Genomic DNA, 231693 nt, shown 5'->3' on the forward strand with positions numbered 1-231693 from the left:
GGTGAAGAGGCACAGCAGGCTAAGCTTCTGCTCCTACAGCTATGGTGTAAATCATTCAGGCTAGCTGTGCCTCTAGTTATGCCAATCTCATGATCTTAATATATTCTGAAAGACTTTATTATACATAAAATTCCCTCAGTACAATTTGTGCTGCTAGAGAAACTAGCTATTTGTTTTGTGATAGCACGTAAATGTGTTTCCTTTTGCTTAAAGACTACTTTTTAATCGGTGTGTACGTGGTTTAAAGCACTCCCCGAGTCCGCCCGGTGGACACTTCAGGGACTGCAGTTTTTAGCACAAACATGGGCTCCATTTCTTGCGGGTCACGGTTGCTGTTCTGCCACTGTTCTTTTCCAGCTATGACCAAATAAGTTGATGGAAAACTGCAGTGCAGTCATGTTATGAACAAGATGTGTCTCCACCTTGACAAGTGGAGGCTAAATACAGATAAGCCGTCTTATCAAAGTGACCTTATAGCTGAGGCACTACCCACTAATCTCTGTATTGTGGAAGAATAAACAGGGTATTATTAGAAAATAAAAGGGCAAATAAAAATAATATTTCTTATGTGCAGTAAAAGCAATACATGTGGTAAATACAGTTCAAATGAAGCTAAACAGACATCTCTGTGTTTGTGTGATTCACTATTCTGTAATTCAGATAATGGCGTGATCACAGGGGGGGTTGTTTTAATCTGATTACTGGATTAGGATTGTTTATGCAGATTACTTTATAAACCAGATTGAAGTGAGAGGAGAGGGATTCTTCATCAGAATTTCAAGGGTTGAGGGCTGCTCCCCTGTAAGCTATTGTAGGTGTATTGTACTTAATTTAATTGTGAAAATAGGATTCAGATACAAACTATTAATTTTGTCTTTGATGCTGAATTTGAAAATGTGGACTCATTTATGTATTTTCTTTTAACAGAGAATGCCGGTCATAAACGTTGATGATCTGACGGACAAGGACAAGGCTCAAATGGAAGTTAACCAACTCAAAAATGAAGTGAAGCTTGAAAGGTGGTTGGTGAGTTTTATTGCTAGAACAAGGTTTTTTTTTCTCCATCTTTATTTTTCAAAAGAAAAAGAACACATAAAATAGTATGTTGACTTTTATGCCTAGTATGCAAGTCGTAACACCTGTGCCTGATCTGATTAGACCTCCAAATGCTGCGAGGAAATCAAGGACTACATCCAGGCTGGAGTGGAGGAGGACATCCTTGTCAAAGGTATCCCTGAGGACAAGAACCCCTTCAAGGAGAAAGGTGGCTGTGTTGTCTGCTAAACTGGACCTGGAGAGCTTTTCATAGTTGAGATTAGCAGCCAAGGACATTTTCCCTCCAACAGATTTGCTGAGTGAGAAGACCAAAAGAACAAAGCACAGACAGATTTGATGAAAACTTTATTTGTTACCATGTAAATGATTAGCCATCTTTTGGCCAGATTTGATGCCTCATGATTTTATTCTTTGAAGAGCAGCAATAAATAAAAATTGCTCGTGGCAAGAGTTATGTAATGCTTGTCTCTTATGTGGTGAATATGGTCTTAGCAAATGGGCCCAACATGTTGTTTCATACATCGAACATCGGTCATTAAATCTGCTTTTCTGTAACCCAGCCTGTCTCTTTCAATTACTGTGGGAAGTTTTCATGACTGGGTAGGGAAACAAATGCATTTTTAATTTCAAGACGGTTAGAGTTTGACAAAGTCCAACTGCATGAACAGCATGTGAGGAAGTCTAGTCTCTTTTATTATTTTTGTCCTTTTTTTCTTTTATTTTCTTTCTTTGTGTGTGTGTGTGTGTGTGTGTGTGTGTGTGTGTGTGTGTGTGTGTGTGTGTGTGTGTGTGTGTGTGTGTGTGTGTGTGTGTGTGTGTGTGTGTGTGTGTTTGTGGGTTTGTGAGTGTGTTTGTGTGTGTGGTTGGGGGAGTCTTCTCTTAGATTCATCCATTTTTTCCATTCAAATGTTCATAGAAGTTAGTCAGCATGAAATAACGTATGAATATATAAGATAATAAATAAAATGCAGGTGGTGCCAAAGAACAAAGGTTTAAAACATTCTTTGTAAACTTTTCCAAAACGGATGAATCTACCTATTTGATTTTAATCCCTCAGAAGATAAACTGTGAGCTTGCTTTCATGTCCATAAGGCTTACATTTAAAAGTTTGTGAACTAGTATAGTTATACAATAGGATAACCATTCAGTATGTTATAAGGAAATAGCTAAAAAAAAAAAAAAAAAAAAACATAAAAGAAGAAGAAGAGAAACCATATATTTCGTTTGAAGTAATTGAATCCTTCTTTTTTTATCATTTGAATCTTATCAGATGTGACTCCGAGGGGGTCATGGCCCCTTCTTGGGAACTGAGGCATTGATTCAACAGCCCAGACACAGTAAATGGTGAGAGTGTGCATATCTTAGAACTCCGGAGTATCTGTAACAAAATTCCCCAAATGAAACAGGAAAGTAAGCAAACACTGCCTTAATCCAGGCCTCCCCGGACCGAGGTTAATGTTTTATCCTGGGAGTACCTGCAGTGTTTCAGTGAGGGGCATACCATGCGCATGCGCTCACAAGCGGTTGTTGTAAACAGTGATGGCGCTGCGCGAGGGAGCCCTACGGTTCAAGCTGCTAGCCAGCAGTCGTTATTTTTACAAGTTCAACTCCTTTATCAGTGTCCGGTCGTTGTCCGAAAAAGTGTCATCCAAACCGGAGTCATCCGGTGCCCCAGAGACGGCGCCTGATCATTTAATCTACACACAAGAGCACTTTGCATTAAAGGAGTCCCTCAGAAAGGTATGCAGGACTGTTAGCATAGCGTTAGCCTTCCGTATGTGTACAAAACAACAGTCGGCTTTTGCTTCGACTAATGAATGACAGGCTGGCATTACAGTGCCCATGTGTTTGTCCAGGGGGCATTAATGATTTTATAAAGGTTTTCACCAGGAGAAGCCTCAAAGCTTCAGTATAATGAAAGTGGGTGAGAGGTCATGGACATAGTTTGTTTTGGAGTTGCCCTCAATTGCACTTTGTTGATGTCTAGAAACACTGCTCTTTCATAACGTCATTCATATTTAAGATGACTGGTGTTTTGAAGTCGCTCAAAACAGTGAACATGAGAGCCAGGGAGTCTGTCTGTGTCCTTTAGCAACCAAAAACGACTGCGTTTTTTCTGCTCCTTTTCTGGAGGACACAGCCTCAGGTCTGTGTGTCTCATAACCCTAACTGGTTCTTCTATTTGAAAATTCATGTTTTTTCTTCCAACATTTCGTGTTCTTGTCCAGAGACATCTGTTAAATTGACATCTCCTGAAAAGTTGAGACACAGAGTGAAATGTTAAAAGTTATGCTGAAATCAAACCTTTTGTTCAATTGAAAATAGTGCTTTGACAACAAATGTTAAAAAATAAGTCCCAAATATGAACACAGGGGCATGTTTACCTGTTGCATTATCATCTTTTAACAATATATTTCAAAGATTTGTCAACAAGAGTCTTAAAAGTGAAATGGCATCCCATTATAACTTGATATAGAAGTTCAGTTGCTCAACAGTTCAGGGTCATCTTTTTGTATTATTCTTTTCCCACCGCTCCTGGTGTGTAAGAACTTCTTGGAGCACTTGTGCATACCTATACCATCATGGATGCTGGCTTTTGAACAACTTAGCTGGTCCCTCTCTTGTCTTGTGGTGTCCATGATTACCAAATAAAATGCCAGACTTTGACTTGAATGGCCCAGAATCTGAAATCATTCTGGTTAATATAGCTAACTAGATTAAAAATGTTTTGGCACATGGCTGTATTAATCTTGTTTGTTACCTAATCGTTATGCCTTACAACGAAGGTTCATACGTGTCATGCATATTCTTCATGTGTCATTCCAGTATTGCGGCAATAAAATAATGAGCATTACCTTTCAGCATGAGTCATTTTGAATATTTGTTACAAGACAGGCGTTGGAGACAGGCAGCTTTTAAAATAACTTCAAGGACCTAATTTAAGGCTGGGTGCAGAGATGTTGCGGTAAATGGTGAGGAGCTTGTCCTGTGACTAAACCTTGAAAAGAATGCCAGGAGGATGAAAATAAACCAGCATGGGGAATAATGGGAAGGATGAAAATGGAAAAAGGAAATGCAGAACAATATGTTGGTAGAGCAGGAAAGGGAACTTGAGGCAGCTTTGTGTATTAAAAGAATTCGCTGTAGGACTGTGTCTGTTCATGGATGTACACAAGTGGGGTTAGGAAATCCTTTAGTGACTATTCAAGGTTAGGAATCAATGGAGCCAATGTTTCCACTACAAACTTTCTGTTATTGGGAGGAGAAGGTGTAAGGCCATGGGAGACTTTTGTGAATGTAGCAGATTTGTGTGTGTGTGCCATAAAGTGTGGTATTCATGTCTCGTGTAGCAGAGACAAACTACTTCCTCTGCAAAGAAATTAGTCACACTTCCACAAACCCTCACAATGTCAGAACCTCTGAACTGTCCAGGGCCTCGGTGTGTGTCTGTTTGAGTATCTGTATCTGTGTGTGAACGGAAGCTCATCATGTCTCTAGTTAATACGAGGACCCACTCCTCATACGCAGCCTCTAATGGTTTCAGACTGGGAATTCCCCCTATTGTGGTCAGTAGTCATTACATCCTACCAGTAACAGATTAGCTTTTCATAGTTTCCGGCTTGAGGAAGTGTTTGTAATAAAATTAAACCAGTAGAGGCTTTTGATAAAATAGGGTTTCTTCTGAATCTGTGCCTGGAGAATGTTTCTGTTTACTTTGGTGTGAGTTAATTTTCATGACTAATTTTCTCCTGATGGTGCCAAACACTTTGCGTGCAGTTTTTGACAGTGCATTAGACATGAAGACAAACGATCCATATCACAATATATCATGACAAAGTGGCTTTAAATCACGACTCTTATGTGCATACTACTGAATTATGTTTGCTTGAAATGAGACAATTATTTTTTTTGTTGTTATCATAATGGTAATGAAATTTTGACGCAGTAAACACTTTTAAAAGTGTTGAGCTCATATATCATATGTGAGAGTACTCAGTTTAATTTATACCAAGCATACCGTATGCTGTACACTCTGATAGGGCTGCAGCTATCAAATATTTTAGTATTCAAGTATTCTACTGAAAATCCCATCGATTAATCGAGTAATCAGATAAAATACATTTTTGTTTGGTTAAAGAGCAGTTATTTATCAAATGAAAAATTTTCTCTTTAAGAAATAGAATTTTCTGATACAGCATGTCAATAAGAGCACTTGCTTTGGTAGCTCCAAAACTTGTAAACACACTTTGACACATTTTTTGTGCCTTGTACATCTCATCAAATGTTGCGGACCCAAATGGCACCCGTTTCGTAGAATGACCCATTAGTCTCCAAACTCCAGAAAAGAAGTTAGATTTGTTGCTAGTTGCTATTTTGTATAAGAGGTAGCTTGAGGGGTCTGAAAACTCTCTTAATATGGCCTCAGCTCTATTTGAAATACCACTCTTTGATCTTTTTTAAAATTAAACGATTCCTCTAGGCGGAGAAAATTACTCGAGTATTTTTTGTAATCGAGTACCTCGAATCATTCGAGGAATTGTTTCGGCTCTACACTCTGGGCTGACCGACCCTTCCAAAGTAGACTTTACTCAGTGAGCTTCTGTAGTTTTGGAGTTATTAGTAGGGTTCCAGAGCTGGGATTTATTTTATTTTTATGGTGGATTATTGTTAACAGTAGATCATAACTCCATTGCTTATATTGGCTTAGGTTGGATCTCCTGAGAATGGGTCAAGTTATGGGCTGATTGATGATTAATGATGGATAGATTCAGCACCAAGTGATCGCACTTCCGTCTGCCTGCCCAGACCGTGTACAATACTGTCTCAGGTGGGGATGGGTACAGAATTTGGAACTTTTATAGGTACCAACACAATTTATCTGTAGTACCGAGTACAAATTCACGTCAAATCAAATGGTACCAAATTTTGGTACCTAGACATATCCTTGTGACTGTGAAGGAGTGGAAGAGTAGGTGATTTTCCATGCTGGACATGAACACAGCATTGCAAGTTTATCCATTGAGAAATGAATATTTTAGATTGAAAATTTTGAGTTTTAATTAGCAAACAAGGTTATATTTATCACCACCACATTAACAAACACAAAAGTACCAAAAATTGGAACTGTTGAGTACTAATTGTCAGGTACCTGACATCAGTACTGTACCATTTCAAATGTGAAAGGTACCCATCCCTAGTGTCAGAATACATGTTGTCAATGAGATCATGACACGTTCTTTTGAATTGTTTTTCGGTGATAATGGTGTTATTTCAGTGAAGAATAATTCGTTCATAGCCAAAAGCTGGGCAAAAGTTATGTATAAAATGTATTAAATGAAAACCAATTTAGAAGTTGAGGGAGAGTGACAGAGAGTATGAGAGTGAATCAGAGAAAGTTTTAGCCCTGCTTGTGTTGGCTGAAGTATGATGCAGCTAAAGAATTGTCTTTTCCAAATCTAAAAATCACTGCCAGCACATTTAGCTTAACATCAACCCCAGATGGTATTTAGTAATGGCTGATAGTCACTGTTTACTGGGTGCTCATTGTGTCTGTTGTCAGTGGATTTGATAACTAGGAGCAGAATTACATCGCAGCTAACACTCAATAACTTAAGTGGTCTCTTGCTAAGCCACGCCCCTCTTCACTCTCTCAAACAAATAATTAACATACAGTGACAGGTGCCATGGCAAGGGTCACAGCAAGAGACATTTCACAGGATAATTTTTGGAGATAGAAAGATCACACATCATCTAGAAGTCACCAAAAGTCTCTAAGCTACACATCGGGGGATGTAGAAATCATTTTATTGTGGAGAAGGTCGATAAAAAGCTTCAGGTACAAGACAAAATTTACAGGTCCCAGAGCAAATGTAATAAACCACATCTCGCCATCACCATCACCACTGAAGATAAGGTTTTTAACTCATAATATGAGGAAAATATAACATCTTTGCCAAGAGTGTCTCTGTTAGTTTTGTGTTTTAGTATTTACATCAAATCCTTCAGCATAACGTTTGCCAACCTTTGGTATCTTGGCTATTAAGTATGCATAAATGAAGCTAAGCTCCAGAAGTAAACATTTGTTTTTGGACAACAACTAGCAATGACGTACAATCAGGAAAACTTGAACAAAATAGGCCAATAAACTCCCAACAAAGTAACACAATGAACAAAGCAGCTAGGAGCTAACGTTAGGCTAACATTAGCTAACACAAGGGATGTTAAAAATAAATCTGTATTTCTTTACAGCAAAGTGATAATATGATGCCTTGAATACAATTTTGGCTTGCCTTAGAAAAGATGTATCCATCCTTGATTATTTTATTCACGTTAAGCTGATGTTGTCTACCGTACAACTTTAGCCAGAGAAGACACTTTTGTCGGTTTAGATGTGGTTTAAGAAAGGGTAATTTATTCACCCCATTGCCAAGCCTTTCAGAATACCTTTTATCAAAGTTGCACGTACCCCATGAACACCGTTTGACCATTTTTAAACTTGAAAACTTGGAAAAACCTTATGAAATGTACAAGAACTGGCTTTCTGAAATGCATTTCAATGGATGTCTGAGCAGAGAATGTCCGAGTGTATGGGAATGACTACAAGCACGATACTTGACTCATCACATTTGAGGGTGGGACCTAGCCATAGGCTGGTTTGGTTACCTGGTAATTCTTGTTAATTTTGAATCATTTTGAGATGTATGAAGTAAACATAATCATACAGTATCACTACTAAACTCTCAGTAATAAAATTACGAACATATCCATGATAACCTCAGGACTCCCAGCCTTTATGTTAGACATACAGCAGTAAACTGAGGACACCACCACCATTTATGTTGGGCTGTGAAGTCCATTGTCCTGTCTGCCAGGTGAAAAGAACAGAAACTCTGGTCTGAACATTTTGTAAGACCTGAAGTTTGATGTTCTTGACCCTGTCTTACTACTTGACAGTTTGGTGATGTGAAACGGCTCTGGTATGCAACACAAATAGTCCACAACAACTTTAGTGAAGACATGTAGAATCACTCCCCAATGCCCCCTCTGCTTCCTCTACAGCAGCGTCCCTCCCTTTCCCCCCACAGGATCTGAACTCTGAACGGTGACGAGTGCAATGCAGGTGAAAGGGAATCTTTCTCTGCTGTCTGTCATTGAGCTCAGTCCTCACAGATTCAGCTCCAACTATGTTTCTGCTGAAATTGCCATCTTTTTCTGTTTTGAATTCTGAACTCATCGTGTCCATGTCCTCTGTCTGCTGTGTATCCAGTTATCTCTGTGTTTTTATTGGCTGGTTGAACCGTTGGCTGGTTTGGGTATGTGGGTTTTGGAAGGACAAAATGAGTGTACAACACTTTTCACAACCCTGTGAATTCTTCTGAAGTGTTCTGTTTTTTCAGCTTCAACAAAGCACAGACCCTCACTATCACAGAGCAGCGTGTGCTTTCAATCTGAAGAAGACATTCAACCAAAACTAAATAGAAGCATAATCCAGGATTTATTATTTACAATGCACGTTGTTGCACATGGCTCATTTAATTCATTTCTTTCCCTGGAGGCTTTGATGTTTCCTATTTTCAATAAATAACTCTTTTGTTTTAATTGTTATATTTTAATTGGCTTTGCCTAACATTTAGAGCCTATTGTGCTGAGCAGACGAACACATTTAGGAGACAGATAATCATGAGTTCATTGAAGCCATGCTCCATTAAAAACATACAGATAAGGAAGCTTGGAACAAACCAGCCATAGCTGTTTATAATACATCCTCCACAGCCAGTTGTTGGAGGACGTTTCAATTTGAAAAGCATTCATCAAACACAGCACTGTTTCTTTATCTGCTTGTGTGAACATTACAAAACACCAGCATGGTTTGTGTAAAAAATGTTGTTGTCAAACACTTCTGTTAACAATGCTGCCTGTTCGGTGGACTTTTCAAAAATAAAATACCGCATTGTACTATAACCCACACTTTAGACCCGACATCCAATCCTGTGTGAAGCAGCTTCAGTTCCCACGAAAATAGCATGTTTTAATAGATTGTTCATTCATAAGTGCTTCTCCAGCTGTGGACCACTTCCAGGTGCTCCAAATGAGTCACAGCAACAAAGTTCAGACACTCCAAAGTCTATTTCAAAGCCAGGCACAAACCCAACTTAACTGCCTGCAGACATTTAGGTCATGACTCACAAAACAAGACACCAGTGAAGTGAAGTGGTAAGGAAGTATACTGTTGAGGGGTATCATGTTGAACTTAGTTTTTGGATTACCAGAAACTATATGTTCTACCCTTATAAAATCTTTTATATTCAGTTCTAAAGTTGAAACTAGTAAAGCACTCAGAGAATGCAGACCTCCCAAGCATATTGTGATTGTCACGTAACACTTTAGTCCTACTTCAATGTTATACTCCCTTTCAGCAGACTGTCTGCTACAATTTGGTGTTAGTTGCAGGTCTGTGCAATAATTTTTTACCTGATAGTGTTGAAAATTTTGATGACCCAGTGTATACGATCTAGATCGTATTTTATATCTGTCAGAAATTATGGTGACCTTGTCTTGTATTGTTTTGCAAAGCAATCTGACCATTTATTGTGGAGTTATATACACAGATGGTAAAAACTGCCCTATCTCACAATGATAAAGAATCTTTTACAAAAATACATGATCAAGATGGTGATCAGGATCACCTCCAAAATTTAATCACTTCTTCCTTATCCCATTTTGAACATTTCCTGAAAATTTCATTAAGATATATCTATTACTTTTTGAGTTATGTTGTTCACAGACAAACAGACAAACACTACCTAGGACAGGAAAGGCAATATACCGTATTGACATGAATATAAGAAATGTTTTTCTGTTGAAAATGATGTGGAAAAGTGGTCAAGGTCTAACCATTGACACATGTTGATAGCTGTCTACGGTCGCTACACGAGAGCCACATCAGAGGGTACCGGCTTGTTGTGAAGCAAGTGACCTCACCGTGGCTGCAGTGATATGTCAATCACAGCAGGGACACCGTGACAGGAGCTATCAGGGCTATGGACAGGAGATGAGAAATGGAAAGGCGCTGTGATATTCCAGAGCAAAGTGGACCAAACTGGACAACTGAGGCAGAGTTATGATGCTAGTTTTAAGAGAATGATGTTCAGTCCATTACGCCTGAAATACAGCGGATACGTCTACAGTGCGACTCTGTTGTCTTGACTGCATGCGGCTGCATGTTCAGTCCGACAAGCTGCATGACTGGCAGACAGCTGGAGTCACAGACAGAGGAGTTCTCACGCTTTCCTCTCCATTGATAAGTCTCTCTTTATTCATGTTGGACTGTAAAACCTCAAACCTGTTGACTCCTGGTCTGGCTCCACTAATTATGTCCTTTTATCATTGTAGTCAAGCTAAATACAAACTGATTCTGACACAGTTTGTTTTGTTTTGAAAGTCACAGTGTGTTTTTAGGTAGTTTCCAGTCTCGGCTTCCTGTCCCAATCGATCTGCCCTACGATCTGCTTCGCATCTGTCAAAGAAAGGATGGCTGTGTATTACCTGCGACATGACAGACCACCCATGTAGACGTACTGCCACAGAATGGATCCTGTTTGAGCTGACAGATTGATTTGAATGAAACCTATTTGATCCGTTTGCCGTGACGGAACAGAGACGCACTGCAGACGCATCTGGCGTATTTTAGCCGTTAAAGACCTTAAACAGCTGCCAGGAAGCCAACAAAAATGGAGTTATGGAGTGTAATGTCCAAAGATCACACCTTCAAGAAGACTGTCTGAAAAATGCGAACTGTAAAAGAACAACTTATCATGGTCCTCAAAGCAGCTGTTTCCAAGAGACTGACAGGAGGATGTGTGAAACGTAACAAAGGCATGACCATTAGAGCTGTCATCAGAATTACACAGATCTTCTTGGTCTTATTCAAAGAGAGAGAGGAGAGAAAAACCTTTCTTATATTCAGGTCAATACGGTATATTGCCTCTCCCGTCCTGGGTGGCCCGGATGTTGTGATCTGGTTTTTCAACTTGATTGTTCAGCTCTGAATATGACAAATTGAAATTGAGCAACCTGAATGTTTTGTTGGTGAGTTATGAAACTTGAATTTTGGATCTGAATTTTAAATGGCTGAAATCAGGACAAATAGAATCAGAGACATGGTGCTCATAGCAAAATGACTCTATGCAATGAATTCAGTGGTGTTTTTGTTTCAGTATTTAACATTCAGTGGCTGTTGCAGTTCAAATAATTATGTCTCTTATTTTCTTCCATAAAGATATTTCTCAGCCCTAGCTGCTGTTTTTGGTTCCACTGTGAAAGCATATAATAAAGTCATCCTTCATTTTTCAGCAGCTTTGTATCTGTGGCTCTGTGGTCCATTGAAGGATTAGCTGCTAACCCAGAGGGAATATCTTTATTGAAGGTTTCAGGACCAAGTTTTATTTTAGCATGCTGTTCTAAATAATAGTTTGGAGGAGTTTTATTCTCTTCCAAGAATAAAAATCTGGAGAACACACAGAAAGCATTAAAAACTGATATTTGAATGATTGCATGCAAAGATGTGACGTATCAGCAAATTATTTGCTACCCATATGTTTAAATTTGAATTATCAGTCTCATCCCTCAGAAACCCCAAATCCCCAAACTCTTAGTCTAATTTGCACTTTAAGTTGAGTTGGATGGCTGTTAAGTATTTTGTGGTTTTAGCCACACCACTGAATTTTTTTTTATCATTCTTGTTCTTGTGCCCTTAAATAAATACCAGATTAGGAATGAAGCTCAGGCTTGAGAAACTGTTTTGTGTTCTTCTGTCCATTTGACTCCTCATTTGAATTCTAAATGTTGTAATCACTGAGGGAGACATTCAGATTTGGCACAAATAATGAATAACGGATTATGTTGTTCTTGGGAAACTTTACTACGAACTTGAGAAACAAATTTAGGCCACAACTCATGGATTTAAACATGAGCTACATTAGGGATCGAAATTTCTCTTAAATGTCCTTTGGGATGACACAGTGAGGTGTTGATTATTTGAAAGTATATCTTCACTTTAACATCATTCTAGTCTGAGGATGCCCTATTTTATCCCACAATGTTTTTCACCGCCATGACTCGGAAACAATAACACTGCTACATGTCTGGTCTGGTACTAAATCTGCTGTGCTAATCTTAGAAACCCACTGAAGTTTCACAATACAATGCATCTCATTGTCAGTGCAATACCCCCTTGCACAATGAACACATTGCAAATGACTTCCTTAACTGCATCGTGAAATGCACGTGAGCCAAACAGTAGGGCATAAACATCTCACCCTTTGCACAGAGCCCTGAATACTGACATTCACAAGACTTAGCCTGATGGAGCCTCAGCTGGTCATAAGCTATACTTGTGACAAGTTTATCAAGTTTACATCTGGGAAGTTGGCATGAAGGCAGAGAACATGTTCGATGAAGGTCTTGAGATTTTTTTTCCCCCAAAGAATTTCAAACGCTTCCTTAAACTTGTTGGTGATTATTTGAGGCTGTGTATGAAAAATCTACCAGTTTGAACTTGGAGCTCTTTTTTCGCCTCATTATCAATGTTTTGTTTCTCTCTCAGTCAGACATGAATTAATTTGACACAGAAAAGTAGCACACAACTGTGAGGCAGTTATCTTATTTTTCATGAGCACGAAGCTTGTCATATTGTACATCCTGAGCCAAGTCCTGGTTATCAGCAGGGGGCTGATAACAAGCACATATAGGAAATAACATGCCATGCATACTGTCAGTGGATTCGTCTTTGTCATTGTCACAGAAGCACTGTGTAAAACATTTCCTCGCCTACTTTCTATTCATTAATATGTAATACCTTATCTGGCTGTCTGCTTCAGATAGATTACATAGACTTAAGCAGGGATATGTACCACACAGCAGGAAGCACATGTGGGTGTTTTTCCAGACTCATCATAATGTATAGTCTTCTGGTGTTGGTTATGAGACAGGAGGCGGGGTCGAAATGAGGTGAATAAATGAAAAAAAAAAGCCTGAAAACACACATACAATCATGCTTAAGCCTTAAAAACAATAATAGACCCTGTTGAGTGCAAACCAAAAAAAACATATACTTCTCTTGTTGTCTTTGTCCTGTGTGTGTGTAGATCATCGACCAGGAAATCAACCCCCACGTGGATCAATGGGAAGCAGAAGGGAAATTTCCTGCACATAAAGTCTTCAAGATCCTAGGAAGTGCTGGTTTTCTAGGAGTCAATAAACCAGTCGGTAAGAGTGAACATGTACAAGTAGGCCTGTTACGATAATCAATAAATCGATTAACCGAACGATGAATAAAAACGTCCTCGGTAAGTTTGCCAGTCTCGATAAACTGACACGTGCATGCATGTTTGTTTTCCTCCTCTCTTTTGACCAAAGAGGTTGAATGAGAAGATGGCTCACTTCGTCTATCTTTCCTAACATCGGGGTGCATAGGTTCTATAGCGGATTTAGCGGATTTATAGCGGAGTGAGCATATGTCAAAAATGCGATCTTTGGCATTTTGTGCGACGGGGCTGCTCGCATGTACACACTGAAGCGAGCGTCCTGAGGGGTAAGGAGGAAACACAGGCTAATATGAGTGATGGCACCAAAGATACGGTTCTTAAGCCGCCTGCCACAGTCCCAGTGTGGGAATATTTTGTTTATTATCAGAATGAACAAAGTGTGAGCTCATGAACACCAACGAGCTGATATGTCGCATTTGTTTGAAAATAGTGGCGACGAAGAAGAAGAAGGGGAAGTGCAGCGGAGCCTTGTTCTTTGACAATCCGCTCTTACTGAGGCTTTTGGTCTGCAAAGTAAATAGAAATAAAAGCGCCAAATGGTGGGCACTCAAAGACAGCTACATTACCAAAGAAATGCAGCCCTTCAATATGGTTGAAAGCCAGAAATGTTAAAAATGTTTGACAGACAGTACGGATTGACTGGGAAAAATTACATGTTACAAACAATTCAGGAACTGTATAAACTCCCTTTTATTTAGGCTATAGTTTTTATTGTTGTTGTTTTTTTGGGGGGAGTTTTGTTTTTTCTTTAGAGACAGGGTCTATGTTTTATTGTTTTTGATTAGTATTAATTATTCTCATTGACTTGTATTTTTTTCTAAAAGAGGGTCCATTTCATTTTCATTGTATTTTTTTCTCTTTCTTGTTTGTTAAATGTATTATATTTTTTGTTTAATTTATTTTATTTAAAAGATCCTGACCTTTTAATTACAGTTAAATACTCTTAAGAAATTAAAGTTTTTTGCTTTTGATATGGTGTACTCACTTTATTATCCCATTTATCATAATTACATCAATGAAAAATTGGAAAAAAAATCAAATTAATATTGACAATAATATCGTTTTTTTGAAAAATTATCGTCTAGCAAAATTTGTTATCGTGACAGGCCTATGTACAAGTCATAAATGTACAACACTCATTTTCACAACTATGGTTGAACAATTAACAGAATTGAAACTGGCATCGCAATGTGATTGAATGCAACTTAAAAATCACAAAGGCTGCAGTTATAACAAAAAAAAGGAGAAGAAAAACAAAAGTTTCTTGTCCACAGTCCCAGAGGGAATATAGCAACTTGTACTTGGTCTTCCTTAAAACCAGAAAAAGGAAATATGCTGGTTTTTCTGGCAGAAAACAAGGCTTGAGGTTTAATCAATCAGTCAATATTCTGCTGTGATTTTAAAAGGTTTATAAAGATATGTTGTTTGTATTAATTCATGCATCAGTTCATCTTGTTTCATCATAAAATGTAGACCTGGCCTACAGGAAAGAATAGTTTATATGTCAACAGTTTCCTTTGTTGTGGTGGCCATACCATAGAATGATTTATTGCCTGTGTTTAGTGAATATATTACAGAAGATAAGTGTCCCCCCAAAAAAAAAATCCCATGCTAAATCTTAATCACAATATTGGTAAAGAAACAAAAAAAAAATCACAATTATTTTCCAAAATCGTTCAGTGCTGTCCACAAATGTTAATGAAGCTGATGCAAAAGCTTAATGACAGACACCAAAAACTTTATATCATACCTACCTGCATTAAACATCCCCAGGGTTGAAGTGGATGTTCATAGGTTTAGCAATTTGCTGCAAGTCCTGTTTCTAACCATTTCAGAGGATTCGTCCCCCTCTCACACACTCTGACCTACCTTAACCTAGCAGGGTGTTTAAGATTTTGAGTGCACATCTGATACAGAAAACCTCCAGCTGTGTGGGATGTTCTAGGGCCAAAATTTTGTTAACTTTCAGGAATGTCCTGATATGTCTGCAAACTGTCGGGGGGATAACACGAGAAAGCAGCTTCAAATGAGCACTAAAGAGATTAAAAAGAACTGTTAAAACCTCAAATATGCTTGGCTTATGCTTGGAGAATGTATCCATTACATATTATTGCTTGAGGAGTGTTCTGCAGGCATTTTCTCTCTCAGAGCCTTTGGACTATTTGTATTCTTTGGAATTAAAGTAGGTAATCCATATAACTGTGACAACTCATTAATCACCTGTGCTCAGTGTGCAGGATGTATGGCTTTGGAACGTGTGGTTTCTGTTGCCATTGCAAAATCCCATGATAAATCTGTGACATATCAGAGGATGGAAAAGGCAATGGCATAACATAAATATTACCCTCAAGGATATAATTTTTGATGCAAGAGCACACATAAATAATCCCACAAAAAACAGAAGTATTGGTCAGAATTTTCATACTTGAAGGCCAACCTGGGTTAAAATATGTTTAACATTAGAGCAGAAACCAAAGAGGCTCTCACTGTGTGTTTAGTTTGACCAGCACAGCGTACTGGAGCATTTGGCATGTCTTCTTACAGCTGAGCTAACTTTCCTTTCATTCTTCTTCTCTTTTCGTCTGACAGCCTTGTATTAGATTTTAAAAATGCTCCCACTGCGATGATGGGTGCTGGTGTTAGAGCAACATCCCACAACAGCTGTCTGCTGCAGTGTATCCCATTTCCAGATGTGTACCCAGCTGTGTCACTTCTGGGTGAGGAGTAGGGAGCGGATACTGTTCTGTAGTGCTGAGGAGAATAAAATAGTTGTGGTCACTGCCGTTCAGTTGAGCACATGAGGAGGTTTGTGGGAAGTTTTTGACGATCCGTTTGCAGTAATCCAAAGTTTCACAGTTATTGCCACAGTCAGGGGTAAAATTTCCATTAGAGGAACACGTTACTTCTCCTTTTAATCTTTTGTCTTGCCTCAAACTCTGCTGGTTAAAACAGCTGTTGTAGTATTTTATGCTTTAAAAAAAACTGTGACAGCGTTGGACACTGAACAGGGTCCACAAGAATCTGTAATAGGTCTGTAGGTCAAAGCAGAGGAAGGGAGAGGGGATTAAAATGTGCTGAGCATGCCAAACTTAAGCATGAGTTGACAGGATTAGAGAGGAGAAGCAGCAAAGACGCTCTGTCTTAGGTTGTAGATTTCTCATTGAGTGGTGTAGCCAGAGTCACTGAGTTGCAGGGGTGAAAACAGTATAAAAGGGCAGTTACTGTACGCCAGAAAAGCACCAACGCACAGGAAGTTACAGCTTTAAGGTGCATTTTAAAGACTGTTTGGAAGCTCTTTTGTTTTCTTTCCCTTATCTAAAGAGACCAGAGGGAGTTGCAGAGCCAGTTCTAGTTTGTTGAATAATGGTTAAAATTTTATGTGGGTAACATGGCAGTGACATACAAACACCTAGAGCTGTGTGAACGATAAAGTTAGGGACAGAGGAGTAGGTTTACTCCCTTAGCCGAAACACTTTGTTTTTCCACATTCTGTGCAACAATTTGAGTTTATTGCCTAAATTTTATAATAGGGATGGGCAATCATTTTCAAATATTTGAATAGCCATTAACATAAAAAAAAAATCAAATAGTTCATGTGACAATCAATTTGTCATGTCTGCGGCAGATCACAGTTTTTTTTTGTGGTCAAATATTTCATTTATTATCAAAGTGAGGTTTAGATCAACTATCAACGCAAGTCAAAAAGACATTTTCCTCACTTCCCGCCCATCCTCCTAGACGCACATGTGCATGAAACAAAAAAACAACAAAAAACTATACTGAGTTAATAAATAAGTATAATTGGAAAAAATGGAAGGAGAAAAAAATTAAAAATGAATAAATCAATGTTGAGAAAAAAATAATCTAGCAATTAATGCATACAGATATTATTGTAATTCGTATACAGAGCTTTTGTATTTTCCGGACCGCAGTTCTGTGCAGGATGCTGGAGCTGTTAAGTGTGTATTTCACAAAAAGCTGGTCAAGAGGGACAGGAAGTTTTAGCATGAAAACCATCTAAAATGCCCAGTTACTTTCAAAATAAAACAAACCACGTCCAAACCAGATTGTATTTAGCTTGACCATAGCAATAAACTGACATAATGAACAGAGCCAGACCAGAAGTGAACAGGCTGGAGGATTTACAGCCACGAGAACGAGGAGGCACTCAAATATTGATTGGGAGGTGTGGGAACAATACCTGGGCTTTGGTTTCAGCCGATATCGATCAGATACCAGTGTTAAGCAATAACCTGCATGCCCCACCGTGGGATAAGACTGGTAATGTTTTGGGTAAAAGGCAAATAATGAGGACATATGGAATCACTGAAGTTAATATTTATTTAAACTATGAAAATTTAAATTTTTACCACCAAAAACATTCTCCAGAATGTACAGAGATTCTTTTCGATTGCAGACTTTTATACTCTGTTGACTGGTAATGCAGCAAAAAACTATCTAAGAATATTCTTTGAATTTTTACGAGCAAATCTCAAATGTTCTTTTGAAATGCCCATCCTTAGTGGATTACATACTAGTTAACCTTTTAGCATGATGAGCTTTGAAAACACTGTCAATAAGTTTTGTATGGATAACCGGCGCTGCCAGCACACATAAAAAAATGCAGTGAGTGGACACAGGCCCTTGGTCTTTGAATCTAGTTTACAGAACTTCAAAATTTACCCCTCTCCAAAAAAAAAAAAACACATCAAAAGTGTTTGAAAGAAATCTCTCCCCTGAAATTAAAGACTGTAGCTTCTTTTGAAGTTCTTTTCTTTCTTTTTTGGCTCAATAGCTGCCTTATTTCAGGACAAACCAAAGTTCCAAGAGAATTTATGTTTTCAGAACTTTGTGTAGTTTAATCAACTACATCTTGACAAGTTTCCTTTGCTGCAGTGCTGACTAATGAAGCAGACTCTCAGGGTATTTTGCACTGGGTTAATTGATTTAGAGGCTCGGATTACAGAGATGGGAATAGGGATTTAGAAGTCTGCACTTTGAAGAAATGATTCATCAGGTGGAATGAGAGAGGGGTTGCCCTTTATCAGGAACAAACACAAGAATCCCAACAAAGAAAACAAAATGATAGTACAGAACAGGAGAATATTTTCTCTGCGGGGCCTGTTGCAATTTGTTTCTCATCACCTCTTGAGTTCCCGCTGTTTCCAAAGTATTGCCTCTGGACAAAAGAATATATTTGGCTTTGAAAAACAGAAAATCGGGGAACTCAGTAACAAAAAAAATATTTTGGCCTGTTTGTCAGTCCTGTTTCTACGTAATACCTCCCCATTGGCATCAATGACCTAAAATCCAGGAAGATGAAGGACTCATTCAGGGTGGTTCGAACAGATTTATGCCAGGTCACAGCCTTCATCTGTGGTATGTCCCGGACTGGCACCAAAGTTCTCCTGTTGACATCTCTTGGAGATGGTGTATCTCTTTATTTAAACCTTTGACAAGAACAATCACTCAGATTTTCCACTTCTTCTCGTTCTTCAAGGAAAGGCTTTATTAACTTTCAAAACAAGAGAACAGGAAGTTTTGCAAAGACAGCCTCGTTCAGGGAGAAGACAGGGATGACCCTTGGCTCCCTGCCTGTTTTCCTCTGCTCTCATAGACAAATATCTCTCTTCACACCACGGCAGTGGTCCTGTCTCCTGCTTGGCAGTCTGCACAATTTCCCCTTAAACTTAAGAGTTTTGAAAAAAGGGTCTGGGTGACTAACCTTCAGTGTACTGATTTCCATCCCAGGATTTTTACATTAGCCATGCTTGATCAATCAAAAACATGTAAAGCACTGTGACTTATCAGATTTATAGGACGTCATGCTGTAACAGTGATGCATGCATTAATTAGGATGTTGAATAAAATGGGTATTAGGTCCGTCTGTTGAGGTAGTTGTTAGATTGTCGTCCTGGAAACTTTTACGCAGTTTCTGATGTTTTCATACTTTCAGCATTAGGTCACTCAGGGCTTTGAAACTTTAGTGCAGAAAGTGAGTAGAACACAAAGTGGTTTTGCTGTCTGGAGCGTCGCCAGCGTCTGCGTGTTCTGCACCTTTAAATCCTCTTCAGTATGTGTTTCATATGGAGCTCCACCCGATGAGAACCAACACCCAGGAACATCTGCTGTTCAGAGGAACCATATGTGCATCGGATTGACACTTGTGACAGATTTTTGTTTGTTTTTCTCTGGCTTGCTTGTTCAACCAGACAGCCTGCTGTTTTGCCTAGAGTGGGATAAACCTCAGAGCTTCCCCTCGTCCATATTATCCACCACAGGGTTTCCAGCGTTCAGAGACTTATCGGCACACAGCTGCACCTGTTTCCTCTCATTTTTGGCTCCCCGGCTCCTTTGTTTACTTGTCCCACTATATCTCCAACGTTCTTTGCCCCAATTTATTCTGCTCTTATTCTTCTATCCACCATCTTTCTCTGGCAGGCCGTGCTTTCCATTAAATGATAACTGGTTTGACAGGTGGTATTAATCCTCTTCTGTAGCATTTGCTGCCATTTGTTCGTAAATTCTTTAAAGATTAGTCTTTTGTCTGTCACTGCAAAGATCCATCCTTTGGTCACATGCATACAAGTATGACTTTCTTCTTTGTGGCATTATAAACTGATCTTAATAGAGAATATTCCTAACATTATAAGTATTTTTTCACATTTCTGTGTTTTAAATGTGTAGATTATTGGGATGGGATGATTTGCTTTTCTCCCAATTTGGTTCTTATACGATTTTTGGGGTGCAGATTTGAATTATATTGAGATTCTTCGGTAGTTTCAAATTTTGAGATTTTAAGTTTGCCTTTTTTAACTCTAGACCAAAAGAAAAAGTTAAATCAAGAGCCATATTTTCCCAAAAATGCACTTCACGAGTCAACTTTTAGCATTTATTCTGACAATCTGACATTTCATCTTTTTTTTTCTGACTTAGCTTGTAAACAAAGACTAAAATGAAGGACTTATTTTTGAGAAAGTCATGGAATTAAGTCATTAAAATTATTTATCATATGACTTCACTTCCAGTACCTAACTGTCCTATGCTTTGTTTGTACCCAAAGGACTGTGTACTAAGCAGCAAAGAGAAGAAAATTACAGACCTATGTTTAGTACAGGCTAGACACTTGATTTCTCTTTGTGCAAAAGATGTCAACAGCCCCTGGCTCTTGATCACTGGCTGAAAAACGATCAGCACGCCTTGTCCTTGAAAAGCTGAACACGATTAAAAAGAAATCAGCCAAATATAAAGAGATTTGGAGCCCCTTTCTTGTATTCTTAAAGAACCATAAGATTTAAAAACTTTGGTAATGTGAGGTAATATGTCTTTAACTATCGTTCCTTTAAGCTGTGTATGATTACTGATGTCACAACCCAGTTGTTTTTTTGCATGCACTAACTCCTTTTGATGTTTAAATCTTTCTTCACAAAACCTGTCCTTTACAAGATCTGCAGATAGCTGTTTATTGCTTTCTGACACTTCAGAATACTCCCATCCATCATCTTGAAGCTCATTGTTTGCACATAATTGATCTGTCAGCTTATCTGCCATCAATATTTATGTTTCTTTCATCTGCTGATACTGATATTATGCTTATAGTATCATTGAGCCATAATAATAACATTCTCCATATCAAGCTGATAAAAAGTTTCAATTTCAAAGGAAAAATGCAGAGGAGAACAATGTTTATTTTTTATTATTTTATTTTGACAGGATTTAGTCTGTGTATGTTTACTTCAAACAATTTGAGAGATATTTCATATAAAAGCAAGTGCATTATCAAGCTTGTTTCACACGGATAAAATTGGCCCCTAGCATTAAGTATGTTAGTATTAGAAGCAGGTTATTCATATTGAAGAGATGTTGCAGCTGATGATGAAAGGAAACAGGAAATGTAATGAGGATAACTGTCAGAAAGTGGTGTTTTAAACATGGTTTGTAATCTACTCTACAACTCCATTAAGGACCTCAGGTTCTTGCAAATGTCTACACTTCAAGAATTCAGGAAATAGGCATCCATTTGGACTTTTTTTAGTAAATGGGTTGTTTAAGAGATCAAAATCAAGCTTGATATGCTTTGCAGAGAGGATGAGATGACACTGAGATGACAGTGACCCTTATCTGCAGTGTACTCCTGCTCTCACTGCAGTGCTTTTTTTCTATGTAATTACAGATAGCACAATTAATGACAACATCCTGTAATTAATTAGAGTGCATGCTCTAGTAACAACAGATCAGTTCAGATAATTATGTACAGAAACCACTGTGTGTGTGTTTGTGTGTGTGTGCAGAGACAAACAGGGTAGGGACTGTATAAATGAGATAACAGGAAACAGGAAAGGTGAGAGCGAGGACAGTTTGAGGTGAGTAATGTAATGTGCTGATGGAAAATATGAATCTATAGTGACATTGCTCATCCGATCTTTTTCCCTCAGTCCCAAAGGTCCCTGTGTGTTATCAAATAGTTTTATACAACAATGTATATATATGTATATATATATAAAAACAAATCTACCCAAGGCAAAGTGAACTGTTATCAGTAGTTAATGGAGTGTGTGTTTCGGCCCCTGCAGAGTATGGAGGCCTTGGTTTGGACTTCAGCTACAGCGTTGCCGTGGCAGAGGAGCTGGGACACATCCGCTGTGGAGGTGTCCCCATGGCGATTGGTGTACAGACTGACATGACTACTCCTGCACTAGCGAGGTAACTTAACTCAGTATTTGAAAGAGCATAATCAATATTTGCTGTTTAGTTAAATCTGCTGGTGTTTGTCTCATGTGAGCACTTTGCAGCTACCTACCCCCAAACTGTTTGTATTGATGACACATCTTTATGTAAATGTACACTTAGCCTGTGGCATGAGTCTTCCTCTTGTGCTGCCTCTTCCTGTCAGGAGAACTACAAACTGGAGGGTGACTCAGGCAATAGTGTCTGCTGTGTGTTATTTTTCTTTTTCACCACCACTGAAGCGGTTTGTGTCAGAGCTGGGGCACATTTTCAACTATCATCCTACAGGCATGTGTTTCATTTTGAGGTGATAAAAGTTGCTTATGTTGCTCCCCTCTGGCAACGTCTGTTGACTGTGAAGCCTCAAGATGAGTGTGAAGTGTTTGAGGGATGAACTCAAAAAAAGCACAACTGTATCCAACGCTGAGATGTAGTCACTTGTGTTTTCTGATACTTTCTCCATCCTGTAGTTCAGCTCTGATGTCACATCTATCCGTCTAATTTTTAATGTGTTTTTGATAGAGATGAGCATTGGTAAAGTTTTATTAATACCGGTGCAGTTATCAATTCTGCTAATTGATCCAATTCTTTATCGATTCCCTTATCAATTCTTCCTGTTGATTTTCTGTGTAAATACAGTAGGCTTTACAGGCTTTCTGTGTCTACAACATTTTACTGAGTATATAAACATATATGACATGATGCTGTGCGTCCACAGATGTTTTAACATGTTAGTGGTGTTGACATCCTTGCATGGTATAACAGCGTGGTTCAAATTGCACTTAGCATTGCTAGCGTCCTTTTTGGTAAAGCAAAGCCGAGCTTTCGATTGCTTCAGTATCTCACCATTGTCTTGGAAATTCTGCTGCTGGCTGATGAACCTGATTGATTTTGCACATCACATGACGTCGATGCAAAGTCCAGTTGCTCTGGTGTGGTGTAAAGAATTGACAAAGGAATTGTACAGCATAAAGGCTGATGATGTCAATGGATCGAACCATTTCTTATCAATTTTTAAGTTATCCCTAGTCTTAAATGGTCAGCCAGGGATAAATGTTGACCATAGACTGTTAAATTAATGGCCGTAGTCTTCCCAACGTCACCCATCTGTTTCTGAAACTGACTGTTGAAGCAAATTGGCTATTGCAGCCATATTGGAAGTGGCAAGGGTTTCGAGTACAGCCCGGGCGCCTGTTAGTCACGTGACCTGAGCTGTGCCTCTGATTGGGCGAGCTCACAATCTTAATACCCTCTCAACTGCCGAGTCAGAAAAAAATTCACCCTTGTTAACAGTGTGTGCTGATAGTAAATTAAGCCATTCAGACAGAAGATGTTTTTTTGAATCAGGCTGTAAATAGTTTAATTTCTGCTGTGAAAACAGCTTTTTTTGGCTTGGTGTGTATGTGACTTCTGGTACTCCCTGAGCCAGCCTCAAGTGGACACTCAAGAAACAGCAGATTTTAGCCTTTATTGTCTCATATTCTTAGACCAGAGGTTTACACCTGATGTTGACTTATAGCTGCATTAATTCACTCATAGTCACCTGCTATGATTTCAGTCAATGAAGTGACAGGTTGTCAGAGAGAAGGGTCCAACCATTCACCTCTCCTGTTGATGTACTGACTGAGGAACAATGTCTCATTGTGATACAAACTGAGAAAGCTCATATTAACATCCACTGTTAATCTAACCCCACTGTGTAAAAGGTTACATGCTGCTGGTACGGTAGATGTCATTCTGCACTGCCTTGATTTTGAATCATTGTCGAAGGCCACGTCATTAACAAGTCTTATCCAGAAGTCACACAATGTTGTAAAGAGGATTTTGAATGGGGAGTTGCTGTGTAGAATGTTTTGCTAATGAATATCATCACAATATTGTCTATTTGCTGAAGAGAGGAATGGAAGGGCATGACAAAAAAGTAGAAAATGCAAAAAGTAAAAAATTTAGTTTAACTTCAGAGACACGCTACAACAATAGAAACCATGGCTGGAAGACAAATGTTTTAGGTAAATGAAAACTTACTTTCCTTATTATGCTTTCCCCATATTTACTCCTCTCTCCTTCTACCTCTTTCTACATTTCTTCAGTCCTCTATCTTTCTCTAACCCCATCACAGTCTCCTCAGATGTCTGTCTAACATGAGTCTGATTCTGTCTGAGGTTTCTGCCCGTTAAAGGGAAGTTTGTAACTTGCTAAATGCTGCAAAGTGCCATACTAATTTTTTGTTGAAATAAGATAAGACTCCTTATTTGTCTTGATGTTGCGTTTCTGCTTTTTGAAAAGTGTCTTCAGATAACTTTTGTTATGATTTGGTGCAATATAAATAAAGACTGATTGATTAGTATACCAGACATTGATATAAAGTAACAATGCTGGATGTTCAGACTAAATGTGTGCAACTTTTCAAACCACTACATATTCATATGTTGTCAAAATCCCTGAATCTGATTATAAACCAATCAGAACAGTCTGTTCCAAAGACAGTATATAAAATCTTAACAATATTTTCACTAGACTTGCTGAAATGATGAGGTCATCACATAAGGATGCCCTAACTTGTTTGTAACATACTGGAGGAGCGGGCCTCAAACACCAAGGTGTGACCCTGACAGGCCCCCAGAGGGTTTTTTAGCAGGGAGCCTTAAAGTGACAGCAGCTAAAACAAAGTTTTTCAGATAGAAGCTCAAATAAGTTTTTTAAAACACTAGTGTTTGAAAAATAGGTGGTTTTTTTGCTGTTAATCATGTAACACTGCTATAGGGAAGAAGAGGGACAATCTAAGTCACTTATGAAAGTTTGTTTCATCAGCAGCACTCGGTAGCTCAGCTTCTGTGCTGGGTTTCCATCTAGTTTTTTTATTTTTATTATTTTTTTTTTTTAAGAGATCAAGCTGACTGGCATCTCCTGTGGGTTATACTTACTATTGACAAATACATCATACAACTGCACCAAAAAAGAAGAGCGTTCTCTTTAAAAAAGGCTTTCCTGAAGGGTGTTTATCTTTGTTTATTTGGAGATTATTTGTCTTACCCATGTAGGGCTGTGGCTGGTTGTGTGATATCTTCCTGCTTTGAAACAGCTGCTGGTGACAAGAGACAGACATCAGTGAAATAGACAGTTGGAATCTCCAGAGCTTAATTAGGGGATCTACTCTAGCCTGCAACGTGTTCTCAGCACTAAGACAGCATAAAAACAAAACATAACAGAAACAAAGCGAAAGAGAAATTGAGGGAAATACCATGGGAGCTTCAGGGTGAGAGTGTCCCACTTGTTATCGCATCGATCATTGCGGTGCTGATTTAAAGCACAGAAACACTGCTCTGACTTGCTACAGTCAAACCACACAATTAAAGAGTTCCACACAGACGGTTAAACAAAGAAAGTTTACAGCCCACTGTTTGTTGACAGTTTCTCACATGCTTTTGTTCCTGTGTTTCTCTGTGTGCAGGTTTGGTTCACCTGAGCTAAAGAAAGAGTTCCTCCTGCCCTCCATCATGGGAGATAAAGTGGCATGCCTTGGTGTGAGTGAAGTCGGAGCTGGCTCTGATGTCTCAAGTGTGTATCTCCTTCATCTTTTTTTCGTAATTTATCATACCATTTGCTTTTTTTTTTCTTCTTCTGAAGGACCAAATTTAATTTATAAAAGCTATGAACATGATTGGTTGAGAAGCCAGGAATGAATCAGTTTAAGTCTCAATATAGCACAAGCACTCTCAGAAGTATGGCACACATCTATGTAGGGTAAATGAATATCTAATGTGTAATGGTAATGGTGTTATCACACTAGTTTTATGAAACTAAGTTGAACCTTTACAGTCTTATGATTTAAAAAAACAAACTTGTACTTCTTTGATATTCATCTACTGAAACTTTATTCAGCCTCTGTCCTTGTATTCACCTTCCCAATTCCACTTCCTCTTTTTATTCATCCTTTTCCACACTCCACTGCACAACTATTCAGGTATTGTGACCAAGGCTGTCAAGAAAGGTGACGAGTATGTGATCAACGGGGGAAAGATGTGGACCACCAACGGTCTCCAGGCTGACTGGATGTGTCTCCTTGCCAACACCAGTGACGGCCCTCCACACAGGAACAAATCTCTCATCTGTTTGCCCATGAACTTACCTGGTATCAGTCCCTCATTGAAATAGCATGACATAAATCTCAGCAAAGGGCTATCATGAATTAAAAGTAGACCTTATATTTACAAGTTTTTTAAATGCTTTATCCTTTTTTGGCCACAGCTTTTTACTTCTGTTTTCAGTAGTGTGCCTTTTCCAAGACTCACTGTGACGTTACGTTTGGTCTTGCTCAGGAATACACATCGCCCGCAAGATTGATAAAATGGGCATGTGGTCATCAGACACAGCCCAAGTGTACTTTGATGACGTCCATGTTCCCTGCAAGAACATCATCGGCCAGGAAGGCATGGGCTTCACCTATCAGATGCTTCAGTTCCAGGAAGAGAGGCTCTGGGCTGTGGCCAACAGTAAGGAAACTTTTCTGTCAGTTTGGGTCTTTCCGTTACCTCCACGTCTATCAATATATTTCTGTCTGTTCTCAAAGAGCTGGCTAGGATTCAGACAGGATATAAAATTACAGCAACATTTCCGTTTCAGTTTCCAAAAATTAGGGAGTTGAGGCTGTTAATCATCTTTGAAGTGGCTGTTTGCATTTCATTCTGAGTATAAAGCCTTTGACAATGTTTTCTTGGGAAGGATTTAAGCTGAACTTTGTGGGAGAAGTGGAACTGTTCATGTTTTTTTCTGAGTCTTACTTACTTGCTGCATTAGTCTGCCTGCACTGGTGAACTCTTGTGCACTTTATCCTGAATCAGAAGCACAAATGGCAAACTCCAAAGTGTGCTTACAGCTCTAACTGCCATTAGAAAGAAAAAAGGTGAAGGCTTACAGCATTTCAAACACAAAACTGTAGCTGTAGATGGAAGCAGTAGCAACAAGGTCAATGTTTGTCTCTGTCTGTCTTCACGCTCTCAGTCATAACCACGATGGACAACGTGATCCAGGAGACGATCGACTACACACGGCAGAGGAAGATTTTCAAGCAGCCAGTTCTTTACCACCAGTCAGTTCACTTCAGGTTAGCAGAACTGCAGACAGAGGTCGAGCTGCTGCGCTCCCTCCTCCATCGTGCCACAGGTGGGTTTAATATTTAGGCTGGGGTGACAAAGTGGCTTGCACAACCTCAACGACTGTAACATCCATCTTTTCCCAGAGTCATTTCCTTCAAAGCACAGAGACATGTTCAACACTAAAAACCAAGAAAGCTCACTGCTGTCCTCTAAAAACTTCCTGGTTAGATTGATCTTAACATCTTCACAGATATTAGAAGTCTTGGGTAGAGGTGGGTGATACTGGTAGTTTTGGTATTGATCCAATACCAAGTAAATACAGGGCCAGTATCACCGATACCGATACTTTTTCAAATTTAAGGTTGATGTATTATCAAACTGCTGATCTTAAGGTGTTTTCATGATTTTTTCTTTTGATGATGTTCTTAAAACTTAGGACAGAAGTTGGGCAAAGTTTAAAGTTGACTACAAAATACTTTGGTGTCATGATAAACATGTATGATTAGAAACAATAGAACAGTAACAAATACATTTTCCCCAAAACAGTGTTAAGTTCAGAATTCTTTTCTTAAGAAAATAAAGTGCAAAAATTATCACTTTCAGGTAAGATTAAAACAAAATCTTTTTTTAGGTACAGAGTTGGAGACTACAATACAAAATATAAATAAAAGCTCCCCCAGTATTGCTTTTGTTTTTTTAAAAAAATAATAAAATATAAAGAATCATCACACCAAAACAAATGTTACAAAAAAAAATTCAACAGACTTTTTTTTAAAGTAGAACTGTTTATTGAAACAATTCAAAAATTAAGGAACATTTTGTTCCTTTAGTGCACTTCTGTTTTTCCTTCAATACACAAAGTGAAAATCATTTATGAGGTTGAGAGTTAAGAAAGCAGAGAAAGCAGTCTGGTCGCCACGTTTACAAAACTGCAGCAGTCTGTGAATGCAGGAGAAAAAATAAACTAGAGTATCTGTCTTTTACACTGGTATCATTCAATATCAGCACCAACATTGGTATCAATATTATTGATATTTGGATCAATCCGCCCACCTCTAGTCTTGGGCATCCGTTTTACTGGTGACAGTATCTGGAACTCATGATAACCATGGTGGAATCCCATCATCACTTATTTCTGGAGTGTACATTTTAGGAAAGTTACAGCCAATGAATTCATTCAGCTGTCTTGTGAAACCTAATTCCAGAGATAAGACTGAGGCCTTGGTGACAAGGTCCAGAGTTGACTCAGCCCTGCAAAAATGAAGTGAATGCCAAACAAGCCTTGAGTGGTAACTTTGCTCATGTGTGATGCAGCCAGTTGGTTTAAAAGGCGGAGGGACTGTGGTATCTTTAATCCAACAGTGGACACGAGTTGCTTTGCTTTCGAGACAGAAAACTGATTTTGAGCTTTGCAGCAAAATGGCAGATTCCCAAACCACACAGGAAAAATTCAAGAAGCAGATTTTCTCTCCAGCCTTAAGTCTATTAAAGTCTATTAAAGTCTGCTTTAATTTTCCTTACATTCTCAACAATTTAAGGAAAATCAAACTTCTGAAATTGCTTTTTGAAAAGTGATCAAATGAAGCTTTCTGAAACCCTGGAGAAGAGTTTGTAACATGCAGACTTGAGGGGCCCAGCATTCAAACCTCACCAATAATATCAGACCTGCCTAACGAAGTTGTTGTTTTTTGTGTGAACTGGCATGAGTTCAGGACCCCAGGCTTGGCCACCTGAAAAACTGGCACACACCCAGCTCATCTGAGAGAGAACGCCTTATGCTGCAGTGTTTTAGCAAAAATATGTGGAAGCATCTGTCGGGCGCAGGTCCAAGGTTTTGTGATTTTCTTGTTGTGTTAATAACACTCGCAGCTTTAAATGAAACCATCTAGCTCGTACCGGTTCAAACCTGATCTGCTCGCCCAGAAACAGATGAAAGCTGTAGCATGTGTTTGGCACAGACACATAAACAGACACACACACATGTGTACGCACATAAACACACACTCAGACAAGGCTCTTTAGACAGTGAAGGAGGAAAATGACGCAGCCCACACTGGAGGATACCTACAATGGAGGCATTGATTGGTTTCCCTGGGCAAAGGGATTGAAAGAGAAAAACACAAAATGAAGTCAGGTGTAACAGAAGACTATGATACTGAATATTTATTTGTTCTTTTTAATTTTTATTTATGTTTTGTTATCCATATGGACATATTTCACTCTTGCAATTTTTGTTTCTCTGCAGCATTGTACATTAAAGGCAATGATGTCACCAAGCTGGCTTCCATGGCCAAACTAAAGGCGGGCCGCCTGGCTCGGGAGCTGAGTGACAGCTGTCTGCAGTTTTGGGGTGGAATGGGCTTCACCAGTGATGTATTTGTTAGCAGATTTTACAGGTGAGGCTTTCCTCTTTCTCCACCTCTTCAGCATTATTGTTTGAACCATAAAGTTTATAAGACCCTTGTCTTTGTATGTGCTTTGTCACGTCTAAAGAGAACTGTAATGTAAGAATGCAAAATCATGACACAGCAGTATCAGTCACTGTACCAGGCTTCTCAACAACTTGTGTTTCATGGCTGCAATTACGTGCTCTTAAGTGAGGGTATAACATTTCTATGGTAACAGCAACCCACAAGTTGGCAGAAGCTTTGTGGTCAGTGTATTTACAAGGATTTAAAACATAATGCCTTAATACTTAATGTCAAATTGATTAATGCTTTTCACAAAAAAACACAGCACACGATCAGGCATTGATTTTTGAAAATGTGTTATTAGGTGCGGTCTCTTAGTGTGTGTGTTGGGCCTGCAGTCTGTTATGTTAATTCCCTTTGAAACTGAGCCACACAGGGGTTGATTCTGAGACAGCAGTCCCCTATTTTATTCTTTGCTGACATCTACTGGCTGGGCAAATAGTGCAGCTGATTTTAACTCCGGGCTCAGGATGCACAGTTTCTTTCATCAAGTCAGAGAAATGCTGTAACTGATCAAATTTATGAGTTTTTGTAAAAAATGGGATTATTGCCTTTAAAAATAATTAATATTTTTCCTTTCCACAGAGATTCCAGGTTGTTGTCAATTGGTGCAGGAGCTGATGAGGTCATGCTGGGAATTATCTGCAAGTACATGGACACACTCCCCAGGAAGTGATGTCATCACACCGCGTAATTTACAGAGGAATGCCATACGCAGATCACCTGAAGTGCAGTTTAAAGTATCAAATGTATAGAAAGCCAAGTTTTGAATTTGACATTTGATTATCTGTGATAAACCTGTCAGAATAGTTCTCTGATCCTTTCAAAAATAAAAACAAAAATAATGAAGTTAATTCTTTTTTTGTTGGTTTGAATGTGAATAGTTCAGACGATTTGTATGTTATGTAAAAATTTTAACTTGTAGAAACAATGTTTGTCTGTTAAAATTTAAACCTATATTTCAGCCTCTGACAGCATAAAACCTTATACTAAATATACTGTTGTTTAAAATAAACATCTTTCAACAGTTCTGATTTTTTGTGTCCAACAAGTTTCCTAAACCTCACATCAGTACAGTGTGAATATTTCCAGCACATACTACACAAAGGGCAAACTGCAGTCTGTTAACTGCGCATAAAATTTGTTTATTTACATAAAAGACATCTTTTTACAACAAAGTCAAAACAATGCGAGTCATTCCTTTTAATGTTGTTTTTGTAAGGATGCTATTCATCAAAGTGATGTTATTGACATGTTTACTTTTCAGGTAAGTAGACTCAGTCAGATTTCACAGAATTCTACTGGAATAATAACCTAAACACAATACGGATGTATTCGACACCTAACCTGTTTCAACTGTTTTATTGTTTAATGTATCTACACAAATTTAAAGTTGGGGACACAGTTTTACTGTCTTGGGTGTTTTATACAGTTATCTGGGTCTGCTCTATCAAGTCTGTGTTCATTAGGCTGATATCAAATACTGTGTACTTACAGTAAACATCATTTCTACCTCACATGGCCAATTATCATTTTACCCTATTGCAGAATTTTCAGATCTTAAAAACAATTAACACCACTGACACTGCCCTGCCTTCTGTTGTAAACTGACAAGGTTGGCCTGATTTCAGATGCATCAGTTTGCACTGACAGTGTTCTTCAACTTCCTCTTATCACCTCAGCTTGATGAACCAGTACAGGACAAAGAAGACAAAAAAGCAGAAGAGCAGCATGTAGCACAACAGTTTGGTCTGACTGCCTCTGGACAGGTGTTTCACTCTGCCAATGGTGGCACCGAGTAGGCCGCCGGTGGAGTCAAAGTCTGAGTCCTGGTGGATAAAAAAGTCAACACAATTCAGCATTAAGTCATCTCAGGCACTGATGGCCTACTGGTGTACATCAACAGAGTCTTGTAGAAAGTTGAATTTAATACTTTATAATAATATTACTCAGACTAATTATAAAACAGAAACTACAGTGGATGTTATGAACTAGCACTACTGTCTTTATCATCAACCTAACCTAATCATTTCTAATACAAAATATGTGACCAACCACAGAGGTGAATGGCCTCAAAAGGTGGCAACACTGAAACTCTTTACTAACTAAATTTTAACAACATAATTAGTTCTTCATAATGTTTGAGAACTTAAAAATGGCTGCAAAAAAACTTGGACATATAACTAAAGAAAGAGATAGGCAAATACTTTGAACATATCATCAATGACATGTTTAAAGTACTTACCTATAAACATGATTGGCAAGAGTGATCACTCATGCTAGTAATGTTGTCACCGATTTTTTACTGATAACACAGAAGTGTTAGTATTCCTTTCCATGTTTCCTTACAAGTACAAAGTACCTCCCAGTAACTTTAGTAAGTTAGTATTTTGTTTCGGTCTGTTCTTATGTAGTGTTTCCTTTGCCACCCACAGCCTTTTGACCACTGCTATAAGTAAAATTTTGTTTGTGTAGAATATAGAATGGGGTTTAACGTTAAACGATACTATTACTCAGCAAAGACTCTCACAACCCTACCATCACCTGTACATTTAACCAGCATGAGGTCTTTGTGAAAGGAAAAAGAAACTCACCATGTCTTCCAGCATTTTGTTCTGGTATTTCACTTCTGTACCAATTTCGATGGACAGCTGTTGAAAGCATATCACAAATTGCATTGTTATTATTGAAGAGAAAATACATAAAATTAAATTTAATGTCTTTATTAAGTTTTTGATTAAAGATATATTCAAAAATAAATAAATAAAGACCCCACAACATTACACAAAAATCAAGAGAAAGTGTAAACAGAATTGACACAAAAGCTGATCACAATTTCTGCTGTTTTCCTCCCTAACAATAAAATCAGGAGTGAGTTATGATAAGGCTTCCTTACACTTTTCAAAGCACCGACTTTTGCTCTCAGTCCCTCCTGTAAATGTTGATTCTCCTCTTCATATACACTGTATCCACTCGCTACATTATTCCCAGAGCCTCCTTCACCTTAAAAAGGGTAAGACATGGTTAATTCAGTTTATTAAGAGCAAGATCCGTTAGTTTACCTTGTTATTACAGTAAATGATTAAAGCAACACAGCATCAAATGATCGCTCAGGTATAAACAACAACCAGCACTAATGACCGTTTATTGACAACGTTAGCAAACTTTAGCTAGCTCAGTAGCTAGTCAGCTAATCATGAGCATAAACATAAGCTACGGGACCGTTTCTCACCTAAACCCACGCGCCTCATCGTGACCACCTGAAGGTAGAACTGTAAGGTAATGTTAAATCTGTCTGAATGACATAGAAAACAAAGTTAACGGTCACTATAAATGTGGCGACTCTGTTCACGTCAGCAAACGCCACGACATCATACGGAAGCCGATAAGGACAATCTGTTCTACATGACGTCATCCGGAAATAATAAAAGCAGGGAGTTGAATGTACTGTTTCCAGATCGGTTTCTGAGGGAACGGGGAAATTAACCACACATTTCATTTAGTGTTCAGCTGCTGGGTTAAATATCACAGTTGTATGAAGTGTGTGTGTTTATCTCGTTCGATGTGTGCAGTCTATGGTCACAGTGTGAATGCCTGTTCAACTTTTGAAGTACATTTATTTACTTTCTTTATTTCTTTTTATTCCCTACTTGTCTATTTTTTTTGTTTGTTTTTTTGTTTTTTTTTGTTTTTTTTTTTTTAGATTTGTGGGGTTTAACTCATAAAAAAGGAGTCAATTCAACAAAACATGTATTTTAAATAAGACAGGTAATTATGCTCACACTGATCCACTTTTTTTTTTACACTTTTTACACTTACACCTCTATCCCAGTCTGTTCTATTTAAAATAATGTGAATACTGTTCAGAGCAAAATCAAAGTCGCTTCCCTACTCCACATAAAAGTTCTTTTCTATGGGAGAGTCATTATGATTTGAGAGATATTTGTAATACAGTTCAAAAAATGAATAAATAAATAAATAAATAAATAAATAAATAAATAAATAAATAAATAAATAAAAGCCACCTGTCTTTCTGCTATTTCTGGCTTAAATTATGGAATAACTCCAGTATAAACTTAAAACATTTTGATTTATCATTTCATTTTTTAAAAATATTTTTTCACAAATAGGTTTTTGAAGCTTAAAATTTTGATGATTTATCATTCAGCTGTTGTTTTTTCCCTTACACAAAAAGACTTGTGTACCTTGAAACATATAATAATTTGTATGGTGACTGAATACGAATATCCCATACTTAATGATTTTTTCTTATCCCTGTAATTAAAAATGTGTAATAAATAAGTGTAAAAACTCCATATTCTATATGAGCATTGTTACCAGGCCCTTACCATCTTCTTCACATAAATTAATTTAAAATAACATACAATCATCTATGGTAGATAGTCTCGTTTGCATATTGAATGAATACCACAGATTTTTATTTTCCCTGAATCTTGTGAACATTTCTGAAACCTTACAGGCTCCGTATCACAGCAACAAGCATCAATGGGTTAATCTCCCTTTGCCTATACTATTATAGGGAGGAGAATGCTGTGATGTTCCTTTCTTAACACTGACACATTGTTTCCTTTCAACATTTTGAAATGTGACCACCATGAAATGGAGACAAATATCCTTGGTGGATTTGATAAAGGGGCTTACTGATAAATCCGTCCATGTTGGATAGAATAGAAAAGAGTTTCTTTCCAAAATCCTGGAGGTGATGTTCAGCTGTGATAAGCTTTCCTTTATCCTCTCATTCATCATCCTTCACTTAGCCTTGTGCCGATACTACAGGTGACAGCTGATATGATAAGAGGGATTGAAATGGCTTTCATGATGTTAATTTATTCTCATCCATTATCTTATAAATAAATACAACTTAAAGCTCCCATCTGCCGTAATGCATTTCATTGATGCACTGCTCATCTTTTTATGTATCACCCAAAGGCTCTGCTGTATGCATGACCTTGACAGGGGTGTCAGAAAAACAGAGGATATTGATTGAATAGTGTGCACATCTTCGCCTTTGTGGATCTGAGAGCTAGGCTTTATCTGAGGCTCTTTAAAGGGGAGAAAGCGTTTGGATGTTTAGGGCCTGCTCTTAATCCTCACTGAGTCTCTATGGACACAGAACACCCCTGATGCAATGATTAACACACACACACATTTGGCTTAAAACGTGCAAAAAAGCTCAAGAAACGAGGCATGGAGAATGCTATGTGTTTTAGCCAGCTTTTACCCTTGAGATATTCAATTAATGTATACGAACTGTATATGTATATGTGCACTTAAAAGAGTGTTTGAAATTCCTGCACCAGTTTTCAGTGCCATCTGTCATTTACTCCAGTCAAGTCAGGGCTATCATACCCAACACAAAATTTGGCTAAAGCCTTTCCACAACATTTGATGTCAGGATTAAGATTAATATATATAGATTTTTGAGAAATAGTCTTATTGGCTTCAAGGCTTTAAGAGATTAATGCCTTTCTTATAACTGCTCAGTTTATTTAAAACTCTGCCATAACCCATAAGTTTGCATGAGATGCTGTCAGAAACAACTAAAAGATGCAGGGAGGTTTGACTTTTTCCTGCTGTTTCTGTAATTTAGGGGCTTTTTGCTGGTTATAAAACATTAAAACTCTTGATTACCTACACGAGAACAAAACCTCTAGCTTAAAGATGAATAATTTCTTCTACCTCTAATATCTGAAACTACCAGCAAGGTGCCAATTAAAGTAATAGTAGGAACTGCACGCTGCTGAAACAGCCCCCCCCCCCCCCCGTTTTCATGGCGACTATTAAAATCATTACTACTTCTTGTGTGGAACAAAACAACTGTGGAAAAACAGATAAAAAACAGGTATTGTTTCCCATTTAACTAATTTAAAAAGCCTCACTATTTTGGTCTTAACAGTTAATTCCTGTATCTATTCACAATTTTACACAATAGCTTGTAGACAGTGAGGCTAGAATTTGTTCATATATGTTTGCACAATTAGGTGTGGGGCTGAGTTAAATTAATGGCAAATATAATTTAGCAGATTTCCAGAATGTTAATGTCAGAATTGCCTTTTTTCACCAAGTATCTCAAGAATACAAGGAATTTGACTTCGGTTAACCACACTCTGTCTGTACAAGTATTATGAATACACACTAAATATTACAAAAATAGCAAAAAAAACTAGAGCTCTAACTCCATCTTGAATTCAGTGAGTTATGGGTGAGTGAATAAATCATCCACTTTACCCCCGACTACAGTACAGCGCATCAGAGAAGTCCCAAGATGGCCGCCGATGACGCTGCTGCCAACTCCGCCTCTAACATTCTTATATATATCTATGGCAGCAACCATCCGCAGCACCATCTTGGTATCATATCATATCATGTCATGCCTAAACTCCACTAATAGTCTGTTTCTAGGTTGACAAAGAGTTAAAGATGCGGTGAGGATCTGTTTTGATTACACTGCAGCGACACCTTTTGGCCCGAAGTCTTTTTGATCACTGTCGTGAAGGCGTGACTCTTAACAAGGTGTGTGTTCGTTTTGGAGGTGAATGGAGATCAGATCTTGTTTTTAAAACTTCTGTTTTTTTGTTCAAGACAACTTCTTACCAAACACAACGTGACAAGGTAAGGTACTTATCAACAATTACATAGCACTGTCAGTTTGTACCGTAGTTTAGTAGCTGGTTATATTTAGTGCGACTGGCAGCCCAATGCTCTAAGACAAGTCCTTAATGTGTAACGTTAGTGAATCCTGGTTATGTCCTGCCAGTCATCTACCAAGCAGAGCTAACGTAACCTCACTCTTCATTTTATTGATAGACTCAAGTTTGAACAGACCACTGCAGAATAACTGATGACTGTGTGTTGGAATTAACATTAGCAGTTTAGCTCCTGTGTTAGCCTTCAGCTCGGGGTGTATCACTCTCCTGTTTATCTTTCTTCTGCTCTTCTGTCTTTTTCTGTCTGACAGTTAGGCTCCTGTGTCCACCATCACTACAAAATTAATCACAGAAATTGTTTTCAGCAGAGAAAAACACAGATCTCTCTCTTCTCACTACTAAACTTCCTGAGCTGTTGTGGTGTCATTGAGACTTGGATGTGCCGTAAAGCAATCTGGTCCTGCTCGACCCATATGGGAAGCTAAGAAGTAGCAATTATTGGGGCTGATAATCTCATTTTAAAGTGTGGATTATGATCAGGCATATATCGCGAAGGAAGACTTTTTCATGATCACTCAGATACTCCTCACAGCCCCTTTAATTCGGGCCATTGTTTGGCCTCATAATGCTTCTCTGGAAAATTTAGCCACAGGATCACATCCATGAGTACACTTTAGTGGACTTGAGTATTCTAGTTTTGAGGAGTTTGTTTTTATATGTATCCTGTTTTTATGTTTGTGTAAGGTTAGGCAGACTCTATAAAGACATCTTTAAGATTTTAAATGAGTTTAAAATGGGGGGAGACCACACACAGAAAGACAGATCCTTAGATCCCTCACTTTAGATGAATCCTGAAGAGAAAGACAACATACATTAAACTTTAAATAGGATTTACACACATTTATAATGTAGGACTATGATTGATTTTCTCATTTTTAGTCAGAGTTTCTAGCAAGCATCCTCCAATAGCTGGACATCATGAGTCTTAAGTGATAATAAAATGTGAAAATGACAAGTATAAAAACAATTTAACACATTCATCTATTTGATTTGTTGAACAAAAAAGTACCTCAGTAATATTTCTTCCCACCAAGAGATACCTGAAAAAGTATGGAGGATTAAATGAGATAGTATGACACAGACTGAGATCACAGGGACTGGTCAGGGGATCTGAATACATGAAACAAAATCCAGTTTAGGGAAAGAAACGCGTTGAACTCTTTCAGGGAGAAAGACTCATTAAACTGCTGTGTTTCCAAAGGTTACGCCTGGATTAGAGCCGGGAAAAGGAGAGAGCTGCTCCACCAAGATGTGACTGAGTCCTGTACACCTGGTAGAGCAGCCATGCAGTGAAGCGAAAATTAGCCCAGCTGTTGGTGAGTGATAGGAGATTCAGAAAGCAGACGGCAGGTTTCCCAGTGTGGGTTTATAATGGTCTGTAAATAGAAAGATGCCAATGCTGCCGTCTCCAAAGGCTCAGTGAAAGCCAAGAAACAGAATCATAAAGTGTGTCATTTATTTATGATATTGGTTATAGGGAAAAGAAATGTGAGATAATGTGCTTGTTAAAGGAATTATGTATTGGCTGCACTGCCGGAAGGTTAGGAAAATAACATCCCTTAAGCTATCTACAGTAGATCATGAAAGAGAGACTCCCCTGTCAGTGGAAAGTGCAGACATTTGGTGAGACAGGATCATAATTAGCCGATGATGAGAACCGTTCACCTATCTGCTCTGCAACTCTGGCTGTACACTGCTGCTTAACTAAATCTGCCTCTCACTGATTAGCATGATTTCTCTTGAGAACCAGCGATGAATGAGTCAGATGACGGAGGGAGAGAAGAGTGAAGGGAAACCTGCAGGAGCGGAGATCAAAGGTAGGCTATTGTGCTTCCTATTAGTCTCAGAAGAAAGGATTTTCATTCCCACACTTAACACCGCTTTGAACTGCAGTTAAAAGAACTCTGGCTGCCCTTTTTATCCACGCTTGAGTTTTCTGACTTGTGAATAGTTTTTAATACAAGGAGTTGGATCCTGCATAGATAGTGGTGATGTTTAAAACGAACCAAAACCCTTTGATTGATCAGTAAATGTCTTTTAATGAGTCATGAGGGAGAATATTAGTTTCTGCACTTGGAAAAGAATGAATCACTTAACAGGTTAAAAACCCTGTAACTAAATGTGAAACTGTACAATCTGTATACTTAATACTTTATCACAGCCCAATTGAAAAAATGCAGAAAAGAGTGAGCTAGATTGGCTAGCACTATTGTGAGTTCAAGCTAACAAGTTCACCCAGCTAATTTGGCTAAACAACATACACTTACCGGCCACTTTATTAGGCACAACTGTACAACTGCTTGTTATTGTTAACACAAATTTCTAATCAGCCAATCACATGCATTTAGGCATGAAGACATGGTCAAGACGATCTGCTGCAGTTCAAACCGAGCATCAGAATGGGGAAGAAAAGTGATTTAAGTGACTTCACAAACTGCTGACCTATTGGGATTTTCACCATTAACCATCTCTAGGGTTTACAGAGAATAGTCCCAAAGAGAGAAAGTATCCAGTGAGCAGCAGTTCTGTGGGTCAAAATGCTTTGTTGATTCCAGAGGTCAGAGGAGAATGGACAGACTGGTTGGAGCTGATAGAAAGGCAACAGTAACTCAAATAACCACTGGTTACAACCGAGGTCTGCAGAAGAGCATCTCTGAACGCACAACACGTCCAACCTTGAGGCAGATGGGCTACAGCAGCAGAAGACCACACCGGGTGACCCTCCTGTCAGCTAAGAACAGGAAAATGAGGCTACAATTCACACAGGCTCATCAAAATTGGCTCATCAGAATTTGGCGTCAACAACATGAAAGCATGGATCCATCCTGCCTTGTATCAACAGTTCAGGCTGCTGCTGCTGGTGTAAAGGTGTGGGGGATATTTTCTTGGCACACTTTGGACCCCTTAGTACCAACTGAGCATGGTTTAAAGTCCACAGCCTACCTGAGTATTGTTGCTGACCATGTCCATCCCTTTGTGAGCACAGTGTACCCATCTTCTGATGGCTTCTTCCAGCAGGATAACGCTCCATGTCATAAAGCTGGAATCATCTCAGACTGCTTTCTTCAACATGACAATGAGTTCACTGTACTCAAATGTCCTCCACAGTCCCCAGATCTCAATCCAATAGAGCTCCTTTGGGATGTGGTGGAACGGGAGATTCTCATCATGGATGTTCAGTCGACAAATCTGCAGCTACTGTTTGATGCTATCATGTCAATATGGACCAAACTCTCTGATGAATGTTTCCAGCTCCTTGTTGAATCTGTGCCACAAAGGATTAAGGCAGTTCTGAAGGCAAAAGGGAGGCAACAGAGGCTAGCTAAAGTAGTAAAGGGGAGTCAAGAGAAAAGATGTGGTAAAATAAAAGTTTTGTTTAGATAAATTTTGAAGCAATGAAAACCAACGTCTATAATGCACTATATGTTTGTACACGTCTAACCATTTGGGTGATGTCCGAAACAACAATCTATTAACTCTAATACATATTTTATTAAAAAAATACACAGTAGTGATGTGTTTATCACAAACAACACAGCTCTTATACATGAGCTATATATAAGCCAGCCCTTGTTTGGCTGTGCATTTGTGCAAACCATCAAATGCAGGGAAAAGGTGATGACATAGATCAGAACACTTTTTTTCTCTCAAAGACTATGTAAATGTGTGTTTTCTGGGAAGTATTAAATATTTTAAGTGCAATTGTACCAGTTGCACCAGTTGTAGGTCACAATATACTGTAAATTTCTGACCTGGATCACTAAGAAGAGACAGATTTTCCACTACTAATGCTTGCAAACCAAAATCATTGAGCTTCAACAAAAAAAAAAAATGTAACTGATACGGAAGTGTCAAAAAGTGCAGTTCATACAGTGTCCACTTGAGGCTGGCTATGGAAGTACCAGAAACCGCATAGACCTGCAAATTCAATCTTCACAGGAAAAAAAAAAAACACTCTCACAACCTGGTACCACCTCTCAAACCTTTAGAAAATTTTTAAATAACAAGTTTTGCATAATAAAGGCACAGCTGACCTCACTGACAGGTGAGTGCACACTAAGCTCAGAGCAACTTTGCCCCTTGCTGGATCAACCAAAGCTAAAGTCAGAGTATGTATTACAGTCTCTGTTACGAGCGTTGTCTAAATGTATTTGCATGTCTCACACTGGGCCCGGAACATCCAGAGCCAAGCTAAAACTTCACCACGGAAAGACTCACTGAACAAAAAGACAGGGGGCAGGACCCAGACATGGACTTCAATGCTGGATCTGCCACAGTTTAAACAAAATTACAGTGATGGCTGAGTTGCAGATTAGTGAGGTAGGAAAAGGTAAATCAGACAAGCTGTCCCATCCAAGCAGAATTTAATGAGGCTGTCTGAAAATTAAAACTTGAAACACACAAAGATTATAAAAACAAGAAACACCAAAACTACAAGAAAGTGATAAAGCATGGTGAGGAGAACAAACAAATAAGACAGGAGAAGACTGGCTCTGTGACACAGATGGGTACTGAGGGACTGTTAACTCACCGATAAATCATGATCTAACACTATGAAAAAGAAGGAAAAGAAAAAAGGGAAAGCAGACAAGTTTGAACGCATATGGACTGATATAACAACACATGGCTATAATCTAAGAGAAGCTGTCCTAACTCTTGATCACCGTGGTGCTGTGAAGAGGATTTACCAACTTCCTTAAAAAACTGCTGGGCTTGAGACCACGGGGAAATAATGGGAAATCTGTTCAGTAAGTACAGAAGGAAAAATGCTGGCATCTATATTAATGCCAAATTTACTAACTCTGTAAATAAATGTTGTTGGTTCATCTCAGTTGGAGCTGATTCGCTCCATGTGCTGAGTCCTTGTTGCACAAGTTGATTAGGGGTATCTGGAGCATGTCATCTTCCCCTTTCTCAACCTGTGCCTTATTCTCTGAAGAAAAAATACAATTTTATTTGATTCCATTAGTTTTTTTCACATAATCAATTTGAATTTATCTTTAAATCACATTTATTTAGAGCATCTATTTACTATAAAGCAAAAATATCATCAAATATTTGGCATAGATAGATAGATAGATAGCTAGATAGATAGCTAGATAGATAGCTAGATAGCTAGATAGATAGATAGATAGATAGATAGATAGATAGATAGATAGATAGATAGATGGGGGAAAGCTGTGCCTTTTTGAAATTCATTGACTTAAAAGCTTCAGCTTCATGGCTATTACATGCTGCTGAATTCCTCCAGGGAAGCACTTGTCGCTCGTAATGACCCACACTATTACTCAAACTAAAATAAGTTGTCACCCTGCTGGATTCATTATTCCTTCATTTGAGTGTCAGTGTGTTGGTGGGTGTGTGGTGTGTGTCAGTGTGTGCCCTTCGAAAATTCCCATTGAAACACAGAATTTAAAAACCCTAAAACATCTGAGCGGCTTTTTTTCTGTTTCTCTAGCTTAAATTCATATTTGATTCACAGGTTTATACAAAACCCACTCCTCTAACAGAGGAGATGAAGCACCATTCACAATTGAATTAAAGTATTGATTGGCTTTAGTCTTGTCTTCTCCACTGGGAGCTGGACTTGAGTGGCTTTGTTTTCAATCTGATTATTGGGTAAACACGTCTGTCTGGTCTTTTCCAAGAGATGGCTTTTTATCAATAACTGTCATTTCTGGTGCCTTTGATTGCAAATTACATCACCATTTTTTTGAATGACCCCTCCTTTAGGATTGCCCGACTCCTAGGCTCCTGCCTTCTATCTGCCAAAACACACACACACACACACACACACACACACACACACACACACACACACACACACACACACACACACACACACACACACATTTCTTATGAACAAGCCTTTCTTCCTTGTCTGCCCTTTTAAGACAGAAAATTTGTTACTAGCATGCCGAATGAACACCAGCTGAGAGAAAAAGAGGGGATACGTGAGCTGTATGCTAACACTTACACGGTGATGAAGGGAATGAAACACTAAATGAAAGAAGTTATCTTTAATAGAACAATTATTTCCTAATTTGACTCTTTTAGATAAATCTCTAAGTAATGACAGTTCATTAAATTCATTTTTGAAGCCAAATTGCAATCAGCTCAAAAAATCTGCTTCTTGGATGACAGTGAAAAAAGCCTATTATTTTTGAGCTATCTGAAGGGCAGAGAATGAATTTGGCAGACTGTATTGATATTACATACATTAAAAATATTAACAAGCAACATTATTAGTTGATTCCACTGGTCAATCTTTACTTTATCTCAGCCTTTTTCAAACATGCTGCTGTCCAGCCACTCTTCATAAAATAAACTCTTGGTTCTTTAATCCCCTGAGAACTAGTCAGTCCTATATCTAAGTTGCCTGTTATTTCAAAGATCTTTGGAGCATAGTGAGTGTTCATTTAGATTCCAAGACACAGGTTGTGTGTCTCTAGAAAAAAATTTAGCTTGGTTTTCTTCTCATTTGTCTAAAAACATTTTCAGTCACCACTGGTAAATATGTTTTATCAGTTGAAACCATAGACTGTATATAGAGTGGACAGCATGGCTCCGCCATTTACCATTGTATGGTTTTGAAGCCAAACAGGAGTTGCCATTGGCAGCAGTTGTGCAGCCAGAGTATGTGCAGTAGGGACTGTGAGGGATTCTGGGAGAATCTGAGTGAGCCGTGTGACAAAAATAGATTTTTTTTTTTTCTTTTGCGAGTCTAATCACTTCTTGACTTGACCTCCCCACATATTTTACAGCCCCCAAAAAAATACACAAGAACGGTAGCTGTCAATCATTGTTAAATATGACGTAAAACCTTGTTTTCAACCTCTTATAACTAGTGAAAACTAAACTTTTAGGAAAAAAGGGGACTTGAATACAAGACAGCCAAATGATATCTTCAAACCACCACAACAATCGGATGTGAGAAACATTTCTACAAGGTGTTTCAAAATGGAATGACTGGAGAGCCGAGCAACATGACGTCCATTTTTTTACAGTCTATTGTTAAAACCCTGTCTTGTGGTGCCCCTCAGGGTTCTGTCTTGGATCCCCTGTTGTTTGCTCAGTATCTGCTTCCCCTGGGGATATCTTGTAATAGCTTTTAAATAAATGTTGGGTATAAGCTAATGCTAACTTTGATCTACTATCTAGCCTATAAAATAACTAGCTAGGAAAAGATTGATTACTAACTTTACCCTTAAGAGTCTAATTCAACAGCTTAACCTGTGTTTTAGCCTTTAGCCTGAGCTTTGTCACTCAAGATACAAATGACGGCCATGTCTCAGAGCACTGGGCTGTGAGTAGTGCTGAATATAGCCAGCGACTGAACTACGCCACAAATATTACCAAGTTTGCTTGTTGTCATGTTTCAAACAATGGCACGAACTAACAATTAATAAATACATTACCTTGTCGCTTCAAATCTGGTAAAAAGTTGTTCTAAACAAAGAAAAGTAATGTTAAAAAGAGGATCTGCTCTCCATTCATTTGCTTCAAATCAAACACAACTGGTAAGACTCACAAACAAACTTCAGTGTACCACTTTAAATGTGATAGAAAAAGTAATCAGCTCTCCTTATGGTGAGTAGTGTAACATAGGTGCAGTGGCAGCATTTGTGTTCAGAGCAGGTCAGTACGTGTTTCACAAACCATTCAACCCCAGTGTACGTCTATTTTACTCACTCTCATAACTTCTGAGTCATCTAAGAAAGTGTGTAGTCACTGACTGATCCATCCTGACCAGCGGCGCTCTGCTGAACTCATTCTCATGCCCATTATCTACACCAATGCATTAACATTCAATCAAACCCACTGCAGGCTTTTTACCCGAAGGAATGATGTAACAGAGTGCAAGTGAGTGCACACCTGGTGGAAATTACCTTGCATTATGGCACTTGTGCTGAAATACCTTCTCACTTTGCATCATGCAGTCTGGAGCTGATTGTTCTAGTTAGAGTTAAAGGGTCCTTTAAGGTAACTACTGGAGTATATCCTCCCCACAGGCAATTAGAGGAACTTTTTAAAGAAGTCAATTTTGATGACATATGAATAAATCACAAAATGAGTGGTTCATTCAGGCTGTATGAAAAGAAAATGTCAAGAAGAACTGTGTGTGCTCTTGTGAATAACTTCTATTTTAATTCTTCCAAACATAAAAGCTGTGTGGCCATGTTTGCATGAGCTGCTATTCTAAGTTTAATAAAACTGACAGAGGCCAGAAAATATTGCTGTATTGATTTCTTTGCTTGTGTTCCACGCTGAAACATGCACTTAGTGTCTCCTCTGTTCTTGTGCACAGTTATTGACACAAAGCTCAGCGTGACACCCTCGACTGCTGTGCTTTTACAATCTGTGCTAGAACGCCAATGAAATGAAAACTTTTGCTCCATGTGCAGGATCACACAGGCAGGATCATGGTCTTTGAAGCCGCCCACACCCAAGTACAAGTCAGACTGTCGCAGAGATTCATAACACTGTTTGATCTGTTGACAACACCTACAAGAAAAAAATATCAGTCATTTATTCAAATCCTGTAAAGCTGGTTGTTTCATGAAGTTTCATATAGGTTTGTAATACATCAGAGGCATGTACATGATGGTGTGTGCACTAATCTGCTTTTCCAAAAAGTCTGCGAAAAAGAGAAAGTTTGGAAGTGGCAGAGACACAATTAAGCAGAGTGAGTCATAGAGAGGCCAGCAGCAGACTGAGTTTGTTGACTTTCATCATATTGAGAAAACATTTCAGTCGTCTCCGTTAAACTCCTGCAGCTAAGTTTGGCTTTTTCATTTCAGTGCTGTTTATACGAGAGCGTTAATGCGCAGGCTGGCATCATTTTCATCTGCACTTTTGATTCTAATGCTGGAGAAGGTTTGGGGGGACTGACCGGGGAGTGCTGATACACCAGTGAATGAGATGTCGCTCCCACGGGCCCCACAGTTCCCCATCAACAGGGCCTCTCAGCCTCTCTCTGAGTCTATATCTCAGCAAACCAGAGAGAAGCTCATACTGATTTGAATTCTATTTGGAAAGCTTCACAACACACCGAAAACGAATCACAATTTTATGCTCTGCTGTGTCCCTCATGTCACAGAGGCTTTGGTCTGCTGCTCCTCTCCTCCTCACAATATGTCAGCTCACTGTAAGCCTTTGTCCTGCTGTAATTGAGTAACACAGGGCCTGATTTCAGCACCCTCTTATAGTCCCACAGCTCTGCATGCCACGCATTGACAACTAATTTATAGTTTGCTGAGTAGTGCAATGAATGCTTTACGCTAATCCCCCTCTGCGATGTGGTGTATTGTCAACCTCCTGTTTGGTTGTGCTCCTGGAATACTTATTGTGTCCGAGGACATCCTGGACCGGGGACAGTTTGTGTTGACGCAGACGCAGGAGCGTTTGGGTCGTATTTGTTAGGTGAATTCTCACTGAAGTACTGCAGAGGCAGATGTGCGCAACCATGAAGAAGCCATATGGTGGTCATAATGAGGCTTGTTTAGAAATTTCACACTGGGAAAAGCATTGCAATCTGCTAAATTTGGCAACGTTTTCTATCTCGTGGGCCGAGCTCCAGCCTGTTTACAGCAAAACTATTGCTAATATGCTCCCATAGCTATGGTCTGCAACAACAAAAAAAAGGCGGCTTATTGACACACTGCCACTAATTACTGTGCAGCTCTGGGCGAAAGTTAAAGGCCTTTTTTCGCCGTCAGGAACAGCAACCCAGGCTAAACGAGGGAAGTCAGATATACTCTGCTGATTGTGTAAGTTGGATTTCTTGACACAGCTCTGGAAAAAAAAACTCTATTTAATCTAGTTTTATGTGGATTATCTAATTCAGCACCAGTGTCCTACTTTCTGCCACTCAAAAACTTTTTCTTTGCTTTTTACGTGGAAATGTGACACATTTGCTGTAAAAACCCTGAGCTGTTGAAATTTGGGACATACTTTATTAATAAATACGTTTTACAGGATACTTTTTGGTTTACCTTGAAAAATTATGTTACAATGTGCCACTTAAATTCTAAAAATATGCAGCCTGATTTATTAAGAGTCTATAGTCTCTTTTCTATCAAGCAGTCTGGTTTAGATCAGTACAGTTTGGTACAGGTTGACTCAGTTAAGCCTGGTCCCGTTTGCGTTTCCACAGCTAACCGTGGTGTGTAAGCCAGATGCCGATAGCCACATCAGTTAAACACCAGCGTAATGCCACAGCAGCGCGACACAGTGTACCCAGCTAATAAATCCAACATTGAAGAAAAACGCCACACAGTAAACCAAGAGCAACGATGGAAGACACCAAGCAATTCCTCTTCTTTGTGATTGCCATGTGGCAGCAGCCGACGTCGCATGGTAAGTGACGATTCTTTTGGCCAATCAAAGGACTGCAGTGTTGTATCCACACTTTCAGGGGTCAGATCCCAAAAAGTGGGAAGGCTTGTCTCCAGTATTTGGGGATCTATCATGGGATTAGTCAGTGGAAACACCATAAAATGCATGCCATGCCGAGACGATCCAAACTGAACCGCTTGGTGAAAACAGAACATAATGTACCCTGCTAATAAATCCAACAAAGTAGAAAAACGCAACACAGTAATCAAAGAGCAACGATGGAAGTCATCAAGCACTTAGTCTTCTTTGTGATTGGCATGTGGCTCTTTGTTACAAAGCACAATCAAGCTTTGTTTCAGAGAAGACCGTGTGCCGCAAGGAACAATGCACAGCCGCTGTCACAATCTCAAGGTAAGGGATGATACTTTCAACCAGTAAACAGACTGCAGTGTTTCTAGCTCCGCCTTCTGAGGCTGGATCAGTTTAGCCGCATTTTCACCAAGCAGTCCGGTTCGGTTCAGCCATGGCAGCACGACACAGTTTACACTGCAAATAAATCCAACAAAGAAGAAAAACACGACACAGTGAAAAAAGAGCATAGAGGGAAGGCATGCAGCATTTCATCCTCTCTGTGGTTGGAATGTGGCTCTTTGATACAAAGTGTAATCAAGCTTTCTTTCAGAGAAGTCTGTGTGCCGCCAGGAGAAATGCAGCCGCTTTCGGGGTAAGTGACGATTCTTTTGACCAATTGCTCCACCTTCCAAGAGAGGGGATCGGTTCAGTCTGGCACCCATAAGAAAGGGTCCCAAAATGTGGGACCCTTTTGTCTCGGTTATTTGGGGATCTGTCCCAGGATAAGTCAGTGGAAACGCCATAAAATGCATGTCGTACCAAGACGAACCGAACCAGTCTGCTTGGTAGAAACATAGCTTTAGTCTGGCACCCCAACAAAGGATACCAAAAAGTGGGACGGTATGGGTAGGTAATTTGGGAACCTGTCCTGGGATTAGTCGAAACACCACAAAGTGTATGCAGTACCTGTAAGAACCAAACAGGGCTTAGGTTAAGAGTACTCCACTGTGTGCTTATCCTAACATGAGTTAAGTATACAGTTTGTAAACCACAGTTTGGACAGAAAGTGTGACTAAAAGCGTAAAAATGGAAGTGACAATCTTAACATCGTCATGTTATGAATGAACTGATGCAGCACGTCATATTAGTACACTGACCCAGATTCCAAACATCGAGGTGCAGCTGTTGTTTTCTCAAGTTTCAAAAAAGTTACACAGTGTCTCAGAAATCACAACATCACCCTTGGAAGACACCCGCTGTTCTTCAAAAAAGAGAAAATATGAATAGGAGGAGTCACTTCTCACACTGCCTTTCCCCCCTCGACCCACTTTCAGCCTCTCAAAGTACAGATTGATGACATGAACTGTAAGCCAATTATAAAAGCATGCACAGGTATTATTAGAGCTGCACTGCCATCAAAGAAAATCTGTGAATCTCTGAAATTTGTCACACCCAGTACATAAAAATCTAAAATCTGGAGGCCTTAAAGCAAAACTGGATCAGTCCTTTAAACCGATGCACCACCTCTTCAACTATCAGAGTCACAAAGAAGTCACTGATCTCATGAGTAAAATGTCAAACTCATTAATACTTTTCTAACAGACTGGGGAAGCACTAAAAGTGCCCCCTGGCTCAAAGCTCAAACTGACGGTCTCTATATGTTGATGAGGGTGATGGTTTTAACTTTCCATGCTCTGAAGGAACATTAACCTTTAATGGCCAGGCGTATAATGAGATTATGTCTGTATATCAAGACTGATTGGCATAATGAGTGATGGGTACAGCCTGTCCGTACCTGCTGTGTCAGTGCAGAGAAGATCACATCAATATACCGCTGTTGGGAACACAAGACCCTCCCTGATGTAGCCTCGCTGATAAATATTTGTGGTAAGAGACACACACAAACACACACACATGCACACACACACACAAACACGTACATATGATGAGTATATTTGGAGAGAGACGCCCTGATTACTCAAAGGTCAACTTCTCAAAGATTTGATTTTTCAGGTGACAGCATGCAAATGAAATCTTTCCAGCATCCTATGCAAGGCTTAAATAATGAGTCATCACAGCACCAAAACAAAACAAACCGAAACTGTTGAGGAAAAAACTTCTTTCCTTGTCTATCATTTTGATTCAGGACAAATCAAACAACGTCACGTCTAATGACTCGGTTTATGGTGAAAGCTCTGACCTGGCTTTAAAATTAATCTTTGTTTAATGAAGACAAATGTTAAATCACTCATCTGACTCCTGAGGGTTTTAAAATCACACTATCAGACTAAGTTACAAATGTCAAGGTTACATGTAGGAAATTCTAACCCCGCTAATATGGGGAAAAGGCCTTGGTCTTCAACATAAACATTTCCCCAGTCAAAACAAGTTTATGGTCAGGAACCTGACAAAGACAGAGTCCAGTTATGATCGGCAAGACCCATTTCTGGTACCTCTCAGAGGCCAGTTACCAGTACACTGCAAGTCAAGGCCTATGTCTGATGTCTCTTTTTTATTTGTGAAGAAAAAACAAAAGATAACAGGAAGTATATTAGTATAAAGTCCAGAAGTATAAAATTCAAATCAAACTACACCATCAAACCACCAAAAGTGACCGACAAAACAAAACACACACACACACACACACACACACACACACACACACACACACACACACACACACACACACACACACACACACACACACAGTAAAGTACTCGTCTCCACGTGGCTGATACAGCGCTAGTGGTTTAGCGGTTTTATCACGGACAAAACAAAGTCATACATGAAAATATTCACAGAAAATCCGTGTCAGAAAATGTCTGCACCTTTCATGTAAGTACACACCACTTGGTTTAACTTAAGACTCTTGTATTGTGTGTCAAAACAAAAAAGGCAGCGGAGCTGTGCTTACAACGTACCGTTAATTAGAGTCCAGACAGCAGAGAGGGTGAGCTGCTGGATTCTGTCACAAATCAAAGCACGCCCCTTCAAAATAAAAGTCTCCTTCTTTAAACAAATAAAGTAGAGCCTTGCATGTAAATACAAAACGTTAACATTTTCCAAAGTGAAAATAAATTAGAAAAACAACATTTAGGGAACACTAGGAAGAATTTTGACGAACTTCACACAAAAAATACATACTTGTTATAGAGTGGACAGCTTGGATTCGCCTTTTACCACAGTTTTGAAGCCAAACTGGCAGCAGTTGTGCTGCCAGAGCCTGTGCCGCAGAGGCTGTGAGGGATTCTGGGAGAATCTGAGTGGAGCTGGGTGACAAAATTGATATGTATTTTTTTTCTTTTGAGTCTAATCTATTCTTGGCTCTCCATCCTGACTTATTTGACAATTTCTGGAAAAAAAATACACAAGAACGACAGTTATCAGTCTTCTCAGTGACCATACCATTCCATACCATACCATACCAACTTTATGAATAGAACACTTGTAAAAACAACCAAAGCTGTAAACAAAGTGTTGTACGGGTAGATAAGAATAAAAAGATAAAAACATATAAGAAAATCAGACTCATTGAAAAAACATACCAGAACCAATTAAAAGCAAATAAAAGAAAAAAAAGGGAATAAGACCAGACAAAGAAACTTAATCTCACCAAGGTTAAAAGCCAAAAAATGAAAATGGGTTTTAAGACGCATTTTGAAAGTGGACGGTAAAAGGGCCTCTTTATTGTGCAGGGGAAGATTGTTGCACAATCAGGGAGCAGCATTAGAGAAAGCCCTGTCCCCTCCGAGCTTCTTCCTGGGCCTCAGCACCTGCAGGAGAAGCTGGTCGGCCGACCAAGAGGATGAGTAGGAGTGAAGAAGCTCAGAGAGGTAAGGCGGGGTGAGACCATTTAAAAACAAACATAAGAATTTTATATCAACTCTAAAAGTCACAGGAAGCCAGTGAAGTGAAGCCAGTACCGGGCTCTCTTTTTTCGTGTACTGGTTAAAAGTTGTGCAGTGGCGTTCTGGACCAGCTGCAGACGGGAGAGCAGGGACTGACTCACTCCAGCATAAAGTGCGTTGCAGTAATCCAAACATAATGAAATAAAAGGATGGATCACTGTTTTAAAGTGCTGCCTGGACATAAAAGATTTGACCTTTGCCAACCGCCTTTAGTGATAAAAACAAGACTTTGATTTAGCTGTCTAGTTTAAAATCATTGTCCAACTTAAAATCCAGATTGGTGAAAGTTGTTTAAAATATACTGTCAGCCAACCTCTTATAACTAGTGAAAACCTTTTTTTTTTCCAGAAAAAAGAGCACCTGAATTACAAGGCAGCCAAATAATATCTTCAAATGACCACATCAATTGGATGTGAGGAACATTTCTACGAGGTGCATTAATTTTTTAAAGTTTGACCACAGCCCATCTGGAATGACTGGGGAGATGGGTTTTTGACCTAAAGTGCAGCCAGCCACTAGGGGGAGAAGTTTTTGTGGCGACCTCACTTCAAGCCAAGCAAGATGACGTCCATTTATTTATTTTTTTTCAGTCTATGTTTGAGACTAAAACATTCTAGATAAGGCTTTACATTTAGACCAGCTACGCTTTTAGGACCAATAAGTCCCTGGACCAAGTCGAGACCTGCTTATTCACAAAAGCCCAGGGTTCATGGAAATACTGGTATTTTTTTCCTTTTTTATTTTTTTTTAGTGTAGTGTTATTTCAGGCAAAACTATCGTCTTTTACTTTCATTACACTGCAGAGAATGAGTTTCCATCAAATCTCTTCATCTTTAGAGCTCCTTTCTTGTTGCACTGCAAACACAGGATTTAGGGCAAATTTAAGTCACTCTGAGGAAACAGGGTTTGTACTCTGGGAAGTTCTTTCTCTTCAGGCGGTTCATTCTCAGGAAAAACTTTACAGCGGGGAAACATTAGATTCATGATGCTTCAGTTTCATAACACCCAAATGTTAAACTGCTCTTCTATTAAAGACAACAGAGTTAATCTTTTTAAAGCCAAACTCTCCCTCAGAAATAAGATGTGTCCAAGTTCAGCTCTCAGCCTGCAGACAACCAGACCCCCTGAGTCCCAGTCCATTTTAAGCTCTTACTCACCCCTGGGTAAACTAAACAGGCTTAATGTGTATCATGAAGACCTCCAAACAAATCCACATTAGTCTGCTTATGCAGAGGTGAGAGTGGTTTAACCCCCTGGTTGCTTACATGGCAGGAGACTTTTATTGATTAACAGATTAGCGAGTTGTTTCTCTTATAGCTCTTTCACTGAAGACAAGCAGGCAGAAAAACACGCATTAACCAAGCTGACCCGTGCTAACTAGCTTCATTAGTAAGCAGCGAGGGGTTTTGGCACACAGCAGAGAAAACATAGGGAAATGTCTGTGTTTCCTCTTTGTTTTAGATGTTGAACTACATCAGTAGGCTTTTGATTTAGGGGTATACTCCAGTCAGAGCTTGTGCCAGCTCATCCTTTATTTTTACCCTCTTAGAAGACGCTGTCCCCCGCTGCAGCGCTGATCTGCCTCGACTTCAAAACCCTACTGATGTTTTCTTGTCGCAGTATGTTCAAACACGCTCATTTCAGATGAAGTTAGGGTCACAACCACAGCTGGGGGAGCTTTAGGTTTGAACATAGAAGGAGCTGGTGGTTAAGTTAAGGTGAAGCTTAAAACAGATGAGTCATTGTTCGATTGATGGTAACATAAGACGAAGGATGTGCTGTCAGGCGACTGCTGAAACAACCGTGTGAGACACAGTTGAACAGTTCAACCTGAGGTCTCCATATGTTGAAAACATGAATCTAGTCTTATCCCCTTTTCTCAAGGACTTAGGCTCAAGATTGTTATAGCAGTATGCCCAAAATCTCCACTTTGATGTTAAATAAAAACAACACAAAGCAGCTGAATGGCGATACACAAACAGATTCATCAAAACATTAAATAATCATCAGATAGATACAGACCATTCAGCAAACACAAAATAACAACAGCAGTGATTTGAGCTTTTGTATAGCCAAAGGAAAACTCAAAAACTGGCTGCTTCTGACTGACAGGATTATCCTGTGCCGCCACTGAAACAGAGGGACAAGGATTTCAGAGTGATTAGTGAAACGTCTGTGGGTTTGTGCAAATCTGTCATGCAGTCCTGCCAGTCAACTTAAAAAAAGACTTCCTCCCAGTGCTGAATGAAGAAAAATAACGTTTTCTGAAAACAACAGGAGTTCTTGTCCAAACAGATACTGTCATTCTTCTTCATTTGTTCAAAATTAAAATGAAGTCGAGAGCCCCTCATGTTGTCGTCTGTATTATATTAAGTTCTGACCTTATGAAGCCTTTGGCTGTTCTACACTGGAGAGCTCATTTACCAGCTCCTTATCTTCACTGTCCAGGTTGTGTTCAGGTCAGTGCTGGGTGTCACACAGGGCTGGGATTACTCACCGTTGGATGCCTCAACCCATCTGGCTTCTGTGCAACAAATTCATTAAAATGCTCTTGAAATGTGGGGGCTGCTTCTGTGAGGTTAAATTTTTTGTACACGGTTCATCCAAGCCTGTTTGTTTATAACAGCACAATTCATTACACTTCATTACTACATTTATTAGAGCAGAAATACTGCTTATAATAAGTTGGGTTATAAGAAACAGACAGGGTCAACCCTGTCACATTTGACAACTCAAAGACTTTCCCATCAAAAGCTCTCATGACTCTGTTGTTGTTGTTGTTGTTTGTATTAATATTTGTGAACAGCTGTGTACCTTTGCCCAGTCCTGTAGCTGTGTTTGACCCTGACTACAGAGGTCTTTGACCTATCCCTCTTTCCCATGTGAATCCATCCCACCCAGAGCACATGAATAACTTTGTGTCCTCTTATTTCTACCTCAGAGTCTTCTGCTTGCTAGGACAATGCTCTTAGTCATCAGTTGTGGGTTCAGACCACCAGGCGGTCCTCTGTTTCCATCGTCCTCCTCATCACCCTGAGTGTCAGTGTGCAAACACTTGATTAGCTCACTGCCAGTCCATGGCACATCCAGGGCCCCAGTGATTAGTGTTGATTTGACATGAAGACTCTGAGTACTCCGCACAGTGTGGGGTTAGAAAACATGGATTTACAAAAATATGTCTCAAGGAACAACTGAAGGAAAGATGTTTAAGTGATTGTGCTTCTTGTCTATGACCTGCTGGAAAACAGATATCTCATCATCAGCTATTACTTTGTCCTGGACACCACCGTTCTTTCCCACTTTGTCCTTACTACTGAGGAGAACTAAAAGAATTCTGAATTGCAACTATCCAGCGCACATCTTCTTTAATTATATGCTTGTATTCAAGTGAAGTGGCCACTTCATTTGGTCCCTGAGCTCCCAAACTTGGACTTTGGTTTAACAAACAATATTTGATTTTGTAAATTTCATAAGTTTACTAAATTCACAAAAATTTGAATTCAAAGTCAAGTCTTCCTGTCATACTTACTCTTTCAAAAGGTTTGTTTTAGCTTAACAGAAAGAAGATTACTTGTGCACATAAATTCTTGGCAATTCATATTATCCTACGAAGTGGAGGCACCATCAATGTTTTGAAATTCATAAAACATTTTAAAAAGTTGAAGAGTCATATATTTGCGTTCAGTTATACAGGTTAACACAGCCATTAACAAATAGTCAGGGCCTCATTCATCATGCCACCAAACCACTTTATTGTTAAGTTAATTATAAGGCTACATGGGTGGGATGCTACATAAATATTACCGACTTTAACTGAAAAGTACTTTGAGCATGAAATCCAAAATTCATTGTCTCCAGACACAGTTTGCAGCTGTTGCAAATGCTTCAGGTTAAAGTGTACCATGCAAAGAGGAAAATATTTCAAAATAACCCTGAAATACCAGCTTTTCTGGGCCCAAGTTCATTTAACTGAGGCCAAGAGGAAAATGTTCCTGATATCTGGCAAATCAAATATGACATTCTTTTTGGAAGTCATGGACATTACATCCCCAGCTCTAATGCTCTTTCCAGGTAGACCTTTCACACTTAAACAAGACAACGTTGAACTACATTTGTATTTTATTTTGTGATCTGACCAGCTGTTTTTGTTTTTTTATATACTTGAAGTTAGGATTTTAGCATTTTAAACAGTAGACTTTGAATTTCATGTGTAATATGGTCTGTCTGTTGGTGCTGTCTGTTCTCATTTGTCGACTGCTCTATGCACCTGAATTGCCTATTGGGGATAAATAAAGGTTTTTCAGTTCAATTCAGTTCAATTCAATTCAATTTTGCATGTTACAGCAGCTCTAAAGAAGAGTCCAGGTGCTAAACTGGCCTCCCTGTAAATTGTATTTATGACAAGGATGGGACATTTCACTTTCAAAACTTAATAAACTGGTCTATAAAATTCCTTTTTTTTTTTTTTTTTTTTTTTTAAATAAAATATTCAATAAAAAAAAGAGGTGATGAAACACATAAAGAACATCTTTCTGACTAAACCATTCAAAACATTTTGCTTACATCACACTAAAAAGTGTATATATTACATTTAAAATACTCTATGCTGTATTTTCAACACATACAGGTTTGAAATGATTTGCATACCATCAAGCTGTGTTTGATTTATATTTAACAACATATATGGGGAACTGAGGGATTCAATTGGGGTTGTTCAGGACTAACTCAGCACCCAGCATGTAACTTCATATTTGCACTAAAAACCAAAAGAGCCAACTACAAAGAGTCAACTCTTAACGTTACCAGGAACAGATCTGGATGCAGTGAGTAGACCTGAGCTAGTTTAAAAGGGGGAGCTTTATACAAATATATCAGCACCTTTAGCTTTTAACGATAACAGCCTCAGATTTTGCCAGTGTTGGCAGATAATTTTCCTATACAGTATTTATTGTGTGTTTTGTTTCATTTATGAAGTAACAATTATTTCAAGTTAAGGCAATTTAGAGTGACCAATCAACCTGATGAGGACATGCAAACTCCACACAGAAAGGCAGCTGACTAGCTGGTTTCTTCTTGTATCTTCTTACTGTGAGGCAACAGAGATGACCACTGCAATCCCATGCAGCTGTTATAGCACCCCCCCCCCCCCCCCCCCCCCAACTTTAAACATGAACAAAGAGGAAATTAATGGACAGTTCTTCTACAGTCTCTTGGACTAGGCAGGAAAAACAGGTAAGAACTCAGTAGTGGCTGAAAACCAGTAGACTGAAGGTGAATCTGGACCAGAAAGAGCTTTTGTTGAGCCAACAGGTTAAGCAACAGGACACACAGCAAGAGTGTGGTTTGCTGCGAGAGTCTCATAGCTGCAGGGATTAACAGGTAAATAAACAGGAATATTCATACAGCAGTGTTTGTCTCAGAGGATCACCAAACAGCCAAGGGGGAAGGCAGACAAAAACCAGGAACACTGAGAGACACACATGGTCAACAACAGAGAATCAGCTCGAGAATCAGAGAGGAGCTTAGATACGGGCTTTACTGCAGGTGGAAAGAAGCTGTGCAGGTGAACTGAGGTGCCTGATGAGTATGACTGGTTGGTGGAGCGGAGCAGAGGTGGTGTGAGTTCAGGATTACTGGACAAAAAGCAGAAGAGGAGCGGATATGTGACAGTTTCACCTCCTGAGGAGACAGCTCCATTCTCAGAAAGATTTGAACAAAAATCTGTGGGGAAAGTGATCCTGGAGCTGAATCGGAGGTTACGGTGGAGGCAGACCCAGAGACCAGGGACAGTTGTAAGCCAATGGAAAGCCAGAAGGTACCAGCTGGGTCAAACCTGGCAAAAGGGGCAAGACAGACTGTGGAGCTAATTCAACTGCAGGTCAGACAGGAAGGTCATCAGGAACAGAAGAGACATGCAACTCTGGACCTGACGGGTCGGCGGCGAGGAACGCTGACTCTCGACCTGACAAATCACCGACTGGGACCCCCAACTCTGGACTTGACTAGCCATCGGCTCGGACCCCTGACTCTGGACCTGACTGCAAGTGCTGCTCAGCAGTAACAAATGACAACTCTGAAGTAGCAATGAAAGATTTCAGCGATTCTGAAGAAACACGCTGGGATGCTTCCTTGTGATCACCAAAGACAGACGATAAGGTTTTAGTCACGCTAATAGTTAAAAGCAATGTCACAACCATTGTTGTCGTCATTTTTTTCAAAATTATTTTTATTTTTCCAAAGCAGCTACATTCCCTGAACATTTCAAAGCTTCAAGAAATAAATTCTGGTGAATGAGCGTCTTGTCACAATGCTATACAGCAAAATTTACAATTGACTTCATTACTGCTTATTTGTAGCCTTGTTGATTTGTTAAAAAAATACATAACCAAGCAATTATATTGATATCTTCAAGAGCCATAGGAATGCCAAATTGATTCTCAAGGGCACATTTTAGTAAACTGCCAATAATCATATTCATGCTTATCAACAAGTGCCATCTGCCTCTTGTCTGCTGATCTGTGCTGTCTTCCTCCGGAGCTCGTCTGATGACTCCTGACAGATTTTAAAGCTAATCTTTATGTATGGATGCTGTGGTGTACACCTGACCACATTTACAATTCTGATGTATGCAGATGGAGCTCTCATTTCCCTCATTGAGTCCCCCCGGTGGCTCTTGAGTGAGTGAAGGAGACCTTTGGTAAATACAGCTAAGCAGGGACATGAGAAGCAAACACAGCAAGGTTCCTCGTCTTCCTTCTTCACCGTCTCGTACGTCGGAGCAGACTGGGTTTAGAGACAAGCTTTTCCATGGAAGTTCATCAAAACAAGATTAGACACAACAGGCTTCTGCTTTCCTTTTTTTTAGTGTGCCAGTTTCTGTGACAGTTTTAGGTTTATGTTGAATGAAATGTTGCACCTTGAATAAGAAGGGTAATATGTGTACAGAAAAAGTGATGTGAGCCCGCTGAGGCATTGCTCCATTGGAGGTGTCATTAGAGTCGTGTCAGTCAGTGTCATGCTGTGAAATGGAAGTAGTAATTGGAACAGGTAGAAGGTGAGGTTTGATGCACGTTAGGTAATCAGAGGAATTCAGACTGACATTGCGTACCTGACCAGCAAATTACATGGTCTGCTAAAAACTTGTATTTAAAGAATTTCTATTTGCTTTTAAGACATAAAACAGAGTCAGTATGAACAGGCATCATAACCATGGAGCTGTGACCTTTATTTAACAATGCACAGATAAGGTGTTACACTGGTTCAGTTCTTTTCTTCCTTGTACTTGCATCACATTTTCAAGCACATTTAGTTAAATGACTTCACAATTTCTGAAAGTACCAGGACAAAAAGGCCAAACAATTGATCTACTGATGGTTTCAGGCATTATTTTTGCCTCTGTACTTGCATTTTTTCATCTTACTGCTGCATTTGTTACCATTGACCATCACAGCCTTTAACAGAAATTGGAGCAACTAATTAGCATTACAGAATACAGCTTTGATTTGGTTTAAATTGTATCTCTCTGACCAGTCTCAGTTTGTACGTGTGAATAATAAGTCCTCTGTGCACACCAGGTTAGATATGGAGTTCCACAAGGCTCAGTGCTTGGACCAATTATTTTCATTTTACATAATCTCCATAGTATTATTGTACATATTGTATTATGGGAAATCACAATATAAATTTTCACTGATTTGCAGACAAAATTCTGTTATATCTATCAATGAAGCCTGAAGAAAACGATCTCTAAACTAAACTAGAAGCATGCTGGAATAAAGCCTTAAAGACCTGGGTGACCGGAAAGTTCCACCTGAAGCAGGGAATGCTGATGTTGTTATTCTGTAAAATTGTTATTTGTCTCTTTCCATCTCTTTCTCTTTCTTTGTGCATCTATCCATTCTTCCCTCTAACCTTAACCCAGGCAGATAACTGTCCAACATGAGTTATGTCCTGCTTCAAGTTTTTGCCTATTAAGATTTTTTTCTTACCATTGTAACTTAGCAAATGCTGCAAAGTGCTGTACTCGTGGTTGTTTGAGATGTGAAAAGGCTCTTTATCTTGTCTTAATTTGGGGTCTTTGTTCATAATGTTAGTAGGGCTAGACCTGCTGTTTTTGTGAAGAGTGGTTGATTGAAAAAGTTGTAATAGATAAAAAATGAACTTTAAATGATTTATTGGGTTTGCCACGTTCTGTAAAACAATAGAGCTGTCAGTGGCTGTCAGCTCTCATGGTTAATCAGGTGAACCCTCCTCCAAGAAAATGAAAAGCTAAACCTGCGATCCATCTTCTCCAAACAGTGACATAGTGTTTCAGGTTTTAAACCCACCCCCCCATCACCATAGTTTTATCTCAAGACGTAAAGCACAGTCTAGACCACGAATGTCACATGTCTGACAAAAAGTTTCACAGAAGCTTGCCATAACCCACCTAGCAGTTATTGAACATCACTTTTGGAGTCCTGATTGTAACCATTCAAGATGTGTACTCACACTCTTTTAGCTCTGCTTTAGATCACCACCATCTCCTGAGGGTAAAAATATTTGGCTATCAAACGCTAAACTATGTTTACTACCCTGAGGCTATGTGTCTCTCCTTTCTGTTTGATTTTGAGTGAGAAAATATCACCACTAAGAGTTTTGTTTGTTTTTTCCCCAAAACATTTTTTTGTACCGTTTGAAAAATGTCTTCTGTGTGGTAAGAGAAAACAAAAACAGGTAAACAGTTTGATGTATGAACACAAATATGTACTAGTACAAATATTAGTCATGTTTTTCAGTGCATCACCCCACCTCAGCTCACAGTTGTGATCAGCAACTGATACCACAGATCAGGCAACAAATGCTGCCACCTGTTCACCATAACATAGTTCGTACATTAGTTCTTGGGGTTGCGAGGCGCCGCCCTGTTGGCTATGGCTGCCTTTTGCAGCAGCTTTTTCGTCTTTGACCATTTCTCTTTTTTGTAATCTTTGTATTTGGAGTGGATAATTACTTTGTATGGTTCATTGTTGGTCATGGACACCAAACTTTTTGTGTCTTCAGTGATATTTTTACTACTTTTCCTCCTGTGTTTGTCTGGAGATCCTACATGTAACCATGGCTGCATTGTTTACATGTGAAATCAGCTGTTAGCAGCCTGTAGCATGTCAATGCTAACTTGTGCAAGGCCTGATGTCTTCCCACAAGGTGAGGAGAAGGAGGCGAGGACGACGTGCTGGTTCTCAGGTGTGAGCTAAGGAGTGACAACGTGGACGTGTCCTTCCATCCATCGTTATTGGGAACGTAAGATCTATCTCCAATATGATAGACAAGCTAGCCATGCTAACCCAGCAACAGAGGGAATACCAGAGGGTAGAGTAGCATCATGCTATTCACAGACAGGCTAACTGAGCTAACATGAGACACCAATGCCACATTGGAAGAGCTTTACCTGCTGTGAGCAGACAGGATCCAGGAAACAGAGATGGAGCATGACTGAAGAAGCTCAGTCCTGGACCCTGTGGAGGTGGAGGCTGAACTGGAGAATGATGGACAAGCTGTCATCATCTATTTTCTTATGGACCTTTTTGCACTTTCTATACACTTTCTTACTTTTGTTTTCTTGATTGCTGCTGTGACTTCAATTTGTTGTACTTGTTACAACAATGACAATAAAGTTCTATTCTATTCTATTCTATTCTATTCTATTCTATTCTATTCTATAGAGTTTGGGTTATCCTTAGTCCTCATATTTTGAAAATTGCCCTCTTTTTATTTCAGTTAAATGCTGTCCTGATTGTGTCTGTTTAATGTATTGCTGTCATACTCTCATCACCTGCGATGCTGAAAAAGGCTCTCTGCTGGTCCGTCTGCTACTTTGGCCCCATTAAAAGTTGTGAAAGGACATTCATTGTGCTGATATTTTTCAGTTTCAGTAGTCTTTGTGTGGGCACCTTAAAAAGTGTTCTAGTTGGAGTGTGCTCCTTTTATGCCCTTTTGAACAGATTTTTATCAGCCGACTTGCAGGACCGATTAACTCTGAAGTGAGCGTCCCAAGCCATGGTCAACTCAGCCACACAATAGCCTGCTTATCCAACCGAACCTTTCTATTAGAGATAGAGTCACACAAGGTGAATGCTGCTTCTTTGAGAATATTAATGTTGACTTTTTTCCTCATTCAGCTTCTCTTTCTATTCTCCAGGCTTTGAAGCTGAAACACATTTCAACATCAGCTTTTAACACTGGTATCACCACTACTTGATCAGTTTAAAGATGCACTGACCAGCCCTACTTCCTATGCCTGGACTGCAGGACAAGATCGTATATTTACATCTGATCAAAATTTAAAAAACAGTAGAAAAATTGCAAGACTTTACATTTTGCTCTGTTGGATCTTAAGAAGGTTCTGAACAGAGTCTCAAAATGAAATAAGAAGGAAAGAGAGGTGGGACAAAAAGGAAATTGAGTTAGCAATTTATTGCAAACAACTGAAAAAGGCTGCTGATCGGCAGATCAACAGATCAACAGATCAACAGATCAACACCACGGCTAAAAAAAAACTTATTTAGACATAAAAGTTTCAGAAAAGGACAAAAAAATAGTTTGGGCATGCTTGATGTGAGTGTTTCCAGGAGGGTGGTGGGATGTTGCTTCAAGTGGTGAAGATGGTTTCACAGATGAATCCACTGTCTGGAACTGGTGGCCAGTGTTGGTTTAGAAAACCTCTCCAAATGTTTTCAGTGTGATTTAGATCAGGGGAACACAAGATGGTCCCAAAAAGTGAGCTGATTCCTATTTCCTTTGTCAGGCAGGCGTTATGAGCTGCAGCGTTGTCCTGTTGAAAACCAAGTCATTACCACACAGACCAGGCCCTCAGTCATGAAGGAGGCCCCCTGCAACATCTCCACAGAGCCAGCCATCGTTTGACACCCCTGACAAACCTGAAGCTCCATTGATCCACTGGAGGAAGCCCTAGACCATGATGGACCCCCCTCCACTGTGCCTCGTAGAATACATCTCCAGTGGGTTCTCCTCGTCATGTCAGTAACGTTGAAGCCATCAGGACGTCAGGGTTCAGTTTTTTCTCCTCAGAGAATCAAACTTTCTTCACCTTTCACTGTCACATGTTTGATGCTCTCTGAAAAAGTCCAAACAGGCAGACAAGGCCTTTGAAGACACTTTTTGTTCTTTAAGTCCTTCTCTTGCAGATACTGTCTGATTGTTATTGGGCTGCAGTCAGCTGCAGTAACGGCTTGTCTTGATGGACAGCCAATTGGATCCTTCTGCTCAGCACTGGTGAATTTTTTGGGGGGTCTACCACTTTACTTTTTTGTTCCATAACCCCCAAGATCTTTATAGAAGTTCAAAATGACTGTCTTAGTGTGTCCAACCTCAGCAGCCATGGCACACCAGAGGCCTTGCTTATGCAGCTCAACAACCTGACAACGTTCAAAGAGAGGAAGCTTTTTTTGTCTACCATCAGGAGCTCATGACAGCGTGAATACCCGACCAAACTTTTGATAGAGTGATGAACAGCCTAATAATGTCTGTTGTTTGTCTTTATCGTATCTTGCTGTAACTTGTTGAACGTTACACTGATTATTTTTCCTTCTTTCAGTAAAAGGCTTTGATTGGGCCTTTTCGATCAAAATGTTTCTTACTGCTACATCCATGTGACCAACAGACACAACTTTCCCTGTCATAAATTTTATGTCTGTGTATAACGACTTGCTACTGGCTTTAGCTTAACAAATGGATTCAAATTGGTTGAATTTGCTGCCACAGCCACAGACAAACTCAACTGTCAGATCTGGCTGCACTTGAAAAGATTTTTTTCTTCCTGCTGGCTGCAGAGTTCACGAAGACATATTTGTATACGACCTTTTAGTGGAGCCTGCAAAATGGAGTCAATCAGTACACGCAGCCCGAGGAGAAGAGGGAAATGATGTATCTTGTAACATAAAATGAAAACAGCGGTGAAGAAATGGATGTCATCATCTGCCTGGTTTACCTGGAAGCAGACACACCAGACATATTCAGCAAACTACATTTTTCTGGTCCTTTAACATGCTTCAAAAATCAAAGGTTCAAATTTGTGAAAGCATCTCATTGAATTACAGTTTTACTGTTTCTGTGTTTTGTATTTCCATTTAAAAAGAAAAACTCAACATGCAGGCTGTTTCAAAAGATCTGAACACAGTGAGTTATTATACAGAGACTGAATAAACCTCTGTGCAGAGATGTTATGTTGTTTTTCTTAAAACAAATAACTGCACTCATCTTCTAAGAAGAAATAACACATAGGAGGATCCTGGAAATCACATAAATGGTAAATGCAGCTCATTAGATGATCCACACATGTTTTCATGGAGAAAAACTGTGGTTGCAAATGGAGGTTCCAGGTGAATAATGGGTGTGCAGAGCAGAGGAAAAAAGAAATAAACAGAAAATTTTATATTTACTAAAAAGACCACAGCTTGTCAACAGAAGCCAACACAGATGACAGGTTTGACAGAGATTCAGAAAGCTGTTTCTTTTTCTGCAGAGGGGTTTGTATCTTCTGATGCTTTTTGCTTAAGAAGACAGAAACACAGCAGCTGGTGGTGCAGTGGCGCCCTCCAGTGGACAATATTATAACTGAGACAGCTGTTGTTCCAGAGGAGGGCACAGGATAATTCTTGAGGCAACAGTACTTTCTTCATTTCTTGCAAAGAGTAGTTGAATTTACAATAAAAGTTCATTTTTCCATCCATTTTGCTTTAGTGGAGTTAATGTGTTTGATTTAGAGTTTTGTTTTTTCCTCATGCTCCTCAGAAACCTGAATAAGCTCAGAAGAGGAGGGAGTCAAGTGAAGGGAGTGTCTTGTTTGTTGAGCATTTTAACCAGAAGAGGATGCTGCTCTCTAGCTCATGAAGGGCCAGAGAAAAACACCATACCAGCAGTACTTCACAGAGTTCACAGAGGAGAAACCAATGTGCGCATTTGGAAAATCTTTGTCTGACAGAGACAGAAGTGAGCAACAAGGAGAGAAAACACTGACACGTAGTTTGGAGTTAAATAGGCAGGAATCTGGTACAGGTTTGTCTGACATGGATTTTTTTTTTCTTTTTCTTTCTTAACTTTTCTTACCATTTAAAATAGCAGAATAGGTTAATGTATGCTTTCACTTTTTTCTCTTTTTTTTTCATCCCATATGTTGGGGCAGTCCTTCTAAGAGATCCTGGGAGGTGTTTCTACTCGTCACGTTTTTCACATTGTTTCCAGAGGCATGTGAGACAAAATGTTGGAGTGGTCCTCTAAAATGAGTTTAAAAGTTTTAATGAGCAGGTCGAGGATCTACAGTTCAGATCAGTGAGACAGACAGCAGTCTAGACACTGGAGACTGTGGTGAACTGTAATAGTTAATCAACACTTCTGTCTATGACTGGGTTGTATGTATATAAGTGATTGCATACCATCAGATGTTCACTATTAACTCTTGACATGCAGCTCAGCATAATATTCCAGCGTACACTTGTGTAATGAAGCACTGAGTCAACAATTTGTCAATTTAGGTAACCAATCACATAATTTGTTCCTTCTGACCATTTTGTTGCCCGACTGATCACTGAGAGATGACGATTTACCTGGTAGTCATATGTAAACAGATGTAGAGATGAAAGTTTGATGCAAACTTTGTAAAAAAGATATTCTGTGTCTCAGATGAAGTAACAACTCTGTTTCTTTGTGTTCTAGTCAAGAGAGTCTCTTAATGTGACTCTTCTGGAAACTGTTTGTCTTCATGACTCAAAGTGCAGTGCCCCATTTAACCACAGTTTTTGTCAAAGTGAAGCCACATAGTCTCCTCTTTGAGGGAAAGACGGCCCTCTGTTAGTACCACCTTCATGGATTCAACCCTAAAATGAAGGCATGACTGCAGACTGAGAAAGTGCAACTTATTTTACATCCCATAAATACTGTACATGCCCCAGGAAAATATCTACGGACTACAGAGGAATATAACTGAACATTTGCAGTAAGGCCAAAATAATCTCAGCAGTGGGCCCTGGTGTTCAAGAGGATAAGACACAAACTGCACCCTATGATTTGGGTATATGTTTTGACAGATAAGGCTGCACAGGTGGGATAAGAAAGAAAGAAAGAAAGAAAGAAAGAAAGAAAGAAAGAAAGAAAGAAAGAAAGAAAGAAAGAAAGAAAGAAAGAAAGAAAGAAAGAAAGTTATTGTAAGTTAAGTGAAGTGAAAGTAAACAGTCATCCATAGCAAAAAGGTTTTAAAAATAACAAATGTTCAATACAAAAGATTAAGATTCAGATTTTTAAAGAAAAAAAATGAAACAGACTAAAATAATCAAATAATGCATTAATGTCTCCTGTTCAACTGTTGGAGTTTCAAAGACGCAGCAGGGTGTTTGTTTGTGCAGGCCCAAAAGACCTGAGTCTGTCTGTCTGTCTGTCTGTCTGTCTGTCTGTCTGTCCGTATGGAATAAAAAGGCACAACTCAGTGACCGAACAGAAGCATCTGAGCCATCACTGCTCCCATCATGCATTGCTGTGTGGTCACCAAGCTGGCATTTACGTTACACAGAGCGCAGGAAGAAAGATGACTGGACTGACCCTCCCTTCATCCCTGCGCAAGAACCACATCACAGGAAAGACAGAAAGAAAGAAAGAAAGAAAGAAAGAAAGAAAGAAAGAAAGAAAGAAAGAAAGAAAGAAAGAAAGAAAGAAAGAAAGAAAGAAAGAAAGAAAGAAAGATCAGCTACAGAGTGACACAGTGAAGTAGAAAGAGAGGCAGACCGTGGTCAAAAGAGTGAAAAACTCCCAGAGAGAAATGCAGAGCGAGGGAATGAGGAAGAGACAGGGAGAAGAGAGGGAAGAAGAAGACGTGGCAGGAGGTTTGGTTGGATCAGATGATGGGACTCTGGGTTCATCTGAGGATGTGTGTGAGGAGGAAGGCTCTGTGTAATTCATGAGTGCTGAAACTAAACAACTATTAACTTTCAAACCACGTTAACTGCTGTTTGCACTTCCACTGATGGCATTTTGGGATTTATGCAACTCAGTATTCACTTTCTATTTGACATCACACCTCACACCAGCAATAAATACATTAAATATGAGTCATTTCCATACATTAGCCCACAGTTTGTAAAGTGTTTGAGAGGAGGATAGCTCTGAGTTCAGTTTGGCTGAATTTATTGTGTTTTTGGAGCTTGGCCCTCCTCTCTCTTTGCTTTTGCTCCTTGCAGACAAACTTTATCACAGTGATCAGGCCTTCCTATAAAAATGAACTTTGTTTACCTCCAAAAAGAACAAGTTGCTATTAAACAAATCAGAAGCTTCTACACAGTCTGGGGAAACTGATGATAATTGTGAAACATATTTAATATTTGAGGGAAAAGGTGAGAAATTGATTTTATCAGTCGACCTTTGCAGAAAAAGTTGTTTCAGCTCTTGCTCTGTTCATTTCTTTGGTTCATAAGGAAGCTTTTCTGACTTTTTATCCGTGCTGACATTAAAACTTACAGGATAACTCTATAAATCAAAACATGAACTTATTCTAAGCTCATCTTGAAAAAGCAGGTCCTTTCAGGTTTCACTGTGACCCTGAATAAAGGTTTGTTACTCAGAGAAAATAGAGATTCATGGCAGTGCAGACAGCAGGTAATTGTGGGTTTCACCTCTCCTTAGACCACCTTTCAATTTAGCACTTTATTGCCGTTGAAATGGGGGATTCCTCCAACCTGCAATCACAGGCCACGTGTCTGAAAGAGAAGGTATGGCTGGCACACCCACACACACACTTTACACACTTTACCTAACACAACCAGTAAAGAGACTTACAGCTGTGTGTGTGTGACTGCTTTCCCCTCTGTGCTGTTAGAGTCCTACCTGTATAATCTCATTTTACAGCAACATATACTTTATATGGAAATGTCCGAAAACAAACCATCACTTAAAATATGGTGCTGCCAGCATGAAATTGGGATAAACTTACCTTTAAAGGTAAGTTTTTTTTTTTTTTTTTTTTTATCAAATCAGTTAGGAGTTCAAAGATTAGAATATTTTTAGTCTTTCTGTATATTTGTGTCAGGATAATCATTCAACTATCCATCCCTTGTCATCACCCCATCCAAGATCAGGTGCAGGGTCTGAGCAAGTTGACCCACGAATAGAATCTGGGATGAGGGACAACCGGGCCTGTAATAAGTCCACCAAAGCCATATAGACCAGGTGAACAAACAGCCCCCTCTCTGAAAACTTGCAAAGATAAAGACTTGGTCCCCTGTTCCACATCTGGGACAAAATCTGCGCCGTTTCTTGCATCAAAGGCCTTATTTTTTAGCACCCTGAACTTAGTTTCCAGGAAGGCTGAGTGCTGTGATACCCCAATGGTTTGAGGCTGACAGCTTTTCTCATCTCTTTACCTGAGTGTCTAGAACATACAGCCATAGATCAGAGGATACATCTACAAAGTCAATAATATTAATATTATTATTAATAATAATAATAACAACAACAACAACAACAACAACAACAATAATAATAATAATAATAATAATAATAATAATAATAATAATAATAATAATAATAATAATAATAATAATAATAATAATAATGACAATGATAATAATACATTGATATAATGCTTTTAAAGAACTCAGAGACATGAAAATAGTGGACTGAGTCTGGGTTGTGGATGTTTGGAGGGGGTGAGGTCCAGAGGGTTGGGCATCAGTGGAAAAAGCTCTGTAGCCAGAAGAGGTGTGAAAAAAAATATATATGGCGATATATTACAATACTTTGACCTGTGGGAAAATGTTGATATTTTAACTCTTTATGTCGATATTTTTGTTAAAATAAAAATTCATACTTTAGGTGAGTTAGAAGTCAAATATAACTTCCACACCTCTACTGCTGTAGATGGCGCTGAAGAGCTCCTCCACTGTATGTTGCCCATAAACTATGTAATAGTATAATCTCAAAGTATATTCAAAGTATGTTTTCTCTCTATTCTTCAGTCAGTTAGTTTAAAATAATTTTAAGTTTATTTATTTACTGTTAAGAAGACTGATACTACAATAATCAAAGTCATGTTTTGTTCAATATTAGTTTCTTTTATGAACAACATTGGTAACACTAAGTGACATTTTTCAGTTTCACCAACTGACCACGTCTTTTTCCAACATATTTTTTGAAACATTGGTTTAATGTCACAATAGTTTCAGTGACAAACTTGACAAACTTTATGTTTTCAAGTTAAGTGTTTGTATGTAACACAGCATCTGACTTTCTTTATCTTAAACCCAATAAAATAGAAAATCTGTTTTAAATCAAATCGTTAACTGGATAGAATATCAAAATATATCGCAATATATCGTCATATTATTGTATTGTGATGCCAATTGTGCCGTGAGGTTCTTGCTAATACTCAGCCCTTGTCGCTAGTTGTGCAGTGCTCGTCTTGGTGATGGGGGTCAGGAGGTTGGCATCAGGAGATCTGAGGTGGTGGGTGGGGGAGTGACGTTGGAGGATCAAGGTTATAGAGGGCTTTGTAGGTGATGAGCAGGATCTTGAAGTTGAGTTCATGATGGACAGGGAGCCAGTGGAGGTGCTGAAGGATTGATCTGATGTTTTCAATGGCGTGGGAGTGGGTGAGTGATTGGGGAGCTAAATTTTGGACGGACTGTAGTTTTTAGATCATGAATCTTTGGTCCAAGGGGGTCTGGCAATACTTCTGAGCCATTCTATGCTCAAACATGGTGTCGCTATAGTCAGTTCAACAACAAAGCAATGCTCAGGTTCATCAATAAGGTTTACCTAAATGGGCATTGAGGCTCCCTAAGTAAGCAAGAATACAGGGCTTCATCAGGCTGCCCTGGGTTTGATTCACTGTGAAAAACAAAACCACAAGAAAATAAACAACAATTAATGACTACTTAAGCTGATCTTCTATTTCAAAGTTTACTGGTCCCTATTCAGACTAAAACTATTCTGTGCCTGGCCGTAAACACATTCAACAACGGTGGTGAATTGACTTCTTCAACCAGCCTCAAGTGGACACTAAAGTGTCACTACAAGAGTCTTTGAATTGATACATGATTTGTATTGACAGATTTATTTTCATTAAAAGGTTTGTTCTATTCAACTGAAAAACTACTTGTTTTCCTTAGATTCCTTTTAAGCTTTAAACCATCACATAGATAAGTAAACCAATCAGATTACAGTAGGAAAACTCTGCAGCATTAGTAGAGAAAAAGTTCTGCCTGGTGGGGCGCTAGAGAGCAAGGAGTGTGTTTGGGTCGGGAAGGGTGGGAACGTGGTGGGGGAGAAAAGGGACTGAGGAATGAGGGGGGAGGATAAAGTGAGCCTCTCTCCCCCTCCCCTTTTTATTCTCCCATCAGTGAAAGTATCACAGCCCGCCTTCTTTATCACTTCCCCTCATTCTGGAGGTGTGTTTACCTCCCCGAGGGTGTCATCCTGAGGATCCACCCACCAACACCCTGAGCAGCACCTGAGCAGACGCGCCCCACCTCTCAGTCTTACCCACAGGAGGAGGGGGGAGAATAGTGAGAGGATCACCTGCAAACATCAAATCTTTCAGCTGAGGAGACTCCACATTTGATCTCTGCTAAGATTTTTACGTTACCACTTTTACTGACTGAGACAATCCAGCAGTGGGAGTCTGAGCTCAGGGAAAGACAGAAGGGAGAGAAAAGGGGACGGGGGAGGGGAGAGTTTGGACCTTTTAAGATGTCTGTGGAAAATGAATCATGGAGGCCTGCAGAGGGGGGATTTAGAAGAGAAACACATCTGGCCAGGAGGAAAAAAGAAAAGGACTGAGGAAAAAAACAGAAAATGCATTTTCTTAAGGAAAATTAAAAGGAGTGAGTTTATAAAGACTCCTGATTGTGAGACACAGTCCCTGAATGTGCCATGCACCCTGACCTGAGAGGAGCATAAACGAAAGAAGGAGTTTTGGGATTAAAAAAAGGGCGGCAGCAAATTTAAGCGTGTGAATTGTAATTTTTGACTTTAATGTCATGTTATTCTGAGCTCTAGACGTCCCTCCCCAAACACTGGCTGCGCTCCACAATAGGCGGGCAGACGCTGCCAGCTCTCCATTCACTTTGGCTGCTGGGGTTTGTCATTAAAGTTTTTTCCTCTGTTCCCTTTTAGAAGTTGGTTTGAGCAGCAGAGACTGCATCAGGAGCGAGATGCAGCCACGTCATCTGCAAGTCTGTGCAGAGGGAAATGATCACGGTGCATCACTTTGATAAACATCTCTATACTGAGAGTTTGAAGGAAAGACCCAGTGGTCTTTTAAAAAACAAGACTGGCTTTTTAACATTATTTCTTACTACACTGAATGATGCATTTAATCCAGCTTCATGTTGTCCACTCTCAAACAAAATGAGTCAACATTTCAAGGGCTTTTCCTAATGCTTTGTACCGTTGGCAGTAAAATAACCTGGCATATTTAAACTCTATAGCATCTCTACAGAGATCCATAATACAGCAGGATTTCATATTTACTGGTTGCTGCTAGTTTACGGTGTCTTTTACTATGAAAGAGTAGGACGCAAATGTCTTAAATGGGTTGTCAAATGCCAATTTAATCCAAAGGATGGAGAAAATACATGGAAATAATCTGTGAAATGCTCTGCTTTTGGAAAGAGATGCAGTGACAGCCACAGAGGGAGTGGTCTCAGACGTGGAAATGCAACGACACAGGAACAGGAGAAAAAAAATGGTGAGAATCCAGCCATGATGAAGAAGATCTGCAGATTTAAAGCTCAGAATGCAAGCAGTGGTCAGTTCTGTATCTCTCCTCTCTGTTTTCTCTGAGCAAAACTGCTCCACAAAGCTCCAAACAGTCGAATACATCAGCCACACTCTGTAACTTTGGTGTTCCTTTCCTACACCTCAACAGCTTCACGTCTGGTTAAAGTTACTGCTGAACCGTGAAAGATGACTCTTAACTTAATGAAATGTTTTCTACGAGACCAGGGGCAAAGCAAGATTTCTTTGATGGCATACATACCAGCTATAAGACCACAGAGAAGTGTGTGAAGGAGTGTGTGAAGGAGAGAGTGTGTATGTCAGAGACCCTGGGGGAGCGGTCAGAGGAAGCACCCCTGATTCCTGCTCAGTGTGTTCATCCTGTCAGACACAGGCTAAGAAAATACACTAACAAGACCGCCCCCACTAGAGACAGCACATAGACATGTTCACCTGTGTGTGTGTATTTGTGTTCTCACGTCTGTGTTTATTTGCATTAAAAGCAAAACCTGTAGCAGAAATAAATGAAATTTAGAATTAACAAAAGTTTGGGTTTTTTTTCTTTGACCTCCCCTTATGAGTTCTGAGTACTTACACCCTTTTTAACTCTACTTTAACCATTATTTGTTCATGTAATGAGTCTGTCTTTGGTGATTTAGTAAAGTACTTTATTAAACTCAGGATGCAGAATGATGGTCTTTTAGTAAAGAATAAAAGTAAATGAGATGCAGAAATATAAAGTGACATGATTAATCTGTTGATGTATCCTTGATGTTGTGATTTATACCTGATCAAACTTTAATTAATCTGTGGAAAGGAGTGTGACAGGTTTCACCCTTGCCTGTTGACATTGTGGCAAATATTAGCCTCAGGTACTATTTCAAGTTATTTAAATATCGAAAGGAGGTTTTTAATATCACTTCATTTACTATTTTTATTATAGTTTTATCATATTTTATTTGGAGAGTTCAAACATTTAGAAATCAAGTAGATGACTGACCAGTCATCAGAACAGAAAAAATAAGCAGAGAAGAGGAAAAATAAGGAGAAAAAAACACTGGAGGTTAAAAACACAATAATCTTAGAGAGCAGACAGAAAACTGTAAAAATGCAAATTTTTTACTGTGCTGTGTATGAAAATGTGAGTTTAACAGAAACAAAATTTAAAAGGAAGGATGATAAAAATATTTTAAGGAAGCTCTGACAACCATGGAACCAGAGAGACTATGTTTTCTGGATAAATAAGAACTTTTTAAATCATAAAAAATCATCTTTGAATATGTGTTTTCTGTCATCTTTTTTTCACTTGGTAGCTGATAAATAAGTGAAATAAAGTCTAGTAGCAGGTCTTTACAGCAGCTCATCGGGCTTTGCTCACCTCAGTGAGATGCACTTGAAACATTTACAGCTCTGTTAGGTTTTTGCCATGTCAACCTACTCACTGTGAATGCTTAAATACTTGTTTCTCGTTTTGTGAAAGACAAACATGTTTGGACCTTTCTTGTATGGTGTCTAACCCTGAGGAGGTGAAAGAGGTCACTTTTTATCTCGCTAGTCCAGCACAACTGTAATCTCAAAACAGGCAGCACTGAGAGATCCATCATGGACAGCCATCATGATCACAGAGGAGCTTCACACAAGATGATCATCTGGGAAAAGAAGCATAAAGTGAAGATTTCATTCAGAGAGTTGTAATCCCTTTCACAGCTTTGATGAAAACTTTAGATGTTTCCTTTACATCAGGACGCAGACCTGTGTTTAGGATCAAACGCAGGCATCAGCTGCTTCCGAAGCTGTATGATTATGTTCCTGCTCACATGGTGCCATCTTTATCACACTGCTCCAGCTTTTATGTCCTTTCCTGTGTTTTTTAACTCTCTGTGAAGATGAGATGATCATTGAGCCGGGGGCTGTTTCTGATTACAGACAGGTACATATCTTCAAATAAACACCAGAAGTCTCATTTCAAAGGCATCACAGTCTTTTGAAACTGAAAGAGAGAATTCAGCTCATAGCTTCTATATGTTCTAGCTCTATTTTTATTCTCATAACAGGATGTTAAACAAGCTGATCTATGAGTGACAGACTTGGAGACAGTTTTTAGCTTTGCTCTTGCACACACACACACACACACACCAGTCAGGGCCTGTCGTCCTCAGCCTGGCGTCTCCCCCTCTGCTCTCAAACCCCCCTCCAGGCAGACTGCCTCCTCTCTCCTCCTCTCTCCTCCTCTCTCCTCCTCTCTCCTCCTCTCAGAGCCAGGTTACTCAGGTCACACCAGTGTAGCTCTGCTGAATGTAGTATCAAGTAATTCTGTCACATTCATGAATAAATGTTCAGATTTAAAAAGTCACAAAAAAGTGGAGCAAAAACTAAGAAATAACTAAGAAAAGAATGATCACACAGAGGTTATGATTGAGCCAAACGTGAGTCAAACTTTAGGTCCACCAGGTGAGCAGTGTTCTTTAATCTGCAGCAAAAACACAAATTTTCTTTAAACGCATTTTCTTTTCATGTCTTTTCATGTCTTTCTTTATGTTAAAAATATTTAAAGCCATGCTCTTTGTGTCCTTACTTCAACTTCATCTCCTCTTGTTTCTGCTTTCACTTTGCACTCTCATCCTTTGCAGCTTCCAGATTAAGCTGAAATCCACTAAAGCTCTTTGTTATCCCATGCAGGTTCCTAACCCTGGACAGTTTCAGCCTAGGAGGTGAAAAAATAATAAAACACAATGTAAAGAAATCCTGTCCTTCTTTCTGTTATTAGCTGCTCAGTGCCTTTTTTGCCTGTTGTATTTCCTCACACGTCACTCTTGTATGTTGCAGTGTCAGTGTGCATTGCTTCCAACCTGAATGTATTTCTAGCTCCAGAGTTAATCTGATTAAAGGACAAGAGAAATCAAAGATGAGTTAACCAGCAGGAAAACCAGACATGTCCTCCTCTTCCCCTCCTCCATCTGAATCCAGCAGTGGACACGTGGAAGAATTTTCTGGTCATCCTGAAGTTTTGAGTTCAGCTAGAAAGAAAGAAAAAAAAGAGAGAAAGTCAAAAAGCGGAGCAGGAGAAGAGGGAAAGAAAAGTTTTTTTTTCTTTATTCTAACTCCACCCCACCATTATGACTGGCTACAAGAGCTCATCTGGTCAACAAACTGAACAGTGTAAGTGTGGACACGCCCTGTAGCCATGAAGTGTGTGTGGCATGTGTGTGTTTATGTTACTGAAGAAAGGAAAGACTGGGCGAAAAAGAGAAAAGGATAGAATGAGAAGAATGACGAAAATATAAAACCTGTGCAAAGTTTATTAAGAGAATTTTGACAAAAACAAGATTACTTTTTTAAAGACTATAGTCTATATTAAGTCTTAGGTGTGAGAGCAGCAGAAACAGGAACATGGACAGAGAGGGTGTGTGTGTGTGTGTGTGAGACAAGCTCATACCTGTCCCACTGCCCCCTGTAAACCCTGGAATGAGGACCAATAAGATCCAGGACCACCACAGTGTTTTAACACGTGCTCTAATCCATTAGTGTTTACTGACGTTTTAAAACTAACAGTCAGCTGTGCAGCAAACGCCTCCATGATTTGGTATTTGCTCAGTGAAAGGGGCACAAACAGTGGAGGTAAACAAATAAACAGACCAGCATGTTTTCATCTGTGATTCTGTAAGAAGTATTAACTCATGTTTATCAAACTTTAGAGGCTGAAAAGTCAAGAAGTCCTCCAAGATGGGATGAAATAATTCATCACAGTCATGATCACCCGAAGGCCTCTTGGTGGATCTGATGTGTCTGCAACAATATCTGGTGACTAATAGCCCAGAGTGTTTTTTCTTTTTTTTACTTTAAAATATCAGATTTTTTTTTTTAAATGTTATTACTATTATTGTAAATTCAATCCGTGCTTTTGTCTCTTGTTGTTTAATAGGAAGCCACTGTCCACAGTCAGTTAGCTTAGCTTAGCAGAAACAGTGCTCTTTGAGTTATGCTGTGTCATAACCTCACATGGTTTGTTTGTGTGTGTGTGATGCTGTTTAACCTCAACTGTAATCCCTGCATGTCCCCCTCGCACTACAGTTTAAGAAACAGATGAAACTCTACATTGGACAGGTATCTTCACTGTTCTTCCTCCTGTTTCCCGTCTTACAAATTATTTTCTTGAAAAGAAATACAAAGCGTCTTAATGGGATTAGCATCACTACCCAAATCTTATCTGTCCTTTCAGTTGGGATGGAGGTTAAACTGTCATGTTGTCCTTTTTGTGGTGTGTGTTCCTTTTGTTTATCTGTCTTGTGCATCTATTCTGTGTTTCTCATTGTCATTAGTTATTGTCTTCTTATTCCTTGATGATCTTTGTCATGTATATTCTTGTGCTTCCTGTTCACTTTGGACTAGCTACAGACACAATGTGTTCAGTTTAGTTTTACCTTCTGTCCTCGTGTTTCTTTCCTGTCTTCACTGCCCCTCATGAGTTTCACCTGTGTCTTGTTTCACACCTTTGCTGATAAACTCTTTGTCTATTCAGGCCATGGCCATGTGTCGACAGGTATCTGGAAAACCGCATATATCATGATACCTTTAGACCTGGCACCCTCATGAAACCGCACTTTTTCTGGAGACTTCGGCCATAGTGAAGATTTTAGAAAACTTCAGTTCGATGGTTTCATGTAGACACTAGGAAAAAGAATTTTTGGTCCTTAAACGTCACAGCTGAATGACAGGGGCTCATTCTGATTGGTTGGCACAGGTTTAATGTTACACTGCTCAGCACTTTTTACACAGTTGAGAATTTACTTCAGTTCAGTTGCCAGTTCAGTTGATATTAAAAACAAAAACAAAAAAAAAACAACGCATATCTTGTCTCATTTCTATTTCGTAAATTTTAATAATATTATTCTGCTAAAATTAGGTTATACATTTTATTTTTCCGGGTGAACAGTTACTGGATGGTATTGAAACAAGTCTCTCCTCCATGTTTACAGGTAGAATCCATCAGGTTTCTAACATACGCTTCTTTGTATTGGGCAACCTCCTTTTATTTACAGATCAACAAACACCATACATATGAGATATTAGCTTACATAATTTGTACTGAACTTAAAATGAAATTTATGCACAGTATGGTCAGAAGACTGTTAGATGTAGAGCACATGAGCCTTTACTCTCAAATAAGCTCACAGGCAGCAGATAACAGATTAACATTGATCATATTAACATAAGATCTTCTATAATCAACATTTAAAATAAAACACCAAGAGTTTCAATACATAAGATTTTGATTTCTTTTTGTTATCTGATTAATAAAGTTGAGAGTGGTAACAGCAGAGCTTCAGTATAAGAAAAGCAGAGAGCTGAAACACTGAAAAATAAAGCAATAAAACATCAAAGGGTAACCAGGTTCAGATGCCTCCTATCATTTTGTCTGTTTGTCACTGTGAACAGGCACGAATTAAGATCAATAAATTAGACAGAGTGGAGATAAAAAATGAAATCAGTTTGTAAATAAAATATAGAGTCAATAAAGAGATAAGATCTGAAAAAGAAAAGTGACGAAGAAGCAGCAGTGAGTTAGCTTGAAGAAAGCAGAGGCTGTAGATTTTCTCCAGATGCAGAACTTTAACTGTGGACGTCAGCCAACAGGCATGCACTCATGCTTTAGCTATGTCATGGGCTGCCTGCGCTGCCCTTAAACCTCCTCCTCCTTCCTCACCCCTCACTTCTGAACGTCTCTAAACCAATCGTCTCTTATCTTTCCTTTTCCCTTCATGCTCACTGAGTATGACTCATTGGAGTACTATAAACATGACAAGTCTATGTGCATTGTCATGATAAATACTGGTTATGGACTCTGTCTAGTCTTTAATAAGTCAGAACGGCAAAATACCGAACCACCAAACAACTGGTAACGTGAAAAACTAGTCTCTCAGTCTACGTTTTCATGTCTGACTAAGTGAGTTTCAGCAGATGCACGAGCTAACTTTTGCTATGATGGTGATTTTCCATGGAGCGTTCAGTAAAGAGACAGGGAGAAAAAGAGACTGGGAGAGTGGGAGGGACCAGACAAAAGAAACTGGAAAAAAAAAAAAACATCTGTAATTCTCAGATGGAATTTCTTCCATCATCAGCCAAACCTCCAAATGTAACCAGCAGAGGAGGTTTACACACACACACACACACACACACTGAGTCCAGTGGCTGCAGTGGCCTACATACAAAGCAGATCCACATTAAACCTTTCTATTGTTGAACTAGAGGGACAACCTGAAACCAAACTCACATGAGCAGATTCTGAGGATTGAGACAGAAAGTTTTACCTCAATAATTAGTTAATTTTTCTTTCAAGAAGTCAAAGAAAGTTAAAGTCATTCACTGGCCCTAAAAAGGTGACACAGGGTCCACAGCTTATGGTGATGATGTCACCAGGCCAGTCCAACTATAGTCAGTTCGGCGGGGGTGCCGACTTAACTAATGACTGTAATGTGGGAAAGGCAGCCCCTGCCACTTTAAGACTCATGTGCCCGCCACATGGCTCCATGGGGATGTAATGTGTTCCAGGTGTGGCTGAGTTTTTTATTTTTTTTAAAAAAGCTGCAGACACACAAACAGGAGTTTATTCTCTCACAGTCGTGTCAGATTACAAACAACCTCACTAAAATCTGCATTTGTGATCTCTCTCTTGCAGTTTTGAACACATATTTCTTTTTAGAAAAATTGTTGAGGAAGTGCGCTGGAGGCCCCGGGGACCCCGATCACCAACCATGACATGCACAACTTCACACGCCTCTAATGACAAACACACATGTACAACTAGACACAAAATATGCAAAATCCTTTCCTCACAGATCTACTACATCAGTCTCTACAGCAAACATTTAAAGTTTCTTCATCATTCTTGCTGAGAAGACAAAGCTTAATGTTTTTCATCAGCTTTACACCAAATACTCTGAGTTATACAGGAAATATAAAGTATTTCAGACCAAGCAACAAGCTCCTGTGGAGCAGTCTGTAACTGTCGGAGAACTCACATAAACACTGAGCAATTTACTCATTAGCAAGTTAACATGAGCCCATGTAAAGAGTTCCTGCTGTTCATTGGTTCCTGCTAATCACACAGACGCAACCTGAAGCAGGTCTGTTCTTAAAAGAGGGACATAACTTAAAGAGTTTAATCCTCTTCCTTTGTCTCTGTCTGTATTTATGAGCGTAAACAGAGCTTAGGGAGAGGGGATAATTGGAGGCTTGTCATTTGATCGTTGTATACTGCTTTGTGGTTTTCTTCTGTTTACCTTATCAATGCAGGAGCCACTTCCTTTTAATGTGAACCTGTGTGACTTTCAGGTCTGCATTGATGTGCAAGCTGTTTGTTCTCACCTGCATAAACCACAAGCCTTCAATAGGCCAGGCTGTGTGTGAAGACTGTAATAATCAGTCAGCCACTAACTTCTAAACAAAGTACCTGTGCTTACAGGCTCTCAGCAGGAACTCACCTGGGGTTTTCCTGAAAAGAGACACATTTTCAGCAATTACTGAGCTCCACTTCCTAAATAAAGTCCCCCTGAAGCTCCATATTTATACTAATGAACCTTCAGATTTAAACTGCAGAAGTAAGTGGTAATTTATTTTGCTTTTTTAATTATATTTTTTGTAGTACACGCCTTATAATACATTTACCTGAAAATCATTTACCTGATCCTGAAAAAGTGTCACTTATGTCTGATTCTTAACCCACAACTTAAAGTAGGTTATTTCTAAATACTATTTTTCAGCTTTCTGAGGATTGATTTGATGGCACGTAGTCCCTATAACAACACCACATCAGGCAAAGCTTAGCAGGGATATCTGTGTTTTTCCCTGATGAAAACAACTTCTTAGAGAGAAAACAAAACAGGAGAGTGATAGAGCACAGGCTAAAGGCTAAAACATTAGCTAAAAGGCTCATGCAGCAGTTATTCTGCAGTGGTCTGTTCAAACTTGAGTCTATCAATAAAATGAAGAGTGAGGTTACGTTAGCTCTGCTTGGTGAGGTTGGAGTTGGTAGATGAGCTCTGGTAGGACATAACCAGGATTCACTGATGGTACAACTAACAGTCTTGGCACTCTTTGGTCAAAGTAGCTCCAATTAGCCTGCTTCTTAAATTTAACGTACACTGACTCAAAATGGGAACCGCAAATCCAGCTTTCATTGCCTGGATTGTCTCTATAAATTGCAGAGATCAATCAGCGCCTCTTTTCTTCGTCTTTTAGTAGCCTGTCTAAAGATTGCTCTGACTGCTTTTTAAACATGTTCGTTCAATCAGTGGCGCAACAGCTCTTCCCCATTTTTTTATTTTGTTTTAGAGTTCAGATGGTATCTAAGCCAACGCTGCCACTCATCTCCCTCTTTCTGCCACTCAGTGGGCGTAACCACAGGGACTTCTGCTTGCTGTGACATCATGTGCTTACCCTCTACTCAGACTCATGTCCTCACTACAAAGTGTGCAAGTGATCATGGGAAACAAAGTCTTCATCCTGAAAAAAGCATCAGCTTTTCCAGATAGTACTCACAGCCCCTTAAAAATAATTGTTGAGTTTGAAAGAGCAAATGTTTCCTTTTTGTTTGTTTTGTTACTATTTAATTATTTATTTATTTATTTTTGGTTGTTTTTTTTAGTTAAAGTAGTGTGCTTAATAAGACTAGATACTGGGACACAAATATGTGTTACCTAGTTACAGCCAAGCATCAACTTCTGGCAGTGAGAAATGAAGTCATTTGCAGGTAAATACAAAATTAAGCAGATTCATGTTCAGAAAAAAAGAACGGCTCAGAGTTCAGGTGGGGCTATGAGCTAACTTGCTGTTAACATTAGTTTACCTGATGTTAACATGTAATAATCATGTTACATGTACAGGTTTAGAACTGGACAGCAGGCAGAGGATATTAGGGATGATTCCTGATCCTACAGTCAAAGATCTAAGTGTACTGATCCCCAGTAAAAACGTGATACTGACAGGTCAGTGGTGACGTTTTAAAGAGGACCCAAGTCTTAACACCTGAATTATTATTTGAGAGGAAAATACTTTCCTGGAATTTTAATTCAGTTGATGTAAGAAGCTTCATTTTATTGACTTTTTTTCCCAGCAAGCGGAGCCCAACTTTAAAAGCTTTACAGTGGGACGTTACACAAGCTACCCCAGTAAAACAACTGGGTTTCTCTAACATACAGTACATGTGATGGTTATTAGAGCAACATTTGTTTTTAGTCAATGACTGGTGTAACATGCAGCAGGGAAGAGGGACTTCAGACTGGATCCTTACCATGACTTTCAAGAGAACAACAGCCAGAAAATACACTTAATTCTGGATGAAAGGTGAAAAATCCTCTTCTCTAAGCTTTGAAAAAAGTGAAGGAGTTCATATCTAACACAAACAGCAGAGCTCCAAATCTGTATCTCAGGACACAGAAAACTGTTCCCTGCCTAACTTGAGTTTCCCTTTTTTTCCCTTTTGTTTGGCTCTGTAGAGTGTTTTCTCTGGACAGCAAACCCTAACATTTGGACTCTGACTCCAAACCTAGGATCTAGACAAGCTGCGCCACAGTCAGAGCAGAAAAGAGAAGAGGAAGAGTTGAGAAAGACAGGAGGAGGAGGAGGCAAAGTGATGATGTGGAGCTTGTGAATATGGTGAGAGGGAGGAGGGTTTTAAGAGAAATAGAGGGGAGAGGGAAAAAGGGATGAGTCTGTGAGTAATAAAAAAACAGACATACTTTTAATCTCTACACACCGAATGATCCTGTTTGATACCAGCAGGCACACGTGAATCATGAGGATAAACGCTGAAAAAGCTGTCAATGTTCTTTCACGTTTCAAGGCTACATGTCCAACATGTTATACAGCAGACGGTATTCCCATGGCGGCCCTGTTTCTGTGATCTTGTGTTTGGGCGGGGACGCTCATATGTTGTTGTCATGTCTTACTGGTGTGAATCCCAAGGACCCATCAGCCACCCTCAGAACACAGCTTAGGTTAGCATCAGCAACTTTCTACACAGTGCTTTTGAAACATGTTCACAAGCAAACCATTCATTAATACCATTCTGCTGTTTGGTGGATGTTACTATTAAAATTTATTTCATATTAGCCAGTCATAATAACGATGTCCTCAGCAATGTCCAGACCAAGTAGCCATGCTTCCTCTGGTCAAAACATCTGAGGCAATAAGGAAGTGCTAAAACCTGCAGTTCCTGGAGTGTCCCCTTGAGACTGACTCTAGACATACCAGAAATCACAAATAGACCAAGCCAAAAATAAATGTCTCCTACCTTAATTGCTAATTCCTCAAAAGGCTCACACTGTACAGGGGGCGATTGTTTTTCTTAGTCTGCAGTTTAGGAGATATTAAATTGCCACTTAGCCCAATAAGAGGCACAGCTCAGCTGGTTCACAGGTGGGCGCCCAATAGTTGTTAGTGTAGAGGCTTAAAGGTCACCCCTTTTCTAATATGGCCCCTTCCCATGGTTTGCTTCAAAACTCAGTTTCAGAAACAGATGAGTGATGTCACAGAGACAACGTCCATTTATTATACAGCCTACGATCCAGACAGATACCTGCTACATTTTGTTAAAATGTGCTTCTATACCTCAGCCCACCAGGGCAATCTATCAGTATAAGAATAACATTAATGTTTCCTGGTAAAATATAGGGGCTAGTTTGCTGCAAGAATGATGAAAGCATATTTTGGGAGGCTGCTACAAAGCTGTTCTTAAATACTTCACGTTTAGCCCAATGGACCAATATCACTCCACACTTAATGCTTCAATTGGTGATAAGCAGGAGTGAACACAGCTAGCACATTTCAACTGAAAGCACCATTTAGTTGGTACTCATTATCATCGTCATTTTTGGGCTAATGTAATAAAAAGGAACAGTTGTATTAGGTGTTTGATGAAGATTGGACAGAAAAAAAGACAGTTATTGTAACATTTTGGCATAAATGCATCCAGCAAGTTAAGTCTATATAAATTAGTAAAGACCAGAATGTTTAAGTAAGATTAATACATGTCTTTTCTGATGTATCTCTGCCTGTAAAACAGAAATGCCAGCTAAGAAGTGACCAATTGAAGATAAGTGAGAGTAAGCTGTGTCCTGATTATAGTTAATGAGTTATCAATGAGTTTATATTTATTCATCATTTCATTTTATTAAACTGAGACATTGATTGATACCTGTTAAAATACTTTTTGTCAGCTCAGTTTGTTTGGTGTATGTACAGTAAAAGGAAGATGTTATAGTACAGCTGAATCAAACCTGAGGCTCTTGACGCGCCAGGGCTGGAGTCTTTGATTTCAAACTGCTGGTTTTCCTGCTGCCGATAGGAGATGTCTACCAGACGAAGCCGAAGCTTTCTCCTGCAGCAGCCCTCCTCCCACTGGATGAACGGGTGGAAAAAGTGACACAGCAGCAGACAAAATGCAGGGCTAACGCTTCTCACAGACAGAGAAAACAAATGGAGAGAGAAAAGGATCCAACACATTTTCTATTTTCTTCTGAAGAGTTTACTCAGAATGAAGAGTTAATGAAAAATACATTTGTTTTTCTTTTTGTGAAACTGTAGGAGACATAAGTTTTGGTTAAACCTGTAACTGCAGGGCGTTAAGTCTCAAACAACAACAGATGGAACATGTTCAGCTGTAGAGATGGGTGCAGATGACATTCCCAACCCCCAACACACTCACACACACACACACACACACACACACACACACACACACACACACACACACACACACACACTTAGAGAAGATCACACACAGACAAAAACCATACAAAGTTAGTCCTGCTCTGAAATAAAGCTCTTAACGTAGATCTTCATGAGGAGAGTGAACTTTATGTCAGCCATGTTTGCCGCACAGTATTTTCAGTTTCGCTCAATGGGAAATCTTGTGAATCCCTGGTATCCTCAACCAAACTTGAAAGTCATGAAATAAACTTTTAGCAAACTTATTATTTAAACCAAAAAAGACTTAAATATTCAAAACACACCATAAAAGTTCTGTAAATTAGTAAAAAACTAAGACAAGATGATTGATGAAGAAAATAAAGCAGCAAACAGCCTCACCATTTTCCTAGGAATAAAATATCATCCAGTTTCACATTTAAAATCTGCTGGCAGGTTCACCTGTCACATTACTCTGCTCTGTGTCCTCGGGCCACATCCTTTCACCATAAGCTCGGGAGGTTTTAAGGCCTGATTGCCCTCAGCGAGCATCCACCAGGTGTTTTATGTGGCAGGTGGAGGTTTGATTGGTAGCAGGTGGCAGACAGTTCAAGTACTAACTTAAGCCCATAACCCTGTTAAACAGGACACAGAACATTTCAGTGGTTGACTACACTTCAAAATCCCTGCTGAGGGCTGAGTCTGGCTGGTGAGAGGTTTTTAATTGAAGTGAGCTGGTCTCAGTTTACAGATAATCTGCTGACTATTTAAAACAGAAACGGTTGTATTTCATTTTCTCATGTTGTTTTGTCAGATCTAGACCTGGTAAACCAAGTATTTCAACCTAGAAATGTCAGATCAGAAATTGGGCTCAGTGGTTAAAACTCACAATCTATGTCCAGAATCAACAGTCCTCTCAATCTGAACTCCCATCTTCAACTCACTCGTCTCCGTTACCGCTGTCCTGTCCCAGGAACAAATGCATGACAAAACCATTAGTCGTAGTCGTAGTTTTGTCACCCATGTGATACTGCTATTACATTATTTGTATGATGTGAGTATGGGTGGCCAACCTGCGGCTCAGGAGCCACATGTGGCTCTTTGCCTTTTAGCATGAGGCTCTTCGATCCATTCATAAAAATATATATATAGTTAAGAGTGGTGGTGTGCAGATCAATCTAAAATATTGATAAACTGATGCCAACGTTGGGTTCAGTGTTGATCAATGTTTGGGTGTACAGATTGATACTTAAGTTTCAGTTTCTCTTCTCTAGTACGAATTTAAACACACTAACACAATAAATCTTGATTTGAAAGTTGCAAATGTATTGATTTTCATTTTATGTCATTTCGTTTATGTGTGAGAGGAAGTGTGTTTGTAAGTGTGACGTGGCTCTCTGTAGTACCACAGTATAGATAATAATCCTCTTTTCTTTCTTAACACCAGCTCTATTCTTGCTACTCAATTTGCTCATCTGACTTTGAACCATGCTAACTCATGAGCCCTGTATCCCCAGTGCCTGAATGCATTGAAAGATCCAGAGTTTGTCGTCTATCAGACCAGTAACATCTGAGAGTGGATGTTGGCTCCAAGATGGACCACTTTAGCCAAAGTATCACACATGCAGGAATTACACAGTCTTCCTGTTAGAAGTCCCTAAATGAGACCTGATCGTTTGGAGAAATGATAAACCCTGAACATAAAGTTTGTATTGATTGTGTTTCAATCAGCAGAGATGGACACTATTCATAAGAGTTCATTGAACACATCAACTGTTGACCCAAAAAAAAAGTGTTTGGAAAAGTTGTTTTTCAAGTCTTAATGTGAAACTGTGCTGTCTATAAAGACTCAGGCTTTAACATGGCTGTCTCCTTTAAGAGATGTGCACTTGCAAACATTTCCTGTTCAGACCATAAGATCCAAGCTCCACTCACCCAACGAGAGGTGTGACACCCTTCAGTGACCACCTTAGTTTGTGCTTCTATTCAAGATGTTGGGGATGTAGAGTCAAAAAATGAGTTCATGTTAACTGTTTGAAGTCCCTCTGCTCAAACTTAGGGACAGCTGTGTTAAACAAGAAGAAATGCTTTCCCTGCATCAGGAGACTTGCCTGATTTTACAAGCTCCAACTGTTTTGTAGACCGTTTCCCTCCTCCTCCATCTGTGAAATCATTCAAGTGCGGAGGAGGTCTGGAGGAGTCATTTTACTTCCTTGTTGTCATACTGGCTGCAGCCATAAAAGCCAGAGAGGCCTGGAGTTTTCCCTCACGAAAACTCAGAAACTTCTGGAGCAAAGTGAGCTACTACTTCAACTAGAATGAATAAAATCTGAAATAAGATGAAGTATTACAGAAGCTGCTCAGATACAGGGATGAATCAGGAGTATCAGACAATCATTTACCCCTTACTCTCTGATTTCTTCATGACAAAAATGAGTCAAATGGTTTCACTTCACTGTCTTAAGACAATCTTCTTGATGATGAAAAAAGTGCAGCTCAGACTTTGCATGACTGGAAAGAATGTGAGAAACTATTACAACAGATGAAGAAGAAGAAGTTTTCTTGTTGGGGATCCCTGTCATGCCTCATCTTCCATTTTTAAGAGACAGGGTCAGGCATGAAGGGGGCTGGCATTTGTTGGGACTTCAAGTGATGCATAGAGGGTTTTTACCCCCTCAACTTTGACCTCATCTCTATAACTCTTGTTGCCACCCATCATTCTCACTGCAGGGGCACCACCATCTTTGTGTGTCAGTGTGTTGAAGCAGACAGACACAGGGATAAGAAAGAGGCTCAATGGTCTCCCATGTTGTGAACATTTCTTCTACCAAACGGTGTCTGAATCTGCTGAAGTCATGGCAGCGGCATGATTGTGGTATGTGGAGCTGGACTGAAAGGAAACAACAGTTTCCATACTGGAAAAAAAGACCTGTGAGATTCCTCCCTCGGAAATAAAACTACATGAAACCAGAGCGGTTTGAAAGAGGTGGAGTTATGCTGATGGGAGGAGAGAGAAGCTGAGACCTGCAGCAGTGTTAATATTAATGACATAGTATTTGTGTTCTCGTTTTTGTGAGAGGTTTTCCTTTTTTTATTCTTGCTCTAAAGTAATCCTCATACTTTCTGTTTTAGCTCCCACAGGCTTGCTATGGATTGAAAGTGGAAGTTTTAACAGTAGTGTCCAGTAGTGTAAGAATTGCTCCCCTTTTCTTTTGGATTAAGATAAAAGTTACAGATATACTTTCTCAAAACTTGGTCTCCCTCTCTCCAGCGTGTCATCCGGGGCTCTGAGTGCATTTTCCCAGATGTGTAATGATATACTGCTGTGTTGAGCTTGCCCCTAACCAGCCAGAGACAGAGGGAGAGCAATGGGTGGACTCCAGATCCAGACAGCTGAACTCACTTAAATGTGTTCCTCATGTGTGCGGTAATATGGAAAAGATTTCAGAGCTCTTCCCTCCACTCACCAAAACTGTGCTCAGCTTAACCCTTAAACAGCCAGAGCACTCCGACTTCACTGAAGCTGCTTCAGGAAACGTGCAGCTCCTTCCTCTTTCCTTACAGCTGATCAAAGTAACATCCATCACTGCACCACTGTGTCAAACTGCTGTACTGTTTCACATTTTTAGTGTATTCAAAGCTACATGTCTTCGAATAAATTATGCAGCCACATACTAAACATACTCATTTGCTTCTAAATCAAGATTTAAAGATTTAACGAATCTCAACGAATTATAGATTTACATTGTGATTGATTGTGTTTGTGATGTTTGTCAGGGCTTAACATTAACTGTTTTGCACAACATTCACTAATGAGTTTTCAATATTAACACACACTCAGCATTTTCATAAGCAATGATTTTAGTACAGGATTTTTATAAAGAAATTTTTAACATCAAACAATTAATTTCTTGTAATTCACTATTCAATTTTTTTTCACTAATTCTCTGTATTCTTAAAGGTAGGGTCTGCAGGAATTTTTGTGACTTGTTAGTAAACACAACATTCAAACCGGACTCCTCCTCCTTGGCTCAGTGCCAGCAGCAGCACACACCCACTGTCTCTGACTGAATTTACGTGAACACACTCACTAGCCCAGCAACCACCTGTAGAATCGTGTTTCTACATGGGAGAGTCTCGAGAGCTTTGCACCTGACTTGGCATGTCAGCTCAAGCTAACCACGGGTATTTGACACCTACTTGGTTAGCAGAAAGCCAAATAGCGTATCCAGTTCTGCTCTTCAAGTGCCTGTTAGCAGGTAAAAGCTTTATCTGTTTGGCGTTTTGGTTCACTTTGGTTTCCTTTTTCTTTTACATGCTACATCTATCATAGTAGCTGCCCGGGGATAGCTTCTTCGCTAATCATCACACAAAGTCACTTGCACACTGGGCGTGCTGTGATTGGCTGTGTAACCACTCATACTCTCCACCCAGACACGTCCCAAAGCAATCAAAACATCAACATACAGGCTGAGTTCTCGCCACGAAAGAGGGCACCAGGTCCAACATATTTCTGAGAGCACTTTAGCACACACTTTAGCTCTCTAAAGAGCACTTTGTTGTGTTTTAACCAGCCAGTAGGGCAGTTCAGTGTGTTTTACAAGCTAGTAGGGCATTTCAGCACGGGTTTTAGGTTCAGAAACAGGCACTTTAGGTCAAATTTTGCTCCCAAGAGTGCACTGTAGCGCATGTTTTGGCTCTCAATAGGGCACTTTGGTGTGTGTTTTTCAACAGCTGGGTCACGAGGGGGGAGCAACTGCCCCCCTTGCCCCCCCCTCTGTGCAAACCACTGTTGCCAACCAACTCTTATGCTGAGTACAGCAGAGTGATGAAACTCAAATGCATAAGTATGTAGTGCCCACAGTGGCATCAGCCACTACAGCGTAGAGACAGACATGTAAACCATGCTAAAACTAGCATGCCTGTCAATAGGCAGACATGAGTTACTTATAAAAAGTTCATTTATTTATTCATTTTCTGATCCGCTTATCCTGTTCAGGGTCACAGGTGGCTGGAGCCTGTCCTGGCTGTCATTGGGCGAGAGGCGGGGTACACCCTGGACTGGTTGCCAGCCAATCGCAGGGCTGACACATAGAGACAGACAACTATTCACTCACACACTCACACCTATGGACAATTTAGAGTGCTTAATTAACCTGGTGAGCATGTTTTTGGACCATGGGAGGAAGCCAGAGGAACCGGAGAGAACCCAAGCATGCACGGGGAGAACATGCAAACTCCACACAGAAAGGCCCACCGGCCAAGCTGGGAATCAAACAGGTGACCTTGATGCTGTGAGGCTGCAGTGCTAACCGTTACGCCACCATACAGCCCTATACAAAGTTAGTTGGATATAAAGTATTTTCAACTAATAAAATATCACTCACATTTGAATGCTGCTTGTTGGTTGCTGCTTACTGGATAGTTTGGGGAGCTGTTTTTGGGGAGGTAAGGTAAGACCAGTGAGCTTCTGTCTAACAGGTTCTGGTCAGTCCAGTATATATCAGCACTTTCCTCAGATCCATAGGAAAGTTTACTATGAATTCAGATAGTGCCACATACTCACTTTGAGGCCACACTCAGAATGCGTTGGATGGTGGTATGAGCAGGTACCAGAGTTACCTGAGGTGACGTGGACTCTACTGAAATTGACAATTTCATGAAACCACTTGAGGATCTGCAGCGTTTGATGATTCTGATGTGTTTATTTTTCCAGCTTGTGTTTACAGGGTTTTGTACTTTTGCTCTGTCTAAAAGTATTTCCTCTTTTGAGCTGAGGCAAAGCACAACTGAGTCTGATAGGCTATGTTACTATATTGAAGGTAATAGTAAAAAAAAATAAACTTTTGACTGTTGTACAGTAGCTCTGTAGCCTTAAACTCTGGGTGAGGATAACTTACACTGATGAGACACTTTGAGTTGATCAAGTTTTCAAATCCACAGATCTTGTTGATTATACCAAACGTCCATAATGGATGAGAGAATAGTTTACGAATTCGTTTTCTACTGTGTTTTTCTAGGAAATATGGCCATCAAAAGCATGACGAAACTCAAATCATCTCTTTGCATTTTTACACAGCTTCAAAAAAGAAAAAGAAAAACATCAAAAAGAAGAAATACTGAAGTGGACATTCTCTTTCTCTGCTTTTACAGAAGTTTTTTCTTCTCTTCTCAAACCACGGCCCAGCTCTATCCAACAATTATCTGCCTGCCGTGGACTCTGGTGACATTGTGTGTGGATATTTCTGTCACGTTTATTATGCCTTTGCTGACCAGACTGTGAGTCATGTGGACACAGGAAAATCTAACCATGTGTTATGCCCAGCCAAGGGAGGTTCCTCACTTTGATTTTTCTCTTTTTGCCCTCTCCTTTCTTTACACTTCTCCCCTTCTTTATCATCAGCTGAGCTGTTTTACAAACAGAAAAGTCTTTCAGAGGTTTTTTTTATCTTTGATTAGTTCTTGAGACATCCCAAGTAGGACACAAAAAGCTGCGAGACGCCATGTTTCAAAGATGCAAAAGTTGCATTTCTTTGACTTTTCAGTGTCAGAATGATTCCCTCTGACTCATCCTCTCCACCATGCTAGCTTGTGTTTCCTGACACATATTTATACTCTTCCCAACCCCTCACTCCCTCTCTGTACCCATCCCCAAACTGACTTCAGACAAGCTCCTCAATAACCCCGCCTCCCTGCAGCTGAAGTCTAAACGTTTAAGAAATATCTTCCAGTGGAAACAGCCTGCAGATGTGGTGACCTGAGGGAGTGGAGACAGACGGGGGAAGAGCTAAAGATGGTGGGGGAGGCCTGAGGAGACGCAGAAATGATATGAGAAGAAAGGAGGGTCAAAGAACGAGGAGGAAGGCGTAACATACACATAGACACATCACAAAGTTGGCCTGGGTGTTGTATAATTTGAAGCACTTAAAGTAATGAGTGCTCCTTAAAAAAGCCTCCCTTTTTTTTTTTTTTTACTAGCTCTCCCTTAGCTCCTTCCTTCCTGGGTGCTGCAGAGTCAGGAGCAGGCTGAATAACGCCGGTGGCCTCAGCATGCTGATATGCGCTGGGGCCTGTCGAGCCAACAGGAGATCTGAATTCTTTGACTCTGTCTGACTGTTTGACTGTTTCACTGCTCTTCAAGACTCCAGCAAGTGCCAGCAGCTTCCACGTGCTCAGCTGAAGAGCAGAGGAGGCAGTTATGTCGTTCTGAGTGACTGTCTGAAGAAACAGCGACTCACTTCATGTCACCAAGAAAAGCTAGAGAAGAAATTATATTGTTTTAATAAAGAGCTTAAAGAAAACTCCCAGGGGTCACATCAGCCAAGCTTTTTCAGCACACACCCATGCACAGAAGCTTTAGCAGTCACTGGTTCAACTCTGGCCATGACTCTTTGTTGTTTGACTTCACTGCTTTCAGTTATTCCCACGTTTCCTGTTCTCTTCAGCTGTCCTATCATTAACAACAATTTTTCTGTTTATGAAAATCATCAAATTTGCCAAAGATGTTATATTTGTTAAGATGAGTTTGTGGAAAATTTTTATGAGGTGTTTAAAATTAGGTCCTATTTTTCTTTGAAAGGATGGTACAACCAAGCAGCAACCACTGGTCTTAATATGTGAGACAATGCAGATGTGCTAAAATCTGTTGTTTCTCCACAAGAAGTCACATGCACACCAAGCCTAAAAAATAAATAAATAAATAAATAAACAGCAGAAATAAACATATTTACAGCCTGGTACAAAAAAAACTCCTGTTTGGATCCTTAATTTCATTAATGGTTCACACTGTACAGGGATTAATTTTTTTCTAACATGGCAGTTTAGAAGATTTTAAGATTACGAGTTTGTTTGTTTGTTTCAATTTGGCTGAGCCAGCCAATCTGCTTCAAAAACCAGAAACAGACAGATGACATCACTGTGACTATATCCATTATTTATACAGTCTATGGTTACAACCAACAGTAACACAGATATGGTGACTTTCAAAAACACTTTTTACCTAATAAAGGACTAAACAGGTTTTTTTGTTTTTCTTTTGTTCACCCAATCAAAGATTTTGATACTGCAGCCTCATATTATCAGGTATGACCATAGGCAAACAGCTGGTAGCTAATGCTGGCTAGCAGCTAAAAAAAACAACGAGATTCATATGGGTGTAAAATTTGGCTCAAACAAAAAATGAATTGTTCTCAAGTTCAAACTTGGTTCAAACAAAATGACTAACCAATCATAAAGGCTTTTATCTCTTTCCTCGTAAAGAGATCCACTATCACTTTGCTCAGAAACTTTCACACTGAACCCTGCATTGGTGTGATGTTGATGTCACAGAGGAGGGTCCCTATGATCCCACTGTTTCCGCATTTTTACAATTTTTTTTTTCCAAAATCTGGATTTGTTTGTCTGATTTAAGGAAAGGAATAATACTTTTTCAGTTTTGTCTTGTAATGATCCAAATTTTGATCATTTCTGTGCTACAGATTGAAATAGAATTACTAATTCATTTATAAATGTCTTATAAAGAGCTCCCAAAATGTCCCAGAAATGTGGGAATATAGAAGGTCAACAACCAGAAACAGTTATCTGTTTAGGGCTTTAGCCTACCAGATAATAATCGACCAAACCTTAGCTGTTGCTATCTATGCTAATGCACATAGACAGCAGTAGTTGTTGTGTTTAGCTCTGAACAAAGCCTCCTAAATATGTGCAAAGCTAACATGTTGCTTAAATGTATTTCCATAATCAAGCCGGTTAAATGCTGATCCACAATAGGAAGTGCTGCTCCAAATCTCTAAGAAAACTCTAATTTATCTGAATCAGTTCAAGGATGCTGGAGCTGAATGCATTTGAAAACCCTGCACTCAGCAGCTCAGAAGTTTTCATAATTAATAAAGGTTCATTTTTATCAAAGAAAAGCCGAGTTTCATAGTTTCTAGTTTTATTTTCCTGCTGTGGAAAGTGTGCCGCAAGAGAGAGAGACTGAAACTGCCTGAAATAAAAGCTGTAATTTAAAAACCTCAACCGCCTCTGCATGCCTGCTGATGTGTAGAGATGTGTGTGTGCATATATGTGTGTGTCTGTAAGTGCACCTTCAGTGCCCTGTTTAATCACTACCTCTGTGTGTGTGTGTGTGTGTGTGTGTGTGTGTGTGTGTGTGTGTGTGTGTGTGTGTGTGTGTGTGTGTGTGTGTGTGTGTGTGTGTGTGTGTGTGTGTATGTGTGTGTGTGCTGCAGAGGGCAAAGTGTCTGAACCTTTCCATCAATCACTCTCTGCTTCCTTTAGAGCTTCAGCTGTTTCTCAATCTTTCCTTATCACTGTCTCCACTGTCTTCATCGTGTGTGTGTGTGTGTGTGTGTGTTTGTGTGTATCCTCTTTAATCACTGACTTTCTCCTTCTCTCTGCTCAATCCCTGAACCTTGTCTTCAGAAAGCTGCTGGTGTCTGAGTGTGTGGGCTGGATTCCCATACCAGGTATTTCATTTGAGCAGAAAGAAACTCAGGTAGATGAATCCTGAATAAGATGGTATCAGTGTTCAGTGAAACTGAAACATTGTCATTTAAGTCTGTTTATACTGACCCCCGCTAACCCCTCACTGCCTGAATTAATTAGCAATTATAAAAATAGACTGTTTTTATGTGCTTATACACCTTACAGATGTTAAATTAAGTAGAGATTGTAAATTTGAGTATAGTACACACAATAGTTATAAATGAGTTATATCATATATAGAGACATGAGCAGTCTATCCCCTGACCAATATATATTGTGACATAATAGATCTGATATGATCTGTGGTTTGTGTAGAATATGAATCAATAGGTAATAATGAGATACAAAGGTCATTTCAGCTGCATCAAGACCTGACAGGGTATGTTGCAAATTTGCGACAACAGGCATCAAGGGGTTAACTCATAAGCTCCTGACCTTTGCTTACTCCAGTCGCCACCCCTTGTGGACCGATTGTTAAATAAGAATGTGCTAAAGAGTTCTCCTGGTTGGTAAAACAAACTAAAGCCCTGTTTCCTCCAAGCAGTCTGGTTCTGATCAATACAGTTTGGTACAGGTTGGATCAGTAAGGCCTGATCCTGTTTGTGTTTCCACAGCCAACCGTACCCTTCTTGGTAGGTGGTGTGTAAGCTGGATGCCAATAGCCCCGTCAGCTACGTGATAGTGTGACGCCATAGCAGTGCGACAATGAACCCTGCTAATAAATCTAACAGAGAAGAAAAACGTGACACAGACAACAAAGAGCACAATGGAAGACATCCGGCATTTTGTCTTATTAGCGATTTCCATGTGGCTCTTTGTGACAAAGCACAATCAAGCTTTGTTTCAGAGAAGGCTGTGTGCCCCCAGGAGAAATACAGCTGCTGTCGTACAGGAAGGGGTACCATAAAGTGGGACGGTACAGGTCGGTATTTTGGGGACCTGTCCTGGTTTTAGTTGATGGAAATGCCACAAATGCATGCCGTACTGAGATGAACCGAAATGAACCATTTGGTGGAACGGGGCTTAATCTGTCTCTGCTGCAAAAATGAACGTTGAAGTTTCCTCGAAAACACACAGCACTCAGTGCCCTCTTCAGTGGTCAGGAAGCACAACGCGTGCCTCTTTTTCTTTTCACCCCTTCCTTTCAAAAACTCTGTGCACGCCACTGACCTGCAGTTTGTAAGTCAAGTGGCAAATCCCCCAAATTTTGGCACAAAGGGGCCCCAGCAAAGACAGAAAGGTAGCTGTAGAATTGAGGTTGGCCCACTGCAAGACACGCAAGAAGAGGATACACAACCAGACACAACATTAATTTCTGGCTCAGGATCAACAACGGATCTTGGAAACTGATGTCAATTTTTGGCCCACCAGCATAGGGGGATGTTAACCTTCAGTTCCACACATGAAATTGCAGAAATTTTACTGTAGGGCTTTCTAAAGTCAGTCACTTGTCATTTGTGTGGATGTGTGAAAGAGGCTCTTACTATGAATAGTAAAGCATGATGTAACCCATCAAGTGAAGAAGTGCAAATCCTGTTTTTTTGTTTACAGGGATCTGCTGAGCTTTTTCAGACTCACACTCTGTTGTAAAATGCTGCTGTCACCTGCATCACTGTGGTATGCAGACAAGCTGCACCTGCATGGTCTCTAAGAAGGGCTTTAAGAACAAAAGAAAAGGAGCTTCTCAACATTTTTCCTTTAGATCTTCATATTTTTTATTTTATATTTCAATAGTCATACATTTCCATCCAGGCTTACAGCACTTGTTCATTTCTTTCCTCCTTATTTCTCTGGTTTGTGCTTCTTTGGTCTTACCAGCTGGCTGACAGGTGGACAGCCTCCCCTGACATGAGAGGATCTGCTCCTCCTGAAATCCTCAGCACTTTCTTCTGGATCTGAAGGGAAATATGAGACTCAGTGACTGAGACCAGTGAGGAAACGGATCAGGCAGCCAATCAGAGCGCAGCACATCTGGAGGAATCCGTCTGCAGGCCCAGCTGGCAGAGCTGTGGGAGACAGAAGAAGAGGGGAGAGATGTTTGATCCAAAATGGCAGAAGGAAAATGCAAATCTGTGATTTAAAGGTTGATGAAACATGATTGGGCTGGTATTTAAAGACTTTATAAGTAGAATACAGTCATTTATCTGCCTTTGAAACTTAAAATGAACCTATAGTTGAGCCTCAGTGGAGTTAAATTAGATCATTTTGTAAGATGTGAGTTTGTTCCTTTAGCTTGATATTGGGTACCTGACTTAATGAACGATGATACTGTGAGAAGTTGCTGCTTCAGATGTTCCCTTGTGCTCATCAAGCAGCAAATCTGAAGCAGAGTATCTGGTCTCAGCCTTAAACTTCTCAACCCAAAGGACATCCCTGCATGTTTGAGGAAAAGAGGCTTGGTGTTCTGAAAATGCCAAAATGAACATTTGCAGAAAGTTGTTGGTTAATCTATCAGAAATGAACAGCAGCAGTAGCTCTTAAGCTTGCATATTGTATTTAATGACCCTCAGTTTTACAGTTCATTAAATTCTTCATACTTTTAAATCTTCTGATGAATTCACAAAAAAGACACAAGCATCTTTGAATGTTTAAAAGATAACGTCTAAACTTGGATGACATAATTATGTGTTTCGTGTGTTTAAATCAGGAGGAGAAAAAAAGCCTGATGATGTGGAGCTTTGCAGCCATCTTTGATTTCCCCTGCCGCCCGTCTGCTGCTGCTGCTGCTGCTCGTCCACAAACATGAGAATGTAACTGTGCAGAGAGTGGGAGCTCTGCCATCTTTAAAACACATTTCATCTCACTCACCCCTCCTCCTCCTCTTTCTCTTGCTCTCTTTTCGTCCTCTGTCTTTCTATCTTCTGGGTTTGACTCAGAGAAGAGCTGAGGTGAAGTTGTTGGGAGTGTCCCAACACAAGTTTTCTGTCACTGGGGGAGGTGAGGGGCTGTTAGTGTGACGGTGCAGAAGCAAAGATAAGCTGAGCAGTTACTTAAGACAGATCAGTTCAGTGATTTCCTCTGCAATCTTTTGAAGCTGCTTATGTAGAAACTACCAGTGCATGTAGGAAGTCTATCATGATGCAACTCAGAGCTTTAGATTATTTCAAGCAGATTAAATCATTCAGAAGACAGTTTTTGTCCTAATGATTTGCTTTAAATAAAAATGAGATATAATGCCAATGACTCCTCTGATGAAGGATAAAAGTACCCTGTTTTAATGGCCTGCTCATGGAGAAACATTTCTTTAGCAACTCCAGAGTTCATTGAACAATCAGTAAAAACAGAGGGAAGCATTCTCTCATTTGACTGTGGGTGCAGCAGATCTTTCTTTAAATGTGTTGAATTTGATCGTGGTTTCATGAAAATACACCAACTCATCCAGTGAAAGAACGATAAGACTGTCTTTATTAAACAGACTAAACTCTGGGTGAACCACTGTTCTCATTATTTAAGGAGTGAATGTCATCCTACAAGCTTAGATGGTGTGTGCATGTGTGTCTGTGTGTGTGTTATTAGTCAGTATGAGGGCCAGGGTGAGTGTTGTTGGAGTGGTAGTAGTAGAGATGACATGTCTGGTCATGTGGGCAGGTAAGAGTGCTCAGAGAAAGAGGGAGAGACAGAGAGGAGCTGAAACTGGATTCCTCCCTCACACCTGTCTTTTGTCAGACTAAAGCTCCAGCAGCGTGTGTTGTATATGAAGCTCTGCATTCCTCTGTTTCTGCTGAGTAAATGTGTCAGTTATGTGTTCTGCAAACTTGTTTTATATTAAAAAAAAGGGATTTGTACAAAAAAAGGTGAAAAAAAGCATTAAAAAAATAATTTGAAAAAATGTACATCTTGTCTTTATTATGACTCAGTGAACTTTCAGGGAGTGCTTGGTGCCTATAGTTGGAGAAGACAAGAAAACAATAGTTTGTGACACAGAATCTGCCTAGTAGCATGAGGAATAAACGCGATCGATTGGCAGTAATCGTGAGCTGCACACTGAAACAGAAAAGTTGTGGAGGGGATGCCCTCCAAAGCAGGAGAAACAGATTAACTAAAAACGTTTTCCCTGAAAGCCGTGCGTAAATGCTGCGCATTAACGCCCAAATCCAAATAATCCCCAACGCTTAAATAAACTCTCCTACGTGCTGTCTATAAATCATGGTTTCCCAGAAAAATCCGAAGAAGCAGCGCAGACTTTGGCCCTTTTGGTGCCAGCTAATGCCCACCGACGACCTCCTCATCGGACGCATTTTACGCAGAAACTGCGCGTAAAGCGGAATGCCATGCGTCCGTACCACTGAACTAACATTTCGGATTCCCTGCGACCCGTAAGAGAAGGGGGTAAAACGTAGGCCTTCTTCTCCCTTTTAAACCTCGACGCTGTCCACGTCCTCAAAAAGAATGGATCTAATTAAAACGTTGCACTCGTCATCATCGCCAAAGCTTTGCCAAACGCGTTCTGGTGGAGAGGAGGCTGGGAGATGCAGCACCACATGACTGAGTGTGAGCTGGAGAGGGATGGGAGTCAGATTGGGTTTCTCTGCGCTGATTGGCCGGGGGGCTGACTTTTGACACGCAGACCAGGGATCCTCCTGCCGTATAAATAGGCCTGATAGAACTTTATTATTCTAGCATCACGGCAGCAGGTTTGTGCTCAGTTTGGAGTAACTCGTGTCACCACAACTGTATGCCTGCTTGAAGGTGGTTTAATAAACAGGGGCTCAGCAGCACAAGGAGTCTGCATGTCTATGTAGACATGCTCAGCTTTGTGGATACCCGGATTCTGTTGCTGCTTGCAGTAACTTCATTACTAGCATCATGTCAATGTAAGTTTGATTATCTGCTCTTTTCTGTGATGGATATTTTTTTTCTTTCTCGGGTCTCACTGCTTTGAGGATCTTTCGCTTGGCTTTTGTTTGGGACATACATCAAGGTCAACCAGGAGACAGCTCAAAGCAAGGCTGAATTTAACTCAACGGATTGAGTTCGTGCAAAGGATTCTTCACTTTTTTTTTTTTTCCAAGGATACAAATGTTATGAGAGAGGGAGAAGTTGCGCTCCAGAAAAAGTTTTCTCACTTTGTAAAGAGCTCTAAAGTAGTCAGCTTAGAGTCTTTTTCAAACTCTCAATGCATGTGGAGCTTTTAAAATGGGTAAAATTGGATTTTCTTTTAGACAAAGGATGAAAAAATTAGTGGGGCGTTGTACAGATTGTTCCATCCAGACGTCCAGAGCATGAGGCTTTATTATAGGAAACAGCGATGTCTCCCCCTGGCGGCCATGGGTGCGAACTTCAACTTGGCACCAGTCATCCTCCGCTCTAAAGAGAAACATCTGTTTCTCAAATCTTGACTAGAAATAATCATAAATACATTCATATCTTAACTTTTTGTTTAAATTAAACTAAATAACTAAAATTAAACTAAATAATCGCTTAGGATGAAAACGTTCGAGTATGATTCCTAATTAATCTAAATTTAGGTCACACAACAATTTAGCAGACGAATAATACATTTTCACTATAACTGAGGCTTTTAGGCAACTTTTTCACCACTGCGTTTAACTGAGAAATAAATACCCTCACGTCACTTTGAACGTCCAGGTGCGCCACCCTGTGGTCCAGTTTGGACATCGGGGTTTTTAGAGTTCATGGGGAGGTCCCAGCTGTGACCAGCTGCTCCAGTTCACGGAGGCCCACACCTGCAACAAAGTGAGGGCAAAAGTTTAGCTGCAGTTATCAGATCATGAGATTCCTAGTTTTTTAAAATCTATAATGTAATGTCACCTGGTTTAAATGCAAAATATTTAAGAACAAAATCAGAATATGCATTTATTTACGAGGTTGTAGAAGGCGTCAGAAAACAGTTGCAGATGTCATGCATACATTTTCCAATATGTTGTGGGCCTTGGCTTGTTTGCAGGAGCAGGCCAAGTATTCCTGTCCCAAGGGCATGACGTACCTGCACAGGCCTGTTAGCAGCCTGATCCTCATTATATGGAATGCTATTCAACTCTCAGATTCACATTCTTCATAGAGTAAGACCATTTGGAGATCTTCAACGTGCAAAGATGGCCCTTAGCTGCACATTTAGAGATGATCAGTGGCAAGAAGATTGTCAGCAACTTTAAAAAAAACAAGGGGACTGATTGTTGAGGCATGTCAGACGTATGTTTGGATGTTTGACTCTCAGAGCTGCGCATGGTGTGAGGCCTTAAGTTTTGGACTCCAGCTTCCTCTTTTATAGGTTGCAGAATTAATTCAACCTCAGGCGACCAGACTTAAGCATATGCCCAAATGAAGTCGTTTAGTCTTGTCTTTATGCACAGAGTCAGGCTTCAGTTCACATTTCTCCCATGTAGGGAAATAGAAAAGTTACATATGATTCTAAATCGAACTGTTAAATGAGAAAAATGAACAGACAGATTGAATTTTCATTGTTTCTTTCATAGATGACACTTTTGCTCCTTATCTGTTTGTAATGTTCTAATGAAGTATTCCCTCTTCTCTCCCCACCCTCCTCTCTTCTCCATCCTCCTCCTCCTCATCTCTCCAACACAACAGCGGTTAGTACACATGCATGAAATCAGATTTTAAATGTGGCTTTACCTTTACTTTGCCGTTTTTCCTTCCAAATGCTGTGACATACTCCACGAGCAGACACCTTTCGCTGGTCGGTCTTTGACTTTTCGAGCCTTCTCAGTGATGGCAGAGCATTTCATTCAGGAATTTCTCCCAGGTTTCTCTCCCTTCCTGTCCAGGAATAGGTGAGGGTCCCATTGGCTAAAGTCTGTGTCAATGAAAGCTAAAACCGCAGCTCTGAGGCACCCATGGGGCCTGGTACAAAGGATCCTTTCTGAGGGGCAGAGGGAGGTTTGCCCCTGACAGCTGGCTCAGGGTCAGATCAGGGTTTTCTTCTGCTGCCTGGTTCAGATGAGATTTAGGATGAAAGCTGATCTCAGACCAGTTAAACCTGGGTGAAATCTTCAGCTCAGATTGAACTACAAACAAAACAAATCAAATCTGTGTGATTTTGAAGGCTCTGTATGCAGATACAGTGAGTAAGCTAATCCTGATCAGTGTTTACTTTAATAAATCTGCTCATTATTGAGATCGCCTCAAGTTAAAGACCTGACTTGCTGGTGTTTGCAGCATCAGCTCACTCACCCTGACTGGTTCTGATACTGTTGCAGAACTTATCTTGTTCCACAGACTAACACCAGGACTGTTGAGTCTGGTTTGGGACACTGTGAAATGTTGCTTTGTAAGCCTCTTTGTGCAAAAGTTGATGCACAGCGTTCTGCTGTTTTATTCATGTAACTCTGCTTTCTGCATGAGCATGTGTTTTTGATGCCCTTGTATTAATATGTTGGAAGCTTAGGCCACTTATCACAGCGCTTGAGCAAATATTAACAAATGTTTGATCAAGTCTGACAAACCCTGAAAAGACTGAATAAATAAATCTTACATTTATTTATCCTCTTTTCTGTTTAGGGGAGAGTCAAGGTGAGCACATAATGTCGTTATTGTGTGTCTTTTAACACCGACAGTGTCAAGCAGACACATGAAGTGTGGTTTAGATTAATCACAGGGCCTCATCACGGTGTCTATTCTAATCACTGAAATGTGTTTTTACTTGCTTGTCCTCTTTCTGTAAGGTTCAAGTTTGTTTACATCACATTTTACTGATTCTAACACACACCAGGCTGTTTGGATATGAAGTTTATCTGCTTTTAGTTCAGCTCAGTGTAGATTAGAGGCAGGGGCATGCTTTGATAGAGGAACGTGTTGAAGCAGAAATGTTGTTACAGCCGCCGTCTGCTCTGTGTTTTGGTCTGACTGGTGGTTTCTCTGCTGCAGGGCCCCCGAGGAGACAAAGGACCTCGAGGTGACAGGGTAAGCTGAAGCAAAACTCTGACGCCTCTGATAAATAATCCTGTTTGAAAGATGTGTTTAAAGCATTTGAAGAATTATGTTTTAACCATTTGGGGTTCTGTGTTTGTTGATGTCATCTGACCTTTAACCTCTTTGGCCACACCTCTTTGTTTACATTGCCTATAGGCCTTACAGCTGGTGGATGGGAATAAACTCAAAGTTGTTATTGAAATTGCAATCTTACATTTAAATCATTTAATTTCAAGTTTATCCATCCCTGTTAGATAAAATGTGAATACTCTTTAACTCTTTAATATCTAAAAAAAAAAAAAAGATGATGCAGCTCCCACTGCTTATCAAACTAAGTCCTCAAATTAAATCCTAGAATAAAATAATTGTAGCTCCAGTGTTTTAGTTGAATTCATCATATCTTGATTCATGTTTCTAGTCATTTGTAAAAGTGTTCCTCATTAAGCCATCCTTCGACCATCCGTTGACAAAGTAACACTGTTAACTCACTGTGTGTGTATTTTGTGTTTTTCAGGGTCCTCAGGGCCCAAATGGAAAAGATGGCAAACCCGGACTCCCTGGACCCCCTGGCCCCCCTGGTCCCCCTGGACTCGGAGGAGTAAGATCACATTTTCTTCTTGCTTTACAGTCATAGTTTTTTGAGAGGTCATGGCAAAAAATTTGTCCAAAATCTGTGATAATTGGTTTGATAATGGCAAAAAAGTGACTCCAATAGAGCATCAAAATAACCCAGCCTCACTGACACAGAAATGACAACAAATGATGACATCACACTGATGATGTGGTGACCCAGTGACCTTTGACCTTTATCCTTTACTCATTTGACACCATAGCTGATACACATCTCAGTTACCATCAACATTAAAGTTTGTTAAAACGAGGATATGAATCCTCAAAAACACCGAAGCTCTCCTTATGTTTGACTTTTAAAAAGACTAAGTCTACAAAAAGATCAGTTTGTATGGTGTTGTAATTTTGTAATTTTTTGTTTTGAATCACTGGGAACACTGTTTTTTGCTGAGTGTTTGAACTCCTTCAATCATTTTGTCCTCTCACAGTACTTACACTTTAAAACAAGTTTTCTTCTGACACTGATTTTTCTTTTTTTCTGTCCAACAGAACTTTGCTGCTCAGTATGATGGTGCAAAAGCTCCCGATCCCGGCCCTGGACCCATGGTAAGAGCCCTGCTTCTTCTGCAACATGAAAACACATACACACACACACACATACAGAGAAGCACATTGATAAACACTAAAGTAATCACACTTGTAAAACAAATGACTTTGTATGAGCTTGTCTAACATCCAGCAACGTCTAAAGCAGGATGCATGTGTAGTGAAGTGGTGTGCTTATATTTTGTGTTGATTACTGATGATCTCATTTCTCCTTTCAGGGTATGATGGGTGCTAGAGGCCCTCCTGGACCCCCTGGACCTCCTGTAAGTTCACACCCACTGCAAGTCACAATTTTAATCAAACTTTACCCATAACTCATGCAGATTGCCTCAGTCTCGGTATAAGACTTACTTGTTGTGTCTCCCATCATCCCACAGGGACCTCAGGGACACACCGGACACCCTGGTGAGCCCGGAGAGCCTGGACAGACTGTAAGAGCCTCCCACAAAACAATATTTTCTTCTTCAAATCATCCATCAGAACTGTGTTAACATCATTTCCTGATCAGATTGTACCACACCGGTCATGTCTCTTTAAAGCCTGTGTCCTCTTTGAGATCTGAAACAATCTGCTTTTCTTTCTCCAGGGCCCTGTTGGTCCTCGTGGCCCCCCTGGACCCCCTGGCAAATCTGGTGATGATGTATGTATTTATTGTTTTGTAAACGCTATTCATGGCTGACTTTTTAAGTTTTGAAAAGACTGAAGAGAACATAAGGTAACGTTTGTTGTGCTGACTGGCAGGGTAACAATGGCAGACCTGGTAAGCCTGGAGACAGAGGTGCCCCTGGCCCACAGGTAAGAGACATGTCCTCCACAACGAGCAGAATGAACCATGATCACACAGACAGACTTCTGAAATGTGAGTGTAGATTGTCTTAGTAATGGGTCCCTTGTTTTGACCTGCAGGGTGCTCGTGGATTCCCTGGAACCCCTGGACTTCCAGGAATGAAGGGACACAGAGTGAGTGTGGATCTTTCTAAAATCTGAATATTGATTTGTAAACAAAACAACAGAATCTCACTTTGGACTTGGGAAAAATATCAAAAAGTACTCAAAAAGTTCCCTTAGATGCCCAATTACTAGCAATGCTGGCAGTGAAAATGAACATAAAGGCCAGTCTCGTGAACCCAGGACTAAAAGCAAACAGCCTGATGGGAGCCATTTTGGATCTTTACCTTTTCTTTTGGTAGAGCTTGAGGAGTGAAACGTTACGTTTAAAGTTTCCGATACAAACCTCAACCTAATGTTGAACTTCCAGTGAAACCAACTTCAAAAAATAGGCCTTAAGATTGAAGTAGTTTCTTTTTTTGACTTTGTATATATCTTGCTCCTATGTAAGTACGTAAATAGTAATATTTTTCTATATTTCTTTAAATTTCTTATTTCATATTCTTGTTATCATTGTGCTATTTTTTATTGTAACTGCATTATTGCACTTTTTCGTGCGCTGCTGTGACAAAAAGAATTCCCCAGGGGGGGGTTAATAAAAGAATATTCTATTATATTCTATTTTAATATCTTGTTTAAACACGCTGATGTCTTTTATAAGCTAGTTCAACTAAAAGGGCCTCAATTTATTTCTAATTACTGGAGTATAATATCCTGATAGCAATTAGAGGTTGATATAAATATATTTTAACCTTTCTTTGTTTCTATATTTCAGGGTTACACTGGTCTGGATGGACGCAAGGGAGAGCCTGGTGCTGCTGGAGCTAAGGTAAGAAGAGCACCCTACGGATATGAGTTCCTGTATTTTATGGATACAGGATCACAGTTCAGACCTGTTTTAATGCTGATATCAGAGAAATGATAAATGATTTTTGGAATTTGATCATTTTCAAAACCTTTTTTCCTTTTTAATGATCTAACTTTGATCTGACTGGCTTCAGATATAAACCCACCTTCTCCTGGTTATGTTATAGGGTGAGCCCGGTGCACATGGAGCTGCTGGAAGTCCCGGACTTGCTGTAAGTTTATATGGATCTCAACATTCTCATTTAGGCTAAAACTAATGTTTCTGACCAAACCAAACCTGAGGACACGTATCTCACTTAGACTTAAAGACCTGAAAATTAAATATTAAGCATAAATTGGTCACACGCCTTCTGTTGACATGGTTGCCATATTTCTAAAAAAGTAATAATTCAGTCATTATTCATTGTAATTAAGAAGAGTTTCTCCTCACCTTTCTTATTGTGTGTCCTCCCTGTAGGGTGCTCGTGGTATGCCTGGTGAGAGAGGTCGTGCTGGCCCTGCTGGCCCCGCTGGTGCTCGTGGTGCTGATGGCAATGTTGGTCCCGCTGGCCCTGCTGTGAGTACTGTCCCTTTAAATCCTTCTGTGAAAATGAAATATACTGACCCCAATATGACCCTCCATTTATCATACTTTGTAGATCATAGTGTGTTTAAAAGTATTAGAAGTAAAACATAAATGTTAAAATGTTGATCATATACAGTAAATGCAGTGTCTGGCCTCAGTCTGACCTCTGACCTACATTACAAGCCTCCTGATGTTGTGTCTTTATTTCTTCTCCAGGGTCCCCTCGGTGCTGCTGGTCCCCCAGGTTTCCCCGGTGGTCCCGGCCCCAAGGTAAGCATGGTGTCATTTCCTGTAGCATTTCCTGTTGTTGTCATCCTGACCTCTCAGAGAGGTTCGTGTTCAGGGTCACTAAAGTTAGCACATACAGTAAAATTTAATTCAGTAGTTTCAGTACCCCCAAGGGATTGGCCCATACATTTCAAAGCCTCCGTGACTCTGTACCGTTCGTTTACACACAGAGATAAACTCACATTTAAAACACATTTTCTAACTAACAACAAGTGAAACCATCATAACTCAAAAACCTGATCTGGATTCAGGTGGATGCCTTCAGCTTAAATGTGCTGAATAAATTTAGACTGAATTGAGCTTTTATTTAATCATGACTGTCATGTTGTCTTTGACAGGGAGAGCTTGGACCTGCTGGACCTTCTGGCCCTGCTGGACCTCAGGGAGCTAGAGGAGAGCCTGGTCCCAATGGCGCTGTCGGCCCCGTTGGTCCTCCTGTAAGTACACAAAAACACTCACCTGTCCGAGAAAAATAGTTATAGTTTTTGACAATAAATGCTTTACATTTGGATACAGTATAAATTTTTAAGACCTGATAAGACAAACTTTAAGAGTTGAAAATGATGAAAAAAAACTTGACATGACATCATTTTTATAGTTATACCTGAACTATGTCAATTGTTAATCACAGTGTGGCTATGGCCCTGAGCTGATCATGCTATTACCTGTGTACATTTATATTAGGGCATATATGCGCTGCTTATGTTCAGCCTTTCAAAAAAAAAAAAAAAATAGGGACAATATTTGTTTTTCTGATATTTCATTTGCTTTTTTGTTTCCCCCCTGTAGGGTAACCCTGGTGCTAACGGCCTGAATGGAGCCAAGGGAGCTGCTGTAAGTACTCATACCATTGAACATTAGAGATAACCTGGGTCATAGGTCGTTCAGCTCCACACAAATACTCAGAGAGGTTTAATCTCTGAATCAGGATGTTTCTGCTGTTTAAACACAGATGGAGGAGTATACAATGAGACAGATCAGACAGACTGAGCTTGTTGTTGTGCTTCAAGGCTCTGATGATTCTCACCTGACTGGTATGGCTGATTTTTAGGGTACTCCTGGTGTTGCTGGAGCTCCTGGCTTCCCCGGACCAAGAGGAGGACCTGGACCCCAGGGTCCTCAGGGTGCTGCTGGACAGAGAGGTCTTTCTGTAAGTAAACAACATACCAAAAAAAAAAACCTACCTGAAAGCATTTCACCTAGAGAGGAGCACTCACTGATGGTTGTTCTTTACATAAATGTCTGTTTCTCCTCTTTTAGGGAGATCCTGGTGCTCAGGGTATCAAGGGAGACGGTGGCCCCAAAGGAGAGCCTGTAAGTTTATATTCTTACACTTTATTTGGTCTACTTTTGCACCACACTCCTTTTAAGGCCTCCATGTATACTCATTCTGTTTTTCTGTTCCCTCCTTCAGGGTAATTCTGGACCTTCTGGACCCCCCGGACCTCAGGGTGAGGAGGGCAAGAGAGGACCCAGTGGTGAGCTTGGTGCCACTGGCCCCACTGGCAACCGTGGAGCTAGAGTGAGTACCTGAGGCTGTCTTACACCTTAACAGATCCACATCCAGAGGTTTTGTTACCTGGGTCAGCTGATCAATCTGTGTGTCTCCTTAGGGTGCCCCTGGTAGTCGTGGCATGCCTGGATCTGAGGGAAGAACTGGGCCCATTGTAAGTACATGGACGCTTCTTTGTTTTACAAACATGCAGTGTAGTAGCATTATTTCAGAGGGTGAAACTCCCAGCTCATTTCTTCCCTGTGTCTGTCCATAGGGTATGCCTGGTGCTCGTGGTGCCAGTGGTGCCGCTGGACCACGTGGACTCCCTGGAGATGCTGGTCGTGCTGGTGAGCCTGGACCTGCTGGTCTCAGGGTGAGTGTTGGTTTTCACTGGTGTTGGAAATAAACCCTTAACAAACCCAATTTATAATCGAAGAAAAAAATACTTTGAGGTCAGCTACAGCACAGAGTGATGACTGAACATATCTTCTACAGGGTCTCCCAGGAAGCCCTGGAAGCTCTGGACCTCCCGGAAAGGAGGGACCTGCTGTGAGTAATCTTAAATTTTACTTTGAGCTCTAAATACTCCAGTTTTATGTAATGACACAGACATTTGCGTTAGTATGATCTCCTCAAAAAGGGCCATTATCATGACTTCGTACCTCTTCCTATTTCCTCCTCCAGGGTCCCTCTGGACAAGATGGCCGCGGTGGACCTCCTGGCCCAACTGGACCCAGAGGCCAGCCTGGAAACATCGGCTTCCCTGGACCCAAGGGACCTAGCGTATGTAGAAATAATAAGATAAAGCGGTGCAAAAACAGCATCTGAGGCTAAAATGACTTTAATGTTATAACCTGTGCTAAACTGAACTCTGACCCCCTTCAGGGTGAGCCTGGCAAGCCCGGAGACAAGGGATCTGCTGGCCCCACTGGTCTGAGAGTAAGTTTGAATAATACCACTGACACACAGCAGTTTTGACATTTTTATGAGTGGATTTGTCACCTGACTGTCCAGAACTCTAATGGTTTCTGTGTTTGTCTTTAGGGACCTCCTGGACCTGATGGAAACAATGGAGCCACTGGCCCTGCTGGACCTGCTGTAAATATTCTTATTCAACATTCAAATCGTCCTGATATTTGTGCTAGTGTAGTCTGATTACACTAGAGTTTAAAACTTCTCTTTGGGATTCCTACTACAACTGTAGGTTATCTGAACTCAACACCTGTCTTTTCTTTTCTATCCCTACAGGGTGGTTCTGGTGAGAAGGGAGAGCAAGGACCTGCTGGAGCTCCTGGCTTCCAGGTTTGAACCCATTACTTTAATCTGAAAACGAGCGATAAGAAGCAGTTTCAGGGGGATCACTCTGCCTTTTAAAGTTATTTTTTCGCATTTGTTTCTCCTTTGCACATTTTACCTCTTAATTAAATGCCTATAAAAATATATTTTCCACATCAAGTGCCGAGAGAGAAGCAAAAACAACTTTAAACAAAGAGCATTTACAAATAAAACCAATCCAAAATGACTAAAAATAATAGTCAGGAGTTTATCCATTTGTCTATACCGTGGTCAAATGGTATTTAATCTTTGTTTAAAATCTAACTCAGTTGTTTTATTAACATATAAGCCAATATTGTGATTGGTCATTGCCACCTTCAGTGAGAAATTAGCACCGATAGCTCTGAAAATCATCCTATGCACTCAAATAAAAGCTTGATACATCACAAACCAGCAAATTATCTTTAGAAAAAAAATAAATCAGTTGAAATACTGTTGCACTTTTGTTTCCCAAAAGTTTTTTTCAGATTATTTTTAATGCTAGGGAAGCCTGTGATATACTGTACCTGTTCTGTTCCCAAGGTGTACTTTTAACACACCTGTGTTGCCTCCACTGGTTCTGGTCCTAATGTTGTGTTCTGACATTTTCAGGGTCTGCCTGGACCCGCTGGAGCTGCTGGAGAGGCTGGCAAAGCTGGAGACAGAGTAAGTAACATACTGACTTTCATCAAACTCAGTCAAATCATAGCAGTAGAGGAACAAGCAGTTCACCTCTAACCCCACATGTTTGTCTCTGCAGGGTATCCCAGGAGACCAGGGAGCTTCTGGACCTGCTGGTGCTAAGGTGAGTTCACCTACCTTTGATTTTCAGCACATGTGTACTGTCACTTGAAGTACAATTCTTCAAAAGAGTTAGTCTGTCTTAGTCTAAAATAGCTGCAGCAATTCTTTTTCATCAAAATTATCTTGAATACCACTGATGCCCTCCGTGTGTTCATTCAGGGAGAGCGTGGAAACCCTGGTGCTGCTGGAGCCACTGGACCTCAGGGATCCATGGGACCCCGTGGACCTGCTGGAGCCCCCGGACCTGATGGTGGAAAGGTAAGATAATGGCATAAGTCTCAGACATGGGTAGCTGTAGGGTCAAGTTCAGAGAATGATGATAAATGATGAGAAAATGTCAGTTAGGTTTACAGATATTACATCAAATGCAAAACTCAGAACAGAGAGATTTTTTTTCCTACACCTCAAACCGAAATATACAGTAGAATCAGGAGTGTGAGATGGAATCCATACTGATGCATGTGTGTTTATGCAAAAATGACCCACAGTCTGTCCCGTGTGTTTTCAGGGAGAGCCCGGTCCTGCTGGTGCTGCTGGCGCTGCCGGACATCAGGGACCAGGTGGCATGCCTGGTGAGCGCGGAGCTGCTGGACCCCCTGGAGGCAAGGGAGAGAAGGTAAGTTAAAAACATAAAAACTTTCAAAAAAGGCTATTTTTAAGACTCAAAGTACAATTTTTGTGCTGAGAGTGCATGCCTTCTCTCTCATTCACCATCCTCATCTCTGTCTCCCACAGGGAGAGGCTGGACACCGAGGACCTGACGGCAATGCTGGCAGAGATGGTTCCCGTGTAAGTGAAACTCTGCTTGCTACAAAGAGCCATCAACTTTTAATGTTTTACCTGAGTTTAAGCACCAGGTATGATTAAACTTGTCTGATTCTCTTTCCAGGGTCTGCCTGGACCTGCTGGACCTCCCGGACCTACTGGAGCCAATGGAGATAAGGTATGTAGGTGATGTACAGATAGTGCTGTACCACCACACAAATAATGTAGGAAAACATCAGCATGAAGACACTTTGAATGAACACCGTGACATAGGTGAACCACTGATATGGTTTCAATTTACAACCTAAAAATAAAAGCCTCTCACATAATTCAAAATGGCCGACAGACTCATGTACAGGTGACTTAGGATAGACATGGCCACTGCCTGTTTTCAGGTAAATTTGCTATCAAACACTTTATGTCAACCATGACTGAGACCTTTAGTCTCCAATACTTTACTGATCTGAGGAAGAAAATTAAGTTTAGCGTGTGTGCAAAGCCTGAATTGGGGCCAGAACCTCAACACTGCCACCTAATGGTTGTTTTGTAACACTACAACAATGCCACAACCATGTCATTCTGTTAACCAGAATGGAGTTTGTTTAAAACAATAAACACAGCAAACAAAGACAGTTTGATGAATGAAAAACACATTTTAGGAAACTTCATATTATTTGTTACCATTATTTAAAAGTATTAATAAATGCTTTGCCTTTTCTGATACAAAAAAATAAGAATCAAGCTTCTCTGATATCAGTTAATACATATTGAAACATTGATGCCGCACCTTTCTTTTCTGAATGAATTTATGAGTTCATTAATTTGTCTAAACCAATGCTGAGCTGATGAAGTGCTCAACCTTCTCTACCACAGGGTGAGAGCGGTGCCTTTGGACCTGCCGGACCTGCTGGACCCCGTGGACCCTCTGTAAGTCCCTGTGTCTGGTTTCTTTTAAATAAGCTTTTCCGATGAATATCACACAGCTTTTGTGAACTGTATAAACTCCATGTTTAACTGGCGTCCTCACGTTCACAGGGAGAGCGTGGAGAGGTTGGACCTGCTGGAGCTCCTGGATTTGCTGGACCCCCTGTAAGAAACCCACCCATCAAAACACACCTTACACAACTCCTGTCCAAGCAGCAGTGTGTTGTTATGACAGCATCTGAACAGAAACATACTCACCCCACCTTGCTCCTATTTTCCCTTTACAGGGCGCTGATGGTCAGCCCGGAGCCAAAGGAGAGCGTGGACCCGGAGGAGCAAAGGGAGAAGTTGGCCCTGGTGGACCCGCTGGACCTGCTGGACAGTCTGGACCTCCCGTCAGTACCACACACACCAACAGTCACCTTAACATTGCCGTTTAAATTTGACGTTACCACTGAAAACACCAAGAACAGACATGTATACATTAATGCATGGCTTGTGACTGATCTCTTTTCTTTTCTGTATCCAGGGTCCCGCTGGTGCTGCTGGCCCCTCTGGCGCTCGTGGAGACACCGGCCCATCTGTGAGTGTTAAGACCTTAGACATAGTCCCTCCTGACATCACTTGTTGCGTCTGGTTTCAATATTGTTTCCAACACCCAATATTGTTTCTAATTCAAGGGTCTGACTGGTTTCCCTGGTGCTGCTGGCAGAGTTGGTGCTGCTGGTCCCGCTGTGAGTACTGATTCTCTATCACAATCATCATTCAGCCCTTCTACACACACACACACACACACACACACACACACACACACACACACACACACACACACACTCATTTGTAACCCATTTCTCATCCTCCTCTATCAGGGTATTGTTGGTCCCCCTGGCCCTGCTGGTCCCGCTGGTAAGGATGGTCCTCGTGGTGCTCGTGGAGATTCTGGTCCCGCTGGTCCACCCGGAGAGCAAGGAATGGTTGGACCCCCTGGTCCATCTGGAGAGAAGGGACCCTCTGGAGAGTCTGGACCCCCTGTGAGTCTTTCCGCCCAGACGCTCAAGTTGTTTGGCTGTTCCTCAAAATGTTGAGCGAGCGCATCAGTCTGAGTATTCTTAAACTCACTATAACGTTTCATTACGTGATCTGTGTGTGTGTGTTTGTTTAGGGCCCCGCTGGTGCTCCTGGAACCAGTGGACCTCTTGGTCTTCAGGGATTCGTTGGTCTTCCTGGTGCTAGAGGAGACCGTGGTTCTCCTGGTGGTGCTGGTGGTGTTGTAAGTGCAAATTACTTCTCAGAGAGCTCTCAAAAAGCCAACATAGCGCCCTGTTTACTGCCCTGTTGTTCAAAGCCCCGTCTCATCAATATAAGATTATTCAGAGTACACACACAAGCTGCTAAATGTGACCTTTAAATGAAGACAACGAGGACAGGAGCGGCAAAGAAGTGGCTGAAGAAAAGCTTTGTAGACATACATGACTCAATGATTTCTCTTCCTACATCACAGGGTGAGCCTGGCAGAGTTGGACCTGCTGGTCCCCCTGGAGCCCGTGGTCCCCCTGGAAACATCGGCCTGCCCGGTATGACCGGACCTCAGGGAGAGGCTGGACGTGAGGTAAGGGTTGAATAGGCAGATTAATTCAGTAACCCCTTGATGATTTATGATCAAGTATGGAATGAAAACCTCCATTCCACAGTTCAGTCGTTGTTTCTTAACGCCAATATGGCGTGCTGTGAAGTAAACCAGGAAGTATGTTCTCATGGCCTAGCGTTACTTCACTTAATCACTTAATGGGGCTCAAAGCCGACTAAAAAGTAACCCCACATGATGATTTACCATAATGTTGAAGCTGTAACACTCTCTTTCCTCTTCAGGGTAACCCTGGTAACGATGGACCCCCTGGCCGCCCTGGAATTGCTGGATTCAAGGTAAGTCCATTCTTTCACCTGAACGCACACTTGTATACGGATTAGGTACAGTTGAGCTTTCTCTTACCTTTATCTGACCCTTGTTTTCTCCATGTTTAGGGAGACCGTGGTGAGCCCGGACCTGCTGGAGCTATGGGACTTTCTGGTGCCCCTGGACCCGCTGGACCTGCTGGAGCTGCCGGCAGACCCGGAAACCGTGGAGAGAGTGTGCGTGATAACAGCAGCCCTCCTAAATACCCACTTCAGACTTAACTTTCTCACCTTTCTTGGAGGATACGACATCTCCTGGGTGCTTGCTTCACTAATGGATCATTCTGCCCCTGTCCTCCTTCGTCTTTAGGGCCCCGGAGGTGCAGCTGGAGCCGTTGGCCCTGCTGGAGCTAGAGGTGCCGCTGTAAGTACAATTATCAATCGATTCTACTTACAAACAGCACTTGGCGCATCAGTGTTCTTGCTAGAAATTGTGCTCTGGTCCAGCTATACCTAAGAGTGTGTGTCTGTGTTTTAGGGACCTGCTGGACCCCGTGGTGAGAAGGGAGGTGCTGGAGACAAGGGAGAGAGAGGCATGAAGGGTCTGCGTGGACATCCTGGTCTCCAGGGAATGCCTGGACCTTCTGTGAGTAATGCCACACAAAATATGTCAACAGACAGCTCCATGTGCTCATATGTTCGTGAAACATATGACACATAGCAGGGTTGCAAGCTTAGCATTAGCGCTGTGATGCTAATAAGGTAAAGGCACAGGGTGTTAACCATTCGCTGTGATGCATTTATCCTCATACAGGGACCTTCTGGTGACACCGGACCTGCTGGAGCCAACGGACCTGCTGGACCCAGAGTGAGTAAAGTTCACCTGCATTTAAGCAGACACTGTATCTGACATCAAACACCTCCATATTAACTGGTGATCAGCTTTTTAAAACCATATAGAGCAGAAGGGCCCAGAGTTTATTAGGAGTGTTCATACAATCAAAACTTTAAAACGTTGACTCTGTTCAGCTGTTAACATAAAGAGATCATTTCCAGAGCTTGAAGCTCAGGAACTTATTTTTCTGATACAATTCAATCTTCTCATGGTAGCTAAAGGATCAAACACAGGGTAATAATGTTATATACGATACTACATGAGGCAAGATTTCCCCAAAAGGACAAAAGTTTGACCACTTTATATGAAAATCTTGTCTACAGGGACCCGCTGGACCTGCTGGACCCGCTGGCAAGGACGGAAGAGCTGGTGGACATGGAACCATTGGTGCTCCTGGTGCTCGTGGACCCCCTGGATACGTTGGACCCGCTGTAAGCTAACCCAGCCTTTTTCCTCTCTGCACCTATTTCGGATTTTTTTCAGGCCTTGTAGCTCTAATGCCATCAAAAGATCCTCTGCTGAGGATCTCAATGCTCTTATGATTAATCCATCCTCCCATCCACACCAGGGTCCTCCTGGAGCTCCTGGTCTGCCCGGACCTCCTGGCCCCTCCGGTGGTGGATATGATGTCTCTGGTGGATACGATGAGTACAGAGCTGACCAGCCTGCTCTGAGAGCCAAGGATTACGAGGTTGATGCCACCATCAAGTCTCTCAACACCCAGATCGAGAACCTGCTCACACCTGAGGGATCCAGGAAGAACCCTGCCCGCACATGCCGTGACATCAGACTCAGCCACCCTGAGTGGAGCAGTGGTGAGAATATCTTAATCTGATAGCACAAGTATTCAGGTTGACTTTTGTTTGAGCCAGCACCATGAAGATGGTTTCCCCCCTTCCTCCCTTCCACCAGTTTGACTCTGGTTTTCATGCCTTTCAGGATTCTACTGGATTGACCCCAACCAGGGCTGCATCAACGACGCCATCAAGGTCTTCTGCGACTTTGACACCCGCGAGACCTGCATCAGCGCCCAGCCTGGTAGCATTCCTCAGAGGAACTGGTACAGAAGCACCGAGAGCAAGAAGCACGTCTGGTTTGGAGAGACCATCAACAGCGGTAATGAGGTAAGAGTCTACAGATCTCTGACACGTGAAACAATGAAGGTTTCAACAAAGCACACATCCAGGAAATAAACATCGCTGTCATCCCTGCAGTTTGCCTACAACGACGAGACCCTCAGCCCCCAGAGCATGGCTACTCAGCTTGCCTTCATGCGCCTGCTGTCCAACCACGCCAGCCAGAACATCACCTACCACTGCAAGAACAGCATTGCTTACATGGATGATGAGAGCGGCACCCTGAAGAAGGCTGTGGTGCTCCAGGGCTCCAACGACGTGGAGCTGAGGGCCGAGGGCAACAGCCGCTTTACCTACTCCGTGCTGGAGGATGGCTGCACTGTGAGTACTTCTTCCCTTCTTTAGTTTCTATTAGTGATGTTGTCGAGCTCTCACACAGCTTTTTATCAGTTGAACACAATTCTAAAACGAGGTCTCTTTATCTTCCCTGCAGAGACACACTGGTGAGTGGGGCAAGACAGTGATCAAATTCAATACAAATAAACCAACTCGCCTGCCCATCCTCGACATTGCACCTATGGACATTGGTGGACCTAATCAGGAGTTTGGTTTGGACATTGGCCCAGTCTGTTTCAAATAAATAGACTCATGATAAATTAACACCAAGAAAGAGAGAAAGAACGAAAAAAACAAAATCTCTGCCCTTCTTTCTGTGTTGTTTTTTTTATACTGAATGCTGATTTCTCTCTGCGCATCCACTTGCTTAAGATGGGCAACTATCTGAGAGGACTGAACGGACTGAACGGAGCGTTTGTGCAATGCAAATTAATACAGCAACCCAAAGGGACGCGGGAAAACACCTTGTTGTGGGACATCATGTCATCCTTTTGTAAAAAATAAAAGAAGTGTAATAAAAACGCTGAAAGTATGCATCACTTTTGTGGTCTTTGTATATCTTCCAAGGAGGAGGTTTAAAACCACAATTTCCATGAAAAAAAGGTTTAAACTACCTCATGCCTGTACCTAAAGAAAATACTATTGACACAACCTGGGTCCGCAACAGAGATGTTCAGACTTTGATGCTTCAAGCTTTGTCCCGTATCGGAAGGTGCTCAGTTACTTGAAGCAGAGATCTATGGTGCTAATATGCAGCTGTGGAGCAAACCACTTTTTTCACTGTATTACTTTGTATTGTCCTTTGAGGAGTCTTGCTTTGGTTCCCTGATACTTCCCCACTTTAAGCAGGTGGAATGTTCCTTAACCTGATGTCTGGTTTTTGTTTGGTTTTATTTTATTTTGTCCTTTTTTTTCTTTGTCTAGAAGTTTTTCTATTTTGTTTTGGTTTTTTGTTCAGGCTTTTTACTCTTCAAACCCCCACACATCAAGTGTTCATACTGACAGCACAAATTTCATCCAATTCTGAATGGTTTTTACAGCGGCCTCTCTTTCTCTCTCAAAAATGACACCACAAAGTCTATTGTACCTATTTTGTATATGTGAGATGTTTAAATAAATTGTGAAAAGTTCTGAAATAAAGCATGTCCAATGTCCTAAAACACACTACTCAGTGACTTAAGTGCTTTCATGTTTTAATGACACCAGTGAAGCTGTGTCACTGTATTTTGGTTTTAGATCATCACTGATTTAAACATCTTCCTTTGAGGAAGCACAGCCAGATCCTCCTTTTACATCCCCCTTTGTCTTGCCTTTCAGAGTACATCCAGTTTTAATGTACAGTAAATTCCTGTTGACACTGTCCATGCCAATGTGTGATTACTAAAAGTGCATTGTTTCTTGTAAATATGCATCCTCTGATGTTGCTTTTTCTTTGCCTAATACAGCTTTTGCATCCAAATAAATTTCTGTGTTTGGATCGAGGCTTGAATCGCAGTGATGCATCCACACAAATGTCAGTGTTTAAACTCAGCGTAGCATTCATAACTTGACAGCACGTTTGTCAGAGGCTAAAGGATAGTTTGAGTTTGGTGTGTTGAGGGAACTGGGATATGCTTGCTTCTCAAAAAAAAAAGAAAAAAAAAGAATCTTGAATTGGTTAAAATAAGTACAAACGTGGAGGTGCTGTCAGAGTGACCTCGCTGTTTTTACTATAACCACTAGAGGGCAGTGTAGCTTTAAAATAGTACAATGCATCCAACCCTGTGCATTTATACAGATTATTTTTAACAAATAAAGCAGAAACATCAGTTTACGTGTACTTCTAAGATTTATATGGACTTCACACGTTATTTTAACACTTTTTATGTATTTTGTACAAAAACCTTGAAACATTTAGCTACATATACACCAGTTTTCACCACAGTCTGTGTTGGGTACTTTGGGTTAAAATGGCTCTGCTTCACTGATTGCCCTCATTGAAAGCTTTCCATTTGTGAATTAGTTGCATTTCCTCAACCAGTGAAGAGTTTTCAACTGGCAAGGAAAAAGACTAAAAAATTGTAAAAATATTCTGACTCAACAAAAGCATATGAGGCCATAACTTACGCAAACTCTTTCTCGGTTGTAATTTTGAGTGGTTGCAATCACTCACCCATGGCGAGGGTCAGACCAGACATTCAACAGCATTCTTCAGAGACAACACAAAGAGAAACAGCTTTAAGACATCTGGAGAATGCAGAGGCTCTCTGTTACACATTTAACAGTTACAGGACAGTATGATTATTTTTTGCTTGTTTTTCAGAAATCACTCAACATCTACAAGACTAAAGCAAAAAAATCACTTTGCCATTTGGGGGGGCTAAAAAACAAACACTTCCATACAGGGACAAGCAGGACCAGGAGTTAATTTTATTCCACAACTCCTTCCTCTCTCCTCATCCATATGTTTCTAACAACAATCATAATTCAACCATACAATTGATTCAAAATTCAGGATTTTCAGAGAAATACTGAACATTACCCTTTACATGAAGAGCGACAAAGACAAAGGAGAGCAGTTTTAAAAGAAGTTGTAGGGAAGTTGAGTCACCCCCATGTGAAACCATGGCCACAGTAAGGAGTGTGATTACACATGTTCAGACAGTTACACAACTAACTGACCCTGCAAAAGAGTTAAAACAGGAGTTTGCTGTTTGAAGTGAGTTTTCCCTGGTCAAAGAACAGTTCTTTTGTTTAAACAATTGCAAACAAGCTGGAGTAAAAAAATAAATAAAAAAAATCACTCATGTGTTAGTACTTTAAGTTACAATATGAGAAGATAGTGTTAGTACAATTCTAGATCTGAACCAGCTGCATGGCAGAAATTTTTTTTCAAAAAAGATGGAATGAGGAAACAGAGGGTCAAAAGGCATAACACAAGTTGAGCCAGTGGATGAAGGATACAAGAATACATCTCTTGAGGTGATGTGCTCAAAACACAACACAAGTCATACAAGCTTTGTGAAACAGGTAGAAGGGAGCAAGGGTTTATATACCTTAGCAGCTTGGGCAGTAGGAATTCCTGGTAGTGGCCCTTTTTTATTTATTTATTTATTTATTTTCTAATAACAAAAGCTTTGGAAATTGTGTCGCCAAATAAAACTTGAAATAGTCATACAGAATTCAAATCAAAGTGTGGACATGTGGGGAGAATTAAGCCTTTTGACCATTTTAGTTGTTGAAACTTGATTTGGTTCAGATTTTTTAATGGACTATGTCAAAGAAAACTGGCATTTGAAGTTGTAAACTTAATCTTTACATTAAATCTTTAGTGGCTCAACTTGTCCCCCCCCTTGGCTCAACTTACCTCTAATGGATTCAGTTGAATATTAGAACTTAAGAAAAAAAAATTTCTAGGGATGTACAACGTATGTGTGTCAATAGTTGGACACAGAAATTTCAAGTCCTTGCTTAAAATGTGCTTCATTTAAAAACTCACCCAAATCATCAGCTACTGCCAACAAGCTAAACGGGATATGTTCAGTCTTAGGACCAGAAGTTAACACAGGGCTCTAGCAGTTAAGTTGAAATACAATACCCACCCCAATTAATTCATATTTTAGAGCACTAAAGTGAATTACTCAAAACAAAAGGGCACATACTTAATCTCTGGTAGAAAGTGTAGAATTATAACCTTTTGACTTTATATAATCTAGCACTGCCAAAGGGTTTGAATTAATTTAAATATGTCTGTCTTGGTTATACACATTGCCAAAAGCACACTGACCTGCAGATAAAACACTTATTGTAAAACAATCAGTCCACATTTGCTGATTTTTTATCAGTCTTTAGTGATAAGCAAGAGCCTCAGACCTGCTAACATTGTCAGTCCTGGAAGAAACTTTGTTCAAAGAATGATATTTTGTATTGTACTTTCCTCTTTAACTGCAAGCACATTATCTTTAGCGCTTAACCCAAACTGTAACTTCAAAAAGACTGTATGCTGTTGAAAGTGGAATTCAAAACAGAATTTGATGATGTACAATTAATTTAAACTGTACTTGACTGAAAGTAGCTAAAAAACATCTAATTTTGAAATTGAAGAGCACCATAACTCTCATCTTTGGAGCAATGTTGTTTTAGTTCATGTTGAATATGGTCTGGCATTGTCTGGTTGACATATGCAAAGTCCTCTCTGTAAGGGACGCATTGATGGGAGGGGCAGCATAGTTTGTCCCAGAACCCATCCGTGTTTTTCAGCTCTACCAGTGTGTGTGTGTGTGTGTGTGTGTGTGTGTGTGTGTGTGTGTGTGTGTGTGTGTGTGTGTGTGTGTGTGTGTGTGTGTGTGTGTGTGTGTGTGTGTGTGTAAACTCTACATGAGCACCTATGCATCTCTACACCATGAAGGGTGCTGACTTTTGGACAGTGTGCTGATAACAAGCCACACCTTTCCCAACTTCTTTGCAATTTCACACAGTCTGTCCAAGAGTGATTAACCTCTTCCTTTTTCCCTCTGAGATTCCCCTCCTCTCTGGAATTTGCTCTTTTTACCAATTAATCAATGTTGTGCAAATTAACCTTACCATAAGGGGGATGTTTCTCCTAAAAAGTTTTAGCATTAAACATTTTGCGGGTGTTATGTTGGCTGTGCCCTAATTAAAAATGTTTGAAACTTATTGCTAGCAACAAACTTAAAAGATGAGCATAATTTTTCATGAAGTAACAGTTTTTCAGTTTCAAGACATACAATACAATCATTGCAATAGATTTCGGATCAATATCGGATCTAAATGATGTGAAAACCATTACAGTGGGTTTTAATAAAGATTATACACAGTTGCTTATAGATATGGGTATTAAATTAGTTACTTTTATAGGTACTGACCGAATTGAGTACCAATTCACATAAAAATCAAAAGGTACCATGTTTAGGTACCAAAATGGATCCTTGTGACTGTGAGGGAGTAGAGGACTAGGCAATTTTCCATGCTGGACATGAACACAGCATTGCAATGTTATATATTGTAGAACAAATATATTTAAATTGAAAAATGTTTATACTTTGTTTTTTAAACAAATTGATATTTTTTACCACATAAACACGAAAAAGTACCTAAAATTGGTACCGTTGAGTACAGGTAGACCTACTGACTGCCAGGTACCAGTTATCAGTACAGTAAGGTGTGAAAGCTACCCATAGTCACCTGACTTGTTAGGGTTAGGCAAAATAACTGGCCAATTAAAAGGGTGCTTTTTTAGGCAGCTGGGACGTTTTAATAGTTGTATTTGTTTGGTTTGCATTAAAGTGAATCCAAAAGAAAAAAAAAAAGTGTAAATATTATTTTTGTGCCCTTTGTATATCCTGTTGTATAAAGTTATTCTAAAATTAATAATTATAATTATGATTAAATAATGAATTAATTATTTTTTAATCTCTTGTATAAGATTTTTCGTCTACAAAAATAAACAAATGTTCAAAAAAAAAAAATCTCAAGCCACTTCATTAGTGGAATTGAAAAAACACCAACAAAAAATAAATACACTTAAGTGTAATTGCACTCACCGTTTTGAAAATGTGGCCGTCTTTACTGCCGCTCATAAATATGCAAGCCGCACCTAGTGCTATTACACTGAGCGAGTACAAGTTATACTGCATTTTACAGCCTTTGTTGTACTCAAAGCCAGCAGATCATTGGTGTCATTTATCTGTACAACGCCCCGTGTAAAGACAATGCAACAGTGAGCACACCTACGCGTTTAGGTTTCGGTTTGTTAAAACTTAAGTTTGAACTCATGGAAGTTTGTACTCCGTGATATGAGCCAGGAATAACTCTGCTACGGCTGTGTTATTGTAGTCAACTTTTTTGGGACCACAAAGACTATTTTAATACACGCCTGCTTTGGTCATGAAGGAGGAGGTGGTGTTGAATGAGCCTAAACAGGCGGATGGTGCAGACGGAGAAGCGCCGCCGCAACAGAGCTTCACAGGTGCTTGTTGTCATGGAGGAGCAAAGATGGCGGTCCTGGCCTATAGCCTGGGCAAACGCGAAATAAATCAACATTTCACCATCAAAAATGCAAAGTTGATATCGCTGGTGATCGTTATTCTTCTCTTCGTGTTCCACACAGCTTCACGTCATTATGGAGGTGAGTGTTGTTGCGTTTATTTAAGCTGCTATAGCAACACTTTAGCATATGCTAATGACAACTAGCAAGATGTTTGTATGTCTGAGGACTTATTGTGGACTGGTGCGATGCTGTTGCACATTTTTGCTCTTAGGTGATGAGGCGTAAAGCTCACAATAATTTGGTAGCGTAAATGTATGATCATAATTATAGACCTCTTTTTGTTTCGTGTAGTTGGCTAACTGCAAAAATCGGCATTGACTAGCTAGCCAGGATAGCCAAACAGAGCTAACAGAGTGTTTAGCAGTGTTTACATGCTGCTGTCAGGACACGCTTGGTTTGGGACGCCGCTTGCAGGCTGATGTAGCTAACAATTGACAGGACGAGGTTCACAGTATGAAGACAACAGCACTAACATTTAAAAACTATCATACTGGCCTGTCAAAAACCTTTACCCTTAACAAACTCTAAACTGTAGTGGTTTATTGAAGCAGCGCAGTGGTCTCTCCTTATTCTAACATTTCATTAATGCGTTTTCACTGTTTAAGAAGTCCAGAACTTACCATGCATTCTCCTCGAAGTTATGCAAATGTGTTATTTCTCCTTGCTGCGCATCACTAAGTTAAGGCCAAGCTACATTAACTTTATGTAATGCATACAGGATTAACACATCGTCTCTTGGTTCATGTAGTTTGGGTGTCCAAACTAGCTGGATATCCAAAATTCAGTGTAGGACCGTGCATTTATACAGCCTCTCAGATTAGATGTCAAAACATCACACTGATGGGAATAAATCAAACACTTTATTTTTTTAAGTGTACAACAATGTAGAAAAAAGCTTGTTGTGCTTGTGGTAGTACTGATGGAGAAGTACAGATGAATAATTTTATCTTCTTTTTTTCCATGTTTTTATTCATAATCATTTTTTTTTTTTTTTTTTTGTTATTAATGTCACCTGACAGAGTGGGACTACAAAGACATTTTAGTGTGGCATATATCCACCTCCCTGCTGGGCTGCACGTAGTGGACATGGTTCATGAAAGGAGGTGGGAACCAGAGACCTCTGTGTGCACACTGAGAGCAGCTGCCTTGGCTGGCGATGACACTAAATGCCCACATCTCTCGCCAGCCTTCAGACCCCTCATGTTCCCCTGTTACTATAGATTTATTCAGTTGCAGATGGCTCCATTCATCTTGCACACAAATGAATAGCAGGAGAGATTTATGCTTGAGCTACATTGCTGATGGCTTTATTTTGCAGCGTGGCCCCAAGCAGAGCCCTGTATTGTGTACAAGTCCTTTGAATGCACTGAGTGAAAAGCCAGGGTGCTTTTGAGACAGCAGGTTCCAGTCATAGTCGTCATAGAGGAACTATGAGTGAAAGGCAAGGCAGGGCAGCTCTTTTTCTTTTTTCCCGGTCTTACTGGTAGGACCTCTCTATCCTGCCCTTAGGTGGAGACTCATGTGAGTGGCTGCTGTCCAAAGGACGGTACTTGGGGGAGAACGTATGGCAGCCGTATGGCTGTATGATGCACAAATACAAAAGCACGTGAGTCACATCTATGCAAAGCTACTGTGTGTATTGTTTGTTTGAGATGAAGATTAAATTGTGTAGCAGTGAGGCGTATGTGTGTCTTCTTTGCAGAGATGACGGGTAATTTGTGACCCAAATAACCAGTTGAGAATATGCTATCCTATAGACAGCCTATGTTTAAAAAGGTCTGCTGTTTATCAAGTGATATAAGAAACACCCAACACAGGAATGATTGCTATCTGCTGATCTGTAGATTTATAGGTTTCAGATTCTCACCATCATTTTTGTCTTACAGTGATGCCAAAATCTGTCTAGCCAAAAAGCGGGTGGCCTTTGTTGGTGATTCAAGAATAAGGCAGCTATTTTACTCCTTCATCAAAGTTATTGATCCAGAACGAAAAGAAGATGGCGTCAAGGTATTACTGAGGAATATCAACATGTAGAGCCTTGGTTTGTCTTTGGAAAGTGTTGAGCACATCAAAAGAATCTACAGATGCAAGGAAGTCCAGGAAATGATTAAGTGCAGACATTCCTCTGTCCACCCTGCCCTGTCTCTCCACTAAATTTATCTTACCACACAAGATTTGCATTTTATTCAAAGTCTATCTGTCTACTCTTTAGATAAGTCAACCATTTCCTCCAATCCAGGTGATTGCAGGTGGTGGAGGATTTGCTTTAAACATTTTCTGCCATTACATTAAGAAAAAATGCTGTACCAAAAATGCTTTGAAATTATGCAGCAGCTGTAACTATTTTTGGCAGAATCTCAAGCAGAGGAAAAGAGGAACACTTTCTGTCTCTAACAGGATCTTTCTCTGTCTGTCCCCATGTAAACTATGACTGAAGCACGGGGACAATTCCTTTGAAGACAAGACTTCCTCTGTAAATGTGGTGAGCTATTTCTGGATGTTTTTTTTATCTCACAGTCTCAGTCTGATAAAACTCTGATAGAAGATTTGAAAAAATGTCTTCTTTCTCTAAAGGACTTCCTGTGGTGTCCAGAGGCAAATAACTCCATGAAAGAGCGTTTGATAGCATGGACACATGTAAGTGAAGACACTGAGTTCTGAGAGAGCTGAGCTTTGTTTATCAAGGGTGTTTTTATGAACTTGAAATTGCCGTAGTAATCGCAGGGAGTTGTTTTATCTAAATCCTGCTTCTCTGCTGTGTAACAGGAAGCTTCAGCAAAGCCAGATGTTTTGGTCATTGGAGCTGCCACAGTAAGCTCTAATACGGTGTTTAACCATATTTTCACATTTTAGTGAAAAGCAAAAAATAAGTTGGTTAATGTTATCTGTTGATGTGTTGACCACAGTGGTCCATCAAGTTTCACAGTGGCAGCAGCGAGGCCCTGCAGCAGTACAAAGTCAACCTTACCACCATGGCCACGTACCTGGAGAGGCTGGCTGAGCACAGAGAGGTCTACTGGGTCCTACAAGGTGGGTTTAACGTCATGCTTTTAATGTAAAGCATCACTGCTTGTTCCCGCTTTAAGAGCGATTAACCCCTCATGTGATTCCTGCCTTCATGCCAAACGGGATTAACTTTTACACGACTGGAAACTTCAAAGTGTTTGCACATTCCAAGTAAATTAACATCGCCCATCCTAAATTATAACTACTGTACCATATGGTTATTTTTCTCATTATTAAATGCTGTTTGTTTGTTTTTTCTACTTTTTAAGCCACTTACTTTATGGATTCTGAACCTTGACACAGAGTTTTCATGGGGGCAGTTTTAAGACCAGAACTGTTATTAAATCCCAGATTCTGATAGCAGAAGAAAGGTTAACATCAACATATCACTTACACACTATTCAAACTGTATCACACCAATACACCTGTGTTCTTCAGACCCTGTAAATGAGGAGGTGTTGAGCGACAACAGGAAAATGATCACCAACAAGCAGCTGGAGTTATACAATGAAGCAGCGATCGACGTGCTCAACGCCAGGTCGCAGGTCAAGCTGTTTGCAGCATCCCGCCAGGCTGCTTTGGAAACTATCAGCCAATCTGAGGATGGCTTGCACCTACCTGAGAGCACCATGAATGTGGTAGGCAAATATATTTTCATAATTTCCTCTTTTTAAAGGTAAGGCCTCACATTTGTTTAGTGCAGAGAGCATTTGAAGGGAAATTACTGTTTTCAAACCAGCTACCTAGCTGTTTTAAGAACATAGTAGTTCCCTTGAGAGTTACACAGTTAACCTTAAAACTCTCAAAGCTACGATCAATACTCTCTTTGGAAAGGATTCATATGGAGAATAAGTTTCATGTTTATATAGTAAGAACACCTACTAGATTTATTTGATAGAAAAAGCAGTTTTAAGCTTTCTTTCTAATCCACCAGACTTTTTGATATAGGAAGTTACTTCCTTGACTTTGCAGAACAAAGAAGTTACTTTTGACAGGGTGTTCATCTGCATGATTGATTTGTTTATTTCAGGGCTGTTCAATGAAAAATTTTGTCAGGCTGGGTTTTTAGACTAAGCACATAAGCTGGGCCACACATGTTTACCAGCAAAGTTAAGCTGCAGTGGTCCTCCCCTGAACTATCCAAGTCTGCTTTGTTGTAGTACAGCTCTGGTTATAAGACGCAGTCAAACTCTGAATTTTAGCCGCCCCCTCATGAGATCCCTCGGTAAAGTTTGTCTGAGGGTGTATTCACACCTGTGGCTTGTTTGCTTTGTTTCGATTCAGGGGCAAAAATGATACAGTTGTAGCGGTTGTCACTTGGTTAGTTTGTGTTCACAAGGCAAAAGTCTCTTTTGGTCCAAAGCACCTGCTTAGTGACACAATGCATTGTGGGTTAGTTGCTAGGTTACAATAGGTGTTGCAGCCAATATTTATAATGATGTTGGAATTTTTGTAGGAACTTGTCAGTGTTTGTAAAAGATGTCTTTCTCATCAGACCCGAATCCCAATCACTTGGCAGCTGCTTTCAGGCCACATGTGGCCCGCGGGTCGCTAATTGAATAGCATTGGTTCATTGTATCACAATTGACTTTAGTGTAGCATGATTGCACACATAAACCATCTGCTGTAGACAGAGGAAGACCATCATCTCTCATGTTTTGTAAAGTACAAGTGCAGCTTTTGTCAACAGTCTGGTGGTTTTGAAAAGAGTATTTTTACAAGTAAGAGGCCGTTTCTGTGTGATCCTCCTGTAGTGATGTCAGACAGCAGACTGCATTCGCCCCAAAGGCTTAGCCCGCAGACAGAAGCTACAAGATGAAGCCATCTGCTGGGGAAACGCTTCCTTTCTTTTGGTCATTTACTGCCCAAACTACAAGGAAATGTCTAAAGAATCCCACGATTTCTCTTCAACTATTGATCATGACTGAAATCCTCTCTATCATCCTCTGTGCTCTCCTTGTCAGGGAGCCATGGTTCTCATGAACTCTGTGTGCAACAAACTACTGAGGCCCATTGATGGTTCCTGCTGCCAGAGCCTACCACCGCCAAACCTTCTCCAGAAGCTGTCAGCATGTTTCTTCCTGTGCTCCATCCTGGCCTTAGTGGTCATGCACATCCTCGGCAGCAACCACCAACGCAGACCTGTGCCCCTGGACGTGGAGAGCCTGGAGGAGAAGAAGCCAGCGACTGCAGCTGCCCCCCTGGGTCCAAAAGCGCCCATCCAGGCTATCTGCAGGATGGGTGTTATCATGGGTTATTTTTACCTGTGTGACAGAGCTGACGTGTTCATGAAAGAGCAGAAGTTCTACTCACACTCAACGTTCTTCATCCCGCTCATCTATATCTTTGTCCTGGGGGTGTTCTACAATGAGACCAGCAAGGAGGTGAGATTTGGTTTGATACTGTCCAAGTTTGTGTTTTGAAACAGATTTTTTTCAGGTTGTTAGGATGAGAAAACTGATATTTTCTTCAGTGTGATGTTGAAGTGAAAGGGTGAGCTTACCCCAGTTTTAATGATGACACGAGAAGTGTCTGGCCAAACAGTTTATTTATTTATTTATTCCACATATAAGAAATGTAACACAAAATGAACCATACATAATGATTTAGTAAAAGAACAAAACAAAACTGGACAAAGCAACAAACAGTTATAACAGGAAATGTGTGGAGGGGCCAATAAAACCCATGGGGCCTTGTCGAGTGGCCATCCTAAAACCCTCTCAGAATGAAATATACCTCCACATTTACACAAATAAACACATATATTACAGTAATTCAAAAAAATACAGTTGAACAGGAGAAAATAATCAATGTAGGGTTAGCAAAAGTGTATGGTGGGATTGACACTGATAATGTGTTTCTCTGTAATCTGAGTGTTCAGCTGCTAACAGGAGCAAATGGGATTTTAGAAAATAGAAAGTATAAAAAACATCTCAAAAAAGGGTAAATCTTGCGGGGTCTATGGTTGTGCAACAATTTGTGAATGAACATCCTTTTACCACAGTAAAAACTATTTTCCTCCCTGTCTTTTGAACAGACCAAATTACTCAACAGAGAGCAAACAGATGAGTGGAAAGGCTGGATGCAGTTGGTCATTCTCATCTATCATATATCTGGAGCCAGTGCTGTGAGTCTACTCATCCATTTGAGAGTAATCTGCTAAGAGAGATACTGAATATTGGTTTTTAAAGCAAATGAATATTTCTGTATTTCAGTTTATTCCAGTGTACATGCACGTGCGTGTGCTGGTGGCAGCGTACCTCTTTCAGACCGGTTATGGACACTTCTCATTCTTCTGGCTCAAAGGAGACTTTGGACTCTATAGAGTTTGCCAGGTAAGGATACAGCATTACCCTTTGACCAGGATCCTTCAGTTGCTCATTATTATGTAATTTAAAACTACCTCTCCTAGTTCACACTGGGCATGGAACTGTTATCATATTGGCAGATGAACTCTATCATTAAGCTTCACCTTTCTTTTATCTTGTCCCGGTGTGGTACTGCTTTGACTCATCTGTGTTTGATAATTGTTTTAAGTCCTTTTCATAACCACTCCCCTACAGGTGCTTTTCCGTCTCAACTTCCTGGTCCTGGTGCTGTGTGTAGTCATGGACAGACCCTACCAGTTCTACTACTTTGTCCCTCTGGTTACCTTCTGGTTTGTTGTTATCTACAGCACGCTGGCCATGTGGCCGCAGATCCTTCAAAAGAAGGCAAACAGTAAGTGTTGATCCAGCAAATGTAAATAAGAAATTCTCTTGTCCTGTTTTTATTGCTGGCATTAAAGCCTGAAAGCAGTCCACATATTTAGCTGCATACAGTACATGTGACCTTCGTCTCACATGTTTGAAGGAAACAGCACTTTTCTCTAATGACTATCCTGTTTTCTGAACAGATAGTGGCATGTGGCACTTCGGGATCCTGGCCAAGTTGTTGGGCCTTATGCTGTTCATCTGCTTCTTTGCTTTTTCACAGGTAAATTAATTGAAATGTTTTTAATTAGTCGCAACATTCAGCACAACAAACTTTATGTGACAGTTGCGAAAGGTTACGTGAGTATGTAGCCCCGTTTCCACTAAGCGGTTCAGTTCGATGTGTCTCAGCACGGCATACATTTTATGACGTATCCTTTGACTAATCCCGGGACAGATCAACAAATAACCAAGACGAGCAGTCCGACTTTTTGGCTCCCTTCCGTAGGGGTGCCAAACTAAACCTATCCGATCTCGGAAGGTGGAGTTACAACACTGCAGACCGTTGATTGGTCGAAAGGATCATCACTTACAGTGCGACAGCAGTCGCATTTCTCCTGGTGGCACACAGCCTCCTCTGAAACAAAGATTGATAACACTTTGTAACAAAGAGCCACATGCCAATCACAAAGAAGTCAATTTGCTTGATGTCTCCTATCACTGCTCTTTGTTTACTGTGTCACGTTTTTCTTCTTCGATGGGTTTATTAGCAGGTACACTGTGTCATGCTGCTGTGGCGTCACACTATTATGTTTCTGATGTGGCTGTCGGCATCAAGCTCACACGCCGCCTACCACAAGGGGGCACGGTTCGCTGTGGAAACACACAAAGCTTAACTGAGCCAACTCGTACCAAACTGTACTGATCCAAACCGGACTGCTTGGTGGAAACGGGGCTTAAGTGTTTCTACATCAGAGTTTAGGAGAAAATATAATTCACCTCCCAACATGCTAGTCCTGATGTAAAATTAAATCAAACTCATCGTTGATTCATTGTTTGAGTCTTGCTAATCAAACATTACTGTTATATCATTTTGACTTCAGGGTATCTTTGAGGGAGTCTTCTCTCTATGGCCCATCTCGAAGCTCTTCGAGCTGAATGGGAGCATCCACGAGTGGTGGTTCAGATGGAAGCTGGACCGATTTGTAAGTCAAATGTGTGATGAGTCCATCTTTGCATGAACTTGAGAGCTGATACTTGATGAGAGGATTCGTACCTTTTACAAAAGAGAAAAAACTTTTTAAACTATGTAATAAAAATAAAGTTTTGATGTTCTTTTGCAGGCGGTGATACACGGCATGTTGTTTGCCTTCATCTATCTGGTGCTGCAGAAGCGTCAGGTGCTGTCTGAGGGTAAAGGAGAGGCTCTATTTCCTGCCAAGTTCTCCAACCTGCTCCTCTTCCTCTCAGTCGTCTTCTTCATCGTAAGTGTCAGACTTTTTTTTTCCACATCAGTTCCAGTTTGTTAAATCTAACTGTAAAGATTGCAGTCATAGATTTTTTCAGTGATGTACATTTGTTTGCTTTTTTTATTCTATGCCAAGAAAATAACCTCTTTAAACTTTGATGCAATTAAAAAAGATAAATACCTGCAGCTCGGGACAGACTTGTATCTCTGGCAGGGCTAGATTCTTAGCAAGCAACCCACACGCCTCACTGTTCACTCACTGTATTAAGTCTTAGGGGTGCATTGTTAAAACTGAGTCAACACCCTCCTTTGTTTTCACTGTCCCTAAAGGTTAAATCCTGTTACCTATCTTCCTTTCTGTCTCTCATCATGTCAGACTTACTCAATATGGGCGAGTAGCTGCAACACCAAAACAGAGTGCAACGAGATGCATCCTTACATCTCTGTGGTGCAGGTACAGTTTTAATTTCCCTCCTCTGTCTCTGCCTTTCTTTTCTTTTCCTCCTTTTTAGTAATTTCCCCCCAGAGTCCTTTTCTACTGTCGTCAGGACTGGTTTGCTTTTTTATAGGGCTGTCACTGCAATGCGTTAATTAGATTAATTCATCACATTGCAAATGAACGCATTATTAAAATTTAAAGTTTGACTAACTGATTGGCTGCCAGACATTTTTAGCACATCTTGAAGGATTTTTCAAAACTCAAATAATATTGTTTTCTACGACTCTGTAAACACCAAAACCACCCAAGAAGAGTAGACTCTCTTCATGTTGTCTCTTCCTGTTTTTGATCCAAAACACAGACACATACTCATCCACAGTAGTTTACGAGCGTGATTTTGGTTGACAAGCTTTGCAAGACCCCGCCTCCCCCTGCTGAAAAGCATAAATTACTTCTATAGACGCAGGAAACAGTTGCACAACATCAATGGCAACAAAAACTGACATTTCAATATTGGCCAGTTGGAAAAAAAGTAGATTTATAAATCTGCTCTTCTTCGTGTATTCATTTGATTAGTCATGCACTACAACTTTGTAATGTCCTATAATTCAAACATTTTATTTGGGGACCTTAAGCAGATATGAGATTAAAATGTGATTAATTCGATTAATTAATTTCAAATCCTGTAAATAATTTTTATTTATTTTATTTGTTTTCTCAATCGCCTGACAGCTCTATGACCTGATCACATGAGAACTGATGAAGTGTTTACATGACACTATAATCTGAGCAACAACAAGGGTGTTATCCTAGGGAGTTAAACTCATTTGGGAAAACTTTTGAAAGAGCAAATAGTTACCAGAACTGAAAGATAAACAAGATTTCTTTTTCTAAACTGACCAGGATTGCATTTTTTCTTCCCCTGTCAGACCTTTTTTTTCCGTACATCATGTTTCCTGAGGTGTTTTTGCCTCATCATGTTGAATCTTTTTTGCAATGTCTTCCCTCTCCACAGATTTTGGCCTTCATCCTCATCAGAAATATTCCAGGTTACGCACGCTCCATTTATAGCTCATTCTTTGCATGGTTTGGAAAGATCTCTTTAGAGGTAAGCTCAAGATAAATATTTAAAGAATGTAGTCACATATTCTTTAACATGTTTTAAAATGTTATTCTGGATGGAAACCAGATTAAATACCTGAATTAAGAATGCAACCACTAAGATTGAGCTTGAAAAGACAGAAATTAAATGTGCAGCTCTGATGTTTTGTGATATTTGCTGGTTTACGTTGAAGGAGCTGGATTACATGCTGTGTTTGTCTCCCCCAGCTGTTCATATGTCAGTACCACATCTGGCTGGCTGCAGACACCAAGGGAATCTTAGTTCTCATCCCAGGAAACCCTTCACTCAACATCATGGTCAGCACCTTCATCTTTGTGTGTGTGGCTCACGAGATCTCCATCATCACCAACGACCTGGCTCAGGTGGTCATCCCTAAAGACAGCGTGGCCCTCTTAAAGAGGCTGGGGGCCATTGGGCTCTGCAGTCTGGTGGTACTAGTGCTGGCTAGTACCAGCCAGCCCCCACCCTGATGAGTGCCTCTTGGTGGAGGGTGGGGCAGCCACAGTGGACCCAAAGAGGCCTGTGCTTGGTTTTTTAACGTACTGATGGTTACAGGAGACATCCTCAGTTGTTTTGAGGAAGAACAATGTCTCTGTGCCGGTCCAGCTTTGAGCTGGGACTCTTATCTCTTGACTGCTGTGAAAGTCGTACACTGAAGAAAACAAAAACACCCGAGAAAAGGAGAAGCTGCTCCTCACAGGGCAACTTTCAAGAGAAAAAAGTTTACAACCTGTGGATTCAAACGAAGTGCAAAGAAAACATTTGGAGGGGTTGGATTTTAAACAGAGGCCCTCTTCTTTCAAAACCTCATGCTTGCTGTGTGATTTTTTTTTGCCTCTTTTTAGCCAAACTATCTAACAAGAAGTTTATTTTGTGTCACACAGTTCTTCATGTCATTGCTCCACTCTGGGAGGGATCACTAGGCATACACTTCGTCCACATTACAGTAGCAGCTGAAGGCGTTTTCACTCAGGTGGATCTGTAAAGCTTCATATTCAGATATCTACAGCTGTGGCCAAAAGTTTTGAGAGTGGCACAAATTTTGTTTTTCCTCATTGTTTGCTGCCTTAGATCCTTTGCTGGCAGTTTGTGTTAACTCTAGATTGTGAGGAGAGATCAGGTGAATGAGAATCAACGGCAAAGTCGTTCCCTGCCATGAAAAATGACATTTGGGAAAACCAAATTTAAACCCATCTCAAAACTTTTGGCCACGACTGTACAAGAACAGTTCAAATTGTGCAGCATTTTATTGTTAACATTACTGTGTACCGTCTTTACGGGGACTTTCAGAAACAGTTAGATATCTAGATATGCAACAAATGGACCAACAACTGGGATTGGGTCATCATAGAAAAAACTGTCAAGACTGAGTTGGAGTGCAATGTTTAAATGTTGGCTTCTCCCTCAACACATTTCTGCTAATATCTCTGTCAGTAATTTTAGAAATGTTCGCCTTTTGCTGAAAGGTTTTGTGGCCACCTGCTGTAGCTCTGAAATTCTATGTGACATGTACAGTATTTAATGATTTAAATTAAGCTTATATTTTATACAGGTTCTTTTGTTTGGGCTTTGTTTTATTTTGTACTTTGAGCTCATCACTGCTGTTTGTGAAGGAAGTATTAACATAGTTTTATACCCATCCCAGCATCTCATAGATGATGACCTGCCTGAGACACGTTGCAGAGGTTAAGCCTTTACGGTCTGTCTGCTCACAACATAGTATATGTATATTTGTATAATAGAGTGTGAGACTTTATTTTATACAGCAACGCTTGGGCAGTGTGTTTTCTAGTCCTCTAATATTCCTTTGCCATTAAAAAAAAACATGCCTCACAGCTGTGGTGAAAAATGCACTGGCTTGCACATTATTCTACACTATTCTTGGACTAACAGCGACAGAGCCAGTGAAGCTTCATTCTGTGACTGAGAGGGTGAATAAGTGATGCCTTTGAACACAGCTTTTCTCAGTGGCTTGTTCACGTTTCTATGAGCCTGGATCACAGTCCTCTGTCTGATTCTGCATCAGAGCCACATCAACATAGACAAGTGATGCACTGACCCACCTGATGAAACATTACTGTTGCTTCAAAAAAATATTGTATCTTTTGTCAGTTGACAAATGGGCGACATACTTTGCCTCTATATTCCCTCAGACGTTTAAGACAGATAAGCACTTTCACTGCAAGTCCTGCAGTTTTGTCAGCTTTGCAGTGAGTACAATGTTCAACATGATACTGGGGCAGAAACATATTTTGTATGTATGAGTCTGTGTTGCATATGAGGTTGTAAAGATTGTAACGACAGTGGGTTTCTTCATTCATGTTGATGTTAAAACAAGAAAAAAACATGGGCTCACTAGAAATGTTTTTGTTGAGCTGATGATGGGTGGTTATGTTTTGAAACCAGGCACCAAGTCAAATTGTAATTTCTACAACAAGTCAACACTTCATCCTATTCTAGTATGAGAAAAACACAGTTGACTTGACATTTACTGCTCCATTTTCTCATCTTTTACTGCTCTACAGCTCAAAGTTTGGTAATTGTTTCAGGCCTTAAAAAGTCTTTTTGGTCATGTAAAAGCAACAACTATTTATACCCTTGTGTAGGGCCTATTTGACATATGTTACATGTAAATCTTTTTGTGATGTCTTAAAATGTGAAATGTATCCAAATTATTTATAAATGCCTTTATTCTGTTGTACATTGTTAATAATAACTTCAGAAAAGGAGCTGGGTTGGAGTCTTTTGTAGAGAACAACTTATTTCATGTCACTTGGATGTTAGCAGACTGATGTTTTAAATGGGGAAAGTGAAACTCTCAGTGAGTGCAAATTACTTTAAAAGATTTTATTATCATGTGACAATTACATGTAATTAAAAACACATGAAGATAAAGCATTTCATTGTAAAATTCCCTTTTCCTCTGTTGTGCAAAGCAAGTAAAAACAATTACTCCATAGTTTTAACATTTACACATATTTAAAAATACTCTAATTTATATTAACAACCAGCTAAGCTCTTTACTTATTCTTCTTCACACTCACTCTTTGAGGTGTAAGTGCACATGGACGGTAAGTTTTTAAAACACTCGAGGCATGCAGATTGGCACAATTGTTAGAAAAAAAAAACAAAAGGTATAGATATGGAAGCAAAGTCGGCTTCAACACCAGTTTGTGGTCACAAGTTCAGTGCTTCAGCCACCTTTCTCTCCTCAGGAATACCATTTACCTAGAAAACACAGATACCAGAGAGGTTATTGCAATGAAGTCATATCAAGCAAAAAAAAAAAAAGTAAAGAGGAGTTAAGATTACTTCAAAACAGGAGAAAACCTTTTCAAAAAGTCACCAACAAACCTACCTCCAGCCTTCGAAATGTTGACATGACATAATTTTCTCCTTTGTTAGCAGTGAACAGAAAGAGCAGTAGGTTAGTGCTGAAACTGTGATGCAGTTGAACACCATGCTCACAGGGGGGCGCTCACACACCTATAACTGGGTTCACAGATGCTCAAGATAGCCCAAACAAGAAGTACAGCTCTCTGCCTCATTTCTCATGCAGCTACAACAAAACGATGATTCACTCTCAGTGACAGATTTCCAAACAAACAGTGCAGATAGCAAAAAAGAAAGGATCAGTTTCATTTTCCTCACATTTTGGTAAAAAAAAAAAAAAAAAAGCTTTTGTAAAAATGAATAGACAATAAGAATCAGGCATCTTGATCAACAACTTATCCTGTGTCAAATGTTAGTAAAGGAAATAGTGACATGCAAGCGGAATTAGAGATCAGATTGTGAAACAACTATGAAGGGATGAGGGAAACACTCACCTGATGGCCGTTGCTGTGGTATCGTAATCTGGTTTTGCAGATTCCTGAAATCATGAACAATAATAATGAGACAAACAGCCAAACATAAAGCACAAGACCCTTTAGTATCATGTGAAAGCATGTTGCATTAGCAAATTTTTCTGAGTTTCAAGGCCATTAAGAAAAATCATGGGACAGCTTGAGTCTCTTTAAGCTGTAGTGGTGTTTTTTTCCTAAGGCCAGACATGCTCACTTAAAGCTTAAGCTGTAAACATCGCATGGTTAGAGTTCTTAAAGTGAGATTAAACACTGATGGTATTGTTTCAACTTATATTTCCCCTGTAAGCTATACTGCTGCGTGGCTGCTAATGAGCATGGGTGCATGTGTGCATTTCATGTGAGCACAGGCAGCTGTGACAGCATGTTTATTCACAGATGATGTGCAGAAGTGGACACTGGTTGGTAGTTCTTCAAGTGAGACCAGTGCTAAAGGTCTTTAAAGCTGTCGTCTTTCCAATGACCAGCAGGGGGATTCCACTGGATGCAAACTCAAAACCAAGTGTATAAAATCAGAGGAGAATCTCATTTCACTTATTAAACATTCTAATGAGTTAGTGGGATTACATGTGGGTGACAGAGGAGGGAGCAGGAAACAGGGTGAGAGTGGGGAGTGACCTGCAGGACAGGTGCCAGAAGCAAGGTTATAATAGTTTTGGATTTGTCATTATAGTTTAGTTTTAGTAAGTTTTGACTTCCATTACAGTTTAGTTACAAATAGTTTTAGAGTGGGCATTCTAGTTTTTATTTAGTTTTGATTTTTGCAACAAGGCTTAGTTTTAGTTTAGTTTTAGTTTAGTTTTAGTTTTTCATACCTTATTAACCAGGTGCAGGATTCAAAAAGGTCAGAGTAAATATTTTTTAATATTGTTTATTTTCAAGTCCAACATAGTGCTCACTGCTCAGTTAATGCTGATACTGAAATGTTGGCTGCTGCCTTAAACACAAAAAATAATATAAACTTAATATAAAAAATATAAACATAAATTATATAAAAAATAATATTCACCTAAATTACATAAAAATAATATTCACCTAAATTACATAAAAATAATATTTAACAAAAACTATATAAAACAATATAATATGAGCTTAAATCTTTAGAAACTTGGACTCTAACAAGAAAGAAAGACTTAAAAACAATTAAAGTCAGACTCAAATGCAGTTAAACTATCACAGATGATCTGATTCATTGCTCCACTACGTTTCGTTGCAGCACAGCACACAGCCAGTCAGTGCAGTAAAGAAGCACGTCCCAGTATGTCGCTATGATGGTGCTGTACAGCACTGACAACTGCCTAAAACTGTCGTAAAATTGGTTGGGAAAATGTGTCGGATTAATTTAAATCCTAAAGGCTATTAACATTGTCAGAAACTAAAACTAAGGGCATTTTCTCTATAATTTTAGTTAGTTTCAGTTAGTTTTGTGAACACAAGATACAGTTTTAGTTTACTTATCGTTTTTGTTTTCTTTTCTAGTTTTTATTAGTTTGACTTAACTGCAATGTATTTTAAATTTTAGTTTTTGTTTTTAGTTATGTTTTAGTTAACTATTATAACCTTGGCCAGAAGTTGGACTTGAACCCATGCTGACCCCTTGAGGTCTGTAGCCACTTCATTTTATAGTCTGGTGTTGTTTTGACATTTTACTGCTGTGTAACTGGATGTATATTGTTTAGATTTAGTCTATATTTCAAATCACTGTCATTTTATCACCTCTTCATTATTTAGCTATGTAGAGTTCTTCTAAACTGCAAAAATGAGAAAAGAATTCAGCCTTATTTAAGTGTAAATGATATATCTGATGATAATGCTAACAGTAGCCACTTAGTAGCAGATACTACTGTTAGCTACCAAGTTTCTAGCTACCAGGACTTTTTTTTTATTTTCTTAAGACGGACATAATTAACCATCCTAAACCGAGAATGACTTTCCTAGTTTGGATGTGAAAGTGGTTGAATAATAGCACTTGGCTGTTATCTAATGTTAGCTTGTGAGTAATCAACTGTTTTTTTAATTCTGCCTCTTTTTCCAAGAAAGCTGAAAAGAGAGACGGGGAATGTGTAGAGAGGAGCAGTAGCTGGGAGCGAAACCATTGGCAGCTCCAGTTTGGGCTCTAGTCTCTGTGGGGCTTTAACTACTCAGCTGAACTAGCACCCAATGAACTGTTGTTTTTTTGTTTTGTTTTGCTATATTTGCAGTAAAATATGTCTCAAAGTCCCTCCATTTTTTTCATTGTTGTTTCAATTTCTCAGGAGCACAAAAGCGGAGAAAAGATAAAAATAAAATGTCAGAGACTCTATACTTATGCAACTTGGAAACCTTGGACACAGCAATAAGGTTAACCAGTATTTGAGCTTTAACCCTGACAGAAAAATGGCTGAAACAATGGTCATCTCTGCAACATACGGTCAGCTGAAGCTAAAAGAAAAAGAAAACAAGATGGCACTTATCGACATATTAAACACAAAGCTATAAAATTTCATAGGTATCCACCATAAGATGTCAAATACAGGTCCCTCTGGTATTTATAATGCAGGGTTAAACTTTCTCCATGCATGAAGACTTAACTGCATTCAGCAATGTGCACTCTCCGTGCAGATGTGTAGCTTCTTGTACCATTTGTTCTCACCATCCTACCAGCTGCCTGTGTTGTGGTTGAACTCAGTCTATTGTTAATGTGATGGTTGGGAGGTGCAGAGCCACTGTGACCATTTCTACCAGGGCGTGTGCCATCCCCTTCGTCTTTACAACCAAATTTTTTACTCTGTAGCATACCACTGTTTTCTTTGGATGCATAATTATGACCCTGGAGGAAGAAAAGCTGATTAAAATTGGCGCTGCTGGACCGTTTCACCTCCCTATGTACCCAGCTTTAAGTGCCATCTGACATTTTGTACGAGTGTATTGGTCGCACTGGTGCTCAGTTTTAAGATGACCAAACAAATGTTGCTTTTTACACACAGTTAATCTCCAACTCACGTCTGTGTCTGCATGAGGGGCATGCTGGTCGTCTCATAGTTGTCGGGATGGATCGGTGGCACCACCTCTCCACTGACTGGATTGAAGACAGGCAGAGTGGAGAGAGGCCAGGAGATCTCCCGGTTCTTCGACATGCTCCTCAGCTCCTTGGTGGACTTCTGGATGGAGCTGTGGTGAACTAGCTGAATGCTGGAGAGGGGAAAGGCAGTGAAGTTTACACAAATGAGTTTGTGTTGTTGTCATTGTCAGTGTTGTTAATTTGTTTCAGCCCATATGCAATGCCTCTTTGCCAGGAATACATTTAAATATTTTCATGAGCAATCACTTTGTCTCTGCTGGAGGAAGCTCTGCAATCAGTTCATGCATGCAAGACAGAAACATAACATCCACGCTTACCTAACACTGCAGCCTTCTCTGTCTCCAAGATTAATGTATCTCTCAAGACCTTTCCTACTGCTACACCATTAATTACCTACATCTGGCCTTTGAATTTTTAAGCAGCCCATTGGATGAAAGATGTCAACACACAGATGAGCATATGAATGGAAATGAGAAAGCTGTCAGTGACAACAAAGATGACAAAACTGCAAACAAAGAGAAAGAGGAGGGGGGCAGAAACAGAGCCAAAATAAAGCAAAACACAGCAGGAGAGGTAAAACACTTACTCTGGTGTTTGCATGTTTCTTTTTTCCCTAGGAACAAAACAAAATGGATGAATTAAATACTAATATTAATAGTCAAACACACATCTACACACAGGTGGATGGGCTGGTGGGTAAAGACAGTGGAAATGGAGATGGGCTATGTGACATTGAGTGAATGAGGGGGCACGTCTCTCCCAGCCTGTAAATGATGGAGAATGATGAATGAATTTATTGAGGATGACTGTCACTGCTGTGCGTCAAAACATCCAGATGTGCATGTCGAAAACAATCAAAGAAAAATCCGACTGATATTCATGAGGAACTCAAATGTAACTGGATGGTAATGACAAGCTGCAATCCAAGTCCAGATCATTGCTCTCATTTTAACGTCTTGCACTATCCATCCTATCTTCAACTCTGCTTCGCATACACTTCACTCAAGAGTTTCTGCACTTTCCTCAAATGTTTGTGGGCCTGTTTGAAGCGACATCAGCAGAAATACACAAGATAATACAAGACCGAGCACACTTACACCCCCTCTCGTCGGCAGCACATAGCGTAGCCAAGGATAATGAAGAGGACTAGTGCCACAGCAGAGGGAATGGCCAGCGTGATGAGGAAGTCTGAAAAGTAGTCCCTGCTCTTCAGAGACTCAGAGGGGGGGTCATAAGGGGCAAATTCGGGCAGGATTCCAGTGCCTGGGTCAGGACGAGAGATGTAAACCGGGACCACTTTGTTGATGTCAACCTAAGGGAGAACATAAGAGCTTTTTAAACGAAAAAGAAGGTTTCGTAAAAGCTGTTTTTAATCGTGGAACAGGATAATAACTTGCTTTATGTGAACACTAACTTTATGTCCTGTAATGGAAACCAACAAACGCATGTTGGCAAACTTAACTCTGCCATGCGCTAAGAAACCACAGAAACTGATCTTTTAGATTTAACCATTTGGTGCTTAAACCAAATCTTGCAGTGCTTTGTATTGTTTTTGCTTTATGTTAAGATTCTTATTCCAACCTCGACAACCCCACTGGCAGATTTTCTTACTTGTAATAAGCAATTGAAACCTCATTTTTTTCTTTAACTAACTTGATATAAGACATGTTTCTGGACTGGTCAGGTGAATGTGGTCTAAATTAAGTCTAAAAATATGTTTTCCCTAAAAATATGACAAAACCACTTGATAGAATTTTAGTTTTAGCAGTGATGACTAAATAGTCAAGTTATCATTATCTAAAAACAAACACTACAGTAAAGATACATAAATAACACATTATGATATACTGAAAAAAACATTCTAAAATAGTTACACCCAGACAGAACATATACAGAACAAGCGCAGGAACTCAGGGTTGGCTGCAGTATTCAGTATGTAATAACGGTGGTTATATTTTTTTTACATACAGCTCTGTTGGCTACAATAACTATCCCTCCCCTCTGGTTTTTAAGGTAAAATATCAAATCACCAGATTAACCAGCCTTAGGTGACCTGTTTCACTACGAAATATAAAATGAAACATAATTTCAAACTGTATAAATTTCCAGAGCTCCATCCTTACCAGAGAAATCTTACACCAGTCAATGTGAAACTGAGCTCTGAACTTCTTGTCACAGCTGATGACAGGCTCCATCTCCTGACTGCAGCGCAGCTGGTTGTGTGGACTCTCCACCTCCCGCAGGCACGACGAGAAGGCAACATCAGCACCAACCATCACATACACTCTGGAGAGGGACAGACAGGGATGTACAAAGCATGAGAGAGGAGGAGAAAATGGAGCCTCTTTTCACGTGTTTATGCTGTCAGAGCTGTTCTCCTCCACAGAGTGTTCATGAGATGCTTTCATCTTCTGAAGCATCTGCATGAATCTTTGATGCACATCTTATGGCAGTTTACGTGGGCTGGTCCCTTCTGAAGGAGACCAACTGACAGAGTCTGTCAGGGCCCGGACTGCTCCTTAACTTCACAGCAAGCCGTGGATTCCCATGACCCCAATTAAATTAAACCTCTGCGTGATGTGTGGGCTGAAATCATAAGAAATATGTTTGATTTAAAGAGTCAAAGAGGTCATCGCTGGAGAATCACACCAGGTGTCTGCAACCCTTTAATTCCATAGGAGCCATTTTTCCTTAGCTCACCTGGATTACAGTCAACCCAGAGACACAAAATCTACTTTACCTTCAAAATAAAGACTAAAGTGTGTACAATTCGGTAAAAATTTGGTAAATAAATTTCTATACATGAAGTTTTTTGAATTTATGAAATAGTACATGTTTTGTCTTAGTTTGATATTTTAAATACATTTGCAGAAATGTCAATTATTTGCAGAAATTGTTTAAAAAAAAAAAAATTTGAAAAAAAAAAAAACTGAAAAAAAAATTGGGATTTTAAAAATTTCAAAAATATTGAATTTCACAAAAATGTGCAAACATTAAACGATTTTTAAACAAAAACTTGCAAAAACAGTTTTACAATCTTTAAAAATGTACAAAAAAAAAAAAAATTGAAACATGCAGAATTATAAAAACTTCAAAAGAATATTTGAATTTGATAACATATATTGATCATATCCCTCAACTTATCATTTTTTGTTGTTTGCTAATGTTTTGCCACATATCAAGCATGTATATCAAGCCAAAATGTTGGCAGTTGAATGAATCTGTCCACACAGAATCAAAATCTGTAAATTTTTCCAAATTTGTCTTTTTGTTTATTTACTTGTCTTATCAAGGTGTATAACTTGAGGTTAGCCACAGGTGCATGGAATTTTGGTGGGCTGTTGATGTTGTAGGAGGTGAAGTAGAGTGGTGACAGGCTTTATTGCAGGATGTGAAGCATATTTAGTTCAACAAAATGTTGACGCATGATTTTTTTAGTGTCTTGTCTATAATCATAAATACCCTCTGCAAGAAAAATAAAAATTCTTTATTTCCATAATGTTTTTTAAAGCTGCAAGGAGCCACTGCGAAGGAGTCAAAAAGCTGCATGAGGCTCCAGAGTTCTCATGAGGATTCATATCTAAGTACCAACAGTTTTTGGACTACATGTGAAATTTAATAAACAAAATCAATGCATGGTGCCTTGAACAAACTTCACTCACCCTTCCTTAAGATTGTTGATGGGCAGGGGCACACGGCCGCCACGGTCCAGAGCCGAGGTGATGTTGATGGCATTGAGGCGCTCAGGCTGCCACACATTCTTCACCGCTCCTAAGAAATCGCCGAGCACCTCACTGGCCAGCATCTCCTCCACGTTCATGTTTTTGATGTAGAACTCAGCCTGGAAGGGCAGAGGGAACTCTGTGCACGGGTGGGAAAAGAAGAGAGTGAATAAAACCGTGAAAAAGGTTGATGTTGAAATGATGAAGTATCGGGACGGCAGGAGGTCAGCTAAAGCAATGCTCTGCTGACTAAGAAATCATTAATTTTTTAGTACTGCAGCACAGTTCACGCAGGTTTCACAGGTCTGTCCTGCAGACGCTGGTGTGTCTGCCACACTCTGTTATGACTTTGTCTCTTTCTGGGGCCAGATGGCAGATAGCATCACAACAGAGGAAGAGTGATGTCATGTTAGAGCTGCAAACATCTGCTGAGCGCTCTACCGGCTCAGACCATGTTTTTGCTGCATGTACCATGACTGGTCAACAAGCATATGTGCGCACACAGACGGGCACAGATGTGAGGGGTAATCAAATGGAACTGCTGCCACCTATAATGTTTTAACACTGTCATATACAGGACTGCAACATATGTAGATAATCTGTGATGGCTGACTGGATAATCAATAAACCATGAAATAACCTGGCTTAATCACAGTTTGCTGATTTTCTATAAGAGTAAACATAAAAACATGCTTGAATCAATACTATTTGTTGTTTTTCTATAGAAATGATCGATTAGTCCTCTTGACAAAACAAATCAATGGCTTTGCTTCTTCTCTACAGCTCGGCCTCCTGAATCATTAGAGAACTGAATGTGCCCAGAGGATTTAATCAGGGAAGTCACACAGTCTGATCAGTGTTTGCCCTAAGCTCTCACACTGGCGCCTCTTACCTTCTGTAGCCATGACGTTTATGACCAAGTTGTGCCGTGCTGTCTCGAAAGTGCGTCTGTTATAGGCAGTAATCTGAAACACACAGGGGTGAAAGTTTAAGCTCAGATCAGTGCAGCTTATATGGCAGCAGCCCCCCCTGGACCAGGCTGAGCCAGAAACACTGCGCCGTATAGAGGCACATGTGCACCCGGGGAACGTTAAGCCTTTTGGGAAAAGAATTTCCTACAGTAGCTTATGGGGGACAAAGAAGGCATAAAATAACATAATGGAATTTAAGTCTGAAGACTCAAAGCGTAACATTGAGTTGTGTTATTACTTAAGGCGTAAAAATCAGCCATGCTCCGTTAAATCAAATTTCAAACTGCACTATTTATATTCGTGCCATAGCAAAGGCTTGGCATGTGATACTGTCTCCTGTTCCAATGATTTCTGGATCATTTACAGTAACTGCTTTGATTTCTTTCAGGACTTCTTGCACACAGCAGAATTTCTTCTCCTTCCTCCACATATCAAACAAAAGCCCGTCATCTGGTCTACTTCTCCGAGAGAAACCCATCTACCACTCACTTCTATGACGGTGGCCTTCCCAACATGCTCTGCAGTAGGAGAGCCGTATAGCACCCCATCGCTGTGCGGCGTCCTCTGGATGTAGCGCAGCCAGCCGGGCCTGTCGGGGTAGCCCATCAGGTTGGTGTTGAAAGTGATTGGATCATTGCTGGCATCACCTATGGGTAGAGCCTGTTTAATGATGTGATTCGCTCCAAAACCAATCCAGTAAGGAACATTTAGACCCATTAGCTGATTTGTGAACGTGTTGCCAGAAGCAGAAAAGCATTTTTATGAGAGAGATATGATGAATAGACGGTGCAATGCTGCATTTATGAAATGGCTGCACCAAACACTTCCAGAAAAAAATCTGTTTAGATAATACAGGTTTACACACTTTTAACTATCATTAAATCATATGAAAATGCAACATGATGGGTTTATACCTGATTTTGGGTAGGGGGGAAACTCTCCTTTGAAGTACTCCCTCTCTAAAACGTGAACAAACAGCACTCCTGCAGATGGGTAGACGTTACGGTCTGCATGCGACCTTGACAGGATGGTCACCACTGAAACACAGATTTACAACAAACACAATTTATCTCTCTGAGAGTAGATATTTGACTCGACTGTGTTTTTTATTCATCATTATGATGACCTGCCTAAAGCACTGATTAGAAAACAAGCTACAGTGTTAATCAAGGTGAAAACAAATAAAGCACACATTGGGTTACCAACTTCACGCATTGAGGATCAATACTGCCACAGTGATAAATGTGTCTACAAGTCTTGCATGGTGTCTGCGTTCTCACCAGGGTAACTGCATTTGCTGCACAGAGTGAGCAAGTAAGCAAAAATCTTAACTGTGAATGATGAGCATCATTCAGATTGTACAGAGCTGTTTTCACATCCTCATTCCACTCCGTCTCCATTATACTTGCTGTTTAGTCCCACTCAAACGTTCGCTCTGTGTTTGTGAAGGGCATCGAGGGGAAAATGGAAGCCCCTTTACAAAACTGTACAGTAGGAGCAGAGGTGAATGCTCAGCTCTTCCCCCTTTGGCCTCTTTTTCTTTCACTTCCCATCTCTCTTTGGCTCACCTGTTTTCATTCTAAACCATTTTTGCTCGACTGTTTTCTCCATTCTCTACTTTTTTTTACCCCCTTCTTTTCTATTTCCACTTAGTGGGTGGGCATTCAATTTTTAAACAGCATGGGAGATGGAGAGTACAAGAGGAGAAGAAGAGGAGAGGGAGGAGGGAGAAGCGCTGGAACAAGAGGAGAAAGGGGCTGAAGTTCTTTGCCATGAAGCATAACAGGAAGAGGAAAGAGTATGAACTGTTCTAGCCTGCAGAAATACAATCTCAGTCACATTGCACAGAGAGAGGATGGCGTGAAAAAGCTGTGTTTGTGCCCTGAGCTAGGAAAATGTCACTGATTTTTACCATCATATAACTCCTGCTTTATCCTCCAATAAGCACTGAACCAACACATTTCACATTATTATTCCATATGGGGACTACTACCCCTAGAGGAAGTTTGGAGAACTGCATGGGGGTATTGTTTTTTCTTCCCAATTAGTTTGGAAAAACTCACCCATGCACAGTCCCTCAAATAATTTGACATTTGTTAAATTAAAAGTGTAAATGTTTGTAAGATTAATTCATACATTTTTAGTTTTTTTATCCTTTACCCTTGAAGCAGATTTGACTGCAGCTCTATCTACAGTTCAGAATAAAGGCTAATAGGGGACAGTGTCACATGTATTATCTCAGTCTGTAATACAACTGTTTTATGATATAAACTAAAATGAAACGTGAAGAAGAAGCTGTGTTTTTGGTTTGTTTGTTTAAGTGGGAAATGCTGGGTGTGATTTTTAAAGGGGCATTGAGAAGTTTCTAAGTGATCTAGAAAAAAGCTCCCTTCTAGATATCTGCCTGATGGGTCATTTTAAAATGCTACTTCTTAGCGTTCTGATTGGGTTGAGAAGGATGGGATTGATTTATGGCACATCTAAGTCTCTGTGACAACACCAAAAAAGTTTAGTAATAAGAAGAAATATCTGTATTTTTTCTCTTCTGATTCATTTTGTTGTGATGGTGAACACTGGAGCCTAACTGTCAGACAAAAAAAGGACAGAAGAGCAGAAGAAAGCTAAACAGGAGAGTGATAGCGCATGTGCTAAAGGCTAAGAAACGAGCTAAAGGCTAATACACAGGCTAAACTGGTTGTGCTAATGTTCACCCCAACCAACAGTCAGCAGTTATTCTGCAGTGGTCTGTTCAAACTTCAGAGGCTATCAATAAAATGAAGAGTGAGGCTACATTAGCTCTGCTTGGTAGATGACTAGCATGACATAACCAGGATTCACTAACATTACACATTACAAACATGTCTCAGAGTGCTGGACTGTTAGGTGCGCTGAATATAAACGGCAACTAAACTACTTACAAACTGAAAGTGTTTACTTGTCATGTTAGCCAACAGATACCTTGCCGCACCGGGCTGCCGATAGCGCTAAGGTTCCAAGTCTTGGTTCAAGTCATGAACCAAGACTTGAAATTGGGCTTATAGCTGGAGAGGTGTTAGCATAATTACGTGAGCACCGTTGAGGTGCCCTTGAGCAAGGTACCAAACCCCCCAATTGCTAAGTATTGTACAACGCTGTGGACAACAAGCCTCTGCTAAGTGAAATTGTAAATTGTAATTAAACTAAAACTAATATCAAAGCTAAAATGTGTAAGAAGAAGCAAATTACCAAGCATTTGAAGTACTACATTTTCTTTTAAACTCTTGACAGGTTTGGTGGGTTTTATTGCTCAAAAAGTGGTAAACATTCATAGGAAGCCATCAAACCTCAACATTGACAGCCTACTGCTCTATTGTCAGACATTTTTATACCTTTTTTGGCTTATAATTCATTTCTGTGCCATGTGATAACATACAGTGTCTCTCCTCCTGTACTGTACTGTAAGCCCTCTCCTGGAACACAGGCTGTTTCCAAGGAGAGTCCCTGCCGGAGAGAGTAATAGAGAAGGATTTACATTTTAATCCCTGTCCATGAAAGAGGAAGTCAGTATGTGATCTTTGGTTGTTAAACGTTATCTATTACCAGGGTGCACAAAGGGGTTAGAAAAGATTAGGTGACACAGTAAGCTGCAGATTATTAAAGAGGGTCACATCTACAAGGCCAAATTACCTAACTGCAATCTGAGTGAGTGCACTGCTGGAAGTGTGAAGTTATAAAACAGTGCCTTATGAGTCTTAAACTGAGCTACATCTGCGGCTGAAAACAGAGGCTGAGCTGGCCATATGCCACGTGTTCCCAAAGGCTCACAGCTAGAAACAATCAATAGTGTTTATTAGCCTCTAAATGTGGGGCTGCTTTTAGAAACCTGAGGTTTTAGGTCCTGTAAAGAATAGATACAAAGGACCACCTGAGCATTACTAACTACAGCACCCCTGACATTAGGATCCAGGTTTTTCAGAGACCAAGAGAGAACCTTATTCAGGTTTAAGAGATGGCTTGAGCTGATCTGCAAATCCCCCTCTGAAGGCACACGCTTGGATTCTATTTCCCTGACCCGTTGGGCCTCATCAATTCTTCACCATACAAAAGACCACAGTCAAAGGCTCCCGGTCAAGGTCAAACTCTGGCTATTCTCCTCCGCTCAGAGATCTGGGTGGTTGCTGTCTGAACACTTGTGACACGGCCACAGATGAGACAGGCAGGCAGGCGAGCACAGATGGCCCACTCTCACTTAATCGTTTGAGGAATAGAAAATGACCTGGGGGATTTGAAATGTGCTTCAGCCTATCAACATTAAAGCTCCCATTCAACAACAAACACAAACGCCTAACCAACACTCCTGGCAGCCCTCTGTCAACCAGTGTAGCTTCACAGGTCCCTGTTGGACTGCTTCACTCTCACCTTAGCCTGCAAACTCCTCTGGTGTAAGTAAAGATCACTGACTAAGCTATGCTAAGGCTCTGCTAATAGCATCAGATCTGCTTATTTGTAGCAGGCTGAGTTACGGCCAAGCCTCTGTGAGATGATGGACCTGCACATAATACATTACCAATTACAGGTTAATATAGAACCAACCACTGAAAAGGAATCTGTCTATTCATGCAGTAAAATAGATGCACACTAACAAAACAAGCTTTATTATCCTGATAACAGGCTCAAAAATCACAAGCTTTCAAGAAGTACCATAACAGTTATGAAAAACTGAACTGACACATGTTTATATTGCTATATCTGATCACTCACAGGCCTTGAGGGTAGTAGAATGGCTAACTAGATTTTATGCCCCTCTGGGTTGGCCACTGATTGGCTAAAATCTCAGGAACAGAGCCAGATAGTTAAAGCACCCTCTTCCCAGCAATGGACTCCACTAAAGCAAGGTCTCTTCCCAGCTGAGGCAAAAAGAAAAAGAGGGATGTTCTTCAGTTTTGTTGAATCAGCGTTATGTGTGAACGTCGTCTGGGGGTCAGGAGGATTGCATGTGCTTCTTTGGTGTTTGAGGGGAAACACAGATAACAAGGATTGCTACTGTTTGGAAAGAGGCTGTGATGCGTTTGAGGCTCATAATTCTAAATACAGACCTGGAAGTGAAAGTTGTATGCGTCACAAGAAACAGAAGGCGAAGGCTAAAGACAGGAGCAGACATTAAACTTGACTGTGTCTTCTGGCACTCCATAAAAGGTATGTAAATCAGTCACTTATCTCTGTAAGATAGATGGAAAGTATGAGTATCATTTTAGACAGGGGGAAAAAGTCATTTCTCTAGTAAAAAATTCATTGTGGGTGAACTCTACTTTAAAGGAGATTCAGGTTTAGAGAAGGTTTGAATTTAGTAAACTGCTGCCACAGCAAAAGTAAGTTCAAGTGTATCTGAAAACAATAATGCTAGAATTAATGGGAAACCAGTTGAGCATGACACTGTGTTAAAACAGGAAAGGGGACTGAGGGTCAACACGTGAAGTGCACCACTGCACACACCCACTCACCATCTTTGTACAAGGCTGTTCTCTGCTTCAAGCCCATGGATCGCTGCATGTGGACATTTCCCTCATGCAAAGTGGGGTCTTTGGCTTCATAGGCATGCACAATGTAAACTACTGGACCAATGAATGAAAGCATGAATTGAACAAATTTTTCTCCAAAGGGCTTACAAGTAGCACACAGTATGTGAAGAACACCTGGCTTCAATAGATGCAGTCTCACACAACAGTCAGTCATGCAATAAATCTTATGTGAGCACATTTTTTTTTCTGAATTAATGCATAATTCACACAGATTTAGCTTATCTGGCATTTGCACTTGTAAATTAACAAAAAAAATTAAATTGAAAACTCTATTTTAAAAAAATAATAATAATGCTGAGTCTTAATACATAAGTCCTATTGTGCATATTAAGTTCCTAGATCTCTAGCTAGTATACAGTAGCTGATTCACTATGAACCCACTAATACAAATCTGATCTTTTAATTACTTCAGTTAGGCTTATATGTAGTTTAATTCATTTAATTATGTTTTTTTGTTCAAAATATGTGACAGCAACAAATATCAAAAATGATATTTAAAAATATATAATTTCGAGACATTTTTAATATATTTAACCCCTTTTAAATCAGGAAATTGCTCATTAAGATTAAATATATATATTTTTAAGATTGCCCAAGCAGCACAGTATCTTACCCTGTTAACACAGCAGACAGTTGATGTCTGTTTCTGTATTCCTTGAGAAAACAATGTAATATTGATAGTGTACATTTTAAGCTACAACTTGTGTTTGCACCTGTGATACACATCTGGATCAATATGCTACATCGTCACATAATAAAGCAGTGTATTCATGCCACCTTGTGTTTTCCTCAACACATCATTAACGTAGCTTGAGCGACTTCCTAGCATTAGCGGTTTAATTAGGCGTTCATAAAACACCTGGAGGAGATGTAAACACAGGCCTGCGCCGGGGGACATACGCTTTCCCCCTCAAGGTAAGTAAAGCATAACCCAGAGCATAACGTTGAAAAATGATCCAAACATATTCATTCTTTAATACACAATGAGTAAAATATGTTTAATCAAAGCTGACTGTTTCGGCCCGTGTAACGGTATAGCTGCCTACAGTTAGCCGTTTGTTCCATGTCTCCTCCTCATCCTGGAAAAAATGAGCACAGCAGCTAGGCTAACGAGCAAGCTAACCAACATGGACGCTGCATCACTGACAGGGCGCGTGAATATTCCCCGATAATCCCAAATATAATCGATACGTACCCGTACCAAGCCACACCGCGACACCTGCTGCGGACATGGTGCCTTTCATCCTCGTAAATCTGACATGGAAAGGGATGTTAAGGTCTAATCTCCACTGGGTTTGACAGCCATAATAATAAGCATCCTGCAGTATTCCTTCCTCCGCCTCCTTCCTTCACTCGAGCAGCACGGCTGCCCATTGGCTGCACATCTGGATGGAAAAACATGGTTGTCTCGTAAAACCTAAATTAGCTACAAAGAAAAAGAAAAAGAAAAAGATGTGAATCAGAATAGCGGCACCACGCCTTTGGTAAATGGTTGAGACGTTGTTTTCGTCAGGGTTATAATTTATCTGACTGGATATCTTTCTGTGAGATACATGCCGACAGTGTGTGTTGCCATAGACTGTATGTGGGTTGTAAAGAATGCAAAATGTCCTTTTATCATCACTCTCATCACGCCTGTAAAATAGGCATCTTTTCCTTTCCTTTTCCTTTTTGAGCTTGATTGGACTTCTTTGGTGTTTTTTTTCTCCTTTTTAGGATAACCTGCCTTTCATTTTAAAGCAAATTTGGATGTGATCCTCCCAAGACAGCTCCCAAGCTAATATACACCTCCTCAGCCCAGCTGTCAGAGGACACAGTTATGTTTGAGGAATCAGCTCCAATCTGTCCAGAACCCCTGCAGAGACAGTCCTAACAGACAGATGGTCATGTTTTGGCCCCTCAGCTCCAGGTCAGGCTTGCTAAAGGGCCAGGGGACCCTTAATTCCTCTTTACATGTTCCCTGTAGGTCAGAGAGCTCTCTGATGGTGCAGAAAACCATTCTTATTCAGCTTTACATGATGACAGAGCTCGCTGTGTGGCTCTTCTTTAAAGAATTTATGTTTGAAACTGGATTCATGGCTTAATCTGTGCTGTTAAACATGTTGCCAGCCAATATATGTACTCTGCCGTGTGAGGCTGCTCTGTTCTTTCACCCTCCCTTCCTTTTATCTCCTTAAGATTATTTTTAGGTTGCTAAGCAACATCTTCTCATAGCAAGTGTTTGGACTCCTACGAATGCATCACAACAATCACTATAGACTGTAGGTGACACAAGTAATGAAGACTGAGGAAAGTGCAGCTCTTACTCAGAGAGAGGATACTGTTTTGTGTGGATTGATTTAGGTGTCATTCTGCTTCACCATGCTTTGCAACATTTTAGGGCAATTTACGCTGTGGTTGTGAATTCAAAGGATCCGTGAATGACAGGGGACCTAAAACTATTAGAACATGCTGTAATGAGGTGTTGGGACCTGGTTTGATAGTTTTCTCATGGGGGCAAATTGGTGCCAGTCATATCTGCACCTCATGGCTAAAAAGCACTTTCAAATAATCAGCTTTCCCGTGATACCATATGATGCTGTTAAAAATGTGGAATGTAGGTTAAAAGTGCATCCATTCTATGAAAAATATTATATGCAGACCAGCCACTGCATGAAAGTGAGTTCACAGCTAAGTAAAATGGTTACAGAGCAGTTCACAACGTACTATTGGGCATTTGAACGAATGCACAGGTTTATAAATGATAGAGGGAGTTTCGTAGCTTGACAAATCAAATCATTTTTTTTAAGTAGAATGGAACATAGGCAAGTATTAAATTGCTAAACCTGTCTTCATTTTTCAACTAATTATGATAAAATCTCATTAAAACACAAGTCATACCTGTGAATTAGTGATTACTGAAAGTAGGTTGTGCATTAATATATTGAAACACATCAAAATTCACTCTGGAACATGGTGTTATTTATTAAAATAATCAGATATTTTTTGTGTTTATTACATTATGTGAGTCCTGTTTCTCATCTATCGATGTTGACTCCTTGATGGCTGTGTTGAAAATAAACAGCAAACGTCTTTTAAGTGAATTCTGTGTTGGGTGCAGCTATTTAAAAATTTACGTTTTTAAAATTAGAGTCTTTTATTTAATTAAATTTGCATGGCTCAGGGTTTTTTTTCCAACAGTCTCAGTGTGAATGAATGGCCAGCTGCAGCATTATACTTACAGATTAATCATTATTTATAAAGATAACGATATTTAACCCGAGCGGAGGCCCCCTGGTGGTCCTTCCACCACATTTTCAGTTACCCTGATTTGAACACCCATCACATCCCCTCCGTGGTCCTTGACCCTTTCCACCCCACCCAAACCTCATTGATGAACAATAAGCGCCCACTAAAGTTACAGTGGCTGTGTGCTGGTATTTATGCCAGACTGCAGCTCACTGAAACCCCCTCCGCCCCGCAGATTATCGGACCAAACCATTGCAGCATTTCAGGTTTTAGCACCTGTCACATGAGGCTTTACATTTGCAAACCACCGGCTATCATTCCAGCTAAGTACATATACTTTGCTATACTGCAGCAGCTCATGTGCCTGTGCCGTCCTGCTAACGCTGCCACAGTGCAGCTCTCGGTGAGATGAGCTGCCAAACCGCACAGACACCCCTACAGTGCGACTGGCAGCATCACCCACTGCCTGCAATGGCGTTGTAGCGGCTCTTGTGTGTCCAAACCTTTCTGTAGTGGCGACCTGGTCCCCGGCTATTCACCAGCGTGGGAGCGATATGTTGTGTTTTTGAAAGGTTTAGCATCGAGAGCATCCATATTTCCGATGAGTTTGGATTACAGTTTGTTTGTATCACGCGTCAAGCCAAGCCGGAGCCATGAGTGTAAGTCTTTTGTTTTTGTAACATTGGGGCAACATCGCTGTGGTTTGTAGTTAACTGTTAACTTCACAGAGAAAATCGATCGTTTGTGTGCTAATCTCTGTATGAATTTGCACAGGAGGGAAAATGTGCGTGATTAAATGTTTATTAGAATAAAAAAGGGGAAACCTGAGCTGTCATGTTGTGTTGGTGTGGCTGATGTGCGGCTCGGTGCCTGTTTGTCTCATCCCACTGACTCAATGTTAAAGCCTCAATTTCAGCTTTAACCTCTAACTTTCTTCCTTTGTGCAATATGCAGCGAAAGGGGTTGTTCAAGCTTTAACAGATTCGTGTTTGCACTAGGATTTCTCATAGATGTTGTGATGGACCGGCAAGAGTCAAGCGTGGTGGATAATGAATATTGAAGCAGGACATTTAGGTTTCAGCCACTGCTGCTGCTTCTGCATCCACACCATCCAGACTATAGGCTCCAGAACAACTTAGATTAATGGATTTGCATGGTCTCTTATGATTTTTTTTTTTTTTTCACATCAGCATAATTGTTATATTTCATCCCTTTTTATGTTCTGCGTTTGCATACAGGATTAGGCATTTATGGCTGAAGCAATATTTAACTCTTTTCCTGCTCAAACTGTCAGAAGGTGAAGGGATTATCTCAGCATCCGAACTGCAAGTCTTTTAAATAAGAACATACCATAAATTTTCATCCCTGAGCTGCTTTCAAGTTATTTCTGGTGCCTTCAGGTTGTCACCACAAATGCCATTACCACCATAGTGTCAATGATGGTTTTAAAGCTGAGGGTTGTGGCAGTGTACTAAAGCAACAGCTAACTGTAGTAAACAGAAAGAGGGAGGAAGTGAAACACAATAAGACTGGATAGAAAACAACAATAATCTCTACAGCATAGCACTGTGAAACAGAAAGAGCTCAAATATGCTGATGTCCACAGTGAGTATTGATTAGAGAGGGTAAAACAGTACAGCAGTGCTGAAAAAGCAACATCATCACACTGCCTTTAGACTCAAATGGGCTTTGATACGAGTTCCCTTGTACTAAGAGCCTCACCTCACACGTCTGTAGTTATTTGGCCCCAATCGTTGGGACTAGTTTTGTTGCTATGACAGTATGATCAATTTTTAACCTACTTTTGCAGTCATGCCTTCAGGAAATAATGGGATGTTATTGTTTTCATTTTTGAATGGTTATCTGAATGGAATCTGTAATTATGCTGTTACAAAGTGATTCTATCTTTTTATAACATGTCTTCTTATCTCTGCAGGTGTGACTGGGCCTAAAGAGCTATATCATCAGCTGGATCAGATTAGGCAGCGCTGCGGTAGGTCAAACTAGACTCCTAGCTCCCACTTTCTAATGAGGCCACGGCAATGCTGACATCCCCTCTGAATCCAAAGACGACATCATGCTGAAGACGGAGGCCTCGGGGGAGAGGACCTGCCTCCGGAGTGCCTCCCCCCACCGCAATGCCTACCGGGCCGAGTTTCAGGCCCTCAAAAAGGCCTTTGACCAGCCTCAGATCGATGGAGACTCCAGGCCCAAAGATCTGGAGCGGGTCAAGCAACCGAGGGGCCGCCAGTACGGCTCCCATGTCAGCCGCATTAAGGACATGTTCATGCAGATGGGCTCAGAGAATGTTGCACCCAAGACAAAAGCTTGTGATGATACCTCGCCACAGAAACTCGTCAAACCCACCAACTTCATCAACAAGGCTGATGGGTCAGTGATAAAACTCCAGCACTCCTCATCATCCGACAGGGTCGCAGGTGCTGGAGCAAAGTTCTCTGAGACAAGGAAGTTGTTTGAGCAGCACTCACGAGACCAATCTCAATCGCCAGTCTTTCCACTAGGGCGAGATAAACGGGGTTCCCATGAGCACCTCGATGACTGGCGAGGTGCAAGATCTAACCGAGGAAGTACTGACTCCTTAGATTCTCTCTGCTCCAGAACAGAGGCATCTTCACCAACTGTTAGTCAGCTGAGCGCCGTCTTTGAAAATGCTGACCACCATAACCAAGGTCTCCACTACAGAGGAGTCAGCAGACGGGCTCTCTACTCACCAGACGGATTTCAGCGACAAGGAGGCGACCTCAGTGAGGATGATTCACGGCAGTCTCCTGTTCGTAGCTATCGGACAAGGATAGGGGGAAAGTTTCCGACATCTTCTTCAGCCGAGGATCTTCTGACTCCCAGTCCAGGCCGGGACAGTTCTGATCTGAAAAAAGCTACAAAAGAGGAAAAAAACCAAGACAAAACAAACAAGGTTGAGACTACTAGCAGGGACAAACGCCACCTCAATGGAAGTCAGGTGAATGGTTCTTGTGAGGAAGATGAAAAACCATCAGAATCAAGTAAACGTACTGCTGATCAAGGGCTATCCAAACCTTCAAAACCTTCAGATAACGCTGTGATCAACAACAAATCTTATGAGGATGCAACCCCTGAGCCACTGCCGACCCCAACCACACCAGCAGGAGAAAGCCAGGAGGATGGTTCAAGAGAAGACAAGCCTTCAGAATCTCCCAAGGACGAGGCAGAAGAAGCAGACGAGGAATACACTGGGAATGAGCGGGTGATTTTTAACGCAGATGGGGACGCCTGTTACCAGGGATGGGGGGAAAGCTGCACTGATGCTGAGGACGACCTCTACGGAGACGATGAGGATATAGTCTACGACCCAGGCTCTGACCTGACGGAGATCCCTGGGCTAGCAGCAGAGAAAGAAGAGGACATCCCTCCAAAGAGGAAGATCCGCTTCAGCACGTCTCCCATCACAGTGAGTTGAATGCAGAATAAAAGTGTGTGTGTGTGTGTGTGTGTGTGTGTGTGTGTGTGTGTGTGTGTGTGTGTACCCACTGAACAAAATCCAACATAAAAGCCCTTGTGCCGCTCTCATCAGAAGTAGGTTAAAACAACAGAAAGCTGATATCGCATTCAGAGCTTCTTTTTTAAGTGGCTGTATTTATACCTAATATTGAACTCCTCTGACTACACTTTGAAGTTTTTTCTTATATTTTTAAGATGCCTTTGCAGGGCTTTTATTACCTACTTAGATTTCAAATAGTGATTATATATGATCCACTACATGGAAAAAAGCAGAGGAGGATTTATTTTGTAGCTGTTGCTCTGTGATTGCAAAAGGTTGTTGCTTCTTTGTGATTCAGAGCTATAAGAGGGTCAAAGAAAGGCCCTCTGGGACTTTGACGCGTACATATCAGAACATCTGTGCATGTGTTAGTCATGCTGGTTCTGCACCCACACACTTTGCATGAAAGATACGGTGTTTGTTTCTCTCAAGGCTTTTAAAGGAAGAGGCTGTTTATTGAGCGATTTGAGATGACAGTTTGTACCTTTCAATGGCTGAACATGAATCTGTCCACATAAAAAGAATATAACAGAGCCATATTGAGTGTGTGAGTGTGTGTATTTGGTATGAAGCCTTGTTGTGTCACTCCTTCTCAGGTGTAAAATACTATTTTTGTTTTTATTATTGACCACAAAAGGTTTTTAACTCACAGAATACCCTAACTGAATTTCATGTGTGTGCAATTGAAACTATGATGCTCACAAGTGATTCTTTGTTTTGTTTTTTTTTCCCAATTCAAAAACATAGTGGCATTAATATATTTGTTACATCATCCGCTTCCAAGCATTACTCTCTGTTTATGCTACTGAGTTGTACACAAAGCTGCCAGTGTTGTTTCTGGAATTTGCAAGATGGATTTGGAAGATTATGGGAAATATTTTTCAGCCTTTATCCTCAAGCATTTAAAACCAATAAGATTAATATTTGTAACAAAAAAATATTTTTTTCTCCATTTTTCCTCTTTTAATAATTTGATGAAATCTGTTTTTATTTTTTAAACTGCAGCCTGTTTGAGTTATGTGCACATGTCTGTTAGGGCCGCACAGTGGTGTTTTGTAATTAGAGGCTTGTGTATGAGAGATTTTAAGCTTACATAAACATTCTACAGGTTGAGGGACAATCCTATTAACACGCTGTAATGAATCAGAACAATTAGCCCAGTTATTCTGAGGAGAAAACGTGATGTTCGCTTACTAATTACCCTGCACTGTCTCCGCAATTAGCTTCTTTCTCTTTTTTTTTAATCTCTCTCAGGACTCGGCACACGTGCATGAAGAAACACACAGTCCTAGCATGTATTTTCACAAGGATTGTTCTTGCATAATCTGACTGGAAAAGAAAAAGAGGCTTTTCTTGATATGAGCGCAGAAAATTAATTTTTCATTTAATGATGAAAGTAAGCAATGAAAGCGCTTGTTGTCCCACTTAGGTCAAACAGTCCCAGGATATGCTGCTCTGTTGTTGTTGTTGTCTGTCATTTCAAGGCTTCTGTTTTCTTTGAAAGGAGCCGACGCTCACTCATCATATGGAATATTCAAAAAAAGCTTCCCCCCCTCCCCTTTTCACAGAAGCACAAGTGCAATTAGACATGCACCCCTCCCACTTATCCATCGTGCGCTCCCCCCTCCTCCCTGCACACGAGGAACAAACAGGGTTCTGTCTTTTGTTTGTTCATATAGTGAAAGGGACAAAGCTATTTTCTCTGTCCTCAGCCCTGCACGAGTTCAGCTTAACCCCGGTGGGCAGAGATACACAAAAGACCTCAAAAAGATGCAATTTTATAATCTAATACTGAATGTTCCCTCCTCTTCATGTAATATTTCTTAGTCCTGCCCTGTAAAGCGGATAAATAATTTCAACATCCCAGCTTTGAAGGCTTATTTAATTTAGAAATCATCTTGGCAACCACAAGGAGAAGATGAAACGCAACCAGCTTATGGCAAAATTTTGTAAACATGCACATTGCCTTATGTTTAGGAAGCCAGATCCAAAAGCTAAAAGAAGCCTTTTGTTGTCATCTCTAAATCTTGTGTTTAGGCACGCTAACACAATTGTTTATTTTTGAGATTTCCTTCCATTTTTTTTTAACTCCAGGACTTTAAATGGTTTTTCTCTCTTATATTAAACATAACCTATGAAAACTATTAAAAAATATCAATATTTTTTCTCCCTAGAGTGCACAGTTAGATTTTGCATGTGTGAGAGGAAGCAAAGTTAAAAATTAAGAGCCCCTTTCACCCAAACTGTGCACTCCACAAGGTGTCCCAGTGTTGTCTGTGTGGGCTACATATGTGAGCACAGACAAAATTTTCTCTTTGATATTATCCAGACTCTTTCTTGGCAGCTTCCTACTAAAATATCAGCAAGAAGTCTATAAGACTCAATGCAGGTAAAGTAATGAAATATTCTAGGGAGGACATGTTTTCTTGATAAGCACAAATGATGCAGAATAATCTTTCTGCAGTGTTATTTGTCATTATATTGTTTTTAAAACAAGAGGTCATGATATGAATATTAACACAGTCATCATTAAAAAATAAAAATCTCCTCCACTTCCTGTACAAGCCTATCAGCCAAACCCCCACCCACGACCCACTCACCAGAGCCAAATTCAGTATTCTGAGTAAATGTGAGGAGCACATGAGAAATCCAAGTTTCTGAAAACATCAGGGCTTAAAAGCATTCAAAATGTTTTTGAAATTTCCAGAATGATTATAACATGTTTGATAGAATAGGAACATCACAGGTTGTCTGTCTTTGGACCTCTTTCAGTTTGCTTATTAATAGGGATGCACCGATCCGATCCTGGTATCGGGTGTTCCAGCCAATCCAGCCCCTCAAAGCTGGATCAGGTATCGGTGGGAAAGGATCGATCCAAACTTGACACTAAGGCTAAACTATATTTAAGTCTCCAAGGTATAAGATTTTACAATCATATAGTCATTTCTGTAAATTCTGAAGCAATTTTGTTGCTGTTAAACATGTAAACACGTATAGTTTAAAAAATATTACCTCCAGTAGTTTTGTATTTACTCATTTTTGTCTTTTACTCAAAACATTACCAGTCTTATCCCACAGTAAAGCATGCAGGTAATTATTTAACACTGGTATTGGATCAGGTATCTGTATTGGTATTGGGATCAGCAAAACTGGATCTGTGCATCCCTTCTAATCAATATTTCCTTCATGACAACAGTATTTGCCCCTTATTTAATTATTATACATAGCTGTTTACTTAATGGCTGTGGAAAGGACTGACTGATTTAATCATCCAGGTTTTAATTTTAGATATCATACTTTTTTTTAAAAAATTCAGGGTTGGCTCAACAAGTCTCTTCTGAGGTTTTAGACTGGTTTTGTAAATTCTTAAGTCACCAGAGAACCTGGGCCGGACCTTTGTTACAGAGAGTCGAGGTTTATGTAAAGGATGAACCAGGTATACATCGGCCTAAACTCATCTACTGTAAACCCAGCCTAGTGCTAAGTTTTTGAATCTTTGAATGGATTTTTATGTTTTTTTTTCTACATGCAAAACAATTTAAATAAACTCTAAACACTTGATTCACCCCTTGTGCTTACTGTAGTGTCATAATTACATTCAAACTACTCTGCCCACAGTCAAGACTGATAACTATTATACTACTGTGCAACTCCCTCTAGTCGACACCAGAACTACTCATTGGTTGATGCTGTTTATTATTTTATCTGCTGTTGTAGGCCTGAAAAGCCTGTTGTGACGTGTCTAAGCAGTATGTAGTACTGTCCCCAGCCACTAGCTGGACTGCACATCTGGTCAGTGGCTAAGCTTAAAAGCTATGATGCTCTACTACCCTGATGTAAACAGCCAAAGACAACAGATGCCATTGGCTAGTAGTGCAGCATGGTTTGATCATATTTTCATCTAGAAAATGGAGGAGTTGAATGTAGACTGTCTCTGGATAAGCTAGCCTACAACCACTTGATTGGGGCATTGTGTACTAAAGACAGGCATTTGGATGTTGTCATGCAAGGAGAAGAGAAGGCCAGGGGTGTTAGCTCTGCTACTGTTAGCCACACTTAGTAATTACTTAGTTCTCCATGCATTTAATCGATGGGTTTGTCTGTTTCTAAATATACTTTTTAAACAAAAGGGCATTAGTAGCTTCAGAATATTTAGTTTGCATGTTACTATCGTAATTTTAAACATGTTGGTAAGCAATTTAAAGCACGTTGCTCAGTACTGCTGAGCCTTTATCCTCACAGACCATGTACCATGGCTGTTATTTTACTGTCGCTAAAAGACATTCAAGTTTTTTCTTCATCAGAGATTACTTCCACATCCTTTCCCTCAGTTGTAATTTCCTGAGTGACCCAGTGAGAAGTGACTTCTTGGAGCCACCCGAGGCTGAGGCATGCCTGCCTTCCCGAAGGCGCTGACCTACAGAAGAGAATCAGATCTCATGTTCATTCAAGCAACCGTTTTATCCTTGACATTAGTAGCTCTAGTCTGGTGTTTTAGACAGAAGTATTGTTTCTAGAATCAAAGTGAATCCAATCTTGGGTTGCTCTTTTGATGTTTGGTTGTCAAAGTATTTTCAGTGCAGCAGATACGACATTGAGAACAGATGTTTGATCCCAAGGCATCACACTGTTCTCAGCCAGCGTTCAGTTCCCCTTTGTAGATCTCGCGGGGCTTCAAAATTTCAGCCTTGATCACAAAAGAATACCAAAAGCTTTTATCCTTTCTTCACTTGTTGAAGGTTTTTTTTTTCTCACAGTGTTTTTTTCCCTCTCTGTGTTGAGCAGCACCCCATGAGTTTGACAGAAGAAGTCTTCTCCCTCTGCATGCAGTCTGTTGTGCCTGTCTCCTCTTGTTTTCCTCTCCCTCTATGTGAATGGCATTTATATTATCTTTTTAATGGTACATTTTTTAATGCCTGTAGAGCAGCTGCATTTTCACCGGTGAAGACACAGTGATATCTTAATAGAATTAAGCAGATGTGATGAGTGGAGCGCTGGCTAAATGGCCTCTGAGGTGGTTCGCAATCAGCCCTTTTACGCTGTGTGAGGGGATGGAGGACTGGTGTTTAGTCCATTAGACTCTGCTGCTGCTGCACTGGTGGTTGGATGCTGAGTAACATAGATTGAAGCTCAGAGCCATAATCAATGTGATAGATGTTTGTCACTCCTATTTCCTCTGTGGCAATGTTTTGTAGCTGGAAGACTTTAACATTTTTAATAAGGCCCTAAGTTTTCAGTTGGGTGCTGTTTAAACTGTAGATGGATTGTTGTGGGTCTTTTTAGGAGCACATCAGAGAAGTGGTGCCACTCATCACCTTAAGAAAGATTGAAGAAAGATAGTTTGATGGGCGTGCAGCTATTTTTCACAAAATTACCACAAAACTACACAAAACAACCACGTAAAGGTGCCAAAGGACCACTTACTGTAGTATTAAAGTTTTCAGGCTTTCTTGAGCCTGTATAAAGAATTTGGGGTGTTTTATAGAGCTGGGATGATATGTTTTTCTTGTGATTTGATTCTATTATGATTTTTGGCGTGACGATTCAATTTAGATTGCAATTCTTTGATATTTATAATTTTTGCGATTTTTAGTTTGCTTTTTCAACACAGGACCATGGGAAAGAGTTAAATGATGATTAAAATGTCTACAGACTATATCAGGAGTCATGTTTTCCCATAAAATGCATATCATGTGAGTCAGAGAGAAACATTTCACCCTCTACTGGAGAAAAGTGGTAACTTTTTTCCGATCCAGCTTGTAAACAAAGACTGAAATAATAATTTGAATTAAAAAAAAAAGTTTTTGTTGAAGAATCCCAATTTTGATAGTGCAAAACAAAAAAAAGGATTTCTTTTTCTTACCTGTCATTTACCAGGAGTCAGTTTTAATTTAATCTGTCAATGGATGTGGATTTGTAGTCCACTATAGGAAATGCAGCTGACACAAATTTAAAACTAATACCACCTCAGTTGCAGGGTCAGGTAAAGATTGGCACGCAAGCCCATGCACTCATTCAATACAGGGATTATTAGGCATAAAAAATGTACTCCATTATCAGGAGGTTTAATCTATTTTTTTAGCTGCTCAAAAATGGTCGCCTCAGTTTGTGAGCAAGCTGCAGTGTGCTGTAAGCCAAATATTAATTGTTGCTGGCAATAGCAACCAAGTGACAACCTCTGAAATTAAAACCAAGGCCAGTTCAGAAGTGCGAAGACAGAAACTGCAGTTCCTCAAGTATATAACTGAGGTTTACTCCAAAAGACAATCCAAAGACTCTCCATTAGATCCCACGTCAAAATGACAGCAACATGTTTTCACAGTGTGGGGTGAATTTTAATAACCCATCTGTTAAGAGGCTAAGTTATACAAACATACATGCATAAATTTGTGTAATAGATGCACAGCTGAGTTGACAGCCAGGTGCGTGCAGTGTAACTGTCCACCTCTGTGCCTGGTTTTAGGCTGACTAAAAGTTTTGTTGAGTCAGCTTTCCCAACATGGTGCGTGTTGTACCACAAAGTGCACACAAGTGTTGCTAAGCAGGGTTGTGAATATAGACCTGCAGCTGCATAATGTATATGTTGTTTTAGTACACTGGATAACAGCAGCAGCTAACACATGTTTGAGCCAAGGAGGAGAAATAGAAAAGATCTTGATTTAGAGTAACAAAAAGCAGCTACTCTTATGATTCAGTGATACACTGCAGTTGGAGCTGTCTGTCTGGCATTTATTTATCATACCAAATACTGAGTTTCTAAACACACCTCTCCCTCATCTTGATTTTGTCACACTCGAGACAGCAGATAAGATCTCACTGCAAACATCGGGTGTATATGAGGGACTTTCTCAGTGCTTTGGCTGCACACATCTTTGTGTCTCAGGAAGCAATATTTCAAACCAATTCAGAGGCCTATCTTGTACTTTACTGGAGCATGAAAGAACATAAAGACCAAGTTGCTGATGCTTAGAAAGGAAACAGTGAAAAGCTGAGAAAATGCCAACTAGCAGCCTGAGCGAGCTGCTGCTCAGGCTCACCAGGCGTAAAGAGACGGTTATTCCTCTCCAACATTTGGGAGCTCATTTACAGCACGCATGACAGCAGAGACTCTGAGCCTTTTGTCAGGATGCAACCGGCCTGTCCCCTCTGCTGTATACAACTGTCCAAATCCAGCACAGCTGTATATGTGCACATGAATTAACAGTAAACATCTTCCTTATCCTTATCTGGAGTGTCACCCAGTGCAGTCTTGTTCTTCACAAGCCCAAATGAGATGGCCTCCAGCCAGGAACTGTGCTTCCTTCCTGATCATGTTTTCTGACAGACAGGATTGCTCTACTTTAGGTCAGCCTGTCTTTCTGGATGATGATGTATGTTAAACAGCATTGCTTGAATTTTTGGAACCAATACTGACATGGGTTTTGGCAATGTTGTCTTTAAATAGAATTTAGGTCTTTGGAGCATTGCTTCAGCTTAGCCCCCTTTGAATGTTGTCTAGTGTGGCAGAGGAGGCCTTTTCAGCTAAGACAAATAGAGACATAATAAGATCTAGCTCATAACATGGAAAAACTGCTGCTAAAGGGCATTTCTCCATAATATTAGCATTAGCCTTTGTGTATCTCTCTGCTACAATATTTAGCGGTGAATTACTCTGCCCTGAATCCCAGTGATTTCCCACTGAGAGCCAGAGGAAACTGTCAACTTACCAATTTTGCAATCCAATGCTACTATTAATGTATAGTAGTTAGGTTTGTTGGAAGACAATTTAAACACTTTGTTTCAGCAGATATTTAACAGCTGACATTTTGGTCAGAGCAGAAAAACAGAGGCTGAGCTTAGGCAGTTTGGGTATTTTGGCTAAGCTACTTTCTAAAGTCTTGACTCATAACCAGACTTTGTACAAATCAAGCACAAGAGTAAAAACTTTGTTCTAGTTATTTGCATAAAATGTCACCAAAATAATCCAGCAGTATATTTTGGTGACATGAATTGAACACAGAAAACCAGAGTGTCACCATGACTCCAGGGATTTCTCCTTCCTCTTTCATCTTTGACAGCTACAACGGCTCAAAACTCTGGTGTCGGGTGTGTGCGCACATCTGTGCGTGCATGTAGCTTAGTCACTCCATTATTAATGCAGCGGTGTTTTTGTTTGCTTGTTTCGGTGCCATTTGATCCTCCCTTGGGGATGCATTTTTAATGATTGAGGAAAGGCGAGACGGTCCTAGTGGTTTTGGAGGCTGGGCAGTTGTGTCATAAACCATCATCTAACCCCGTACCTGCACAATCTGGCCTCCTGCTTATATCATCAGTGTGCTGCTGTAGCTGCAGAGTGACAGAGCGTTCTCAGTGTTCACTAAGCCGAGGAAGACTCAGACAGCTGCACTGTCATCATGTCCTTGTTTAGAGTGAGTCAGGAACATGATTTAGTCCAAATGTCTGAATTAAGTTAAACCCCTTTGATGGATTAACATCCTTAAAACCAACTCCTGCTTCTGCTTTCTCACTTTTTGTGCAAGATTTGTGCCACAAACAGAGTAAGTCCGGATCCCACAAAGCAGTTCTGAAGCTGTGTGGAAATCTGAGTACAGTAGCTGCCAAGTCATTGTTGTTGCAGCATAATGAGTTGCATAGCAATGCAAGTGGGCATTAGAGCGTCAGTACAGTAACAAGCAGCATGTTGTTGTGTTACTTCTGATCCCACTCACTGTATATGACCAAGATATGAAATAAAACAGGGCATTGTCCTCAGCCATTCAGTAGCTGTTGTTTACTATGCTCTGCTCCCTGTTAAAAGCTGCGCCCTCCCCCTCCCTCCCTCCTCTCCCCCTCCCTCCATCACCCTTTCTCTCTGTGTCTCTTGTCCTGCTGGCCCGTAGCTCGGTTTGCTGGTGGGAGTCATGGCACCCAGTGGTATTGTGACACAAACAGTGGCCCAAAGTGCATTTTTCAGGAAGTCAAAACAAGCAGAGTGCAAAGAAGAAGCTGGAAAAAATACTAAAAAGCTCACTTATTTTTGAGTTGAACATAATTTATAAATCTTGGTGTTTGTTTCTGTTTAATCTCCTCTTGTCTCAACAGTCGGTGTGTCTGCTCTGCATGCAGAAGCTCCATCTGAAGTTAAAAAAAGAAATGCTGACATGTAAGCTTGCGGCGTTTCCCCAAGATGTCAAAAGCCAGAGTCACTTCCTCAGACGAGGACTGATGTGCACCGAGATGACAGAAAGGTCGACCAGCCACTGTAAAATCCTGTACGCTTTCACTTATCTTTTTAAAGAACTGCTAACGGACTTTTTTCACCTTGTTGCACTTTTTTCTCACTTCAAAATCTCCCCTACTGTATATCTGTCAGTTTCAGTCTGTTCCTGCAAGACATGGAGTCATTTCCATCATCCTCAGCTGTCTCATCCCTTCAGCATCCAGGCTCTCTCCTCACACCTGTCAGCTGCCCGGCTCTGTGTAGTGTTATAAGTGTGTGAGTGGGTGGGCACAGGTAGAAGTAATGGAATGCAAATGTGCTGAGTTGTCGCAGCGCAGCAGACCGTGTGCGTCTGCGTGTGTGTGTGTGTGTCTTTGCATATCTGTGTGTGTCATTGGGCCAGGCTGCTGTAGATAATCCACTGCAGGGTTTTCTGGGCTCGTGCCACAGTTTCTCCTGGGTTTTCCTGCCTCTTTTTTGCCCTGGGCAGTGTCCACTGTCTGGAAGGCGCAGGGCGAGCACGACACTGGCACAACACTCTGAAAGGCCCCGTTTAATACCATCAGAGAAGGTTGGTCGGGCATGGGCGCCATGCCGTGACATCTTAGGCAGGGACTCAAACAACCCTGGAGCAAATTACCCCTGGCCTTAAATGCTTCCCAGCATCTCTCTGTATTTTTTAAGTTTCTTTGCTTTCTTCCTCTCTTATTGCTGGTTTCACTCTTTAATAGCTTCCCCTAGCTGCTGCTGCTGTAACCCATGAATCATATGAGTCACTGTTTCTCTTTGTGAAAATTGCATCTCATACTTTCTGCACTGGATTCTCCTTTTTCATTAGGCACAGCTCCATTTCAGCATCATCTTAAAGTTTGCTACATCCTTCTTGTCCCCCCTAATTTGTCTTTTTGTCCCTGTCCATCATCTCCATCCTTCACATTCAAACGCCTTCTCCCCTTCCCCTGGTTCTTGGCTCCCTTTTCCTGTCTCCTCTCCTGAGGGTTTGTGGGTCCTTGGTTAAACCACACTTTGATTATCCTTGAGGGGAGCCTTCAGGCCAGCACAGTAACTATCCACACAGACAGAGTGACAGACATTGGCTGACTGAGAGTCTGTTTTTTGGCATCATGTGGGCAGTAAGATGAATTTTGATTCAGGACACAGCTTGGCATGAACGTTTACCATGCATGCAGGCAAGGACATGTACTTCTAGGGAAACTTCAAGAAGGAGAGAGAAAAAAGTACAAACTACCTTTAATTTTCCTTCAACACTTTAGGCCTAATACTTATTAAGGCTAGGGCGGGGTATCATTCTTTGTTTTTTTATGGCACCAACTGAAATGCTTCTGCAGTACCAAGTATCTAAATGTGTCTTGTCTTTTGGTGCCAAGTTTTGGTACCTAAAGGATTAATCACGTGATCAAGGTCTGATAATGCTACTAGTGATTTGCTGTAATGTCACATGTTGTTGCAGCATGCAGGACAGTGTTACCAGCTTAGCAACTTTGTCTCCATATCAAGCAACTTTTCAGACCCCTTCAGCGACTTTAAAAAAAAAAAACGACCAGAGACAATATCGACTTTTCTTGAGTTGGAGATTGATGTGAAAGCATGCATTGATCCAAAACAAGTCCTCCTGGCTCTTAGCAGTCCCTCCAAGCTGCAGCCGGAGCTTGCATGCAAATGAGTCGTGCTTATGCTTGTCTCTTGAGGGTCTCTTGTGTGTATATTCATAGTTATTAACCCATTTATGGTGTACTTAGTATATACTGACCTGTCACTTGTTAGCTATTGTTCTTCTGCACTGGCAATTATCTCTTATTTTTTTATGTAAGAAAACTACTAGGAGTGGTCAAATACTAAAGCTGAAACATCCAACTCAAGATTTGTACTGTAATGTGCAACCTAACTTTCTTTTTGTTAGAATTTATTTTATGAAATTGGTATCAATCAGGAAACGGTGTAGAAGTGTGGGATTTGGTATCGCAAAAGGTAAAGAAAATTATTGATTGATAGCAAATCCTATTTATGGCTTATTCCATTTTTTCAGGACAACTTCCCAACAGCAAGGCAAGCTTTGCCCATATTTTTTGGATCCTTATACTCAGGAAAGACCATTCCTTCGTGTATCTATTTCTGCATATTACACATAATGCAAAATTTAATGGCAAGTAAAACATTCAGTGTCACTGACCTACAAGGAAACTTGTAGTGACTAGGGATAGGTATTGATAACCGTTTCCTCTGAAGAATTGCTCAGAAATGTTTCCATCCATTAACATCTTATGTTGTGTGATTCCCTTGTTGATTGTCTACAGTGCGCTAGGGTGGCTGGACCTTACGTCAACATCACACGCTCACGCTCCTCAGTCAGCAGCAGAATTTCCAAGACAATGACGAAGAGATAGAAGCGATCAAAAGCTTGAATCCACTTCACCAAAAAGATGCTGATCACACAAAGTGCAATTAGTGCAATGCCGTTATTTCATGCAAGGGTGGCAACACCACCATCATGTTAAAACATTTGTTTGACGCACAGCATTACATACCAATAGTGTCATGTCATATTTATTGACTTACAAACTCAATAAACATGTCATAGAAAACTTGTGAAGCCAACTTCTTTGGATAAAGAATTGGATGGATAAGCAGAATGATAATGACATTGGTATCTTATCAATACCCCCCCGGTAGTGACATGGATCAAGAGATCAGAGGTCACTGCAGACAACATCTTAATAAATTCAGAGCAGCAAGAGATTTCTCATCTTCCTGATTTCTACACTGTAACAAAGTTTTAAGGGTTTTTTTTAGATTTCAGTTGAAACGAGTGATTTAGGTTGAGTAGCCTCCTAAATACATGCGTATTATTACATGATTTGCACAGAAATAGTTATCAATCTTTGTTCCTCAGAGCACAGTTTTTTCCTTTGCGAGCACAACTTAGAGCTCGAACATATTAACTTTACTTCTCTTAAACAGGAAATCAGCTTTTCTACTCTGAGCAAGATGCTCTTACGCTGAGAGGGAGCTCAGCTTTAATGAAGTTACAGGCTGACGGCATCTGCAGCGCCGGCAGCTACTGCAGCATCCACAGATGACAGTGAAACCCCATTTCAGAGAAGTCAAACCAAACTCGCTCCATCCTCCTGCGAGGCCTGGAGATCAGATAACAACTCTGACAATCTGTGGAGGCACAAGCAGAACTGCTGTGTGCTCTTCAGCTCCAGTAACTCCATTGAAAGAGGTTTGATTACTGTCAAAACACAAAAATGTGTTTGTGCATGTGGGTTTGGTGTCAGGGGTATTGATCAGTGGGTTACATGGTGGGGAGATATGTGGAGGAAGAAGGCTGATATTGGTTGAAAAGGCTGGGAATGACATAATGAGAGAGAGTAGGAAGTCATTATCAGAGTTTGCAGTGTGTGTGTTAGATCTTGGAGAAGGGATTCCTTGTGTTTACTTTATATATGTCAAGTTATGATTCTCCTTTGTGTAGGACAGAGTGTAAAACATCCACAGATCACAGTGATTGAGATTTTAATCAGGCGGGAAAAGGCACTTTTTTGCTGATTAAATGTTCAACTCTTTTTGTCTGTGCAAGCTTTTTAAGTCCAAAGTGTTGGGTTATGCTTGAAAGAAAGCAGGCGGTGTAGAGGAATATTTTTACATGTAAATGGTTTGTGTTGTCTTAATCCTCTGAAAGACTCAGCAGTTCAATTCCAGGAGGGAACCACACACTCCTGTCGTATCAGGAAGTTGTGTGCAGAGATGGACATTTTGTCTGTCTTAACCCACAACACAAGACAAAAAGTGTTTCTGTCATCTTGATGTGATTAATAGAGATTTCAGACTGCTCTAATGATCCATATTGGTGAAAATCTGACACTGCTGTTTCCAGGGATCATTTCAATCGATTCATGTAGGTCACCGTATTGATATGTGCCACATAAAGCTGTCAGTGTTTGCTTTGTCTCTCGTGTCTGTCACAGACAGACATTTGATTCTGTCTGCTCTATCAAGTCGTGCAGTTTGTAGATGACTTAAAATGAGGATCCTGTACAAGCAAAAAATGAGGCTTTCTGATGTTGAAAGACAACACCAACACCAATATTTCCTCTGCAAGATTGTTTTGGTCCTGCTTTAACATACATCTCTACTTGCTGTGGTGTTGATTGAATTTTACTACGGATGTTTTCTAAACCCACTACAGGTCAGGACTGTAGCATCAGTTAATGGCTCTCTGTGATGCTCGACTATAAACCAGCACAAATGGCAGCTGACACCTTGTTGCACGGGACAGTTGGGCAGTGTTTGGATCTGGAAAATGGAGGCCAAATTTTTAGGTCTGTCTGTCTTTGAATAGAAATATTGCCAATTGATGCCAAAATACTCCCTCAGTGTGCCCTGAAATAATCACATTTAAAGTTGGAGTCTGTCATCTGTTGGTGGTGAGAAGCTAGCCCCCTGTGCTAACCAAAATAACTTCTAACTTTGTAGTCTACAGTAGGGATAGGAACTTACAGTAATTCCTGTCCTCGATTCCTCTATTGAATGAGAACTAGAGTGCTCGCAGAGTATTATTTTTATTTTTCTAACCGTAAAAAAATAGCATCTGTTAGACACAGACCTCACGGACCGCAATCAAAGACTTTTCATACATCTTTCCACTCTCGTAGATGCTATTCACCGTGGCGGTGGCTTGCACTCCGGTTTGAAAAACGCCATCAGCTCTCTGAAACCTTCACCTTCTGCTAAAATTAATTTGAGCATATCTCCAGTTAACATTTTGTTTACTTGCAGGCTAATCTTCCTCGCTCTATTTTTGTCACAACAACGTGCTAACAGGGCTAGCAACTGATGTGATGCCAGGCTGCCTGTTTTCTGTCTCCACTATTTTCTCCTTGTCCTTGTAAGCGTGGAACTATTTATTTATTTACATGCAAGTTTAACGCCACATATCTGTCACTGCACACTAACTTCATTGTTTGTGCTGAAGTATTTCCAGACGACACTTTTCTTGACTGACGTGTCGTATGTGTAGGGATGGGTACCTTTTACATTTGAAATGATATGGTTCCGATGCCCGGTACCTGGAAATTGGTACTGGTACTACTATTTGTGTTTATGTGGTAAAAAATATCAATTTGTTTAATAATAGATTATATATTTTTTTCAATTTAACATATTTATTCTTAGATATATAACCTTGCAATGCTGTGTTCATGTCCAGCACAGAAAATCGCCTTCACTTCCACTCCTTCACAGTCACAAGGATGCATCTAGGTACCTAAACATGGTACCTTTTGATTTTACATGAATCAGTTCTCGGTACTTTTGACAGAATTCGGTCGCTACCTATAAAAGTACCTAATTAGGTACCCATCCCTACACAGGTGTACTAAACGGTCCTGTATTTTTTGTGCTTTTGCTTTTGGTGGAATAACATGTTCCTCAAGAGTTGTCGTAGGTGCCATTAAGCAGTTGTTTTTGCTGAAATCTGGCTTGGTGTGCTAAAGCAGTGGCTGGAGAAGTTATAAGTTTGTATCCCGTCAATTATTTTCCCATCAAGTATCTTCAGTCAGGCGAAGACAAAAAGCTGGGTCACACATGCAAAGCTGTATGTGTTCAAGTTGTGTCGCCAAAAGCAGCACTTTCACCAGTGCGCCAATAAATATGAGTACTCAAGTACTCATACCCATCACTAATGTACAGAGTATCTGTTTCTTAAATCAGTCTGAAACACAACCTGAGCCATGGAAAATCCAGTGACTCTTGAGTTAACAGTAATCGTTAGTAATGTTAATCCAGTGCCACAGTTTAACCATGGCAATTTGTAATTTTTTGTCACATCAGCTAAAATATTTAAACTTTAAATTAACAGTTAAATAAAACAGCACGATAAGAACTTGCTTTGACAAAAATGTGATTTTAAAGTTAGACATATTCCTTGTTTGTTAACATGAAGGAGCCTCAGATGTTTTGGCTTCACTTTTTGAGGGCTGCCTTGTTTTCCATCTTTTGATACAGTCTATGACATACAAGTACAGGTGTTAGGTCGCTTTAGATTATTATTCCTGAGTGGTTAGCAGCTGCAGACCTGGTCTTTTCACCCTGTGGTAAACATGCTGCAGCATAGCCTGAAAACACAGCCAAGGTTAAACAGAGTTGCACAGTACTGCACCATCCCACAATCCTGTCTGTTTTACCTTAAATGTCCTGTTCTGTATTTTTTTTTTTTGTGAAAATCCAATTATTGTTAGAGCACAAAAGGAAATCACACATTCTATCTAAAAGAGGAAATGTAAAAATTTGTAGCCTTATTGGAATCCATCAAAAGATAGAATCAGCCGGCAGTCTGCTCAGGCCGTTTATTAATTCTCCAAAGGATTGGTCATTTAGAAGTGTGTTCTTTCTCAGGACGCCTGAATATTTTCCAAATTGACTCAACGAGGCCTTTCCTCCAGGGGAAACCAGGTAGTGTTCAGACAATCAGGGGATATAAATGGGTAATTCCCTTTTTAGAGGCAGACAGGTTTCTTTATCTTGTGGGTAAATGTTTTCCATTTGACGCTGTGGTCCATTCCTCTATTCTTTCACTTTCCAGCCACCTTTCTATTCTTATTTCCCCTGTGCACACTCTTTCATTTGTCTCACTCCCGCACCCGGTCAGCGTTGCTCTCTTGTCCGTCCTTTTCTTTTCTCACTTCATCTGTCTGTCAGATTTTTTTAGAGAACTCCCTCTCCTGCCCTTTTCTTATCTGTCTCCATCACAGCGCCTCCTCCGCCTCTCCACAGCTTGCTTTCTCCCACAGATCCACCCTCCTCTATCCTCATCTCTCATCATGACCTCTCTCTTCTTTTCGCTCTCTCTCAAGTGACTGGCCACATGCTAATGTGTGTGTAGCTAGCTCACGGTGACAGAGGGAGGCCATTAGAGAGGGGACTGACTGCCAACAGTGGCATTGCGTCCAGGACATCCAGGACAGCGTTAGCAATCGTCAGCAGTATGTGTTTGAGGATATGTGGCGTTCTCTGTGGGTGTCCTTTGATGATCTGAAATCTAAGTGTTAGCGTGACTTTTTATTAGCTTCTACCCTTTTTTAGCTTATGCACAGCATTATCTTCTTGTTTATAGGATATGTGGGTGTGTGCATGAGTTCCAGTGTGTGTGTCTGTGTGCGTCAGTGTGCATGCTAGCGTTAGTAATGCAGAGCTGTTGATCAAACTGAATGATTGATGACAGCCAGGTCATGGATAAAGCTCACGCAGACTAACAGTGGGAAGAATAAAACCCGACTGTGGCAGCATCACGCCACATCAATGAGCCCAAGCTGTGGGTACAACAAGCACACTGTCTCTGAAACAGATATGTTCATTTATTTATTTATTTAAACACCATAGTTAGCAGTATCTTTGCCTTTCAATGAGAGGTTAATGAAAGATACTGTGAAACACATCCTGCAGCATGACCTCTAAAAGAGACTTGACTCCCATTTTACAACTTTTTATGTTTTGAACTTGTTTGCACTTTTATCACATCATTACTCATCAGAGATATCATTCCATATCTTCACTCAAAAAGAGGAAACATGACAGAGATATATCTGGGTGAAGGCTCTTGTCAATGCATGTTACATGGCATGACGCCTATTGATCTCTTCGTAGAGCATATTTCCTGTTTTCACCTCGGTCAGAGAGGTCAGGGCACAGAGATGGGCAGCAAGCTTGTTGAAACGTCTCTAACGTGATGAAAATCTGTGGGAATGAGATGTCATTTGCAATGCCAGTGTAGTGTGCAACAAATTATTTCCCTTGTTTACTCCAGAGCACTGCAAGAGTTGCATAACTTTAATGATTGATGTCATCAAGCTGAAGGTGTGATATAGGAGAAAAATCCTTGCATATAGCAGACAGAACCAGATGGAGAATGTTGTTTACATTCTTATATTTGCAGCTGCAGTGTCACCTCAGTGTATCCTCATCAAAGCATGAGGTTTGCATGGATATTCATCCATCAGTGTGCATCCTTTGAACACCTGTGCACCTCATCTTCCATCAGCAGCAGCAGCAGCAGCCTTCTGCAGATAGCTGCACCAAAGACGTGACAACAGCATGCACGTTAAAGTGTGGCTGAACACAGCTCTGCTCCCTCCCTTCTCCTCTTCCTCTCGGGTGCAGACGAACAGTGAGAGCGCTTGGCAGGGATGAAATGTGAAGTGACGGTTGACTCTTGCTGTGGAGGAGAGGTTGCTACAAGGAGCACCACGCTTAGAGGAGGAGAGAGGCCTCTCTTTGCCCCCATCACCACATGATGTGTCCATACAGTTTCCTGTTGGTTCTTGGTCTTATCTGTGGTTGCGTTTACTGATTTATTTAATAAAGTGTATGTTTTAAATAATGCACTGGCTGTGAACAGTGTGACCATAATTAGCTTCCATTAACATGCATAAACCTCAACAGCAGATGAACTCTTTCTGCAGATAAACAACTGTTATCATTAGAGAATACAGGCGTCTAATCGTCTTTTTAGGACTTGTATTATTGAGAAGTGTACATTTTTTATCTTGCATGAATCAGGTATAGTGTAATAGAATTTAATTGAAGTTTCAGAACCGTGCTGTTCAAATGCGAGCTAACTTCTTTGTTTAATCCTTTGATTTAACTTCTGCAAACTGTTTCTTCTCCATCTTTAGGTGTTTAACACCTACTCCAACGAGGACTACGACCGGCGTAATGAAGAGGTGGATCCAGTTGCCTCCTCCGCAGAGTACGAGCTGGAGAAGCGGGTGGAGAAACTGGAGCTGTTCCCTGTGGAGCTGGAGAAAGGTGGGAAATAAAACCTTAAAACGTGGAGGTGGATCTTGTCAGTTACTTACCCAGTAGACAGAAACACCCACATGTGGGATGTCACTTTTTTTCTAATTAAAGGTGTGAAATTCCTATTTTTCTTTTCTCTGTCTAGGTTTTCTCCTCCATCTGTCAGTATCTTTTGCCTGTTTTTTTTTTTCTAGTTATGACTTAGAGTTTTGAATCCTGCCTAATCAGTCATGATGAGACTGTCTAATCTTCTAAACTTTGACATGTTTTCACCTTCTTCTAAGCATCATATTTCAGCTGCTCCTCTCAAAGCTCCTCAGGTCACGTTAAGGACACTGCAGTGCACACAGAGAGCTGATATTTATCTCCTTCACTTGTCTTTTTGAGGTTTTCCTGTGTAGAAATACAATATTGCCTAAAATAGAATGACTGTCAATGGTAGGATTTCACCATCCACTCTGTGTTATGTAACCCTAACCAGTCATGAATAATTAATGTTGGCTGGAGATGGAGGGATGCTACACTGGAAAAGGGATCTTCCCATTTATGTGAAGGCCATCATGCCAAAGTAAATACCTCCCCCTCTGCTTCATTAATAAATCAATTGTTTGAGCATCTTCATCCAGTTACTTTTCCGTGCATCCTGAAGCAAAACTCACTTATCTGTACCAGGGGCCATTTTGGATTTGGTCCAAGTGCATTGTAAAGTTAAGGAATGGGATTTCTTTGGCGCTCTGCCCGGTCACACACTTACATTACCGTATGTGGTCTGTATGTTTGCAGATGAGGACGGCCTGGGGATCAGCATCATCGGGATGGGAGTTGGTGCTGATGCGGGGCTGGAGAAACTTGGCATCTTTGTCAAGACTGTCATCGAGGGAGGAGCTGCTGAGAGAGACAGCAGGTGAGAGCTGCTCTCTTTGCCTTCACATGAAACACACAGACACAAACACACAGAGGCCAGTTCCCTCTGACTTCATGTTGAGTGTGGGAAGCTCATTTACTGTTATGACGTCCCACTGATGTGTGCTAGGTTTAATGTGGTCACTTTATTCCTTTAGCTTGATCTGCAACTGAAAAAAACAGTGGGGTATTAAAACCTTTTGGTACATTGAGCCACACTTCAAATTATGACCTCAGATGTGACAGCCAGTTAGATTCAGGAAACTACAGTATTAGTCTGAACCATTGGCTGTATATAGAGTGGACAGTGTGGCTCTGCCTTTCACTATTGTATGGTTTTGAAGCCAAAATACCCCCGTCATAGGTGCTGCCATTGGCAGCTGGAGTCTGAGTAGTAATTGCTATGAGAGAATTTAAGTGGAGCTGTCAAAATTAATCATTATTTTTTCTTTCCAGAGTCTAAACTCTTCTTGGCTCTACCTCCTGGCTTATTTTGTAACCCCCCCCCCCCAAAAAAAATACGCAAGAACGGCAGCTGTCAATCAGCAATGTTAAACATGACGTAAAGCCTCATTTTTAATCTCATATAACTAATGAATCGAAACTTTTCAGAAAAAAAGAGAACCTGAATACAAGGCAGCCAAATAATATCTTCAAACCACCTAAAAAATCAGATGTAAGAAACATTTCTACGAGGAGTATTAATTTTTTTAAGTTTGACCATAGCCCATCTGGAATGACTGGAGAATCAGATTTTTTGACCTATACTGCAGCCAGCCACCAGGGGGAGCAGTCTTTCTGGAGCCCTCACTTCAAGATGAGCAATATGACGTCCATTTTTTTTAACAGTCTATGGTATGAACGCAGGATGACCCAGATTATTATTCATTTCCTTTTTTTATAAGATTCACTTTTTGAAAAATACAATTTTTGGGACCAAATTCTGTTTTAATAAAGAAAAATAATGTGAAATAATAATAATATAACAGAAAACATCTGATAAAACAACAATGTTTTTGTTGCTGTTTTCTGTGCCTTCTAAATAAAATTCTGTTTTCAGTATCTCTCAGAATAAAACATTTCTTTTAAGTTCAAACAGAATAAATTCTGATGTGTAAACAAGACATGGATATTTTCTGTTTACACCAAAATTTAAAAATATCCTGAGGTTTAGGTTTCTGTTTTTTAAGTTATTAGTTATTAGTCAGCTGATGTCCTAGGTTAGCAACTGAGATCTAAGTTAAGTTGTCTTAAGTTAAAATTTTCACAAATGTTTTTTTTAGCTGTCAATTGGTGAAACAATGACCCTTTTGAGATATCTGTTAATTTTACAAACCTGTGATACAGCGGTACAACATCACAACATTTTGTATCTACTCGTATTGAGTGTGATCAGAAAAAAATGTCCTCCGTGTTAATATAATGAACAGGATATCAGACTTGTGTGAGGGAGGAGGGAGTTAAGCAGAGCAAAGCCAGGAAAGCTCGCCATGTGCTGGAGAAAAATGATGCACTTATCACATTTAGTACAAAAATACATACAGCAATTAATCAGCAATTTAGTTTCCACTTCCCAAACATCACCTTCTCTCCCACACACCCGTACACACAATACACAGTAACACTCTGTTCCTGTCAGATTTAGCAGCAGGGTTTCGGATTAAATCTGCTGGGAGAGGCAGAGTCTGGGACACGAAGCCCCGCACAGCACTGGGCTGTGTGGAGGTGTGGGTGCTGTGTGTGTATTGTGTGACAAAGATATTGCATTAGTTTGTTATGTATCTGAGTATTCTGTGTAACTTTGCAAAGTTGGAGCGTAGAAAATGAGAGGCTGCTTTATATTCACAGCATGTTTCGAGCTACGTCCCTGGATGATATGTGTGTGTGTGTGTGTGTGTGTGTGTGTGTGTGTGTGTGTGTGTGTGTGTGTGTGTGTAGCTGAGCTGAAGAAGCTATGTTTGCGTTGTGTGTCTTTGTGTATTATATTATAAGCGTGAACAGTGCAGAGTAAGCACTCAGTCAGGGGTAGAGGAGGAGATGACAGCTTCCCAGCAGGCGAGCAGTGTTGTTCTGCCTCTGAACCTCCATCTTTTTCCTATTACTGAACGTGTGAGGTTCAGGTTCCCCATAAACAGATTAAGAAACGATAGGCACTTCCATTCACTGCAGCATGAGTGTACGAGGTACTGTAAGCTCCATATCCACGCCGAGAACACTAGAGACCAGGTTGTTTGTGGTGGGTGTGTGTGCCTTCCAGGATTATTTTTTCCCTTATTTAGCAGCCAGAAACACACGAGAGAGAGAGATTAGTTAAAGCGTAGGGAGCAGAGAGCCAGGGTAGAGGAAAAGAAACAGCACAGGTGACAAATGTGTATCTTTTTGACTGTCACACTGTTTCTGAAATATGTTGTTTCTTTCAGCGAATATGCTAAGTTGAAAAGATCAAAGGGAGGCGGTGCTGAAGCTCAAGTTAAGTTCATGCCTGTGTCTGAAGTTTGAACTTTCTTTTTGCTGATTTGAACTGAGCAAAGTTCAAACTGGTTCTCAATTTATCCCCCTCAAGTGTTTCTGTTGTTTCTCAAGAGAGAGGGCCTGTAATGGTTTTGGGAAGTATATTTTTTATATTGCTACTTTGGACCAGACCACTTTCAGACTTTGTCCATTAATAGCCGTGCTCCTCAGAGGATGTAGTTTTTCATATGTTTTGTTGTAGTGAGCAAGAATTCTTTTTCTTTTTTTTTTTTTTTCTTTTTTTTTTTTTTTTTATGCCTTTACTTAGAGCAAACAGGACAGGGGACAGAGCAGGAAACAGGGTGATAGTGGGGAGTGACATGCAGGGAAGAGGCCGCTAGCTGGATTCAAACCCAGACAACTAAGGAATTGAAAATTGACCATTTTCACTTCCTCAGTTAAGCATGACAGCCTGTGGACATAAGGAATCATCCCAAAGCTCTCTGAGCTGAACCCAACTCTCACCCAGTCTCTTTTTGTTTCTGTCTGCACTTTTTAAACACCATATTTGACCCTATGACCTACCATACCAAGTCCGCCAGAGCATATCTTTACAATTGTACATGCTGTACCATCATTTGTGCATAAAACTTTTGCCATAGATCAATACAACCCTAATATCCCAAACTTTTGTAAAATGTATAGACTTACATCCAGACTAACTAAATTGCTAAAAAAGTGCAATAAACCATAAAAGAATGAACATTTTACACATTTTTTAAAATACAGAAATGTCATAACTGTATCCTTCAAAAATATAAATGAGAAAAAAATGTGATGATGTGCATTTACCGTAGGAAGCCATGAAAACAACCATGTTCTGGATCGTAATGTTGTTGTTGTTTACGCTTTATACTGGATTTCTGACATCAGTGGGAGGAACCAGCGCTCTGGGACATGTTGAAAAAGTACTGTAAAGTGTAACTCCCCAGAGTTTAAATACAGAAGAATGAGATATCTATATTATCTGGTTTCAAATTGAAACTAATATCAGAAATACTCAGTTATTTCTAAACTTAATACACAAATCACAGTGCTTGCACATCACTGGGCTCTGTAAGGCTAAGCTACACACCTACACTCTATAAGCCAAACAATGTTTATTGCCTACATACACAAATAGCCTTTTTTTATCATAGCCTGACTTTTATTTTTATAAGCAAACAGAAGAATCATGAGTTTTTTTATGAAAATGAGATAGTTTTATCTTGAATTGTCATCGTACTAATTCCAACACAATTCTGAATGTTTAAGAAAAAGCAAGAAAATCTGGGGGTCGAGGGCTTCGCCTTGCTACTTTGCAAAAGGCTAGCACGTGATCACGTCTATTTTAGGGCTAGGACGATATGTTATTCCCATGATTCAATTCTATTACGATTTTTTGGGAGCCGATTCGATTTAAATTCAGATTCTTCTGTATTTATGATTTTTGCGATTTTTAGTCTGCATTTTGACACCGCACCTTGTGAAAAAAGTTAAATGATGAGGATAATGTCTACAGACTTTATCAGAAGCCATATTTTTCAATAAAATACACATCACGTGAGCCAGAGAGAAAAATTTTACCCTGCTGGAGAAAAGTGGTAACTTTTTTTAATCCAATTTATAAACAAAGACTGAAATGAAGAATTTGAATTAGAAAAAAAAATAATTTTTAGACAAAGAATCCAGATTATGATATTGTCAAACAAAAAAATCCAGATTGTTTCCCCCACCTCTAGTTTTTAATCATGTATAACTCTAAGCGGAAGTAAAAAAAAAAACAAGAAAACGTATTAATTTCACACAAAAAAGGCTGTCATTGCGCTGAATTCTGTTGTGAAACTGGCAGTGTAAATAGTCTCTATTTTGATTTTCTTGACTTCTGTAGTTGGCCACAGGTGGCGCTGGAGGAACTGCAGTTTTTGCACTTTTAACTCGACTGTTCAACTTGTTCAACCCTGGTTGAGGATGCTACTTGGTGGTTCCCTCCTTTTCTACCCTGAAATTTTCTGTTCATCTTTGGCCATCTAACACTTTGGAAATGCAAAATTAACCATCACAGATAAAACAGTTCTACATGCTTAGGTACAAACACATGTGCACTTTTAACCCAAACTTGTGGTACTACAAATCTATGCTAATCAAATAATCTACATGTCAAAGGGAAAAGTTGGCCTTTGAAGTGTAAGTGCAACTTTCCAAAGTGGTAAAATATTGCGAGTGATCCCAGATATTTTTGTTCTTCAGCAGTGTTTCAGTCTACTTGTTGATCTCAGAGATATTCTCACTTCAGACTTTCTGAGAAAACAGTCCATTAACATTTCACTGTTTCAACTCTGATCCCATTTGCTGCTGACCTCCTTCTTCTGAACAGAGCTAGAAATTGAGGAGAAAAACACCCTCTTAACACTTTTCAGAAATATTTTGATGGTGTAGTTTGGCTAAATGCAATGTTTAAATGTTAAATTACTCAATAAGTGCCTCCTGTACTCTAGGAGATGGAAACAGCTCATTCTTTATTTATGAATCTGCGGCTCTGCCCGTGTCCCTGTGACAGATTTCACAATAAGCCTTGATCACAACAAGGGAGGAATGAACTGAGGACTCCAGGAATAAACGCTGGATCACTTGTGCTCAATTCATTTTGGAGGTGCCATCACACGACACACACACACATACACACACTCACACACACACACACACACACACACACACACACACACACACACACACACACACACACACACACACACACACACACACACACACACACACACACACACGCTCAGGGGAAGAGTCGGGACGGCAAGAATGTAATTTCCTTCCATCATTACCCTTTCTTTCTCTTTTGCTGAGTCGAGCTTAATGGTCTGGTGCATCCACACACACACACATACACACACACCCTTGAGCTCACAGGCAGACAGATAAATGAGCTTGGCTGTGGCTCACTGTATTGTCTGGAGCAGATGACCCTAGGTGTTTGTTTGCTGAGATGAGATATTATTAGGAGTATGAGACGACAACGTGTACGTCTGTTATTGTCCTAATGTTCAAGCTGTTATTTTCATTAGCCGTCACTTTATTTGTGTTTTTTTTTTTTTTACCTTAACTCTGCAGCTGTGTAACCAAACTGAGTACCCCAGCGCTATAAAAGCTGCCGGCTGACACACGACAAGCTCACTCCTTGTTGAACTCTCAGATTGATGTGTCCCTGGTTATCAGTATGGCAGCTCGGGATGATGTGTTGACAGGCTACAAATTGGATTCTGAGGAGCCAAAACAACCAGAATTCCCCTCAACTGATGCAATTTGCAGAAGATTTTGCAGTCAGAAAATGTTAAGTTGTGTAACGTTGTGTTGAGGTTTTCCTCAGCCACTAAGACATTTCTATTAATCTCTTTTCACGTTTCTTGAAGAGCAGTCCTAAGTGCTCTTTTAATAACAGCTATCTGCAGAATGCTGAAACCACATCCTTGTCTTTTAATGTGATTTATGAAAATTACACCCTTCAGTGTCATGCAAATCAAGAAAAATTGAGTTAAGAGGCTTTTCATCATTCAAGGAGAACTCAGCACTTAGATCCTCATCACTCACTGACTTTTGTTACAAATATTACAGTTAGATCTCACAGTATGTGGAAATTTTGAGTAAATCAGAACATGTTTATCGAAAGGTTTAGTCAATATCAAAGCCAATATGATATATGTAAGAGATAAACTTTCCTAAAGAGAGTTCTCATTCTTCATTTTGTTTCCCAGAGTCAGCACTCATCGTTCTCCTGAGTAAATTAGTTGTCCTGGTTTAATTTGGCCATTAAATTCAATTAAAAGTGTGATTATTGAAAACGATTGGAGTATAATTGAATTTTTTTTAATCCACTGATATTGAAGAGATATATTAAAGCCATTCATTTTTGCAGTCCTGCATGTTGTTTGTGATCTATGAAAAAGCAGCTGGAGATTAAGTGTGGCGACCAAAGTGCTTTGGTGAAGACGACAATGATGCATGTGTTTCTTTAAGCAAGGACGTAGAGCAGTATAAAGCTTATTTAAAAAAGAAGAGAGATACGTTTTGTTTTATACATTTACTACAGTAATTATGCAGGATCTGTAACTCTTTCTCTGTCTGGTGTTTTTTCATGTGGTTATTTGCTGAATATTTAGTAAAAACTGCTCCTCTGGGTTTTGTAAAATACTAGTCATGAGTGCTGGATCATCAGGAGTTTCATTTCAGGTCAAGAACTTGGCTGGCCTCTCAGCGTGTCTGGAGCTGTGTACCTCATTAGCCCCAGAGTTTGGTTTGAGCCTCATCTCTTCTGTCTCTTGGTTAGGCAACAGTCTGGGGCCCGATCAGTGCGAATTTGTGACAGGAAGAAAGTCTGGCACTGCTGTAATTTTCAAAATAATGTGACTTTGCGTAACAAGGCAGTTTATTTTTGCCTCTTGCAGTAATTTTCATGTAACTATGACGTTTATTCTTTGGGACACTGTACATGCATTGCATCAGTATCTGCCACTTTTTGACTGCATGTGTGTTTCCATCATGTGGGAGGACAAACTGTTGAGTGTGTTAATATGGGTGCCATGCCTCTGTCTCCTCCACACCCCTTCCCCTAATCAAAGCACACATTAAAAGTGCCATATTCTGCTCCTTTTCTGCAGTTTAATATGGATCATTGATGTCTTCATGAAATGGTAGTAACATGTTTTGGTCCAAAAAGCCAATAAATCAAGCCTAGCAGCATTGTTTCCAGGCTCTCATAGCCCCTCTGTTCAGAACGCTCTGATTTAGTGGGTGTGACCTTCATATGTAAATGAGGCACCGCTGATACCGCCCCGCTCTTCCATGTCACTGAGAGCAGCGCCCCGAGCTCTGAGTGCACAATGTTTAGAAAACAGCCAAGCTCATTTACTGTAACATTACAGGCTAAAACAACAGGCTAACTGCAGCTAAAGTTAGCATCCTGAAGCTAACACAGAGACAGGGGGGACACTGAGGAAAAGCTCTTACATCTGCTCCACAGCACACAGCATTTAAAATACTCACATTTCCAGGGTCCGAGGTTTGTTGGTGGATGGTTGGTAATGCGCCTGGATTCAGGACCAATCAGGTCAGACTTGCTCCTGATTGGTCAAAAAAGGGAATCGCTGATGTCGGCAAATTTCCCAAATCCAAACAGCTTGTTTTAGGTCAGGATTTTACATTCACAAGCACTACTAAGTACAGCTTTTATCATTAAATATCACATTTTGTGGGCTGGGAGGAAAGCCAAAGACCCACAAATTTCACTAAAAGACTTAATAAAGTGATTTTTGCATAATATGGGACTTTTAAACTCACTGATAAACTGTCAAGGATCCCTCAGGTCAATTCAGTCTACAGCAGGACAGACTGTTGTGTTGATCTGAAGCAAAAACTTAAAGTTACAGAAAGTTTTTCTTGTTGTCTTTAGGTCAAATCAGAATAAACAGTAAACGAAACAATGAATTAAATATGATGGATGATTTCTGAACAAAGTTTTGAGAGCTGTTTTTGTGCACATGCAGGATCAAGGTGAACGACCAGATCGTGGAGGTGGATGGGACCAGTCTGGTAGGCGTCACACAGAGCTTTGCTGCCTCCGTGCTCAGGAACACATCAGGCGTCGTCAGGTAAGACTCACAAACCATGAAAAGGTTACTGCATCATCCGGTGGTGCTTCAAATGCTCTGTAACTTTCATTCAGACATACGAGATTTATCTGTTGTCTTCCACTGATGAGGATCCTTGGATTAACATCAGATTATTGTACCAAAGTGTGTCAAGCAGCTATCAGCCCAAAGACCAGACGACTAGCATACAGGATCAGACAAACTGTGAATACTGAAGAAAAGGGCAAAAAAAAATGTCCTGCGTGTTCAGCAGAGATGCATGGTGTGTTTTGATTGTTCTTACCCCGTCTTTTATTGTGCATAAAGCTAAAAATCATTTAAACAGTTTGATTTACTGAAGTAGATCAGATTTGTTCCCCAATCAGAAATAAAGGGAGTGAAAACATGGGAACACAATATGTAGCGAAAGTGTTGTGCTTTTGACAGTTGAGCGGTTCCTGGCACAGGTTTCATTTAGCAATGGGGAGCACACACACACACACACACACACACCGCTTGGCAGGAGGGCTTTAATTTGGAAAGCCAGTGCTATCCTTGGCAACAGTGTGCGGCTGCTATCTCAGCTCTGAGCACTTTTTTTTCTCTTGTCTTCCCATTTCTCCTGGTTGGGTCTGCTGCAGTGTTTCCTCCTCTCTTTTTATTTTTACCTGCACTCTCCCTTTATTCATATCATTTCTCCTCCTATTCCCCTCATCTCATGTATGGTTTTCACACTGCTTTAAACTCTTTCAAGCCTCTTTTTTACACCTTGTTTTGGTATATTTTATTGACCCATCCATCTAGACCAGCTATGATGGAAAAGCTGTTGTATGGTGTTAAATAATCCATGTCCTTAGAGCGGTTTTCAACTTCCGTCCTCTTCTGGTTGACCCCTCTTCTGTGGTGATTCAGCTGTGTGAAGATAGATGTGTGGAGAGCACAGAGCCTGGGGAAAGCTGGTGGCTGAATAAAAACACATCCAGCAGTATCAGAGCAGACTGTCGGCTGGACAGATGCTGTTTGCTGAGCTAATATTGACAGTAGGGGGTTTCTGCATACCAGGATGTGGGATTATAGGTGAGGCAGCCTTGAAAAGTTCCCATCCATCACCTGTTCATCCATTGACCTAGTGCAAGATATAAAGGAAGTATGCAGAGTGTGCAATGTTTTAATAAAATCAGCATCAGCAATTGAACAAGGGAAAAAAATCTATACAAATAAATGTATAAGACAGTATGTACTAGTACCTGGCTATGTAACAATCCCAATGTAGGGTGCAGGAATAGAAACCTGTTTTTTCACTCTTCTCTGTCTCTCAATTCTCTCTTCTGCCTTCATGTCTCACCCACCCACCCACTCTCTCACTCACTCACTCCTCCCACGACTCCCACCTTTCAGTAAATCCTTCCATCTTCCCGTCTGATCACCAGAGGTTTGATGGCCAAGTGTCCTAGATCTGCAGTTTTTCGCTATATTTAACCCTGACTTCTAGCAGCAAATAATCCAGGCCAAGTTTAGTCAGGAGGTCCCCCTGAAGATATGTCAGAGTGAAGGAAAGAGTTGTCAAGAAAAGAGCTGTGCAGTAAGCTATGGGGTGGTATAGCTTAGTATAGTTAAGTGTAAAATAGTATTGTATAACATAGTAAAGAATCAGAATCAGAATTGGCTTTTTTAGCCATTTACACATACAAGGAATTTGACTTTGTGTCTCTGAGATTAACGGTTCAGAATCAGGTTTTACTGCCAAGTACATTTGCACATGCAAGGAATTTGGCAGTTAACAGGAAAATGACACAGAACAAGCAACAGCTTAATTAGTACAGAATAGGAAGCTATTACAATATATGAAGTGGGGTTTTAAAAAGTTGAGATATAAAATATAAATTATAAGGAAAATATAAGAAAAATAAAAATGAGAAAATGGAAGAAAAAAAAAAATACAAGGGTGCGATGTAGAAGCTATGCTATTTTAAGCCCAGTGGGCGTCGATGTAACGCATAAAAAGAAAGAAATCAGTTCCATGATGAGAGTCAGTGGGTTATGTGGGAGGAGGAGGAGGTGGAGGAGGAGGAGGGAGGGAGGGATTTGTTCATCAGGCTGACGGCAGAGGGGAACAAACTGTTCTTGTGGCGAGAGTTTCTGGTCTTGATGGACCACAGCTTCTTACCAGAGGAGAGAGTCTCAAACAGTCTAACCACAATCTTACCTGAACGCCTCAGGGTCCTGGAAGTGTAAAGGTCACAGAGAGATGAAAGGTTGCTGCCAATCACCTTCTCAGCAGAGCGGATGATGCGCTGCAGCCTGCACTTGTCCTTTACTGTGGCTGCAGCGCACCAGACTGTGATGGAGGACGAGAGGATGGTCTTTGGAAAGTTGAACTTCTACAGCTGCCACAGGAAATACATCCTCTGCTCTCCTTTCTTAATAAAGGAGGTACTATAATATGATTTACTATATTATAGTTCACTTTATTCTATGTACAGTATAGCATGGCACAGTAAAACAATGTATTTTACAGGAGTATTTTACAGCAAGAAGCCATTTCCTTGATTTTTTTTTTTTTTAATCTGCATTTTGTCACACATTTTGAAAAATAATGTGCATAATTCTGTTCTACTTATATTACAAACCTAATTTTTCTTTCTATACCATCAGTTTTGTAGGGACAAGCTTAATATCTACAGCTATACAAATACAGTTTTCTGCTCTTATGAGTACTTCTGTCTAAACTCTACAGCTGAATAGTCCTAAAAAATGCACTCAGTACTTTTCTCTTGGATTACTTTACCAACCTTAAATGACACTGTACAGCTCTGTAAAAAAACAGGACTTAAAATATTGGAAGTGTTTTTGTAGAGAAGCAGGAGTATGCATGCTAACGGCTGGATGACTGATACAGAGAAGTCAGGAAAAGTTGTGTGAAAGGCTCACAAAAAAAAAAATACCATACAATGTATACAGTGAAACTCATGACCGGGATTCACACACAAAAAAAAGGATCCCAATGTAGAAAAAAAAAAAGTTTAGAAAATCAGGAAATCTATTCATGAGTCCAAACACATCCCCATCACGAGTAATATCTGTAATGTGTGATCCCATGCTGACATCCTTGATGGCCATCAACCCAGGCTTTGTGGTGAGGTAGCATTTCTCCTAAAAATCACTCGTTCCTGTTTCCCTCCGTCTTTATTTTTTACTAGTCAAGCAAAAGTTAAAAAATGTTGACCTGTCAAGTTCCTGCACCATATTGCATATTCAACAAGAGCCCTGCTGGTATGAATATGAGTAAATGAGATCAGAAGTGAAGGTTTCTGTGGTTGGATTGAAGCAGCGCTGTGTGTGGCAGCCTCAGGACAGCGGGAGGCAAAGAGGAACCAAGACAGAGTCCCCATGCGTGAGGAGAGAGGCTGTTTCCAGGTCAGCTCCTCAGACCTCCCTGCTGTCCGGACGCTCGATACAGCTCAGCACTCTGCTCAGCCAGGGCCTTCCCTCTTTCTTTTTTTTTTCCTTTACTATCTCTGCCCTGCCCTTCAGTTGTTCCTTCACATGTAGATCAAATACTCCTCTCTGATGGAGCGTAAGGCCCTTTTCTACTACGCCTTTAGAATTATATGAAAGAGCTCTCGGGGACTGAATCCACTTGATTAGACCCTGACTTAAATCCACTCTCCCTCTCCGTGTCACTCTCCCACTCTCACTCAGACACGTTCACACACTCTCACTCTCTCTCTCTCTCTCTCACACACACACACACACACACACACACACACACACACACACACACACACACACACACACACACACACACACACACACACACACACACACACACACACACGCAGTCAGAGAGCTCCTGCTGGGTTGGAGATGTGAGAATAGGTCAGAGGAATAATTCAGTGTTTTTTCTTGGTTTGGAGGTGATGTTTGGAGCTAGGGGAAGAAGAAACTGCAGAAGATATTTTAAGTTTTATTTTGACTTATGGCTGAGTCATAGTGAAGGACACATTCTGCAAAAAACACTTTCTGCTTACAGGAAGCAAGGGTATGTGAGTGATGAACCTGGAGTTAGAGAAGTGATTGCAAAGTGTTTATTTCTTCTTACACAATCTCTGTCCCATTCTCCTTTCTCCTCCTGCCTCCATCATTTTTCATTTGTAGTGGACTGGATGTAGTTCCCATGTGCCATCACAGTAGCGGTCTGATATCTGAAGCTCAAAGCCAAGGCCTGTGACTTTCTCCATTTCGTTCCCCACCAGCGTTATGACGGCTGCCTGGCCGGGCCCACCGTCTGCTCACATTATTATGTGTGTCCAGTCTCCCAGCCCTGCCCTGATTCGTCAGCAGATATCCCTGTCATTGCTCTGTGGCTGTGGGCCTCAGCTGCTCTCACACAGCCACTGCTGTGGTCATTTCACTGCCCACGTACACACCCAAATGAGCGACAGAGGCAGGAGATAGTTACAGAAATTCAGTTCATACACATGTTAATCTATGCTTGAGAAAAGGACAAACCTTTAGGCATGCAGTGCAGGGATGGGGTCTGTTTTACTAAACATTTTCTCTTGTATTTAAAGGTGTTGTCCGTTTTAGTTTACGCTAAAACACACAGGCTCAAGAGTTCTGCAATTAAAAGCAGAGAAATGTTTTTTTTTTCTTTTGTTTCAGGGTTGATACTGATACCGATTATTACTAGTCAAGGAGGCTGATAAACAAAATTTGGAGCTAATATTCATTTGTAATAAAAAGGAAAATATTGGTGTCAAAATTTTGCAGAATACAGTTCATTAGGTTTTTACTCTCTTTCTCCCTCACACACAAACATCTACTTTCAGTGAGTATTTCTAATCATTTCGTTCAAATCTTAACAGCTTTCACTGCTGATTGGCTGTTACCTGAGCCATGGCTCTGTGTGTAACCAATCAGATAGCACTGTGGGTGGGACAATGCTGGAGACAGAGAGGTGCAGCTGCATCAGAGCCAAAATAACACAGTTTAAATTAAATTTTTATTGACCTTCAGATTAAAAAGAAAATTTGATGCTAATAAACCTCAAAATGACGAATATCAGCGCTGATAATCAGCCCAGACAATATTCAGCCTATCCCTAAATTTAAGGGCCCACAACTGACGGGAGTCTTGAAAAATATGATAATCTTTGTGGAAATGGTGCCCACTGTGATGTAACTTCACGGTGCCCTGCAAACCTTTGCAACACTCCTTACAAAATGTGGCATTACAAAAAGGAAATAACAAGAGCGGCTTAAACTAGAAGTAGCCCCTTCAAGATACACTGATATCATTTATACAGCACTCTGCAGATGCCACATTTCTCAAAAGGCCTTCACTTCCTCTTTGCAACAAAAGCAAATGTTCTGAGCAGAAACAAGTGTGCAAAAGAAAAAAGGTGTTACAAAGTGTGGAAATGTCTCATAAAGCTTATAATGAGGAGTTTAACGCCTGCTTGTGATGATGATTTGATGTGAATGCTTGTCTCCTGTGTGTCGGTGATTTCTGTAACAGTACTTATCGTCACAGGTTTGTGATTGGCCGAGAGCGTCCGGGTCAGCAGAGCGAGGTGGCAACGCTCATCCAGCAGACCCTGGAGCAGGAGCGGAGACAGAGGGAGCTGCTGGAGCAGCAGTACGCTCACTATGACGCTGACGACGACGAGGTAAATACAACACTGACCAACCTGGCTAATGTGCAAGGAGCTGTACACTAACACGTGCAGAAGAATTATAGGAAACTTAGATTGAATCACAATGTGTAATGGGGGTAAGATGAAATCTCTTGATTAAAACATCATACTGAATCAAAACCGTTTCCTAAGGAGACACTGGGGGGGTTCTAGGGGCCCATCATTGACATGGGGCCCAGAAAGGCCCCTAATAAAATTATACAGGGGCCCAGCAATATTTATTTTCATGGAACCTAAAATCCCTGGCGGCGCCCCTGCTTCTCATACATGACACACAGTTGGAAAAATAAGGCTCCCAGTTGTCGCTGAAATGTAAATGAGCCCTTTTCTCACGTCAATCTATAGCTTATTACTCCATAAAACTGACTGACAGGAAGCTTTGATGCTGAAATATTAATACAGACACACTCATTCCCTCTCTATCTTGCTCACACACACACACGAACATAGAGGAAGTCATGCAAGCTTTGGTCCTCGAAAGCATCACTCAGCGTTTTCCCCTCTGATTCTGCTGCTTACTCACAGCACGTTTAATCCAAGACTCTGAGCTCATGGCCCTGCAACTCCTGCCATCCCAGTGTGTGTGTGTGTGTGAGTGTGTGTCTGTGTGTGTGTGTGTGTGTGTGTGTGTGTGTGCGTGTGTGAGCAATACACACACTCACACTGCATAAAAGCATGAAATCACACACCCTAGTATTGTAAATCAGTACAAAGTGTCTCCTCATGTATGCACACACACATACAGATAGCTGCACTCATTCTTGGATTTACACACACACACACACACACACACACACACACACACATTTACTGTGCAGTTTGAAGTCTTTTATGCACTCGAGGATGATGGATCGAGAGACTTCATCATGTATAAGAAACTCTGTGCAAAGCTCAGAAGCTGATCCCAGTTGTCCTATAATCACGTCCCCATACACATGTAACCCTGTCAGCTCATATTAAAGCTCCAACACGGCGTCAAGGCTGGATTTCAGGCTCTGGAGCTCTCAAAAAAATCTCCCTCAGTCTGTTTGTCTTCCTGTTTCCTGTCTTGTTTTCAAACCCAGGGTATGTAATGAAGATCTTAATAAATGTAGGAGGACATCTTGAGGATTTTATTTGAATAAACACCCTCCAACAAATCCCCAGAGGGTCCCCTAAGCATGAAATGGAGACTGTGGTGAAATTGTCTATCCATACATAGATTACAGGCTGTAAAAGCTCACTTGAAATCTGCCACAGTGAAGAACAAAACCATCCATAACTGCCCACGTAACTGCCAACAGGGTAAACAGTTACAAAACCATTACAGAGATCTATGGGGCAATAAAAGGAGCTCATCAATATTAATAACTCGTGAATATTAGAAGGAGTTCTCACCGGGGGGGCAGGGGTGGAGGTTGTTTCTCGCTCTGAGGGCTGCCAGCGAGGATGTGACAGACAGCTCTTTATCCGTACTGGAGCCGCTGTCCCAAAAGGAAGGGACACTCCTTCAGTTAGCAAAAGACATCACACACATTCTCATGTTTGTGTGTCTGTGTCACAGTCAAATGGGAACACACTTGGGGAAAAGCAATGAGACAGTCACACACACTATGCTTTACAATATATTCACCTGTCTGGCTACTTTTGAAAGTTTTTATACAATAAATTCGACATTTTCATAATTACAGATATTTTAAAAACCCTGACTTGATTGATTTGAAACTTAAAAAGTTATTTTTACCCTCTATGGGATAATTATTCATGAATACAATTAGAGGAAGCAGCATACACTAAACTCTTTTTTACAGAACATTTCTATTCATAGTCAAGAGACTTGATCCAGAATTAAAATATTCTTCATCTTGTGTAGGTTACAGATTTAAAATGTTTATAAACAGAAGCTAACATATTTCCCACAGAGGTCAATCATCTGTCAATCTTTATTTATAAAGCCCCGAATCCAAACAAATGTTGTCTGAAGACACTCAACAAAAATTAGCAGGTTCAGACCTGCTAATGTACTGTCATTAACAGAGACCCAACAAGTTATAAAAAGGAGTGTTATTGCATTTAATCCACCATGTGTAAAGACCTCTGCAGCATATTTTAAGTTACACCAGCAGGGAAAACTTCTTTAACGGACAGAAACTTGAAGCAGAACCAGACCCATGTCAGACAGACGCCTGCTGAGACCGTGTTGGTGTCAGAGAGAAAGAGAAGAGACGCAGACATAGAGAGAAATAGACAGGGTTCTAAAATTAACACAGGTGTTCTTGCTGTGATGGTAATAATGAGACTGTTAATAGTTGTAGCAGCTGGAGTCTGGCAGGTCCACAGCAGCAGGCCGTCTACAGCGACAAATCAGGGAAATCTACAAAGAAGCACAGGGACTTCCAGAAAGACCTGGATGAAACGTGTCAGACTTTTGCTGTTGAGGAATTAATGCTGTTGTTATTGGGTTTGACTCATCAGTATCAAATGTTTGGAACAGCATGGGGATCAGTAAGAGAAAAAAGGGTCTTATCAAAAAGCCAAAGTGATACTGATTTAAACTAGGGGTGGCCAACCAGTCAGAGACCAATGGCCACAAAAACTACAGTGGTACTACAAAGAGCCACATCACAAATGCATTTCCTCTCACACATAAACGAATAGACATCAAATGAAAATCAATACACTTCCAAATTCTGTAGTGACATTTATTGCATTTGTAAGAGTGTTTAAGTTTGTACTTGCAGCCATGTCTAAGACAAGTTTTAGTTTTTACTGCAGAAGAGACAAAGTTACATCTATCGATCAAGATAGCTATGAGCACATGTGAGATGTTGAGAAAAGAATCTGAAACTAAAGTATCAATCTCATCACCCAAGTATTGATCAATACTACTGATCACAACGCTGGCATCAATATATCAATATTTTAGATTTATTGGCACACCACTACTCATAACAATATAATATATATTTTTTTGTAAATTGATCAAAGAGCCGCACACCGAAAGATAAAGAGTCGCATGTGGCTCGCGAGCCGCAGGTTGGCCACCCCTGATTTAAAGTAATAGACAAGTGAAAAAAAGCAATTTTAACTTGAAATCAGTGTTTCTGTGACCCTTTGACTTGAGGGCAGGGGGTTTAAGGAGGCTGTGAGCTGAAGCTAGCTGTCTCTGGAGCTTTCCTTAGTTTAAAGTTGGTCTTCATCTATGGAGCTAGATATGTTTTAAGAAAGGAAGACCTTGTAGAATGTGATGTGAGAATTTGAAAGGAAAAAAGTGAACTTGTTTGTTAAAATGCTCATTTTTATATTGAAAAAATATTCAAAAACATGTGAAAATACATTTTTTATCACAGTTAGAGTAAAAAATGTGAACCTGTAGTGATTATTAAAGTATTTAAACAAAATTAAAAAAAAGACAATTTGGATTAATTGCTAGTCTTTTGGTATGTTTGACGACTTTACTGGGGATTGTTGTGCCATGGTGGATCACTATGAACTGTGAAACCTGCAGAAGGAAACTACGCCCTCCGTCTTTAATTTTGCCCTTCTCCCCTCTTATTGGTCAGTTCCTCCCACACGCACACACATGGAAGGGAGGGGGCATCACTATAAGTAAAAATTTGTTTTGCTACAGAGGTCTTGCAAAAATTTGTGGCAAAACTCAAGCAGCGCACATTCACGCAAAAGGAATTTGTGCAGTTGTAGGGGTAGATTTGAGAAGTTGTAACAGCAGAGTTGTGGTTGTAAAGGATAAAAGTTATTTTTTTATTAAATAACATCAGATTAAATGGTAAATAAAGATTTTGTAGCTGTCATTTTATTTGGGTTAATATCACTCCATACATTTGTGAACATCATTTCTGTGGCTTCACATTAAGATCACCCATGTGTGGATATTTTCCTTGGGTTCAAATTCTGACACCACACGTTTATGTTTTCCTTTATTTGTGACATCAAACTAATTTCACATGTGTGTGGATTTTTTTATACAAACGAACACTTTTACATATAAGTTCACTTTTCTTTCTTTTTACTTCTCATGTCAAGTTCTACAAACGTTCATATTTTGCAACATATCTACCTACAAATGTATCTCGTGTTCACTGCACTCAAAGCTGAGTTCTTCTATTAAAAACCTTTAGACCAGTTAATGTGAATCATTTAAACAACAGAGAGCTGTTCATGTCCAGCTGGTAATCTGTGCTTATGTTACTCTTTATACAAACAAGCATTAAATCAAATCATGAAGCTACTGTCAGCATATATAGTTGTTGAAGCATTAACTAAAAAAAAAAAGCTGAAGCCTTAATCTAAGCTTTGTTTTAAACATTCAGATTGATTCCAACGTCTGAGTAGGACACAGCCTTGAAATGTCCCATCACCTCCTCCTGTCTGAGCGTTAGTCACAGCCCTCTCCTCGAGTGCCTGACAGTCATTATGCCAACATCAGGCTCATATTGGACTTTCATTTTGCAGATCATCAAACTGAGCAGCTTCTTAACAACAACAAGATTTCACCCCAACTCGTCCTTTCCTCTCCTGATTCCTCATGCATGCAGTCGGGGGCGATGCATTTATCATATGCAAATTGATGTTTGACTGCCCTCCCATGCGCTCAATTGTTAACTCCACCTTCAGAAAATGAGGCCTTAACGTGGGATGCTGGTACCATAGCAACAAGCAAGCCTATTATGGAATGGAAATGGAGCTCTGCGTCGGCCATGCATACAAACAAATCAGGCCTGAGCAGCGTTATCTGAGTTCAGAGAGAGACGGGGGGAAGTACAAGGAAAGAGATGAGTGGAAGATCTGGCCCGAGATGATGAGAGAGGAGATGGGATTGTGTGTGCGTGTGTGTGTGTGTGTGTGTGTGTGTGTGTGTGTGTGTGTGTGTGTGTGTGTGTGTGTGTGTGTGTGTGTGTGTGTGTGTGTGTGTGTGTGTGTGTGTGTGTGTGTGTGTGTGAGTTTGTGTGAGAGAAAGAGAGAGTGAATGACAGATTAGGAGAGAATGAGAAATAACCGTGAGAGATGGATTTAAGATAATCAAAGAAAGATGGAGTAATATGGCTGCAGATAGCAGGATTTGCGTGATAGAAGGTGCTTATGTTAATTATCCTCAATGCAATACTCTCTAACTCTGTCTTAAACCAATATTTACATGCACATGATTACACATGCTCTCATTTCCATAATTAGCTAGCTGTCAACTAACTTAGACTAATTGATGTGAAGAGAGAAAGAGGGACAGGATGTATGGTTGCGTGATGTGGAGAGGGAAGCAGAGATGTTTTCACAGAGGAAATATCAGGCCCCATTGGTCGTCGGCCAAACTCTGAATCAACCGATCCATTTTTATCCGATGTCTAATGACCGAAGCCAAGAATCATTAAACTGTATTTCCGGATCGAGGAAAGAAAAACTGCAGAGTGTACATGCAGCATGGCTTACATCAGTGTCAAGCTAAAAAAATGTGCAATGCTTCAGTCCTTTAAAGCATTTAAAAGCTGGAATAAAGGCCCGTGTTTTAGAATCAATCCTCCAACATTTGAATAAGCTCGGTTATAGAGAGTGTCGCTGGGTAACACCTCGCTTTTCATGGCCAGAATACACACTCAAGGCAAGATGGTGACTAACGTTTAAAAATAATCAAAAGTGACATTCAAATTTGACAAGTACAACTTCCTCTTTTGGCTTATCTTTTATAGAAACCACACTCACAGCTGACCAGGCTGTCAGAGCGATTTATTTATGTCAAAGTTTTAGACGTCTAAGTGGGTTACCCCAAATCTTATATAACCTGAAGCATTAAGAGGGTATTATTTATGTAAAAATGAGGTTGAAAAAGGATTGCATGAGTGAAGTGGAGGGGGTTTGCTGTTCTGCTAAACATGCGATGTGTAGCAGGTGGAGCAACGTGATGCACTCTGACTGGTGTAGCTGTGAGGAGCAAAGGGAGGAAGATGAGACGAGACACAGAGAGAAACAGCAAACGGATGCAGCTGGATGTCTGACAGTCTGGTGACTATGTTCAGGCGCTTTGACAGTCAGTCAATTTTTATTTGTACAGCCCCAAATCATGAAGCACGATTTGCCTCATGGGCTCATAGTCTCCACACGTTTGACAACCTTTGTTTTCAGAACAGGATGAGGAAAAACTCATCCTGAGGCTCCCACTGAGCTCAGCTGGTCGCGTTCACTCTGAAACACACAGGAAGTGAGAGACGAGCTAATAGGGAAATATGAAGAGAGGGGACAGGCTTGGTTAAGCAGATGATCCACATCTGTTACCATGTTACTGTACTACACTGTATATGCTTTGTCAGTGGTTTCATAAAGGCAGGATTTTTTTCTGCCAGTCACCGATCGTTTTGTCTACAAAACAGGTTTAGCTTGAAGCAGGCAACTCACGTACAGTGGCTGGAATCCTTGGTTTAAGGATCTTTTTTTTCCATTCAAACATTTCCCCTCAAATTGTTGCTTCAAATGAAGGTTAAAAGCTCCAAAATTAATCTCCAGCAATAAAAAATAGCAACTATCTCTGTAAAACTTTACTTTAGAGGTCCACAAATTTCATCACACTTAGGTAATAATTGGACAAAGTTTTTTCTTATTTCTTTAATACTAGCACATAACTTCTTTAAAATAATGTCCAAATTCATTATCGCATGTCACAATTGGTAGGTTACTGTTTATTTTTTCCAGTTTCTTTGAAATTTACTTATTTAATGTGTTAAGAAGTTCCCCAATGTTTTTGCTATTTCCAGAGAAGCAGGTGATAAAAAGCTGCTTAGTTCTTGAATACAGAAGTTAGATTCATTGTTTCCTCTGACACCTTTGAAATGTTAAGTGAATAATTCAATTTCCCAACAAGCAGTTGATAATTAGCTATGTGTTATTTAATTTCACCAAGTTTTTCAGTACTGACTTTGTTGATATGCACAATTGAGATCACAAAATGCTAAACCTTTATGATTAGGCCTACAATGTTTTACATGATACAACTGAAGGCTTCAGATGTGATTTTCACCAAGAGTGGGGTTGTAAATTGGCCTTACCTGATTGTGATGGACAGTGTGAGTACAGGTGCACTGCAAAACAGAATCTGGACAGAAGTTATGTGCTAATTTTTTCCAATTTTTCATGAAATTTCAGGTTTAATTTCAAGGAAACAAGAAAAACATGTTTCTAATTATTACCTAAGTACGATGAAAGTAAAGTGTTACCACTATCTCTTGTAGATTTTATTGGCTGTGGTTTAGAGGCAGTTACTTTACAAAACTCAGAGCACATCGGTTTCTGTAAGAGCAGCTATTTTGGAGGCAAGTCAAAGAGCAGATTGTTTGCTGCACTTATATAAAAATCTTTCTTTGTCAACATTTGGTAAAGGTAAACTATCCAGTATTTCATTTAAGTTATGTCTCACCTTTTTTCCTCTGTAGGCTGACTAGGTTTTAGTGGACAGTGCCGCACATTTGAAGGGATAGGTACCAAATTATTTACTTTTGTAGGTATCAACTGTATACTGTCTATAGCTCTAGATTCCAAATCACCCAATCCTCCAACTTTTAAACCATCTGGATAAAAAAATCATTACCACTGCACCATTGGTACAACGTGTTGGCAAGTTTGCCAGTTTTTTTTGTGGATGGGTATCAGAGTAACAAACACCAACTCCACAGTCACTTTTTAGGAGTTATATATGTATTTCAATACATCTTTACGTACCTTGCTGATGTACATTAATACTTTGTGCTCAACAAAACCAGCACGGACACGTTCTGTGCAAAGCCACCTGGATTAGGAATATATTCTGCTTTAGGAGAGAACAGAAGCTGATATCTCTCCTGCCTGTTCGCTGCCCCGTGTTTGTCCTTTGCAGTGTATCTGCAGCGAAGCCAACTACATGACTGACTTTGTCTTTTGTTCCCTCTCACAGCAGACAGGCGAGTACGCCACAGATGAAGAGGACGGAGGGACAACAGTGGCTGGCGGGGACAAGAGCATCGAGGTGTTTGATTTGCCAGAGTCAGAGGACATCTTGTCTCCCTCGGATTTAGACGCCACTAAACTCTACCAGAAATTCAGAGAGGTAAACTCAGACACTTTCTCTTCTGTTATCTCTTCTTTTGAATAACGTAATACAAAAACCACACAATGAGCGGGAGGCCGGCACATTTCTTTTTGTCATGGCTTTGAGAAAAACTTAAAAGAATAAATATAACCTCTAAAGCAGAGAAACGAAAGCAGAAAATTAGGTGATTTAATCAAACAACAAAAGCTTCGAACACAAAGAGTCTGGCACACGCCTGCTTCACTCTGCAGTTTCTTTCTTTTGTAAAGATCTAAGATCCGCTTCCTCTTCTTAAATCCTAATCTGGATGATTAGAGGCATGAATACAAAAGCCTTATGCTCATTTCATCTCTTATTACCCGTGTTTGGTTAAAACCCTTGGATGAAGAGAGCCCACTTACACTTAAACCTGTATTTGAATTGATTTTTATCCTGGTTTGGCAATTTTTCACAAAACCAGCTTCTGAGAATAGAAACCTGTTTTGGTGAACTCTTGCTACAAGCACTGACCACAAACTCAACTCAGCAGAATAAAATCTCGGTAGTACAATTTCTGTGTGACACTTTTTACAAATGTGATCTGCAGACAGGAGATATCTAGTGAGACCATAATGTAATCCCTGCTCACAGGTCCTATATATTTGACCAGTTTCTCTCATTTCCTCTGGACCTTGACCTTTTCTCTCTTGCAGTGTAGCATTTATTGTTTTGTTTTTGTTTGTGAGGCTACCTTTAGTCCACCTCCTCCTCATCTCTTTGTAGACTCTAACACTCAAAGAAAAAGCCTGACAGCATGGACATACGCCTTTCTTTATCCTCCTAATGTCCTTTTAAAAAGTATTATTCCCCAGCAGGCTGCTGTTCAGGTCCATTTGCCTTTTGACGGTGTTTTGAAACAAGTCTTGGGGGAATTATTAATGCTGTAGTCTAGACGGACATGTTGTAGACTGACAGGCTTATCATTAGGAAATGTAGGATAAAAGGTACAGGCATCAGTGTGATGACTTTGAATATATTTAGTTTGTTGTCCTGAAATGATACCATGAAAAAAAACATGTTGGAGTTTAAAGGAATGAGGGAAAAGTATTCCCACAGGATTTATAAATGATTTGACTGAATCTACATGTACCACTTTTAAATATGCTGCTGTACACATACTCATCACTCTGTAAATTATTAGATTCAGACAAATGAATCATGATTAGCTTTAGCTGTAGCTGATTTGACTGAAAGATGGGCATGTTTTGGCTGTTTACCAGACGGCAAGACTATAGCCTCTACCCAACCTTTCCGGACAGTTCCTAGGTGAGCCTAAAAAACTGTTGATAAAGTATTTCCAATATGGCCTCTCTAAGCTTACTGCTTTGACAGATGCCATGATGTCATAGATATCATCAAGCCTACTCATAAGTTTTACAAATGGGGATGGAAATACCAAGCGGCAACCTCTGGTCTAAGAATATGAGACAATGCTGAAGTGCTAAAATCTGCTGTTTCTCGAGTGTTCGCTTGAGGCTGGTTTAGGAAGTACCAGAAGTCACAAACACAAAAAGCCAAAAAAAGCCATTTTCAAAGCAGAAATTAACCTATTTACAGCTTGGTTCAAAAAACGTCTCCTGTCTGAGTCACAAATTTTGCTGTCGGCAATTTTTTTTCTAACTAAGCCATTCAGTTAATATTAAGATTGCAAGCTCGCCCAATCAGAGGCCCAGTTCAGGGTCATGTGACCGACAGGCGCCCTATAGCTGTATGCGAAGCCCTTGCCACTACCAATATGGCCGCTATAGCTGATGTGCTTCATTTTCTGTTTCAGAAACAGACGGGTGATGTCCGAGGCTACATCCATGTTTTATACAGTCTATAGGCAATACTCAAACTTTGACTAATAAGCAACTCCATTTCAAGAGACTGATGCTTGTTTAATCTTGTTCGTCTCCCAACTTTTACTATATATATATATATATATATATATATATATATATATATATATATATATATATATATATATATATAAAAATATAGTTTTAAAAAACTTTGGTAACTACTGAGTAAATAGAACAAATCTGTTTAAGATATCTCATCATGTGCCTTTGATATATATTTTCAAAGACTTCATGGACACCCTGCGCTTTGTGAGGTCAAAGACAAGATGCAAACTCAAAGTCAGTTCTTGTCACATTTCAAACTTTCCTCTGTCACTCCTCCATTCTTTTTGTTTCCGCCTCATTTACTCCAGCTCTCATTTGCTCTCATTTCCTCATCTGTTCTTCCACATCCTGTTTTTCTCTCCATCTCCTCTTTTCTTTGAGTCCTCCCTCTCCCTCCTCTGTGTCTGTCTGCTCATCTCATCTTTCATCCATTACTCTTTGAAGCACTCCCCTCATTTTAAACCTCATCCATCTAAAACACAACACTTTGGAAAATGTACCACCACCAGTCTTTCTCATTATTGGAGGATGATTGAAACTGTCGAATGAAAAGTAAGATTTCTTTTTGAGCTATGTTAAAATTCACTTTAAACCCCTGAGCCGTTTATCTCTCACTGTCGATCCCGTGCCTTTCTCCGTCCCTCCCCTGGGAGTGTGTGTCAGTGCTGGAGCTGGGACGCTGTCAGGGGAGGACAGGGTCGGCTGGCTCCGTCCATCACACTGCACGGACAGCGGAAAGAGCCTGCGCAGCCATGCTTCTGATTATCTGACCGCCCTCTTTCTTCCCTCCTGTCTCCTCTTCTTCTCCGCCTCTGCTCCCTGCAGCTCCAGATCAAACACACAGTGACCGAGGCCGAGATCCAGAAGCTCAAAAACAAGGTAAGAGCTGGAAGCTGTCGGTGTGTGGGCCAGTTTGCTGTGGGAGCAAATGGCAGAAGTTAGTTGGAGTTCAAACTGTTGTAAATAGATACAGGACTTGGACGGGAGGGCAGGAGTTCATGTTGGGGAAGCTTTAGAAATACATGATGTTATAAAATTATTTTATATGAGGAAAAAATACTTCTAATTCTGCATCCCTCAAAACTATCAAGCTCCCAGCAAAAAGCTGCTTTCACTTGTCTTTGTGTTTAAATCAATTCTGACTTGTGTTTGCACATTTTTACCTTTGCACAGCTGAGGAAAAATTTGATTATCTCTGAAAATTTTAGATAAAAGACTGATGATTGTTTTTGAAACACTCTCTCTACATGCAAAATCAAGCTTTATGGTTATCTCGACTAACTAAATATTTGTGCAGTACTTGAAACTGTAGACCACAAAAATACATCAACAAATGATTGGTTCTCAGGGTGAAACCACATGGAAGTTTTCCTCAAAGTCCCGTATCCTTTTTAGTCATTGGCTGTCCTTTTATGAGCTCCCAGTGATAATCCTCCTTTTCTCCAGCTGGCGTCTGTGGAGAGGGAGAAGCAGCGCTGGGAGAAGGAGAAGAGCCAGCTGAAGGCCAGCATCGAGGAGAACAAGGAGAGGATGCTGAAGCTGGAGAGCTACTGGATCGAAGCGCAGACCCTCTGCCACACGGTCAACGAGCACCTGAAGGAGGCCCAGGCTCAGTACCAGACTCTGGAGAAGAAGTACAACAAGGCCAAGAAACTCATCAAAGACTTCCAGCAGAAGTGAGTCCACCTGAGTCCACATGATCTCTGAGAAAGGAGAAAAAAAGAGCAGTAGACAATTAGCTAGCTCAAGGATGTTTGCATGATGATTGTGATGCAGACAGTGGGTTTATTTAATCTGTTAACACTTTTAATTCAATCAGCTTCTGATCATTTCAAGAGCTTTCACTCACATTTTGTTGCTCATTTCTCCTTGAACTATCTAAGGTGTCTGAGTTGGACTTAGCTCAGGTGAAAACAGGTGGTTGTGAATTTAAAAGGCTCCTTGTTCTTCTTTTTAACCTGCTGCATTTTGATCCCTGTCAGCTTGTTGATGTCTTTTTCTTCTCTCTTCTTCTTTGTTCTGGTTCGCTCGGTTCAGACCCGTTAGTTGTCACATTTTAATACCGCTCTGAAGACTTCATTTCACCAAATCTGTATGCACGACTTGCGTGTAGAGGCACTTAACAGCTGTAAATAAAAGATTATAGCAACTCCTACACATTAACCTAATTCATAAATGCATTTAAAACATAATTTGAGGTAAATCCCTTAAATATTCCTTCCTGTAACCTGTTTTTCTTTATTTGCACAGTCTCCACGGTGAGGCACGGCAGCCAAAGTCTTTTCCAATTTCAGCGTTTTTCATTCTTATGCAGCGCAGCGTTCCTGCTTTCCCGTGCACTGATCTCTTTGGTCAGTCCCATCACAACCTCTCCTGCTCAGCCCCTGTCTGACTGCCTCTAATTGGCTCTGGCCCTGCAGGCCAAATGGAAGCAAACTGATGAAACAAAGCCTTCATGCTGATCTTAGGCAGCGGACTGCAGAGGAGACGGGGCTCAGGGACCAAGGGCAAAATGGGCACGAGGGATCAGCCCTGTTAGTTTTCTTGGGGATTTTAATTTGTGTTTTTTTTTAAGGGGAGATATGTTTGTCTAATTATAATTTTTAGGTTGCGGTAAGTCACGGAAACAACAACAGCTGCTTCAGGCAATGTCACCTACTGCAACACACATATGCTCACACACACATAAATGCATCATGTTTTAATGCGTTTCATCTCAACACATCTCCATCTCTCCTCCTTCCTGTCTCTTCAGAGAGGTGGAGTTTATCCAGAAGGAGGATGCAGAGAGGAGGCGGCTGGAGGAGGCAGAGAAAGCTCACCTGGCTGAGATCCAGGGCCTGCAGATCCGGGTAAATGAGATCTTTTAAATTTACTGTGTTTTTCCTCTTTCCTCCATCCTCCTCTGCGTACCTCTGTGTCGTATTTGTTCTGCATGTGTCCACAAGAATCAGCCTAATGGCCTGAGAAGAAAACAGCACAGCCTGGAGTAAAAATAAGCTAATGAGCGGTGCACTTCTTCTCTCTGCTTAATGATCAAGATCGTTAGGTTTGGCACATTTCATAGATTTGCAGTTTCTTTTATTATTAAGGCCAAGAATGAGAAGAAAAGATGGATCCAGACGATAAAATGATCAAAAAGATCACTAAGTCTTGCAGCAGCACCCTGTCACTGCTGTTATCCCTCAAGATTGTTCTAGTGACACACCGGGAAAGTGTCCCTCCTCCTTAAGACAGCGACAGCAGGTAGATTTTGTGTCCAGGGGCCTGTAGATGTTCCTGTTGTCAAACTCTGTATTGATTTTCTGCTTTGCTGCTCTTAAAACATGACAGTCATGTTGTTTTCTCTTAAGTCAGGCCGTGCCCCACAGTCGAATGTGCAGCCAACCCAACTGTCCCCTACTATTATTCTGCACAGTGAGCACTCATTCATACTGCGCTGACTTCAGACGGGTGAATGAAGTGTTACTTTTTTTGCTCACTTTAAAAAAAGAGGAGGCACAGATAAACCCTAAATTCAAGTGTTTTTTTAAGGATTACAAAAGATGCTTTATATAATTTTTAATGTCTACTTGGTAAGGAGCCTCAGACTCTTTTAATAGCTTTACCAAGTCCTTAAATTAAGGGTTTGTATTAGGGATGCACCAATCCAACTTTTCTGGTTCCGATACCAATACCTGGGCTTTGGGTACAGATCTGATACCAGCGTGAAATAATAACCTGCATGCCCTACTGTGGGATAAGACTGTTATGTTCAAAGTAAAAGGCTAAAACTGAGTATACGGAGTCACTGAAGATAATATGTATTTAGACTATAAAATATTTGCAATATTTTTTACCCAGTTGACTGGTAATTCTGGAAAAAACAAAGAAAGTGTATCAGAGGTAACATTCCAGATCAAGTATCCAAGAGTCCCGGTAAAAAAGAAAAGGGAGAAAGCTGTTTGCCCGGATTGGCACCATGGATCGGCCCCTTCCCACCGATACTGATCCAGCAATCCACCAATACCCGTTACCAGGATTGGTATCGGTGGTCTCCATAGTTTGTTTTAGAGAAGGCTATTCAGTGTTCTCACATTTGCTGATATGAAGAAAATGTTGCTCAAATGGATTGAGAATACACCACCCACTAATACAGGATGGCAGGGATTACTCTTTAAGATTATTCCTATAGAATATCTTACTCACAGGGTCAAATATAAGACCAGGGATTTTTTGATATTTGGACTCCTTTTTTTAGATATGCTGGTAAAAGACTTACAGTTGTTATCTTAAAGGGAACGATTGATTGATTGATCAGTCCTGGGTCAAAGGTCTGTGAGGATCTTAGAACTAGAAGTTTCCTTTTTTCTAATAATAAAAATAATAATAATTTTTATTCATAGCACACTTTTCATTTCTTAGAAATTTAAAAGTGCTACAAAGAAAGTTTATTTTTTATTTTTATTATTATTATTTTTTAAACGCACTATTGTACGTTTTTCCTCTTTCTTTTTTTAATTTATTTTGGTAAATTTGACATACCCAATTTTTTGTTTGGTTTGGTTTTTAGGTATGCTTAACCTTTATTTTGCCCCAAAGTTGAAGTCCTTCTATCACAATCTCATTGCTGGCAGCTACTAATGTATTGAACTGAGTGCAATCAGTATATGCACATATTTAAGATATAAAGGAGCGGGGAGAGAAAGAGGGGCAAGAGAGGAGAGGAAGAAAGGGAAGGAAGGAAGAAGAAAAGAGAGAGGAGAAAGAAGGGGAATAAAAAAGAAAGTAAGAAAAGGGGAAGAGGAGAAGGAAGGAAGGAAGAAAAGAAGGAAAAAGGGGATAATTGGAAAGTCCTCAGGAATTCTTTTGTATTTGCTACTGTTCTTTTTTGTATATTTTCTTTTCAGTTCTTTTTTGGATTATTATTTATTCATTGGTTGTTGAGATTGTGTTGTTTGACTTTTTGTTTTGCTCTGGTATAAATGTTGTACAGTAAGAAGGTTAGGCACATATAAGCTAAGTAGCTTCAGCCTAAACCTTTTTGGTCCACATGGTTTTCAGTGGTGTCGCTTTGGTTGGTATACTTTTAAATATGATCGAAATAAACTAATAAACTAAACTAAACTAAAATAAACTGAAACACGTTGTTACGGACATTTAAGATTATGTTTTTGAAAGTCAGATGTTTCCATGTGAGGATGTATTTGTTGTGGCCAAAGTTTACTAGTTTATTCATTGAAATGTGTTGATGTATTGTTTGTGTGTTCGCCTAGAATTAAAAAAATGATAATAATACTGTTCAAAAGATGTTTTATGTGATCATGCATGATGACATTTACATGTCATCATGCAGACATGTGTATTTCAGTGCTGTGTTCACAGGTAAATGCGTCTGAGTGATTAACATTGATCTGCTCCTCTCTTTCTCTACAGATTGCAACATTAGAGTCGGAGCTAATGCAGCTGATGAAGCAGAACGGCATCCAGGTCAACAACAACAACAGCAACAGTGCTGAGAGGCTGAGTGCTCAGCAGAACAGCCCCAAACGAGTGGCAGCACAAGCTCGAGGTCTGTGAGTCTGTAGGATGGGTTTTATCGTTTCATTCTGCAGGAGTAGTCCTACATTTCCTCTCTTCACTCAGGAGTATTCATCTTTTTGTCCCCAAAATGACCAATCATGCAGCTCAGCCATGCCAACTTAACCTCTGTTTAATTTCTGCGGTTTACTCATGCCCTGTGGAGGATATTTAAAGACTGGTCTGACTTGTGGCAGAGTTTGTTTTTGTAAACAAGTTTTGCATCAAATACACACACAGAATGAGGTTTGGATTTCTGATTTCCTCAGTCGACCTCACCCTCACAGCTCCCTTCTGACTGCAGCCTCACTTAGGAATCCCACTAACAAAATCTGACTTGTGATCCCCTCTAAACACATCCGTCTGTCTTTGTTCTCCTCCTTTCTTTCTTTTTTATAAAGCTGGCTTGTTTTCAGCTGTCAGAAGGGAGTGTGCGTGGAGAAGTGCCGTATCTGATACTGTTAGAGTTCAGATCTGATAGGAGAGTGATTGGATCTGCGCTGATGTAAATGACGCAGCTCATTATACAATAACACAAAGGTGGAGAGGAGAGGGGAGGGGAGCATGTGGGAGGAGAAGACAAAATGAGTTAAAACCATCCGTCAGATTGACTTTTTTTTAGTTTTGTCTGTTCTGACAGCATCTCCATGTGCTCTCAGGAAATATGAAGAAAAATGCTAATTACCAGCTCTTCAACGCTTTTACAGTTAATTTGTTTTTCAATAGACTCATTAAATGTCGGTGCAAACGTAGGTGCAGGCCAACCTACAAATACCAAAACTCATAATTGATGCAGAAGTGCATTTGCTTCTCAGAATCAGTTGTAACTTGTCAAATCAAATGCCAGATTTTACTCCCTGTTTCTTATTTTTCTTGCTGTGTTTCCCCAGACCTGAGGGAGGACCTGATGCACTCACCCAGCAAAAAGAAGAGCTACAGAGGACTCGCCCGTGACAGCATCAGCTCCACAGAGGGGGAGGTTTGTAGAGCAGCGTAACACGCAAACATCTGCACAATCACCTCACAACACCTCTCAAAAGACCAATAAATGAAGCATTGACAGATGTGATTTTTAATAAGGCAAGCTCTTTAATTCTTATTAGACATGACTTCTAATGTGACTCTTATTTCACCACAGGGTGTTTGATTAGTGTGAGTGTCTATCAGCCTGTTTTTGTGTCTTTAACCCCTGTCCAATCCACTTTATTTCTTTAATGGATTAATTGGGGTGTGTTGCTCCTCGACTCTAATCGACTCTGTCACAACTTATTGTCTCTCGCAGTGTGATAATAACAGCACAGTTGTTTTCTGGATGAGAGGTTTTGTCTGGCTAATGCTGTCACTTAACACAGCGAGAGCAGGAACTAAACCAGATCACATAAACAACCAGGGAACTGGAGAAGAATTGGCAGGAGAACAGGAAGTAGTCAGTGAGCCACTTCCAGAGGGAAAAGAGGGCGAGGAATTAGAAATGGTGGAAGTATGTCAAGTGACTTCTGTCAGATTAGTCTGCTGCGCTGGATGTTTACATCACTTCTCCTCTGATTGAGGTTTAGTCATCCTTTTTTTCTCCCATCTCTGTTGTCTCTCATTCATCATCCTCTGACCTCAGCTTACCCTCTGCCCTGCTGTTGATTTGCCGTATCTGTCTCGTTTGGTCCGTCCTCAGGTCTCAGAGTGGCACAGCAGTCCAGTTCACAGTCGTTCGGGTTCAATTCGAAGCGTGACCCCTGGCAGTGCAGAAAGCTCTCCCAGACGAACACTGCATCATCCGTCCACCGCAGGAGTCTCCCAGGATGGTTAGTAAAACCATCTATTAAGGATCAAATGTTCCCTCAAACATCTGTATTGATTTCTAACAATGGAATTCACCTGCAACCGTCCAATTCAACATTTCTCTCATGACCATTCACCACATTTCTTTGATATTTCATCACTTTATGGAGGTGTTATCTCAGTGTGGTCTGTTTGTGATCACAGGTTCTCAGTCTCCAGCTAAGTCCAGCCCCTCTCGGAGTGTGGAGGAACGCAACCAAGCACTGGACCCTGGGTGAGATGAGCAGTAACATTTTGAGTTTAACAAGCAGCATTGATTGTAAAGATGAAAACATCTTAATCCATGCAGTTTTTTAAAAGTGAAGCTGAAATATTCATTTTGGACATTGTGAGCCAGAGTCTGTGCAGCAGAGATCAGGTGAACTTATATTTAACCTACAGTTAGAACAGCAACGATTATTAGGTCAACAGAAAGACAGAATCACGTGACCGTGTGAAGCACATACCTGAGGACATGGAAATTTTATTTACTCCTTTTTTACATTTGTTCTCATTTTTTCTCGCCTGTTGTGCTAATCTAATTTACACAGAGCCACAGGAGCTGTATTGGCTTTCATCATGGTTTTAAAACATCAAATAACAAATAATAAAAAAAAAACTGGTACTAATGCGACAGAAAAAGATGTTCAAAGAAAAAAAATATTGTAATGTATTCTGGATTTGCAGTTTTTAGACATAAGGAAGACAGGCCTTATAACCTATACCACACTGAGGGGCCGTTTACATGACAACGGTTTTAGGCTGAAACACAAAAGTTTTGTTGCGTTTCAGCCTTGCGTTTACATGGAAACAGTGTTTCAGCCGACCTACAGCGCTAACTCTTGAAAACGACCTCCAGAGTGGGATTTTTCTGAAACACTGCCGACACTGTTGCCGTGTAAATAGTGAGCTGGCTTTTTCAGTGGAAATGATGGCGCCACACTCCGCTTTGCGCTTCATGTATACAGCAGGACAACAACCGTTGTTACAATTGTTGCAAACTAACGTTTTGTGCTTGTTCTGCTCAGACTGCTGTATCTGCTGACTGTATTTAAACAAAATGTGCATCTGTTGCTGCAGTTTTGAATTTAGTATTCCCCAATACACCAGATGACCAGCTCAACTCTACCTTGGGGGAGATCTCCCAAAAGCGGCTTCTGGACAAAGCAGTTATAGCGCCGACTATAGGCCTGGCATGCTTACTATAGCATCTTCAGTCCCTCAGCATTTCCGTGTAAAAGCAGATTTTTTTCACTGTGTTTTAGCATTTTCAGATGAAACGTTGTCGTGTAAACTGGGCCTCAGTCACTAGGGGAAGCTCTAAATACTTTGGCTTCACTTTTGGAGAGTTTTCTATGTCCATAATATGTCCCTGTATGGACTAAACATTATGTGTGTTTGATAAGCAGCATCTCCATCCTCCTTACATAAATCACTTAACGTTAAAGTGCAGATATAGTAATTCTGGTCTGAGTGATAAGAGGATTACAAAGGTGAGGAAGAGTAACATGGTGACAGTTGGCATTTGGTAGGGCTCATATGGAAGTTTAGTGCATCAATGATTTATATATTTGTCTTCCTGGAGAATAGTATTTGTAAAAAGGCAAGAAAAGAAAGAAAACAAGAAAAACAGGTTTATCTTGTATTGTGAATTGTTTAGTATAAGAAGAGAATATGTACAATCAAATCCATACAGAGACTTTATTTTGAATTTACTGTTAGAAATAGGGCCAACAAATTTCTCCACTGTACTCTAAACCTGTTGGCATTAGTTGAACTATGTTTTCTCCTCTTTTTTTTTGATCTGATCAGGTCTCCTCTCAGGAAAACAACACTGAAGGAAAAGGATCCCAGAGCATCACCTGGAAACAGGTACAAAAAAAAACAAAACAGTATCAAAGCTGAAGTGGATTATCCTGCTGGCAGTAATGGATAAATGATACATTGTGATACACCGCTTAATAAGCGTGTCGTGATATTTTCTTCTCCCCCTCTTTCAGCTCCACAGAGCCATCAGCCGAGGACAGTCCACAGAAACTCAAGGCCAAGGTACACGAGTGTTGGCAGCTGTACAACAATCAAATAATGATTCAGTTTACAGAGAGTTTACAGTGAGGACATTAGGGACACTTTGTTTCTGCCTCGGTAATGTAATAATGAGTACAGTCAGATCAGGCTGTCTGCCAGACCTGCACTCTGATACTGACACAGTGAAATTTTAATGGCATGTTTTCTTTGACGTGTTGTGTTATTTCTGTTGAACAGAACTCTCTCACATGGCCCCACTTCTTCTCCTATTCGTATTATTTGGTATCGTATACCTACATGTTCATTTATTTTGATTACCTCTATCTCGATCAGCTGAAATGAAGGCCCTGGGTGAACCAGGTTTTGTAGCAAAGGGAATTTTACTGCAATCATAAGAGTGTGTGATATACTATTAGATGCTACAACCTTGATCTGTGTGCTTTCTTGGGTTTAAATATCCACAATAATCTTAACTACTGGTTCAGAATCACTGCAAAAAATGTGTATCCCTACACTAATTTGTTTTCTCCTCTAAGAATCTCCTGCTAAGTGTTTTGAATCTTTTGGAGTAGCAACACATCCTGAATCAATTAAATAAGTCAGAGAATCTCCTGACACAATTATATAAAGTTGTCAACATGGGCGTTTGTTGCAGTGTTGCAGTTTGCATGAGATGATTTCTAATCCCCTGTAATACCAGATGTGTTACCTCAGGATTTAAAAGAAGATTATTTTTCATTCTGCACCAATCCAGCCCCTTTCTGTCTCCACGGACACATTTTGAGCTCCAGACGAGAGCACATCTCAAGACAAATCGCTGCAGAAAGCGTGTGCATCAATAGTTCTGTGGGGTTTTGAAGTGAGGGTTCAGCTCCAAAAGCTGAGAGTCTGAACCTGTAACACCAGTCTAACCTCAGAGACCTGAGATTCAAACCACGGTGAAGAGCTGAAGTAAGAAAAAGCTTTACACTTTGGACTCCAGCTACAGGATGTTGTTCTTTCTGAAGGGGATTTTTAACACGGAGGATTGGAGTTTCTCTTTGTTTGTTAAACGTACTGCTTTATTAAAGTTATATTATGCTCCTTTTCTGCAGTTTAATATGGATCATTGATGTCTTCATGAATTGGTAGTAACATGTTTTGGTCCAAAAAGTCAATAAATCAAGCACAGCAGCATTGTTTCCAGGCTCTCATAGCCCCTCTGTTCAGAACGCTCTGATCTAGTGGGCATGACCTTCATATGTAAATGAGCCACTGCTGATACCGCCCTGCTCTTCCATGTCACTGAGAGCTGTGCCACGAGCTCCGAGTGCACAATGTTAGAAAACAGCGAAGCTCGTTTACCGTAACATTACAGGCTAAAACAACAGGCTAGAAGGGGACAACAGGCTAACTGCAGCTAAAGTTAGCATCCTGAAGCTAACACAGAGACATTTCCTTGATAAATGAACTCTAGCCACTTAGACTTGCCTTCTTCTGAGATGGGAAGCTTGTGCATGGAACTATGTGGCTGTTTACAGCCAAAAACAGAGCAGTGATGGCTCTCCAACTTTGGCATTCTCCTACCCAATGCTGGAGAGATTTCTCTCCAGCAGTGGGTAGGGGAGTTGGCGGGGAGGGGGTTTAGTGGACCAATCAGGTCAGACTTGCTCCTGATTGGTCAAATAAGGGAATCGCTGACGTCGGCAAACCCCGGAAATTCCAAACAGCTCGTTTTAGGTCAGGATTTTACATTCACAAGCACTACTGAGTACAGGTTTTGTCATTAAATATCACATTTTGTGGGCTGGGAGGAAAGCCAAAGACCCACAAATTTCACTAAAAAACTTAATTAAGTAATTTTTGCGTAATATGGGACCTTTAAAACAAATAAAGCACGATATAAGATTAAGACAGTCATTTGTGTCTTCAGATCGTGTGCTACATCTCCTTGATATCCGGCTGCAGCTTGTCAGTTTGATCATAGATCTGGATCTTAATGCTGTAATTTCATTTTTATCCCCACTCGCCCACACTCTGAAGGACACAGAGGGAGATGTTTTGAGTTGGATAGCGTCCAGATACATCATTTCTGACCTCTAATAATTTTCACACATTGCGCTCTAATGTGACAGCTTAAAAATGAAAGATGTGCACGATTCTGCCTTCTAGCAGTCTATCAAAAAGGATAAATCATTAACAGAAGTCCTCTGTGCTTTTTTGTGATTGTAGGAATGTTAGGATGACCCTCTTCAATCATTCTGGCACAGCTTTCTTCTTCTTGATTCATTGACTCTCCATTCAGTCTCTGTGTTTAAAAACTCCAATGACTTCAGAGACAGTGTCTCCGTACTGCCGGTCTCAGTGTGTTGTTCATTACTGTTGATTTCTCAGGGACCTGCTCTGAATGACGACCTCAGTGCTAGCAGCAGCAGCAGCTCTGTGGAGATCAGTGGCCTGAGCGAAGCCAAGATGTCAGGGCGCTCGCACACACTGGTGCTCTCCTCAGACGAGGTATTCATACTTCAGTATTTAAGTATAGGTGTGCTACTTTCTGAGCGATGCAGCTGTACTTCTCCAACTGACTTCTCAGTACACACAGCACTCCTGGAGCTGTGTTTATAAACAGATCAGTCGATCATTGTGCTGTGCCCATTCTGATAGCATCAAATAACCAAATGAACCTGAACCGCTGAACAAAACTAATCCCCTCTTCTGAAAAAGAGTGATTTAATACCTCCTCAGGACAAATGTAAATTTTTAATGATTATTCAGGATATCATCAGATATCCTCAAAACAAAAGAGAACAAATGTCTTTTTAAGAGCACCTCTATTGTTTTTTCTTGCTGTTTTCAGTGTCTCTATTTGTCATCGTAATGGATATTTCTGACACAAAAGCATATTATCCCTTCAGCTTGCAGCCTCTCTCACATCCTCAGGCAGAAGACAGGGAGCATAAAATCGATGCATCAGTTTCCTCTAATTGTTTTCAGATGTTGGACTAAAAGCTGCTGTGCTGAATGTATTGTTTTGTGTCCCTGTTAAAAAAAATGGTTGTCTTCTTTTTTGTTTCAATGCTGCGATGTCAGAGTCTGGATATGATAGATGATGAGGTGAGATGGTTTCACTGCACCACACGCATGTCTCTGTGTCTACTGAGTCAAAGCCATTTATCTTTTTTAATTTTCAGTGAAACACTTCACACTAACATTGTTCATTGATTTTCAATGCATGTGTTGTCAGCAGCACAGTGTGGGTTGTTTCTGAATGTAGTCATCACTGTATTTTGGTTTTGTATAGAGGGATTATCAGTCTACGTCATCACAAAGCTGCGCATGCATCTTGACCGCAGAAGCAGCATTTAGCTGCATTCATTTAAACCAGGGATGTCCAACTCGTGCCATGGAGGGCCAAGAGGCTGCAGGTTTTCTTTCCAACCAAGAACTCCACCAGCTGATTCCACTGATTAGCCCCTGCTCTCTGCTTGAAGGTGAGGTAATCAATGGAATCAGCTGGTGGAGTTCTTGGTTGGAAAGAAAACCTGCAGCCTCTTGGCCCTCCATGGCACGAGTTGGACATCCCTGATTTAAACGATACCATTAGGGATGGGTACCAAATTAGGTACTTTTATAGGTACCGACCGAATTCTGTCAAAAGTACCGGGTACCGATTCATGTAAAATCAAAAAGTACCATGTTTTGGTACCTGAATGCATCTTTGTGACTATAAGGGAGTGGAAGAGTAGACGACTTTCCTTGCTGGACATGAACGCAGCATTGCAAGGTTATATATGGAAGAATCAGCATGTTAAATTGAATTTAAAAAATTTTATAAATAAACCAATTGATACTTTTTACCACACAAACTCAATAAAGTACCGAAAAGTGGTATCGTTGAGTACCAGTACCGATTGCCAGGTACCGGGCATCATTACCGTATCCTTTCAAATGTGAAAGGTACCCATCCCTAGATACCATACAACAGAGGCAACGTCTATTAAGTTTTGACCGTCACAGAGCAACAGGTGTTTTGGAGTTAATAGCGACCATGCTAACTGGTGACTCTTAGTCGTCAGTGTCAGTGATTAACCAAGCGGCAACCTCCAGTCTAAGAATATGATACAATGCGGAAGTGCCAAAATCTTTGTTTGTTTCTCAAGTGTTCGCTTGAGGCTGGCTCTGGAAGTACAGAAAGTCACATTCACACCGGGCCAAAAAAAAGACATTTCAAAGCAGAAATTAACCTATTTACCGCCTGGTTCAAAAAACGTACTGTATGAATTGCTAACTCTACTATCGGCACACACTGGGGGGTGAATTTTCTTTCTAACTCAGCCGTTCAGAGGATATTAAGATCGCGAGCTCGCCCAATCAGAGGCCCAGCTCAGGGTTAAGTGACAGGCGCCCTATGGCTGTACGCGAAGCCCTTGCCACTACCAATATGGCTGCTATAGCCAGGTGATCATTTTCCACTTAAGAAACAGACAGGTGACGTCGGGGAGACTACGTCCATGTTTTATACAGTCTATGTGATTAACAGTGGAGAGTCACCAGTTAACAGGGTCACACTGTACACTGAAACACCGGGGACGTCTGCGGGTGAATATTTAAATGCGCCGTCTTTATCTGATTTGGTGCAGAGCTCTGGGCGTAGTTTTCTGGGTCTTGTATTATTAACCGGGTCTCAGACTCAGCAATCTGTGTGCTTTTTTGGTCTGAGAGGGTTTCCGATTAATTGACACACGTTTGCATCTTCTGGTCTGTCACAGTCTAGTAAATGTCCACGGATAATACAGTTATGAGCATCAAGTGACAGTTGTGTGTTTAAATTGCATTTACCATCCAAGTGATGATATTTAGTTTGAAAATACGTTTTTTGGTGGTTAACTTCTCCACATCAGTTGACAAACCATTATACTCCGCAGTGCTTCTGCACCCAAGTTGCGCGCACACCCGGCGGTGTTGATAAACAAATAATCCCTCTATATGTGTTTTCACTAACAATTCATTGAAGAGATACAGGGTTAAACATCATATGTTAATGTGATCTCCCACGCTTCTTTCTCCTCCTGTTTCTTTCCGCTGTCAACGCTCAGATCTTAGATGATGGACAGCATCCAAAGCAGTACCAGTGGCAGAACCGCAGCATCTCGGAGTGGACCCCCCAGCAAGTGGCCCGCTGGCTCACGGGCCTCAACTTAGAACACCATATCCCAGAATTCACTGCCAAAAACATAGATGGAGAGCAACTGCTGCTGCTGGAGAGCGCTGAACTAAAGGTTAGTAAGGACATCTGTTTTATCAAGTATGCAGATACAGAAAAACTTGTAAACATGTTGGCCTATGATTCTGCTTTCTGTTGCAGACTGTTTGTCATCTGGGTATTGTTGACCATTAACATATGGACAGGCTTTTGTGTGTGCAGGAAAAACTGTTTCTAGAGCAAAAACAGACAGCTGCACTCACACTCTGTCTCTGATCTGTGCTAGATTACAGTAAGAGTCAAGTTAACTGTAAAACCAGAACATTTCTGCAAACGCAGCAATCTGAGCTTTGTTTATAAGCAGCAGAGACAGTATATTGTTTACAGATCTCAAAAATGTTAAATAAGATTTTCAATGAAGCATACCTTTCCTCATTTTTTTATTTTCTCCAGGCTCTTGGAGTTACTTCTTCCCAGGACCGAGCCCTGATCAAGAAAAAGATCAAAGATCTTAAGATTCTGATGGACAAGGCCAAGAGGAACCGAGAGAAACTGGAGAAACAACGCGAGAAGTTACGGAAGAAAGAGCAGGAGCAGCAGCAGAAAGAGGCGCAGAAAGAAAGCCCGATCGAGTGATACAAAGATCACCTGCTTTTTCGTAGCACCCACACCACGTAGCATCTGAAGGATCAGAATGCCAGTAGGCCTGTGAATGAAACCTGAAGGATGCCTACTAAGTAGAAGAAAATTTCTCAGTGGTGAAGCTACATCCAGCTGTCTGAGATTGTCGGGTGACTTTATCACCGAGCAAATTAAACCAAAACAAGCAGTTGGATCGTGAATGCTGCCCCGTGCATTTACCTGGTTTAACACCCATCCTGTGGTTTTTCATTTCTATTTATTTAGCTGTAAATTGGGTTTATTTATTCATATCCTGAGTTAGCCTGTTAGAATTTACCCTAATCATCCTCAGAGTCTTCGATGTTATCCATCACAACACCTTCAGATATAACATGTACAGTGATAAATTACGTGCCATCTCAATAGACTCTTGTGGTAGTGGAATATACTGTCTGATGCAGTACCCCTCTCCCACCACTGGGTGTCCCCATGCTGCTTACTTTCAGCACTGAAGAAGAAACACTGGAACTGAAGCAAGTTTCACTGGAAGGAACAAAATCTCTGAGTACTTGCAAGAACACTGGAAGTGCAAACACTGTAAATTCAAACTCTGTACTAGCTTTTCCAATTTTCCTTGAAGTATACATGTACCTTACCGAAGACGTACTCTGAGTATGACTGAAGGACACGCTGTTCTCATTGGACTGGCTCTAATGGAGAATTCAGGAACAAAGTAATCATGGAGTTTGTAATTAACCAAATCTGTATGACGAGGACAAAAAAAGTGTTCAAATGAAAGTTTCTGCTTATGCATAATGTTGCTTTGACTCCGCTTGTAACCTGCTTTCCACCTCTTTTTATATCCTCTCTCAAAGACAAAGTAATACCCCGCCGCCCGCTGCCTTTAGAAATTCTAGACTGGTAGAATTTTTCTGAACTCTGCCCGCTTCTGTGTGAGTGTTGAAACACATACAGTAGACTAAACATTTCTAATTGTTATTTCATAAAACTTAAAGGTCACCTTCAAAACACGTTGAAGTCTAGGTAGGAAAGCTGCCATATAGTCGGGTCTTTCTGTGGTTGAAGACAGGTGCAGAGAGAACCTGATGCTACTGACGCTACACTGGAAGATGCACCTGATGGGTGCAGTTATAGCTTATTTTTTAACCATTTAAATAAGTCTGAAACCATTTGATTTTCTTTTAAGATGAATAATATATATCTTTGAAATTATTTTGATGTATGAACTTTATGAGATTCTTACTTTAAGCTCACTGAGAGACAGACATGCTCCCTGTGTCACTTCTTTATCATTCCCAGGATTCATTCTGTAGGTTTACATGAACTATAGAGACTCCAGTGTCACCGTGATAGAAACAAAGGCAGCTTTGTTTTGTTTTGTTTTCTTGGTTCCCTTCTGTGTGAGGGGCCCTGCCTGGTGCACTGTCAGGAACTGGAACAGGAATATAAGTTACAGATACCTCCATGAAATGCCACAGTTTAACAGGCACTGCTAATCTGTTAATATTATTTATTTATTTCTGTATTTAATGAAGAAACTGACTACTGTTTATGATAACTTATGCTAAATAAGAGTATTATTAACACCTAGATGATTTATCCAGAATTGTATGATTACTTCCTGTTGCCAAAACATAATGAAACCTGTTTATTCAAAGTGATTTAGTTTCAAATGTTGCTGTCGAATGAAGGGTTTTAAGTTTGAAATGCAAAGTAAACAATACTCTCCCATCATGCTTGTAGTTTTTACTAAAGTACAACCATAGAGCTGCTCCAGTGCTACTCCAATAAACTGCTCATGATGTATTATTACGAAGTATTTTGTAACACTTGAACCTCCCTGTGAATATCCTTCTCTTTCTCTCTCTGTCTTTCTTTCTCTTTCTCTCTGCGCTCTTTCGACTCTTTTTGTATGTGAAGTAAAACACTGAGAGCAATACGCTGTAAGAATCCTAAAGAAGCCTTGTTTTCTATCGTGTAAGTGTAAGTGTGCACAGTTTGTCCGAGGGCTGAGGAGGCTACGAGGTCACACCTGAGGCCAAAAACTTTTCTATGTGATTGTCTGGCATGATGACACCCTGGTGCTCCTGGCAGGCGAGGACCCAAAATGTCTTGAGTCCCCGCCCGGAAGGGTTTGACTTTTCATGTGCAAAAACAGATAATCACCACCGATGCTAGCCATGCCTTCACTCTTTTAAAACGCTGTGCTAACTCTCCCTCTTCTCCTTTGTTGTCATTACCTTGCTCTCTTTTTTTTTGCATTCTGAAAAAACTGGAAAGTGCAGCTACCTGTCACTGAATAAAATGTGCAGCCACTGTCCACAGTTTTTTTGTTTCTTCCTTTTTTATGACATTTATCTGACTTATTTACACACCTTGAGCAGTTTTCTAATCAGACAATGTCCATCCCTCTATTACTGTTGTAAAACTTATTAGTATGCAGTCATCAAAATCACACTAATGTGGGTTTAGTTTTGTAATTCTGAGCAGACTGGCTGGTCCAGAGTTAGTCACTGTCACTTGTAGCCCTCTGACCCCCTCCCTCATTTCTTTCTATTTATATTCAGCCTAAATTCACCACAGGACTATTTTTTCCCTCCTGACGGCTCCCTTCTCTCACTTGTTGCTCCCTCAACCTCATTTCCGCCCTCCTTCCTAGCCATCACATGGCTGAGCTCATGGAGGCCTTCCACTGTGAGTATGGTTGAAACCTTCATCGCCTTCATTTGTGGCTTCATCTCTGATCTCCTCCATGCTGTGTGGAGAGCATTTGTGCCATTCGAGGAGCCTGACTCTTCTCTCAAAGAGCTCATGGAGGAGTTGAGTCCCAGACAGCGAGCTGCTAAACAGCTGAAGCAACAGTTCCTAGAGGCCCTGAAAGCTAATGATGCTCAGCAGGTCCTGCAGATCCTGACCAAGGGGAAGCTAGACATTCACACAGTGCTGGAGGTGGACGACCCGGGCATGATACTGGCCTCATACAAACAAGGTAAAGAGTAGGTTTCAGGAGCATACACACGAATGGTGACTTTCTGTGTGTTTCTAAAAACCATTAAGGCCCTGAGTTATCTTTAAACTCCAGACTGAACTGAAAGTCTGATACAAGAGAGTTAGGGAGTAAGTTTGAGCACCAAATATCAGAAATGTCTTCAAATACTTCTTGAGTAACAGTTATGTGACAAGATTTGCCGTTTTTCCACTAGGGGGAGCCAGTTCTCAGTAATCTCAGGGCTTACTTTGACAAAAAATAATGCAACCAAACAAGAGGAAATACAGCACAAATCACACTCAAAACACACACACACACAAAAAAAAAACCTATGGGGTGCCGATTTTAAAGTTGCACACACTACAAATAACAACAGTTCTCCCCATTTAGCTCTAAAACTTCTCTTTTTCTGCAGATTTAGAGAAATATTTGTGAAATATATTTTTGAAATATTATATGTAAATGTTGAACGTTTTATCTAAATGTGAAAAGTTAAAATTAAATGTCCTGATTCTAAATATTTAGCTACGTTTCTAAACATTTAGTTTTCATTCTAGATATTAAGCTAAGATTTCTAAAGATTTAGTTAAAACTCAAAATCTAAGATTTCTAAATCTTAAGCAAATATTTATAGAAAAGACTAATAAATCATTAGCGAAATATAATATAATAAATATATAATAAATATAATATTTAACATTTATATAAAATATTAAACATTTAGATAAAACATTCAACATTTATATTTGATATTTGACAAAAATGCGTCACAAATATTTCTCTGAATCTGAATAAAAAGTGATGTTTTAGAGCTAAATGTGAAGAAATGTTGTTATTTGTAGTGCGTGCAACTTTACAATCAATGCCCCATATGATCTCATTTTAAATGACACGTACACCAGATTAAGCCAGAATTAATACACCTTGAGTTTCAGAGCAAACATCCATTAAGTCATAGATCAAAAAAAGAAAAACTCAGTCTTTAAACCCATCCTTTCATGTCTTTTCTCTGCAGGTTACTGGCTCCCAGGCTACAAACTGGAGAAGTCGTGGGCGATGGGGATTCATGTGTGTGTGATGTACAACGCTCTGGAAACCGCTCTGGTCCTTCTTCAGGAAGGCACATCCGTCAACAGCATGCCCAACGGGAAGACTCCACTGCACGTGGCCTGTGAGATCGCCAACAGCGACTTTGTTGCTCTGCTCTTGGCTCACAGGTCAAAGGTCAACAGCCTGTCTCTGAGCGGACACACACCGCTGCACCACTGCACCAGCCAGGAGTCTGTGGACTGTGCCAAGCAGCTCATCCTCAAAGGTCAGAAAGGAGTACGGTATGATGGATGAAAGTGCAGATACAGACGGCTTTATGATCTTATCGTTCCTCATGAAGGTGCCGACGTCAACAAGCACAGCCACAGCAATGAAGAGGAGACGCCTCTACACACAGCCGCCAGGTTTGGCGTCCCTGAGCTGGTGGCTCTCTACTTGGCCCACGGAGCATCTGTGGATGCTCTGAACTCTCTGCAGGAGACTCCTCTGATGACAGCTGCTTTCTGGGCTTTTGACACCAGAGATCAGATCTTCAGAGAAGACCACCATCTGGTCTGCCGCCTCCTGCTCGACCACCAGGCTGGTGAGTGTTCAAACCAGCGACAGAGCACGTTATTTACTCTTTCACTCCTATCACTGTTATGACCTTTGGAGACTTTGAGGAGTTTTCTCTTCAATAATCATCCTTTTTTTTTTCCAGATCCAAACATCCAAGAGGAGGATCATAAAACAGCTCTGCACAAGGCGGCGTGGAACTGTGATCACATCCTCATGCAGATGCTGCTGGAGGCCGGAGCAGACGCACGAGCCATGGACATCAACGGATGTGCCCCGATCCAGTATCTGCTCAAAGTGACCGACGTCAGGCCGATGGCCATCCCTGAGCTCTGCTACCAGCTGCTGCTCAACCACAACGCAGCTCGGATCTACCCCCCACAGTTCCACAAGGTACACGCAGACAACTGGACAGATGTGTAACATACATGTGCTGTATCATGACTGTTTGTTGTTTTGTGCAGGTGCTGCAGTCCTGCCACGACTTCCCCAGAGCTGTAGAAATTTTAGTCAACTCTTATGAACGCTTAAAGCCAACAAAGAAGTGGAGAGCTGCCATTCCTGATGAATGTTATGAGGTAGGAAAATAAACTACAGTACACAGATATGATGAAGAAACAGTGATTTTAACAGTTTACTTTAAAAAGAAACCCTCTTTGGTTTCAGAAGCTAGACTTTCCTATGCTCCTGACACAGAAAATGTATAAAAATCACACCATGACTTGAACAAACTTACATATGGATTAGAAAAAAGGGGAAATAAATTATCTTGAACCTTGATTCTACTGTTTTCTTTTTCTTCCTCAGAGACATCAAGCTTTCTATGACTCACTGTTTGCTGTTTGCACCAACACTCCCCGCAGCCTGCTCCATCTGTCCAGGTGTGCCATCAGAGCCTGTCTGGCTGAACTCTGCCACAAAGGTGTTGCACAGCTGCCTCTGCCCTCTGCCATGAAGAAATATGTATTACTGGAACCTGAAGGCATATTCTACTGACAATGATGATGATATTTAAAAAGTAATACATACTATACAGTTTCTTTGTTGGATGTAAACATGCTGCTAAAATGCACACTTTGTATTTTCCTGTGAAAATCATTTCCAGTTTTTTGTTTGTTTTGTGGAGAGAACTTATTTTATGGACATAAAGAAAAAAAAAAGTACAAACTGTAATTGTTGGTGTGGAGCCTTAATCATGAACAACATGCTTGTTTAGTGACTATACATGGTAATGTAAAATGAAGAGCTAATTTGGTGTGTTTAAATCCAGACAGGGAAATATACTTTCCTTGGAGATACCTCAGGCTGCTCTCACATCTTCCTGACCCTCAGGTCCAGAAAGAGACGGACATTAATGTTACATCTCAGTGCCAACAGGCTGAAGTGATGTAAAGGATTTCTTTAAAAGGATTGATTTAACATAACAGGTGTGATCAGGTTGTCCTAGTGTCACAGGGTCAAGTCTTTAAAGAGGGTATTGTAATTTTTCAATGATTTAAATCTAAAGACATCCTTATTTTTCCTCACACTGGTGTTTTTCAAAACCCTTATTCCAGCCTCTGTCTGAAACACTTTGTTTCCACCTCCCTTCCTTCTGATTGGCCAGCCCTCTGGCGGTTTGTCGTAGAATAGAACTATGGGCAGACCTTGGTGTTTAAGGCCCACCCCTCCAAGGTGTCATGAACCAGTAGGGGGAGCTTTATGTAATGATCACATCATTTCAGCAAGTCTTGATAAGACCTTGCGCTATTTTTTTTAGAAAAGACCGTTTTGAGCGGTTAAAAGACGGATTGAGGGGTTTCTACAACAAATATATTTGTACTGATTTGAAAACTTGAACATAATTAATGTGGACACATAGCACTGTAACTCAAAACCAATGTTTAAAATAAGGGAAAGCCTGAAATCCCTCTTTAAAGGTCGTTTGAAGAGTGTCTGGTAAAGAAACAAACTAAAATTTATGTTGATTTTTCTCTTTACCTTTAACCTCTTAAGACCCGAGCTTTTGTCAGGTGCACATTTTTTTATTCACCTTGCTATTTGGGATAAGTAAGACCTAATAAGTTTAATAACTAAACTTGGTCATTGCACGTGAAGTTTGATTATTTGTGCAATGAGTTCTCTATTAGTTGTTTTTTAGTAGTGTTATTGTACATAAACACATTGTTTTTTCACTAAAATGGGCATAATGTGGCTAATTGGTCAAAGTTAAAAAAAAAAAAAAGAGGAATCATGGGTCTGAGAGGCAGAAATGTAATGTCCACATATGTGGCTGCTGAGTCCTAAGTGGTTAAAAAAAAAAAAAACAAGACCATGACTAAAAAGGAGTGACCATTTCTTCATAGTTATAACTTTGTTTAATCCACAGGCAGGAGGAAGGTGTTAGACCAAGTGATCCTTCTCTCATTTTTGCAGTCACTCAATATATACATATTTTACAGTTGAAAAGAAGAATTAAATAATTCTTAATGTACAAGAAAAGGTCGCCAAATACTGCTTTGTGTACAGAGGGTGCATAAAAGACAAAAATTATGAGAATAACTCTTCTTTCCCTTTCCTCTGGCCATATTCTTTCTTCTTGTCATGATGCTCATACCTTAAAGGATTCAGATCTACCCAGAAACCTGTTCAATACTCTCGTGCTTTTATTGTATCTTGTATTTGGAGGACAAACATTTGAGAAGTCCTCCACCACAAGTGTTTGTTTTTCCAGTGGATTGAGTGCGCTGCCATGTTGAAGGACCTGATACGCTAAATGATACAGTGCAAAGAGGAACTTATGAAAAGTTAGATTTGGATCTTTTTCTCGCCAAAACAAAAGTTGACGAAAGATGTTTTTGATCTGCTTCAGCATGAGCATTCCACACACTGTTTTTCACATAAATTCAAAAGTTTTTCTTCTTTTTAAGTCTGGGTAGCTCAGCATTAGCTCAGAAAGCTGTTGGTGCAGAAAAACCAGGTGAAGGGTTTCAGTTTGGTGTTGGTCTTGAGTTCTGCAGAAATGATTAACAATTAAATAATGATTTATACTTGGAGAAAATACCTGGCCTTTTTATTCTCTTACCTTTGAGATTTAGCTTTCATAATGCTCAGTCAATAAACTGAGAATGGGTTCAGCAAAACAGAAAAAAAAAACACCAGAAAAGAGTGTGACACAGAGTTGTGAAAACAAGGCCTGATCTGGCAGCTGGCCATGAAGAGCCACTGTACTATGTCTGAACCCGGGACAGACAACAGAGCAAAGTTTCCTAAAACAATCTGCAGAGAGACGGGTGAAGCAGGGTCACAGTGAGTAATGATTTGAAATGTTATTGCAGATTTGAGTTGCTCTAACTGAAAACCAAACACACACGACAAATAAACAACAACAGAATTTCCAAACTGTTTCCCCACAGATGAGGATTGTCAGGAAGCGTCTTGAAATGTTTATTTTCTACATTCTCTGGTCTTTTCAGTGGTGGACCACAACTTCAGCACAAATGTGAGTGAAGTTTATACATTTAAAAATGCCAACGAGTTAGAGAGACAGTCACATGTAAAATAAGGGAGTTCACAAGAACAAATGAAACATCCAGACACACAAACAACTCAATACTGATACAACAAAAATACAGAGTGCACATGACTTTGTCTCTGGTGTTACTATGTGGAGAATGTTTCTTGCAGCGTGCACACATTTACTTTATATCTTTGTAATTTCACACATTCATCAACTTACCAAACATGCATAAATATACACTTAAAACTTTCCCGGAAGACATTTCTGAAGAGTGTTTTTTTTCTTTCTGTGATTCACTTCACACAAGTTTAACAGAGGAATATCTTTGTGTAATTGAGGTTAGCTTAGAAGGTGTTACACTTAAAATACAATCAACAATATTAATATGTCTACTGGCTTTAGATGTGTTGCAAAACTACATTTAACTTTCTCCAGAGAGGCACATTTTTTTTGATCTAGAGGACATGAGAGCATGCCAACATGTCTCAATACATGTCAAAATAATTACATTTTCAAATGATTTGAGCCGTTATGTGTGGAGGGTTAAGGCACACAGTTGGTTAGGTTTTAAGTGACATGCTGAATCCTCTTTTAGAGGGATCACATTTTATTTACAGTTCAAACAAAAGAGGTTTGAAGACTTAAAACAGACTTGATCTTACACTGATATCATCCAAATAAAAATATTTTGACATTAAACACTGAAAACCTTCTGAAATCTTATCTTATGTAGCAGATTATGGGAACTGTACTTACACGTATGAAGCAGTGGTCTGAAACGTGGACATGAACCCAGTGGGCTGGTTTTAGCTGCCCTGTTTGTTAAGCCTCAAAGCAAAAACAAAACCTGACCCAGTATTATAATTAACTGCAGAGAAAATACCAGATGGTAAAATTATACCTTTAAAAGAAAGCAACAGACATGAGACCGCTAAAACAGCTAGATGCTCCTTTCACATTGAAAACCTGATTTAAAACTGAACAGCTTAAGAGTCTGTGTGATGTGTGAGGCAGAAAGAGCTTAGTACTTTAGTTCTTAGTCCTTTCATAAGCATTAGCACCTTGAAATCATCACAGGATAAAAAGATATCAAAGAGGTGAGTATTTGCTGGGTTAAATGGCCTGGGGGCTGGCAGTAATGATTCAGTCATCACAATGCAGGAATCAGTGGAACATAAGTCCAGGTCCAGCTCTGAACTGAAAATAATAAGTGCTCTCTTCTTCTTACAGTCTACCAGCACGGACCTTCTTCTTCTTCTTCTCCTCCTTCTTTTTGTTTGGTGACTTCCTCTCCTCCCCACCATCACCTATCGTACTTGCCAAGCTTCTTTGGATCCTTGCTTGGCATGCACCAGTCGTCTGCCTCTGTGCTCGACTGGTAATGCCTTAGCGCTGACTTGTTGAAAACAGGAAGTCTCTCCACTGACTCTGACGACAAAGCCTTTGACAAAGAGGAGAAGTGATTGGTCTGGAGTCAGGTTGTTACTCATTAGGCTTTAATGTGCAGAGTTCTGTGCCTGATTTAAACCCTGAGCACTGCTGAAGCAGAGACACACGACGTCTCAGACAAACTGTGTAGTTAATAATGATACTGTTACATGGATTTAAATGAGTTTAAAAGTGTTCCAGTAAAAACAAATCAATGTAGAGTTAAAGTAACTTGTATTCCCCTTTTCAGATAATAAATACCTAAAGTAAACCGCTTATTCTTCTGTGAGACTCCTCAAAAAAGACTGTTATATTCCAGTGTGTTTCATATATCCTGGAATGTAAAGTATGTGTAACCGTGAACACAACGCCAAGCTTGCTCTCCAGTTATGGTGCTAGCTTAGGATAGTGGTTACAAAATGCCATTCAAGATCAACACATTTACAGCTGCATATTTACTCCATTATTGCAGAAATTATAGACAAAAATAGCGATTAAAGTTTATATAAAACTTTACACAGAAAATCTTTTTTTATTTCATGTTTCTTTGTTGCCACAAGGCCACTGAGCTGACTAAGCCCGAATAATGAGGGTATCAGTGGCGGCAGAGCATTAAAAAAACACAGCAGTATGTGCACATCGATAGTCTAATTTTCTAAATAAATATCTTAAGATTTTTTGTACTTTTATTTTTTTATTTATCTATTTTTTAGATAAGCCTGTTAGTGTATTCACATGTAGGGATCTATAGCTTTCACATTTGAAACAAAACAGTACTGATGCCAGACACCTGGCAATCTGTACTCAACAGTACAAATTTTCAGTACTTTTCTGTATGTTTATGGAGTAGTAAATATCATCTTGTTCAATAATTAAACCTCAAAGTTTTTTAATTTAACATATTTATTTCTTCTGATATAAACTTGTAATGCTGTGTTCAGGTCCATCATGGAAAATCACCTACTTTTCTATTCTCTCACAGTCACAAGGATGCGTTTAGGTTCCTAAATATGGTACCGTTTGGTTTTAAGAGAATTGGTACTGCAGATGGAATTCGGTCAGTACATATGAAAGTGCCTAATTCAGTACCCATCCCATTCACGCAGCAGGGTGATTGCCTGTCTCTGGCACAAATATGTTTTGAAAGTTGGAGGCTGAAAAGTTCCGGAACCCCTCGCACGGAAGACGGTTAAAAATCAGTGCACATCTGGGATGTTTCATATCGGTGAGATCAAATTAACTAAAAGGCAGTATCTGATTTGATTGGTTTTCTTGTTTGACATCATTGGGCATGTCTGTAGCTGAATAGAGGTGTACAGACATGACAGCAGCAGCTAATGATCATGAGTGATCATGGTCAGTACTTTTCATTTTTGTTGTATTTGGCATCAAACTGTATTCCAAGCCAGCACCATAAATCAAATCATACTGTCACTTAAATCCTTTGTTAAATCCTTATTATTCCTGTCTGGGTGAGGGTGGAGATGATGTGCTGTAGTTACCTTTAGGTATATAACAGCTGCGGTGCCGTAGCCTTCCATAGAGTAGAGCTGCAGGTCTCCTTGGAAGTACTTGGCATAGAGACGAGAAATAGGGAGGCCATAGCCAAAACCAGCCTGGAGGAGAAAGTGAGGGAAAGACAAATATCAGTGTTTAAGTATCTTAACAGTATCAGCAATGTGACAACAGTGTCAACATGAAGCGAGAACTATAGATAATCTGCTTCAGTTTCACATGAGGTTACAGTTTAACCCAATGAAATGCTGCTGACTGCATTCCTCTTTGTAATAAGATAATCTACAACCATGCTCTGCACTCTGAGTCTCTGTCAAACACAGGAGGATCCCAGTTTAGTTCACTTTTAACCTTAGTTTGAAACAGTACAGCAACATCTTACTGGCCAAGTGCTCATGTTTAAAGGTAAAAGGAAGCGTGTAGGATTGTAGTGCACTTTGGACTGGACACACTTCAAGTCTTGAGAGGTTGAAGTGTAACTTCTCACCAGTGGTGCATTTCTAGAGTTATCCCCATGGACAGGACTGGGAGCTGTGGAGTACATGTAACTGAACAGACGCTCGATCTTCCTCATGGGGACTCCGCCCCCCTTGTCCGACATCTAACAATAAAAGACAGATATGTGAGATTTACAGTCGTCTTCTCATTGCTCTGTAAACAGGCTCAAGTTCAGACAGCTACCTTGATAGTGAGGTCCTCACTGCCCAGGGAAACTCGCAGTTTGATCGGAGGCAATGTTGGGCTCATCTCATGGGTCTCTACTGTTGCTCTCATGGCGTTCTGACAGAGAGTGCAGTTGACAGACAACAAAACAAGTGAGCTGACATGAGGTGACAGAAAACATAGATAAAGTTTCCACGTTAGCCTGTTGCTGTACCTTGAAAAGCTCAAACAGCATATGGTAGAGGTGGGATGGTACATACACAATGTGGAGTGGCTGTTTGGGGTTTTTAGCTGTGAGAAAAGAAAAAGGAATGAGTGTGATGCTGTCAGATCAATACAGTTACACTTCTTAGTTTAATGTACACTTCACAAAACATATTTCAATTATGCCTTGAGGAAGTGCAACTATGTAGCTGCATTAAGTGATGAAAGATTAGAGTAAATCTTCAGAGAATCTGCTGAGAACATGCTGACAGAACATTTAAGATTAAAGCACAGCTACATGATCAGTCTGATTTACTGCACTGAGAGTCAGTGTGATTTATTGCCTTGCTTAAGCATCAAACACCTCATTTTATTGTACTAGGTTACGTAAGCTATGAATTAACAGAGTACTCCTGTCATGTTTATAGTGTAAAGATAAATCAAAGTCACTTAGGTTTTACAACCCTAAGAGTATAAGATTTGCACATTTCATAAGTTCAGGCAGCCCACATCAACACAAGCCCCTATCAGCTGACAGATCATCTGATAACATCCAACTGGGGAATAACTAAATGGCCATTCTTTTTAAACTGTTCCAGCCTACCTACTCTTGCACCTCCTGCAAACCATCTTCTCCCCAACACCTTCTCTGCTGTGTCTGATTTGATCAGTGTCATTTGTGTTGTAACTGATGCTTGTTCTGGTCTGTTCTGTACCCTGGGGGGTCTTTGCAGCTGTTCCCACTGTCCTGATTTTCATGTATGTGCATGAGGTGTTCCCCCCACCTCAGGCTTTTGGATTCCACACAGGCATGAGGAATCCCTGATCTACCTCCATGTCCAGTTGACTATACAGCTTTTTATATTTATGATGGTTGCCATATTATTATCGTTTTGTTTATATCGCTGTATTTTGCACCAGATGGAACTGCTTAAATTTCACTGTATTTGTATACTGACAATAAAGGAATCTGAATCTGAATGAGGCCAAACATAACTTATTGCATACAAAAACTAAATTATTTAGTTGAGAGTGGTTCTGTCTGTATGACATGTTTGTGTAAATCATGTAGTAAAGTTTGGGTTTGCTGAATATCTGCCTAAATTTTCACATTTTCTGTATTATTGCAGTGAATTAAAGAAGCAAAACACACAGATCAGAAATTTCTACAAGTAGACAAATTTAGGCTATTTTGCACTATTTACCATTGATTTCTGTGATTTCCATGTCAGGAGAGGTCAGGTAATACTGCTCACACAGCATTTTGGAAGTTTCATAGGCATCTATGAAGTGCAACAAAAAGACAAATCATCTGTGGTTATTATTTCACATGAGCAATATTAACCACAAAGAATGCTTCCCATGCTGAACAGAGTACAGCACCAGCACCAGAATGACTTTTAGTGAGCCTACTTTCACAACAGTCAAGAGGGAGGTCTAGGACAGCCATGATGAAACATTTAACTTCCTTTTATGTGTGATTACAAAGGTCAGACAGTCATGATGCTGCACAAACAGACAGAGGTGGAAAACAGACAAAACATTTGGCTTGGGTTTGTATGTGTGTGTGTGTGTGTGTATGTGTGTGTGTGTGTGTGTTAGTGAGTGTATTCAGTTATTACCTTTTACGACCTCCACGACATCACAGCTGGGGTCAATGCTGCCGATGTGTTTGGGATGGGCTGGGTTCACATTACCACTGAAGATTAAGGCTAAAGGGCAAAACAAAGATGTGTGACTCAAACAAAACACACACACACACACACGCACGTATGGTCACAATGCACTGTCCAGAGACACTTTACATTTGTTAATGTTCAATAAAAAATAAGGCACATAACAAGTTCAGAGTCTTCCCTGCTGTGAAGTAAAGTTAAAAGAAGAGCGCTGAACACTCAGTGCTGCTCATGTGGTTATGGAAGAAAACTGAAAATGTGCATAATCAGCACTTTGAGCTCAATTTGATGACTCAAACTTTGTGTGAGGAACTGTGTTGATTAACTCACAGTCAATCACAGAGTGCTATACTGACTGTGCTGGTTCATGAGCATGCGAGTGGAGATGCGGCTCATGTAGAAGCGATCCAGGAAGTACTGGACGTTCTGGTTGGTGACGGGGTCCACTCCAAAGGCGTCCTTGTACTCCACCACGCCCTGAGCCATGGTTGGCACCACATTGTTGTGTCGATTGCGGACGTTCACGAGAGTCTGTGTGAAGCTGCAGAGGAAAAGGTGATGAGAATGTGAGGTGGCGACGTAGTACACCATTTTACACTGGCATGCATGGTATTATAACACATGCCAGCTAATGATAGCTTATGGCCACGTTTTGGCATAACAACATGGCTAAAAAAAGAAACAAGGGCCACCTGCTCTGAAAACACAGTGCCCTGTGTACACACAGTAATCAATATTTGATCCTTGATGTCATTTGCTGCTTTGTTTGTTTGTTTTGGCTGCTTGAGATGTACCAATGTGCAAGAGTTTAATAAGAGAGGATTCTGGTAGATTCTTTGTTTTACCAAATTTGATAAATTCATCCTAACCGACATCAAACTGTGTTAGTTTTAAACATCTTTACCCTCAGTTATTGTTAGGGATGCACAATATTGGATTTTTGCCGATATCCTATATGCCGATATATCGAAACTCCTTTTGGCCGACACCGATACAGACACCGATACCGATACCGATAATCACAAGTTTGTTTGTTTTTTTCAATTTAAAGAAAGCTAAGTCTATCCTGTTCTGGAATTTATATGTTACTCTTATTGTGACGGTCTTATTTGTTTAAGAAACACACATAAAACAAGACAAAAAACATTTGATTTTACCATAAATAAGAAATGTATTATTTTTTCAAACTCAAGACGTTCAGTATTGAAATACAGAAAAATAATTTCTTTAGATCACATGAACTTAAAATGTACAATGCATTTTTAAACATAACCAAGTTGCATTTGATTATTTTAGAGCTACTGTAACAACCTGGTGACAGACACAGAGCTCTGCAGTGCAAATAAATGAAGTGCTACATTTGATTTAAGGAGCTTATTTTTCAGATGGAAAATAACAATAATCCTAACTGAATAGCACCTTATGGGGTATGCCTATCGGCAGAAATTTTCATATCTGCCGATACCGATAAACGTGTTTTTAAGCTTTTATCAGCCGATACCGATATTGTGCCGATAATATCGTGCATCCCTAGTTATTGTACAACTTAAACAGCCTAAGTGGCTAAACAGCCTAAGTGGCTAAACAGCCTAAGTGGCTAAACAGCGCGTCTATTAATAAAATCCTTGATCTTGTCTCAAGATTAAAACATTTAGTTAGCCAGTTGGCACCACTATTTGATTATACTAATTTCTATTACTTAAAACCAGATATGTTGGTTTTTAGCTGTGAGTTGTGTCTAAGCTCCAGCACAGCCAAACGCCACAAGCTGAGGCTGCAGCTTAGATCAATGCTAACTATCAAGATAAAGCTCAGTGCTGATGCTAAGTGGTGCACCTGGGTTAGGCAGCACTGTGGTCTAGATGAAGATGTGTGTAGGCCGTTGGAGCTAACCAGTTTTGGAAACTAATATAATTGCCATTTTTGGACCAATATTGCAATTGCAATTTAGCATGCAATCTACTTATTTATTTATTTAATTAATATCTTTTCTTTTTTTGAGGGAGGGGATATCTTCTGCTTTACACACTAAACACAAGCATTAAATCATTTTATAGTATGACCAGCACAGCAAAGAATACTGTCAAAATATAAACAAATCTTTCCTGTAGGCCAGGCCTAGATGTTATGATGAAACCAGATGAACTGATGCATGAATTGATACAAATAACATATCTTTATTTAACTAGTACAATCACAGTAGAGCACTGACTGATTCATTTAACCTCAAGCCTTGTGGATGTGTAATATTTTCGCCAATGTTTGTTTTCCTGCAGATGGTATGACGCTTTTTTAAGCTGTGTCAAAAAAACATTAGCTTGATTTTGACTGTCATCTGAGGAAGGTCTTACCTTTACTACATCACTTAGTCTGGATTTAAATTCATATTTCCGAGTTTGGAAATGAGTCCTGGTGTAGTCTGACAAAAGAGCTCCTATCTGCTTCAGACATATCACCAAGAGTGACTCTTTTCCATGAAAAGTGTCAATACGGGCTGTTTTGGGAACATGCTGTAACCAGGTGGCAGCACTTTAAGGCATTTAACTGCTGCCCTTTTCATTCTACTGCTGCCCTACTCAACATACATTTAAGATTATACAGAAACAAGCAGTCTGATGGTGCTTGCTTGTTTTTGTAGCTCTTTAAGCGGCATCGATATTAACTTCACTGTGTTTAATAAACATCCTAAAACTCTGCTCAGGACATTGAAATAAGCAAATGGAAAACTAATAACTACAACCCAAGGTCAAGTTAGTTGTGGAAATTTATGCAGAAATAAGATTTTAACTCCCAGAAAATTGGACCAACTGACCCACCATTGCCAAATAGAAATGAGGTGAAACATGCTAGATTTAGCTGAAACAGAAAGGAGCATTAACTAAATGGAGCATGTTTCTCCCAGTCTGGCAGTAATCTTCAGGAGCTACAAAAAAAGGTAGGTGAACCTAAATGATGCATTTTCAAACAGGAAATACCCCATCAGAGGTTTGTTGTGAATCTGATCGCACTCTGGCGCAGTCTTTGCTTTGTAGTTTGAGGCTGACAGCAAGCGGTTAACAAATACAGAATTAGTGGATTAGTGTTGGCAGTGACAAAGAACTTATCGAACTGGAATGGTAACAGACGTAAACATAGACAGACAGTCTTCAGGTCTACACAGGGTAAACACTGTATTTAAGAGTGTGTGTGAGTGACTTACTCTGTCAGGACTTCCCGATCATCTGGATCTTTTTCTAAAAAATCTACAAGCTCCAACAAACTCTGTGAATACCTGTTGGACATAAAAGAAAGAGTAAAAAATTCAGCTTGAAGTACTTTATTTGATAACAGATAGAACATAAAAACACTGCAGTGTGGTTAAAAGAAACATCTATGTGATTGCATTCAACTGAAACTATGTTCAGGGCATTTAAGCTAATGTGTTTAACAACTGTGTAATAAGGCATAAAGAATTTCCACATGACTACAATTTACAGTCCTGTCTTTAGATAAGAGTAACTGTTTTTATCTGTAGTTTAGTGGATGTGTGTTGTCAAGTGCGGGAGAACATTGGCGCATACTCCCTTGCACTGTGCTGCTGCAACAGAGAAACTGGGTGAAAGGTTATACCACTGTGTGCCTTTGATTCCTGCGCGCTTGCGTCTTTTGTCCCTCGGCTGACCTTCCACTCTCAAACTTTAGAGCCTGTCTCATAACGCAAAGACTCAGCTCAATAAAGAAATGTTCTGCGGCTGTTGTTTTCACGAGCTCTCCAGGAAATTTAAAGAGATCATTCTGCTTTTCAACAACACTGAAAAGTGGCAGACTCGATTTTTTTTCCCCTGCAGTTCAAAAGAGAAACAGCAGTGGTAAGAGAAAGTCACAGTACTAGAGGTGCATTGCCAAATATAGATGTTACAGTGGCTGTTGTTGAAGGGGCTGGGGGTGGGGTAATGACCTTAATGTTAACATTACTTGTATACCTAACATGATCAACAAGCTAGGCTAAGGCTGTTTAAAAACAACCTGTAACTTTGATGGTTGTTCTTTACTGTATGCTAGCTGTAAATTGGTGTTAAAAGACTGGATCATTTTCAGGGGGTACTCTGTCATTATCCAGCTATGATAAGATGCAGATATCATTTCTTTCAGACTTTCACACACAACTACATCCTTAGGTTTAAATCCTTTCACTGTAAAAAATAAAGACAACATCATTTGTGAGCACATGCTGGTATAAACATACCTAACTGGGGGTTATGACCACAAACACATCTTTATGGTGGAACATAAAACTGAAGCATGTATAGGATCTAAAATGGCCCGTTACACAAGCACAACTTGTTGACATGAAATCAGGGGCTATAAGGTTCCTCATACTCCCTTATACTATCTAATTAGAACAAAGATCATGCTGGCAAGCGTATTCCTGGATCACAGGCATTCAGCCAATGAGTGCATAGAGAACAGCTGAGTGAAGCAGGAGGAGCCTTGCATATTTAAACAGAGCAGACCAGGACAAAACCTCATATAACCTCTGACAACATAGACAAGAACGTTGTCACCATCATATGATATCTTAAACTCAATTATCAGATAAATTTATAGCCATTTGAGTGACAAATTGCAAACATACTGTGCTTTACACTAGTTTATTCTTTCATCTAAAATCATTAAGGCTGGAATCTAGATGCTACTGTTTTATCACTATCCACTGCACAAATGAAAGTCAGAAACCTGTTGTGAATTAGGATTCAGTTTGTCCAGATGGTGATTTTGTGTCACACAGAGTTATGTAGTGTACATATCTTACCAGCTAGTCAGCAGCTTTAGGGATGGAGTGCTGAGGAGCTTGTCAGGGAGGTAATCAATTTCTTTCATGATGTTTGCAAGTCTGACAGGAAGCTCCTGACGCAGGAACACAAATGAGGTCTTCTCGCATGCATTGGCTGAGCCTGCAGTCACATGAGGGTCAGAGACAGGAAAACAGTGATCATTTAAATTTAGAGGCAGTATGTGAAGGATTATTGAAGGACATAGCATGCATAGACAGTTCTGTTTTGCACATTTATCTTGAAAACCATGTGCAGCTTTAGTGCATCTTCTATGCTGAGTCAATAGTCATATGGGAGCTTGTGGATGTCAAAGCATTGAGCTGCTACGTGGGCTTTGCTCCTACAGATGGTTTCAAGGGTCATTTTACAGGTTAAGCCAGCAAAATCAAAGATGTATCTTCCAATCGGAGGACGATCCGATTAAACAAGTAACAGGATTCAGAGACGTTGCTATCATCTGCATGCATGTCTTCTTTTCCGTGGTAATAACTGCACTGTATGTGTATTTCCTGTACAATACCAAGCCAGAAGTCACGACTCAGACAATAACGTGAGCTGCAGAACTACCATGTGAGGACAGAATTAAGTAACGTTCAATGTCCAACAGAAAAACAATCGATACGGCAGGGAAGCACTTACCAAAGTCAATGAATTGCTTCATTGACAAAGGAGAGGGGGAGAACTTCGAAAACCTCTCCACTTGTTTCGGTATCCCAGCAACGGAGCCATTTTTTAGCAGAAACTGGGCGAACTTCATTTTTGCTCCCCGTCAGAGACCCCAACGGTCCGAGTAAAACAGGCACAAACTGTCCTTTCCTCCCCCTACACACTCCACCTTGACTGCTGTTCAGCTAGCAAGGCTAAAGCTCGACGTCGTAGCTACAAGGCACCGCTGGTGAACATCTTTCAGGATGCAGGATCAATTCCCCATCGTAGTTCTTGTTGAACGGTTTCCTCGCATCTTGGCAAGTTGTTGAATGTCCTTCAAATGCAACTTCCAGCACTGCGAGACGTGTTGTTGTTGTTGGGAGGGAAGAGGTGGGGATTGACATCTCAACCAACCAATGAGAGCCAAGATGTTCCTTTCTACCACGGTATCTTATGGATGAGCGCAATCAATGAAAGTCATTGTGCATTGTTATAATTTCCTTTGCAAGAGAAACATTTAAATAAAGGTGAATGAAGGAAAATCATGAATGATATCAAAGTGGTAATTTAAGAAAGCTAGTACCCTAATAAGAATGTTGAAAATGGGTGTAAATTACAAGAGAAAGAGAGTGCAGCTGGCAGATGATGAAAGTGTAAACCATCTGAAGAGTTCATGTAAAAGGGAAATCTAAGTGAAAAGTGTACACTTTTTAAAGTAGAAATAACTGCTGACTTTGAGTGTGTTGTTTAAGATGTGTATTCCAATGTGTGCCCATGAAAGTGTACTTCATAAAGCAGCACACAAAACTATTCAATTTAATGTTTACACTTTACTGGAATATAGTGGGGTGCAATTTTAAGTGCACAAAAGGTGCAACTGAAAGTGCACGCCTGTTACTCTTCCATGTGCACTTTTGAAAGAAAACTTTGAAGTGTGCTTCAAACTATTCACTGACAGGTGTACACTTTAAAGTGCGCAGTTATTTAGATAAATTGGTTGACAAGTATTTAAAAGGATGAAAATTTACTTACAAATGCACTATAATGTTACATTTTTAACTGACCTGTGCTGTGTATGCAGACATGTGCCCTTGGAGGTGAAAGCTTACATTTCAACATGTATAACTAGATGTGTACACTTACAGCTGGGTCATTATTTAAATGCGGTGCCTTTTGCGTCCCCAGCCTAAATCCAGCTGTATTTTCTGAAAATAATAGAATTTTTAAAAAAACTTTTTATTTTAGTGAAATTTCACTAATTATCTGTTAAGAACACAAGGATATAACTCATAAAACTTAAACAGTTTTTTTTAAATACCATTTAAAAAATTGAAAATGTGCTATTTTGCCATATGTCCCCAGTGCCCTTTACATTGTTTCGTTCAAGAAAATTATGTTTTGTTTTGTTTTGTTTTGTTTTGTTTTGTTTTGTTTTTTTCAAAATATTTCTGGATATTTTTATTCAGCTATAAGAGGTTCTTTATATATTTGATAATTTCATCAGCAAAAAGTTATATTTTTGTCTAAAATTGCAGTTTAGTATTTGTCCCTGGATTTAGTGTCCACTGTGTTATCCTAAGTTACTGTACCTCTAAGAAGGCTCCACCAACATCAGCATGATGCAGTCTTTTGATGTGATGTCATTCCAGAGGAGGGAAATTCAACAGTGGTAAGATTACTCACTTTTCTTTTGTTAATTTTGATTAAAGTTACTCTTTTATGATAAAGATCTGATGTGGTCAATCATAAAATGTCCACCGTGTTATCCCAGTTTTATGAAGATAATTATCAAATATCATAATTTCAAAAGGTTCCTGGGTAAAAATGTTGATTTCTTGTCAGCTATCCAAAATCCTATTAGCTTAAATGCTAATAAAGCTGGGCTAAAAGTTAATTTTGTTGTAAAATGTCCACCATGTTATTGTCCACCGTGTTATCCTTACATGGATAACACATGTTAGCAACATGGTGGACACAACACAGTGGACACATTCATTGTGACATATATCTATAAAACTTTTAAAAACATATTAAATTTAGCAGATTGAGATTGAGATTGACCTTTATGCTTTTCATAAAGCTTAGAGTTGTGGTTTTTTA

The 231693-nt window shown here is 40.2% G+C and overlaps 8 protein-coding genes and 1 long non-coding RNA gene across 14 annotated transcripts; 5 read left to right on the top strand and 4 right to left on the bottom strand.

The window, feature by feature from the left end:
• The first annotated feature begins 2561 nt into the window (after nt 1–2561).
• LOC141803556 (putative acyl-CoA dehydrogenase 6) lies at nt 2562–30679 on the top strand. The gene is made up of 9 exons (XM_074687670.1): nt 2562–2796; nt 13203–13323; nt 21956–22085; nt 25561–25667; nt 26074–26241; nt 26429–26602; nt 27111–27272; nt 29451–29601; nt 30262–30679. Exons 1-9 carry the CDS (start codon nt 2596–2598, stop codon nt 30350–30352), a joined length of 1305 nt encoding a protein of 434 aa, XP_074543771.1. The 5' UTR covers nt 2562–2595; the 3' UTR covers nt 30353–30679.
• A 584-nt stretch (nt 30680–31263) lies between these two features.
• On the bottom strand, nt 31264–33080 carry bet1 (Bet1 golgi vesicular membrane trafficking protein). The gene is made up of 4 exons (XM_074687671.1): nt 32909–33080; nt 32573–32679; nt 32271–32327; nt 31264–31505 (listed from the first exon to the last, which is right to left on the bottom strand). Exons 1-4 carry the CDS (start codon nt 32925–32927, stop codon nt 31350–31352), a joined length of 339 nt encoding a protein of 112 aa, XP_074543772.1. The 5' UTR covers nt 32928–33080; the 3' UTR covers nt 31264–31349.
• A 60368-nt stretch (nt 33081–93448) lies between these two features.
• On the bottom strand, nt 93449–98337 carry LOC141802961 (uncharacterized). Its single transcript, XR_012599540.1, has 3 exons — nt 98249–98337; nt 97220–97341; nt 93449–93660 (listed from the first exon to the last, which is right to left on the bottom strand). It is a non-coding gene; the product is annotated as an uncharacterized LOC141802961 (long non-coding RNA).
• Nucleotides 96264–114352, top strand: col1a2 (collagen, type I, alpha 2). Its single transcript, XM_074686792.1, has 50 exons — nt 96264–96468; nt 97306–97307; nt 99500–99535; nt 100059–100142; nt 100664–100720; nt 100939–100983; nt 101098–101151; nt 101307–101360; nt 101462–101515; nt 101627–101680; nt 102384–102437; nt 102643–102687; nt 102933–103031; nt 103257–103310; nt 103667–103765; nt 104118–104162; nt 104380–104478; nt 104589–104642; nt 104743–104850; nt 104942–104995; nt 105098–105196; nt 105319–105372; nt 105508–105606; nt 105709–105762; nt 105868–105921; nt 106072–106125; nt 106750–106803; nt 106898–106942; nt 107101–107199; nt 107450–107557; nt 107677–107730; nt 107831–107884; nt 108580–108633; nt 108742–108795; nt 108918–109025; nt 109160–109213; nt 109311–109364; nt 109500–109661; nt 109793–109900; nt 110132–110239; nt 110500–110553; nt 110653–110760; nt 110894–110947; nt 111062–111169; nt 111338–111391; nt 111742–111849; nt 111987–112233; nt 112358–112542; nt 112633–112875; nt 112988–114352. Exons 1-50 carry the CDS (start codon nt 96399–96401, stop codon nt 113132–113134), a joined length of 4059 nt encoding a protein of 1352 aa, XP_074542893.1. The 5' UTR covers nt 96264–96398; the 3' UTR covers nt 113135–114352.
• Nucleotides 114353–118508: 4156 nt separating this feature from the next.
• On the top strand, nt 118509–131499 carry casd1 (CAS1 domain containing 1). The gene is made up of 18 exons (XM_074686319.1): nt 118509–119017; nt 120449–120545; nt 120826–120946; nt 121377–121421; nt 121514–121576; nt 121706–121750; nt 121846–121969; nt 122384–122583; nt 123910–124329; nt 124983–125072; nt 125161–125280; nt 125509–125665; nt 125841–125920; nt 126741–126842; nt 126981–127121; nt 127482–127559; nt 128560–128652; nt 128874–131499. The coding sequence occupies exons 1-18, from the start codon at nt 118777–118779 to the stop codon at nt 129135–129137; spliced, it is 2481 nt and encodes an 826-aa protein (XP_074542420.1). The 5' UTR covers nt 118509–118776; the 3' UTR covers nt 129138–131499.
• A 54-nt stretch (nt 131500–131553) lies between these two features.
• sgce (sarcoglycan, epsilon) lies at nt 131554–147236 on the bottom strand. Of its 5 annotated transcripts, none has more exons than XM_074686321.1 (13): nt 147038–147236; nt 145765–145872; nt 141199–141321; nt 140774–140931; nt 140206–140278; nt 139254–139452; nt 137715–137877; nt 136689–136903; nt 136178–136204; nt 135513–135701; nt 132495–132538; nt 132026–132063; nt 131554–131895 (listed from the first exon to the last, which is right to left on the bottom strand). In XM_074686321.1, exons 1-13 carry the CDS (start codon nt 147084–147086, stop codon nt 131845–131847), a joined length of 1437 nt encoding a protein of 478 aa, XP_074542422.1. In that variant the 5' UTR covers nt 147087–147236; the 3' UTR covers nt 131554–131844. The 5 variants fall into 5 exon arrangements, with proteins under 5 accessions (XP_074542422.1, XP_074542421.1, XP_074542426.1 ...); XM_074686320.1 differs by having other exon boundaries at nt 145765–145875; XM_074686325.1 differs by lacking the exon at nt 132026–132063 and having other exon boundaries at nt 145765–145875.
• A 2149-nt stretch (nt 147237–149385) lies between these two features.
• On the top strand, nt 149386–212869 carry ppp1r9a (protein phosphatase 1, regulatory subunit 9A). Of its 2 annotated transcripts, XM_074686317.1 has the most exons (20): nt 149389–149729; nt 151007–152518; nt 170501–170633; nt 171408–171528; nt 179570–179674; nt 185189–185324; nt 193264–193416; nt 196152–196205; nt 196773–197002; nt 198082–198178; nt 200742–200877; nt 201776–201864; nt 202555–202684; nt 202866–202935; nt 204513–204572; nt 204701–204749; nt 207102–207221; nt 207798–207821; nt 209804–209986; nt 210364–212869. In XM_074686317.1, exons 2-20 carry the CDS (start codon nt 151148–151150, stop codon nt 210544–210546), a joined length of 3444 nt encoding a protein of 1147 aa, XP_074542418.1. In that variant the 5' UTR covers nt 149389–149729; nt 151007–151147; the 3' UTR covers nt 210547–212869. The 2 variants fall into 2 exon arrangements, with proteins under 2 accessions (XP_074542419.1, XP_074542418.1); XM_074686318.1 differs by lacking the exon at nt 207798–207821 and having other exon boundaries at nt 149386–149729.
• Nucleotides 212870–213252: 383 nt separating this feature from the next.
• asb4 (ankyrin repeat and SOCS box containing 4) lies at nt 213253–216142 on the top strand. Its single transcript, XM_074687540.1, has 6 exons — nt 213253–213541; nt 214557–214856; nt 214932–215174; nt 215292–215539; nt 215611–215724; nt 215954–216142. The coding sequence occupies exons 1-6, from the start codon at nt 213253–213255 to the stop codon at nt 216140–216142; spliced, it is 1383 nt and encodes a 460-aa protein (XP_074543641.1).
• A 1573-nt stretch (nt 216143–217715) lies between these two features.
• Nucleotides 217716–229980, bottom strand: pdk4 (pyruvate dehydrogenase kinase, isozyme 4). The gene is made up of 11 exons (XM_074687213.1): nt 229585–229980; nt 228924–229065; nt 227331–227402; nt 224488–224672; nt 224078–224167; nt 223661–223738; nt 222466–222542; nt 222270–222368; nt 222076–222189; nt 221576–221689; nt 217716–220086 (listed from the first exon to the last, which is right to left on the bottom strand). Exons 1-11 carry the CDS (start codon nt 229700–229702, stop codon nt 219949–219951), a joined length of 1227 nt encoding a protein of 408 aa, XP_074543314.1. The 5' UTR covers nt 229703–229980; the 3' UTR covers nt 217716–219948.
• Between the last annotated feature and the right edge of the window lie 1713 nt (nt 229981–231693).

This window comes from Halichoeres trimaculatus, unplaced genomic scaffold (genome assembly GCF_033239565.1).
Source record: "Halichoeres trimaculatus isolate MK-OKI-2021-1 unplaced genomic scaffold, fHalTri1.1 fHalTri1_scaffold_14, whole genome shotgun sequence".
Taxonomy (NCBI): domain Eukaryota; kingdom Metazoa; phylum Chordata; class Actinopteri; order Labriformes; family Labridae; genus Halichoeres; species Halichoeres trimaculatus.

What these genes read in the sequence shown, in the direction of transcription:
- LOC141803556 (XM_074687670.1), top strand. Translation starts at nt 2,596, where the DNA reads ATGGCGCTGCGCGAGGGAGCCCTACGGTTCAAGCTGCTAGCCAGCAGT. An exon ending in AGGAGTCAATAAACCAGTCG is followed by an intron (nt 13,324 to 21,955) that starts GTAAGAGTGAAC and finishes CGGCCCCTGCAG; the next exon opens with AGTATGGAGGCCTTGGTTTG. An exon ending in AGCTGGCTCTGATGTCTCAA is followed by an intron (nt 25,668 to 26,073) that starts GTGTGTATCTCC and finishes ACAACTATTCAG; the next exon opens with GTATTGTGACCAAGGCTGTC.
- bet1 (XM_074687671.1), bottom strand. An exon ending in AAGTCGGTGCTTTGAAAAGT is followed by an intron (nt 32,328 to 32,572) that starts GTAAGGAAGCCT and finishes TGCTTTCAACAG; the next exon opens with CTGTCCATCGAAATTGGTAC. An exon ending in ACAAAATGCTGGAAGACATG is followed by an intron (nt 31,506 to 32,270) that starts GTGAGTTTCTTT and finishes TTTATCCACCAG; the next exon opens with GACTCAGACTTTGACTCCAC.
- col1a2 (XM_074686792.1), top strand. Translation starts at nt 96,399, where the DNA reads ATGCTCAGCTTTGTGGATACCCGGATTCTGTTGCTGCTTGCAGTAACT. An exon ending in AGGGAAGAACTGGGCCCATT is followed by an intron (nt 104,996 to 105,097) that starts GTAAGTACATGG and finishes GTCTGTCCATAG; the next exon opens with GGTATGCCTGGTGCTCGTGG. An exon ending in ACGGACCTGCTGGACCCAGA is followed by an intron (nt 111,392 to 111,741) that starts GTGAGTAAAGTT and finishes TCTTGTCTACAG; the next exon opens with GGACCCGCTGGACCTGCTGG.
- casd1 (XM_074686319.1), top strand. Translation starts at nt 118,777, where the DNA reads ATGAAGGAGGAGGTGGTGTTGAATGAGCCTAAACAGGCGGATGGTGCA. An exon ending in ACAATGAGACCAGCAAGGAG is followed by an intron (nt 124,330 to 124,982) that starts GTGAGATTTGGT and finishes TCTTTTGAACAG; the next exon opens with ACCAAATTACTCAACAGAGA. An exon ending in TTGGAAAGATCTCTTTAGAG is followed by an intron (nt 128,653 to 128,873) that starts GTAAGCTCAAGA and finishes TGTCTCCCCCAG; the next exon opens with CTGTTCATATGTCAGTACCA.
- sgce (XM_074686320.1), bottom strand. Translation starts at nt 147,086, where the DNA reads ATGAAAGGCACCATGTCCGCAGCAGGTGTCGCGGTGTGGCTTGGTACG. An exon ending in AAACGTCATGGCTACAGAAG is followed by an intron (nt 139,453 to 140,205) that starts GTAAGAGGCGCC and finishes ACCCGTGCACAG; the next exon opens with AGTTCCCTCTGCCCTTCCAG. An exon ending in CAACATTTCGAAGGCTGGAG is followed by an intron (nt 131,896 to 132,025) that starts GTAGGTTTGTTG and finishes TGTGTTTTCTAG; the next exon opens with GTAAATGGTATTCCTGAGGA.
- ppp1r9a (XM_074686317.1), top strand. Translation starts at nt 151,148, where the DNA reads ATGCTGAAGACGGAGGCCTCGGGGGAGAGGACCTGCCTCCGGAGTGCC. An exon ending in GCTGCTGAGAGAGACAGCAG is followed by an intron (nt 171,529 to 179,569) that starts GTGAGAGCTGCT and finishes GTGCACATGCAG; the next exon opens with GATCAAGGTGAACGACCAGA. An exon ending in ATCAAAGACTTCCAGCAGAA is followed by an intron (nt 197,003 to 198,081) that starts GTGAGTCCACCT and finishes CTGTCTCTTCAG; the next exon opens with AGAGGTGGAGTTTATCCAGA.
- asb4 (XM_074687540.1), top strand. Translation starts at nt 213,253, where the DNA reads ATGGTTGAAACCTTCATCGCCTTCATTTGTGGCTTCATCTCTGATCTC. An exon ending in ACCCCCCACAGTTCCACAAG is followed by an intron (nt 215,540 to 215,610) that starts GTACACGCAGAC and finishes TGTTTTGTGCAG; the next exon opens with GTGCTGCAGTCCTGCCACGA. An exon ending in TTCCTGATGAATGTTATGAG is followed by an intron (nt 215,725 to 215,953) that starts GTAGGAAAATAA and finishes TTTCTTCCTCAG; the next exon opens with AGACATCAAGCTTTCTATGA.
- pdk4 (XM_074687213.1), bottom strand. Translation starts at nt 229,702, where the DNA reads ATGAAGTTCGCCCAGTTTCTGCTAAAAAATGGCTCCGTTGCTGGGATA. An exon ending in GATCGGGAAGTCCTGACAGA is followed by an intron (nt 224,673 to 227,330) that starts GTAAGTCACTCA and finishes TTTCCTCTGCAG; the next exon opens with CTTCACACAGACTCTCGTGA. An exon ending in GTGAGGACCTCACTATCAAG is followed by an intron (nt 222,190 to 222,269) that starts GTAGCTGTCTGA and finishes TTTTATTGTTAG; the next exon opens with ATGTCGGACAAGGGGGGCGG.